We start from the raw sequence: 288,358 nt of genomic DNA on the forward strand, positions 1-288,358 counted from the left end.
CTCTCACTAGTGTTCTCTCTGTTTCTTTGTTTGTTTCTCTCTAGCTCTCTCTCTCTCTCTCTCTAGTGTTCTCTCTCTCTCTCTCTCTCTCTCTCCTCTCTCCTTTGCCCCCTGTCCATCAAATATCCCCCTGTGGTCTATCTGTCAACTCCATTCACACACCTCTCAGTCTTCTACCATTAACTGTGTCAGTGCTGAAAGTTGTTATTGTCTGACTGACTCAACATGGTGGACATTCCATCCCCCTAACAAAACACTCTTCCTCCAGCCTTATTCTCACTGAATGGACAGGACAGTTTAGCTACAGATGTTTCAGAAGAGATTTCCCCACTCCAGAGGGTTGAGTGTTGCCAGAAATGTGATGTCTGTTTAGTTTGTTAGATTGTTTGTTTCGATGTCGTTCCGTTCTCAGTAGTTCTTTTGTTACTTCACTAGGCCCCCTAATGCTTGAACAGAAGTCCATGAAATCCATACGGGAACCAACCAAGGCGTCAGATAACAGTAAATCCCCTGTTATGTGGAGCTGGGAACAGGAACGCTGGAATAGCTTTAGGCTTAATACTGCTGGACATTCATAGGGTGTCCCTGGATGTGTTGCTCATTACAGGTCACAGGGGTTCACATACCTGGGTTCAGTTGTGTTGCTCATTACAGGTCACAGGGGTTCACATACCTGGGTTCAGTTGTGTTGCTCATTACAGGTCACAGGGGTTCACATACCTGGGTTCAGTTGTGTTGCTCATTACAGGTCACAGGGGTTCACATACCTGGGTTCAGTTGTGGTGCTCATTACAGGTCACAGGGGTTCACATACCTGGGTTCAGTTGTGTTGCTCATTACAGGTCACAGGGGTTCACATACCTGGGTTCAGTTGGTGCCTCACAAAACTCCATTTAAACCATTTCTGTTTCAGTTGGTGCCTCACAAAACTCCATTTAAACCATTTCTGTTTCAGTTGGTGCCTCACAAAACTCCATTTAAACCATATCTGTTTCAGTTGGTGCCTCACAAAACTCCATTTAAACCATTTCTGTTTCAGTTGGTGCCTCACAAAACTCCATTTAAACCATATCTGTTTCAGTTGGTGCCTCACAAAACTCCATTTAAACCATATGTGTTTCAGTTGGTGCCTCACAAAACTCCATTTAAACCATATCTGTTTCAGTTGGTGCCTCACAAAACTCCATTTAAACCATTTCTGTTTCAGTTGGTGCCTCACAAAACTCCATTTAAACCATATCTGTTTCAGTTGGTGCCTCACAAAACTCCATTTAAACCATATCTGTTTCAGTTGGTGCCTCACAAAACTCCATTTAAACCATATCTGTTTCAGTTGGTGCCTCACAAAACTCCATTTAAACCATTTCTGTTTCAGTTGGTGCCTCACAAAACTCCATTTAAAAAAAAGAGCCATTGTAAAAAACTGCAGGCATGAACGCCTGTCATGGTCATGGTGCTTTTGATTACTGTTATAATAATAACAACACTGAAAGCAGTAGTAATGGTAGTAGTTGTAGTTAGTAGTACTTTATTCATCCCACCAAGGGACATTGCAGTATACATTGGTAAGGCTGAAAGCAGTTAGTACCAGTAGCTCTCTCCTGGTACTAACTGTCATACCTGCTGCAGAATCAAAGGCTCTCTCCTGGTACTAACTGTCATACCTGCTGCAGAATCAAAGGCTCTCTCCTGGTACTAACTGTCATACCTGCTGCAGAATCAAAGGCTCTCTCCTGGTACTAACTGTCATACCTGCTGCAGAATCAAAGGCTCTCTCCTGGTACTAACTGTCATACCTGCTGCAGAATCAAAGGCTCTCTCCTGGTACTAACTGTCATACCTGCTGCAGAATCAAAGGCTCTCTCCTGGTACTAACTGTCATACCTGCTGCAGAATCAAAGGCTCTCTCCTGGTACTAACTGTCATACCTGCTGCAGAATCAAAGGCTCTCTCCTGGTACTAACTGTCATACCTGCTGCAGAATCAAAGGCTCTCTCCTGGTACTAACTGTCATACCTGCTGCAGAATCAAAGGCTCTCTCCTGGTACTAACTGTCATACCTGCTGCAGAATCAAAGGCTCTCTCCTGGTACTAACTGTCATACCTGCTGCAGAATCAAAGGCTCTCTCCTGGTACTAACTGTCATACCTGCTGCAGAATCAAAGGCTCTCTCCTGGTACTAACTGTCATACCTGCTGCAGAATCAAAGGCTCTCTCCTGGTACTAACTGTCATACCTGCTGCAGAATCAAAGGCTCTCTCCTGGTACTAACTGTCATACCTGTTGCAGAATCAAAGGCTCTCTCCTGGTACTAACTGTCATACCTGTTGCAGAATCAAAGGCTCTCTCCTGGTACTAACTGTCATACCTGTTGCAGAATCAAAGGCTCTCTCCTGGTACTAACTGTCATACCTGCTGCAGAATCAAAGGCTCTCTCCTGGTACTAACTGTCATACCTGTTGCAGAATCAAAGGCTCTCTCCTGGTACTAACTGTCATACCTGCTGCAGAATCAAAGGCTCTCTCCTGGTACTAACTGTCATACCTGCTGCAGAATCAAAGGCTCTCTCCTGGTACTAACTGTCATACCTGCTGCAGAATCAAAGGCTCTCTCCTGGTACTAACTGTCATACCTGCTGCAGAATCAAAGGCTCTCTCCTGGTACTAACTGTCATACCTGCTGCAGAATCAAAGGCTCTCTCCTGGTACTAACTGTCATACCTGCTGCAGAATCAAAGGCTCTCTCCTGGTACTAACTGTCATACCTGTTGCAGAATCAAAGGCTCTCTCCTGGTACTGTCATACCTGCTGCAGAATCAAAGGCTCTCTCCTGGTACTAACTGTCATACCTGCTGCAGAATCAAAGGCTCTCTCCTGGTACTAACTGTCATACCTGCTGCAGAATCAAAGGCTCTCTCCTGGTACTAACTGTCATACCTGCTGCAGAATCAAAGGCTCTCTCCTGGTACTAACTGTCATACCTGTTGCAGAATCAAAGGCTCTCTCCTGGTACTAACTGTCATACCTGTTGCAGAATCAAAGGCTCTCTCCTGGTACTAACTGTCATACCTGTTGCAGAATCAAAGGCTCTCTCCTGGTACTAACTGTCATACCTGCTGCAGAATCAAAGGCTCTCTCCTGGTACTAACTGTCATACCTGTTGCAGAATCAAAGGCTCTCTCCTGGTACTAACTGTCATACCTGCTGCAGAATCAAAGGCTCTCTCCTGGTACTAACTGTCATACCTGCTGCAGAATCAAAGGCTCTCTCCTGGTACTAACTGTCATACCTGCTGCAGAATCAAAGGCTCTCTCCTGGTACTAACTGTCATACCTGCTGCAGAATCAAAGGCTCTCTCCTGGTACTAACTGTCATACCTGTTGCAGAATCAAAGGCTCTCTCCTGGTACTAACTGTCATACCTGCTGCAGAATCAAAGGCTCTCTCCTGGTACTAACTGTCATACCTGCTGCAGAATCAAAGGCTCTCTCCTGGTACTAACTGTCATACCTGCTGCAGAATCAAAGGCTCTCTCCTGGTACTAACTGTCATACCTGCTGCAGAATCAAAGGCTCTCTCCTGGTACTAACTGTCATACCTGTTGCAGAATCAAAGGATCTCTCCTGGTACTGTCATACCTGCTGCAGAATCAAAGGCTCTCTCCTGGTACTAACTGTCATACCTGCTGCAGAATCAAAGGCTCTCTCCTGGTACTAACTGCCAAGCTATGTGCATTCTCCAAACTCACATTTCGTCCAGATGCTGCCGAGTTCTTTGTCGAGAGTAGAAGTATTATGCCATAAAAGCTGGATAGTTTGGCCGGCCATACACATTTCAACACAATTTCCGTATTTGGATAAATGAGTCTATACTTTTTTAGCAACAAGAGGCCCTGTGATGTTAGGTCATAGCAAGTCTAGGAGTTACAGTATCCAGGCAGAAATACTGTGGCTGTTGTCAATGATGCTTCACTTGACTCATAATAATGGAGCTGCTTCGTTCTCTTCTTCTGATGCTCCGAAGTGGATAAGTGAATGTAGGTCTACTACCCCCTCTAGTGGTAGCCAGAGAGTTACAACGTTTTTCGGTGTCTTTTACCAAAGTGTACGCATGTCCGTATTCTCCTTACTGACACACAGGTATGGTACTTTTCCAAAGGCCCAACTTGAAGAGGCCGTAGTGCAACACTTAGTTCAAACTGAACCTCAACCCCTTTCCAAAGGCCCAACTTGAAGAGGCCGTAGTGCAACACTTAGTTCAAACTGAACCTCAACCCCTTTCCAAAGGCCCAACTTGAAGAGGCCGTAGTGCAACACTTAGTTCAAACTGAACCTCAACCCCTTTCCAAAGGCCCAACTTGAAGAGGCCGTAGTGCAACACTTAGTTCAAACTGAACCTCAACCCCTTTCCAAAGGCCCAACTTGAAGAGGCCGTAGTGCAACACTTAGTTCAAACTGAACCTCAACCCCTTTCCAAAGGCCCAACTTGAAGAGCCCGTAGTGCAACACTTAGTTCAAACTGAACCTCAACCCCTTTCCAAAGGCCCAACTTGAAGAGCCCGTAGTGCAACACTTAGTTCAAACTGAACCTCAACCCCTTTCCAAAGGCCCAACTTGAAGAGCCCGTAGTGCAACACTTAGTTCAAACTGAACCTCAACCCCTTTCCAAAGGCCCAACTTGAAGAGCCCGTAGTGCAACACTTAGTTCAAACTGAACCTCAACCCCTTTCCAAAGGCCCAACTTGAAGAGGCCGTAGTGCAACACTTAGTTCAAACTGAACCTCAACCCCTTTCCAAAGGCCCAACTTGAAGAGCCCGTAGTGCAACACTTATCATATTTTACAATCTATTTAATTTTTTGTTGTTGTTGATTTTATTTGATCTTTGAGAAACAATACAAAAGATACAAAATGCATCATACAAACATCAACGACATCACACCTTCCCAGACCCACTAGCTTCCCTTATCACTTTCTGCCACAGGGCCTCAAATTAAAATCTAATTGAATGTCTATAACAATAGTATAACGTTAGTGTGACCATTGACTGTCACATATTAGGCAACATTGTACATAAATCATCACAAATTAAAATGTCTCTCGAGACGTCAGTAGAACATCACTGATGAGCACATGTTTTCTAATACAACAACATAGCTTGCTCTGTGTGAGTAGGTTGGTGGGAGTCACACTACAGGCAATGTGCAGGCTCTGTTCAGGCTCTGTTCAGGCTCTGTTCAGGCTCTGTGCAGGCTCTGTGCAGGCTCTGTGCAGGCTCTGTTCAGGCTCTGTTCAGGCTCTGTTCAGGCTCTGTTCAGGCTCTGTTCAGGCACTGTTCAGGCTCTGTTCAGGCACTGTTCAGGCTCTGTTCAGGCTCTGTTCAGGCTCTGTGCAGGCTCTGTGCAGGCTCTGTGCAGGCTCTGTTCAGGCTCTGTTCAGGCACTGTTCAGGCTCTGTTCAGGCTCTGTTCAGGCTCTGTGCAGGCTCTGTGCAGGCTCTGTTCAGGCTCTGTTCAGGCTCTGTTCAGGCTCTGTTCAGGCTCTGTTCAGGCTCTGTCCAGGCTCTGTTCAGGCTCTGTTCAGGCTCTGTTCAGGCTGTGTGCAGGCTCTGTGCAGGCTCTGTGCAGGCTCTGTTCAGGCTCTGTTCAGGCTCTGTTCAGGCTCTGTTCAGGCTCTGTTCAGGCACTGTTCAGGCTCTGTTCAGGCACTGTTCAGGCTCTGTTCAGGCTCTGTGCAGGCTCTGTGCAGGCTCTGTGCAGGCTCTGTTCAGGCTCTGTTCAGGCACTGTTCAGGCTCTGTTCAGGCTCTGTTCAGGCTCTGTGCAGGCTCTGTGCAGGCTCTGTTCAGGCTCTGTTCAGGCTCTGTTCAGGCTCTGTTCAGGCTCTGTGCAGGCTCTGTTCAGGCTCTGTTCAGGCTCTGTTCAGGCTCTGTCCAGGCTCTGTTCAGGCTCTGTTCAGGCTCTGTTCAGGCACTGTTCAGGCTCTGTTCAGGCTCTGTTCAGGCTCTGTGCAGGCTCTGTTCAGGCTCTGTTCAGGCTCTGTGCAGGCTCTGTGCAGGCTCTGTTCAGGCTCTGTTCAGGCTCTGTTCAGGCTCTGTTCAGGCTCTGTTCAGGCTCTGTTCAGGCTCTGTTCAGGCTCTGTGCAGGCTCTGTTCAGGCTCTGTTCAGGCTCTGTTCAGGCTCTGTCCAGGCTCTGTTCAGGCTCTGTTCAGGCTCTGTGCAGGCTCTGTTCAGGCTCTGTTCAGGCTCTGTTCAGGCTCTGTCCAGGCTCTGTTCAGGCTCTGTTCAGGCTCTGTTCAGGCACTGTTCAGGCTCTGTTCAGGCTCTGTTCAGGCTCTGTGCAGGCTCTGTTCAGGCTCTGTTCAGGCTCTGTGCAGGCTCTGTGCAGGCTCTGTTCAGGCTCTGTTCAGGCTCTGTTCAGGCTCTGTTCAGGCTCTGTTCAGGCTCTGTGCAGGCTCTGTTCAGGCTCTGTTCAGGCTCTGTGCAGGCTCTGTGCAGGCTCTGTTCAGGCTCTGTCCAGGCTCTGTTCAGGCTCTGTTCAGGCTCTGTTCAGGCTCTGTTCAGGCTCTGTTCAGGCTCTGTAGGCTTTCAGCAACAACATGGATGGCAGCAGGTGGAACAGTACTGTAGTGTTTCATCCACCGCTCCAGTCCCCCCCCCCCCCCCCCCCCCCCCCCTGGGACACTCACAAGGTCACAGATCCACCGCTCCAGTCCACTCCCCCCTGGGACACTCACAAGGTCACAGTGTCATAGATCCACCGCTCCAGTCCACTCCCCCCCCGGGACACTCACAAGGTCACAGATCCACTGCTCCAGTCCACTCCCCCCTGGGACACTCACAAGGTCACAGTGTCATAGATCCACCGCTCCAGTCCACTCCCCCCTGGGACACTCACAAGGTCACAGTGTCATAGATCCACCGCTCCAGTCCACTCCCCCCTGGGACACTCACAGGGTCACAGTGTCATAGATCCACTGCTCCAGTCCACTCCCCCCTGGGACACTCACAGGGTCACAGTGTCATAGATCCACCGCTCCAGTCCACTCCCCCCCCGGGACACTCACAAGGTCACAGATCCACTGCTCCAGTCCACTCCCCCCTGGGACACTCACAAGGTCACAGTGTCATAGATCCACCGCTCCAGTCCACTCCCCCCTGGGACACTCACAGGGTCACAGTGTCATAGATCCACTGCTCCAGTCCACTCCCCCCTGGGACACTCACAGGGTCACAGTGTCATAGATCCACCGCTCCAGTCCACTCCCCCCCCGGGACACTCACAAGGTCACAGATCCACTGCTCCAGTCCACTCCCCCCTGGGACACTCACAAGGTCACAGTGTCATAGATCCACCGCTCCAGTCCACTCCCCCCTGGGACACTCACAGGGTCACAGTGTCATAGATCCACCGCTCCAGTCCACCCCCCCCCCCCCCCCCCCCCGGGACACTCACAAGGTCACAGATCCACCGCTCCAGTCCACTCCCCCCTGGGACACTCACAAGGTCACAGTGTCATAGATCCACCGCTCCAGTCCACTCCCCCCCCCCCCGGGACACTCCCAAGGTCACAGTGTCATAGATCCACCGCTCCAGTCCACTCCCCCCCCGGGACACTCACAAGGTCACAGATCCACCGCTCCAGTCCACTCCCCCCTGGGACACTCACAGGGTCACAGTGTCATAGATCCACCGCTACAGTCCACCCCCCCCCGGGACACTCACAAAGTCACAGTGTCATAGATCCACCGCTCCAGTCCACTCCCAAGGTCACAGTGTCACAGATCCACTGCCCCAGTCCACTCCTCCCCTGGGACACTCACAAGGTCACAGTGTCATAGAACCACTGGCATAGCACACACACAATATATATACATATATATTTTTCAAATCTTCTAAATACTTTGAATATGATTAATTTCCATGTCGGCTCTATGCCTGGAAATGCCCTGTCCTGAGCAAAGGATCCCAATTTCAAACTCCCCAAAATGATATAAAGAATGGTAATAATGGATATTAACTGAAACACGATCTTATGTAGTTTTATGCAAGAGCCCTCTGTGACTTAAATGGAACATATTTTAACAAAGATTCATATTCTATCGTAATCTAACGACAAGGGGTCCTTATGGCATAGCTGACCCTACTCAATCCTGATTCTTTTGAGATTTTAGACTAATCTGACGAGGTTCACCAAATCTCAGTTTTGAGTGAAATATTCTTTAAATTAGGTTTTAGAGTCATAAAGCAACGGAGTAAAACATCATTGCTACTGTGTATACCACTTGAATTAAGCATCCATTTTTGTCCACTGTTAGGCATCCATTTTTGTCCTCTCTGTTAGGCATCAACTCTGTCGGGTTTTCGTCTAACGTCAACTCCGTCAGAGTGCTGAAATTAATAATTTTCCATATTTTACAAACGTTTGTATTGAACTTGTATTTTTAGAGGCAGTATCAGTATGTGTTGCCAACTACATCAGTGGCTTGTCAACTCCGTCACTGACGACTGACCCCCTTAAGATTTTGTTGTTGTCGATATTCAGACAAAACATGTGCATTGTTCTGCAACAGATGGTTAAACAATTGTAATATTTGCTGAGTTAGACCTGGGGGTGATGTTAGTTTTATAAATGTTGTTTTATGTCTTAAATCCAGAAAACTAAACAAAAAGACGTTTGGAGATTTGTATTTGAATAATCTAATGTTAGAGAGAAACAATCCAAGGCCGTTTTAAACACGTAAGAATTGTAAATGAAAATGCCTTTTATGGTGTCTGACGGGAGTTGACAGAAATCCAGTTAGTTGCATTTGATGATTTATTAAAAATGTCATTAGGAAGTTATTCATTTACATGGTGTGATAGCTGATACTTTGGTCGATCAAAAACTATATTTCACATTTTGTTAATATTAAGACCAACATTCGTGGGAAAAAGTTGAGATTGTCCCGTCTTTCAAGAATCCCTGAGAACCAAAACAGCAACATGTTCTCTCAGCAGAATATGGAAAAGAGCATGAGATCAGCTATAAAAAAAGCTACTTAGCATTTTTTAAATTAAATTGCTCCTACCTTGTGGGGGGGGGGGGGGGGGGTCAGGGGGTTGAGAAACTGCGCTACACCACTACATAGGTCAATAGTACCTAAAGTCACACACACAAAAGGAGTGTGTGTTCTGCCTGTAACAGTCTCAGCTTCCCCTATTCCAGGGTTTCCCAGGTGGCGGCCCGCGGGTGGGTTTTATTTATTATATATATATATTTCTTTGTGGAATTGTTATTGTTGGACATTAAAGATTGTTGAAACACCAGGAAATCAGCTCCAAGTGATTTTAATTGAAGAAATCTGTTCCCAAGTATTCCCAGGCATAATGGAGAGAAGTGTGAACGTATACAAATGTGAACAAGGTTTGAAATGATTATGTTTCGTCAAACTATATCTGTTTGGGCATCTTGCGGTCAATTTGTGGTTTACAAATGAATTGTAATTGTGTTCCGGCCCCTCAACCATCCGTTCCAGAAAAGATCGTCCCGCGGCTGAATCTAGTTGATGATCCCTGCCTTATTCTGTCCTCTTCCAGGTAACACAGTGGCACACGCAGGTATCCATTCTTACACTCGCTCTGTTGTCCTTCCTCCTCTCTATGTCAGCAACACGTCTTCCTGTCTGTGATCACCGCTGGCCCGTTGATTGGTCGTGAGTTGGCTCGGAGCAGGACGCGGGGCGAGTCATTGTTGCTAGGGGCCTGTTGCCGGACGGCAGTGCCGTTGCGCGCCAGCAGCTCGCGGGCCATCATCATGAAGGCATCGTCCACATTCTGGGCCTCCTTAGCTGAGGTCTCTAACGCTGCCAGGATGCCTCTCTCCTCAGCCATACAGCATGCCTCCTGGAACAACACCTGACGCTCAGACTCCAGGTCAGACTTGTTACCTGGGAAGGAGAGAAATAGGTGTTTCAAGTTTTGTTTTTAGAACTGATTTGTCAAAAACACATTGATTTGACCTTTATTTGAATAGGAAGGGGTCAGGGGTTAAAGTATTTTAAAGGTTTGTACCTCTTTTCTGAGAGAGGCCCAGATTTTTTTTGTTTCAAATCTTTACATCTCAATTATAGAAATACAAAGGATAGAACAAACATTTCAATTCAAAACAATGGCCCATGCCACATAGCGTTAGCAAATGTTTTTGCTCCCACTCACCAATGAGACAGAGCACTACATTGGCCGCGCCGTACAGCTCCACCTCCCTGATCCAATTGGACACGGAGTCAAAGGTTCCGTGGCGTGTGATGTCATAGGCGATCATGGCGCCGTGGGCGCTGCGGTAGTAACTCTGGGTGATGGTCCGGAAACGCTCCTGTCCAGCCGTGTCCCATACCTGCATCTGTTTTACACAGACACACACGGAATTAGATAAATATCTCACACACAAACACAATGATCTCACAGTCTAATATACTCCTGGAGGGAACAACACAAACACAATGATCTCACAGTCTAATATTTTCCTGGAGGGAACGATACAAAACAATGATCTCACAGTCTAATATTCTCCTGGAGGGAACGATACAAAACAATGATCTCACAGTCTAATATACTCCTGGAGGGAACGATACAAAACAATGATCTCACAGTCTAATATACTCCTGGAGGGAACGATACAACACAATGATCTCACAGTCTAATATACTCCTGGAGGGAACAATACAACACAATGATCTCACAGTCTAATATACTCCTGGAGGGAACAATACAACACAATGATCTCACACTCCTGGAGGGAACGATACAAAACAATGATCTCACAGTCTAATATACTCCTGGAGGGTACAATACAACACAATGATCTCACAGTCTAATATACTCCTGGAGGGAACAATACAACACAATGATCTCACAGTCTAATATACTCCTGGAGGGAACAATACAACACAATGATCTCACACTCCTGGAGGGAACGATACAAAACAATGATCCCACAGTCTAATATACTCCTGGAGGGAACAATACAACACAATGATCTCACAGTCTAATATACTCCTGGAGGGAACAATACAACACAATGATCTCACAGTCTAATATACTCCTGGAGGGAACGATACAAAACAATGATCTCACAGTCTAATATACTCCTGGAGGGAACAATACAACACAATGATCTCACAGTCTAATATACTCCTGGAGGGAACAATACAACACAATGATCCCACAGTCTAATATTCTCCTGGAGGGAACGATACAAAACAATGATCTCACAGTCTAATATTCTCCTGGAGGGAACGAAACAAAACAATGATCTCACAGTCTAATATTCTCCTGGAGGGAACAACACAACACAATGATCCCACAGTCTAATATACTCCTGGAGGGAACAATACAACACAATGATCTCACAGTCTAATATACTCCTGGAGGGAACAATACAACACAATGATCTCACAGTCTAATATACTCCTGGAGGGAACAACACAAACACAATGATTTCACAGTCTAATATACTCCTGGAGGGAACAACACAAACACAATGATCTCACAGTCTAATATTCTCCTGGAGGGAACAATACAAACTCTGTGTGAAGGCAGCACTACTGAAATGACACCTTAACAAAATGATGATGTACTGTAAATGTTAAAAAAGGCTGCAATATGCCACTGTGTGTCTCAGGTATCTCCTTCAGCCTCCGCCTGATCTGCTCCTCTCTTCATGTTAGCATAGCAACAACTGCCATAGCAACCTGACACACCTGGCACCAGAGTTCCTAAACTCCCATGCTCACCTGGTCTTCCCTGCATTGGTTTCTTTATCACTGTCCTCACAGACTTTATCTTTGTCTTCCTCTAAAACCCCCAATTACATCCTTTCATCTCTCTTTCTCCTAATCATCCACACAACATGTACACAAGCACAGGAGAACATGTTGTTTATATGCTTCCAAAAGCTACTGTAGGGATGATCTGTTTTGATTCGTACGTGCTGTAGTTCTAATGCAGTAAACATGTCTCTGCCACTGGCTTTGGGAGGGATAGCTTATATACAGTATGTGTGCAGTGATGTACAGGGGATATCCACTGGCTTTGGGTGGGATAGCTTATATACAGTATGTGTGCAGTGATGTACAGGGGATATCCACTGGCTTTGGGTGGGATAGCTTATATACAGTATGTGTGCAGTGATGTACAGGGGATTTCCACGGGTTCCTGTGTTTAACAATGACACACCTCTATAGGGAGGGAAGCAAAAAACACCCTGCAACTCCATTTATGCCTGGAGCAAGAGCACTGCCTGGAGCAAGAGCACTGCCTGGAGCAAGAGCACTGGCGTAAGAGCACTGCCTGGAGCAAGAGCACTGCCTGGAGCAAGAGCACTGCCTGGAGCAAGAGCACTGGCATAAGAGCACTGCCTGGAGCAAGAGCACTGCCTGGAGCAAGAGCACTGCCTGGAGCAAGAGCACTGGCGTAAGAGCACTGCCTGGAGCAAGAGCACTGCCTGGAGCAAAAACACTGCCTGGAGCAAAAACACTGCCTGGAGCAAGGGCACTGCCTGGAGCAAGAGCACTGGCGTAAGAGCACTGCCTGGAGCAAGAGCACTGCCTGGAGCAAGGGCACTGCCTGGAGCAAGGGCACTGCCTGGAGCAAGAGCACTGGCGTAAGAGCACTGCCTGGAGCAAGGGCACTGCCTGGAGCAAGAGCACTGGCGTAAGAGCACTGCCTGGAGCAAAAACACTGCCTGGAGCAAGGGCACTGCCAGGAGCAAGAGCACTGGCGTAAGAGCACTGCCTGGAGCAAAAACACTGCCTGGAGCAAGGGCACTGCCTGGAGCAAGGGCACTGCCTGGAGCAAGGGCACTGCCTGGAGCAAGAGCACTGCCTGGAGCAAAATCACTGCCTGGAGAAAGGGCACTGCCTGGAGCAAGAGCACTGGCGTAAGAGCACTGCCTGGAGCAAGAGCACTGCCTGGAGCAAGGGCACTGCCTGGAGCAAGGGCACTGCCTAGAGCAAGAGCACTGGCGTAAGAGCACTGCCTGGAGCAAGGGCACTGCCTGGAGCAAGAGCACTGGCGTAAGAGCACTGCCTGGAGCAAAAACACTGCCTGGAGCAAGGGCACTGCCTGGAGCAAGGGCACTGCCAGGAGCAAGAGCACTGGCGTAAGAGCACTGCCTGGAGCAAGGGCACTGCCTGGAGCAAGGGCACTGCCTGGAGCAAGGGCACTGCCTGGAACAAGGGCACTGCCTGGAGCAAGGGCACTGCCTGGAGCAAGAGCACTGCCTGGAGCAAGGGCACTGCCTGGAGCAAGAGCACTGCCTGGAGCAAGGGCACTGCCTGGAGCAAGGGCACTGCCTGGAGCAAGAGCACTGCCTGGAGCAAGAGCACTGCCTGGAGCAAGAGCACTGCCTGGAGCAAGGGCACTGCCTGGAGCAAGGGCACTGCCTGGAGCAAGGGCACTGCCTGGAGCAAGGGCACTGCCTGGAGCAAGAGCACTGCCTGGAGCAAGAGCACTGCCTGGAGCAAGAGCACTGCCTGGAGCAAGGGCACTGCCTGGAGCAAGGGCACTGCCGTTGTCATGCAAAGTGATAAAGAAACTAAATATAACTCTTTACCGTTAAATAACATCCATGTTCCTGTCAGTAAATACAACTCTTTACAGTTAAATAATATCCATGTTCCTGTCAGTAAATACAACTCTTTACAGTTAAATAATATCCATGTTCCTGTCAGTAAATACAACTCTTTACAGTTAAATAACATCCATGTTCCTGTCAGTAAATACAACTCTTTACAGTTAAATAATATCCATGTTCCTGTCAGTAAATACAACTCTTTACAGTTAAATAATATCCATGTTCCTGTCAGTAAATACAACTCTTTACAGTTCAATAATATCCATGTTCCTGTCAGTAAATACAACTCTTTACAGTTAAATAATATCCATGTTCCTGTCAGTAAATACAACTCTTTACAGTTCAATAATATCCATGTTCCTGTCAGTAAATACAACTCTTTACAGTTAAATAATATCCATGTTCCTGTCAGTAAATACAACTCTTTACAGTTAAATAACATCCATGTTCCTGTCAGTAAATACAACTCTTTACAGTTAAATAATATCCATGTTCCTGTCAGTAAATACAACTCTTTACAGTTAAATAATATCCATGTTCCTGTCAGTAAATACAACTCTTTACAGTTAAATAACATCCATGTTCCTGTCAGTAAATACAACTCTTTACAGTTAAATAATATCCATGTTCCTGTCAGTAAATACAACTCTTTACAGTTAAATAACATCCATGTTCCTGTCAGTAAATACAACTCTTTACAGTTAAATAATATCCATGTTCCTGTCAGTAAATACAACTCTTTACAGTTAAATAATATCCATGTTCCTGTCAGTAAATACAACTCTTTACAGTTAAATAATATCCATGTTCCTGTCAGTAAATACAACTCTTTACAGTTAAATAATATCCATGTTCCTGTCAGTAAATACAACTCTTTACAGTTAAATAACATCCATGTTCCTGTCAGTAAATACAACTCTTTACAGTTAAATAATATCCATGTTCCTGTCAGTAAATACAACTCTTTACAGTTAAATAATATCCATGTTCCTGTCAGTAAATACAACTCTTTACAGTGGAATAATATCCATGTTCCTGTCAGTAAATACAACTCTTTACAGTTAAATAACATCCATGTTCCTGTCAGTAAATACAACTCTTTACAGTTAAATAATATCCATGTTCCTGTCAGTAAATACAACTCTTTACAGTTAAATAACATCCATGTTCCTGTCAGTAAATACAACTCTTTACAGTTAAATAATATCCATGTTCCTGTCAGTAAATACAACTCTTTACAGTTAAATAACATCCATGTTCCTGTCAGTAAATACAACTCTTTACAGTTAAATAACATCCATGTTCCTGTCAGTAAATACAACTCTTTACAGTTAAATAACATCCATGTTCCTGTCAGTAAATACAACTCTTTACAGTTAAATAATATCCATGTTCTTGTCAGTAAATACAACTCTTTACAGCAGAATAATATCCATGTTCCTGTCAGTAAATACAACTCTTTACAGTTAAATAACATCCATGTTCCTGTCAGTAAATACAACTCTTTACAGTTAAATAATATCCATGTTCCTGTCAGTAAATACAACTCTTTACAGTTAAATAATATCCATGTTCCTGTCAGTAAATACAACTCTTTACAGTTAAATAATATCCATGTTCCTGTCAGTAAATACAACTCTTTACAGTTAAATAACATCCATGTTCCTGTCAGTAAATACAACTCTTTACAGTTAAATAATATCCATGTTCCTGTCAGTAAATACAACTCTTTACAGCAGAATAATATCCATGTTCCTGTCAGTAAATACAACTCTTTACAGTTAAATAATATCCATGTTCCTGTCAGTAAATACAACTCTTTACAGTTAAATAACATCCATGTTCCTGTCAGTAAATACAACTCTTTACAGTTAAATAATATCCATGTTCCTGTCAGTAAATACAACTCTTTACAGCAGAATAATATCCATGTTCCTGTCAGTAAATACAACTCTTTACAGTTAAATAATATCCATGTTCCTGTCAGTAAATACAACTCTTTACAGTTCAATAATATCCATGTTCCTGTCAGTAAATACAACTCTTTACAGTTAAATAACATCCATGTTCCTGTCAGTAAATACAACTCTTTACAGTTAAATAACATCCATGTTCCTGTCAGTAAATACAACTCTTTACAGTTAAATAATATCCATGTTCCTGTCAGTAAATACAACTCTTTACAGTTAAATAATATCCATGTTCCTGTCAGTAAAAAGTACAAGCAGACTGAATAAATGCTGTTTGCATTGATCTCTGTCTCTTTGTGTGGTTACAGTTGTCACGTGGAGTTATGTGTGTGGTACAGGGATAGCAACAATGGTCTAGTGTTGTCATCATGCATGATTTGCATTCGTTCTGATGTGCGGTCAGTTGAGGCAACAAAGCCCTATTCACACAGAGTGGCCATAAACCAAATGACACCCTATTCCCTATATAGTGCACTACTTTCGACCAGAGACATGGGCCCTGGTCAAAAGTAGTGCACTAGATAAGGAATAGGGTGCGCTCTGGGACAGAGCCCCAGACTAAGATACATTCTGAAGCCATCCACTTGCCTGCTCTTCCTTCCTTCCTGTGTCAAAGGTCAGTTGGTTGAGGATACGGTCAGTAACACAGAATGAAATAGAACCCATTCTAGAATGAAGGAGGTATATGACACACAGTAGGCCCCTCTAGTAATAATGTTACTATACCTCTTAAACAAAATGGTGCTATCTACCACTGAAAATTGTTATTTGGCTGTCCCCATAGAACCCTATTTGGTTCTTTCCACAGAGGGTTCTACATGGAACCAAAAAGGGTTCTCCTACGGGGACAGTGGAAGAATACTTTTGTGACCCTTTTTTCTAAGAGTGGTTGGTAAGAGGAAGAGGCCGCACCATAAATACCTTCCTATCGCCTCTCTTGTCTGGCAGGTTTGGGGAACAATACAGTTAGCATGTGTTGGTAGAGTAGGGAGGGAGGGGCCCTCCAGCTACAAAATCATTTCAACTTAAAGTATCTTTAATGTATTTAAACCTACACTCTTAGAAAAAAGGGTTCCAAAAGAGTTCTTCGGCTGACCCATAGGAGAACCCTTTTTGATTCCAGTTAGAACCGTTTTTGGCTCCAGGTAGAACCATCTGTAGAGAGGGTTCTACATGGAACACAAAGCATTCTACCTGCAACCAAAAAGCCTTTAAGGTTCTAGAATCTAGATAGCAAACAAAATGATAAGAGTGTAGCCAGCCCCTCATAGAGGTTTCCTATTCAAGCATACAGTAGTTTGACCTCAATAGGTACTTAAGGCTTACTCTCACTTTTCTCATTGAAGTTTAAAAATAAATAGTGACGTTTTTGGTCAGGGAAGAGAAAGAGGAATGGCTGATGTGTTGTAGGAGAACCAGAAAGGCGAGTCCCTCATGAAATGCCGGTCCAACTTGTGTTAAGTGTCAACTTAATTAAGGCCTGCAAAGCCTTCTTGACAGTATCACAAGACAACAGCTGTGTTTTACACCAACCACCCCAATGGCCTCCAAACTGAAGTATTCAGACAGCAACACTTTGACATTTCAGTTATACGTTATGTGTATAGTCAACAACAGAAGATGTGTTGTAGATGTTCAAACTATCAACACACTACCAACTGCAGCTCTGTTGCTATGCAACAGCTTGCTGGAGTGACAGTGACTGTAGGGTTAGGGTTAGGTTTAGGCTGACTTTCACTGAACCCTTTAAGTTCTATAAAAGCACCATTTCTCCTAAAGGTTTGAGGCTGACTTCCTTACCTTAATTTTCTTGCCCTCGATGTCCACTGTCCGCACGGTGAAGTCCACTCCTATGGTGTTCTGTTGCCTCTCTGAGAACTGTCCTGACTTGAAGCTCTGGACCACGCAGGTCTTGCCCACGTTAGAATCTCCAATCAGGATGATCTTGAACAGGAAATCAAAGGATTCGTCCTGCTGCTCCACTCCTCCAGTTGGCTGTTGCATCGTGAAGAGGAGTGGGCTGTCTGGGCCTGGGAGCCACACCAAGACACTGACTTAGTGTCACGTCACAATGCTATGACTATGTTATAACTGTGTTATAAGCAAGTGAGTGATGTCTGCCTTACAATGCTATCCCGTGATGGTTGTTGCTAGGTTATAATCCCAGATGACCTAGGGTCTCTTGTTGACTTGTACCTGTCGCTTCGTGACTCCTAAATCCTCCCTGGCCAGAGAAGGCTCTTCCATATACAGTAGCTTCAGTACTGTAGTAGGTCACAGCACAAGTGTGGAAAATAGCATTCTTTAGTTGATCAGGTGTGATACAGGATTTCCTTCTGGCCATATAACCACCTCGGAGCTGAGAACGGAGCCCAGAATGTTCCCTCCAATCAGGCCTCTCTCCGCCCCGTACATCCACCAGGTGAGGATAACAGCGGCTCAATTCTCCAGAAAGAAAGCATTCCCTTTCTGCTCCCGACCAGCCTCCTCTCAGGTGTTGCCCCAGTTCATTTCCAATGGCAACAGAGTGCACTGAACAGCCAGTAGTAAGCACTACTCTTCCACACAGAATAAGAAACAGATTGAGTCTCCTTTACACTGTCAAAAGAGCTGCCTTTTTCTCCTCCAGATTGTCTTTGTTAGTGGATGTTACTTTCTCTTCCTCCATCCACCTGTTGCCTTCCCGCCCTCATTAGGTTTTTCCGTCTCTTTCTACCAATTTAATCCCGCCCTACCTGCTAATCGTCACGTGAGCTCCCACCTGTGGTATTGTGGGAAATGTAGTGTTTCAGTTCTCATTGACATTGCTCTCAAAACCTGGATACAATTTGTTAAAAATATTTTGTTTAAACACTTTCCAAATTAAATAGATACCAAAAATAGATACTAAAACAGAAAGACCGTTTTGATGTATTATAATTATATATCATGTTATCATTATTGTCTTTAACTGTGAGAAAAACAACTTTCAGTATTTATGGAAACTCTGCCTCACATTCTATTCAATGTTGGAACTCAGAACTGTAAAGCAGTTGTTTTGAATGAAACATTCTATTCAAATGACTAGCATCTTCCAGAACACTTCAATCAAAACATTCTCCACCACAACATAACTCCGGCTTGTGGATTGGTGGAGCAATGGCTTGGCTACCTTTGCAGAGTCTTGGGGACAGTGACAGAGAGTACGAGATGACGAGTGTTGATCTCCAGGGGGAGAAAAGGAAAGAGTTTCGGGGGGAAAGAAAACATCAAAATAAAATGAAAGAAAAGTTAAAAGTAGAAGAAAATGACTTTCAGAAGAAGAGGGAACAGATGGATGAAGAGGAGAATAAATAGAGGGGAACTGGATGAGAAAGAAAGGCTGGAGCTTGCAGTAGACCAGGCAAGACAAGCAGCGAGGGAGTGTGATCCAATAAGATCTGTGATACAGAAAGAGACAGAGAATCAGGAAGAAAAAAGGAAGAATGGAGTGCAGAGATAAGGCAGTCTGAGAGACGGAGAGACAGAGAGAAGAAGGTACATCTGAAGCAAGATGGGGAGTTGGAAGGGCATCTAATTAAGATGGAGAGAGAGAAGGTTGTTAGAGGCAGAGTTGAAGAGGACAAGAGAAGAGAAGGAGGAGGTAGAGCTGGAGAAGGATAGAGAGAAAAGGTGCATGTGGAGATGGTGAGAGCAGAAGGGAAGGAAGAGAGAGAGAAACAGTGCATGTGGAGATGGAGAGAGCTGAGAAGAAGGAGGAGGTAGAGCTGGAGAAGGATAGAGAGAAAAGGTGCATGTGGAGATGGAGAGAGCAGAAGGGAAGGAAGAGAGAGAGAAACAGTGCATGTGGAGATGGAGAGAGCAGAAGGGAAGGAAGAGAGAGAGAAACAGTGCATGTGGAGATGGAGAGAGCTGAGAAAAAGGAGGAGGTATAGCTGGAGAAGGATAGAGAGAAACAGTGCATGTGGAGATGGAGAGAGCAGAAGGGAAGGAAGAGAGAGAGAAACAGTGCACAGTGGCGATGGAGAGAGCTGAGAAGGAGGAGGATGTAGAGCTGGAGAAGGAGAGAGAAACAGTGCATGTGGAGATGGAGAGGGCAGAAGGGAAGGAAGAGAGAGAGAAACAGTGCATGTGGAGATGGAGAGAGCAGAAGGGAAGGAAGAGAGAGAGAAACAGTGCACAGTGGCGATGGAGAGAGCTGAGAAGGAGGAGGTAGAGCTGGAGAAGGATAGAGAGAAACAGTGCACAGTGGCGATGGAGAGAGCTGAGAAGGAGGAGGTAGAGCTGGAGCTGGAGAAGGAGAGAGAAAAAACATGCACAGAGAGATAACCAGGAGAAGGAAAATTAGGTGATAGATTTAGAGGATAACAGAGATAACCAGGAGAAGGAAAAGGAGGTGATAGATTTAGAGGATAACAGAGTTAACCAGAAGAAGCTTTGGTTAGAGTGGAACAGCTACAGAGATAGATACGCTGGAGGACCAGCTATAGCTGGAGGACCGTCAGGAAAGTATGTTGGGGGCAATGGTGAGGTTTAGGAGCGTGAGAAAGATGATAAATGAATTGTAAAAGAAAGAGATAGAGGACAGAGAGTGGATAAAAGAGGAGAGCAAGGCAGCGCAGGGGGAGATTGAGTCACTCAGCAAACTCCTGGATCTAGAGGGAGGGAGAGAACTGGAGAAGATGGAGGAGAAGAACAAGAAGAGAGAAGAGTGGGTAATGGACCTGGATGAGCAGAGAGTGGGACAGGAGGGAGAGGAGGAAAGAGGGGGTGGAGCACTGAGAGAAATGCAATTAAGGAAGAGAACATGCATCTGAGAGAGACTATTGACGTGCTTAATACCATCATTGACTTGCAGGACATGAAAAGCAATGGAAACACAACCATGCACCAGTAGTAAAGACTCTTCTTAATCTAGGTTATTGGATAGTCCATCTGTAGATGCTCTTCAGATCCTCAAACAGATGACGGATCTTAATTTGATCATCCTGTTGTTGATGAGAATTTTCCTGCACATCAGAAAATGCAGACTTGTAGTGTATTCAAGGTTTAAAAAAGTATTCTAAAGTTTGTAATTTCCACTTAAAAAATGTCAGACTTGATTTGCCCTGATGAAAAATGTACCAACCCCTACAAAAAATGTCCATTAATTATGATCCACATCATAATTTAAATGTTTTCCTGCTGTGAAAAACAGGGGATAACAAACAAACTATCTGTTCATAGCAACTGCTTGCTAAAGTTACGGTTAGGGAAAGGTTTAAAATAAGGATTAGGGTTAAGGTTAGAGTTAGGGTTTGTAGACAGATGAAATGCTACTGATAGAAGTATCTGTAGAAGTATCAGGGGCCCTTCTTAGCCTGGGAACCAGTCTGTTTGTGCCATCATGCCTCTGCTTGTCATGCCAAACACATGATAACACAAACAGATCTGGGAACAGGCTAGGCCCCTCTCTCTAGGATGTGTGCATCTAACTAACTTGATGAGTTAATATCTACTGCCCTCCTGTGATTTTACAGTAAAATGCAGGACATTTGGGGAGCCATGACAATGGAACCACAGCATCGCAGAACGTTGCCAAGGAAACTTCTGCCACACAGGCAAATAGAACAAAGTAGTTTATTGAATGAACGTAAAATGATATTATGAGTATGTACTACAGTAGCCTGGGTGCCAGTCTGTTGAGTGAACATTCCACCCCTTGTACTTCGTGTCACATGCCAAATGTTTAGCATGACAAGGAGTGGCAAGGAGTGGAATGATAGCTAAAGTGGTACAACCACTGGTCTAATCTCATACAGTTTAGAGTCCTTCATTACGTCTTCATTGTTTTAATCAACTTTTCCCCCTGTGTCAGACTGTATTCAGTGGGAAGAAAGAGAAAGACAAGTTGAAGAAACAAGAGAAGGGGGAGAGGAAGAGAAAGGAAGCAGAGACAAAGACAGAGAAGGCAGAACCAGAAGAGGAGAGAGAAAGAGCTGAGGGAGTGTGAAAGACAGGATGAGAGGAGAAAACAGGAGGAGAAGAGGGTGAAACAGGGAAAGAAGAGAGGAAGAGAGGAGGATGAGGAGAGAACAGGAGGAAAAGTGGAAGAGAGAGGAGGATGAGAGGAGAGAACAGGAGGAAAAGAGGAAGAGAGAGGAGGATGAGAGGAGAGAACAGGAGGAAAAGAGGAAGAGAGAGGAGGATGAGAGGAGAGAACAGGAGGAAAAGAGGAAGAGAGATGAGGATGAGAGGAGAGAACAGGAGGAAAAGAGGAAGAGAGAGGAGGATGAGAGGAGAGAACAGGAGGAAAAGACGAAGAGAGATGAGAACAGGAGGAAAAGAAGAAGAGAGATGAGGATGAGGAGAGCACAGGATGAAAAGAGGAAGAGAGAGGAGGATGAGAGGAGAGAACAGGATGAAAAGAGGAAGAGAGAGGAGGATGAGAGGAGAGAACAGGATGAAAAGAGGAAGAGAGAGGAGGATGAGAGGAGAGAACAGGAGGAAAAGAGGAAGAGAGAGGAGGATGAGAGGAGAGAACAGGAGGAAAAGAGGAAGAGAGAGAAGGATGAGAGGAGAGAACAGGATGAAAAGAGGAAGAGAGAGGAGGATGAGAGGAGAGAACAGGATGAAAAGAGGAAGAGAGAGGAGGATGAGAGGAGAGAACAGGATGAAAAGAGGAAGAGAGAGAAGGATGAGAGGAGAGCACAGGATGAAAAGAGGAAGAGAGGAGGATGAGAGGAGAGAACAGGAGGAAAAGAGGAAGAGCGGAGGATGAGAGGAGAGAACAGGAGGAAAAGAGGAATATTTTTAAGAGATGTTGGTTGTCGAATAAAAGGAACATAATGTTAAAAGATGCTTGTCCCTTTATTCAAGACACTGTAACCAACACTGAGGCACTACAATGGTTAAATGGTTAATCAGTTGAACAGTAATACTTTGGACAACACAGTAGAGATGTCTAATGTCTAATAATGTCCTGAGTTGTCCTTTCATGTGTGTTATGAGTATGTACATAATATGGATGCATTGCTAGCCTGATCCCAGATATGTTTGTGGTCTGGCCAATGACAACTCCATTGCTGTCATTGCCAAGCCAACTCTTTGTCACCCATTGTCATGTTTGGCTTGACACAAATGAGTGACCGGAGTTGTCATGATGGCACAAACAGACTGGCACTCAGGCTAGTGCATTGAGTATCCTTCATAAGAGGACCATTTCATGTCAGACACTCTCTGCTGTGTCACACAGCTCTCTGTATTGAGGTGGTTGAAAGGTGAAGATCACAGGTGGCACATCAACCTTTCTTCTCATCTGGCAGAGTATTGTGATGGCCAGGACAACTCCAACATCCTGAGGACCAGACACACAGTAATGGTTCAGTCAGGATTGACGGAGCAGGTGACCAGATGCTGAGTGTAAGAGATGATGGTTCAGTCTAATAGGCCTACACTCAAAACCTATGGTAAAAAAAAGAGTAGGGAACAGCGTTTGGTTCAATTAAGTTTTAAATTCAGGTAGAGTCAATTGAAATTCACTTCCTGAATTGAAAAATCCACATAAAAAACTATGGACAATTTTCAAATAGCCTAACCTAAACGGAGGTCAATCAAATAGCCTAACCTAAACGGAGGTCAATCAAATAGCCTGACCTAAACGGAGGTCAATCAAATAGCCTAACCTAAACGGAGGTCAATCAAATAGCCTGACCTAAACGGAGGTCAATCAAATAGCCTAACCTAAACGGAGGTCAATCAAATAGCCTAACCTAAACGGAGGTCAATCAAATAGCCTGACCTAAACGGAGGTCAATCAAATAGCCTAACCTAAACGGAGGTCAATCAAATAGCCTGACCTAAACGGAGGTCAATCAAATAGCCTGACCTAAACGGAGGTCAATCAAATAGCCTAACCTAAACGGAGGTCAATCAAATAGCCTAACCTAAACGGAGGTCAATCAAATAGCCTAACCTAAACGGAGGTCAATCAAATAGCCTGACCTAAACGGAGGTCAATCAAATAGCTTGACCTAAACGGAGGTCAATCAAATAGCCTAACCTAAACGGAGGTCAATCAAATAGAAAATTTGCTGTCATTATAACAAACAACATATTCTAAAACCAGGACAGGTCAAAGTGAAATGAATAATCACAGCTGTTGTCCAGGAGTTTCATCCCGTTGTCAAGATCAGTGGTTTCAGGTTTGTATCTGTCCATTTTTGACAAGCTGATCACAGTGAAAACTAAAATATTGACAATGGGCTCCTGAGAACTCCTGATAAAGTTGGGTAGCTGATATTCAGGGCTTAAATTGCCAAATTGGTTAGTCACAGGAATCAGGACTAATAAAGCCAATGTTTTCCAAAGGTGGGCCTACCACATGGATGGGCATTCATACAATTCCATTGCGGGCGACATGGTAAGCTACACCCCACACCCCAGTAAGCCCGAGACGACATATTTGTTTTGGTTTTGGTCTTTTTTTGGTCCTGTTCGGATGTCGTTTTTATGTGTTTTACAAAACGGTAGGCTTACCACATACGATGCATTCAGAGAGTATTCACACCCTTTGACTTTTTCAAAATGTTATGTTACAGCCTTATTCAAAAAAATTATTAAATTGTTTTTTTCCCTCATCAATCTACACACAATATCCCATAATGACAAAGCAACATTTTTGGGGGAAAATGTTCCTAATTTATTAAAAATAAAAAACTGAATGAACACATTTCCATAGGTATCCAGACCCTTTACTCAGTACTTTGTTGAAGCACCTTTGGCAGTAATTACAGTCTCAAGTCTTCTTGGATATAACACTACAATATTTGGGGAGTTTCTCCCATTCTTCTCTGCAGATCCTCTCAAGCTCTGTCAGGTTGGATAGCGCTGCACAGCTATTTTCAGGTCTCTCCAGAGATGTTAGATCGGGTTCAAGTCTGGGCTCTCACTGGGCCCCTCGAGGACATTCAGAGACTTGTCCCAAAGCCACTCCTACGTTGTCTTGGCTATGTGCTTAGGCTCGTTGTCCTGTTGGAAGCTGAACCTTCGCCCCAGTCTGAGATCCTGAGGGCTCTGGAGCAGATTTTCATCAAGGATCCCTGTGCACTTTGCTCCGTTCATCTTTCCCTCGATGCTGACTAGTCTCTCAGTCCCTGGACTGAAAAACATCCCCACAGCATGATGCTGCCACTGCCATGCTTCACAGTAGGGATGATGCCAGGTTTCCTCCAGACGTGATGCTTGGCATTCAGGCCATAGAGTTCAATCTTGATTTCATCAGACCAGATAATCTTGTTTCTCATGGTAAGAGTCCTTTAGATGCCTTTTGGCAAACTCCAAACGTAAGTCTGGCCACTCTATCATAAAGGCCTGATTGGTGAAGTGCTGCAGATGGTTATCCTTCTGGAAGGTTTTCCCATTTCCACAGAGGAACTTTAGAGGTCTGTCAGAGTGACCATTGTGTTCTTGGTCACTTCCCTGACCTAAGCCCTTCTCCCCCAATTACTCAGTTTGGCTGGGCGGTTCTAGGAAGAGTCTTGGTGGTTCCACACTTCTTCCATTTAAGAATGATGGATGCCATTGTGTCCTTGGGGACCTTGAATGGACCAGATCCATTTTAGAATAATGCTGTAACGTAATTTTGGGGGGAAAAAGATTAGGGGTCTGAATACTTTCCGAATGCACTGTAGATGGGCATTCATAAAATTCAATTTCAGGCCAAACTGTAGGCTTCAGGTGACACCTTTTATACAACTTTATTTGCAGCAGTTCAGGACCGGCCTTGATTTCCACATCCAACATTTGTTTTGGTCCAGACCAAATCTGAACCAATCATGTTTGGTTCAGATTCTGTCCGGTCTGGACCAGCCTTGATTTGGCCCAAACATAGATTTCTATAAATGACTTATTCTCAACTTTCATTCAGAACCAACAATGTGCATGATTTCAACATGTGTAAAATACACATCTTCAACATGTGTAAAATCTTCAACTTTCATTCATCTGTCTTTTAGACGGCATTTTGCTTACGGGACTATTCTAGTTTTGCGGGGTTGGTATTTTTTGGTCTTGCCTATGGAGGCAGAATGGCAAGGCTCGGCCCTAGTTAAATAGTACAGAAATATATTAGAAATGCATACCCATAATGCTGTCAGTGCTACTAATGTTCCTATTCCCAGGCTGATTGCATAGCTCTCGACAGAGATCAGGATGGGAAGACATGGCTGAAAATGAACAATTAAGAGTTTGTCATTTTGTGTGAAAAACAAGAGTATACAGCTCTGTATTATATCAGAACTTAAACAAACATCAGTTTATTGTATCAATGAGTACTGTACAAGTCATCTCTATAGAGCCAACTAGAATTATGATATTCTAGTGGATACACAGCTGCCAGCAAAACACTTTGAGCAAAATTACGAGCAAAACAGTTTAGTTGCACCCTCTTGACAGCAGATGCATTTTAAAAATGGTGTAATTCTGCGCATTTTAACTTGGGGTGTAGAGAAAATGTTGCCGTTTTAAAGCAAGTTTGCTGCAATTCTATACATTTTGCCATGGGGCAGAGGAAAATGAGCTGTTTTACAGATAATTTCCTGCAATTCTACACATTTTGCCATGGGGCAGAGGAAAATGAGCTGTTTCACAGATAATTTCCTGCAATTCTACACATTTTGCCATGGGGCAGAGGAAAATGAGCTGTTTCACAGATAATTTCCTGCAATTCTACACATTTTGCCATGGGGCAGAGGAAAATGAGCTCTTTTACAGATAATTTCCTGCAATTCTACACATTTTGCCATGGGGCAGAGGAAAATGAGCTCTTTTACAGATAATTTCCTGCAATTCTACAAATTTTTTCCATGGGGTGGTGAGAAATGTATGCCGTTTTTAATATGACATCATAGTGAGACTGACTAACCACATCAATGAGGGCCCCATGGGTAGTAATTTGACCACGATAACAGGTTTAGATAACTGTCTGCTAACCTAATTTAGCCATCTAAAAGATATTATCTGACATGGGCTAGTTGATCTGAGGGCTAGTTGATCTGAGGGCCTTCAAAATGGCCGCCAGTTGCCCATCCCTGGTGTAGTGGAATGGCATGTTTTTACCTTTTCATATACCAGCATGTGTTCATCCATTAATCCCTTGTGGTCATCATCCTCAGACATATCACTGTTGGGATAGTGAATAACAAATCTTGTATTGTTACCACGAGCAACCTGAAATAGAATGTGAGATGGTTTAAAACAGTGCTTTACTTTAGCTGCATGATTTCTTACTAGGCTACAGCATGGCAGCCATTATGTGTCTGGTTCAAATGTGTTCTATGGTATTTGTTGGTCTTTTAGAGTATTGTCATGTACATCTTCCTCAGTTTATTTATGGTTGTATTGTCACTGTCCTTTATCGTCTCTTTTTTTATTTTGGTTTTAAAAACACATTTTAAAGATAATAGAATAAAAAAAATGTATTGCTCTTACCAAAATACATATTTATTTAACACAGACTGACACACTGAATCAAATCCTCCTCAGCATACACACAACAACAACATCATCACCAACAACAACAACAACAAGTTAACTTGTTTAACACAGCAGACTCACACATTTAAAGTCTGTTGAGTCCTCATCAGAACAGAGACAGGAGAGGGGGATGTCTGTGCCCCAGTCTTGGTAGCCTTGTACGAGCCCACAGCATTTGAACTGAAAGTGAAGGAAACAGCACAACAGGCATTTTAAAAACAATTAGGCAAACAATTACCATATATAGTTAAGGCCTGGAGAAACCTCCATGGAGAAATCTCCAATGAAAGTGTTTTTAGTCCAGGCCTTGGTTTACATAATATGGAAAACTGTCCCTAAAGACACACATACATTGAATTGGCACTCTGGGACTTTGAATTGGCACAAGCAGAGACAATAAGAAGCATTAAATGAAGGTGACTTACGTTAGTCTGTATGTTGTATAACGTTTCTATATCAGTTTGTTTCGCTCCACTCAGAGGCATCATCGCTAGATGTTCCTCTCTGGTTAACTCCTCCATCTTGAAATGAATCAAGTTTACATTGAGTGTTATAGTCACAGCTGAAACCTATAATCAGCTCTGAATTTGAAATGGACAGATACAGTACATTGAATTATCAAGAATCAGATGCATTGCACCATCATACAATAACTTCTCAAATATCTTTTCACCAGAACAGCAAACAAACATTGTCTCAAGGTTGAATTAGAAAATGAAGATATAAACAGGTAACTGCCAAAACTAATGGAAACCCCTGAGTAAATGAGGGACACGGAGTATATTAAAAGCAGGTGCTTCCACACAGGTGTGGTTCCTGAGTTAATTAAGCAATTAATATCCCATCATGCTTTGGGTCATGTACAGTATGAAAATGATTTTGGCTACCATGGCTACTTCCCCATGGCTAGGGCTCCCGAGTGGTGCAGCGGTCTAAGGCACTGCATCGCAGTGCTAGCGGGATCACCACTGTATCATAACCGGCCGTGATCGGGAGTCCCATTGGCCCAGCGTTGTCTGGGTTAGGGGAGGGTTTGACCAAGGGGGCTTTACAAGTAGGCCGTCATTGTAAATAAGAATGTGTTCTTAACTGACTTGCCTAGTTAAATAAAGGTTAAAAAAGGTTAAATAAAAAAGGACGATATGCTGCCATCCAAAGGGTATGAGTGTTCACTGAATGGTTTGATGAGCATGAAAACGATCGATGTAAAACCATAGTTTACAATGGAGCCCCTAGTTCCACTCTTCATACCCCTGATACCTCCTTTGTCCCACCTCCCACACATACGGTGACCTCACCCATTACAACCAGCATGTCCAGAGATACAACCTCTCTTATCATCATTACTGTCTGGGCTTACCTCCGCTGTACCCCGCACCCCACCATACCCCTGTCTGCGCATTATGCCCTGAATATATTCTACCATGCCCAGAAGTCTGCTCCTTTTATTCTTTGTCCCCAACGCTCTAGGCGACTAGTTTTGATAGCTTTTAGCCGCACCCTCATACTACTCCTCTGTTCCGCGGGTGATGTGGAGGTAAACCCAGGCCCTGCATGTCCCTAGGCACCCTCATTTGTTGACTTCTGTGATCGAAAAAGCCTTGGTTTCATGCATGTCAACATCAGAAGCCTCCTCCCTAAGTTTGTTTTACTCACTGCTTTAGCACACTCTGCTAACCCTGATGTCCTTGCCGTGTCTGAATCCTGGCTCAGGAAGGCCACCAAAAATTCTGAGATTTCCATACCCAACGATAAAATGTTCTGTCAAGATAGAACTGCCAAAGGGGGAGGAGTTGCAGTCTACTGCAGAGATAGCCTGCAAAGTAATGTCATACTTTCCAGGTCCATACCCAAACAGTTCGAACTACTAATTTAAAAAAATACTCTCTCCAGAAATAAGTCTCTCACTGTTGCCGCCTGCTACTGACCCCCCTCAGCTCCCAGCTGTGCCCTGGACACCATTTGTGAATTGATCGCCCCCCATCTAGCTTCAGAGTTTGTTCTGTTAGGTGACCTAAACTGGGATATGCTTAACACCCCGGCAGTCCTACAATCTAAGCTAGATGCCCTCAATCTCACACAAATCATCAAGGAACCCACCAGGTACAACCCTAAATCTGTAAACAAGGGCACCCTCATAGACGTCATCCTGACCAACTGGCCCTCCAAATACACCTCCGCTGTCTTCAACCAGGATCTCAGCGATCACTGCCTCATTGCCTGTAACCGCTACGGAGCCACAGTCAAACGACCACCCCTCATCACTGTCAAACGCTCCCTAAAACACTTCTGTGAGCAGGCCTTTCTAATCGACCTGGCCCGGGTATCCTGGAAGGACATTGACCTCATCCCGTCAGTTGAGGATGCCTGGTCATTATTTAAAAGTAACTTCCTCACCATTTTAGATAAGCATGCTCCGTTCAAAAAATGCAGAACTAAGAACAGATATAGCCCTTGGTTCACTCCAGACCTGACTGCCCTCGACCAGCACAAAAACATCCTCTGGCGGACTGCAATAGCATCGAATAGTCCCCGCGATATGCAACTGTTCAGGGAAGTCAGGAACCAATACACGCAGTCAGTCAGGAAAGCTAAGGCCAGCTTCTTCAGGCAGAAATTTGCATCCTGTAGCTCCAACTCCAAAAAGTTCTGGGACACTGTGAAGTCCATGGAGAACAAGAGCACCTCCTCCCAGCTGCCCACTGCACTGAGGCTAGGTAACACGGTCACCACCGATAAATCCATGATTATCGAAAACTTCAACAAGCATTTCTCAACGGCTGGCCATGCCTTCCTCCTGGCTACTAAAACCTCGGCCAACAGCTCCGCCCCCCCCGCAGCTACTCGCCCAAGCCTCTCCAGGTTCTCCTTTACCCAAATCCAGATAGCAGATGTTCTGAAAGAGCTGCAAAACCTGGACCCGTAAAAATCAGCTGGGCTTGACAATCTGGACCCTCTATTTCTGAAACTATCCGCCGCCATTGTCGCAACCCCTATTACCAGCCTGTTCAACCTCTCTTTCATATCGTCTGAGATCCCCAAGGATTGGAAAGCTTCCGCAGTCATCCCCCTCTTCAAAGGGGGAGACACCCTGGACCCAAACTGTTACAGACCTATATCCATCCTGCCCTGCCTATCTAAGGTATTCGAAAGCCAAGTCAACAAACAGGTCACTGACCATCTCGAATCCCACCGTACCTTCTCCGCTGTGCAATCTGGTTTCCGAGCCGGTCACGGGTGCACCTCAGCCACGCTCAAGGTACTAAACAATATCATAACCGCCATCGATAAAAGACAGTACTGTGCAGCCGTCTTCATCGACCTTGCCAAGGCTTTCGACTCTGTCAATCACCATCTTCTTATCGGCAGACTCAGTAGCCTCGGTTTTTCTGATGACTGCCTTGCCTGGTTCACCAACTACTTTGCAGACAGAGTTCAGTGTGTCAAATCGGAGGGCATGCTGTCCGGTCCTCTGGCATTCTCTATGGGGGTGCCACAGGGTTCAATTCTCGGGCCAACTCTTTTCTCTGTATATATTAATGATGTTGCTCTTGCTGCGGGAGATTCCCTGATCCAACTCTACGCAGACGACACCATTCTGTATACTTCCGGCCAGTCCTTGGACACTGTGCTATCTAACCTCCAAACGAGCTTCAATGCCATACAACACTCCTTCCGTGGCCTCCAACTGCTCTTAAACGCTAGTAAAACCAAATGCATGCTTTTCAACCGTTCGCTGCCTGCACCCGCACGCCCGACTAGCATCACCACCCTGGATGGTTCCGACCTTGAATATGTGGACATCTATAAGTACCTAGGTGTCTGGCTAGACTGTAAACTCTCCTTCCAGACTCATATCAAACATCTCCAATCTAAAATCAAATCTAGAGTCGGCTTTCTATTCTGCAAGAAAGCCTCCTTCACTCACGCCGCCAAACTTACCCTAGTAAAACGGACTATCCTACCGATCCTCGACTTCGGCGATGTCATCTACAAAATAGCTTCCAACACTCTTCTCAGCAAACTGGATGCAGTTTATCACAATGCCATCCGTTTTGTTACTAAAGCACCTTATACCACCCACCACTGCGACCTGTATGCTCTAGTCGGCTGGCCCTCGCTACATATTTGTCGCCAGACCCACTGGCCCCAGGTCATCTACAAGTCCATGCTAGGTAAAGCTCCGCCTTATCTCAGCTCACTGGTCACGATGGCAACACCCACCCGTAGCACGGGCTCCAGCAAGTGTATCTCACTGATCATCCCTAAAGCCAACACCTCATTTGGCTGCCTTTCGTTCCAATTCTCTGCTGCCTGTGACTGGAACGAATTGCAAAAATCGCTGAAGTTGGAGACTTTTATCTCCCTCACCAACTTCAAACATCTGCTATCTGAGCAGCTAACCGATCACTGCAGCTGTACATAGTCTATCGGTAAATAGCCCACCCAATTTTACCTACCTCATCCCCATACTGTTTTTATTTATTTACTTTTCTGCTCTTTTGCACACCAATATCTCTACCTGTACATGACCATCTGATCATTTATCACTCCAGTGTTAATCTGCAAAATTGCAATTATTCGCCTACCTCCTCATGCCTTTTGCACACAATGTATATAGACTCTCTTTTTTTTCTACTGTGTTATTGACTTGTTAATTGTTTACTCCATGTGTAACTCTGTGTTGTCTGTTCACACTGCTATGCTTTATCTTGGTCAGGTCGCAGTTGCAAATGAGAACTTGTTCTCAACTAGCCTACCTGGTTAAATAAAGGTGTTCTCAACTGGCCGACCTGGTTAAATAAAGGTGTTCTCAACTAGCCTACCTGGTTGAATAAAGGTAAAATAAAATAAATAAATAAATAAATAGGCCATTGCTGTCTCAGTCACCAGATCTCAATCCCAATTGAACACTTATGTGATATTCTGAAGCAGCTCCTGAGACAGCGTTTTCCATCAACAAAACACCAAATTAGGGAATTTCTTGTGAAAGAATGGTCTCGCATCACTCCAATAGACTTCTAGACACTTGTAGAATCTATGACAAGGTGCAGTAAAGCTGTTCTGGCTCGTGGTGCCCCAACGCCCTATTAAACCACTTTATGTTGGTGTTTTCCATTATTTTGACAGTTACCTGTGTGTGTATATATATATATATAGACTACTGTACCTCGTGTTTGGAATGATATGCGTTCACACACTCCACAAACAGGTATAGGCTGGCCAGTGACATACCTACAGAAAACTACACACACATATTGGAGTTGTCAAGCAAAATCAATACTAAAGGTTCATTCAAACTTATCACGCTTTTTGGGAAACATGTCATGGGGAAAGTGTTGACTGGTTTCAGTTGAGTTGTATGGCATGCCATTACCTGTCAGAAAGGAACAGTTTGCAGCAGAGAAGTCAAGTCGGTAGCCAGATCCCAGATCTGTTTGTGCTGTCTAACGAACACTTATGATAATTATCCAAGACAAACCAACAGATCTGAGATCAGGCTAACACTTTGAGACAGGTCTCGGCAGGCTTACCAGAACCACAGCCCATTTCTTCTCCTTCCGAGCGCCATAGACACCAAAGATTGACAGGACCAGGGTTGCTGCTTCTAGGACATACAGAACTACTATCCCAGGCAGAATATCCTCTATCTGTGCATAGGAAGACAAGCCAAATTAATGAAATGGCAACTGTGGGTTTATAATCATAATATTACAATGATACTGCTGGATTCTAGCCTGGTCTCAGATCTGTTTATGCTCTATAGCCAACTCCTATGGTTGTTGTCATGCTAAACAGTTGGAAAGACAGCACAAACAGATCTGGGACCAAGCTAGATGGACACAGCATTATTATAATGAAATCAATATGATATAATTAGTAAATGTAATAAGAACTATAAAAAAAACAGAATTACTTCTTCTGATTGGTGGAAGTACCCATGTCCAAATAATGTGATGGCCAGCAAGAGGGTGCTGATGATCTGAAGAGAATACAACACATGATACAATCATTACAATGTACAGGGTATTATTCTGAGAATTCTACTGATAATGCACAGTAAAGGTTGATACAATCATTACAATGTACAGGGTATTATTCTGAGAATTCTACTGATAATGCACAGTAAAGGTTGATACAATCATTACAATGTACAGGGTATTATACTGGGAATTCTACTGATAATGCACAGTAAAGGTTGATACAATCATTACAATGTACAGGGTATTATACTGGGAATTCTACTGATAATGCACTGTAAAGGTTGATACAGTCATTACAATGTACAGGGTATTATACTGGGAATTCTACTGATAATGCACAGTAAAGGTTGATACAATCATTACAATGTACAGGGTATTATACTGGGAATTATACTGATAATGCACAGTAAAGGTTGATACCGTCATTACAATGTACAGGGTATTATACTGGAATTATACTGATAATGTACAGTAAAGGTTGATACAATCATTACAATGTACAGCGTATTATACTGGGAATTCTACTGATAATGCACAGTAAATGTTGATACAATCATTACAATGTACAGGGTATTATACTGAGAATTCTACTGATAATGCACAGTAAAGGTTGATACAATCATTACAATGTACAGGGTATTATACTGAGAATTCTACTGATAATGCACAGTAAAGGTTGATACAATCATTACAATGTACAGGGTATTATACTGGGAATTATACTGATAATGCACAGTAAAGGTTGATACAATCATTACAATGTACAGGGTATTATTCTGAGAATTCTACTGATAATGCACAGTAAAGGTTGATACAATCATTACAATGTACAGGGTATTATTCTGAGAATTCTACTGATAATGCACAGTAAAGGTTGATACAATCATTACAATGTACAGGGTATTATTCTGAGAATTCTACTGATAATGCACAGTAAAGGTTGATACAATCATTACAATGTACAGGGTATTATACTGAGAATTCTACTGATAATGCACAGTAAAGGTTGATACAATCATTACAATGTACAGGGTATTATACTGGGAATTCTACTGATAATGCACAGTAAAGGTTGATACAGTCATTACAATGTACAGGGTATTATACTGAGAATTCTACTGATAATGCACAGTAAAGGTTGATACAATCATTACAATGTACAGGATATTATTCTGAGAATTCTACTGATAATGCACAGTAAAGGTTGATACAATCATTACAATGTACAGGGTATTATTCTGAGAATTCTACTGATAATGCACAGTAAAGGTTGATACAATCATTACAATGTACAGGGTATTATACTGAGAATTCTACTGATAATGCACAGTAAAGGTTGATACAATCATTACAATGTACAGGGTATTATTCTGAGAATTCTACTGATAATGCACAGTAAAGGTTGATACAATCATTACAATGTACAGGGTATTATACTGAGAATTCTACTGATAATGCACAGTAAAGGTTGATACAATCATTACAATGTACAGGGTATTATTCTGAGAATTCTACTGATAATGCACAGTAAAGGTTGATACAATCATTACAATGTACAGGGTATTATACTGAGAATTCTACTGATAATGCACAGTAAAGGTTGATACAATCATTACAATGTACAGGGTATTATTCTGAGAATTCTACTGATAATACACAGTAAAGGTTGATACAATCATTACAATGTACAGGGTATTATACTGAGAATTCTACAGATAATGCACAGTAAAGGTTGATACAATCATTACAATGTACAGGGTATTATTCTGAGAATTCTACTGATAATGCACAGTAAAGGTTGATACAGTCATTACAATGTACAGGGTATTATACTGAGAATTCTACTGATAATGCACAGTAAAGGTTGATACAGTCATTACAATGTACAGGGTATTATACTGGGAATTCTACTGATAATGCACAGTAAAGGTTGATACAATCATTACAATGTACAGGGTATTATTCTGAGAATTCTACTGATAATACACAGTAAAGGTTGATACAGTCATTACAATGTACAGGGTATTATACTGAGAATTCTACTGATAATGCACGGTAAAGGTTGATACAATCATTACAATGTACAGGGTATTATTCTGAGAATTCTACTGATAATGCACAGTAAAGGTTGATACAATCATTACAATGTACAGGGTATTATACTGAGAATTCTACTGATAATGCACGGTAAAGGTTGATACAATCATTACAATGTACAGGGTATTATTCTGAGAATTCTACTGATAATACACAGTAAAGGTTGATACAATCATTACAATGTACAGGGTATTATACTGAGAATTCTACAGATAATGCACAGTAAAGGTTGATACAATCATTACAATGTACAGGGTATTATTCTGAGAATTCTACTGATAATGCACAGTAAAGGTTGATACAGTCATTACAATGTACAGGGTATTATACTGAGAATTCTACTGATAATGCACAGTAAAGGTTGATACAGTCATTACAATGTACAGGGTATTATACTGGGAATTCTACTGATAATGCACAGTAAAGGTTGATACAATCATTACAATGTACAGGGTATTATTCTGAGAATTCTACTGATAATACACAGTAAAGGTTGATACAGTCATTACAATGTACAGGGTATTATACTGAGAATTCTACTGATAATGCACAGTAAAGGTTGATACAATCATTACAATGTACAGGGTATTATTCTGAGAATTCTACTGATAATGCACAGTAAAGGTTGATACAATCATTACAATGTACAGGGTATTATACTGAGAATTCTACTGATAATGCACAGTAAAGGTTGATACAGTCATTACAATGTACAGGGTATTATACTGAGAATTCTACTGATAATGCACAGTAAAGGTTGATACAATCATTACAATGTACAGGGTATTATTCTGAGAATTCTACTGATAATGCACAGTAAAGGTTGATACAATCATTACAATGTACAAGGTATTATACTGGGAATTCTACTGATAATGCACAGTAAAGGTTGATACAATCATTACAATGTACAGGGTATTATACTGGGAATTCTACTGATAATGCACAGTAAAGGTTGATACAATCATTACAATGTACAGGGAATTATTCTGAGAATTCTACTGATAATACACAGTAAAGGTTGATACAATCATTACAATGTACAGGGTATTATTCTGAGAATTCTACTGATAATACACAGTAAAGGTTGATACAATCATTACAATGTACAGGGTATTATACTGGGAATTCTACTGATAATGCACAGTAAATGTTGATACAATCATTACAATGTACAGGGTATTATTCTGAGAATTCTACTGATAATGCACAGTAAAGGTAGATACAATCATTACAATGTACAGGGTATTATACTGGGAATTCTACTGATAATGCACAGTAAAGGTTGATACAATCATTACAATGTACAGGGTATTATACTGGGAATTCTACTGATAATGCACAGTAAAGGTTGATACAATCATTACAATGTACAGGGTATTATTCTGAGAATTCTACTGATAATGCACAGTAAAGGTTGATACAATCATTACAATGTACAGGATATTATTCTGAGAATTCTACTGATAATGCACAGTAAAGGTTGATACAGTCATTACAATGTACAGGGTATTATTCTGAGAATTCTACTGATAATGCACAGTAAAGGTTGATACAATCATTACAATGTACAGGGTATTATACTGAGAATTCTACTGATAATGCACAGTAAAGGTTGATACAGTCATTACAATGTACAGGGTATTATACTGGGAATTCTACTGATAATGCACAGTAAAGGTTGATACAATCATTACAATGTACAGGGTATTATACTGAGAATTCTACTGATAATGCACAGTAAAGGTTGATACAGTCATTACAATGTACAGGGTATTATTCTGAGAATTCTACTGATAATGCACAGTAAAGGTTGATACAATCATTACAATGTACAGGGTATTATTCTGAGAATTCTACTGATAATGCACAGTAAAGGTTGATACAATCATTACAATGTACAGGGTATTATACTGAGAATTCTACTGATAATGCACAGTAAAGGTTGATACAGTCATTACAATGTACAGGGTATTATTCTGAGAATTCTACTGATAATGCACAGTAAAGGTTGATACAGTCATTACAATGTACAGGGTATTATTCTGAGAATTCTACTGATAATGCACAGTAAAGGTTGATACAGTCATTTGTTTCAGAGGAGTTGAGGGATCCATTTCTTCATAACTTCAATAATGCATTTGACCAACGCCATCTACAAATGGTTTGTAAGCAGACAGTAAATTGTATTTACATATATTATATCTAGACTAAGAAATAGACTAAGAAATTATACATGATTAAGAAAGGAATAGCTGAAATATTTACTTAGTCGGCTGGTTATAAAAATCTAATATCAGTTATTGACTATCCTAATATTCTGACAAAAACGTGATAACTAAGGTCAGTAGGTTTATTTGAAGATGAGAATAAACATAACAAAAAAATGTAAGATATTTAGCAGTTAGTAAACAAATAGGGGCCAAATTAAAAGGCGAAAAATAAATAAGTAAGCTGAACACACTCACAAACCAAAGCTAAAAAACGTGTTCCAGTGAAAGATTAAAGCCCAGCAGCCCAATTGCAACATTAAATACAACATTTCAGTTTAATTTTAGTGCTTGTCTTGATACTGCACTATAAAACAATCGGCTCATTATTGTTGATGAAAGCGGCACCACTCTTTATTCCGTCCCGTGTAAACTGCAACTCTCACTGCTTGCGTTGAAGTTAAAAAAATAACCAGCAATAATGTAAACAAATAATGTCGTATTAAAAAACATATTATTTAAGACATTCATAATTGGCGACATGCTCCTATAAAAAAAACGGGTTTATCTACTCGAATACGATCACTTACACAGATCAAGACACAGACGAAAATGAACGTCCGTTTTACGCAGATATGTATTCTTCCCATTTCTATATTTGGTTATAATAAAAACAACAGTTTGGATAAGCAGTTCACTTCAGAGTTGGTCTTGCTGAAGCCCAAGATCTTTATGTCCAGAAAATAGATTGTCCGATTCCTTTAACTGTTTCTTCTTCTTCTCAACATGAGAGTGTGTTGACATGCTGCTCAATGGTGTTTTGTGTTATGGGAGGGACTAGCCCGCATGAACGCAACGCCCCATGAACTTGACTTGTATTTTCTTTAAATGGGCTCTCCCGGAAGTTAGAGAGAGATGTGGAACCAGGCAGTAAGATTTGTGCCCAGTGGAGCACAAACAACATTGTAAATATTGATCTGTTTATTGTCTGCCCTCCTATCGGTTGTCTTGGCAGAACAAAGCATCCACTGTGTGAATCCAGAGGTCCAGTCCAGAGCAAGGAGGCCTGAGTGAACATGAAATCACATAATCAGCCATTTCTGGACAACTATGACCTCACCACTTGCGACCAAAATGGCACCCTATTCCCTAGTGCTCTATAGGCCCTGGTCAAAAAGTAGTGCACTATATAGGGAATAGAGTGCTTTTTGAGAAGCAGCCCCATTGGGTCTCTAGGAATCCAGAGAAGGGCCAAGTGTTAAGCAATGTCAATGTCAATGCAACCCCGCAAAACATCTGGAGCACATTTTGTACAGAGGAAGATAGTAATGGAACAGACTCAAGCATATGATAGTAACGGAACAGACTCAAGCATATGATAGTAACGGAACAGACCCAAGCATATGATAGCAATGAAACAGATTCAAGCATATGATAGCAATGGAACAGACTCAAGCATATGATAGCAATGGAACAGACTCAAGCATATGATAGCAATGGAATAGACTCAAGCATATGATAGCAATGAAACAGATTCAAGCATATGATAGCAATGAAACAGACTCAAACATATGATAGCAATGGAACAGACTCAAGCATATGATAGCAATGGAACAGACTCAAGCATATGATAGCAATGGAACAGACTCAAGTATATGATAGTAATGGAACAGACTCAAGCATATGATAGCAATGGAACAGACTCAAGCATATGATAGCAATGGAACAGACTCAAGCATATGATAGCAATGGAATAGACTCAAGCATATGATAGCAATGAAACAGATTCAAGCATATGATAGCAATGAAACAGACTCAAGCATATGATAGTAATGGAACAGACTCAAGAATATTCCCCATTCACCGGAAAAGGATGTACAAATTAAGGATTAGATTTTTTATTTATTTCATTTCACCTTCATTTAACCAGGTAGGTTAGTTGAGAACAAGTTCTCATTTGCAACTGCGACCTGGCCAAGATAAAGCATAGAAATTCGACACATACAACAACACAGAGTTACACATGGAATAAACAAAACATAGTCAACAATACAGTAGAACAAAAGAAAACAAAAAGTATATATACAGTCAGTGCAAATGAGGTAAGATAAGGAAATGAATAGGCCATGGTGGTGAAGTAATTACAATATAGCAATTAAACACTGGAATGGTAGATGTGCAGAAGATGAATGTGCAAGTAGAGATACTGGGGTGCAAAGGAGCAAGATAAATACAGTATGGGGAGGAGGTCGTTGGATGGGCTGTTTACAGATGGGCTATGTACCGGTGCAGTGATCTGTGAGCTCCTCTGACAGCTGGTGATTAAAGCAGGTGAGGGAGATATGAGTCTCCAGCTTCAGAGATTTTTGCAGTTCGTTCCAGTCATTGGCAGCAGAGAACTGGAAGGAAAGACGACCAAAGGAGGAATTGGCTTTTGGGGGTGACCAGTGAGACATACTTGCTGGAGCGAGTGCTACGAGTGGGTGCTGCTATGGTGACCTGTGAGCTGAGATAAGGCGTGGCTTTACCTAGCAGAGACTAGTAGATAACCTGTAGCCAGTGGGTTTGGCGACGAGTATGAAGCGAGGGCCAACCAACGAGGATAGGTGGGTTTGAAATGCTGTAGAGTAACTGGAGAGTAACTGTTCCTTTCTGGGTTACAGATTAGTTCAACAACTACGTAACTGAGCACATACAGTATGTCCAGTTGTTTCCTGTGAGGTCTTGATTGTCAACATGACACTCAACACTGAAGAGGGTCTTGTTTTGAAAACATCCTTCCCAATTCCCTTTAGTAATCACTGAAATAACACATCAACGGTAAATTGTCTGAAGCTATCACCACTGCCTAAGGCGGCCCATGATATCACTGGTTACTCGAAGCCAATGAATGGAGGAGCGAAGGAAGCGTGGATTGTGTTATAGTTGGAAATGTCCCAAGTGTTTACCCGTGACAGGCCCCGTAATACTAACTGTCACCACTAGAGGGGGTGTATAGACGGTGACGGCTGTGTTCGGTGTTGTGTTTACATCTGCGTGCTGTTGACGTTGAAGAGACACAGCAGAAAGATGGCGGCGCCCTCTGCAGAGCAGCAAAACGGCCAAAGTGATGAATCTGATCTACAAAGCCCTATCTCGACAAATGATGAAGACTCCGAAACAGGATTGGGTGATGGAGCACTCCCCGACTGCGTTGTCGACTTGATAGAGAAAGAAATCGGAGTGGATCTGAAGTCGTTGAAGAAAGCGCTCCTGGATAAACTGACCGTGGGAAAAAATTGTTGCTGAAGGAGCAGGTAGTTAAGTACCAAGCTAGCTAGTTAACTTTGCACACTCAAATAAGCTTTAAGTGCTGTATCAGTTATTGAATTAAAATAATAGAATAGCTAATTATGAGAATATTATTCTGCCCTTGACAGGAGATAATTTAATGTAAGTAATAAAAAATGATCTATCCAGCTAGCTAACCTTTGCTAGTCGTCAGTCTCCTACAGGATGGAGAGTCTGAGAAAGGGCCTCTGGTAGATGACTCTGTCGTCGTCAGTCTCCTACAGGATGGAGAGTCTGAGAAAGGGCCTCTGGTAGATGACTCTGTCGTCGTCAGTCTCCTACAGGATGGAGAGTCTGAGAAAGGGCCTCTGGTAGATGACTCTGTCGTCGTCAGTCTCCTACAGGATGGAGAGTCTGAGAAAGGGCCTCTGGTAGATGACTCTGTCGTCGTCAGTCTCCTACAGGATGGAGAGTCTGAGAAAGGGCCTCTGGTAGATGACTCTGTCGTCGTCAGTCTCCTACAGGATGGAGAGTCTGAGAAAGGGCCTCTGGTAGATGACTCTGTCGTCGTCAGTCTCCTACAGGATGGAGAGTCTGAGAAAGGGCCTCTGGTAGATGACTCTGTCGTCGTCAGTCTCCTACAGGATGGAGAGTCTGAGAAAGGGCCTCTGGTAGATGACTCTGTCGTCGTCAGTCTCCTACAGGATGGAGAGTCTGAGAAAGGGCCTCTGGTAGATGACTCTGTCGTCGTCAGTCTCCTACAGGATGGAGAGTCTGAGAAAGGGCCTCTGGTAGATGACTCTGTCGTCGTCAGTCTCCTACAGGATGGAGAGTCTGAGAAAGGGCCTCTGGTAGATGACTCTGTCGTCGTCAGTCTCCTACAGGATGGAGAGTCTGAGAAAGGGCCTCTGGTAGATGACTCTGTCGTCGTCAGTCTCCTACAGGATGGAGAGTCTGAGAAAGGGCCTCTGGTAGATGACTCTGTCGTCGTCAGTCTCCTACAGGATGGAGAGTCTGAGAAAGGGCCTCTGGTAGATGACTCTGTCGTCGTCAGTCTCCTACAGGATGGAGAGTCTGAGAAAGGGCCTCTGGTAGATGACTCTGTCGTCGTCAGTCTCCTACAGGATGGAGAGTCTGAGAAAGGGCCTCTGGTAGATGACTTCCTGTCATGGTTTGAAAACTGCTTCCTCCAACAGAATGTCTCCCAAACTAAGGACATTGACTTTAGAAGGCAGCCACAGAACCCCACACCCACTGTGGTCATGGGAAAGTACATTGAGCTGGTCAGTACCTACAAGTACCTGGGAACACTGCTGGACAATAAGTTAACGTTTAAGGAGGACACAGATGCCATCTGTATAAAGGGACAGCAGCGGCTTTTATGTTGTTGAGAACGATGAACTCTTTTTAATGTCATCAAGACTGTGATGACACTGTTTAGGTTGGACAGTGTGGTTAAGGTGGCCAGCCAGGTCATCAGGGTGCAACAGGCACAGCTCTCGGTGACATTCAGAAAGCATGTGGTGAGGAGAGCTAACAGTATCCTAGACTGTCCTGATCACCCCCTCCTTGACCATTTTGCACTTCTCCCCTTAGGTCGTCGTATGCACTACGGTCAACGTGGCGGATGTGTTGTTGCCTACCCTCACCACCTGGGGACGTCCCGTTGGGAAGACCAAGATCCAGTTGCAGAGAGAGGTGTTCACCAGGATCCAGTTGCAGAGAGAGGTGTTCACCAAGATCCAGTTGCAGAGAGAGGTGTTCACCAAGATCCAGTTGCAGAGAGAGGTGTTCACCAGGATCCAGTTGCAGAGAGAGGTGTTCACCAGGATCCAGTTGCAGAGAGAGTGTTTTCAGTCCCTGGATCCTTAGCTTAGTGATGAGCTTGGAGGGCACTATGGTGTTGAATGCTGAACTGTAGTCAATGAACAGCATTCTCACGTAGGTGTTCCTTTTGTCCAAGTGGGAAAGGGCAGTATGGAGTGCAATAGAGATTACGTCATCTGTGGATCTATTGGGGCGGTAGGCAAATTGGAGTGGGTCCAGGGTTTCTGGGATGATGGTGTTGATGTGATTCATGACCAGCCTTTCAAAGCTTTTCATGGCTACAGATGTGACTGTTATGGGGCGATCGTAATTTAGGCAGGTTACCTTGGCGTCCTTGGGCACAGGGACTACGGTGGTCTGCTTGTAACATGTAGGTATTACAGACTGGGTAAGAGATAAAAAATGTCAATGAAGACACTTGCCAGCTGGTCAGTGCATGCTCCGAGTACGCATCCTGGTCCTGGGGCCTTGTTGATGTTAACCTGTTTAAAGGTCTTACTCACATTGGCTACGGAGAGCGTGATCACGCAGTCGTCCTGAACAGCTGGTGCTCTCACTTATGGTTCAGGGTTGCTTGCTCATTCCATTTTATTAATCACTGAAATAACACATCTGCTGTAAATCTTATGATATCAGTGGTTACTCCAAGCCAAGTTACGGACGAGGGAAGGAAGCATGGATTGTGTAATATTTGGAAATACCATATGGTACCATATTTCTTTATGATGCGTTATCATAGTAAAATGGCAGTATAATACATTAAATAAATAAACCCCCCAAGGTCAAAAGAGGTTGGTTGGTGTTATATTGATGAAGTTATATACCAGTATGGAAATGTTCTGATAAAGTCAGAGGCAGGCTACTTGTTGGTCTTAGTTTTCTGTCAAGAAAAAGGGAAAGAGTTGCTGTGAAAAATGGGTAATACTTTCTGTTTTAATAGTACCGTATTTTGCTCATGTTTGGGTTCCTTGTGTTGCCAACCTGAAATGTGGGAGATAGTGAGGTATATGGAAGCTCATGTTTGGGTTCCTTGTGTTGCCAACCTGAAATGTGGGAGATAGTTAGATATACAGTGCCTTGCGAAAGTATTCGGCCCCCTTGAACTTTGTGACCTTTTGCCACATTTCAGGCTTCAAACATAAATATATAAAACTGTATTTTTTTGTGAAGAATCAACAACAAGTGGGACACAATCAGGAAGTGGAACGACATTTATTGGATATTTCAAACTTTTTTAACAAATCAAAAACTGAAAAATTGGGCGTGCAAGAAACTCAGAAATACCTTGTGTTACTTTTGATGTTGAGTCGTTATACACAAATCTTCCACACGAGGGCGGTATTGAAGCTATGGAACATTTTCTTCTGCAACGTGACCCTAATGAACTGCCTTCCAGTGCATGCATTATAACATTGTCTGAAATAGTACTCACACATAACTATTTCATGTTTCTAAATGATTTCTTTATTCAGACGAAGGGTACTGCTATGTGATCCCCCATGGCTCCTAACTATGCTAATTTGTATGTGGGTTACATGGAGAAACAGTCTATTTTCAATCCTCTCAAAAATGTTTTCTTGCCTAACATCATTATTTGGAAACGGTATATTGATGATATTTTTGTTCTATGGAGGGGTGATGCAAAACAGCTCCAGGCGTTCCATGCTCTTCTTAACTCCTGTTCTGATCATTTGAGATTTACTATGCAATCTGATACACTTCAAATCAGTCTTCTTGATCTTGTGTGAAGATAATGTTCCACATCAACAACAAACTACAATGGTCCAAACACACCAAGACAGTCGTGAAGAGGACACGACAAAGCCTCTTCCCCCTCAGGAAACTAAAAAGATTTGGCAGGGGTCCTGAGATCCTCAAAAGGTTCTACAGCTGCAACATCGAGAGCATCACTGCCTGGTACGGCAATTGCTCGGCCTCTGACCGCAAGGCACTACAGAGGGTAGTGCGTACGGCCCAGTACATCACTGGGGCAAAGCTGCCTGCCATTCAGGACCTTTACACCAGGCGGTGTCAGAGGAAGGCCATTAAAACTGTCAAAGACCCCAGCCACCCCAGTCATATACTGTTCTCTCTACTACCGCATGGCAAGCGGTACCGGAGTGCCAAGTCTAGGACAAAAAAGGCTTCTCAACAGTTTTTACCCCCAAGCCATAAGACTCCTGAACAGGTAATCAAATGGCTACCCAGACTATTGTGTATAGCTTGTCTTTTTACTGTTGTTTTATTTCTTTACTTACCTATTACGTACCTTTTTTGCACTATTGGTTAGAGCCGGTAAGTAAGCATTTCACTGTAAGGCATTTCACCTGTTGTATTCGACGCACGTGACAAATAAACTTTGATTTGATTTGATCCTTGACAAGTCTCGGAGGGTTGATTCCTGCGCTAACGAAATTAAGCCTTGGCCTCGAACGCTTGCAGAAACTGAACGTTTCTTCATGGAAAATCACGATATAGTTTATAGCACTTGTAATTTGTATTTGCTAATATATATTTATTTTTTTATAATATTGACACCATATTCCATTGGTTAACTGACCACAATCCATTGAATCAATATGAAGAAGTGTTGATTATTTGACGTCAGGAGAGCACAGAACATGAAAGAAAGCGTTGAGAAATGCAGCACAGCGTTATGTTTTCCTGCAATGTTCACTGCTGGCGTGTGAGGCCAAGAGTGCGGGGCGCTTCATTTCTGTCGCGCAGGGATCAAAACGTTAACAGTTCTGCGCTGCTCCGCAAAGCGTAAGAAGTAGAGGCCCTATCACCATAAATGCTGCAAGGCCAACGCAGACAGCAGATTGATCATATAGTTCCTTTTAGCCTGCCTGATCTCTAGCCATCGTGCACTGGCCAACATAACATGGGAGGTTGCGTTCATGTGGGCTAGTCCCCCCCATGTAACCAAACACCATTCAGCAGTATGTCAACATCAAAGTCCTTGCTCCGTCAAAACGATACGCCACACCCATGGACCTTCGTTTATTCTCCGAAGTATGTAGCGAACATAGAGCAGCGGAATAATTCAGTTTGAGTCGTTAGGCAATGTCAACAAACTCACGCTGAGAAGAAAAACCGGTTAAAGAAATCGGACGATCCATTTTCTGGATTTAATTTAGCCCCTCTCTGAAGTGAACAATTTATCTAAGCTGTTGTTTGTATCATAACCAAATATTAAAATGGGAAGAATTAATATCTGGGTAAAACGGGCGTTCATTTGTGTGTGTGTCTTGATAGGGGTAAGTAATCTTCCAGTCTATTGGCCTTATATCATTGGAGTTGATTAGTTCGTTTTTTTTATCGGCCACTTTATGACGGTGTAGACAAGTTTAGTTATATGACTTCCATCCCTATTGCAGCGCTTGTTGTTGTTATGCGCGCGGTGGGGTGCCCAAGCAATGAGCGGTGCTGCTTACATTAAAATACATTGGCCGATTGTTCTCCTCTAGTGTAGTACTGAACAAAGAAGTAAAACACAATAGATGTTGTAGCCTACGTAGTTACCCTTTGATATCAGCTGTCATGTTTAAACTTTCACTGGAATCCGTTTTTTTAGGTGTGGCTTGTGGGGGATGTGTTCAACATATGTATTTATTGTCTCAGCATATTCTACTTAAGCTGCAGTATGTTATAAAGTTATGTCATGTTTATTAACTCAGACACACGGCATACCACAAAGGGTTTGTAAGTATATTTGATTAGTAAACAGCCAACTAAATTAACATTTCAGCTATTCATGTCATCATTTATAGGCTATTTATAAATGATACATATTAAATATATTGTAAACTCATTAACCCTCTGCTCACAAACCCTGTAAATAATTCCATCCCTCATGACTCATGATGAAGCATGAGTAGAATTCTCAGAATAATACCCTGTACATTGTAATGATTGTATCTACATTTACTGTGTATTATCAGTAGAATTCTCAGAATAATACCCTGTACATTGTAAAGATTGTATCTACATTTACTGTGTATTATCAGTAGAATTCCCAGTATAATACCCTGTACATTGTAAAGATTGTATCTACATTTACTGTGCATTATCAGTAGAATTCCCAGTATAATACCCTGTACATTGTAATGATTGTATCAACCTTTACTGTGTATTATCAGTAGAATTCCCAGTATAATACCCTGTACATTGTAATGACTGTATCAACCTTTACTGTGCATTATCAGTAGAATTCCCAGTATAATACCCTGTACATTGTAATGATTGTATCAACCTTTACTGTGCATTATCAGTAGAATTCCCAGTATAATACCCTGTACATTGTAATGATTGTATCAACCTTTACTGTGCATTATCAGTAGAATTCCCAGTATAATACGTTGTACATTGTAATGATTGTATCAACCTTTACTGTGCATTATCAGTAGAATTCCCAGTATAATACCCTGTACATTGTAATGATTGTATCATGTGTTGTATTCTCTTCAGATCATCAGCACCCTCTTGCTGGCCATCACATTATTTGGACATGGGCACTTCCACCAATCAGAAGAAGTAATTGTTATTTTTATAGCTCCTATTACATTTCCTTATTATGTCATACACCTTTAGTTATAATAATTCTGTGTCCATCTAGCCTGGTCCCAGATCTGTTTGTGCTGTCTTTCTAACTCCTACAGTGTTTAGCATAACAACAACCATAGGAGTTGGCTATAGAGCATAAACAGATCTGAGACCAGGCTAGAATCCATCAGCATCATTGTAATATTATGATTATAAACCCAGAATTGCCATTTCATGAATTTGACTTGTCTTCCTACTCACAGATAGACAAGATGCTGCCAGGGATAGCAGTTCTGTATGTCCTAGACGCAGCAACCCTGGCCCTTTCAATCTTTGGGGTCTATGGAGCTCGCAAGGAGAAGAAGTGGGCTGTGATTCTGGTAAGCTTGCCAAGACCTGTACCCTTAAGTGGTAGATGCCCTGGTCCCAGATCTGTGATCTGTGTGATCTTGGACAATGACCATAGGGGTTGGCTATACAACACAAACAGATCTGGGACCAGGTTAGTGTCTACCGACGTGCAAAACGGTTCCTTTCTGACAAGTCATGGCATGCCGTAGAACTCAACTGAAACCAATCAACCATTTTCCCCATGACCTGTTTCTAACATGTTTCCCAGAAAGTGTGATATGGTTTGAAGTGATTTTTGATTTGAATGAACCTTTAAGTATTGATTTTGCTTGACAAACCCCAATATGTGTGTGTAGTTTTCTGTAGGTATGTCACTGGCCAGCCTATACCTGTTTGTGAATTGTGTGAAAGGATATCAAGCCAAACACGAGGTACAGTCTACAGCTTATATGTATGTATCTTACCTTTTGAATTCAACCTTGAGCCAATGTTTGTTTGCTGTTCCGGTGAAAATATATTAGAGTTAAATGTAACATAAATGTTATAGTATAAAGCATGATGGTGGAATATATCTGACTCTTGATAATTCAGTCTGTTCCTATCAAAGTCGTAGATTATTACTGTATAGGTTTTAGCTGTGAATATAACAGTCAATGTAAACCTCATTCATTTCAAGATGGAGGAGTTAAGCAGAAAGGAAGACCTAGCCATGATGCCTCTCAGTGGAGCCAAACAAAACGATATAGAACAGATGTACTACTTTCAAGCTAACGTAAGTCACCTTCATTGAGTACTTCTTAGGGTCTCGGCCAATCCAGGACAGGGTGTGTGCTTCCACCTTTGTAATTAGGTGTGTTTTTCCATGGGTGAGTCCTTAGGGCTGTGGGGTTGGGGTTGTTTTGGATACAAAGTGTCTGCAATGTGATGTAAACCTAGTCCTGCACTTTCATTGGAGATGTCTCCATGGAGTTGGCTTCAAGGCCTTATAGTTCTGGAAATCAATTAAGTGTTTTTAAAGTGTCTGTTGTGCTGTTTCCTTCACTTTCAGTTCAAATGCTGTGGGCTCGTACAAGGCTACCAAGACTGGGGCACAGACATCCCACTCTCCTGTCTCTGTTCTGATGAGGACTCAACAGACTTTAAATGTGTGAGTCTGCTGTGTTAAATAAGTTAACTTGTTGTTGTTGATGATGATGTTGTTGTTGTGTGTATGCTGAGGAGGATTCAGTGTGTCAGTCTGTGTTAAATAAGTTAACTTGATGCTGTTGTTGATGTTGTTGTTGTTGATGTTGTTGTTATGTGTATGCTGAGGAGGATTCAGTGTGTCAGTCTGTGTTAAATAAATCTGTTATGTCTTTCGGTAAGATCAATTGATATATTTTTACGAGCCCATGTCACATTCTATTTCAGGTTGCTCGTGGTAACAATACAAGATTTGTTATTCACTATCCCAACAGTGATATGTCTGAGGATGATGACCACAAGGGATTAATGGATGAACACATGCTGGTATATAAAGAGGTAAAATCATGTCATTCCACTACACCATTACAATGCCATAATTCTAGTTTGATATACAAAGATGATTTACAGTACTCTTTGATACAATAAAGTGATATTTGTTCTGATTTAATACGAACACATGTACTCTTGTTTTTCTCACAAGATGATAAACTCTAAATTTGTAATTTTCAGCCATGTCTTCCCATCCTGATCCCTTTCATGGGCTATGCAATCAGCCTGATGATAGGAACATTAGTAGCACTTAACGCATTATGGGTATGTATTTCAGATCGATGTCTGTACTATTTAACCATTTCAGGGTTGGGGTCCATTCAGTTTTTTCAATCAAATCAATTGAAATTCAATTCCCCCAAAAATAGTCCTTAGTGGATTTTTCAATTCAGGAAATGAAATTCAATTGACTACCCGAATTGAAAACTTTAGTAGTATTTGTTCATTATAATTATTACCGATGTGGCAGCTTAAAGCTGAATTGCAGTACACAGTACATACAAGTAAACAAGAACAATTAAAACATCTGAAAGTCAGGATGCTAACTGAAGGATGGATGATTTGACCCCTGTCGTGGAAATTCAGTACTGAGACAGACTTGGTCATTTCTTCAAACAATCATCTTTATTTAATATTGATTAATTATTGCAACAATGAGGATGGTTGACCCCCCCCCCCCCCCCCCCTTGAGTGTTGGACCCAGTAACCTAACCTTTACACAAATGCAGAGTACTGTATATAGCTGACACTAACAATGCTCAGTCATGGTTGATTCAACCCCCCCTCATGCAGACCAAGGAGCATCATAAACCACTGGCTTCATTCATCCTGTCGTTATCTGCACTTGGGTTGTTGTCTTAACCCCACCCTGGCTTAGTTTCCAAGATGGAAGAATGATTTAGAGACAATGAGGAATTGTTCTAAACTCCTCTCTTGGTTACACCCATCACATTTTTACTATGTAATGCAGTCTTTAACTCATTTGTCAGCTCAAATCATCTCTGATGACCAGATTAGCTGCAGGGAATTAGAGTGGAGACCAAAAAAACATAGACACTAACAGGACAGAAATATCCTTCTATCTATTAAACATGAATTGCAAACTATTAATAATTAACAAATCAGGTAAATATGTCATTTTTCTATCACACCCCAACGCTGTACCATAGTGATTTTCACCGTACCTTTTGAGTGTAGGCCTATTAGATTGAACCATCATCTATCACACTCAGCGTCTGGTCACCTGCTCCGTCAATCCTGACTGAACCGTTACTGTGTGTCTGGTCCTCAGGATGTTGGAGTTGCCCTGGCCATCACAATACTCTGCCAGATGAGAAGAAAGGTTGATGTGCCACCTGTGATCTTCACCTCTCAACCACCTCGATACAGAGAGCTGTGTGACACAGCAGAGAGTGTCTGACATGAAATAGTCCTCTTATGAAGGAGACTCAATGCACTAGTCTGAGTGCCAGTCTGTTTGTGCCATCATGACAACTCCTGTCACTCATTTGTGTCAAGCCAAACATGACAATGGGTGACAAAGAGTTGACTTGGCAATGACAGACTGGCACGATGGCCTTTATTTAGCTTGGCAAGTCAGTTAGGAACAAATTCTTATTTACAATGACGGCCTACCGGGGAATAGTGGGTTAAACTGCCTTGTTCAGGGGCAGAACGACCGTTGGCATTGGCAAGACCACAAACAGATCTGGGATCAGGTTAGCAATGCACTCATATTATGTACATACTCATAACACACATGAAAGGACAACTCGGGACATTATTAGACATTAGACATCTCTACTGTGTTGTCCAAAGTATTACTGTTCAACTGATTATCCATCTGACTGCCAGCAAGAGTCTTCTTATTGGCTGTCAAAGGTTCTGTAAAACCTGTGGTTTGTTTTTCTGTTGTAAATAATTGGTAACCATTTAACCGTTGAAGTGCCTCAGTGTTGGTTACAGTGTCTTGAATAAAGGGACAAGCATCTTTTAACATTATGGTCCTTCTTTATTCGACAACCATTTCTTCCAATGACTTTTGTCCTCTCCCCATCCTTATTTTATTTTCTGCCTTCCTCTTTTCCTCCTGCTCTCTCCTCTCATCCTCCTCTCTCTTCCTCTCTGCTCTCCTCCTCTTTTCCACTTGCTCTCTACTCTCATTCTCCTCTCTCTTCCTCTTTTCACCCTACTTGGCCCTATCAGAGCCTACACCCATTAAAACCTCACCACTATTCCACTACTTGGCCCTATCAGATCCTATACCCATTAAAACCTCCCCACTATTCCACTACTTGGCCCTATCAGATGCAACACCCATTAAAACCTCCCCACTATTCCACTATTTGGCCCTATCAGATCTTACACCCATTAAAACCTCACCACTATTCCACTACTTGGCCCTATCAGATCTTACACCCATTAAAACCTCCCCACTATTCCACTACTTGGCCCTATCAGATCCTACACCCATTAAAACCTCCCCACTATTCCACTACTTGACTCTATCTGATCCTACACCCACTAAAACCTCCCCACTATTCCACTACTTGGCCCTATCAGATCCTACACCCATTAAAACCTCCCCACTATTCCACTACTTGGCACTATCAGATCCTATACCCATTAAAACCTCCCCACTATTCCACTACTTGGCCCTATCAGATCCTATACCCATTAAAACCTCCCCACTATTCCACTACTTGGCCCTATCAGATCCTACACCCATTAAAACCTCCCCACTATTCCACTACTTGGCCCTATCAGATCCTACACCCATTAAAACCTCCCCACTATTCCACTACTTGGCCCTATCAGATTCAACACAAATTAAAACCTCATCACTATTCCACTACTTGGCCCTATCAGATCCTGCACCCATTAAAACCTCCCCACTATTCCACTACTTGGCCCTATCAGATCCTACACCCACTAAAACCTCCCCACTATTCCACTACTTGGCCCTATCAGATCCTGCACCGGGCCTCTTTTCCACGTTAATAGCATGCATACGTAAACACAGCACCAGACCAATGTTTATCTATTATATTGACTAGATAGTGACCGCTCTAACAATGGAAATACATCTCCTTAATGATCGAAGGCAGGCGAGATCAGGTTGTAACATTCTAGCCAATGAGAGGGCAGATACACAACTATGTGATTTTTCTCAAAGTTGCCAGAATGTAACCTGCATCCACTTATATCAGTACATTTGTAACAGCCTAAACATTACGGAACTATTAGATCAAATAAGCCTCACATATTTGACCCTTCGCTAAGTTCCGCCTCACTTAGTTACTTTTGCAACATCGAACAACATTTTCCCTGGAAGCCCAAATCCCCATTCAGACACAGTGGAAATCCCCTCACAACGATCTCAAAGTGTGTTTCTAATACACAATGAAATGAAACACTGACTTCCCCTTGCTAACCAGGAAACTCTTGGGTATGTTGTTGTGGACTGTTATTATCATTGCTTCACTGGAACCTGGTAAAATGATGTTTGTAGTGTAGCTAGCCACCGAATAGCTCTGATTGGAGCTAATAGTGGTCTGAATTTGTATCCTGATGTCGACAGCAGATTAGAGTTGTATTCATCAGTGGAGGCTCCTCAGAGGAGGAAGGGGAGGACCATCCGCCTCAGTGCATTTCTGAAAAATACAAATAGGGAAACATTTAAAAAGTTATATTTTTTAATAAAACTATACGATATATATTCAGGTCAGCAAATAAATGATTAAAACACACTGTTTTGCACTAAAGGTCTACAGTAGCCTCAGCAGCAGTCTGTAGGGTAGCACCATGGTGAAGCTAGAGGACAGCTAGCTTCTATCCTCCTCTGGGTACATTGACTTTAATACAAAACCTAGAGAACTCATGGTTCTTAACCGCTTCCATAGACTTACACAGAAATTGTGACAACGTCAGAGCCCTTGCAAGATGAACTGACGTTGTCCACCCAATTAGAAGATCAGAGAATGAATATAGTACTGGAAGAATAAGCTACAGCTAGCTAGCACTGCAGTGCATAACATGTGGTGAGTAGATGACTCAATGAGAGAAAAATACAATAGTTGAACAAATTAATTTCTTCCAAAATTAAGGAGAAGCAAGACAGAGAGAGAAAGAGAGAGAGAGAGAGATAGCTATGTTTGGTTGTATTATTTTCTTCACTTTCACTTAGCTAGGGAATGCAGCTAGCTAGTTTAGCCCATTCAAATACCTGGCTCAAACAGAGAAGGATGCTATGTTACTTAGTTGGCTATGGCTATCCAACTCTGGAACTCATTCAAGTCAAGATAAGCTCTTGGTTTAATGAATGTTTGAAGGTTTGGCTTGTAAAGGTTTTTTCTCCTGGTTACAGACAGCTGATGTGTTGTGCACTAAAGTCCACAAGCGAATGGAAAAGGTGAGAGGATGAGAGCGAGTCGGTAATTGCAAGAAGGAATTCTATATACAACGAGCAAAGTGTTCATGCGGTTTTTATGTGTCTGCTATGAAAGTGAATTGTGTTTGCGTGTGATCAGGTGTGTGTTCATTCCTCCGATTCTGTTAAAAGAAAAACCTTAAACGGAAGCAAACGGAATGAAACAGAAATAAACATACCTGAATTTGTCCAATAGAAACTCACATTTGCAACTGTTGGACTAATGATTACATCTTAGATCAGCTAGATGCAGGCAAGAGTGTGCAAACGGCTCTGCATATCACCTATACAGTTCTTTCATATCCTCCTAGGGAGGAGGAGGTAGGGTTTCTATTGGACAGAGCCTAACTATACTGGCCCAATAAGCACATGCCCTAGTGATAGGGTTTCTATTGGACAGGGCCTAACTATACTGGCCCAATAAGCACATGCCCTAGTGATAGGGTTTCTATTGGACAGGGCCTAACTATACTGGCCCAATAAGCACATGCCCTAGTGATAGGGTTTCTATTGGACAGGGCCTAACTATACTGGCCCAATAAGCACATGCCCTAGTGATAGCTGTTATTGGACAGTGGTTAGGGTTTGGCATTGGTGCTGTTGTCCTGGGTTCAATACTCTCTAGGGGAGTCACCCTACTCTCACATCAGTACCAATATATGTTAATGTCATTATTTGGCAGCAGTTAAACACCTATCTGATCGGATTCAAAATAAGTTTGTCAATGACACGTTTGTTGTGCATTATATATGTGGTGTAGATTTCAAAATGACCATGGAGTTATTTTTGAGATGCTCAGCTATGTAGAATGAATAAATACTGACCATTTATGAGGTAGTAGAAATGTGGTCAATTATAATTCGTGCTCAAGAGGAAAACGTACATACTCCTATCGTTTGATGACAAACTCATTTTAAATTGGATCAGATAGGTCTGTTGTAACTGATGCCAAAATAATGACATTAACATATTTTTGTTAAGTGGGTCTTGACCAATGACAAACACCTTCACCACTGTCCCAGTAAGGGATATCGCTAGGACATGTGCTCATTGGGCCACTATAGTTAGGCCCTGTCCTGTCCAGAACAAACCCTACCCCCTACTCACCATGCACTTGTTGTAGATCTGAAACAACTTGATACCTCTGTTAAAAGTACACTCAAGAAAAAGGGATTCAAGATTATCAATTAAAACCGGTTTACATGCACCACCAACATCAGACAACTGTTCTGAAAGCCCTTAAATGGATGAAATAAGTCAATCAAATCAATGATGATAATGGTCAGATTAATCAGTACATGATATAGACATGGTAGTGTAGCAGGAAGCTAGACATACCGTGAAACAAGAGGTTTTGAGTTCAAATCACTGGTGAGAACTGTAGAATAATAATTATTGTATAAACTAACATGCACAATGTAGTCAAATATCTCATTTGATTATGTTATGTTAAAAGCATTCTGTGTGAGTATCCCTTGCCAACAAAAAAAAGAGCTATGAATGGATCAGTGGTTCACCAATCAGGACCTTGATTGGCATGACAACACAAGTCTTGACGTGTAATGAAACCATTTTGATCAGTGGTTCACCAATCAGGGCCTTGATTGGCATGACAACACAAGTCTTGACGTGTAATGAAACCATTTCTATTTGTTTTGTTCCATCAGGCGACGTCCTGACAACTGACACACAGAAATGTTCTTGAAACGTGTCTAGAACATGAATATCTTATGTTCTGAGAACACGAAGACAGCTTGTCTGTCAAAATGTTGGACATAAATATGTTTGCATCTGAGCTAATAGAGCGTACGGCTCTCCTTTACTTAATCTTGTTTTCTGAGAACATAGCAGCCATGTTCTGTGTATGTTTGTTGGGACGTTGATGGAATATTCTCCTAACCCTTACAACACTGGGCACATGGATGTTCTTGCCACGTCCATTAAACATAAATATTGTCCACTGAATTATTATTATTTTTAAAATATAAACGCAACATGTAAAGTGTTGATCACATGTTTCATGAGCTGAAATAAAAGATCCCAGAAATATTCAGTCTGCTCAAGTCATTATGCTTTATAGGTGGTGTGGAACGTTCCAGAAGGAGGATTATTGGAAACTATTTGACTTGAGCCAGTTTTAGATGCATAATGAGTCTGTTTATAATCACAAAAAGTGCTTATTAGTAGTAATAATTTGTTATTGGTTAGGATGTTGGAGCTGGAGAGACAAAGGGAAGTCCAGAATGTCTCTGTATGGCCAGATATGTTATTTCTGCATATTAATATTTCTAAGGAAGTAGGTAAAGAACCACAGGCGAGTCTCAGTTCCTGGTAAGATCATGCGAGTTTCGGTGGAACTAGGGCTGGGAGAGACTTCCACATCGAAGTGAGGACAAAGTTGAAGAGAAGAAACTTCTACGAGGGAGGCTAGAGTGGCACATCCCATCAACCCTTCAACTATAGCCTTTTCTCTCTCACACACACCTCCCTGCCCACAAAGGTCCCGCACTCAGGCTGGGCCACGATTACACCAATAGGGGGACCTGACTCAGTTCCTGCCCAACAACAGAGACTGATTGTATTCCAGACATACAAGGAGGTGACTCCTAATCGAAAGGTATATATATATATATGCTTGTGTGAATTCTATGTGTGCTTGCAGTAGCAGCATCCAGTTTTGGGTGGAATAAATCTAGTCTGAGCTTCCTTTGGTGTCTGACTGGATTTGCACCAGAACTTAGAACCTAACATACAGATAGAAGGTCCCCCTAACCAACGGAAAACTGGACACTCAAACATTAGGGTAACATTACGGGTAACTTTACAAAAACCTTCTCCCTAGCAGGGGCGTCATGCACCCAAAACTCTGAAGGGGCACAAAGTAATACACTGGACTTTGTGCAAACTGGAAACCGCATATCCGGAGGCTGCATTTATTGTAGCTGGGGACTTTAATAACATACATCTGAGGAGTGTGCTACCGATGTTCTATCAACACATCTCCTGTGCTACTTGGGCATCGAGAACTCTGGACCATTGTTTCTCCCCCTTCTGGGATGGCTACAAGGCCCTCCCCCACCCTCCTTTCAGAAAATCAGATCATGCCTCCATTTTGCTCCTCCCATCCTATAGGCAGAAATTTAAACAGGAAGTACCCGTGGTAAGGACTGTTCAATGTTGGTCTGACCAATCAGAATCTATGCTTCAAGATTGTTTCAATATTTGATGATCTGACTTGTTGGAAAGGTGGCATCCTATGATTGTACCACGTTGAAAGTCTCTAAACTCTTCAGTAAGGCCATTCTACTGTCAATGTTTGTCTATGGAGATTGCATAGCTGTGTGCCTAATTTTATACACCTGTCAGCAATGTGTGTGACTGAAATGGCCGAATACAAATACTTTTGTACATATAGTTCAGCTCTGAGAGCTGTCTGGTTTAAAGACTTGTTGGTTTTGGAGGGCTGACTGCCTTAGCAGGAACTAAGGGGGATCCATAATATACCCCAGGAAGGGTAGTTGCTGCCTTAGCAGGAACTAATAGGGATCCATAATAAACCCCAGGAAGAGAAGCTACTGCCTTGACAGGAACTAATGGGGATTGTTAATAAGTATAAATACAACTGAAAATACAGCACGTGGAATCATTCCCATTGTAGAGAAGCTACCCTCCAGTCTTCAAGAGAAATGGGTGTCACAGACTGAGTTGCAAACAGCGACACCGTGTGGCCTTTCTCCCCCTTTCACTTGTCCTTTTTCATCCTCAATGAGACAAACGTGAGGAACGACCCCAGCTTTACCCTTTCAACCTCAAGTACATCCATGACAAGACCAGAGGGACTCCAAGTAAGTAATCCCATCTCAGCACACTAAACAGAGGCTGGTAAACCTGCCTACCATCAACATCCAGTTGAGGACACAGACACAGGGTGCCCTATCCACAAGTACCACACCATCTCAAGAGCTGTAGAGGATTCAGACAAAAGCCTCTGGAAGAATGTAAACGTTGTCTAAAGGACAACTCAATTTGCTTTAGATGCTGCGCTTCAACAAGCCAGCATGCTGCACAGAGTGTAACAGTAACCAACATGTTGCAGCTCTTAATGCTGTCCCAGTGCCCTTGGCTATAACAGAGGTTTCCTCACCTGCCATAGAGCATGGCAGGAATGGCGACGCTCACTCTCCCATAGGTGTCGGTCATGGGCATGCCCAAGAGCCCATGTTTGTCAACGCATACAAAAGCAACCCTTGTTGAAAATTGACCGCAGAGCAATGGAGCCTCCAGTCCAACCAAGCTCCACAGCCAACCAGCTTCCAGAGCCAGTCAGCGTTTAGAGTCAGCCTTTCAAAACCAACATGTCTTCACAACTAGACAGCTCTCAGAGCTAACCTATAAATACAAAATGATGTGGACACCCCGTCAAATTAGTGGATTCAGCTATTTCAGCCACACCCTTTGCTGATAGGTGTATGAGCACACAGCCATGGAATCTCCATAGACAAACATTGGCAGTAGAATATTCTTACTGAAGAACTCAGTGACTTTCTACGTGGCACCGTTATGGGATGCCGACTTTCCAACAAGTCAGTTCGTCAAATGTATGCCCTGCTAGAGCGACTCCGGTCAACTGTTAGTGTTGTTATTGTGAAGTGGAAACGTATAGGAGCAACAACGGCTCAGCCGTAAAGTGGTGGGCCACACAAGCTCACAGATTGGAACCACCGAGTGCTGAAGCGGGTAACATGTACAAATCATCGGTCCTCGGTCGCAACACTCACTACCGAGTTCCAGACTTCCTCTGGAAGCAACGTCAGCACAAGAACTGGTCGTCGGAGCTTCATGAAATGGGTTTCCATGGCCGAGCAGCCACACCCAAGCCTAAGATCACCATGCGTCGGCTGGAGTGGAGTAAAGCTTGCCGCCATTTTTTTTATGTTGTAGATTTAAAATAAAACACATATTTTTTACCCCCTTTACTCCCCAATTTCGTGGTATCCAATTGTAGTTACTATCTTGTCTCATTGCTACAACTTCCCTACGGGCTCGGGAGAGACGAAGGTTGAAAGCCATGCGTCCACCATACACAACCCAACCAAGCCGCACTGCTTCTTAACACAGCGCGCATCCAACCCGGAAGCCAGCCGCACCAATGTGTCGGAGGAAACACCGTGCACCTGGCGACCTGGTTAGCACGCACTGCGCCCTGCCCGCCACAGGAGTCGCTACTGCGCGATGAGACAAGGATATCCATTGTCCTGGTGGAAGGTGAACCTTTGCCCCAGGCTGAGGTCCTGATTTTCATCAACAATCTCTCTGTACTTTGCTCCGTTCATCTTTCCCTCGCTCCTGACTAATCTCCAATTCCCTGCCGTTGAAAAACATCCCCACAGAATGATGCTGCCACCACCATGCTTCACCGTAGGGATGGTGCCAGGTTTCCTCCAAATGTGATCCTTGGTATTCAGGTCAAAGGGTTCAATCTTGGTTTTGTCAGACGAGAGAACTTGTTTCTTATGGTCAAAGAGTCCTTTAGGTGCCTTTTGGCAAACTCCAAGCGGGCTGTCATGTGCCTTTTACTGAGGAGTGGCTCCTGTCTGGCTACTCTACCATAAAGGCCTGATTGGTGGAGTGCTGCAGAGATGGTTTTCATTCTGGAAGGTATACAGAGGAACTCTGGAGCTCTGTCCTGAGTGACCAAGGCCCTTGTCCCCCGATTGCTCAGTGTGGCCAGGCGACCAGCTCTAGGAAGAGTCTTGGTGGTTCCAAACTTCTTCCACTTAAGAAAGATGGAGGCCACTGTGTTCTTAGGGACCTTCAATGCTGCAACCATTTTTTGGTACCCTTCCCCAGATCTGTGCCTCGACACAATCCTGTCTCGGAGCTCTAAGGACAATTCCTTAGACCTCACGGCTTGGTTTTTTGCTCTGATATGCACTGTCAACTGCAAAAATATCGAAAAACCTGTTTTCGCTTTGCCATTATGGGTTATTGCATGTAGATTGAATGGAAGAAAATTATATTTAGTCCACTTTAGAATAAGGCTGTAACAGAACAAAGTGTGTAAAAAGTCAAGGGGTCGTACTACTTTCTGAATGCATGTACAATTTGTTTTAATAATAATGTTCTCCGTTTTGCTCTATAACCCCCACAAGCGTCTTGAGACTCGTCTGCAGTTGGTAGAATCCGATCTGCCAACTTCGTTCTGTAGTGTCCGAACAGTTTGGGCTACACACTACACACTATTTGTTGAAAGGTGAGACTCTCATGAACACATACATGTTGGTTGTTTTGCTCTAGGATGCTCACAGGCCTCAAGAGACTTGTCTGAAGGTCCCCGGTAGAGTACTGTATATATGGAGACAGTTTAGTGCCAAAAATAGGGGATTAAATAATGCTGAAATAAGTATAGTAACATAACATACCCAAACATATTCCCCATTCTTAGGAAAAGGATGTAATGATGAAGTCTACGTGGTGTAGGTATTTTACAATCAGAGGAGGTTGGTGGCACCTTAATTGGGGAGGACGGGTTTGTGGTAATGGCTGGAGTGGAATAGGTGGAATGGAATCAAATACATGAAATACATGGTTTCCATGTGTTTGATGCCATTCCATTAGTTTTCATAATTACTGTGTAAGTCTACAGAGAGGAGTGAGAACCATGAGCCTCCTAGGTTTTGTGTTGAAGTCAATGTACCCAGAGGAGGACAGAAGCTTTGACCAGGTTCCAGTGAAGCAATGATAATAACAGTCCACAACAACATACCCAAGAGTTTCCTGGTTAGCAAGGGGAAGTCAGTGTTTCATTTCATTGTGTATTAGAAACACACTTTGAGATCGTTGTGAGGGGATTTCCACCGTGTCTGAATGGGGATTTGGGCTTCCAGGGAAAATGTTGTTCGATGTTGCAAAAGTAACTAAGTGAGGCGGAACTTAGCGAAGGGTCAAATATGTGAGGCTTATTTGATCTAATAGTTCCGTGATGTTTAGGCTGTTACAAATGTACTGATATAAGTGGATGCAGGTTACATTCTGGCAACTTTGAGAAAAATCACATAGTTGTGTATCTGCCCTCTCATTGGCTAGAATGTTACAACCTGATCTCGCCTGCCTTTGATCATTGAGGAGATGGATTTCCATTGTTAGAGCGGTCACTATCTAGTCAATATAATAGATAAACATTGGTCTGGTGCTGTGTTTACGTATGCATGCTATTAACGTGGAAAAGAGGCCCGGTGCAGGATCTGATAGGGCCAAGTAGTGGAATAGTGGGGAGGTTTTAATGGGTGTAGGATCTGATAGGGCCAAGTAGTGGAATAGTGGGGAGGTTTTAATGGGTGTAGGATCTGATAGGGCCAAGTAGTGGAATAGTGGTGAGGTTTTAATGGGTGCAGGATCTGATAGGGCCAAGTAGTGGAATAGTGGGGAGGTTTTAGTGGGTGTAAGATCTGATAGGGCCAAGTAGTGGAATAGTGGGGAGGTTTTAGTGGGTGTAGGATCTGATAGGGCCAAGTAGTGGAATAGTGATGAGGTTTTAATGGGTGTAGGATCTGATAGGGCCAAGTAGTGGAATAGTGGGGAGGTTTTAATGGGTGTAGGATCTGATAGGGCCAAGTAGTGGAATAGTGGGGAGGTTTTAATGGGTGTAGGGTCTGATAGGGCCAAGTAGTGGAATAGTGGGGAGGTTTTAATGGGTGTAGGATCTGATAGAGTCAAGTAGTGGAATAGTGATGAGGTTTTAATGGGTGTAGGGTCTGATAGGGCCAAGTAGTGGAATAGTGGTGAGGTTTTAATGGGTGTAGGATCTGATAGGGCCAAGTAGTGGAATAGTGGGGAGGTTTTAATGGGTGTAGGGTCTGATAGGGCCAAGTAGTGGAATAGTGGGGAGGTTTTAATGGGTGTAGGATCTGATAGGGCCAAGTAGACTGAAAAGAGGAAGAGAGAGGAGAATGAGAGGAGAGAGCAAGTGGAAAAGAGGAAGAAAGAGGAGGAGGAGAGGAGAGAGGAGGATGAGAGGAGAGAGCAGTAGGAAAGGACAAAGGCAGAAAGTGAAATAAGGATGGGGAGAGGACAAAAGTCATTGGAAGAAATGGTTGTCGAATAAAAGGACCATAATGTTAAAAGATGCTTGTCCCTTTATTCAAGACACTGTAACCAACACTGAGGCACTACAATGGTTAAATGGTTGAACAGTTGAACAGTAATACTTTGGACAACACAGTAGAGATGTCTAATGTCTAATAATGTCCCGAGTTGTCCTTTCATGTGTGTTAAGAGTATGTACATAATATGAGTGCATTGCTATCCTGATCCCAGACCTGTTTGTGGTCTTGCCAATGCCAACGGTCGTTCTGCCCCTGAACAAGGCAGTTTAACCCACTGTTCCCCGGTAGGCCGTCATTGTAAATAAGAGGTTGTTCGTAACTGACTTGCCTAGTTAAATAAAGACCATCATGGCAGTCTGTCATTGCCAAGTCAACACTGTCATGTTTGGCTTGACACAAATGAGTGACAGGAGTTGTCATGATGGCACAAACAGACTGGCACTCAGACTAGTGCATTGAGTCTCCTTCATAAGAGGACCATTTCATGTCAGACACTCTCTGCTGTGTCACACAGCTCCCTGTATTCAGGTGGTTGAGAGGTGAAGATCACAGGTGGCACATCAACCTTTCTTCTCATCTGGCAGAGTATTGTGATGGCCAGGGCAACTCCAACATCCTGAGGACCAGACACACAGTAACGGTTCAGTCAGGATTGACGGAGCAGGTGACCAGATGCTGAGTGTGATAGATGATGGTTCAATCTAATAGGCCTACACTCGAAAGGTACGGTAAAAATCACTATGGTACAGTGTTGGGGTCGATTCATCCATCCTTCAGTTAGCATCCTGACTTTCAGATGTTTTAATTGTTCTTGTTTACTTGTATGTACTGTGTACTGCAATTCAGCTTTTAGCTGCCACATCGGTAATAATTATAATGAACAAATACTACTAAAGTTTTCAATTCAGGTAATTGAAATTCACTTCCTGAATTGAAAAATACATATGAAAAACGACAGACAATTTTCAATTTGGGAATTGACTTTCTATTTATTGAATTTAAAAAACTGAATGGACCCCAACCCTGAAATGGTGAAATAGTACAGACATAGATATGAAATACATACCCATAATGCGTTAAGTGCTGCTAATGTTCCTATCATCAGGCTGATTGCATAGCCCATGAAAGAGATCAGGATGGGAAGACATGGCTGAAAATGAAAAATAAAGAGTTTGTAAAAAACAAGAGTATCCACTCTGTACTATATCAGAACTTGAACATATAGCTGTTTATTGTATCAATGAGCACTGCAAGACATTTTGAGCAAAATTAAAAACTTTTTAGTTGCACCTTCTTGACAGCAGAGAGAACATTTTTTTAATTTTAGAGTTCATTTCGTGCAATTCTACACATTTTGCCATGGGGTGGTGAGAAATGTATGCAGTTTTTAATATGACATGAGAGTGAGACTGACTAACAACATCATTGGGGACCTCATGGGCGGTAATTCGACCACGATAACAGGTTTAGATAGCTGACCGGTAAACAAATTTAGCCATCTAAAAGATATTATCTGACATGGCCTAGTTGATCTGACGGCCTTCACAATGGCCGCCAGTTGCCCATCCCTGGTGTAGTGGAATGACATGATTTTACCTCTTTATATACCAGCATGTGTTCATCCATTAATCCCTTGTGGTCATCATCCTCAGACATATCACTGTTGGGATAGTGAATAACAAATCTTGTATTGTTACCAGGAGCAACCTGAAATAGAATGTGAGATGGTTTAAAACAGTGCTTTACTTTAGCTGCATGATTTCTTACTAGGCTACAGCATGGCAGCCATTATGTGTCTGGTCCAAATGTGTTCTATGGTATTTGTTGGTCTTTTAGAGTATTGTCATGTACATCTTCCTCAGTTTATTTATGGTTGTATTGTCACTGTCCTCATCATCTGTTTTGTATTATTTTTTAAATAAAAAATGTATTGCTCTTACCGAAAGACAAGAGATTCCCACTTTCATATTTGAGTGATAATTTATTTAACAGACGGACACATTGAAACCCATCCTCCTCATCATACACATAACAACAGCAACAAGTTAACTTATTTAACACAGACTCACACATTTAAAGTCTGTTGAGTCCTCATCAGAACAGAGACAGGAGAGGGGGATGTCTGTGCCCCAGTCTTGGTAGCCTTGTACGAGCCCACAGCATTTTAACTGAAAGTGAAGGAAACAGAACAACAGACATTTTAAAAACATGATTTACCAGGTATAGTTAAGGCCTAGTCCTGAAAGAACCCTCCATGGAGAAATCTCCAATGAAAGTGTTTTTAGTCCAGGCCTTGATTTACATAATATGGAAAACTGGTCCTAAAGACACACACACATTGAAACAGCACTCTGGGACTTTGAATTGGCACCCTGGGACTTTGAATTGGCACCCTGGGACTGTGAATTGGCACTCTGGGACTGTGAATTGGCACTCTGGGACTTTAAATTGGCACTCTGGGACTGTGACTTGGCACCCTGGGACTTTGAATTGGCACTCTGGGACTGTGAATTGGCACCCTGGGACTTTGAATTGGCACTCTGGGACTGTGAATTGGCACTCTGGGACTGTGAATTGGCACCCTGGGACTGTGAATTGGCACCCTGGGACTGTGAATTGGCACTCTGGGACTGTGAATTGGCACTCTGGGGCATTGAATTGGCACTCTGGGACTGTGAATTGGCACTCTGGGACTGTGAATTGGCACTCTGGGACATTGAATTGGCACTCTGGGACTGTGAATTGGCACTCTGGGACATTGAATTGGCACCCTGGGACATTGAATCGGCACCCTGGGACATTGAATTGGCACCCTGGGACATTGAATTGGCACCCTGGGACTTTGAATCGGCACAAGCAGAGACCATAAGAAGCATTAAATGAAGGTGACTTACGTTAGTCTGCATGTTGTATAGCCCTTCTAAATCAGTTTGATTCGCTCCACTCAGAGGCATCATCGCTAGATGTTCCTCTCTGGTTAACTCCTCCATCTTGAAATGAATCAAGTTTACATTGAGTGTTATAGTCACAGCTGAAACCTATAATCAGCTCTGAATTTTGAAAAGGACAGATACAGTACATTGAATTATCAAGAATCAGATGCATTGCACCATCATACAATAACTTCTCAAATATATTTTTACCAGAACAGCAAATAAACATTGCCTCAAGGTTGAATGAAAGTCACAGCCATGTATATCCCCCCAAGCAGATATCTCGAAGGCCCTGAAAGAACTACAGGTTGACTGATTATGATTTTTCAACACCGATACCGATAATTGGAGGACCAAAAAAAGCCAATACCGATTAATCGGACGATTTTTATATATATATATTTGTAATAATGACAATTACAACAATACTGAATGAACACTTTTATTTTAACTTAACATAATACATAAGTAAAAGCAATTTAGTCTCGAATAGATAATGAAACATGTTCAATTTGGTTTAAATAATGCAAAAACTAAGTGTTGGAGAAGAAAGTAAAAGTGCAATATGTGCTATGTAAGAAAGCTAACATTTAAGTTCCTTGCTCAGAACATGAGAGCATATGAAAGCTGGTGGTTCCTTTTAACATGAGTCTTCAATATTCCCAGGTAAGAAGTTTTAGGTTGCAGTTATTATAGGAATTATAGGACTATTTCCCTCTATACCATTTGTATTTCATTAACCTTTGACTATTGGATGTTCTAATAGGCACTATAGTATTGCCAGCCTGATCTCGGGAGTTGATAGGCTTGAAGTCATAAACAGCTCAATGCTTGAAGCACAGCGAAGAGCTGCTGGCAAACGCAGGAAAGTGCTATTTGAATGAATGCTTAGGAGCCTGCTGCTGCCTACCACCGCTCAGTCAAACTGCTCTATCAAATATAAAACCATAGACTTAATTATAATATAAGAAACACACAGAAATACGAGCCTTAGGTAATTAATGGTAAAATCCGGAAATTATAATTTAGAAAACAAAACGTTTATTCTTTCAGTGAAATACGGAACCGTTCCATATTTCATCTAATGGGTGGCATCCATAAGTCTAAATATTGCTGTTACATTGCACAACCTTCAATGTTATGTCATAATTATGTAAAATTCTGGCAAATTAATTACGGTCTTTGTTAGTAAGAAATGGTCTTCACACAGTTCACAACGATCCAGGCGGCCCAAACTGCTGCATATACCCTGACTCTGCTTGCACAGAACGCAAGAGAAGTGACACAATTTCACACCCTATTAAGACAGTTTATGTAAGTGTTTCCTTTATTTTGACAGTTACCTGTGTATATATATATATATATATATATATAGACTACTGTACATCGTGTTTCCTTTATTTTGACAGTTACCTGTGTGTGTGTATATATGTATATATATATATAGACTACTGTAGCTCGTGTTTGCTTTATTTTGACAGTTACCTGTGTATATATATATATATATATATATACAGTGCCTTCCGAAAGTATTCGGCCCCCTTGAACTTTGCGACCTTTTGCCACATTTCAGGCTTCAAACATAAGATATAAAACTGTATTTTTTTGTGAAGAATCAACAAGTGGGACTCAATCATGAAGTGGAATGACATTTATTGGATATTTCGAACTTTTTTAACAAATCAAAAATGGAAAAATTGGGCGTGCAAAATTATTCAGCCCCCTTAAGTTAATACTTTGTAGCGCCACCTTTTGCTGCGATTACAGCTGTAAGTTGCTTGGGGTATGTCTCTATCAGTTTTGCACATCGAGAGACTGAAATTTTTTCCCATTCCTCCTTGCAAAACAGCTCGAGCTCAGTGAGGTTGGATGGAGAGCATTTGTGAACAGCAGTTTTCAGTTCTTTCCACAGATTCTCGATTGGATTCAGGTCTGGACTTTGACTTGGCCATTCTAACACCTGGATATGTTTATTTTTGAACCATTCCATTGTAGATTTTGCTTTATGTTTTGGATCATTGTCTTGTTGGCAGACAAATCTCCGTCCCAGTCTCAGGTCTTTTGCAGACTCCATCAGGTTTTCTTCCAGAATGGTCCTGTATTTGGCTCCATCCATCTTCCCATCAATTTTAACCATCTTCCCTGTCCCTGCTGAAGAAAAGCAGGCCCAAACCATGATGCTGCCACCACCATGTTTGACAGTGGGGATGGTGTGTTCAGCTGTGTTGCTTTTACGCCAAACATAACGTTTTGCATTGTTGCCAAAAAGTTCCATTTTGGTTTCATCTGACCAGAGCACCTTCTTCCACACGTTTGGTGTGTCTCCCAGGTGGCTTGTGGCAAACTTTAAACAACACTTTTTATGGATATCTTTAAGAAATGGCTTTCTTCTTGCCACTCTTCCATAAAGGCCAGATTTGTGCAATATACGACTGATTTTTGTCCTATGGACAGAGTCTCCCACCTCAGCTGTAGATCTCTGCAGTTCATCCAGAGTGATCATGGGCCTCTTGGCTGCATCTCTGATCAGTCTTCTCCTTGTATGAGCTGAAAGTTTAGAGGGACGGCCAGGTCTTGGTAGATTTGCAGTGGTCTGATACTCCTTCCATTTCAATATTATCGCTTGCACAGTGCTCCTTGGGATGTTTAAAGCTTGGGAAATCTTTTTGTATCCAAATCCGGCTTTAAACTTCTTCACAACAGTATCTCGGACCTGCCTGGTGTGTTCCTTGTTCTTCATGATGCTCTCTGCGCTTTTAACGGACCTCTGAGACTATCACAGTGCAGGTGCATTTATACGGAGACTTGATTACACACAGGTGGATTGTATTTATCATCATTAGTAATTTAGGTCAACATTGGATCATTCAGAGATCCTCACTGAACTTCTGGAGAGAGTTTGCTGCACTGAAAGTAAAGGGGCTGAATAATTTTGCACGCCCAATTTTTCAGTTTTTCATTTGTTAAAAAAAGTTTGAAATATCCAATAAATGTCGTTCCACTTCATGATTGTGTCCCACTTGTTGTTGATTCTTCACAAAAAAATACAGTTTTATATCTTTATGTTTGAAGCCTGAAATGTGGCAAAAGGTCGCAAAGGGGGCCGAATACTTTCGCAAGGCACTGTATATATATAAATATATATATATATATATATATATATATATATATATATATATATATATATATATATATATATAGACTACTGTACCTCGTGTTTGCTTTGATATCCATTCACGCACTCCACAAACAGGTATAGGCTGGCCAGTGACATACCTACAGAAAACTACACACACATACAGGGGTTGTCAAGCAAAATCAATACTTAAGGTTCATTCAAACTTATCACGCTTTTTGGGAAACATGTCATGGGGAAAGTGTTGACTGGTTTCAGTTGAGTTGTATGGCATGCCATTACCTATCAGAAAGGAACAGTTTGCAGCAGAGAAGTCAAGCCGGTAGCCAGATCCCAGATCTGTTTGTGCTATATAGCCAACACTTATGATAATTATCCAAGACAAACCAACAGATCTGGGATCAGGCTAACACTTTGGAACAGGTCTCGGCAGGCTTACCAGAACCACAGTCCATTTCTTCTCCTTGCGAGCGCCATAGACCCCAAAGATTGACAGGACCAGGGTTGCTGCTTCTAGGACATACAGAACTACTATACCTGGCAGAATCTCTATCTGTGAATAGGAAGACAAGCCAGACTAATGATATGGCAACTGTGGGTTTATAATCATAATATTACAATGATGCTGATGGATTCTAGCCTGGTCTCAGATCTGTATAGCCAACTCCAATGGTTGTTGTCATGCTAAACACTGTAGGAGTTGGAAAGACAGCACAAACAGATCTGGGACCAAGCTAGATGGACACAGCATTATTATAATGAAATCGATATGATATAATTAGTAAATGTAATAGGAGCTATAAAAATAACAATTACTTCTTCTGATTGGTGGAAGTGCCCATGTCCAAATAATGTGATGGCCAGCAAGAGGGTGCTGATGATCTGAAGAGAATACAACACATGATACAATCATTACAATGTACAGGGTATTATACTGGGAATTCTACTGATAATGCACAGTAAAGGTTGATACAGTCATTACAATGTACAGGGTATTATACTGGGAATTCTACTGATAATGCACAGTAAAGGTTGATACAGTCATTACAATGTACAGGGTATTATACTGGGAATTCTACTGATAATGCACAGTAAAGGTTGATACAATCATTACAATGTACAGGGTATTATACTGGGAATTCTACTGATAATGCACAGTAAAGGTTGATACAATCATTACAATGTACAGGGTATTATACTGGGAATTCTACTGATAATGCACAGTAAAGGTTGATACAGTCATTACAATGTACAGGCTATTATACTGGGAATTCTACTGATAATGCACAGTAAAGGTTGATACAATCATTACAATGTACAGGGTATTATTCTGAGAATTCTACTGATAATGCACAGTAAAGGTTGATACAGTCATTACAATGTACAGGGTATTATACTGGGAATTCTACTGATAATGCACAGTAAAGGTAGATACAATCATTACAATGTACAGGGTATTATACTGGGAATTCTACTGATAATGCACAGTAAAGGTTGATACAGCCATTACAATGTACAGGGTATTATTCTGAGAATTCTACTGATAATGCACAGTAAAGGTTGATACAGTCATTTGTTTCAGAGGAGTTGAGGGATCCATTTCTTCATAACTTCAATAATGTATTTGACCAACGCCATCTACAAATGGTTTGTAAGCAGACAGTAAATTGTATTTACATATATTATATCTAGACTAAGAAATAGACTAAGAAATTATACATTATTAAGAAAGGAATAGCTGAAATATTTACTTAGTCAGCTGTTTATAAAAATCTAATATCAGTTATTGACTATCCTAATATTCTGACAAAAACGTGATAACTAAGGTCAGTAGGCCTATTTGAAGATGAGAATAAACATAACTCATGACTTTAAAACATTTAGCAGCGCGAGGATTATACTGATCAAAACCCAGTAGCCTAATTGCAACATTAAATGCATTTCTATTTCATTTGAGTGCTTCTTTCAATACCGGTCCATAGAACAACTCGCTCATTAGTGATGATGAAAGTGGCACTGCTCTTTATTCCGTCGCGTGTAAACTGCAACTCTCACTACTTGCGTTGAAGTAAATATAAATAAATAACCGGCAATAATTACAAAACATTTGCCTGTATTAAAAAACGTTGCTCCTACAAAAAATTGATTTATCAACTCGAATATTAACAGGCCAAAATACTGGACGATAACTTACCCCGATCAAGACACAGATGAAAATGAACGTCCGTTTTACGCAGATATGTATTCTTCCCATTTCTATATTTGGTTATAATAAGCAGTTCACTTCAGAGTTGGTCTTGCTGAAGCCCAAGATCTTTATGTCCAGAAAATAGATTGTCCGATTCCTTTAACTGTTTCTTCTTCTTCTCAACATGTGTTGACATGCTGCTCAATGGTGTTTTGTGTTATGGGAGGGACTAGCATGAACATTATGTCACTGATGGTTAGAGCTTAGGCAGGCATAAAGGGAGGGACTTGACTTATATTTTCTTTAAATGGGCTCTCCCGGAAGTTAGAGATAGATGTGAACCAGGCAGTAAGATTTGTGGCCAGTTGCCCTGAGTAAACGGCAACCAGTGGAGCACAAACAACATTGTAAACGTTGATCTGTTTATTTATCTTCCCCCACTATTCGTACTACAACTACAGTGCCTTGCGAAAGTATTCGGCCCCCTTGAACTTTGCTACCCTTTGCCACATTTCAGGCTTCGAACATAAAGATATAAAACTGTATTTTTTTGTGAAGAATCAACAACAAGTGGGACACAATCATGAAGTGGAACGACATTTATTGGATATTTCAAACTTTTTTAACAAATCAAAAACTGAAAAATTGGGCGTGCAAAATTATTCAGCCCCTTTACTTTCAGTGCAGCAAACTCTCTCCAGAAGTTCAGTGAGGATCTCTGAATTATCCAATGTTGACCTAAATGACTAATGATGATAAATACAATCCACCTGTGTGTAATCAAGTCTCCGTATAAATGCACCTGCACTGTGATAGTCTCAGAGGTCCGTTAAAAGCGCAGAGAGCATCATGAAGAACAAGGAACACACCAGGCAGGTCCGAGATACTGTTGTGAAGAAGTTTAAAGCCGGATTTGGATACAAAAAGATTTCCCAAGCTTTAAACATCCCAAGGAGCACTGTGCAAGCGATAATATTGAAATGGAAGGAGTATCAGACCACTGCAAATCTACCAAGACCTGGCCGTCCCTATAAACTTTCAGCTCATACAAGGAGAAGACTGATCAGAGATGCAGCCAAAAGGCCCATGATCACTCTGGATGAACTGCAGAGATCTACAGCTGAGGTGGGAGACTCTGTCCATAGGACAACAATCAGTCGTATATTGCACAAATCTGGCCTTTATGGAAGAGTGGCAAGAAGAAAGCCATTTCTTAAAGATATCCATAAAAAGTGTTGTTTAAAGTTTGCCACAAGCCACCTGGGAGACACACCAAACATGTGGAAGAAGGTGCTCTGGTCAGATGAAACCAAAATTGAACTTTTTGGCAACAATGCAAAACGTTATGTTTGGCGTAAAAGCAACACAGCTCATCACCCTGAACACACCATCCCCACTGTCAAACATGGTGGTGGCAGCATCATGGTTTGGGCCTGCTTTTCTTCAGCAGGGACAGGGAAGATGGTTAAAATTGATGGGAAGATGGATGGAGCCAAATACAGGACCATTCTGGAAGAAAACCTGATGGAGTCTGCAAAAGACCTGAGACTGGGACGGAGATTTGTCTTCCAACAAGACAATGATCCAAAACATAAAGCAAAATCTACACTGGAATGGTTCAAAAATAGAACGGCCAAGTCAAAGTCCAGACCTGAATCCAATCAAGAATCTGTGGAAAGAACTGAAAACTGCTGTTCACAAATGCTCTCCATCCAACCTCACTGAGCTCGAGCTGTTTTGCAAGGAGGAATGGGAAAAAATTTCGGTCTCTCGATGTGCAAAACTGATAGAGACATACCCCAAGCGACTTACAGCTGTAATCGCAGCAAAAGGTGGCGCTACAAAGTATTAACTTAAGGGGGCTGAATAATTTTGCACGCCCAATTTTTCCATTTTTGATTTGTTAAAAAAGTTTGAAATATCCAATAAATGTCGTTCCACTTCATGATTGTGTCCCACTTGTTGTTGATTCTTCACAAAAAAATACAGTTTTATATCTTTATGTTTGAAGCCTGAAATGTGGCAAAAGGTCGCAAAGTTCAAGGGGGGCGAATACTTTCGCAAGGCACTGTATTTGCTCATTAAAACCCTGAACATATATGATAATATAACTCTGGAAATGTCTGTATCTTTATGAAACCTTTGTGTTGTTTACTGTTTATTTCTAATAGTTTGTTGTTGATGTTGTTTTTTGTTTCTTCTCACTTTCTTTATTGTTTATTTCACTTGCTTTGGCAATGTAAACATATGTTTCTCATGCCAACAACACCCCATTAAAGAGAGAGAGAGAATTAAGAACTCATACAGCACTTATTGTCTGCTCTTCTATCTGTTGTCTTGGCAGAACAAAGCATCTACCTCAGGAACCCAGACTCCAGAGGTCCAGTCCAGAGCAAGGAGGCCTGAGTGAACATGAAATCACATAATCAGCCATTTCTGGACAACTATGACCTCACCACTTGCGTCCAAAATGGCACCCTATTCCCTAGTGCTCTATAAGCCCTGGTCAAAAAGTAGTGCACTATATAGGGAATAGAGTGCTATTTGAGAAGCAACCACATTGGGTCTCTAGGAATCCAGAGAAGGGCCAAGTGTTAAGCAATGTCAATGTCAATGCAACCCCGCAAAACATCTGGAGCACATTTTGTACAGAGGAAGATAGTAATGGAACAGACTCAAGCACATGTTCGCAATGGAACAGACTCAAGCATATGTTCGCAATGGAACAGACTCAAGCATATGATAGTAATGGAACAGACTCAAGCATATGATAGTAATGGAACAGACTCAAGCATATGATAGTAATGGAACAGACTCAAGCATATGATAGTAACAGAACAGACTCAAGCATATGATAGTAATGGAACAGACTCAAGCATATGATAGTAACAGAACAGACTCAAGCATATGATAGTAACGGAACAGATTCAAGCATATGATAGTAACGGAACAGACTCAAGCATATGATAGTAACAGAACAGACTCAAGCATATGATAGTAATGGAACAGACTCAAGCATATGATAGTAACAGAACAGACTCAAGCATATGATAGTAACGGAACAGATTCAAGCATATGATAGTAACAGAACAGACTCAAGCATATGATAGTAATGGAACAGACTCAAGCATATGATAGTAACAGAACAGACTCAAGCATATGATAGTAATGGAACAGACTCAAGCATATGATAGTAACAGAACAGACTCAAGCATATGATAGTAATGGAACAGACTCAAGCATATGATAGTAACAGAACAGACTCAAGCATATGATAGTAACGGAACAGATTCAAGCATATGATAGTAACAGAACAGACTCAAGCATATGATAGTAATGGAACAGACTCAAGCATATGATAGTAATGGAACAGACTCAAGCATATGATAGTAACAAAACAGACTCAAGCATATGATAGTAACAGAACAGATTCAAGCATATAATAGTAACGGAACAGACTCAAGCATATGATAGTAACAGAACAGACTCAAGCATATGATAGTAATGGAACAGACTCAAGCATATGATAGTAACAGAACAGATTCAAGCATATGATAGTAACGGAACAGACTCAAGCATATGATAGTAACAGAACAGACTCAAGCATATGATAGTAATGGAACAGACTCAAGCATATGATAGTAACAGAACAGACTCAAGCATATGATAGTAACGCAACAGACTCAAGCATATGATAGTAACGGAACAGACTCAAGCATATGATAGTAATGGAACAGACTCAAGCATATGATAGTAACAGAACAGACTCAAGCATATGATAGTAACGGAACAGACTCAAGCATATGATAGTAATGGAACAGACTCAAGCATATGATAGTAACGGAACAGACTCAAGCATATGATAGTAACAGAACAGACTCAAGCATATGATAGTAATGGAACAGACTCAAGCATATGATAGTAATGGAACAGACTCAAGCATATGATAGTAACAGAACAGACTCAAGCATATGATAGTAATGGAACAGACTCAAGCATATGATAGTAACAGAACAGATTCAAGCATATGATAGTAACGGAACAGACTCAAGCATATGATAGTAACGGAACAGACTCAAGCATATGATAGTAACGGAACAGACTCAAGCATATGATAGTAACGGAACAGACTCAAGCATATGACAGTAACGGAACAGACTCAAGCATATGATAGTAACGGAACAGACTCAAGCATATGATAGTAATGGAACAGACTCAAGCATATGATAGTAACAGAACAGACTCAAGCATATGATAGTAATGGAACAGACTCAAGCATATGATAGTAATGGAACAGACTCAAGCATATGATAGTAACGGAACAGACTCAAGCATATGATAGTAACGGAACAGACTCAAGCATATGATAGTAATGGAACAGACTCAAGCATATGATAGTAACAGAACAGACTCAAGCATATGATAGTAACAGAACAGATTCAAGCATATGATAGTAACGGAACAGACTCAAGCATATGATAGTAACAGAACAGACTCAAGCATATGATAGTAATGGAACAGACTCAAACATATAATAGTAATGGAACAGACTCAAGCATATGATAGTAACAGAACAGACTCAAGCATATGATAGTAATGGAACAGACTCAAGCATATGATAGTAACAGAACAGATTCAAGCATATGATAGTAACGGAACAGACTCAAGCATATGATAGTAACAGAACAGACTCAAGCATATGATAGTAACGGAACAGACTCAAGCATATGATAGTAACAGAACAGATTCAAGCATATGATAGTAACGGAACAGACTCAAGCATATGATAGTAACAGAACAGACTCAAGCATATGATAGTAACGGAACAGACTCAAGCATATGATAGTAATGGAACAGACTCAAGCATATGATAGTAACAGAACAGACTCAAGCATATGATAGTAATGGAACAGACTCAAGCATATGATAGTAACAGAACAGATTCAAGCATATGATAGTAACGGAACAGACTCAAGCATATGATAGTAACAGAACAGACTCAAGCATATGATAGTAACGGAACAGACTCAAGCATTTGATAGTAACGGAACAGACTCAAACATATGATAGTAACAGAACAGACTCAAGCATATGATAGTAACGAAACAGACTCAAGCATTTGATAGTAACGGAACAGACTCAAGCATATGATAGCAATGGAACAGACTCAAGCATATGATAGTAACGGAACAGACTCAAGCATATGATAGCAATGGAACAGACTCAAGCATATGATAGTAACGGAACAGACTCAAGCATATGATAGTAACGGAACAGACTCAAGCATATGATAGCAATGGAACAGACTCAAGCATATGATAGTAACGGAACAGACTCAAGCATATGATAGCAATGGAACAGACTCAAGCATATGATAGTAACGGAACAGACTCAAGCATATGATAGTAACAGAACAGACTCAAGCATATTCCCCATTCACAGGAAAAGGGTGTACGAATGAAGGATAAGGGAGCATACGAATTTTATAACATGTTTGAGATATAATCAAATCACATTTCATTTGTCACATACACGTGTATAGTAGATGTTATTGCGGGTGTAGCGAAATGCTGTTGTTTCTAGCTCCAACAGTTCAGTAATATCTAACTAGTAATATCTAACAATATACACATTCTAAAGTAAAGGGATGGAATTAAGAATATATAAATATTTGGACGAGCAATGTCAGAGCTGCATAGACTAAGATACAGTAGAATAGGACAGAATAAGATGCTGGAGAGTAACTGTTCCGTTCTGGGTAACAGATTAGTTCAACAACTACATAACTGAGTAGATACAGTATGTCCAGTTGTTTCCTGTGAGGTCTTGATCACTCAAACACTGAAGAGGGTCTTGTTTTGGAAACATCCTTCCTAATTCCCTTTAGTAATCACTGAAATAACACATCAACTGTAAATTGTCTAAAGCTATCACCACTCCACTTATGATATCACTGGTTACATGAACCAATGAATGGAGGATGGAAGGAAGCGTGGATTGTGTAGTAGTTGGAAATGTCCCAAGTGTTTACCCGTGACAGGTCCCGTAGTACTAACTGCCACCACTAGAGGTGGTGTATAGACGGTGACGGCTGTGTTCGGTGCTGTGTTTACATCTGCGTGCTGTTGACGTGGAAGAGACACAGAAGAAAGATGGCGGCGCCCTCTGCAGAGCAGCAAAACGGCCAAAGTGATGAATCTGATCTACAAAGCCCTATATCGACAAATTATGAAGACTCCGAAACAGAATCGGGGGAGGGAGCACTCCCCGACTACGTTGTCGAATTGATAGAGAAAGAAATCGGAGTGGATCTGAAGTCGCTGAAGAAAGTTAGCGCGCTCCTGGAGAAACTGACAGCGGAAAACAAGTTGCTGGAGGAGCAGGTAGTTAGCAAGCGCGTTGTTAACTTCATGTTGCACACTCAAATCAGCTTTCAATGCTGTATCAATTATTGCATGAAAAATAATAGAATCGTTAATAATGCGAGTATTATTCTTTCCCTTGCTAGTTAATGTAAGTAATGATCTATAGCTAACCTTTGCTAGCTAGTTTAAGGGCGTGCATTTCCCTTGCTGACAGGTCTTCCTCCACCCACCTTCTCAGGTTCTGACGGTGTCCAGTTCGGTGCCGCTGCGGGTGTCAGCAGCGCTGTCTGCTGCCGAGGAGTCCCGTGTGTCTCTGGAAGGTTTGCTCCAGCGGGAGAGGGTCCTGTCCAACACCCTGATACAGCACCTGCAGGGCGCCCAGCCCTGGGCAGACAGCCTGGGACGGACCCTGGAACAGCTGGACAACACAGAGAAACACATGAAATACCTGCAGTGTCTGTCACGCATTGAAGAACTCAGGTGAGCAACAGTATTATTATTTTCTTCTTCTTGTAGTTGGACAATATATTTGACACTATTCAAAGATAGGATCCTGATTGGAATACACACACACAAAATGGTATCCTACTGTATGTTAAGTTGTTCCGCTAACTGTCGTTCTCTCCTCCCACAGTGACAGCATCCAGCAGTGTCTGATCACCAACAGTATATGGGAGGCAGTGGTGGCGGTGGGCAGCATGGCCAGTCTAGATGTGGGCCTAAAGCAGTCTGGCTGCTCTCATCTCCAGGCCTTCCTCAGAGAGACACTATGCTTCTGGCACAAGATCATTAAGGACAGACTGGCTGGGTATGTGTGGCTGAGTGGGTCAGACAGGGCAGGCAGTGTGTTGTGTTAGCGGGCCGGGCCGGAGCAGAAGGACTGGCGATGGAGAACTCTGTGATAGTTATTAGGATCTCTGTTTAGATCAGTGGTCAGAAACCCTGGTCCTGGAGAGCAACTGGCCATGCAGGCCTTTGTTCCAGCCTGGCACTAACCCATCTAATTCAGTCTAAATGACTAGTTGACCAGGTGTATTTGTGTTGGGCCAGAACAAGTAAGACACACACGGTAGCTCTCCAGGACCGGGCTTGGTGATTCACAGTTATTATGATGATCCAAAGTCAAGCTACCTCAGACCTGAATGTGATTTTTAACTCCTCCTCCTCCTCTGTCTGGCAGTGATTTTGAGGAGTTGCTGATCCAGCTCCACTGGCCGTTCATCTCGCCTCCCACCCAGTCTCTCTCCCCCCCTGCCAACGCTCAGGAGCTCCACAGCCAGCTGGAGCTTCTGGTGGCCCAGCTCCTGTCTCTACAGACCTCGTATCCTTCACCCTAATATAGTGTTATCAGAGTCGAAGACATACACACTAGCATTATCGTCTGTTATACATTCGCTGTTATAGACACTACTAGGTTATACACACGCTGTTCTAGACAGGACTAGGTTGTAGACAGGACTGGGTTATAGACAGGACTGGGTTGTAGACAGGACTGGGTTATAGACACTACTAGGTTATACACACTACTGGGTTATAGACAGGACTGGGTTATAGACACTACTAGGTTATAGACAGGACTGGGTTATAGACACTACTAGTTTATAGACAGGACTGGGTTATAGACACTACTAGGTTATAGACAGGACTGGGTTATACACACTACTGGGTTATAGACAGGACTGGGTTATAGACACTACTAGGTTATACATACTACTGGGTTATAGACAGGACTGGGTTATAGACAGGACTGGGTTGTAGACAGGACTGGGTTGTAGACAGGACTGGGTTATTGACAGGACTGGGTTGTAGACACTACTGGGTTATAGACAGGACTGGGTTATAGACAGGACTGGGTTATAGACACTACTAGGTTATACACACTACTAGGTTATAGACAGGACTGGGTTATAGACAGGACTGGGTTATAGACACTACTAGGTTATAGACACTACTAGGTTATAGACACTACTAGGTTATATACAGGACTGGGTTATTGACAGGACTGGGTTATAGACACTACTAGGTTATAGACACTACTAGGTTATAGAGAGGACTGGGTTATAGACAGGACTGGGTTATAATCAGGACTGGGTTATAGACAGGACTGGGTTGTAGACAGGACTGGGTTGTAGACAGGACTGGGTTACAGACAGGACTGAGTTGTAGACAGGACTGGGTTATAGACACTACTGGGTTATAGACACTACTAGGTTATAGACAGGACTGGGTTATAGACAGGACTGGGTTATAGACACTACTAGGTTATAGACAGGACTGGGTTATAGACACTACTAGGTTATAGACAGGACTGGGTTATATACAGGACTGGGTTATAGGCAGGACTGGGTTATAGACACTACTGGGTTATAGACACTACTGGGTTATAGACAGGACTGGGTTATAGACACTACTGGGTTATAGACAGGACTGGGTTATAGACACTACTAGGTTGTAGACACTACTGGGTTATAGACACTACTAGGTTATAGACACTACTAGGTTATAGACACTACTAGGTTATAGACACTACTGGGTTATAGACACTACTGGGTTATAGACACTACTGGGTTATAGACAGGACTGGGTTATAGACACTACTAGGTTATAGACAGGACTGGGTTATAGACAGGACTGGGTTATAGACACTACTGGGTTATAGACACTACTAGGTTATAGACACTACTGGGTTATAGACACTACTAGGATATAGACAGGACTGGGTTATAGACACTACTAGGTTATAGACACTACTAGGTTATAGACACTACTAGGTTATAGACACTACTAGGTTATAGACACTACTGGGTTATAGACACTACTAGGATATAGACAGGACTGGGTTATAGACACTACTGGGTTATAGACACTACTAGGTTATAGACACTACTGGGTTATAGACACTACTAGGATATAGACAGGACTGGGTTATAGACAGGACTGGGTTATAGACAGGACTGGGTTATAGACAGGACTGGGTTATAGACAGGACTGGGTTGTAGACAGGACTGGGTTGTAGACAGGACTGGGTTATAGACAGGACTGGGTTATAGACAGGACTGGGTTATAGACAGGACTGGGTTATAGACACTACTAGGTTATAGACACTACTAGGTTATAGACACTACTAGGTTATAGACACTACTAGATTGTAGACACTACTGGGTTATAGACACTACTGGGTTATAGACACTACTAGGTTATAGACACTACTAGATTGTAGACACTACTGGGTTATAGACACTACTAGGTTATAGACACTACTGGGTTATAGACACTACTAGGTTGTAGACACTACTAGGTTATAGACACTACTAGGTTGTAGACACTACTAGGTTATAGACACTACTGGGTTATAGACACTACTAGGTTATAGACACTACTAGGTTATAGACACTACTGGGTTATAGACACTACTAGGTTATAGACACTACTAGGTTATAGACAGGACTAGGTTATAGACACTACTAGGTTATAGACACTACTAGGTTATAGACACTACTAGATTATAGACACTACTGGGTTATAGACACTACTGGGTTATAGACACTACTAGGTTATAGACACTACTGGGTTATAGACACTACTAGGTTATAGACACTACTAGGTTATAGACACTACAAGGTTATAGACACTACTGGGTTATAGACACTACTAGGTTATAGACACTACTAGGTTATAGACAGGACTGGGTTGTAGACACTACTAGGTTATAGACACTACTAGGTTATAGACACTACTGGGTTATAGACACTCCTAGGTTATAGACACTACTAGGTTATAGACACTACTGGGTTATAGACACTCCTAGGTTATAGACACTACTGGGTTATAGACACTACTAGGTTATAGACACTACTGGGTTATAGACACTACTGGGTTATAGACACTACTAGGTTATAGACACTACTGGGTTATAGACACTACTGGGTTATAGACACTACTAGGTTATAGACACTACTAGGTTGTAGACACTACTAGGTTATAGACACTACTAGGTTGTAGACACTACTAGGTTATAGACACTACTAGGTTGTAGACACTACTAGGTTATAGACACTACTAGGTTATAGACACTACTGGGTTATAGACACTACTAGGTTATAGACACTACTAGGTTATAGACACTACTGGGTTATAGACACAGTGCATTATTTCCACTCTGCACACTTCTTCATACAGTAGCTCCATACATTCCCAGTCACAGACATCCTGTTCCCCACACACTTCCTACGATATTGACTGATGTTGATGTTGTACTGAGATGAATACCTGGCCAGTTTCTTTAACCTGTTTCTCAGTGATGATCTCATATCAGAGAAGCCAACCTCTGTGTCCCGTGTAGGGTTGCCCCCGACGACACCCCTGTCTCTTCCTGTCCAGATCATGTTGCTTCCTCTGAGCAAGAGGTTTCGATACCACTTCACTGGAAACCGTCAGACCAATTCACTCAACAAGGTTAGAGCAACACACACAGACACACACACACACACACACACACACACACAGAGCATGTCTCACACACACACACAAAGACACACACACACAGACACACACACAGACACACACACACACAGAGCACGTCTCAAACACACAGACAGACAGACTATGACAATAATAATAACCTCCATCTCTGTCTCCATGCAGCCTGAGTGGTTCCTGACCCAGGTCCTGATGTGGATGGGTAACAGCTCCAACTTCATGGAGGAGAAGATCCAGCCCATTCTGGACAGAAATGGAGCTAACGTCAACGCCAAGGTTAGAGGATCAGCCGCTACTTGATCATCTAGAATCCTGAGTTCATGTGCCATTGAAGTATTTGTTCACCCCCCAAGATTCAAAGCTGAAAGTCAAGTTGAGTTTCAATCGTAGCAGCTCTTGATGTTCCACAGTCATATGAGAGGATATAAGCATATATATATATATTAATATAATAAAATATAATGGGTATAGCTATTGAAGTATCTCGTGTCATCCCTCACGTCCCCACCAGGTGGAGCTGTGTCGCGGTCTACTCACCCTGGCCCAGGAGAAGCTAGCGTTGGATGCTCCACGGCTGCTCTACGACGACGCTCTCTTCTGCCACCTGGTGGACGAGATCCTGCAGTTTGAGAGGGAGCTGCGCACCACCCACTCCTACCCCAGCACCCTGCCCGGAGTGCTGCATGTACTGCTGGAGGAGGTCGTGCTGCAGAAGTGGCTCACTGTGGAGAGGAAGAGTGAGTGAGAGAGGCAGCAATGGAGCATCTCTCATCGTTCCCTACTCTTTCCCCTTGGCCCTAACCCTCCAATTTCCACAGATCTGAAGGGGCTGGATAGGTATAAGCAGTGTACTGGCAGAGCTTTCGCCATATCGCTTCTACCTTACAGATCTGCAAACATTGAAGGGTTTGGGTGAAGTGAAGGGGTAGGAAGCCATTTGGGACTGACTAAAGAGATTGATTTTATGTGGGATTTTACTTCTCTGTTAGACTCTGTTTATGTCAGTGTATGTGATTTAGTGAATGTGTGATGTGTGCTCATCCCAACTGTGTGTCTCTCTGTAGTGGCGATAGAGAAGGTGGATGCCATGCTGTCTGCTGAGGGGGCTTGGAGCTCCCAGTACAAAGACATCAGTGACATGGACGAACTCAAGGCTCCAGACTGCGCTGAGACCTTCATGACCTTACTGCTGGTCATCACTGGTAGGATTATTAACTACTTCATCACTCTCTCTCTCTACCTCTCTCTCTCTCTCTGCCTCTCTCTCTGTCTCTCTCTCTCTTCATCTCTCTCTGTCTCTCTCTGCCTCTCTCTCTCTCTGCCTCTCTCTCTCTCTGCCTCTCTCTGCCTCTCTCTCTCTCGCTCTCTCTGCCTCTCTCTCTCTCTCTCTCGTCTCACTCTGTCTGTCTTGTTGGTTGTCACCGTTCATCCCTCTGTTTGTCGTAGAGGGACAGCCTGCTGTTGGGGCAGCCTCTGACTTACTGCACTCTATCTCTCTCCCCTTCTCTCCCTCCCTCTCTCTGCTTTCCCTTTCTCTCCCCTCCACCTCCCTCTATCCTCTCTCTCCCCCTCAATCTCTAATACTCCCCCTACCAGACCGCTACCGTGCCCTCCCCTGCCCTCGTGCCCAGCTGCGTTTCCTGGCGCTACAGAGAGAGCTGGTGGACGACTTCCGTATCCGCCTCACCCAGGTGATGAAGGAAGAGTCCCGTAACCCGCTGGGCGCTAGATACTGTGCTATTCTCAACGCTGCCAACTACATCTCCACCGTGCTGGGGGACTGGGGAGACAACGTGGTACGTGGCCCCTCGGAGTCATCACGCTGTTGCTATACAAAACATATTGATGCAGTAGTAGCTAAGATGGGGAGAAGTCTGTCTATAATAAAGCCATACTCTGCCTTCTTAACAACATTATCAACAAGGCAGGTCCTACAGGCCCTAGTTTCTACCTTCTTAACAACACTACCAACAAGGCAGGTCCTACAGGCCCTAGTTTCTACCTTCTTAACAGCACTATCAACAAGGCAGGTCCTACAGGCCCTAGTTTCTACCTTCTTAACAACACTATCAACAAGGCAGGTCCTACAGGCCCTAGTTTTGTCGCACCTTGACTACTGTTCAGTCGTGTGGTCAGGTGCCACAAAAAAGGACTAAGGAAAATTGCAATTGGCTCAGAACAGGGCAGCACGGCTGGCCCTTGGATGTACACAGAGAGCTAATATTAATAATATGCATGTCAATCTCTCCTGGCTCAAAGTGGAGGAGGGATTGACTTCATCACTACTTTTATTTATGAGAGGTATATTTATGAGACATGTTGAATGCACCGAGCGGTCTGTCTAAACTACTGGCACACAGCTCGGACACCCATACATACCCCACAAGACATGCCACAAGAGGTCTCTTCACAGTCCCCAAGTCCAGAACAGACTATGGGAGGTACACAGTACTACATAGAGCCATGACTACATTGAACTCTATTCCACAGTACTACATAGAGCCATGACTACATGGAACTCTATTCCACAGTACCACATAGAGCCATGACCACATGGAACTCTATTCCACAGTACCACATAGAGCCATGACTACATTGAACTCTATTCCACAGTACTACATAGAGTCATGACTACATGGAACTCTATTCCACAGTACCACATAGAGCCATGACTACATGGAACTCTATTCCACAGTACTACATAGAGCCATGACTACATGGAACTCTATTCCACAGTACCACATAGAGCCATGACTACATGGAACTCTATTCCACAGTACTACATAGAGCCATGACTACATGGAACTCTATTCCACAGTACCACATAGAGCCATGACTACATGGAACTCTATTCCACAGTACTACATAGAGCCATGACTACATGGAACTCTATTCCACAGTACCACATAGAGCCATGACTACATGGAACTCTATTCCACAGTACCACATAGAGCCATGACTACATTGAACTCTATTCCACAGTACTACATAGAGCCATGACTACATGGAACTCTATTCCACAGTACTACATAGAGCCATGACTACATGGAACTCTATTACACAGTACCACATAGAGCCATGACTACATGGAACTCTATTCCACAGTACCACATAGAGCCATGACTACATGGAACTCTATTCCACAGTACCACATAGAGCCATGACTACATTGAACTCTATTCCACAGTACCACATAGAGCCATGACTACATGGAACTCTATTCCACAGTACCACATAGAGCCATGACTACATGGAACTCTTATTTCACAGTACTACATAGAGCCATGACTACATGGAACTCTATTCCACAGTACTACATAGAGCCATGACTACATGGAACTCTATTCCACAGTACCACATACAGCCATGACTACATGGAACTCTATTCCACAGTACTACATAGAGCCATGACTACATGGAACTCTATTCCACAGTACTACATAGAGCCATGACTACATGGAACTCTATTCCACAGTACTACATAGAGCCATGACTACATGGAACTCTATTCCACAGTACCACATACAGCCATGACTACATGGAACTCTATTCCACAGTACCACATAGAGCCATGACTACATGGAACTCTATTCCACAGTACCACATAGAGCCATGACTACATGGAACTCTTATTTCACAGTACTACATAGAGCCATGACTACATGGAACTCTATTCCACAGTACTACATAGAGCCATGACTACATGGAACTCTATTCCACAGTACCACATACAGCCATGACTACATGGAACTCTATTCCACAGTACTACATAGAGCCATGACTACATGGAACTCTATTCCACAGTACCACATAGAGCCATGACTACATTGAACTCTATTCCACAGTACCACATAGAGCCATGACTACATGGAACTCTATTCCACAGTACCACATAGAGCCATGACTACATGGAACTCTTATTTCACAGTACTACATAGAGCCATGACTACATGGAACTCTATTCCACAGTACTACATAGAGCCATGACTACATGGAACTCTATTCCACAGTACCACATACAGCCATGACTACATGGAACTCTATTCCACAGTACTACATAGAGCCATGACTACATGGAACTCTATTCCACAGTACTACATAGAGCCATGACTACATGGAACTCTATTCCACAGTACTACATAGAGCCATGACTACATGGAACTCTATTCCACAGTACCACATACAGCCATGACTACATGGAACTCTATTCCACAGTACCACATAGAGCCATGACTACATGGAACTGTATTCCACATCAGGTAACTGATGCAGCAGTAAAATTAGATTTAAAAAACAGATAAAAACACCTTATGGAACAGCGGGGACTGTGAAGCAACACAAACATTGGCACAGACATATACATATGATAAGATACGCACTATACACACACATGGTGGTGGTGGAGTAGGGGCCTGAGGGAACACAGTGTGTTGTGAAATCTGAATGTATTGTAATGTATTACAGTTGTATAAACTGCCTTCATTTTGCTGGACCCCAGGAAGAGTAGCTGCTGCCTTGGCAGGAACTAATGGGGATCCATAATAAACCCCAGGAAGAGTAGCTGCTGTATTGGCAGCATCTAATGGGGATCCATAATAAACCCCAGGAAGAGTAGCTGCTGCTCTGGCAGCATCTAATGGGGTTCCATAATAAACCCCAGGAAGAGTAGCTGCTGCCTTGGCAGCATCTAATGGGGTTCCATAATAAACCCCAGGAAGAGTAGCTGCTGCCTTGGCAGCATCTAATGGGGTTCCATAATAAACCCCAGGAAGAGTAGCTGCTGCCTTGGCAGGAACTAATAGGGATCCATAATAAACCCCAGGAAGAGTAGCTGCTGCCTTGGCAGGAACTAATGGGGTTCCATAATAAACCCCAGGAAGAGTAGCTGCTGCCTTGGCAGGAACTAATGGGGTTCCATAATAAACCCCAGGAAGAGTAGCTGCTGCCTTGGCAGGAACTAATGGGGTTCCATAATAAACCCCAGGAAGAGTAGCTGCTGTATTGGCAGGAACTAATGGGGTTCCATAATAAACCCCAGGAAGAGTAGCTGCTGTATTGGCAGGAACTAATGGGGTTCCATAATAAACCCCAGGAAGAGTAGCTGCTGTATTGGCAGGAACTAATGGGGATCCATAATAAACCCCAGGAAGAGTAGCTGCTGTATTGGCAGGAACTAATGGGGTTCCATAATAAACCCCAGGAAGAGTAGCTGCTGTATTGGCAGGAACTAATGGGGTTCCATAATAAATACAAAAATACTTCTCCACATGCTGCCTGTCTGTCAATCTGTCAGTCTGTCTGCCCACCTGTCTGTCAATCTGTCAGTCTGTCTGCCCACCTGTCTGTCAATCTGTCAGTCTGTCTGCCCACCTGTCTGTCAATCTGTCAGTCTGTCTGCCCACCTGTCTGTCAATCTGTCAGTCTGTCTGCCCACCTGTCTGTCAATCTGTCAGTCTGTCTGCCCACCTGTCTGTCAATCTGTCAGTCTGTCTGCCCACCTGTCTGTCAATCTGTCAGTCTGCCTGCCCACCTGTCTGTCAATCTGTCAGTCTGTCTGCCCACCTGTCTGTCAATCTGTCAGTCTGTCTGCCCACCTGTCTGTCAATCTGTCAGTCTGTCTGCCCACCTGTCTGTCAATCTGTCAGTCTGTCTGCCCACCTGTCTGTCAATCTGTCAGTCTGTCTGCCCACCTGTCTGTCAATCTGTCAGTCTGCCTGCCCACCTGTCTGTCAATCTGTCAGTCTGCCTGCCCACCTGTCTGTCAATCTGTCAGTCTGTCTGCCCACCTGTCTGTCAATCTGTCAGTCTGTCTGCCCACCTGTCTGTCAATCTGTCAGTCTGTCTGCCCACCTGTCTGTCAATCTGTCAGTCTGTCTGCCCACCTGTCTGTCAATCTGTCAGTCTGTCTGCCCACCTGTCTGTCAATCTGTCAGTCTGTCTGCCCGCCTGTCTGCCCACCTGTCTGTCAATCTGTCAGTCTGTCTGCCCGCCTGTCTGCCCGCCTGTCTGCCCACCTGTCTGTCAATCTGTCAGTCTGTCTGCCCACCTGTCTGTCAATCTGTCAGTCTGTCTGCCCGCCTGTCTGCCCACCTGTCTGTCAATCTGTCAGTCTGTCTGCCTACCTGTCTGTCAATCTGTCAGTCTGTCTGCCCGCCTGCCTGCCTGCCTGTCTGTCAATCTGTCAGTCTGTCTGCCCGCCTGTCTGCCCACCTGTCTGCATGCCTGTCTGTCAATCTGTCAGTCTGTCTGACTGTACATGTGTTGTCCGTTCAGAAGTAGTTAAGGGGACAGAAAAAGCCACATATTAACACCTTCACTCTGCTGTATGGGCCCTCCTTTTACTGCACTGCTCCAGAGGTCTTCTTCAAGGCTGTTCAATTTTCTCCTCTCTCTCCTCTGTTCTTCCTCAGTTCTTCCTACAGCTGCAGCAGTCAGCTGTGGCCCTGGGGGAGGAGGAGCTGTTGGGGCCGCTGGGGGTCACTGAGTCCGGCCGTCTGGCCTCTCTGGAGGGGTCTCTGTTTGAGGGGCTCCTGGGGCTGCTGGAGAGGCTGAGAGGAGACATGCTGGGCAGGTTACTGGAGGCTGTCATGAGGGACGTACAGAAGAAGGCTCAGCCCTACTGCAGGGACAGGTCAGTGGAGACACTCTTCTCTTAGAGGAAGGGTTCTTTCTGTTCAATCTCGTTCCTCTCAAGATGTAGTCCTATTTTTGGAGTTTTAAACACTAGGCACCCACTGTCACCTTGCTTTGCTTGGTGTTTAGGCCCCGGCTGATTGTAAGCACTTTGTGACAAATGTCTTTGTCCTGTAACACGCCTGGACAGTAGGAATGAAATGTGATTTCTTGAAAGAATCTGGTAGAGCTCAGATCATCACCTACAGCCACCATATAACCAATTGAACAACACAATGTCGGAGTGAACAAAATGTTAAAAATGAGAATGACACTAATGTGTTTCCTTCTCCCAGGTGGTTGTCTCTGCCGTCCCAGTGTGACCAGGCCACCATGTCCCTGTCCAGTTTAGCCTGTCCTCTGATGCTCTGTCTCAGGGACCACCTGCTCCAGCTGCAGCAGATGCTGTGTCTGCCTCTCTTCCAGACGGGCTGGCAGGACCTGGCTGAGAGGCTGGACCTCTTCCTCTACCAGAATGTGAGTCACACTGCTGGCCTGCTACAAAGGGAATTAATCAGATAGTTGACTTCATTAAATATTTTAACTTTTAGTGATTTCTCAGATACTACTGTCTGGAGTGACTTAAAAGAAGGTAATTAGATTGTCCCACATCATTAGACACATCTGTTCTCAAATACATTAAAACTACATTGGCTACAGACCAATTCTAATGATAAAATACAGACGGGAGAAAATAGGATGAAGCAATAGAGAATGTTTTTTTTGGGGGGGGTAATCACATCTCTATTAACGTATGGACCTGCTACCTGTCTCCCTCAGGTGATTCTGTATAACCACTTCAACGAGGGGGGTGCAGCCCAGCTCCAGTTCGACATGACAAGGAACCTCTTCCCTCTGTTTGGACACTACTGCAAGAGGCCTGAGAACTTCTTCAAACAGTGAGTGGGCCATTACATACAATGGCAATTCTGCTGACAATATCACCTGAAAACATTGTCCACTGTACCATCATCTGTAGAAGAGACCTACAGTTTGTTTGTAGTTCCTTGGGTTATTAAATGTCCTGCACAGGGGTTGAATTCCTTGTCAAATAATTTCTAGGTAAAAAATGATTGGTCATGTCTCCCTCTCTCAGTGTGAAGGAGGCCTGCGTCATCCTGTGTCTGAATGTGGGCTCAGCTCTTCTTCTACGAGACGTCCTAAGGCAGGCTGAGGAAGACGAGGAGCAACCAGGGACCCCGGACGGCAAGCAGCCCAGCCCTACGTCAGCCCTCAACGAGCTGGGGGTCTACCGCCTGGCCCCCTGCGACGTCCTCATCCTGCTCAACCTCAGGGCCTCCTGGCCGGGAAAGTGAGGGGAGATGGGAGGAAGAACAGTAGCCTGGTCCCAGATGTGTTTTTGACAACTCCTATGGTGATGCCGATTGGCCGTAGGAGTTGAGCAAGGCAGCACTAACAGATCTGTGACCAGGCTAGGACGGGCTTCAGCTGGCAAAGAACAACCACTACCAATGAACTACACCGTATCCCATAAACCTGGAATAGACCGCTGTCATTCCTGAATACTCCTGTCCTATCCCGTTTAATCCCAGTGTTGTTTACTTTGCGGATCCTCTGTCTAGAAGCTCAGTGTTCCATATCAACTCACCACTCCTGGTCTAAACGCAGGGGAGAGCCCTCGACTGGAGCCTGAAGGATGTGTTTATATGAACTGCTCATGTAGATGACATTATTTGTCTATTGACTGACAGCACAGACTTCTGTCTTCTTGTGGAGGAGATCTAGTAGTACCACATGGTGTGGATGGGTATATCAGGAGGTCCCCTCTCTCACTTCCTGACAGGGACTGTTGTCTTTAACCACACGAGATATAGGAGACCTTAACACTGCTGTTTTAAGCAGTCCAGTGCATTTGATAACAACAACAGCCCTGTCTGTCACATTACCTTATTTAATGTCATATACATTTGTAAAGAAGTGAGAAATAAAAACGTTTAAATCACGAAAATGTTATTTATGTCAGTAAACTGCCGTTTTGACAACCAATCATGTACGTTCATGCTAATGTATTTCAGAGTGAAAGATTCTCCAAGTCACTCCAGTGAGCCAAGTGGGTCTCAGCAGCCTGCCCAGGTTCAGTATGGGGTCTCAGCAGCCTGCCCAGGTTCAGTATGGGTCTCAGCAGCCTGCCCAGGTGCAGTATGGGTCTCAGCAGCCTGCCCAGGTGCAGTATGGGTCTCAGCAGCCTGCCCAGGTGCAGTATGGGTCTCAGCAGCCTGCCCAGGTGCAGTATGGGTCTCAGCAGCCTGCCCAGGTGCAGTATGGGTCTCAGCAGCCTGCCCAGGTGCAGTATGGGTCTCAGCAGCCTGCCCAGGTGCAGTATGGGTCTCAGCAGCCTGCCCAGGTGCAGTATGCCATAGAAACAGAAGCAGTGTTGGAGACACTGAGGTATAATGAGCGCTAGAGACTGCATCCATATGTCTGACTGTTTAAGGTAATCTACTGACATTCTTCATGACCAGGTTTTATCTGGTTTATACAGACCAACATCACATGTGCACTAGCACTCAATGTGCAAAGGGAGTAGTGATGACGTCATCCCAAAACAGCAGACATTGGATGAATATTAACATGTTAATGGACTTGTTTCATATTGCTGGTGACTGCTGACTAACTGATCTACAAATCACCTTGTATCATAAATAACGACTCATTATTTGTAGATCAGTCAGTCACAATTGACCAATGATACATCACGTTGATGCTCTCCAACAGGACAACTGTCTTCAACTGTGAGCACTGGGGGAAAATAATTCAAATAATGAAATGGCTGTTTTATGCACAAAGGTTATGACTAAAGTGTCTTATTATGAATTTTCTAATCTTACTTTTTTCTATGTGGGCGTCTATGGAAATTGGCTTTCTGGGCCGGGTGTCAGTTAAACTGCAGTACCGAAGCAAAACTGTCCCTTTGGCTGGAGAACATCAAATCCATGATGCATTGTGGGTAAATGGTGACTGACTGATCTTCAAATAATAATCAGTAATTAATTATGATCCAAGGTCGAACAAGCCTATTATCTCTAGAAAGGGCGGTCTGGTAAACTCATGGATCGGTAGGGCGACACCACTGAGGTATAAAGAACGGCGCGACACTCATTTTCTGTGGATTCGGCGCCATCTTCTGGACACCAAAATAATTAGTGGGTCTGCAATCATCTAGTCTGGTCTGATGCTGTTTCCGGTTTGTGCCTGCACGCCGATTTTGTGATCTACGGTGGAGCTACGTTTGTGTTTTCCAAAGAAACCCGGCGGATTTGAACGAGTCTTTTGTTGTCACCATGTCGACTGCCCTCGAGAGCTACATCAACCGTATCCTTTGAACTAAAGTCATCCTGGTACAGTCACTGAATGGGACTTTTGCTGATGAATCGTGTGATTATTGATGCGTGGGTGCTTTGGCCTGCTAGATTGAGCTTTGCTAGCAATAGCATCGCATATGACTTTTTAGTAGAATGACATGTAACTGTGCGCTAGTTAGATAAAATATAATACAAATGATTTTGGAAGCCAAACATGGGTACATGTTCATCCAAATGTGTTATTTAAGCAATAAGGCCCGAGGAGGTGTGGTATATGGCCAATATACCACGGCTATGGGCTGATCTTTAGGACGACTCAAAGCTGAGTGCCTGAATCCAGCCCTTAGCTGTGGTATATTGGCCATATACCACAAACCCCCGAGGTGCCTTATTGCTATTATAAACTGTTTACAAATGTATTTTTACTGTTCTAATTACATGTTTTGTCATACCTGTGGTATACTGTCTGATATACAACGGCTTTCTGCCAATCAGCATTCAGGGCTTGAACCACCAATTGTATAATAGCAAGCTAACTATGGATTTTGTCGTGCAAGCTCAACAGTGTTGCTGCATGTGCAGCTTCTCATGAAATAGCAGCCTGGTCTCATATGCCTCGATTGCGCTTAACTGACTTGCCTAGTTCAATAAAGATTCAATAAAAATGCTCAATGGGTGACATGTCTGAGAATGTAGGCCATTTTCAGCTTCCAGGAATTGTGTACAGGTCCTTGTGACTAAAACAAGATGAATGGCACGCCAATGGGCCTCAGGATTTTGTCACGGTATCTCTATGCATTCAAATTGCCATCGATAAAATGCAGTTGTGTTCGTTGGCCGTAGCTTATGCCTACCCATACCATAACCCCACCGCCACCATGGGGCCCTCTGTTCACAACGTTGACATCAGCAAACCACTCACCGACACAGCGCCATACACATGGTCTGTGATTAGAAGTACTGCCAAATTCTCTAAAATGACATTATGGTAGAGAAATGAACATTAAATTCTCTGGCAACAGCCCTGGTGGACATTCCTGCAGTCAGCATGCCAATTGCACACTCCCTCAAAACTTGAGAAATCTGTGGCATTGTTGTGACAAAATTGCACATTTTGGTGACCTTTTAGGGGCACCCGTGTAGTGATCGTGCAGTTTAATCAGCTTCTTGATATGCCTATCCTGTAAAGTGGATGGATTATCTTGACAAAAGAGAACTGCTCACTAACAGGGATGTAAACAAATTTGTGCACAACATTTGAAGGAAATAAGCTTTTTGTGTGTATGGAACATTTCTGGGATGAAGGACATCCACAAGTGAATACATACCATACAAAATGTAACTTATACAAATGATGAGTGTCACGGATTTACATTTACTATGTTACGTCTACCCCTGAGACCAGGTTGGAAATAGTGTCCCAAATGTTTTCCTTAGCTGCTGTGTTTCAGGTACAGTGGCCATCGTTACATCTGACGGACGGATGATAGTGGTATGTCTCTAGCTACTTCACTGCCGTACTTGGCTCCAGATCTGTGCGTCTGAATGGTTTTGACTGGACCATAAACTGGATTTTGTGCGTGTGCTGTTTTGATTGGACCGTTGATCTGACTGTGCGTGTACTGTTTTGATTGGACTGTTGATCTGTGTGTACTGTTTTGATTGGACCGTTGATCTGACTGTGCGTGTACTGTTTTGATTGGACCGTTGATCTGATTGTGCGTGTACTGTTTTGATTGGACCGTTGATTTCACTGTGCGTGTACTGTCTTGATTGGACCGTTGATCTGTGTGTACTGTTTTGATTGGACTGTTGATCGGATTGTGCGTGTACTGTTTTGATTGGACCGTTGATCTGTGTGTACTGTCTTGATTGGACCGTTGATCTGTGTGTACTGTTTTGATTGGTCCGTTGATCTGACTGTGTGTGTTCAGGGCACCCTGAAGGGCTTTGACCAGACCATCAACCTGATTCTGGATGAGAGTCATGAGCGTGTGTTCAGTTCCTCTCAGGGCGTGGAGCAGGTGGTCCTGGGACTATACATCGTCAGAGGAGACAACGTGTAAGTATCATGTCGACCTCTGGCGGAACTCTCCCCTTTCACCCAAACGACCCCTTATGACCTCTCCCTCTTACTGCGCCCGTTCACACCCCATCAAGGACTTGGATTGGTGAAGAGACTGAGTGTCGACAACATTTCTGAAACCGTGAGGGGAATGAACACTTTAACTGGCCACTTTGGGGGGGGTCAGACTTCAACACACAGTAGTACACCCAGGCCCAACAGTAGTACACCCAGGCCCAACTGCTCTCCTCTATTTTGCAGAGCTGTGATTGGGGAGATTGACGAGGACACAGATTCTTCGCTGGACCTGGGGAACATCCGCGCTGAACCCCTTAACTCTATAGTCCACTGACCTCTCACCCTGACCCCTCAACTTGGATGTGCTGACCCCTACACCTGAGTGATTGTGTGTGTGAGAGAGAGTGTGAAAGAGAAAGCTAGAAATAGAGTAGTGTTTCAATTTTCACCACCTACTCAGCAATAGCTGATGTCCCTGTCTGTAGAGCACAGTTTATCTCCCCCGTGAAGGACCCAGGGGACTAATAATAGGATGTTGATGAATGTGGTGATATTTTTTAATAAAGTGTTTCGTTTAACATGAAGTGTGTGTTGTTACTCCACAACAACAGTGTGAGTAAAGGGCTATAATAAACGGGGTGGATCGAGCCCTGAATGCTGATTGGCTGACAGCCGTGGTATATCAGACCATATACCATGGGTATGACAAAACAATTATTTTTACTACTACGTCCCCCTCGAGCACATATACCACACCCCCTCGAGCACATATACCACACCCCCCGTGCACATATACCACACCCCCTCGTGCACATATATCACACCCCCTCGAGCACATATACCACACCCCCCCGTGCACATATACCACACCCCCCTGTGCACATACCACACCCCCTCGAGCACATATACCACACCCCCCCGTGCACATATACCACACCCCCCCGTGCACATATACCACACCGCCCCCCCGTGCACATATACCACACCCCCTCGTGCCCATATACCACACCCCCTCGTGCCTTATTGCGTAAATATACAGTACCTTCAGAAAGTATTCATTCAGACCTCTTGACTTATTCTACATGCTGTTACAGCCTGAATTCAAAATGGATTCAATATTTTTTTTTTCTCAACCATCTACACACAATACCCTGTAATAACAAAGTGAAAACATGTTTTTTGGAAATGTTTGCAAATGTATTGAAAATTGAAATCTAGAAATATCTAATTTCCATAACTATTCACACTCCTTTGTTCTGATGCTCCACATTGATCTCAGGTACATCCAATTTCCTTCCATCATCCTAGATGGCACTACAACCTGATTGGAGTTGACCTGTGGCAAATTCAATTGTTCGGACATCATTTTGAAAGAAACAAATCAAATTTTATTGGTCACATACACATGGTTAGCAGATGTTAATAATGGTAAGTTGACATCACTTTTATATCCAATAGTTCTTCCCGGCTGTATGTAGTAACACTTGAGATGTTCTGGGCTAACAATGTAAGAAATAATACATAAAATAACTAAATACTGCAAAGTTTTCTAAGGACCTGAAGCGAGGCGACAGTGCATGTCAGAGCAGGAACTATACCATGAAGTCCAAGGAACTGTCTGTAGATCTCTGAGATGGAATTATGATGGACCATATATCAAGAATGTCGAAAGTTTCCTAGAGCACAGTGGTCTCCATCATTGGGAAATTGAAAAGATATGAAACTACCCAGACTGCCTCGAGCTGGCCGTCCGACCAAACCGGGCAAGATGGTCAGGAAACTGACCACTCTGGCAGAACTAAAGAGTTCCTTGGCTAAGATGGGAGAACCTGCCAGAAGGACAAGTCTCTACAGGACTTCACCCATCTGGGCTTTGTGGGAGTGGCCAGATGGAAACCACTCCAGAGAAAAGGCACACCTTAAGTTTGGAAAAAGGTCTGATGAGACAAAAATGTTGCTCTTTGACCTGAATGCAAATGAAAAGTAAATCTGGGACAACTCAAATTAGTATAATATGTTATGTTTGGTATGGTTACCAAAGACAAAAACAAAAGTGGGGTGGATGGGTGGGTGGCTGTATAACACGAATGTCTTGAATCCTATCACGGACAATTTTAGCTAATTAAGCAACTTTGTAACTACTTTTTAGCTACGTTGCAACTCGTTAGAAAGTTAGCTAACCCTTCCCCTAACCTTAACCCCTAGAGCTAGTTAGCGTTAGCCACCTAGCTGTTAGCAATAACAAATTGTAATTCGTGACATATCATATGTTTAACAAATGGTAGGGTCATAACTATAAAACTAGTCAGGAGTAGAACAAATCTATAGTCGTTTTATGCAATTGCTTTCAATTTGGGTCTGTTAAGGTTTTCAAAACTTCAGAGTTTCCAACCTGTACCGGAACGCTGCTCCTGAACACTGTCATGTCTTCCAACCTTGAGGATACACACTGGTCAAATACCCCTCTCTGTCTGTCTGTATGGAAGGACTAGTGACCAATGGGTGTGAGTGGTGGAGCGGGTCAGTTAGTCATTAACTACGACAGTAGTCACAACCCATCACGAATCAGAAAGGGAAACAGTCATTTTGACCTAAATAAATCTGACCCTACCACATCCCCTCATCCCAATACCCTCACCCTTCTTCTTACCCTCACCCCTCCCCTTACCCTCACCCCCCCCCCCCCCACATCAAACCTATAATCCAGTGTATTTACTCTATCCATTATCATCAATCTTTACCTGTCTTCCTCTACCTGAACCCTCCCTGACCCTGGTCTGTACCTGCCTTCCTCTACCTGAACCCTCCCTGACCCTGGTCTGTACCTGTCTTCCTCTACCTGAACCCTCCCTGAACCCTCCCTGACCCTGGTCTGTACCTGCCTTCCTCTACCTGAACCCTCCCTGACCCTGGTCTGTACCTGTCTTCCTCTACCTGAACCCTCCCCGACCCTGGTCTGTACCTGTCTTCCTCTACCTGAACCCTCCCTGACCCTGGTCTGTACCTGTCTTCCTCTACCTGAACCCTCCCTGATCCTTTCATCTGACCCTGGTCTGTACCTGCCTTCCTCTACCTGAACCATCCCTGACCCTGGTCTGTACCTGTCTTCCTCTACCTGAACCCTCCCTGATCCTTTCATCTGACCCTGGTCTGTACCTGTCTTCCTCTACCTTAACCCTCCCTGACCCTGGTCTGTACCTGTCTTCCTCTACCTGTACCCTCCCTAGTCCCAACCTAACATCTGACCTGTCTTCCTCTACTTGTACCCTCCCTAGTCCGTACCTAACATCTGACCTGTCTTCCTCTACCCATACCCTCCCTAGTCCGTACCTAACATCTGACCTGTCTTCCTCTACCCGTACCCTCCCTAGTCCGTACCTAACATCTGATCTGTCTTCCTCTACCCGTACCCTCCCTAGTCCGTACCTAACATCTGACCTGTCTTCCTCTACCCGTACCCTCCCTAGTCCGTACCTAACATCTGACCTGTCTTCCTCTACCCGTACCCTCCCTAGTCCGTACCTAACATCTGACCTGTCTTCCTCTACCCGTACCCTCCCTAGTCCCAACCTAACATCTGACCTGTCTTCCCTAATGCCTTAACAGATGTGGTTTTCTATCAAATATGAAAGACATAATGGAGCTTAATCAAAGCATTTCATAGGCCTATACCCATAACATCACTTACACCACATCTCACAAACAGAATGCTACTCTGTATGTATAAAACCCACCTGTGTCACTCAAGATAACCAGAAGAGGGTGCCATTGTGAAGAATCAAGAAATCTAATTCAGAATGCCTAATTTACAGACAATCAATCACTTATCACCAATGTCAGGCATCACACAATGATAGCACTATCAAACTCAATAAAATATTTAAAGGCAGCACTCTTAAGGATCATACCCTTTTTTTCAATTTTTTGCCTAAATTGACATACCCAAATCTAACTGCCTGTAGCTCAGGACCTGAAGCAAAGATATGCATATTCATGATACCATTTGAAAGGAAACACTGGGAAATTTGTGGAAATGTGAAATTAATGTAGGAGAATATAACACATTGGATATGGTAAAAAACAATACAACCCCCCCCCCTCCCCCCCAAAGTTGTTTTCCTTCATCATTTTCACAGTCTAGCTGTACTTTAGATTTTGGCCACCAGATGGCAGCAGTCTGTGTTCAAAGTTTCAGACTTATCCTGTGAAAAATGACATTACTGCACAATATTTTGTATCAATTCGGCAAGGTTTGTATGTGAGTAGGCCTGGTTTGGTTCAGGATAGCCATGGTTTTGCTCAGGGTAGTCAGGGTCATCAAGGTAGTCAGAGTTTGGTTCGCAATGGTCCTCAGAGAGAATCAGTTGACTAACGTATCTCAGCTTGACTTTCGAACCAACAGTCTGGTATAGATACACAGTCACTATAAACTGAAGGACCTGTTTAACATCAACAACAACAACAAACTAACTGAAAAACATGTCAATCAAGACAAATGTGAACAGCTGAGTAGTGTGTGTGTGTGTGTGTGTGTGTGTGTGTGTTTGTTTGTGTGTGTGCGCGTGCGCAAGTGTGTGTGCATGTGTCGGTGTGTTTGTGTGCGTGTCTGTGTGTGTGTCTGTGTGTTACCTGAATGTTTAGCAGGACATTCTAACCAAGTGAGACTTTGTCATTTCTTCAAACGATCATCTTTATTTAATAAGAATTGCAGCTGATGAAGCTGGTCGACCTCACACTCTTGAGTGTAAGGCAGAGAGCTCAACGGTACAGAAAAAACAGAGGTCCTATATAGCAGACCTAGAAATTCTTAGTCATGGCTGGTTCCACCCCTCCCATGCAGATTTGGGGCATCATAAGCTAACTTGGGTTCATCTTGTGGTTATGTTCACCGGGTGTTGTTACCCTGTACCCTGGCTTAGATTCTCAGAAACAAAAAGTATTAGAAACAATAGGGGTTTGTTTTGTTTCTCAGGCTCTCTCTATCTCGGTTTACACCATGTCCTTGACTATACCCACAGACCAGCTGCAGGGAGCTAGAGGGGAACCATCCCTTTACAGAAGCACAGCATTTGTAGTTATGAAAATCTCTTACTATTGTTAAGCATATAATTCAACAATCAATATTCAACAAAGCAGTAATATTTCCCTTACAGTTTTCACACATCAAAGTTCCTGTAGATTGTTAAAACAGGATCTCACATACTGCAGTTGCACCCAAACGGCTCTTATCTGTATGCCCAGACCCATGACTAAGTCACACAAGACAAGCCTATACTAAAATATAACCATGGATAATTTTCCAAGTAAAAACAGCATAGTATGTTCAATTAAACAACATGGTAGTTAATTCAATCATTTCCTCTATAATGGTTACATAAGACAGGTTTCTTAAGGCAAAATCTAAAGTAGGGTGGTTGGTCGGGGTGGATAAGTGGGCATATAACATGAACGTCTAGCAACCCCAAGGTTGCGTGTTTGAATCTCATCACAGAAAACTTTAGCAACTTTGCAATTACTTTTTAGCTACGTTGCAACTACTTATCAAGTTAGCTAACCCTTCCCCTAACCCGTTTAGCTAACCCTTCCCCTAACCCGTGTAGCTAACCCTTCCCCTAACCCGTGTAGCTAACCCTTTTAGCTAACCCTTCCCCTAACCCTTTTAGCTAACCCTTCCCCTAACCCTTTTAGCTAACCCTTCCCCAAACCCTTTTAGCTAACCCTTCCCCAAACCCTTTTAGCTAACCCTTCCCCTAACCATTTTAGCTAACCCTTCCCCTAACCCTTCCCCTAACCCTTTTAGCTAACCCTTTTAGCTAACCCTTCCCCTAACCCTTTTAGCTAACCCTTCCCCTAACCCTTCCCCTAACCCTTTTAGCTAACCCTTCCCCAAACCCTTTTAGCTAACCCTTCCCCAAACCCTTTTAGCTAACCCTTCCCCTAACCATTTTAGCTAACCCTTCCCCTAACCCTTCCCCTAACCCTTTTAGCTAACCCTTTTAGCTAACCCTTCCCCTAACCCTTTAAGCTAACCCTTCCCCTAACCCTTCCCCTAACCCTTTTAGCTAACCCTTTTAGCTAACCCTTCCCCTAACCCTTTTAGCTAACCCTTCCCCTAAAACTTCCCCTAACCCTTTTAGCTAACCCTTCCCCTAACCCTTTTAGCTAACCTTTCCCTTAACCTGTTTAGCTAATCCTTCCCCTAACCTGTTTAGCTAACCCTTCCCCTAACCCTTTTAGCTAACCTTTCCCCTAACCCGTTTAGCTAATCCTTCCCCTAATCCGTTTAGCTAACCCTTCCCCTAACCCTTTTAGCTAACCCTTCCCCTAACCCTTTTAGCTAACCTTTCCCCTAACCCGTTTAGCTAATCCTTCCCCAACCCGTTTAGCTAACCCTTCCCCTAACCCTTTTTGCTAACCTTTCCCCTAACCCGTTTAGCTAATCCTTCCCCTAATCCTTCCCCTAACCCGTTTAGCTAACCCTTCCCCTAACCCGTTTAGCTAACCCTTCCCCTAACCCGTTTAGCTAACCCTTCCCCTAACCCTTCCCCTAACCCTTTTAGCTAACCCTTCCCCTAACCCGTTTAGCCAACCCTTCCCCTAACCCGTTTAGCTAACCCTTCCCCTAACCCTTCCCCTAACCCTTTTAGCTAATCCTTCCCCTAACCCGTTTAGCTAACCCTTCCCCTAACCCTTCCCCTAACCCTTTTAGCTAACCCTTCCCCTAACCCTTTTAGCTAACCCTTCCCCTAACCCTTTTAGCTAATCCTTCCCCTAACCCGTTTAGCTAACCCTTTTAGCTAACCCTTCCCCTAACCTTAACCCCTAGAGCTAGTTAGCGTTATCCATTTAGCTGTTAGCAACAACAAATTGTAATTTGTGACATATGATACGTTTAACAAATTCGAAACATATCGTGTGAATTGTTATTCATAATATATCATACAAAATGGATAATGGACATCCCCAAATAAAGATACAATACATATCATAGTAAATGGAGTGTTTTGGATTATATACGCACAAAACAATACGAAATGCTCTGAGACCATGTTGAGAAAACCAGGCACAGAATCATGCAATGGGGATGTTTTTCAGCGGCATGGACTGGGAGACTGGCAAGGACAGAGGGAACAATGAATGACAATGAATGACCCCAAGCATACAGCTAAAGCAATACTGGAATGACTAAAGAACAAGTCCTTGAGTGGCCCAGCCAAAGCCCAGACTTGAACCCATTGAAAATCTGTGGATTGAAGGACTTGAAGATTGCTGTTTTTCACCTCTCCCCATCTTATTTAACAGAGCTTGAGAACAGAACAGAGCGTGACAAAAGGAAGAATGAGAGAAAAAAAAATCCAGATGTGTAAAGCTGATACAAACAAACCCAAGACAAAGCAAATCTGTAATCGCTGCCAAAGGTGCTTCTACAAGTATAGACTCAGGGGTTTAAATACTTATGCAAATTTGATTTCTGTATTTAATTTTCAATACATTTGCTAAACATTTTTCTATGGATTGAGATGTAGCCTACATTGGGCCTTTATGATATCCTTTACAAATCAAACTACATTTTATTGGTCACGTACACATATTTATCAGATGTATGTGAGTGAGTAGTGAAATGCTTGTGTTGCAGCTCCAACAGTGCAGTAATATCTCCTTTCTGTAATGTTTCCTTTCTTTCTGTCACCAAATGTTTTCATAATATTAAAGTTACCAGGTTGTTAGGGCCATACTGGCCAAACATTTTGTTCTTATATTTATATGATAATAGAGATGTGTGGACAGGTGTATTCATATTTAGAAGCAATGTGGAAAGCAGTATCGTTGTTGTTTTGGAAAAATCTGTTGAGTTCATGCTGAGACAAACCAAAAAAGGAAAATCCCTACACACACGAATGAAACTGTCAGTGAAACTGATATAATTAATAACACACACACACCACACAGACAGACAGACAGACAGACACACACACACCACACAGACAGACAGACACACACACACACCACACAGACAGACAGACAGACAGACAGACACACACACACACCACACAGACAGACAGACAGACACACGCACACACACTAATGAAACTCAGCTGTAAATCAACATCTGTCTTGACTTAATGTGTGTTTTCCTGGATAACAATACTCTGATTCATAGCAGTTCACTGGAAACGGTTAAAATCTATTTAGTCTCCACAGAACGTTGTGACTTTATATGAGTGAATCAGAGAGGAATTTGAGAGTGAAGAGCAGGAGACAGAGGCTTTAGTTCTGAACTATACATTCTTTAAAAATTAAACACTGAGATTCCCAAAGGCAGGTCATCTCCAAATCAAGCTTTAACATAGAGTAGATTTGTGTCACTATGGCAGTATGATTTCTGCCACTAGTGGCTGTGTGTGTAGCTGGTCGACGGGCCCCAGTGTCAGCGCCCCTTGTAGACCGAGTCTCTGCTCTGCACTCAGCGCCGGAGTCTCGTAGTGGACACGCAGCCATGGCTGCCCTGGGGTCAGAGGGCAAAGGTTGAGTCAGATCAGGGTGACACCGACCCTACACCCTTCACACCCTAACACACACACACACAGGGTCAGAGAGTTCTCACCTTTCTCCACCTTCTGTCCCAAAGACACCAGAAGCTCCGCCCCCACGCTGTGATTGACAGGGTCTCCGGCCTTCGAACGTCCCGCCCCCAACCTGTGCAGCACCTGAGCAATAACCATGCCGTCTATGTCCAGCACTGTCCCTGCAGACACCAAAAGACAAAGTCATGCAGTGTGTACGTGTGTGTGTGTGTGTGTGTGTGTGTGTGTGTGTGTGTGTGTGTGTGTGTGTGTGTGTGTGTGTGTGTGTGTGTGTGTGTGTGTGTGTGTGTGTGTGTGTGTGTATGTGTGTGTGTGTGTGTGCGTGCGTGCGCATTTGCATTTGTTAATCTGTGCCTGTGTGTGTTACCATGGCCCTGTGTTTCCAGTTCTGTTTGGTAGTGTGCCCGTCTCAGGATGCTGTAGTAGTCTGCGTTGGTTGAACAGAGTGATGCAGCGATCTGACTGGCCACTCCCTGACCAATCATCATGTTCTGGAACTTTTCCAGGGCTGCACCATTCTGCAGGGTTGTAGAGATCACCTTTTTACCCTCCTCCAGGCTCCCTGCACGGCCAATCATCCACAACAGCAGCCCACCTACACACACACATACACACACACACACACAGAATATTGACTTGAATTTGAAGGTAATGAACGTCCACAGCTTCTGTATCGAGACTGTAGCTAAGCCCGAGCAGAACTGACATTCTAACTAGGTCTTGGTCTGCTTGGTTTTGGTCCAAAGTAACCAATTCACTGAGTGTGTTTGTGTGTGTGTGTGTGTATTCCTCACCCAGACTTGTGACCAGCTCCAGTATGTCGTCTGGGCCCCTCCCCTTTAGACACTCCAGGGACTCCATCACTTCCAGAGTGTTCCCCACACAGCGACCAATAGGACAGTTCATACGACTAAGCACCGCCCCCGTACGGATCCCCAAACTGTTCCCAACTGTCACCTGCAGGAGAGAATGGGGTCAAGGTAAGGGTCAGGGGTCTGGTAAGGGTCAGGGGTCATGGTAAGGGTCAGGAGTCTGCTTTGTGTTATGTCCTTTCTATTCCAGACTTGACAACCAGTTGAGTTCCTAACTAAATCAACAACCTTATTTGATCAATCAAGTACAAGGCAGGAGAACATGGCCATGAAAACATGGCCCTCCAGACATTCAAACAAGAATGGGGTAAAGGTCAGGTGTCAGTGTTAGGGTTACCATGGACTGGGCCAGTGACTTGGCACTGCCCAGGTCTTTGTAGAGAGCTGCATTCCCAAACTTCACATCCAGAACCAAGGCACTCAGAGACTCAGCACCCTTCTTAGAGATGATAGAGCCTGGAGAGAACACACACACTATTCACATGTTCATTTCTCTACTTTGAAAGGTTGTCCAGTTTGCTGTTGTTGTTGTTGGCAGACCTGTGATGAGTGGGAGGCTGTCGACTGTAGACGTAACGTCTCTCAGAGCGTACATGACCTTGTCAGCAGGCACCAGGTTATCTGTCTGTCCTACAATGCAACAGCCAACCTCCTCCAGGATTCGATGCAGCTGAGGATGGTGCCACAATATCACATGTTAATAACTTGTAAATGAGAGAGAGAGAGAGAGAGAGAGAGAGAGAGAGAGAGAGAGAGAGAGAGAGAGGGAGAGAGAGTACCTGTTGTACTGACTGATAGACGTTAAAGCCAGGGATGGACTCCAGTTTGTCGAGCGTGCCGCCTGTGTGTGCCAGACCTCTGCCACTTATCATGGGTACCTATGGACACAGCTTCTGATAGTCAGACACACACACACACACACACACACACACACACACACACACACACACACACACACACACACACACACACACACACACACACACACACACACACACACACACAGGTGGATCCAGGCAGGTACCTTGCAGCCGCAGGCAGCCAGAGCAGGAGCCAGCACCAGGCTGATCTTGTCCCCCACTCCACCTGTCGAGTGTTTATCCACCATTAGCCCCTCCCACTCTGCCGGCCATGACATCACTTCCCCTGACATCATCATCTCCTTCGTCAGTGCGAGAGTCTCCTCTGCTACCATTCCCTTCAGCCAGATTGCCATCAGCATGGCTCCTATACACACACACACACACACACAAGCAAACACACACACACACACACACACACATGCAGACACACACACACACACACGCACGCACACACACGCGCACACACACATACACACATCAGATCAGAATTTCAACTGTAGAGTAGAGTGCAGGTTTTGGCCTGAGCTTGACTATTGATACTCAGTCTAAAGTGTGTGGGGGTCTTCTTCTCTGCAGACCTATAATAACTTGCCTTATCTGGCATCCCACCCACTGTGACTCTGTGACCTACCTGCACGTTGCTGGATTGTGTGTGTGTGTGTGTGTGTGTGTATGTACCAATCTGGCTCTCTTGGATGGTCTTGTCCTTGACACCCTGTACGAAGTCTCGGATCTCCCCAGCGCTCAGCTGTTCACCGTTCCGTTTCTTGCGAATGTGTTCGGGGAAAGTGGCTTTGCTCTGCTCGTGGTGCGCCATCCCTGCAGCTCACTGACACACAGCGGACTGACACACAGCTGACTGACACACAGCGGACTGACACACAGCGGACTGACACACAGCGGACTGACACACAGCGGACTGGCACACAGCGGACTGGCACACAGCGGACTGACACACAGCTGCATGTGACAAGTAGGAGAGGAAAATACACAAGGGATTGTTTTAAATCACTAAACTATTGTGTGTGTATGTTTCAACAGAATCGGCGGAATGAATACACCCCTGATCAGCGTAAATACAGTTCACTCTCATAACTGCCACGTTGCGTTCCTTCTCTCCCTTTGCTTGTGGACTTCAATGTACAACACATGTGACCAGGCAAAAAAACATTTCCAAGCCAAACCTCTACAAACAACCTACATCTTTGTTACCATATTATCTAAAATAACGGCATACATCGTCAGCATAGTTAATAGAACTAACTCGTTAGTAAACCTGCTACAATCAAGTAGTAACGTCAGTGTAACAGTCAGTTAATAGTTACACAAGTGGGCCCCAGTGGCAATAAATGAGTAATACCAAAATCTTACCTTGACTTAGAAGAGTTCTAGTGTTGTCTTGGAAAGTCTGTTTGACCAGGGCGTTTCTGTTGGCTGAACTAGTCAGCTGAACTTGCCAGAAAAATGAAACTGAAAAAATATATAATAATAATAACAATAATAATCTCTCTCTCTTGCTCTATTTCTCTCTTGCTTCTACTTCATTTTGGAAGGAATTCATTTGTTCAAAACTGTTCAACTATTGTCTTTCTCTCTCTGAGTCAACAACCCATGTCATGGGTTTCTCCCCTTTCCTGTCGGGTTGTGATTGGTCCATTTGCTGCCATCTAGTGGACATGTTGCACTATTGCCCTCATCTATGTCTGGACCGTTATTGTCCACGTTTGCACTGTTCTAATGTACTATGGAAAAAGATGGCTCTCCTATTCTTGGCACTTTGCCCAGTCATATTTAAGCTTAGAACTACCTTTCTAGGCATTCTGATGCTTCTAGCTTTGAGTTAAATTTGTTGGTAGCATATCTACAGTATTTCACTTTTTAATGTGTATTGTATTGCTTACTGGGTGTTGTCCAATGAATGCTGTAACCACTCCCTCTTCAAATCAGGGCTGATTGGAAAAATATGTTGAAAAGAGAACATTGTATTATCATTTCTTTGTACTCTCTGAGGAAGGCCATGCAGCCGAAATGCATCTGAGTTTTTAAACTTTGTTTCCATTGAACATGCCATACAAATAAAGACATTGTAATTAATTGTATGAAGAGTACCTTGGTCCTCCTTTCTTTTTGATGACCAATTTACCCCTTTTACCAAAGAGCATCTTCTGTCTACCAAGTCTACTATTGTGTACCTCAGCAGAGCTTCCCTTCCTCCTCTTCTTTTCTGTGTCTGTTAAGGTTTTTATTAAGAGTTTCCTACCTGTACCGGAACGCTGCTCCTGACCACTGTCATGTCTTCCAACCTTGAGAACACACACCGGTCAAATACCCCTCTCTGTCTGTCTGTATGGAAGGACTAGTGACCAATGGGTGTGAGTGGTGGAGCGGGTCAGTTAGTCATTAACTACGACAGTAGTCACAACCCATCACGAATCAGAAGGGGAAACAGTCATTTTGACGTAAAAACATCTGACCCTACCATTTCGCATCATCCCAATACCCTCACCCTCACCACATTCCTTTACCCTCACCCCTCCCCTTACCCTCACCCCATCCCCTGACCCTCACCCCCCTCCCTCCCTTTACCCTCACCCCATCCCCTTACCCTCAACCCCTCCTTATACCCTCACCCTCACCCCCTCCCCTTACCCTCACCCCCTCCCCTTACCCTCACTCCATCCCCTAACCCTCACCCCCTCCCCTTACCCTCACCCCATCCCCTTACCCTCAACCCCTCCCTTTACCCGAACCCCCTCCCTTTACCCTCACCCCCTCACATCAAACCTATAATCCAGTATATTAACTCTATCCATTATCATGAATCTTTACCTGTCTTCCTCTACCTGAACCCTCCCTGAACCCTCCCTGACCCTGGTCTGTACCTGTCTTCCTCTACCTGAACCCTCCCTGATCCTTACATCTGACCCTGGTCTGTACCTGTCTTCACCTACCTGAACACTCCCTGACCCTGGTCTGTACCTGTCTTCCTCTGAAAGCACTGAACTGAGCTTTTAGAATTTGAGCAATTCCAGTGGCGGCTGGTGGGAGGAGCTACAGGAGGACGGGCTCATTGTAATGGCTGGAATGGAATTGATGGAATGGTATCAAACATATGGAAACCACGTTTGACTCTGTTCCAATTATTCCATTCCAGTCATTACAATGAGCCTATCCTCCTATATCTCCTCCCACCAGCCTCCACTGAGCAATTCAATGTTAGCGCCCAAAGTGTCTTCAGTCATACAGAAACACTCTGGTCCTGGTTAGCGGTGGTAGTCGGCCTGGTGTTGGTCATCAGAGTAGGCTTGTCTTGGTTCAGGAAGGCAATGATTTGTACGGGGTAGGCGAGGTTTGTATGTGCATAGGCCTGGTTTGGTTCAGGGTAGTCAGGGTCAGGGTTTCACAATGGTACTCAGAGCAAAATCAGATGACTACCATTTCTCAGCTTGGCTTTCTGACCAACAGGCTGGTATACAGTGGGGCAAAAAAGTATTTAGTCAGCCACCAATTGTGCAAGTTCTCCCACTTAAAAAGATGAGAGAGGCCTGTAATTTTCATCATAGGTACACTTCAACTATGATAGACAAAATGAGAAAAAAAATCCAGAAAATCACATTGTAGGATTTTTAGTCAATAATTTTGATCAATAACAAAAGTTTATCTCAATACTTTGTTATATACCCTTTGTTGGCAATGACAGAGGTCAAACGTTTTCTGTAAGTCTTCACAAGGTTTTCACACACTGTTGCTGCTATTTTGGCCCATTCCTCCATGCAGATCTCCTCTAGAGCAGTGATGTTATGGGGCTGTTGCTGGGCAACACGGACTTTCAACTCCCTCCAAAGATTTTCTATGGGGTTGAGATCTGGAGACTGGCTAGGCCACTCCAGGACCTTGAAATGCTTCTTACGAAGCCACTCCTTCGTTGCCCGGGCGGTGTGTTTGGGATCATTGTCATGCTGAAAGACCCAGCCACGTTTCATCTTCAATGCCCTTGCTGATGGAAGTAGGTTTTCACTCAAAATCTCATGATACATGGCCCCATTCATTCTTTCCTTTACACGGATCAGTCGTCCTGGTCCCTTTGCAGAAAAACGGCCCCAAAGCATGATGTTTCCATCCCCATGCTTCACAGTAGGTAGGGTGTTCTTTGGATGCAACTCAGCATTCTTTGTCCTCCTAACACGACGAGTTGAGTTTTTACCAAAAAGTTATATTTTGGTTTAATCTGACCATATGACATTCTCCCTTCTGGATTCTCCCTTCTCTTCTTCTGGATAATCCAAATGCTCTCTAGCAAACTTCAGATGGACCTGGACATGTACTGGCTTAAGCAGGGGGACACGTCTGGCACTGCAGGATTTGAGTCCCTGGCGGCGTAGTGTGTTACTGATGGTAGGCTTTGTTACTTTGGTCCCAGCTCTCTGCAGGTCATTCACTAGGTCCCCCCGTGTGGTTCTGGGATTTTTTCTCACCGTTCTTGTGATCATTTTGACCCCACAGGGTGAGATCTTGCGTGGAGCCCCAGATCAAGGGAGATTATCAGTGGTCTTGTATGTCTTCCATTTCCTAATAATTGCTCCCACAGTTGATTTCTTCAAACCAAGCTGCTTACCTATTGCAGATTCAGTCTTCCCAGCCTGGTGCAGGTCTACAATTTTGTTTCTGGTGTCCTTTGCCAGCTCTTTGGTCTTGGCCATAGTGGAGTTTGGAGTGTGACTGTTTGAGGTTGTGGACAGGTGTATTTTATACTGATAACAAGTTCAAACAGGTGCCATTAATATAGGTAACGAGTGGAGGACAGAGGAGCCTCTTAAAGAAGAAGTTACAGGTCTGTGAGAGCCAGAAATCTTGCTTGTTTGTAGGTGGCCAAATACTTATTTTCCACCATAATTTGCAAATAAATTAATTAAAAATCCTACAATGTGATTTTCTGGATTTTTTTTCTCATTTTGTCTGTCATAGTTGAAGTGTACCTATGATGAAAATTACAGGCCTCTCTCATCTTTGTAAGTGGGAGAACTTGCACAATTGGTGGCTGACTAAATAATGTTTTGCCCCACTGTAGATACTCAGCCAATATAACTGGAGGACATGTTTAACATCAACAACAACAACAAACTTGAAAACCTGTCGATCAAGACAAATGTGAACAGCTGAATAATGTGTTTTTGTCTGTGTTCATGTGGCAGTGTGTGTGTCTGTGTGTTACCAGAATGTTTAGCAGGACATTCTAACCAAGTGAGAGAGACTTTGTAATTTCTTCAAACGATCATCTTTATTTAATAAGAATTGCAATAATGAAGCTGGTCGACCTCACACTCTTGAGTGTAAGGCAGAGAGCTCAACGGTACAGAAAAAACAGAGGTCCTATATAGCAGACCTAAAAATGCTTAGTCATGGCTGGTTCCACCCCTCCCATGCAGATTCGGGGCATCATAAGCTACCTTGGGTTCATGTTGTGGTTATGTTCACCGGGTGTTGTTTCCCTGTACCCTGGCTTAGTTTCTCAGAGGCGTAGATGATTAGAAACAAATAGGGGTTTGTTCTCTTTCTCAGGCTCTCTCGATCTCGGCTCACACCATGTCCTTGACTATACCCACAGACCAGCTGCAGGGAGCTAGAGGGGAACCATCCCTTTACAGAAGCACAGCATTTGTAGTTATGAAAATCTCTTACTATTGTTAAGCATATAATTCAACAATCAATATTCAACAAAGCAGGTAAATACGTAATATTTACCTTACAGTTTTCACACATCAAAGTTCCTGTAGATTGTTAAACAGGATCTCACATACTGCAGTTGCACCCAAACGGCTCTTATCTGTACGCCCAGACCCATGACTAAGTCACACAAGACAAGCCTATACTAAAATATAACACTGGATAAATATCCAAGTAAAAACAGCATAGTATGTTCAATTAAAACACATGGTAGTTAATTCAATAATTTCCTCTATAATGGTTAAGTTTCTTAAGGCAAAAACAATAGTAGGGTGATTAGTCGGGGTGGATGTGGGTGTATAACACAAACTTCTAGCAACCCCAAGGTTGAGTGTTTGAATCTCATCACGGAAAACGTTAGCATTTTAGCTAATTAGCAACATTGAAACAAATGTTTAGCTACGTTGGAACTACTTATCAAGTTCGCTAACCCTTCCCCTAACCTTAACCCCTAGAGCTAGTTAGCGTTAGACACCTAGCTGTTAGCAACAACAAATTGTAATTCGTGACATGTCATACATTTAACAAATTCGAAACATATTGTATTATGAATTGTAATTCATAACATATCAAACAAAATGGATAATGGACATCCACAAAAGAAGATACCATACCACAGTAAATGGAGTGTTTTGGTTTATATACGCACAAAATAATACGATATGCTCTGAGACCATGTTGAGAAAACCAGGCACAGCTCATCACCCGTCTAACACCATCCCTACAGTGAAGCATGTTGGCAGCATCATGCTTTGGGGATACTTTTCAGCGGCATGGACTGGGAGACTGGCAAGGACAGAGAAACAATGAATGGATCCAAATACAGGCAAATCCTTGATGATGACCTGCATCAGAGTGCAAACAACTTTAGACTGAGGCAAAGACTCACGTTCCAACAGAACAATGACCCCAAACATACAGCCAAAGCAATACTGGAATGACTAAAGAACAAGAATGTGAAAGTCCTTGAGTGGCCCAGCCAAAGCCCAGACTTGAACCCATTGAAAATCTGTGGATTGAAGGACTTGAAGATTGCTGTTTTTCGCTGCTCCCCATCTAATTTAACAGAGCTTGAGAACAGAACAGAGCGTGAGAAAAGGAAGAATGAGAGAAAAAAAAATCCAGTGTGTAAAGCTGATACAAACAAACCCAAGAGAAAGCAAATCTGTAATCGCTGCCAAAGGTGCTTCTACAAGTATAGACTCAGGGGTGTAAATACTTATGCAAATTTGATTTCTGTATTTAATTTTCAATACATTTGCTAAACATTTTTCTATGGATTGAGATGTAGCCTACATTGAGCCTTTATGATATCCTTTACAAATCAAACTACATTTTATTGGTCACGTACACATATTTATCAGATGTATGTGAGTGAGTAGTGAAATGCTTGTGTTGCAGCTCCAACAGTGCAGTAATATCTCCTTTCTGTAATGTTTCCTTTCTTTCTGTCACCAAATGTTTTCATAATATTAAAGTTACCAGGTTGTTAGGGCCATACTGGCCAAACATTTTGTTCTTATATTTATATGATAATAGAGATGTGTGGACATGTGTATTCATATTTAGAAGCAATGTGGAAAGCAGTATCGTTGTTGTTTTGGAAAAATCTGTTGAGTTCATGATGAGACAAACCAAAAAAGGAAAATCCCTACACACACGAATGAAACTGTCAGTGAAACTGATATAACACAGTCAGCTGTCGATCAGCATTTGTCTTGGCTTACTGTGTGTGTTTCTGGATAACAGTCAGGAAGTCACGCCTGACATACTTCCGACCACAACTCTATCTTCCTGATTCCTGCTTACAAGCAAAAATTAAAGCAGGAAGCACCAGTGACTCGGTCTATAAAAAAGTGGTCAGATGAATCAGATGCTAAACTACAAGACTCTTTTGCTATCACAGACTGTAATATGTTCTGGGATTCTTCCGATGGCATTGAGGAGTACACCACATCAGTCACTGGCTTTATCAATAAGTGAATCGTGGACGTCGTCCCCACAGTGACTGTACGTACATACCCCAACCAGAAGCCTAGGATCATAGGCAACATTCGCACTAAGCTAAAGGGTAGAGCTGCCGCTTTCAAGGTGCGGGACTCTAACCCGGAAGCTTATAAGAAATCCTGCTATGCCCTGCGACGAACCATCAAACAGGCAAAGCGTCAATACAGAGCTAAGATTGAATCATACAACACCGGCTCCGACGCTCGTCTTATGTGGCAGGGCTTGCAAACTATTACAGACTACAAAGGGAAGCACGGCCGCGAGCTGCCCTGTGACACGAGCCTACCAGACGAGCTAAATCACTTCTATGCTCGCTTCGAGGCAAGCAACACTGAGGCATGCATGAGAGCATCAGCTGTTCCCGACGACTGTGTGATCACGCTCTCCGTAGCCAACGTTTTATTTTATTTCACCTTTATTTAACCAGGTAGGCTAGTTGAGAACAAGTTCTCATTTGCAACTGCGACCTGGCCAAGATAAAGCGTAGCAGTATGAGCAGACAACACAGAGTTACACATGGAGTAAACAATTAACAAGTCAATAACACAGTAGAAAACAAAGGGGGAGTCTATATACAATGTGTGCAAAAGGCATGAGGTAGGCGAATAATTACAATTTTGCAGATTAACACTGGAGTGATAAATGATCAGATGGTCATGTACAGGTAGAGATATTGGTGTGCAAAAGAGCAGAAAAGTAAATAAATAAATAAAAACAGTATGGGGATGAGGTAGGTGAAAATGGGTGGGCTATTTACCAATAGACTATGTACAGCTGCAGCGATCGGTTAGCTGCTCAGATAGCTGATGTTTGAAGTTGGTGAGGGAGATAAAAGTCTCCAACTTCAGCGATTTTTGCAATTCGTTCCAGTCACAGGCAGCAGAGTACTGGAACGAAAGGCGGCCAAATGAGGTGTTGGCTTTAGGGATGATCAGTGAGATACACCTGCTGGAGCGCGTGCTACGGATGGGTGTTGCCATCGTGACCAGTGAGCTGAGATAAGGCGGAGCTTTACCTAGCATGGACTTGTAGATGACCTGGAGCCAGTGGGTCTGGCGACGAATATGTAGCGAGGGCCAGCCGACTAGAGCATACAAGTCGCAGTGGTGGGTGGTATAAGGTGCTTTAGTGACAAAACGGATGGCACTGTGATAGACTGCATCCAGTTTGCTGAGTAGAGTGTTGGAGGCCATTTTGTAGATGACATCGCCGAAGTCGAGGATCGGTAGGATAGTCAGTTTTACTAGGGTAAGCTTGGCGGCGTGAGTGAAGGAGGCTTTGTTGCGGAATAGAAAGCCGACTCTTGATTTGATTTTCGATTGGAGATGTTTGATATGAGTCTGGAAGGAAAGTTTGCAGTCTAGCCAGACACCTAGGTACTTATAGATGTCCACATATTGTAGGTCGGAACCATCCAGGGTGGTGATGCTAGGCGGGCATGCGGGTGCAGGCAGCGATCGGTTGAAAAGCATGCATTTGGTTTTACTAGCGTTTAAGAGCAGTCGGAGGCCACGGAAGGAGTGTGAGTAAGTCCTTTAAACACGTTAGCATTCACAAGGCTGCGGGGCCATACGGATTACCAGGACGTGTGCTCCTGGCATGTGCTGACCAACTGGCAGGGGTCTTCACTGACATTTTCAAAAAGTCCCTGATTGAGACTGTAATACAAACATGTTTCAAGCAGACCACCATGTTTCCTGTGCCCAAGAACACAAAGGCAACCTGTCTAAATGAACACAGACCCGTAGCACTCACGTCCGTAGCCATGAAGTGCTTTGAAAGGCTGGTAATGGCTCACATCAACACTATTATCCCAGAAACCCTAGACGCACTCCAATTTGCATACCGCCCAAACAGATCCACAGATGATACAATCTCTATTGCACTCCATACAGCCCTTTCCCACCTGAACAAAAGGAACACCTATGTGAGAATGCTATTCATTGACTGCAGTTCAGCGTTCAACACCATAGTACCCTCAAAGCTCATCACTAAGTTAAGGATCCAGGTACTAAACACCTCTCTCTGCAAGTGGATCCTGGACTTCCTGACAAGCCACCCCCAGGTGATGAGGGTAGATAGCAACACATCTGCCACGCTGATCCTCAGCCCTGGAGCCCCCCAGGGGTGCGTGCTCAGTCCCCTCCTGTACTCCCTGTTCACCCACGACTGCATGCCCAGGCACAACTCCAACACCGTCATCTGGCCGGGTGGTGCCAGAATAACAACCTATACCTCAAAGTAACCAAGACTAAGGAGATGATTGTGGACTACAGGAAAAAGAGGACCGAGCATGCCCCCATTTTCATCGACGGGGCTGTAGTGGAGCAGGTTGAGAGCTTCAATTTCCTTGGTGTCCACATCAACAACAAACTAGAACGGTCCAAACACACCAAGACAATCGTGAAGAGGGCACGACAAAGCCTATTCCCCCTCAGGAAACTAAAAACATTTGGCATGGGTCCTGAGATCCTCAAAAGGTTCTACAGCTGCAACATCGAGAGCATCCTGACCAGGCGGTGTCAGAGGATGGCCCTAAAAATTGTCAAAGACCCAGCCACACCAGTCATACGCTACTGCTACTCTCTGTTCATCATATATGCAGCGTCACTTTAACCATATCTAAATGTACAAACAACCTCCATCAGCCCGATTAACCGGTGTCTGTATGTAGCCTCGCTACTGTATATAGCCTCGCTACTGTATATAGCCTCTCTATTGTATATAGCCTCGCTACTGTATATAGCCTCGCTACTGTATAGAGCCTCTCTACTGTATAGAGCCTCTCTACTGTATAAAGCCTCGCTACTGTATATAGCCTCACTACTGTATAGAGCCTCTCTACTGTATAGAGCCTCTCTACTGTATAGAGCCTCTCTACTGTATAAAGCCTCGCTACTGTATAGAGCCCCTCTACTGTATAGAGCCCCTCTACTGTATAGAGCCCCTCTACTGTATATAGCCTCACTACTGTTATTTTTCAGTGTCTTTTTACTGTTGTTTTTAATTCTTTACTTACCTATTGTTCACCTAATACCTTTTTTGCACTATTGGTTAGAGCCTGTATGTAAGCATTTCACTGTATTCAACTGTTGTATTCCACGCACGTGACAAATAAACTTTTATTTGATTTGAGTAGCTTAACGGTTCCCCCAAGTTGGGCAAGCTAGCGCCTTTGACTGTCTGCCCAGATGATGTATGGTCGTACTGGTCACACACACACACACACACACAAAATATGAATATTTTGCCCCGAAACAGGCTCCAGACAGAACAATAGTTCAATCATTGGTGTGCAGGATAAAACCTTTACTCTGTCTCCAGTTAACTTAAGAGGAACCAGTCAGTTCCTGTCAAGTATTGGCTGAGCTCCCAGACATCCTGGGGTCATTCTACACACCCAGAACAGTTACAACATGTCTCTATTAATGTGCACACACTTTTATATCTTATATTGATTTCTTTAACCATCTCAAGCCCAATGCCGAGGCTTAAAGTACACAAACATTAGTAAGGTTTAACAGAAATTGCCTTCACACAGTTCCTGGAAACGGTAAACATCTATTCAGTCTCCACAGAATCTGATGACTTTATATGGGTGAATCAGAGAGGACTTTGAGAGTGAAGAGCAGGAGACAGAGGCTTTAGTTCTGAACTATACATTCTTTAAAAATAAAACACTGAGATTCCCAAAGGCAGGTCATCTCCAAATCAAGCTTTAACATAGAGTAGATTTGTGTCACTATGGCAGTATGATTTCTGCCACTAGTGGCTGTGTGTGTAGCTGGTCGACGGGCCCCAGTGTCAGCGCCCCTTGTAGACTGAGTCTCTGCTCTGCACTCAGCGCCGGAGTCTCGTAGTGGACACGCAGCCATGGCTGCCCTGGGGTCAGAGGGCAAAGGTTGAGTCAGATCAGGGTGACACCGACCCTACACCCTTTACACGCTAACACACACACACACACAGGGTTAGAGAGTTCTCACCTTTCTCCATCTTCTGTCCCAAAGACACCAGAAGCTCCGCCCCCACGCTGTGATTGACAGGGTCTCCGGCCTTCGAACGTCCCCAACCTGTGCAGCACCTGAGCAATGACCATGCCGTCTATGTCCAGCACTGTCCCTGCAGACACCAAAAGACAGTCATGCAGTGTATGCGTGTGTGTGTGTGTGTGTGTGTGTGTGTGTGTGTGTGTGTGTGTGTGTGTGTGTGTGTGTGTGTGTGTGTGTGTGTGTGTGTGTGTGTGTGTGTGTGTGTGTGTGTGTGTGTGTGTGTGTGTGTGTGTATGTGTGTGTGTGTGTGTGTGTGTGTGTGTATGTGTGTGTGTATGTGTGTGCGTGTGTGCGCGCATTTGCTTTTGTTAATCTGTGCCTGTGTGTGTTACCGTGGCCCTGTGTCTCCAGTTCTGTCTGGTAGTGTGCCCGTCTCAGGATGCTGTAGTAGTCTGCATTGGTTGAACAGAGTGATGCAGCGATCTGACTGGCTACTCCCTGACCAATCATCATGTTCTGGAACTTTTCCAGGGCTGCACCATTCTGCAGGGTTGTAGAGATCACCTTTTTACCCTCATCCAGGCTCCCTGCACGACCAATCATCCACAACAGCAGCCCACCTACACACACACACACACACACACACACAGAATATTGACTTGAATTTGAAGGTAATGAACGTCCACAGCTTCTGTGTCTAGACTGTAGCTAAGCCCGAGCAGAACTGACATTCTAACTAGGTCTTGGTCTGCTTGGTTTTGGTCCAAAGGAACCAATTCATTGAGTGTGTGTGTTTGTGTGTGTGTGTGTGTGTATTCCTCACCCAGACTTGTGACCAGCTCCAGTATGTCGTCTGGGCCCCTCCCCTTTAGACACTCCAGGGACTCCATCACTTCCAGAGTGTTCCCCACACAGCGACCAATAGGACAGTTCATACGACTAAGCACCGCCCCCGTACGGATCCCCAAACTGTTCCCTACTGTCACCTGTAGGAGAGAATGGGGTCAAGGTAAGGGTCAGGGGTCTGCTTTGTGTTATGTCCTTTCTATTCCAGACTTGACAACCAGTTGAGTTCCTAACTAAATCAACAACCTTATTTGATCAATCAAGTACAAGGCAGGAGTGAAAACATGGCCCTCCAGACATTCAAACAAGAATGGGGTAAAGGTCAGGTGTCAGTGTTAGGGTTACCATGGACTGGGCCAGTGACTTGGCACTGCCCAGGTCTTTGTAGAGAGCTGCATTCCCAAACTTCACATCCAGAACCAAGGCACTCAGAGACTCAGCACCCTTCTTAGAGATGATAGAGCCTGGAGAGAACACACACACTATTCACATGTTCATTTCTCTACTTTGAAAGGTTGTCCAGTTTGCTGTTGTTGTTGTTGGCAGACCTGTGATGAGTGGGAGGCTGTCGACTGTAGACGTAACGTCTCTCAGAGCGTACATGACCTTGTCAGCAGGCACCAGGTTATCTGTCTGTCCTACAATGCAACAGCCAACCTCCTCCAGGATTCGATGCAGCTGAGGATGGTGCCACAATATCACATGTTAATAACTTGTAAATGAGAGAGAGAGAGAGAGAGAGAGAGAGAGAGAGAGAGAGAGAGAGAGAGAGGGAGAGAGAGTACCTGTTGTACTGACTGATAGACGTTAAAGCCAGGGATGGACTCCAGTTTGTCGAGCGTGCCGCCTGTGTGTGCCAGACCTCTGCCACTTATCATGGGTACCTATGGACACAGCTTCTGATAGTCAGACACACACACACACACACACACACACACACACACACACACACACACACACACACACACACACACACACACACACACACACACACACACACACACACACAGGTGGATCCAGGCAGGTACCTTGCAGCCGCAGGCAGCCAGAGCAGGAGCCAGCACCAGGCTGATCTTGTCCCCCACTCCACCTGTCGAGTGTTTATCCACCATTAGCCCCTCCCACTCTGCCGGCCATGACATCACTTCCCCTGACATCATCATCTCCTTCGTCAGTGCGAGAGTCTCCTCTGCTACCATTCCCTTCAGCCAGATTGCCATCAGCATGGCTCCTATACACACACACACACACACACAAGCAAACACACACACACACACACACACACATGCAGACACACACACACACACACGCACGCACACACACGCGCACACACACATACACACATCAGATCAGAATTTCAACTGTAGAGTAGAGTGCAGGTTTTGGCCTGAGCTTGACTATTGATACTCAGTCTAAAGTGTGTGGGGGTCTTCTTCTCTGCAGACCTATAATAACTTGCCTTATCTGGCATCCCACCCACTGTGACTCTGTGACCTACCTGCACGTTGCTGGATTGTGTGTGTGTGTGTGTGTGTGTGTATGTACCAATCTGGCTCTCTTGGATGGTCTTGTCCTTGACACCCTGTACGAAGTCTCGGATCTCCCCAGCGCTCAGCTGTTCACCGTTCCGTTTCTTGCGAATGTGTTCGGGGAAAGTGGCTTTGCTCTGCTCGTGGTGCGCCATCCCTGCAGCTCACTGACACACAGCGGACTGACACACAGCTGACTGACACACAGCGGACTGACACACAGCGGACTGACACACAGCGGACTGACACACAGCGGACTGGCACACAGCGGACTGGCACACAGCGGACTGACACACAGCTGCATGTGACAAGTAGGAGAGGAAAATACACAAGGGATTGTTTTAAATCACTAAACTATTGTGTGTGTATGTTTCAACAGAATCGGCGGAATGAATACACCCCTGATCAGCGTAAATACAGTTCACTCTCATAACTGCCACGTTGCGTTCCTTCTCTCCCTTTGCTTGTGGACTTCAATGTACAACACATGTGACCAGGCAAAAAAACATTTCCAAGCCAAACCTCTACAAACAACCTACATCTTTGTTACCATATTATCTAAAATAACGGCATACATCGTCAGCATAGTTAATAGAACTAACTCGTTAGTAAACCTGCTACAATCAAGTAGTAACGTCAGTGTAACAGTCAGTTAATAGTTACACAAGTGGGCCCCAGTGGCAATAAATGAGTAATACCAAAATCTTACCTTGACTTAGAAGAGTTCTAGTGTTGTCTTGGAAAGTCTGTTTGACCAGGGCGTTTCTGTTGGCTGAACTAGTCAGCTGAACTTGCCAGAAAAATGAAACTGAAAAAATATATAATAATAATAACAATAATAATCTCTCTCTCTTGCTCTATTTCTCTCTTGCTTCTACTTCATTTTGGAAGGAATTCATTTGTTCAAAACTGTTCAACTATTGTCTTTCTCTCTCTGAGTCAACAACCCATGTCATGGGTTTCTCCCCTTTCCTGTCGGGTTGTGATTGGTCCATTTGCTGCCATCTAGTGGACATGTTGCACTATTGCCCTCATCTATGTCTGGACCGTTATTGTCCACGTTTGCACTGTTCTAATGTACTATGGAAAAAGATGGCTCTCCTATTCTTGGCACTTTGCCCAGTCATATTTAAGCTTAGAACTACCTTTCTAGGCATTCTGATGCTTCTAGCTTTGAGTTAAATTTGTTGGTAGCATATCTACAGTATTTCACTTTTTAATGTGTATTGTATTGCTTACTGGGTGTTGTCCAATGAATGCTGTAACCACTCCCTCTTCAAATCAGGGCTGATTGGAAAAATATGTTGAAAAGAGAACATTGTATTATCATTTCTTTGTACTCTCTGAGGAAGGCCATGCAGCCGAAATGCATCTGAGTTTTTAAACTTTGTTTCCATTGAACATGCCATACAAATAAAGACATTGTAATTAATTGTATGAAGAGTACCTTGGTCCTCCTTTCTTTTTGATGACCAATTTACCCCTTTTACCAAAGAGCATCTTCTGTCTACCAAGTCTACTATTGTGTACCTCAGCAGAGCTTCCCTTCCTCCTCTTCTTTTCTGTGTCTGTTAAGGTTTTTATTAAGAGTTTCCTACCTGTACCGGAACGCTGCTCCTGACCACTGTCATGTCTTCCAACCTTGAGAACACACACCGGTCAAATACCCCTCTCTGTCTGTCTGTATGGAAGGACTAGTGACCAATGGGTGTGAGTGGTGGAGCGGGTCAGTTAGTCATTAACTACGACAGTAGTCACAACCCATCACGAATCAGAAGGGGAAACAGTCATTTTGACGTAAAAACATCTGACCCTACCATTTCGCATCATCCCAATACCCTCACCCTCACCACATTCCTTTACCCTCACCCCTCCCCTTACCCTCACCCCATCCCCTGACCCTCACCCCCCTCCCTCCCTTTACCCTCACCCCATCCCCTTACCCTCAACCCCTCCTTATACCCTCACCCTCACCCCCTCCCCTTACCCTCACCCCCTCCCCTTACCCTCACTCCATCCCCTAACCCTCACCCCCTCCCCTTACCCTCACCCCATCCCCTTACCCTCAACCCCTCCCTTTACCCGAACCCCCTCCCTTTACCCTCACCCCCTCACATCAAACCTATAATCCAGTATATTAACTCTATCCATTATCATGAATCTTTACCTGTCTTCCTCTACCTGAACCCTCCCTGAACCCTCCCTGACCCTGGTCTGTACCTGTCTTCCTCTACCTGAACCCTCCCTGATCCTTACATCTGACCCTGGTCTGTACCTGTCTTCACCTACCTGAACACTCCCTGACCCTGGTCTGTACCTGTCTTCCTCTGAAAGCACTGAACTGAGCTTTTAGAATTTGAGCAATTCCAGTGGCGGCTGGTGGGAGGAGCTACAGGAGGACGGGCTCATTGTAATGGCTGGAATGGAATTGATGGAATGGTATCAAACATATGGAAACCACGTTTGACTCTGTTCCAATTATTCCATTCCAGTCATTACAATGAGCCTATCCTCCTATATCTCCTCCCACCAGCCTCCACTGAGCAATTCAATGTTAGCGCCCAAAGTGTCTTCAGTCATACAGAAACACTCTGGTCCTGGTTAGCGGTGGTAGTCGGCCTGGTGTTGGTCATCAGAGTAGGCTTGTCTTGGTTCAGGAAGGCAATGATTTGTACGGGGTAGGCGAGGTTTGTATGTGCATAGGCCTGGTTTGGTTCAGGGTAGTCAGGGTCAGGGTTTCACAATGGTACTCAGAGCAAAATCAGATGACTACCATTTCTCAGCTTGGCTTTCTGACCAACAGGCTGGTATACAGTGGGGCAAAAAAGTATTTAGTCAGCCACCAATTGTGCAAGTTCTCCCACTTAAAAAGATGAGAGAGGCCTGTAATTTTCATCATAGGTACACTTCAACTATGATAGACAAAATGAGAAAAAAAATCCAGAAAATCACATTGTAGGATTTTTAGTCAATAATTTTGATCAATAACAAAAGTTTATCTCAATACTTTGTTATATACCCTTTGTTGGCAATGACAGAGGTCAAACGTTTTCTGTAAGTCTTCACAAGGTTTTCACACACTGTTGCTGCTATTTTGGCCCATTCCTCCATGCAGATCTCCTCTAGAGCAGTGATGTTATGGGGCTGTTGCTGGGCAACACGGACTTTCAACTCCCTCCAAAGATTTTCTATGGGGTTGAGATCTGGAGACTGGCTAGGCCACTCCAGGACCTTGAAATGCTTCTTACGAAGCCACTCCTTCGTTGCCCGGGCGGTGTGTTTGGGATCATTGTCATGCTGAAAGACCCAGCCACGTTTAATCTTCAATGCCCTTGCTGATGGAAGTAGGTTTTCACTCAAAATCTCATGATACATGGCCCCATTCATTCTTTCCTTTACACGGATCAGTCGTCCTGGTCCCTTTGCAGAAAAACGGCCCCAAAGCATGATGTTTCCATCCCCATGCTTCACAGTAGGTAGGGTGTTCTTTGGATGCAACTCAGCATTCTTTGTCCTCCTAACACGACGAGTTGAGTTTTTACCAAAAAGTTATATTTTGGTTTAATCTGACCATATGACATTCTCCCTTCTGGATTCTCCCTTCTCTTCTTCTGGATAATCCAAATGCTCTCTAGCAAACTTCAGATGGACCTGGACATGTACTGGCTTAAGCAGGGGGACACGTCTGGCACTGCAGGATTTGAGTCCCTGGCGGCGTAGTGTGTTACTGATGGTAGGCTTTGTTACTTTGGTCCCAGCTCTCTGCAGGTCATTCACTAGGTCCCCCCGTGTGGTTCTGGGATTTTTTCTCACCGTTCTTGTGATCATTTTGACCCCACAGGGTGAGATCTTGCGTGGAGCCCCAGATCAAGGGAGATTATCAGTGGTCTTGTATGTCTTCCATTTCCTAATAATTGCTCCCACAGTTGATTTCTTCAAACCAAGCTGCTTACCTATTGCAGATTCAGTCTTCCCAGCCTGGTGCAGGTCTACAATTTTGTTTCTGGTGTCCTTTGCCAGCTCTTTGGTCTTGGCCATAGTGGAGTTTGGAGTGTGACTGTTTGAGGTTGTGGACAGGTGTATTTTATACTGATAACAAGTTCAAACAGGTGCCATTAATATAGGTAACGAGTGGAGGACAGAGGAGCCTCTTAAAGAAGAAGTTACAGGTCTGTGAGAGCCAGAAATCTTGCTTGTTTGTAGGTGGCCAAATACTTATTTTCCACCATAATTTGCAAATAAATTAATTAAAAATCCTACAATGTGATTTTCTGGATTTTTTTTCTCATTTTGTCTGTCATAGTTGAAGTGTACCTATGATGAAAATTACAGGCCTCTCTCATCTTTGTAAGTGGGAGAACTTGCACAATTGGTGGCTGACTAAATAATGTTTTGCCCCACTGTAGATACTCAGCCAATATAACTGGAGGACATGTTTAACATCAACAACAACAACAAACTTGAAAACCTGTCGATCAAGACAAATGTGAACAGCTGAATAATGTGTTTTTGTCTGTGTTCATGTGGCAGTGTGTGTGTCTGTGTGTTACCAGAATGTTTAGCAGGACATTCTAACCAAGTGAGAGAGACTTTGTAATTTCTTCAAACGATCATCTTTATTTAATAAGAATTGCAATAATGAAGCTGGTCGACCTCACACTCTTGAGTGTAAGGCAGAGAGCTCAACGGTACAGAAAAAACAGAGGTCCTATATAGCAGACCTAAAAATGCTTAGTCATGGCTGGTTCCACCCCTCCCATGCAGATTCGGGGCATCATAAGCTACCTTGGGTTCATGTTGTGGTTATGTTCACCGGGTGTTGTTTCCCTGTACCCTGGCTTAGTTTCTCAGAGGCGTAGATGATTAGAAACAAATAGGGGTTTGTTCTCTTTCTCAGGCTCTCTCGATCTCGGCTCACACCATGTCCTTGACTATACCCACAGACCAGCTGCAGGGAGCTAGAGGGGAACCATCCCTTTACAGAAGCACAGCATTTGTAGTTATGAAAATCTCTTACTATTGTTAAGCATATAATTCAACAATCAATATTCAACAAAGCAGGTAAATACGTAATATTTACCTTACAGTTTTCACACATCAAAGTTCCTGTAGATTGTTAAACAGGATCTCACATACTGCAGTTGCACCCAAACGGCTCTTATCTGTACGCCCAGACCCATGACTAAGTCACACAAGACAAGCCTATACTAAAATATAACACTGGATAAATATCCAAGTAAAAACAGCATAGTATGTTCAATTAAAACACATGGTAGTTAATTCAATAATTTCCTCTATAATGGTTAAGTTTCTTAAGGCAAAAACAATAGTAGGGTGATTAGTCGGGGTGGATGTGGGTGTATAACACAAACTTCTAGCAACCCCAAGGTTGAGTGTTTGAATCTCATCACGGAAAACGTTAGCATTTTAGCTAATTAGCAACATTGAAACAAATGTTTAGCTACGTTGGAACTACTTATCAAGTTCGCTAACCCTTCCCCTAACCTTAACCCCTAGAGCTAGTTAGCGTTAGACACCTAGCTGTTAGCAACAACAAATTGTAATTCGTGACATGTCATACATTTAACAAATTCGAAACATATTGTATTATGAATTGTAATTCATAACATATCAAACAAAATGGATAATGGACATCCACAAAAGAAGATACCATACCACAGTAAATGGAGTGTTTTGGTTTATATACGCACAAAATAATACGATATGCTCTGAGACCATGTTGAGAAAACCAGGCACAGCTCATCACCCGTCTAACACCATCCCTACAGTGAAGCATGTTGGCAGCATCATGCTTTGGGGATACTTTTCAGCGGCATGGACTGGGAGACTGGCAAGGACAGAGAAACAATGAATGGATCCAAATACAGGCAAATCCTTGATGATGACCTGCATCAGAGTGCAAACAACTTTAGACTGAGGCAAAGACTCACGTTCCAACAGAACAATGACCCCAAACATACAGCCAAAGCAATACTGGAATGACTAAAGAACAAGAATGTGAAAGTCCTTGAGTGGCCCAGCCAAAGCCCAGACTTGAACCCATTGAAAATCTGTGGATTGAAGGACTTGAAGATTGCTGTTTTTCGCTGCTCCCCATCTAATTTAACAGAGCTTGAGAACAGAACAGAGCGTGAGAAAAGGAAGAATGAGAGAAAAAAAAATCCAGTGTGTAAAGCTGATACAAACAAACCCAAGAGAAAGCAAATCTGTAATCGCTGCCAAAGGTGCTTCTACAAGTATAGACTCAGGGGTGTAAATACTTATGCAAATTTGATTTCTGTATTTAATTTTCAATACATTTGCTAAACATTTTTCTATGGATTGAGATGTAGCCTACATTGAGCCTTTATGATATCCTTTACAAATCAAACTACATTTTATTGGTCACGTACACATATTTATCAGATGTATGTGAGTGAGTAGTGAAATGCTTGTGTTGCAGCTCCAACAGTGCAGTAATATCTCCTTTCTGTAATGTTTCCTTTCTTTCTGTCACCAAATGTTTTCATAATATTAAAGTTACCAGGTTGTTAGGGCCATACTGGCCAAACATTTTGTTCTTATATTTATATGATAATAGAGATGTGTGGACATGTGTATTCATATTTAGAAGCAATGTGGAAAGCAGTATCGTTGTTGTTTTGGAAAAATCTGTTGAGTTCATGATGAGACAAACCAAAAAAGGAAAATCCCTACACACACGAATGAAACTGTCAGTGAAACTGATATAACACAGTCAGCTGTCGATCAGCATTTGTCTTGGCTTACTGTGTGTGTTTCTGGATAACAGTCAGGAAGTCACGCCTGACATACTTCCGACCACAACTCTATCTTCCTGATTCCTGCTTACAAGCAAAAATTAAAGCAGGAAGCACCAGTGACTCGGTCTATAAAAAAGTGGTCAGATGAATCAGATGCTAAACTACAAGACTCTTTTGCTATCACAGACTGTAATATGTTCTGGGATTCTTCCGATGGCATTGAGGAGTACACCACATCAGTCACTGGCTTTATCAATAAGTGAATCGTGGACGTCGTCCCCACAGTGACTGTACGTACATACCCCAACCAGAAGCCTAGGATCATAGGCAACATTCGCACTAAGCTAAAGGGTAGAGCTGCCGCTTTCAAGGTGCGGGACTCTAACCCGGAAGCTTATAAGAAATCCTGCTATGCCCTGCGACGAACCATCAAACAGGCAAAGCGTCAATACAGAGCTAAGATTGAATCATACAACACCGGCTCCGACGCTCGTCTTATGTGGCAGGGCTTGCAAACTATTACAGACTACAAAGGGAAGCACGGCCGCGAGCTGCCCTGTGACACGAGCCTACCAGACGAGCTAAATCACTTCTATGCTCGCTTCGAGGCAAGCAACACTGAGGCATGCATGAGAGCATCAGCTGTTCCCGACGACTGTGTGATCACGCTCTCCGTAGCCAACGTTTTATTTTATTTCACCTTTATTTAACCAGGTAGGCTAGTTGAGAACAAGTTCTCATTTGCAACTGCGACCTGGCCAAGATAAAGCGTAGCAGTATGAGCAGACAACACAGAGTTACACATGGAGTAAACAATTAACAAGTCAATAACACAGTAGAAAACAAAGGGGGAGTCTATATACAATGTGTGCAAAAGGCATGAGGTAGGCGAATAATTACAATTTTGCAGATTAACACTGGAGTGATAAATGATCAGATGGTCATGTACAGGTAGAGATATTGGTGTGCAAAAGAGCAGAAAAGTAAATAAATAAATAAAAACAGTATGGGGATGAGGTAGGTGAAAATGGGTGGGCTATTTACCAATAGACTATGTACAGCTGCAGCGATCGGTTAGCTGCTCAGATAGCTGATGTTTGAAGTTGGTGAGGGAGATAAAAGTCTCCAACTTCAGCGATTTTTGCAATTCGTTCCAGTCACAGGCAGCAGAGTACTGGAACGAAAGGCGGCCAAATGAGGTGTTGGCTTTAGGGATGATCAGTGAGATACACCTGCTGGAGCGCGTGCTACGGATGGGTGTTGCCATCGTGACCAGTGAGCTGAGATAAGGCGGAGCTTTACCTAGCATGGACTTGTAGATGACCTGGAGCCAGTGGGTCTGGCGACGAATATGTAGCGAGGGCCAGCCGACTAGAGCATACAAGTCGCAGTGGTGGGTGGTATAAGGTGCTTTAGTGACAAAACGGATGGCACTGTGATAGACTGCATCCAGTTTGCTGAGTAGAGTGTTGGAGGCCATTTTGTAGATGACATCGCCGAAGTCGAGGATCGGTAGGATAGTCAGTTTTACTAGGGTAAGCTTGGCGGCGTGAGTGAAGGAGGCTTTGTTGCGGAATAGAAAGCCGACTCTTGATTTGATTTTCGATTGGAGATGTTTGATATGAGTCTGGAAGGAAAGTTTGCAGTCTAGCCAGACACCTAGGTACTTATAGATGTCCACATATTGTAGGTCGGAACCATCCAGGGTGGTGATGCTAGGCGGGCATGCGGGTGCAGGCAGCGATCGGTTGAAAAGCATGCATTTGGTTTTACTAGCGTTTAAGAGCAGTCGGAGGCCACGGAAGGAGTGTGAGTAAGTCCTTTAAACACGTTAGCATTCACAAGGCTGCGGGGCCATACGGATTACCAGGACGTGTGCTCCTGGCATGTGCTGACCAACTGGCAGGGGTCTTCACTGACATTTTCAAAAAGTCCCTGATTGAGACTGTAATACAAACATGTTTCAAGCAGACCACCATGTTTCCTGTGCCCAAGAACACAAAGGCAACCTGTCTAAATGAACACAGACCCGTAGCACTCACGTCCGTAGCCATGAAGTGCTTTGAAAGGCTGGTAATGGCTCACATCAACACTATTATCCCAGAAACCCTAGACGCACTCCAATTTGCATACCGCCCAAACAGATCCACAGATGATACAATCTCTATTGCACTCCATACAGCCCTTTCCCACCTGAACAAAAGGAACACCTATGTGAGAATGCTATTCATTGACTGCAGTTCAGCGTTCAACACCATAGTACCCTCAAAGCTCATCACTAAGTTAAGGATCCAGGTACTAAACACCTCTCTCTGCAAGTGGATCCTGGACTTCCTGACAAGCCACCCCCAGGTGATGAGGGTAGATAGCAACACATCTGCCACGCTGATCCTCAGCCCTGGAGCCCCCCAGGGGTGCGTGCTCAGTCCCCTCCTGTACTCCCTGTTCACCCACGACTGCATGCCCAGGCACAACTCCAACACCGTCATCTGGCCGGGTGGTGCCAGAATAACAACCTATACCTCAAAGTAACCAAGACTAAGGAGATGATTGTGGACTACAGGAAAAAGAGGACCGAGCATGCCCCCATTTTCATCGACGGGGCTGTAGTGGAGCAGGTTGAGAGCTTCAATTTCCTTGGTGTCCACATCAACAACAAACTAGAACGGTCCAAACACACCAAGACAATCGTGAAGAGGGCACGACAAAGCCTATTCCCCCTCAGGAAACTAAAAACATTTGGCATGGGTCCTGAGATCCTCAAAAGGTTCTACAGCTGCAACATCGAGAGCATCCTGACCAGGCGGTGTCAGAGGATGGCCCTAAAAATTGTCAAAGACCCAGCCACACCAGTCATACGCTACTGCTACTCTCTGTTCATCATATATGCAGCGTCACTTTAACCATATCTAAATGTACAAACAACCTCCATCAGCCCGATTAACCGGTGTCTGTATGTAGCCTCGCTACTGTATATAGCCTCGCTACTGTATATAGCCTCTCTATTGTATATAGCCTCGCTACTGTATATAGCCTCGCTACTGTATAGAGCCTCTCTACTGTATAGAGCCTCTCTACTGTATAAAGCCTCGCTACTGTATATAGCCTCACTACTGTATAGAGCCTCTCTACTGTATAGAGCCTCTCTACTGTATAGAGCCTCTCTACTGTATAAAGCCTCGCTACTGTATAGAGCCCCTCTACTGTATAGAGCCCCTCTACTGTATAGAGCCCCTCTACTGTATATAGCCTCACTACTGTTATTTTTCAGTGTCTTTTTACTGTTGTTTTTAATTCTTTACTTACCTATTGTTCACCTAATACCTTTTTTGCACTATTGGTTAGAGCCTGTATGTAAGCATTTCACTGTATTCAACTGTTGTATTCCACGCACGTGACAAATAAACTTTTATTTGATTTGAGTAGCTTAACGGTTCCCCCAAGTTGGGCAAGCTAGCGCCTTTGACTGTCTGCCCAGATGATGTATGGTCGTACTGGTCACACACACACACACACACACAAAATATGAATATTTTGCCCCGAAACAGGCTCCAGACAGAACAATAGTTCAATCATTGGTGTGCAGGATAAAACCTTTACTCTGTCTCCAGTTAACTTAAGAGGAACCAGTCAGTTCCTGTCAAGTATTGGCTGAGCTCCCAGACATCCTGGGGTCATTCTACACACCCAGAACAGTTACAACATGTCTCTATTAATGTGCACACACTTTTATATCTTATATTGATTTCTTTAACCATCTCAAGCCCAATGCCGAGGCTTAAAGAAGGATATTTTAGTACACAAACATTAGTAAGGTTTAACAGAAATTGCCTTCACACAGTTCCTGGAAACGGTAAACATCTATTCAGTCTCCACAGAATCTTATGACTTTATGTGGGTGAATCAGAGAGGACTTTGAGAGTGAAGAGCAGGACACAGAGGCTTTAGTTCTGAACTATACATTCTTTAAAAATAAAACACTGAGATTCCCAAAGGCAGGTCATCTCCAAATCAAGCTTTAACATAGAGTAGATTTGTGTCACTATGGCAGTATGATTTCTGCCACTAGTGGCTGTGTGTGTAGCTGGTCGACGGGCCCCAGTGTCAGCGCCCCTTGTAGACTGAGTCTCTGCTCTGCACTCAGCGCCGGAGTCTCGTAGTGGACACGCAGCCATGGCTGCCCTGGGGTCAGAGGGCAAAGGTTGAGTCAGATCAGGGTGACACCGACCCTACACCCTTCACACGCTAACACACACACACACACAGGGTTAGAGAGTTCTCACCTTTCTCCACCTTCTGTCCCAAAGACACCAGAAGCTCCGCCCCCACGCTGTGATTGACAGGGTCTCCGGCCTTCGAACGTCCCGCCCCCAACCTGTGCAGCACCTGAGCAATGACCATGCCGTCTATGTCCAGCACTGTCCCTGCAGACACCAAAAGACAAAGTCATGCAGTGTATGCGTGTGTGTGTGTGTGTGTGTGTGTGTGTGTGTGTGTGTGTGTGTGTGTGTGTGTGTGTGTGTGTGTGTGTGTGTGTGTGTGTGTGTGTGTGTGTGTGTGTGTGTGTGTGTGTGTGTGTGTGTGTGTGTGTTTGTATGTGTGTGTGTGTGTGTGTGTGTGTGTGTGTGTGTGTGTGTGTGTGTGTGTGTGTGTGTGTGTGTGTGTGTGTGTGTGTGTGTGTGTGTGCGTGCGCGCATTTGCATTTGTTAATCTGTGCCTGTGTGTGTTACCGTGGCCCTGTGTCTCCAGTTCTGTTTGGTAGTGTGCCCGTCTCAGGATGCTGTAGTAGTCTGCGTTGGTTGAACAGAGTGATGCAGCGATCTGACTGGCTACTCCCTGACCAATCATCATGTTCTGGAACTTTTCCAGGGCTGCACCATTCTGCAGGGTTGTAGAGATCACCTTTTTACCCTCATCCAGGCTCCCTGCACGGCCAATCATCCACAACAGCAGCCCACCTACACACACACACACACACACACACACACAGAATATTGACTTGAATTTGAAGGTAGTGAACGTCCACAGCTTCTGTGTCGAGACTGTAGCTAAGCCCGAGCAGAACTGACATTCTAACTAGGTCTTGGTCTGCTTGGTTTTGGTCCAAAGGAACCAATTCACTGAGTGTGTGTGTTTGTGTGTGTGTGTGTGTATTCCTCACCCAGACTTGTGACCAGCTCCAGTATGTCGTCTGGGCCCCTCCCCTTTAGACACTCCAGGGACTCCATCACTTCCAGAGTGTTCCCCACACAGCGACCAATTGGACAGTTCATACGACTAAGCACCGCCCCCGTACGGATCCCCAAACTGTTCCCAACTGTCACCTGCAGGAGAGAATGGGGTCAAGGTAAGGGTCAGGGGTCATGGTAAGGGTCAGGTGTCGGCTTTGTGTTATGTCCTTTCTATTCCAGACTTGACAACCAGTTGAGTTCCTAACTAAATCAACAACCTTATTTGATCAATCAAGTACAATGCAGGAGTGAAAACATGGCCCTCCAGACATTAAAACAAGAATGGGGTAAAGGTCAGGTGTCAGTGTTAGGGTTACCATGGACTGGGCCAGTGACTTGGCACTGCCCAGGTCTTTGTAGAGAGCTGCATTCCCAAACTTCACATCCAGAACCAAGGCACTCAGAGACTCAGCACCCTTCTTAGAGATGATAGAGCCTGGAGAGAACACACACACTATTCACATGTTCATTTCTCTACTTTGAAAGGTTGTCCAGTTTGCTGTTGTTGTTGTTGGCAGACCTGTGATGAGTGGGAGGCTGTCGACTGTAGACGTAACGTCTCTCAGAGCGTACATGACCTTGTCAGCAGGCACCAGGTTATCTGTCTGTCCTACAATGCAACAGCCAACCTCCTCCAGGATTCGATGCAGCTGAGGATGGTGCCACAATAACACATGTTAATAACTTGTAAATGAGAGAGAGAGAGAGAGAGAGGGAGAGGGAGAGGGAGAGGGAGAGGGAGAGGGAGAGGGAGAGAGAGAGAGAGAGAGAGAGAGCGAGAGCGAGAGCGAGAGAGAGAGAGAGAGAGAGGGAGAGGGAGAGGGAGAGAGAGAGAGGGAGAGGGAGAGAGGGAGAGAGAGAGAGATAGAGGGAGAGAGAGTACCTGTTGTACTGACTGATAGACATTAAAGCCAGGGATGGACTCCAGTTTGTCGAGCGTGCCGCCTGTGTGTGCCAGACCTCTGCCACTTATCATGGGTACCTATGGACACAGCTTCTGATAGTCAGACACACACACACACACACACACACACACACACACACACACACACACACACACACACACACACACACACACACACACACACACAGGTGGATCCAGGCAGGTACCTTGCAGCCGCAGGCAGCCAGAGCAGGAGCCAGCACCAGGCTGATCTTGTCCCCCACTCCACCTGTCGAGTGTTTATCCACCATTAGCCCCTCCCACTCTGCCGGCCATGACATCACTTCCCCTGACATCATCATCTCCTTCGTCAGTGCGAGTGTCTCCTCTGCTACCATTCCCTTCAGCCAGATTGCCATCAGCATGGCTCCTATACACACACACACACACACACACACACACACACGCACAGACGCAGACACGCACACACACACACACACACACACACACATCAGATCAGAATTTCAACTGTAGAGTAGAGTGCAGGTTTTGGCCTGAGCTCGACTATTGATACTCAGTCTAAAGTGTGTGGGGGTCTTCTTCTCTGCAGACCTATAATAACTTGCCTTATCTGGCATCCCACCCACTGTGACTCTGTGACCTACCTGCACGTCGCTGGATGGTGTGTGTGTGTGTGTGTGTGTGTGTGTGTGTGTGTGTGTGTGTGTGTGTGTGTGTGTGTGTGTACCAATCTGGCTCTCTTGGATGGTCTTGTCCTTGACACCCTGTACGAAGTCTCGGATCTCCCCAGCGCTCAGCTGTTCACCGTTCCGTTTCTTACGGATGTGTTCTGGGAAAGTGGCTGTGCTCTGCTCATGGTGCGCCATCCCTGCAGCTCACTGACACACAATGGACTGAAACACAGCTGACTGACACACAATGGACTGACACACAGCGGACTGACACACAGCGGACTGAAACACAGCTGACTGACACACAGCGGACTGACACACAGCTGCATGTGACAAGTAGGAAAGGAAAATACACAAGGGATTGTTTTAAATCACTAAACTATTGTGTGTGTGTGTATGTTTCAACAGAATCGGCGGAATGAATACACCCCTGATCAGCGTAAATACAGTTCACTCTCATAACTGCCACGTTGCGTTCCTTCTCTCCCTTTGCTTGTGGACTTCAATGTACAACACATGTGACCAGGCAAAAACACATTTCCAAGCCAAACCTCTACAAACAACCTACATCTTTGTTACCATATTATCTAAAATAATCTTACCTTGACTTAGAAGAGTTCTAGTGTTGTCTTGGAAAGTCTGTTTGAGCAGGGCGTTTCTGTTGGCTGAACTAGTCAGCTGAATTTACTAGATAAACGATAATGAAAGTGAAAAAAATGCTTAATCATCTCTCTCTCTTTCTCTGTCTCTCTTGCTTCTACTTCATTTTGGAAGAAATTAATTTGTTCAAAACTGTTCAACTACTGTCTTTCTCTCTCTTTGAGTCAACTACCCATATCATGGATTTCTCAATGGAAACAAAGCCATACAAATAAAGACATTGCAATTAATTGTATGAAGAGTACCTTGGTTCTCCTTTCTTTTTGATGACCAATTTATCCCTTTTACCAAAGAGCATCTTCTGTCTACCAAGTCTACTATTGTGTACCTCAGCAGAGCTTCCCTTCCTCCTCTTCTTTTCTGTGTCTATTAAGGTTTTTATTAAGAGTTTCCTACCTGTACCGGAACGCTGCTCCTGAACACTGTCATGTCTTCCAACCTTGAGAACACACACCGGTCAAATACCCCTCTCTGTCTGTCTGTATGGAAGGACTAGTGACCAATGGGTGTGAGTGGTGGAGCGGGTCAGTTAGTCATTAACTACGACAGTAGTCACAACCCATCACGAATCAGAAGGGGAAACAGTCATTTTGACCTAAATAAATCTGACCCTACCACATCCCCTCATCCTAATACCCTCACCCTTCTTCTTACCCTCACCCCTCCCCTTACCCTTACCCTCACCTGTCTTCCTCTACCTGTACCCTCACTAGTCCCAACCTAACATCTGACCTGTCTTCCCTAATGCCTTAATAGATATGGTTTCACTCAAATATGAAAGACACATAATGGAGCTTAATCAAAGCATTTCATAGGCCTATACCCATAACATCACTTACGCCACATCTCACAAACAGAATGCTACTCTGTATGTATAAAACCCACCTGTGTCACTCAAGATAACCAGAAGAGGGTGCCATTTTGAAGAATCAAGAAATCCCATTTTGAAGATTTGAATGTGTAATTTACAGACAGTCAATCACTTATCACCAATGTCAGGCATCAGTCAATGATGGCACTGTGAAACTCACTGAAACACCTCGAGGCGGCGCTCTTAGCGCTGTTCGTCTGCAGACATAACAACTGTCTTGTGAAATAAAAAGGGGTTCAAAAGTTGTTTGTATTAGTCAACGGTGGAGTCGGCTTGCAGTTTCAAAATGGTGGTTCCTTTCTTTATGTCTACATTTCCAAGTAACTGTTCAGGCTGACCAGTACAGTACACAACTATTCACACAAGGTGAGGTTGACCAGTACTGTACACAACTATTCACACAAGGTGAGGTTGACCAGTACTGTACACAACTATTCACACAAGGTGAGGTTGACCAGTACTGTACACAACTATTCATACAAGGTGAGGCTGACCAGTACTGTACACAACTATTCACACAAGGTGAGGCTGACCAGTACTGTACACAACTATTCACACAAGGTGAGGTTGACCAGTACAGTACACAACTATTCACACAAGGTGAGGTTGACCAGTACTGTACACAACTATTCACACAAGGTGAGGCTGACCAGTTAGGGCTGATCGGATCATTAAGCCATAAACAGTAAAAAACTATGGAAAACAATGGAAAAAGATTGTTCTCATTGTCAGCAGAAAACCATCTTTAATAGAAGGCCTGTGTGGCTGAAAGCGCTGAACTGAGCTTTTAGAATTTGAGCAATTCCAGTGGCGGCTGGTGGGAGGAGCTACAGGAGGACGGGCTCATTGTTATGGCTGGAATGGAATTGATGGAATGGTATCAAACACATGGAAAACACGTTTGACTCCGTTCCAATCATTCCTTTCCAGCCATTACAATGAGCCTATCCTCCTATATCTCCTCTCACCAGCCTCCACTGAGCAATTCAATGTTAGCGCCCAAAGTGTCTTCAGTCATACAGAAACACTCTGGTCCTGGTTAGCGGTGGTAGGAATGGTTTGGTCCGGAGTAGGCCGGGTGTTGGTCATCAGGGTAGGCAAGGATTTCTTCAGGGTAGGCAAGGTTTGTATGTGCGTAGGCCTGGTTTGGTTCAGGATAGGTACGGTTTTGGTCAGGGTAGTCAGGGTCATCAAGGTAGTCAGGGTTTGGTTCACAATGTTCCTCAGAGAGAATCAGTTGACTAACATTTCTCAGCTTGACTTTCTGACCAACAGTCTGGTACAGATACACAGCCACAATAAACTGGAGGACCTGTCACAAGAAAACAACCTGTTTAACATCAACAACAACAACAACAACAAACTACAAAACCTGTCGATTCAGACAAATGTGAACAGCTGAGTAGTGTGTGTGTGTGTGTGTGTCTTTGTGCATGTGGCTGTGTCTGTGTGTCTGTGTGTGTACGTGTGTACGAGTGTGTGCATGCGTCTGTGTGTTACCTGACTGATTAGCAGGCCCACTTCCATTCCCACTATTGTCAAAGTGTTCTCCTTCAACCAGTTGGTGATTATGTCTACACATCTCTGTAAACAAAACACACACACTTGAACATGTCAATACAGATGGGAGGAGTGAGAGTGCATGTGAGAGAGAGAGTGAGAGAGAGAGAGAGAGAGTGCGAGAGAGAGAGTGCGAGAGAGAGAGAGAGAGTGCGAGAGAGAGAGAGAGAGAGTGCGAGAGAGAGAGAGAGAGAGAGAGAGAGAGATAGATAGATAGATAGAGAGAGAGAGAGAGAGAGATAGATAGAGAGAGTGCGAGAGATAGAGAGAGAGAGTGAGCGAGAGAGTGCGAGAGAGTAAGAGATATATATATATATATATAGAGAGAGAGAGAGAGAGTGAGAGAGGGAGAGAGAGAGTGAGAGACAGACAGACATACAGACAGAGAGAGAGAGAGAGAGAGAGAGAGAGAGAGAGAGAGGGAGAGAGATAGAGAGAGGGGGGGAGAAGAGAGAGAGAGAGAGAGGGAGAGAGAGAGAGAGAGAGAGAGGGAGAGAGAGAGTGAGAGACAGACAGACATACAGACAGAGAGAGAGAGAGAGAGAGAGAGAGAGAGAGAGAGAGGGAGAGAGATAGAGAGAGAGAGAGAGAGAGAGAGAGATAGAGAGAGGGGGGGAGAAGAGAGTACTGAGAGAGAGAGAGAGAGAGGGCGAGAGAGGGCAAGAGAGTAAGAGATATATATATATATAGAGAGAGAGAGAGAGAGAGAGAGGGCGAGACTGTACCTGTGGATGGATCTGTGTTTCACTTCCATTTCCAAACAGCAGTGTGCTGAATCCTGAGATGGCAGGACAGTCCGTGGTGTTGAAACAGGAACAGGGATACACCTCTATCAGACTGTTGTTCTTAATGAACATGTTGCTCTGCCAGTCATTAGGACTCTGCATACCACAGCAGTGCCCCTACACACACACACACACACACACAACTGGTCAGTTCGGTCTCGCCTCATCTTCGCTTTTGATGTGGACCATGTTTCACAACTGCTGTCATACATACATAGCGCTGTACATTATCCAGAAGCTTCCAATGTCGTTGATTGTCAGGGTTTGTTCCATATTCAGTGATGATCTTATCCACTTCTATGTTCATCTTAGATGTGATCTGTCAGCGCAAAACACATGTCTGTCTGTCTGTCTGTCTGTCTGTCTCTGTGTAGAAACACAGCAGTTATCATAGTACTGTCTGTCTGTCTCTGTGTAGAAACAAAGCAGTTATCATAGTACTGTCTGTCTGTCTCTGTGTAGAAACACAGCATTTATCATAGTACTGTCTGTCTGTCTGTCTGTCTCTGTGTAGAAACACAGCATTTATCATAGTACTGTCTGTCTGTCTGTCTGTCTCTGTGTAGAAACAAAGCATTTATCATAGTACTGTCTGTCTGTCTGTCTGTCTCTGTGTAGAAACAAAGCAGTTATCATAGTACTGTCTGTCTGTCTGTATGTCTGTCTGTCTGTCTCTGTGTAGAAACAAAGCATTTATCATAGTACTGTCTGTCTGTCTCTGTGTAGAAACACAGCAGTTATCATAGTACTGTCTGTCTGTCTGTCTGTCTCTGTGTAGAAACAAAGCAGTTATCATAGTACTGTCTGTCTGTCTGTCTGTCTGTCTCTGTGTAGAAACACAGCAGTTATCATAGTACTGTCTGTCTGTCTCTGTGTAGAAACAAAGCAGTTATCATAGTACTGTCTGTCTGTCTCTGTGGAGAAACAAAGCAGTTATCATAGTACTGTCTGTCTGTCTCTGTGTAGAAACAAAGCAGTTATCATAGTACTGTCTGTCTGTCTGTCTGTCTCTGTGTAGAAACACAGCAGTTATCATAGTACTGTCTGTCTGTCTCTGTGTAGAAACAAAGCAGTTATCATAGTACTGTCTGTCTGTCTCTGTGGAGAAACAAAGCAGTTATCATAGTACTGTCTGTCTGTCTCTGTGTAGAAACAAAGCAGTTATCATAGTACTGTCTGTCTGTCTCTGTGGAGAAACAAAGCAGTTATCATAGTACTGTCTGTCTGTCTCTGTGTAGAAACAAAGCAGTTATCATAGTACTGTCTGTCTGTCTGTCTGTCTGTCTGTCTGTCTCTGTGTAGAAACACAGCAGTTATCATAGTACTGTCTGTCTGTCTCTGTGTAGAAACAAAGCAGTTATCATAGTACTGTCTGTCTGTCTCTGTGTAGAAACAAAGCAGTTATCATAGTACTGTCTGTCTGTCTGTCTGTCTCTGTGTAGAAACAAAGCAGTTATCATAGTACTGTCTGTCTGTCTGTCTGTCTGTCTGTCTCTGTGTAGAAACACAGCAGTTATCATAGTACTATGCAACAACATGTTAATACAGCCCATTTTCTCTGAGATGCTTAATGCTTGGTCCTGGACATACCTTTCCATGATTTAACAAAATGATGAAGATGACAAACAGCTGACCAAGGACGATGCAGATCAGGAAGCCCATGTACTGAGAGGAAAGACAGAGAGTTGACTAAAACCAGTTAGGTCACCACAAACACTACACTAGGAGCTTAAAGATGACGTGTGTGTGTGTGTGTGTGTGTGTGATGCGCGGGTCAGCTGTTTGTTCCAACAAGCTCTCACACCAGAATCATACGTTTGTCCAAAAACATCACATTTCAAAGGTTATACTATACAGTGGGGCAAAACAGTATTTAGTCAGCCACCAATTGTGCAAGTTCTGCCACTTAAAAAGATGAGAGAGGCCTGTAATTTTCATCATAGGTACACTTCAACTATGACAGACGAAATGAGAAGAAAAAAAATCCAGAAAATCACATTGTAGGATTTTTAATGAATTTATTTGCAAATTATGGTGGAAAATAAGTATTTGGTCAATAACAAAAGTTTATCTCAATACTTTGTTATATACCCTTTGTTGGCAATGACAGAGGTCAAACGTTTTCTGTAAGTCTTCACAAGGTTTTCACACACGGTTGGTGGTATTTTGGCCCATTCCTCCATGCAGATCTCCTCTAGAGCAGGGATGTTTTGGGGCTGTTGCTGGGCAACACGGACTTTCAACTCCCTCCAAAGATTTTCTATGGGGTTGAGATCTGGAGACTGGCTTGGTCACTCCAGGACCTTGAAATGCTTCTTACGAAGCCACTCCTTCGTTGCCCGGGCGGTGTGTTTGGGATCATTGTCATGCTGAAAGACCCAGCCACGTTTCATCTTCAATGCCCTTGCTGATGGAAGGATGCTTTCACTCAAAATCTCATGATACATGGCCCCATTCCTTCTTTTCCTTTACACGGATCAGTCGTCCTGGTCCCTTTGCAGAAAAACAGACCCAAAGCATGATGTTTCCACCCCCATGCTTCACAGTAGGTATGGTATGGTGTTCTTTGGATGCAACTCAGCATTCTTTGTCCTCCAAACACGACGAGTTGAGTTTTTACCAAAAAGTTATATTTTGGTTTCATCTGACCATATGACATTCTCCCAATCTTCTGGCTTAAGCAGGGGGACATGTCTGTCACTGCAGGATTTGAGTCCCTGGCGGCGTAGTGTTTTACTGATGGTAGGCTTTGTTACTTTGGTCCCAGCTCTCTGCAGGTCATTCACTAGGTCCCCCCGTGTGGTTCTGGGATTTTTGCTCACCGTTCTTGTGATCATTTTGACCCCACGGGGTGAGATCTTGCGTGGAGCCCCAGATCAAGGGAGATTATCAGTGGTCTTGTATGTCTTCCATGTCCTAATAATTGCTCCCACAGTTGATTTCTTCAAACCAAGCTGCTTACCTATTGCAGATTCAGTCTTCCCAGCCTGGTGCAGGTCTACAATTTTGTTTCTGGTGTCCTTTGACAGCTCTTTGGTCTTGGCCATAGTGGAGTTTGGAGTGTGACTGTTTGAGGTTGTGGACAGGTGTCTTTTATACTGATAACAAGTTCAAACAGGTGCCATTAATACAGGTAACGAGTGGAGGACAGAGGAGCCTCTTAAAGAAGAAGTTCCAGGTCTGTGAGAGCCTGTCACGGCTGATTTCCTCCTCTTCGTCTGAAGGTGTAGCAGGGATTGGACCACTACGCAGCGTAGTTCGTGCTCAACATGTTTTAATAAAAGAAGAATAAAGGTGGACACTATACAAATACAAAACAACAAACGTGGCAAAACCGAAACAGTCCTATCTGGTGCAGAGAACACAAAGACAGGAAACAACCACCCACAAAGTACCCACAGAATATGGCTGCCTAAATTTGATTCCCAATCAGAGACAACAATAGACAGCTGCCTCTAATTGAGAACTAATCTAGGCAACTATAGACATACAAATTACCTAGAAGGGAAACAGCCCCATAAACATACAAAAACCCCTAGACAAGACAAAAACACACACATACATCACCCATGTCACACCCTGACCTAACCAAAATAACAAGGAAAAACAAAGAATATTAAGGTCATGGTGTGACAAAGCCAGAAATTTTGCTTGTTTGTAGGTGACCAAATACTTATTTTCCACCATAATTTGCAAATAAATTCATTAAAAATCCTACAATGTGATTTTCTGGATTTCTTTTCTCATTTTGTTTGTCATAGTTGAAGTGTACCTATGATGAAAATTACAGGCCTCTCATCCTTTAAAGTGGGAGAACTTGCACAATTGGTGGCTGACTAAATACTTTTTTGCCCCACTGTATGGGATAAAGTGAAAATCTGAGGCCTACACCCGACCTTAATAACCTGCAAATATAGAAAATACCTTGTACAGTTCCCTTTCTTCTCTTGTACATTTATTTACTGATAGACATGAACTGCACAATAATGATACATTTATGGATTTTTTTTATGCATAGTTTTCTCTATATTCAACCCCGCCACCAACCCGCCCTTCATCCACACAATATTTAATGACCCTAAACCCACCCACCCTGGATATAACTGTGCGGACTACATGTTATGAGTCAACCCACGCATCACTAGTGTGTGTGTGTGTGTGTGTGTGTGTGTGTGTGTGTGTGTGTGTTTGTGTGTGTTTGCGTGTGTGTGTGTTTGTGTTTGTTTGTGTGTGAGATGACCGTAACATGACCACTCACCAGTAGTAGGAAGCACCTGTTCTCCAGTTGGGCTCCCATACACCCCAGGATAGTGACACCAACCACCACTAGACCAATTATGAACAGTCCCCCAGCTACAGTCTTCACCTCAACTACACACGCACGCACGCACACACACAACAAAAATGCAGGTGCGTTTTCGGAGGAACAATCACACCCTTGTCTCTCTCATAACATTTGAGTTAATATAGAAACTCTGAAATGTGACAAAAGGCAATTCTCTGTCCAGTATAACTTACCAGAGCTGAGAACAGCAATGAAATTGTCTTTGTCAAACAAGATCCACACCGCACATCCAAAGATACAGAGCCCCAGAATCTGTGTAGAGGATTCAGAATGCTGCATGTCACTTCATATGTAGTACATGAAACCCCCATGTCGAGAGGCGACATCTCTGGGTCGTTTTTAGAAGATTCAGATGAGGAATGCTAGCTGGTTAAGATTAGGGTTAGGTTGAATTCTAGATTCTTTTTTTGTTCTTACCAAGAAAACAGAGTTGAAAACTGCTGCGAAGAATTTGAGAATTTGAAACTTGTCGTCCACCTTCATGATGTCTTCCTGATATTTTATCTGTGGTTACTTCTCACTGACACGGCGACAGGCAACAGCAATGGCAGACAAACTATTTTTCTCTCACCTCCCTGTCTGCCTGACTACTGTTAAGGTAATGCTTTATTTGGTAGGTGCCATTTCCTGGTTCCATCACCTTGGGAACAGAGTCCAGCTCCTCGTTGTTCTTAATAATTAACTACTCCCACGCATGAAGGTATCACACACACACGCACGCACACACACACACACACACACACACACACACACACACACACACACACACACACACACACACACACACACACACACACACACACACACACACACACACACACACACACACACACCTATCTACCTACTTACCTTCCTGATACTTGAAGTGCTGTGGTCCTGGATCCTATGTCCTAGTAGCCTATGAGACAACATTATTGTTATGGCATGGGTTTGAATCCTGGGTCTACCATGGTAGGGATAACCTACATTTCTTGACACACAAAGTCAGCATGCTGTTTGGGCGTTTGTTACAGAACAATAAACTGATGTTTGAGAGCAGTGGAGGCTGCTGAGGGGAGGACGGCTCACACTAATGGAATGGTATCAAACACATGTAATCCTCTTCTGTTCACTGCATTATTATATTATTATTATGAGCCGTCCTCCCCTCAGCAGCCTCCACTGTTTGAGAGACACAATTACAGTTTTTTACAATCCCTTTGGCACTAATTTCGGAACCTTGTGGTCATTTTTCAAAACTCTAGACACAAAACTCAAAACGGTCATCACTTGTAACACAGGCTGTCCAATGTTCAAAACATTGCATTGTGCATTCATATCTTTAAAGAAACCTTGCACTTGCAGAATCATTGGTTCAAATAACTCATTTATCATGAAATACCATAGGAACATTCATTTAGATCGCCCACACACAAGATACGGATAGTTTCAATGTGTAGTTGTTCGTACAATCATTAAATATTGTAGTACAAAATATGTGATACATGTTTCATTATGGTCCTACACGTAAATACATCACTGTAAAAGGACTAGTAGAGAGAATACTACAGACACAGTGGAATCATTGGACACAATATGACATGTATTGATGAAATACAATAAAATCAGTCAGGTTTCTTTGAATCAAAGCAAAAATAATTAGCTACAAAAAAAAGAAAAAAACTACAGTAAAACATCACTGCAGTGTTCCTCACCTGGCTTACTGTAAAACATCACTGCAGTGTTCCTCACCGGGCTTACTGTAAAACATCACTGCAGTGTTCCTCACCGGGCTTACTGTAAAACATCACTGCAGTGTTCCTCACCTGGCTTACTGTAAAACATCGCTGCAGTGTTCCTCACCGGGCTTACTGTAAAACATCACTGCAGTGTTCCTCACCTGGCTTACTGTAAAACATCACTGCAGTGTTCCTCACCTGGCTTACTGTAAAACATCACTGCAGTGTTCCTCACCTGGCTTACTGTAAAACAACAACTGCAGTGTTCCTCACCTGGCTTACTGTAAAACATCACTGCAGTGTTCCTCACCTGGCTTACTGTAAAACATCACTGCAGTGTTCCTCACCTGGCTTACTGTAAAACATCACTGCAGTGTTCCTCACCTGGCTTACTGTAAAACATCACTGCAGTGTTCCTCACCTGGCTTACTGTAAAACATCACTGCAGTGTTCCTCACCTGGCTTACTGTAAAACATCACTGCAGTGTTCCTCACCGGGCTTACTGTAAAACATCACTGCAGTGTTCCTCACCTGGCTTACTGTAAAACATCACTGCAGTGTTCCTCACCTGGCTTACTGTAAAACATCACTGCAGTGTTCCTCACCTGGCTTACTGTAAAACATCACTGCAGTGTTCCTCACCTGGCTTACTGTAAAACATCACTGCAGTGTTCCTCACCTGGCTTACTGTAAAACATCACTGCAGTGTTCCTCACCGGGCTTACTGTAAAACATCACTGCAGTGTTCCTCACCTGGCTTACTGTAAAACATCACTGCAGTGTTCCTCACCGGGCTTACTGTAAAACATCACTGCAGTGTTCCTCACCGGGCTTACTGTAAAACATCACTGCAGTGTTCCTCACCAGGCTTACTGTAAAACATCACTGCAGTGTTCCTCACCGGGCTTACTGTAAAACATCACTGCAGTGTTCCTCACCGGGCTTACTGTAAAACATCACTGCAGTGTTCCTCACCTGGCTTACTGTAAAACATCACTGCAGTGTTCCTCACCTGGCTTACTGTAAAACATCACTACAGTGTTCCTCACCTGGCTTACTGTAAAACATCACTGCAGTGTTCCTCACCTGGCTTACTGTAAAACATCACTGCAGTGTTCCTCACCTGGCTTACTGTAAAACATCACTGCAGTGTTCCTCACCTGGCTTACTGTAAAACAACAACTGCAGTGTTCCTCACCTGGCTTACTGTAAAACAACACTGCAGTGTTCCTCACCTGGCTTACTGTAAAACATCACTGCAGTGTTCCTCACCGGGCTTACTGTAAAACATCACTGCAGTGTTCCTCACCGGGCTTACTGTAAAACATCACTGCAGTGTTCCTCACCGGGCTTACTGTAAAACATCACTGCAGTGTTCCTCACCGGGCTTACTGTAAAACATCACTGCAGTGTTCCTCACCGGGCTTACTGTAAAACATCACTGCAGTGTTCCTCACCTGGCTTACTGTAAAACATCAACTGCAGTGTTCCTCACCTGGCTTACTGTAAAAAGCTAAACAAAGGATTGACTACTGTACTTCTAAATTTCCCTCAACCTTGTCTTGTGGATTTGGCCATAGGTTCTCATGCACATCACAATGGATGTTTTCATTAGCCAAACCTCTTGGGAAGAATCTTCGGGCAGGGCAAATCCAGGCCTGACACTGGTCTGCAGTGATGTCATTGCATGGTGAATCCAGGCCTGACACTGGTCTGCAGTGATGTCATTGCATGGTGAATCCAGGCCTGACACTGGTCTGCTGTGATGTCATTGCATGGTGAATCCAGGCCTGACACTGGTCTGCCGTGATGTCATTGCATGCGTCATCCATGGCCTGGAGAAGGGTGGCCTGTTCGTGAGGGCGCCTTTCATATACCTCCATGTGGAGAAAAATTCCTCAATCGGGTTTTTAGGAAAGGAGAGTATGGGGGTAAGTACAGGGTGGTAAATTGTGGATGGGCCTGAAACCATGCTTGCACCATTTGAGCATGGTGGAACCTGACATTATCCCACACAATGACATAGGTCTACAGCTCTACAGACCTGATTTAGCCCATCAAGGAAGGTTACATTCGAACAGCGAATCATGTGGCTGCCTGCAACTCAATATATAGAGTATATAGAGTAGAGAGCTTTAGTTGTTGTTCGACCAAACATTAGAATGGGAAACATGCGTAATCTAAGCAACTTTGACCGTGGTATGATTGTTGATGCCACACATGGTGATTCCAGCATCTCAGAAACAGCTGCCTTCCTGGGATTTTTACACACTACAGTCTCTAGAGTTTACAGAGAATGGTGTGATAAACAAAACACATTCAGTGAGCGGCAGTTCTGTGGTCAAAAACACCTTGTTAATGAGAGAGGTCAGAGGAGAATGTCCAGACTCATTCCAGCTAACAGAAAGGCCACAAATGCTCAAATAACAGCTGTTTAAAACAGTGGTGTGCAGAAGGGCATCTCTTAACATACAACACCGTGAATAATTCAGGCTGTTGTGGAGGCAAAAGGGGGTCCTACCCAGTACTAGATAGGTGTACCTAATAAAGTGGCTGGTGAGTGTACAGTAATGTTAAATCTGAAAACATGGTCTGGAAAAGTGGTACATGGGACCATAGAGACAGTGTCTGATAAAGAATGATGATGAAATATTACATCCATAGATAATGTAGTCCAATTAGTTCATGTTCCACGGTAATTGGTGTCAATGGATCTCATTATCCCGAAACTTTCATGATCTAAACATGGAATATTGTTTGTCAGTTTCCATAAAACTATGCATTAAGAGTAACGCAACAGTTACTCATCATTTTGAGCAGTTGTATCAATCTGATAGTTAGATCATTGTAATGAAATGAATAGACAGTCATCTCAGATGTAATGTGTGAATAGACAGTCATCTCAGATGTAATGTGTGAATAGACAGTCATCTCAGATGTAATGTGTGAATAGACAGTCATCTCAGATGTAATGTGTGAATAGACAGTCATCTCAGATGTAATGTGTGAATAGACAGTCATCTCAGATGTAATGTGTGAATAGACAGTCATCTCAGATGTAATGTGTGAATAGACAGTCATCTCAGATGTAATGTGTGAATAGACAGTCATCTCAGATGTAATGTGTGAATAGACAGTCATCTCAGATGTAATGTGTGAATAGACAGTCATCTCAGATGTAATGTGTGAATAGACAGTCATCTCAGATGTAATGTGTGAATAGACAGTCATCTCAGATGTAATGTGTGAATAGACAGTCATCTCAGATGTAATGTGTGAATAGACAGTCATCTCAGATGTAATGTGTGAATAGACAGTCATCTCAGATGTAATGTGTGAATAGACAGTCATCTCAGATGTAATGTGTGAATAGACAGTCATCTCAGATGTAATGTGTGAATAGACAGTCATTTCAGATGTAATGTGTGAATAGACAGTCATCTCAGATGTAATGTGTGAATAGACAGTCATCTCAGATGTAATGTGTGAATAGACAGTCATCTCAGATGTAATGTGTGAATAGACAGTCATCTCAGATGTAATGTGTGAATAGACAGTCATCTCAGATGTAATGTGTGAATAGACAGTCATCTCAGATGTAATGTGTGAATAGACAGTCATCTCAGATGTAATGTGTGAATAGACAGTCATCTCAGATGTAATGTGTGAATAGACAGTCATCTCAGATGTAATGTGTGAATAGACAGTCATCTCAGATGTAATGTGTGAATAGACAGTCATCTCAGATGTAATGTGTGAATAGACAGTCATCTCAGATGTAATGTGTGAATAGACAGTCATCTCAGATGTAATGTGTGAATAGACAGTCATCTCAGATGTAATGTGTGAATAGACAGTCATCTCAGATGTAATGTGTGAATAGACAGTCATCTCAGATGTAATGTGTGAATAGACAGTCATCTCAGATGTAATGTGTGAATAGACAGTCATTTCAGATGTAATGTGTGAATTGCATTTTGAAATGGTAATACTTTGATGTTAAGTTGTGTCATTTTGAACAGGTCATTTTAGTTCAATGAACAAATGATCTTAGCTTTATGTGTATTGTATCCAAGCAATTGGAAAAAAGTGTTAGAGTTTTGAAAAGTTTGCATTTTGACATTGGTTGTGTTTTGTGTATAGAGTTTTGGAAAATGACATCAAGGTTCCGAAATTAGTGCTAAAGTGATTGTAAATAACTGTAACATCTAAATGCAGAATGGCAGTTCCACCGCCAAGCGCAAGAGGGCAGTGTCATTTGGACACTGAGCCACAACTTACGTGCCGCAGCCATAGAGTAGAGGAAGACCGAAAGACTTCCGCGTACAGACGTTTAATGTATTTTCAGGTGAAATATGCCCCGTTACTGTGCTGTAAAACTTTGCAAAAATCGTGGAGGAACACCCTCTAAAGAAAACAAGAGAATAAGCTTTTACCCGTACGGTATCTATTATTTTCCCATCACGTTTCTATGTGCAGATACAGTCCTACTCCTAGCTAGCTTAACGAGCATGCTCATATTGGTTGCTGGCTAGCGTTGTGTATCCAGCAGTGCCCTCAGAACAAATAGTTAGCTGTCATAGAAAAACACAAAGCCTCCTTTGTTTACGTTTGTGTTTAACAATTGACGAATGACTGGTGCTGCATTTGTTGTTATTGTGTTTCTTGGTCTTCAGCCTAGGCTGAAACACTAGTAACGTTACAGAAGCAATGCTTTGTATGTAATCTTGATCATTTGGATGGGGCTGACAAATTGAATTAGGGCATGTCAACAAATGTAGCTGTCTTAACAACATGTTTGTATTGTCTCCTCACACAGGTTCCCTTTGCAAGATGAGGTCAGGCTGCAGATATGGGTAGACAACATGAAGCGAGAGGAGTGGACCCCCAGCAGACACCAGTACCTGTGTAGTGAACATTTCACTGAGGACTGCTTTGACCTGCGATGGGGGATCCGGTACCTGAAACACACGGCCTTCCCTACCATCTTCCCTCACACACACGATGTAAGTAGACAGACACCCCTTCTGTGACACCCAACACAATTAGCAGAAGTCTTAATGCACATTTCCAGAATAGTGACAGCTATTAGAGTTTCACATTAGTTTGATCATGCATTTTACGCTGATCGTCATTGCAGTGTACAAAGCATTGTGTGGGGATATTTTCTTTGGGATTCATCGGGGCTGGGGTCAATTCAATGTGAAGCCAGTCGATTCAGGAATTTATTTTAATTTAAAATTCAACAATGGAAAAAAAAGTTTTGAAATTAATAGCTTCTACTCCTCAGTTTACTGAGAAGTCGTTGAAAATAGATGCTGTTTTTTCACATTTGGAATTGTTTTTTAAGTTGACTGCCTTGATTTTGAATAGTTTTTTAAGTTGACTGCCTTTATTTTGAATAGTTTTTTAAGTTGACTGCCTTGATTTTGAATAGTTTTTTAAGTTGACTGCCTTGATTTTGAATAGTTTTTTAAGTTGACTGCCTTGATTTTGAATAGTTTTTTAAGTTGACTGCCTTGATTTTGAATAGTTTTTTAAGTTGACTGCCTTGATTTTGAATAGTTTTTTAAGTTGACTGCCTTGATTTTGAATAGTTTTTTAAGTTGACTGCCTTGATTTTGAATAGTTTTTTAAGTTGACTGCCTTGATTTTAAATAGTTTTTTAAGTTGACTGCCTTGATTTTGAATAGTTTTTTAAGTTGACTGCCTTGATTTTGAATAGTTTTTTAAGTTGACTGCCTTGATTTTGAATAGTTTTTTAAGTTGACTGCCTTGATTTTGAATTGTTTTTTAAGTTGACTGCCTTGATTTTGAATAGTTTTTTAAGTTGACTGCCTTGATTTTGAATTGTTTTTTAAGTTGACTGCCTTGATTTTGAATTGAACCATCCCTGGAATTGATTAAAGTGCAACATCACATTGTATCGGTCGTACAACATATTTTACAGTGAAACGCTTTCATTTCTAGATCCAACAATGCAGTTCACCTAATAATACAAAATAACACACAAATCCCCCCAAATAAAAATACATCAATTACAGCACTATACACGGCTATATTATGACAGCATGATTTCTGTTTGTGTTTAATCATCAGTCTTTCCCCCCAGGACGAAGATAAAACCGTTTCCACCAGTAAGAACACCACCAAGCCCAAAACCAGGATATGCAACGCCAACATTGAACTCATCCGCTCCCCCTCCCCTCCTGGCAAGAATACACCTCTGATTCTGAAAAGGACAGTCAGAGTGGAACCAGTCATGGTGAGTGTCACTCCTGTCCCTAACCCTGAGGATGCCAGTGAATCTACGGTCACTACACTGTTATATGAAAGACCACTTGTTTCAGACACAGAGGCCTCTACTCCTAGTGAAATGGTCCTGGGGGAGGTGATGCTCTCAGAGACCCAGGCTGCAGTGTGTGAGGTGAACAGAGAACTATCTGGAGACAGTGGTGGGATACTGACAGCCTCATGCTTGAACCTGTCTGGTGAGACACAGACACTGCAGCAGCTGGATACACTGGACTCCACTGTGACTGTGCTCTGCTGTGAATCCGTCGTCCCTGTCGGTCGTTTCTCTGAATGTGAAGCCACGGTGGACGCCCTCCACGTGGCCCTCGGTCAGACGTTTAGGATCTTCCCTCTGGAGCTGCGGAGGGAGGAGTGGGTGGGAGACCGGGAGGAGGGCCCCGAGGAGGGGGGACACATCTCTGTGTACGAGCACTCCTACTCCAAACAGGACACGGACCAGGAACAGCTGTGGAGGAAGACAGCCAGCCTCCACACCAAGATCATGGAGCTGGATAGGAGAGAGGAAAGTACCATGGCTAAAATACGATCGCTTGAGAGCGAGATGGCACATCTGAAGAAGAGCAACGTTGTTTTAAAAGAAAAGCAGAAATTACTAGAGGACTATATTACTTCTGCGTTGCTCTGATGTCTTAACCTTAGTGCTCTGTTTCCATTAACAACGGTCTTTCTAATGAGATGTATTTTGTCTAGTTATTACAGGGTTATTACAGGGTTATTACAGGGTTATTACAGTCTCAATCACTTGTACTTATTTATTATCTGTTTACATGTTTCACCAGAGTTATATTACTTACTAGTAGTGAAGCCCTTCTCAAAGAGCGTTGGCCAAGGCTACAATCTGTTCTACAGCACGTTCTAGCTCTTCCGTTTGTCTCCGCTAGGTGGCACTGTGTCTTTAGGACAGGCCCTGGCACGATGCACTACTGTTTCATGTTTCGACATCACTGACTGACATATTGTCAATATTAGTGGTGTAATTTGGAGCGTTTTAAGGGACGTGATATTCCCTATTCTTGTGCTACAGATGGCTGCTTGTTTTATTCAATGGTATAGTATTCGTATATCATATCAAATCTACTGTGCGGTCATACGGATCCTTACTGGTTATTAATGTATAAAAAGGTGTTTTTCACTAATGTTTTATGTTTATTTGGATAATAACAAGCAGCCTGCGGTACGTAAGTATCCGAGTGACTGAGACGACTACACCGTTTTAGGTGCATCTTCTTGGTTCTAATTAAATGGTTGAATAGGAAAATGTGCAATGCTTGCTCACTATTCAAAATATATTTTTTATCCAAGCAACTATTAAAAGCTTGACGTTTCGGGTCTTCGGCAATTTCCTTAAATAGACAGGTTCTGATAAATGAACCGGTTCTGGTGAAGACCATTGAAGGCCGAAACGTCAAGCTTTTAATACTTTCTCAAATAAAATCATATATTTGAATGTTAAACAAGCTTTGCACCTTTTTGATGATGTAACTGGTTGCTCCTTGACTCCCATTGGTTGGGCGTCCTCTACTTCTTTCCATAAAGAAATTAAATGGTCAACTGATTTCTCATCACTGAAAATGCAACACTGCGGTCCTCTTTCTTGATGGAAATGGCTTACATTACCTGCAACCCTTTTATCAATGCAATGACATCACACGTGTCATGATGAAGCTGATGGTGCTTTCAAGACAACTGGGGGGGGTCAAATCATGACGTCAGTGAGCTTCATGTTGGAGCTTTATGCAGCTGGGGGGGGTCTAGCTCCGACTCTTTCTGGAGCTCCGACCTTCCTACCTGTGGATCGCTGACATTATGATTTGACCTTATATTTTATGGAGTTCCCGGGCTTCAGAGGCCTGAGTTCCCGAGCTTCAGAGGTCTGAGTTCCCGGGCTTCAGAGGCCTGAGTTCCCGGGCTTAAGAGGCCTGAGTTCCCGGGCTTCAGAGGCCTGAGTTCCCGGGCTTCAGAGGTCTGAGTTCCCGAGCTTCAGAGGCCTGAGTTCCCGGGCTTCAGAGGCCTGAGTTCCCGTGCTTCAGAGGCCTGAGTTCCCGGTGCTTCAGAGGCCTGAGTTCCCGGGCTTCAGAGGCCTGAGTTCCCGGGCTTCAGAGGTCTGAGTTCCCGGGCTTCAGAGGCCTGAGTTCCCGAGCTTCAGAGGCCTGAGTTCCCGGGCTTCAGAGGCCTGAGTTCCCGGGCTTCAGAGGCCTGAGTTCCCGGGCTTCAGAGGCCTGAGTTCCCGACTTGGAATTCCGAGTTGAACGACCGTTCAAAACTATTTTTCCCAGAGCTCGGAGCTCGTTTTAATCCAAATTCACAGATGTTTTGAACGCACTGAAGTCTGAGATTTCCGAGTTCACAGTTGTTATGAACGTGGCGTAACCTCAAACCAGAACTGACCGTTTCATTTCACTTGTAGTGAAACATAATGTGAGCAACCACTAGCATTCCAAAAGGAGCAACAGTAGAGAGATATAGCAGATACATAAAGCAGAATAGAATAGAAGGGCTGCTTGTAGGAAGGGCTGCTTGTAGGAAGGGCTGCTTGTTGGAAGGGCTGCTTGTAGGAAGGGCTGCTTGTAGCAAGGGCTGCTTGTAGGAAGGGCTGCTTGTAGCAAGGGCTGCTTGTAGGAAGGGCTGCTTGTAGGAAGGGCTGCTTGTAGCAAGGGCTGCCTGTAGGAAGGACTGCTTGTAGCAAGGGCTGCCTGTAGGAAGGGCTGCCTGTAGGAAGGGCTGCTTGTAGGAAGGGCTGCTTGTAGACTATTGTGAGATGAAGGGAGCTCTAATCACAGTGGAGACGACACGCTGTAATTTGGACCTGAGATCTATAAGAGAAACGTCACACGCCTCACAGAGCCACTCTGAAGACACACGACATTGTCACTTTCCCAGTTTATTGATCTCGGGTAAAAAGAACAGCATGTACACTGAGATGACTGATTGATTACTAGTCTGCAATGCTACAAAGTCAACTTCACAGCAATGTTATTGATATCCGAGAAGAACTTTTGAGCAGTAATGAAGAAGCTTGGGACTTCACTGACGATTTAAAATCATATAGGTTGACTTCGATAATGTAAAGATTGGCCTATAGGTCCTGTCTTTGGCTCTAGATGATTGGCCCACGCCCTTGTTCTGTCTCTGTCCAATAGAATGTAGCAGCAGCACAAATACAAGGACACAACAACCAATCATGTCGGTGATAGGAAAACAACATTTATTCAATTCCAGATGTTAATTGCTGTGCTTGTGTGTTTCAATGCAGTACCTTTGTGTTCGCAACACATCTAATGAACTTTATATTACATTAGAACATGGCCCTCAAAATGCTCTCAGCTCTGTCTGTTGCCAAGTGATAGTCTCATCCTGTTTGTATCCTAGATCCTATGCAGAATGCAACCTGCCATCGGGCAGGCGTAATGTCTGCACTGCACCAACCCAGCGGGGTATTTCAGACAGCAGGATTGTTAACTTAGCCAGCTAACTTTGATTAGCAGCCACATGTAACTGTTGATGTTCTGGTTGATTAAGAAAGCTATTTTTTTTATTGGTTGTTTTTATTGGAAATATTGTTTTTATTGGAAACTTCAGAACTGTGAAGTTATTTCAGGCCGTTTTGGACAGTTAGCTGCTAACTCATTGATCCATGTTTTTGGAGCAGCAGCCGATTCACAGGGTTTGTGTGGATACAGGGAGAACTCCAGGTATGGTTGAACTGAACATCTAAGCACTGACTTTTTGCCCTAGAAAAGCACTTACTTTAATTGTAGCCGTAGTCATAACAAAAGACAAGTGGTTGTTAGGTTTTATCAATGATAATTATATGCTGATGCATTCGTCATAACTGACCTTTCTAAAGGCTATCATTAGATGCCAAATGTTCACTTAGTCTCCCGGTGACATCGCTGCACGACTACGTCAACATTCGTTAGGATTCACCCCTGCATCTTTCTGCCTCCATCCCCTGAGAGAAACGCCTTCCATCCCTGGGACCCGAGGCCTGGTCTGCTTCCCAAAGGGGCTGTGTAACACACTACTCTGGCCCATTTGGAACACGCTCTCTGACTGCACTTGCCTGAACGACTCGTGTGAATAAATGAGGTGTTTAGCATTATTCCAACGCATCAGTCAAGACTCTAAACAAACAGACTTAATGGGGGCCATTGTTTGTTCTGCACTTAGAGTCTAATTTCATTTCAGAGTGAGAAGTCTTTTGATGGTGTTGTTGTTTGTGAAAGGCTAATGCTAAATGAAGCATCCATCCACTGTGTTACGTCCATTCAAACATAGAGCATACTTCTAGTAGTTGAAGGCAAGCTACTAATCACCTCGAGTCTAAAGTATAAACATGTATTATGCCTGGTGTTGTCAGAACAGGTCAGTCGTTTTTTGATTTTCATTTGAGAAAAATGACTCCAGAAAGAGAAAAAAAAGTGTTTTCTGGACGTATTTACACGATCATTATTGGTTCAATTGAGTCATGGCGCTGTTCCACGTGTTTCATGCACATCAGTAACCTGCCGCAGCGGGCGTTTCTCTCTGGTCCTGATGAGAAGAATGTACTGTCGGGGGAGGTTCTCTTCTGCACTGTTGAACCAATCCAATAAATGTGGATTAGGTGTTAAAATGGAGTGTCGCCTTGTTGACGTCCTAAAGCGGAAGTCGGTTCACAGACTCTTCCTATTTCCCCTGAAAACCAGATGCATCCGGTTGTTACCGACCCGCCGAGGGTGGAGGAGATGAGACACGAAGACATCCAATTCATTCACCATGGGTATGTCCCAAATGGCACCCTATTCCCTTTATAGTGCACTACTTATGACCATAACCCTATGTGGGGAATAGGGAGCCATTTGGGATGCCCACATGAAGACATCCAATCTATCTCTGAGACTGTGCTTTTAATGTATGTGAAGGGATTAGATGGACATACCAGGGCATTCTTTAACGATCACTCAAGCTTCATGTTAAGCCTGACTGTTGGTCTCTCCTGGAGATGGAGGATGACATGTCTGATCACAGCTGTTGATCTCTCCTGGAGATGGAAGATGACATGTCTGATCACAGAGCTGTTGGTCTCTCCTGGAGATAGAGGATGACATGTCTGATCACAGAGCTGTTGATCTCTCTTGGAGATGGAGGAGGACATGTCTGATCACAGCTGTTGGTCTCTCCTGGAGATGGAGGATGACATGTCTGATCACAGCTGTTGATCTCTCCTGGAGATGGAGGATGACATGTCTGATCACAGCTGTTGGTCTCTCCTGGAGATGGAAGATGACATGTCTGATCACAGAGCTGTTGGTCTCTCCTGGAGATGAAGGATGACATGTCTGATCAAAGAGCTGTTGATCTCTCTTGGAGATGGAGGAGGACATGTCTGATCACAGCTGTTGGTCTCTCCTGGAGATGGAGGATGACATGTCTGATCACAGCTGTTGATCTCTCCTGGAGATAGAGGATGACATGTCTGATCACAGAGGGACTAAAGAAGGGTCTGAGGACCACTACAGTCTCTCTCTCTCTTTCTGTCTCTCTCTCTCTGTCTCTCTCTCTCTCTGTCTCTCTCTGTCTCTCTCGCTCGCTCACAAGCACACTTAGAACCACTACAGTGTCAATGGGGAGGAGTGGCCATCACCACTCCCAAGACATACTAATATAGCTTAGCCTACAATTGCCATGGAGACACAAAAGCCCCACAGTAACCACTCTGAACCATAGAAGCCAATGAAGAGTCCAAATTGAGTGTTTGTTTGCAGTACAAGACGAGCCAAGTAAACAAACCTGTGGTTGCTGACAGGTGTTCCCGTCATTGTTCATTAGAAATCATCTGTAATTGGGACTGATTGGCTGGGAGAGAAGTCTCTTAATTGATTTTGTATTGAATGCTCAGTCGGTGTCCATCAAGGCTAATTGAGGCTTGTTCATCAAGTAAATGAACAACATGTTCTTCAGTTAATTCTATAAAGGCAGGTGAGTGACAGGCGAGGTAATCTAACTTCAGTTAATTCTATAAAGGCAGGTGAGTGACAGGTGAGGTAATCTAACTTAAGTTAATTCTATAAAGGCAGGTGAGGTAATATAACTTCAGTTAATTCTATAAAGGCAGGTGAGTGACAGGCGCGGTAATCTAACTTCAGTTAATTCTATAAAGGCAGGTGAGATAATCTAACTTCAGTTAATTCTATAAAGGCAGGTGAGTGACAGGTGTGGTAATCTAACTTCAGTTAATTCTATAAAGGCAGGTGAGTGACAGGTGTGGTAATCTAACTTCAGTTAATTCTATAAAGGCAGGTGAGTGACAGGTGTGGTAATCTAACTTCAGTTAATTCTATAAAGGCAGGTGAGTGACAGGTGTGGTAATCTAACTTCAGTTAATTCTATAAAGGCAGGTGAGTGACAGGTGAGGTAATCTAACTTCAGTTAATTCTATAAAGGCAGGTGAGGTAATCTAACTTCAGTTAATTCTATAAAGGCAGGTGAGGTAATCTAACTTCAGTTAATTCTATAAAGGCAGGTGAGGTAATATAACTTCAGTTAATTCTATAAAGGCAGGTGAGTGACAGGCGCGGTAATATACCTTCAGTTAATTCTATAAAGGCAGGTGAGTGACAGGCGCGGTAATCTAACTGTAACCTGTAGAAGAAACCCTACAGTACAGCACATACAGTAACATGTAGGAGCCATGTCTTAGGAACAGTGGGTCTTTATAAACTATATTAAAGCAGCACCCCACCACTGTTTTGGTAAAAAGCTGAGGGAGAACTATATGTTTAACCATGTTTTGAGGCTATACACTGTTTACAATTGCATTGTTTACAAATATTGGAGTAAAACAAGTTTTTCGATTGGGTTCTGATAGAGTACGACAGTTAAACTAAACTCATAGGTCATTCCTAAGTAATATTCTTTAAGAATCGATGGGTAGATAGAATTCATTTCAAAGCCCAAAGATGGATGTAGGAAACGCAGCCTGCCCCCTTAAAGACAAAGTACAGTCATTATGTGAATGCAGGTAGTGGTTATGAAACCCGTTGGACAAGCCATACTACATATCCTATATTGGCATGAGGGGGTGTGGTATATGACCAATACACCACGGCTAAGGGCTGTTCTGAAGCGCAACGCAACACAGAGTGCCTGGACACAGCCCTTAGCCGTGGTATATTGGCCATATACCACACCCCCTCATGCCAATATACCACAGCTAAGGGCTGTTCTGAAGCGCAACGCAACACAGAGTGTCTGGACACAGCCCTTAGCCGTGGTATATTGGCCATGTACCACACCCCCTCATGCCAATATACCACAGCTAAGGGCTGTTCTGAAGCGCAACGCAACACAGAGTGCCTGAACACAGCCCTTAGCCGTGGTATATTGGCCATGTACCACACCCCCTCATGCCAATATACCACGGCTAAGGGCTGTTCTGAAGCGCAACGCAACACAGAGTGCCTGAACACAGCCCTTAGCCGTGGTATATTGGCCATGTACCACACCCCCTCATGCCAATATACCACAGCTAAGGGCTGTTCTGAAGCTCAACGCAACACAGAGTGCCTGGACACAGCCCTTAGCCGTGGTATATTGGCCATATACCACACCCTTGCTGAAGTATGATGATAGCTTTCAAAGTGAACATGAAAGGCATTTCTCTTCCTCACAGGCAATTTGTAATCAAGTCCTTTGTTCTATTGTCTGCATGTTTACAAGATGGATAAACGTTTGGGAAGAGAATAGATCGTCTTGTGTTTGTCATTTCATGGTCTGTTATTCAGGCAGTCTGAAATTCACAGTAAGTGACCATGAAAAAAACCACATCCAGGAGCAATCATAACAACATTGTTATAAAGGAGTTATTGTCAACTCATAAGATTAGTTATAAGGCATTTGTTAATGGTTGATTAATGGTTTGACTCACCATTTATATACATTTTTATCTATGTATTTATATACAGTAGTAGTTTATATACAGTAGCAATCAAAAGACTACCTCATGAAGCTGGTTGAGAGAATGCCAAGAGTGTGCAGAGCTGTCATCAAGGCAAAGGGTGGCTACTTTGAAGAATCTCAAATATAAAATATATTTTGATTTGTTTAACACTATTCTGGTTACTACATATGTGTTATTTTATAGTTCTGATGTCTTCACTATTATTCTCCAATGTAGAAAATAGTAAAAATAAAGAAAAACCCTTGAATGAGTAGGTGTGTCCAGACTTTAGACTGGTCCTCTATGTTACTGTGTTTAGTTAGCCAAGACTCAACTTGAAGTTCAGTCTGCCTTCAAATCATAACTGTCCAATATGTTTTCACCTCAGGGACGGATGAGGGTTTTGACTTGAAAAACGTATGTCAATCCGTGAATAGAAGGTGTTGCTTGTACTCCTAATTATCCCATTATCCAAGCCACAAAACTGAGAAGATTTAAATAATGCTCGTTTTTCATTAAACTGCATTTTTCGTCAGCATGCTAGGCTAGGTAATGCTAAAGCAACTCATTGGATTCACAACATTAGATTAGGGGCTGCAAAATAGCTTATTAATAATTAGTAAATAGTTTATAAGGATTTAAATTAATCATCAACTGAGGTATTAGTAAGTAAATGTTCTCACATTTATAAATGTACTCATTAACAATGAATAAATATACCATTCATGACATACTGTATATAAATACATTTATAAATATGTAAATATATGCTGAGTCAAACCATTAATCAACCATTAACAAATACATGATCAATAATCTTATGTTGACAATAACTTAGGTTGACAAATAAGTACATTAGTTGTAGATGATTCATAATTGACTAGTTATTAACATACTATGATGAAACAATTTATGAATGATCTCATAAATCGTTAATAAATGATTTAAAATAACGTTTATAAATGCGTAAATGACTATTTAGAGATTTCTTAATGACATTTACAAATGTAGGAATAATGATGAATAAGTGCTAAGTCATCTCTTTACAAACTGTTTCTATATTGTTTATTAAGGGACCTTAACATAAAGTGTTACCAAACTGTCAATAGCATGCATGCAGGGTTGGGTGGGTTACATTCTAAATGTAATCCGTTACAGTTATTAGTTGTCTGTCCAACATTGTAATCAGTAATGTAACTTTGGATTGCCCAAACTCAGTAATGTCATCTGATTATTTTCCCTTTAAGAGGCATTAGAAGAAGACAAAATGGATCCATCAAATGTGTGTCATCATAGTAGTCTCTGATTGGTGGTCATCATTTGGTGTGTCATCATAGTGCTCTCTGATTGGTGGTCATCATTTGGTGTGTCATCATAGTGCTCTCTGATTGGTGGTCATCATTTGGTGTGTCATCATAGTGCTCTCTGATTGGTGGTCATCATTTGGTGTGTCATCATAGTGCTCTCTGATTGGTGGTCATCATTTGGTGTGTCATCATAGTGCTCTCTGATTGGTAGTCAGACTTGCACAGGTGAAACAAACTTTAACTTGCGTATTTTTACAATTGAATGTCATTGAGGAAACATAAAGGTGTCATAATGTATTTTTTCCTGCAAACATCCTTTTTGAATTTAAAAGTAATGGAAGACGTAACCATCTAGTATTTCAACAGCATCTGTAATCTGATTACAATATTATTGCCGGTAAGGTAACTGATGGTTATCAGATTACATGTAATCAGATACTCCCCAACCCTGCCTGCATGTGTCATACCATTTTGTTTGAAGCTAGAAGGGAGAGAGCACAAGCATATGTCAGTCATTGGAGTTATTCCTTTGACAGTGTGCTTTCCCAGAAACCCCTGAATTATTTAACTTCCCTGTGGAACTTTTTATTTCACCTTTATTTAACCAGGAAAAGCCATTTGAGACACAGAGTCTCACGGGAGGCCTGGTCGAGAAGGCAGAGGCAATCAACACAACAGTAGAGTAGTGTTCAACAGGAAACATTTACACTCCTCCTGAGCAGAGTAATGTTCAACATGAAACACAGTCAGCACAACCACATGACCCCACCTACAGGAAACACAGTCAGCACAACCACATGACCCCACCTACAGGAAACATTTACACTCCTCCTGAGCAGAGTAATGTTCAACATGAAACACAGTCAGCACAACCACATGACCCCACCTACAGGAAACATTTACACTCCTCCTGAGCAGAGTAATGTTCAACATGAAACACAGTCAGCACAACCACATGACCCCACCTACAGGAAACACAGTCAGCACAACCACATGACCCCACCTACAGGAAACACAGTCAGCACAAACACATGACCCCACCTACAGGAAACACAGTCAGCACAACCACATGACCCCACCTACAGGAAACACAGTCAGCACAACCACATGGCCCCACCTACAGGAAACACAGTCAGCACAACCACATGACCCCACCTACAGGAAACACAGTCAGCACAACCACATGACCACACCTACAGGAAACACAGTCAGCACAACCACATGACCCCACCTACAGGAAACACAGTCAGCACAACCACATGGCCCCACCTACAGGAAACACAGTCAGCACAACCACATGACCCCACCTACAGGAAACACAGTCAGCACAACCACATGACCCCACCTACAGGAAACATTTACACTCCTCCTGAGCAGAGTGTTGCACCAGGGTTTTAAAATAATGTTTGTATTAGTAGATAGATACATTCAGACGTGTTCAGTGAATTATTCAAATCGTGTACAGACGTGTTTTATTGTTGCATTACACAAAACAGAGAACATACAGATATCTATGTAAAGACACCTCAAATGTTCTACTGCTCCAGTTCCTGCACCTCTTATAGAATATTATCTTGACAGAACATACATTACATTTGCTTACTGCTGAGAGCTAAAATGGTCGTCTTGCTGATGCTGAGCCTTCTGTGAAGCTGAAAGCAGCGCCCTGGGCCAGAGCTAGTCCAACATAGTGTCTCCTAGCTGTAGTAAAGATAGATCCAGGGGTTGGTACAGCTGTTTAGACTGGCAAGCAGCATGATGATGACAAACAGTGGACCTGAGAGAGAGAGAGAGAGAGAGAGAGAGAGGGGGGGGGGGGGGGAGATATGGCATGATAAAAATAGCACTACAGGAATCCACAGAAGGAATGGGAAAGGTCATGCAAATCAATGGAACTGGAGGCCAATCAGTGTGATTAAACTAGATACCTGTGGCTTCTAGATACCTGTGGCTTCTGGATACCTGTGGCTTCTAGATACCTGTGGCTTCTAGATACCTGTGGCTTCTAGATACCTGTGGCTTCTAGATACCTGTGGCTTCTAGATAGCTGTGGCTTCTAGATACCTGTGGCTTCTAGATACCCGTGGCTTCTAGATAACCAAATGCATGCTTTTCAACCGTTCGCTGCCTGCACCCGCACGCCTGACCAGCATCACCACCCTGGATGGTTCCGACCTTGAATATGTGGACATCTATAAGTACCTAGGTGTCTGGCTAGACTCTAAACTCTCCTTCCAGACCCATATCAAACATCTCCAATCGAAAATCAAATCAAGAGTCGGCTTTCTATTCCGCAACAAAGCCTCCTTCACTCACGCCGCCAAACTTACCCTAGTAAAACTGACTATCCTACCGATCCTCGACTTCGGCGACGTCATCTACAAAATTGCTTCCAACACTCTACTCAGCAAACTGGATGCAGTTTATCACAGTGCCATCCGTTTTGTCACTAAAGCACCTTATACCACCCACCACTGCGACTTGTATGCTCTAGTCGGCTGGCCCTCGCTACATATTCGTCGCCAGACCCACTGGCTCCAGGTCATCTACAAGTCCATGCTAGGTAAAGCTCCGCCTTATCTCAGTTCACTGGTTACGATGGCAACACCCATCCGTAGCACGCGCTCCAGCAGGTGTATCTCACTGATCATCCCTAAAGCCAACACCTCATTTGGCCGCCTTTCGTTCCAGTTCTCTGCTGCCTGTGACTGGAACGAATTGCAAAAATCGCTGAAGTTGGAGACTTTTATCTCCCTCACCAACTTCAAACATCTGCTATCTGAGCAGCTAACCGATCGCTGCAGCTGTACATAGTCTATTGGTAAATAGCCCACCCATTTTCACCTACCTCATCCCCATACTGTTTTTATTTATTTATTTTTATTTTTCTGCTCTTTTGCACACCAATATCTCTACCTGTACATAACCATCTGATCATTTATCACTCCAGTGTTAATCTGCATAATTGTAATTATTTGCCTACATCATGCCTTTTGCACACAATGTATATTCCCCTTTTTTTCTACTGTGTTATTGACTTGTTAATTGTTTACTCCATGTGTAACTCTGTGTTGTCTGTTCACACTGCTATGCCTTATCTTGGCCAGGTCGCAGTTGCAAATGAGAACTTGTTCTCAACTAGCCTACCTGGTTAAATAAAGGTGAAATAAAAAAAAAAAAAAAAAAAAAAATAAAATACCTGTGGCTTCTAGATACCTGTGGTTTCTAGATACCTGTGCTCCTAACAATGTAGTAAAATGACAAGCAGGTACACAAATAAAATCGAATTTACCATTTGTGGGCGCTGTACTGGGACTCCATGCAGACCACAACTGGACCACAAAGAAGGGGCTCCAGCATATCGAGTAGACCATAATGATGACGAATGTCATTTTGACCGTCTTCAACATCGCGCTCGAGACCCCTTTGGTGCCCGTGCGCCTGTCGCTCGTGGAAGCCTGGAGCGCCTTTCTCTTCATGTTAAAGTATATCCCCGTGCATATTTTAATCTGGCAGTACAGCAAGATGATAACCGGGAGAACAAACACTGATAAAGTAATCCAGCTGATGTATATTTTAGAACCCCAAGGTTCGATAAATGTCGCCCAACAATCATACAGGTTGTCCTCTAGTTCTTGGAGAGAGAAGATGAAGAGTTGCGGAGTGCTGAAAGCCAGAGAGACCAGCCACGCTGCGCCTATGGCGACGTACCTCTTAAAAGAACCCTTCAAGAACGACACCATGGGTTTGCAGACCGCATGGTACCGATCTATGGTCATGGCCACTATCATGTATGTGGAGGCGAACATCCCAACCACCTGAAGATATTTCACCGACCTACAGACGAAATCTGAGCCCCGGAACCGGTGCGTAATCTCCATGCAGAACTGCGGTAGGACTTGGAAGAAAGCGACCACTAGGTCCGCAAAACACAGGTGCAGAAGGAACAGTTGGGTCCTTGTATTCATCTTGCGCTTCCTCCAAAGTGCATGCAGAAGGCACAAATTCCCACATGTGGCTAAGACAAAAATCAATCCCAAAACCCCAGCTTTTATAAGCGCAAAGTCGTGTTCACCTGTCTCATCAGTTCCTCCCGCGTCCTCCCGCTCCGAACTGCCATTGCCACTATAATTGAGTTGTAAACTCATTGTCCCTTACAAGATTTTTTGGTTACCATTTTTTTCCCATTGTTAATTATGTTCAGAAAATTAGGTCCAATACTTTCCTATTGGCAATTCGGCCACTATCTCTCGCCCGATGATGCGCAGTAGTTCTGCGCAGCAGCAACAAGTGCTGGTAGCTGGTAGTAGCGTCGTATTTGCCTGACGACTCACCCTGAATTTGCTGCTCCATTGATAGTTACATACCTTCAAGAAACGTCAGTTTGGCCGCCCGGCGCTATGTGGTTGGGTAACCCTGCAAGCATCGTCTGTCTATGACATGTTGTACGGGCCATCACCGTCCCAGAAAAGATGGGCAGCAACGACAGGTGCACCAGAGCTGGAGGCCTGTTTAAATATGGCTCTGGATGCACGGATGAAATCAGAATGTGCTGTATAGGTAGGTGCGCAGTGCGCATTCCCAGAGTGTAATGAACATCTAGGCTTCAATATGAACACCTCCCCTGGCTTCACACGTGAGTGCACATTCATTTCCTTCAATGTCCCTCATTTCCATTTTCTGTCAATATTAATTGTAGACATAGACCAGTACTTTGTGACCATCAGCCACATGGGCCTAATGAAAAGCCTTTCTTCCACAGAATACAAAAGGAATAGACGACATCCACCCCTAAACTAGACTCTTTCCAATTGAATCCATGTTGAATATGATTGATAAAAGTCAGGTATAAGGACTTGTATCCTTTACAATGTAATGTAAAAGAACATTGGTGTTTCCCCCTCAGCATCCATGTATCAACATGACCCATGTGGATTTAGAAGCATCAAGTCAACATCTGTATTGACTGGTCACTTCATATTCCTGGAGGAAATGAATTCCTAGAGATGCAGACGGTGGTAAATGTCATATTGTGACATGATGTGTTTCTACCGTTACTCTGGGCTCTGTGAGAGCACTTCTCTCTGTCCTGTTTCACCCAGGTCCTTTGTGACAGTTGTGAAGAAAAGGTGATTTGTACAGTACTTATCAGCAGGAAGGCACATATCTGACAGGATGTATTGAAGCTGAGATTTGTGTCTAGCAGCTTGCAGATCCTTCGCTTCTGAGTGTTACAGTGTGCTGAGTGCTGTTATTCATTATCCACAACCTCTCCACACCATGACTGTGTCCCAAATGGCACCCCATTCCCTACATAGTGCACTACTTTAGACCCTATGGGCCCTGGTCAAACGTAGTGCACTATATAGGGAATAGGGTGCCATTTGGGCCGCACAACACATCATGCTAGAATAAAAGGCTGTTCTCCATCAGTGTGAGGACACACCGACACTGTTTATGGTGCTGTTAAGTACCACATAATAGTATTTTCCTACTATACATCTATTATGCATTTCATGCCACCCATCCATGCCACCCATCCATGCCACTCGTCCATGCCACCCATCCATGCCACCCGTCCATGCCACCCATCCATGCCACCCATCTATGCCACCCGTCATGCCACCCGTCCATGCCACCTGTCTATGCCACCCGCCCATGCCACCCATCCATGCCACCCATCCATGCCACCCATCTATGCCACCCGCCATGCCACCCGCCCATGCCACCTGTCTATGCCACCCGTCCATGCCACCCATCTATGCCACCCGTCATGCCACCCGTCCATGCCACCTGCCTATGCCAGCCGTCCATGCCACCTGTCTATGCCACCCGTCCATGCCACCCGTCCATGCCACCTGTCTATGCCACCCGTCATGCCACCCATCTATGCCACCCGTCATGCCACCCATCCATGCCATCCGTCCATCAATCAATCAAATGTATTTATTTATAAAGCCATTTTTACATCAGCAGATGTCACAAAGTGCTGTACAGAAACCCAGCCTGAAACCCCAAACAGCAAACAATGCAGATGTAGAAGCACGGTGGCTGGGGAAAACTCCCTAGAGAGGCAGGAACAGGAAGAAACCTAGAGAGGAACCAGGCTCTGAGGGGAGGCCAGTCCTCTTCTGGCTGTGCCAGGTAGAGATTATAACAGTACATGGCCAAGATGTTCAAAGGTTCATAGATGACCAGCAGAGTCAAATAATAATAGTCACAATGCTACTTAATACAATGTTTACATACCCTACATTACTCATCTCATATGTATATGTATATACTGTACTCTATATCATCTACTGCATCTTTATGTAATACATGTATCACTAGCCACTTTAAACTATGGCACTTTGTTTACATACCCTACATTACTCATCTCATATGTATATACTGTACTCGATACCATCTACTGCATCTTGTCTATGCCGTTCTGTACCATCACTCATTCATATATCTTTATGTACATATTCTTTATCCCTTTACACTTGTGTGTATAAGGTAGTAGTTTTGGAATTGTTAGGTTAGATTACTCGTTGGTTATTACTGCATTGTCGGAACTAGAAGCACAAGCATTTCTCTACACTCGCATTAACATCTGCTAACCATGTGTATGTGACCATTAACATCTGCTAACCATGTGTATGTGACCATTAACATCTGCTAACCATGTGTATGTGACAAATACATGTTATTTTATTTTATTTGACAATGGTTGTGAGAGGGTGCAACAGGTCAGCACCTCAGGAGTAAATGTCAGTTGGCTTTCCATAGCCGATCATTTATGCCACCAGTAATGCCACCCACCATGCCACCCGTCATGCCACCCACCATGCCACACGCCATGCCACCCATCATGCCACCCACCATACCACCCATCATGCCACCCACCATGCCACCCGTCATGCCACCCACCATGCCACACGCCATGCCACCCATCATGCCACCCACCATGCCACCCACCATGCCACCCACCATGCCACCCGGCATGCCACCCACCATGCCACCCATCATGCCACCCACCATGCCACCCATCATGCCACCCATCATGCCACCTGTCATGCCACCCACCATGCCACCCACCATGCCACCCATCATGCCACCCATCATGTCACCCACCATGCCACCCACCATGCCACCCATCATTTCACCCGTCATGCCACCCACCATGCCGCCCACCATGGCCACCCACCATGCCACCAATCATGCCACCCACCATGCCACCCACCATGCCACCCATCATGCCACCCACCATGCCACCCACCATGCCACCCACCATGCCACCCATCATGCCACCCATCATGCCACCCGTCATGCTCAGTGACAGGGAGCAGTATGATCAGGGCAACATACACACAGACGTAATGTGCATATATTAGTGATGCTCTAAAGCTCGCTGTCGTAAAGCAGGTCAGAAATAGACCCTTTTAGATGATTCATCCAGTGTTTATCACGTTTCCACTGCTGCGTCTTCTGTCTTCACACATCAACTTTTACACAGCATGTCCTCTATGCCTAAAATATATATATATATATATATATATATATATATATATATATATATATATATCGTTGTTGTTCCCCAATGGCTCTGAGCTACACTGAAATACACTCTGAAATGAATCTGGAGTGGTACAGTAAAGCTGTATCTAGCTACAGTATACAGTAGATCTGAGCTACACTGAAATACACTCTGAAATGAATCTGTAGTGGTGCTGCAAAGCTGTATCTAGCTACAGTATACAGTAGATCTGAGCTACACTGAAATACACTCTGAAATGAATCTGTAGTGGTGCTGCAAAGCTGTATCTAGCTACAGTATACAGTAGATCTGAGATACACTGAAATACACTCTGAAATGAATCTGTAGTGGTGCTGCAAAGCTGCATCTAGCTACAGTATACAGTAGATCTGAGCTACACTGAAATACACTCTGAAATGAATCTGGAGTGGTACAGTAAAGCTGTATTTAGCTACAGTATACAGTAGATCTGAGCTACACTGAAATACACTCTGAAATGAATCTGTAGTGGTGCTGTAAAGCTGTATCTAACTACAGTATACAGTAGATCTGAGATACACTGAAATGATTCTGGAGGGGTGCTGTAAAGCTGTATCTAACTACAGTATACAGTAGATCTGAGATACACTGAAATGATTCTGGAGGGGTGCTGTAAAGCTGTATCTAGCTACAGTATACAATAGATCTGAGATACACTGAAATTATTCTGGAGTGGTGCTGTAAAGCTGTATCTAGCTACAGTATACAGTAGATCTGAGCTACACTGGCCACTTTGAAATGATTCTGAAGTGGCGCTGTAACACCACATAGCAATAACTGCAATTCTGTCTTCTATGATCCCCTGGGATTCCCAATATCCCCACTCAGTGTGATTCATCTTTAGGTTGCGGAGCATCGCTCACTGTGTACAATAGACTTTAGAATGAATCTGCAGTCATTCTGTGCTCCTCCAGCAGCACTGTTCCTCTGTGGGCTGTTTCTGTGTTCCTCCAGCAGCACTGTGCCTCTGTGGGTTGTTTTTGTGTTCCTCCAGCAGCACTGTGCCTCTGTGGGTTGTTTCTGTGCTCCTCCAACAGCACTGTGCCTCTGTGGGCTGTTTCTGTGTTCCTCCATGTTATTACACTCTGTACCAGAGAGTCATTTATTCAACTGGTCTATACCCACTACTGGTGATGTAGCTACTGTTTGTGTCATGTAATAAGGGTGGAAATCCAATAAACACATTGAGAACTCTATGGACCTTTAGAGCAGGCACAGGAACAGGAACAGGCACAGAAACAGGAACAGGCACAGGAACAGGCACAGACACAGGAACAGGCACAGGAACAGATACAGGAACAGGAATAGATACAGGAACAGACACAGGAACAGGAACAGGCACAGGAACAGGCACAGGAACAGGCACAGGAACAGATACAGGAACAGGCACAGGAACAGGAACAGGCACAGGAACAGGCACAGGCACAGGAACAGGCACAGGAACATACAGGAACAGGCACAGGAACAGATACAGGCACAGTAACAGGCACATGAACAGGAACAGGCAAAGGAACAGGAACAGACACAGGAACAGACACAGGAACAGGCACAGACACAGGAACAGGCATAGACACAGGAACAGGGACAGACACAGGAACTGGCACAGACACAGACACAGGAACTGGCACAGACACAGACACAGGAACAGACACAGGAACAGGCACAGGAACATGCACAGGAACAGACACATGAACAGGCACAGTAACAGGCACCGTAACAGACACAGGAACAGGCATCGTAACAGACACAGGAACAGACACAGGAACAGGCACAGGAACAGGCACAGACACAGGAACAGGCACAGGAACAGGAACAGGCACAGGAACAGGCACAGGAACATGCACAGGCACAGGAACAGGAACAGGCAAAGCAACAGACACAGGCACAGACACAGGAACAAACACAGACACGGGAACAGACACAGGAACAGGCACAGACACAGGAACAGGCACAGGAACAGGAACAGGCACAGGAACAGGCACAGTAACAGGCACCGTAACAGACACAGGAACAGGCATCGTAACAGACACAGGAACAGACACAGGCACAGACACAGGAACAGGCACAGACACAGGAACAGACACAGGAACAGGCATAGTAACAGGAACAGGCACAGGAACAGGAACAGGCAAAGCAACAGACACAGGCACGGGAACAGACACAGACACGGGAACAGACACAGGAACAGGCACAGACACAGGCACAGGCACAGGAACAGGCACAGGCACAGGAACAGGTTCCATTTGGGACCCATCCAGACAGTGGTTTTACATTGAAGTTTGTGAGAATTCGTGGGCACCCCATTATGAGACCTGAATGGACCTTGTCCAATTACCTTTGTTGAAGTCAATGTTCCTCCCAACCATGTTGTATCAAGATAAGAGACAGGCAAAAACCACTGAGCTCATTTGACATTTGCACACTGCATGTTGTTGAACGAGACTCTGCATGGAACAATCCATAGTAGAGATAGATACATCCTCAATGGGAAGATCAGTGAATAATCTCTAAATCACCCATATTTAATTTGCATCACATGTTGATATTTATTTATATTTTTACCTTTATTTAACCAGGCAAGTCAGTTAAGAACAAATTCTTATTTTCAATGACGGTCCGGGAACAGTGGGTTAACTGCCTGTTCAGGGGCAGAACTTGTACCTTGCCAGCTCGGGGGTTTGAACTCGCAACCTTCCGGTTACTAGTCCAACGCTCTAACCACTAGGCTACCCTGCCGCCCCATATTGTATTTTATCAATTGAACAATCCTCCTCTTGTGATTGGGTTAACAACAGAAATAATAATGTTATAGATAAACCATTAGCTACTTTCGGTAGTGGGCTGTATGTGGCTATGTCGCTCTCCATGATGCTGGACTGTTGTAGATTACGATCGGATGCACACTCCATCTAGATTTGATCAAATCATTAGTTCATACTCTAATTGGTGAAATAAACATTTGTGCCAAACATAAGTAATACAAATGAGTCATGCGGAATGATTTTTCTCCTATTTAAATTCAATTAAATACTGTAGCTGTTCCACAATGAAACTTATGACTCACACAGGGAGGATTATCTCATATAAAATGCTGCCCTCTAGTGTTACAGAGCAGTCAAAGCATGCCCTCTCGTGGTTGGTGGTTATCGGTTGACGTGCCTATGAAACAGCCAATCGAGAAGCAGAGCACCGTAACGTGATCTATTGTATAGTTACACATTTCCTGTTTTCCTTAGCGAGCAGATCTGTCAATAAAACGCTGACTATTCAGGTAATTTCCTTGGATGAAATGTTACATTTGTCTAGGTTTTTATCATAATCTACAAAACACCTTTTGAAATGGGCTGTCGTAAACTCAATGATGATTAGCGAGCTGATGCTGCTTTGCCAGTTAGCTAACCCAGCGTAAAATAAATTAACGTTAGGTACTAGCTGCTGTGTTGTATCGCTAGTTAGCAAAAAAACGACCGAGTTGTTGTAAAACACATAGCTTCGCTGATATGCAGCTATGTTTTTTTCCAACTCTTCACAGTGAAGGCAGTGGTCCCTTTATTGATACAAGCCCATGTAATGACTCGTGTGTTCCCCTTTGGCCTGGAAATGTACTCGCTAGGTAACGTTAGGTGTCTCATAAGAGATGAATATTCGCCACAGAAACGTTAGCTGTCCATTCCAATGTTTACATTGCTAAAAGTCGACAGTATTCTGGAGCAACGTTTTGCTCTCGATGACGTCTTTCAACCACTTCTCCCTGAACCTCGTTTTCCCTGGCCTGTGTGTCAGCCTGTTCGACTCCACTAGAAAGTACACCTCCACGGGCAAAGTCTGAGGTTTGATCTTGGAAATCACAATGACAAAGTAGACACTGGCAGTCGCCTTGGGGATTGGTGTGCGTCGGGTGGGGATGCTCCATTGTGCCCGGTAGTGGTACTGTTTGTGAAACTCATGATCCGTCTCCTCGAGGAATACTAGGCTAAAAAGCCAGCTGGTGTGCACCTCCCATGTGTGGATGTACTCCTCGATTCGCACTTTCCCCAGTTCAATTGTAAAGTCCTTGCAAGTGATCCATTCGATGTTTCTAAACTCGTATTCGGTGGAGTCTTCCACCTCTTGCTGGTGGCCGAGGGCACCGCGTGCGTTCTCCAGTACATTTTTCACGATTTCAGATGCTCTCAAGCTTAGGTTTGATGAAGGCCTCTCGTCCATCGTGTTTCTCTTCGTATATCAAAACTTACTTTAATAAAGTATTTGGAAACCCGTAGATATCAGTCGTTTTCTACACTGGAAAACGAATGTTGTTGTTTTGAAGGGTTTCCATGGCTACCATGGAACAGAAGGAACATCCGGGGATTTGATAGCACTGGTTGGCCATTCAAACCCTATCTATTTTTTTTGTGTGGGACAAATACCTTTGTTCATTCTAATGAGGGGCTCCATTGTGGTTTTACTTTAGGCTAAATGGTATGTTTATTTAGCTAGACTTTGCACAAAGTCCTCTGACATCCATTGGCTTTCTTTCTCTTATATTCTAGGAGGCAGCTTCATTCCTAGATGACCTATGCTGGACCAGAGCCAAGAGGACTGACCCAGTCTCCAGAGGTTGTCCTGACTGACCCAGTCTCCAGAGGTTGTCCTGACTGACCCAGTCTCCAGAGGTTGTCCTGACTGACCCAGTCTCCAGAGGTTGTCCTGACTGACCCAGTCTCCAGAGGTTGTCCTGACTGACCCAGTCTCCAGAGGTTGTCCTAACTGAACACAGACCACACAAGCGAAGGAGATGACCCATCAAGGCCTATTCCCATATCAGCACTGGCACAAGCAAGGCTGTAGTCCAGTCATACCATTTTAACTCTCTCCTGTCTCTGGTGTGAGCTGACGCATGTCGCGGATCAGGAGCACGCTCAACACTGTTACTAAAGCAGTAAGTGGCAGCGACCTCCTCTCCAAGATCTCCCGCCTTAAGCCCAGTGCCACAGCCGCCCATGCAGAGAAGGTACTGGCCGAAGCGAAGCCTCTGACTCCATCTCCAACCCCGGCAGCTAGTGACCCTTCAGCTGCTGCAATAGACATGAAGCCACCAGAGCAGGATCAGACAGTAGGACAGGACCAGAACAATGGAGAGGAGGGGAAGGAGAATCAGCCACTTCAGCCTTTAGAGAAACCCTTCATGGCCAACGTCAAGCCCAAACAGAGCCTCGCTGCGTCAGTGGCTAACTCCGCCGCATCAGTGGCTATATCCACCGCTAGCTCCTCCTCAAGTTTAGAGAAACACTTCATGGCCAACGTCAAGCCCAAACAGAGCCTCGCTGCGTCAGTGGCTAACTCCGCCGCATCAGTGGCTATATCCACCGCTAGCTCCTCGTCAGCCATTGCCAAGCAGACGTTACAGCTGTTCCAACCAGAGGCCCTGTCCACCAATATGGACGAGACATACAGCACCCTGTCTCAACACGTCAACGACTACTTTGGGAGTTGTAGTAGTCTATCAACAGGAGATGACAAGAAGCCTCACCATCTAAATGACAATGCTCAAGCATCCACGTCCTCCAAGCCTGCTCTCAGTCTACGCTATCAGAGTACTAAGAGCGGGGACCACATCCCCGTTTCAGTACCTGTGGCAGCTGAGACCAAGGCTATCCAGGGCAAGGCAGCTACCCCACAACCGACTCCTCCCCTGGAGGAGGTTAGCCCAACCTCGGGTGTTCCCACCCGAGAGAGCCCTGCCACAGAGAGTACTTCCTCTGACCCAGTCACCTATACCTCCACCCCTACCCCCACCCTAACACCCTCTAAAAAAGGTGGGTTTGGGCAGTATCTGTCTGACCCTCGTCCCAATGTTCAGGCATTCTTTGGCAGCTATATAGCACCCTTGGTACCTAGTAAGTTCAGAGCTGACCTTAAGAGTGTCACAGCAGCAGTTGAAGAGAAGACCACGGAGGAGGCTGTGAGGAAGCCTGGAGAGAAGATGGAGACTGAGGAGCAGAAGAAGAATGCTAAAGAGGGGGCCAAGAAACTACTGCTGAGCCAGAGAGAGAAGGTACTGAAACTGATTCATATAAATTAATGATTCTCTGCCATGTGAATTAATTAAAATGAACTTTTAATACCCTGTCGGTTTGAAGTGTCTTACCCCCTGTCGGTTTGAAGTGTCTTACCCCCTGTCGGTTTGAAGTGTCTTACCCCCTGTCGGTTTGAAGTGTCTTACCCCCTGTCGGTTTGAAGTGTCTTACCCCCTGTCGGTTTGAAGTGTCTTACCCCCTGTCGGTTTGAAGTGTCTTACCCCCTGTCGGTTTGAAGTGTCTTACCCCCTGTCGGTTTGAAGTGTCTTACCCCCTGTCGGTTTGAAGTGTCTTACCCCCTGTCGGTTTGAAGCGTCTTACCCCCTGTCGGTTTGAAGTGTCTTACCCTGTCAGTTTGAAGTTCATGTTCAATGATCTAGGACAGAGGGAAAACATTACACACAATGATTACCTTATATCTCATTTTGATCTACATTTTTAAAAAAGGATCCTGGGTATGTTCTGTGCCCTCCCATCCCAGATCATAGCCCGGGTGAGTATGGACAACAGGACCAGAGCCTTGGTGCAGGGCATCCAGAAAGCCACAGACATGAATATCCACACCAGCCGTGTGGAGGAGCTTAGCCTGCATCTTCTGGAGTACCCTGAGACACGCGGTGTGGCCGTCAAGGTGTGGGGCTGTTTTTGTAGACAATGGAAACTTCAGTCCTTGTAGATATACTGTGGGTATATTTACATTCATATTTTAGTCATGTAGCAGAAGCTCTGATAGACCAACTTCTAATCAGTGCATTCAACTAAGATGGGTACATGTAGAAGTGTGTGAATTTGCTGAAGTGAACCCCCCCCCCCCCCCCCCCAGGAGAGGGTGATCCCGTGCCTGTTGCGTCTGAGGCAGACCAGAGACCCCCGGCTCCAGGCTGCAGTGAGAGAGGCCCTGGCCCTGGTGGGATACACAGACCCTGTGAAGGGCCAGGGTATACGGATCCTGGCCATCGATGGAGGGGGGACCAGGGGACTGGTAGCCCTGCAGACCCTACACAAACTGCAGACACTGACGGGCAAACCCATCTACCAGCTGTTTGACTACATCTGTGGGGTCAGCACAGGTAGGCTGTTTCACCAAGCTCCCTGTATTTTCTACAACATGATATCGGTCCACACTACTAGGGCTGGTTTCCCAGACACAGATCAGGCCTAGTCCTGAGAACATAACCCATTGAGCATTCTTTTTAGGCCAAGACTAGGTTTAATTTATGTCTGAGAACCCAGTCACTTGTGTTTAATGAAAGGCACTTTTCAGTCCAGTCTTAAAATCAAAAAGTCAGGGCCTCCCGAGTGGCGCAGCGCTTGAGGCGTCATCACAGACCGGTTGCGACCGGGAGACCCATGAGGCGACGCACAATTGTCCCAGCATCGTCCGGGTTAGGGGAGGGTTTGGGCCTGGCGCAAACCCTAGCGACTCCTGTGGTGGGCCTGGCGCGTGTACTCTGACACGGTCGCCAGCTGTATGGTGTTTCCTCTGACACGTTGGTTCGGCTGGCTTCCGGGTTAAGCGAGCTGTGTGTCAAGAGGCAGTATGGCTTGGCGGGGTCGTGTTTCGGAGGATGCATGGCTCTCAACCTAAGCCTCTCCCTCTGTACGGGAGTTGCAGCGATGGGACAAGACTGTAACTACCAATTGGATATCACGACTTTGGGGAGGATAATACTTTTTTATAAATCTGAAAGTCCTGTTTGGCACGTGGCATCTTAACACGATGAACCCCTATCCCGCAGGTGCCATCCTGGCCTTCATGTTGGGGGTGTTCCAGATTCCTCTGGATGATTGTGAGGAACTCTACAGGAAGCTGGGTTCTGATGTGTTCAAACAGAACGTCATCGTGGGAACCGTCAAGATGGGCTGGAGCCACGCCTTTTACGACAGCCAGATCTGGGAGAACATCCTCAAGTGAGTACAGTACCCTGCTGCTCCGTCTAGTATACTGTCATGTCAGTACCCTGTTATGTCAGTTCCCTGCTGCTCCGTCTAGGATACTGTCATGTCAGTACCCTGCTGCTCCGTCTAGTATACTGTCATGTCAGTACCCTGCTGCTCCGTCTAGGATACTGTCATGTCAGTACCCTGCTGCTCCGTCTAGTATACTGTCATGTCAGTACCCTGCTGCTCCATCTAGTATACTGTCATGTCAGTACCCTGCTGCTCCGTCTAGGATACTGTCATGTCAGTACCCTGCTGCTCCATCTAGTATACTGTCATGTCAGTACCCTGCTGCTCCGTCTAGGATACTGTCATGTCAATACCCTGCTGCTCCGTCTAGTATACTGTCATGTCAGTACCCTGCAGCTCCATCTAGTATACTGTCATGTCAGTACCCTGCTGCTCCATCTAGTATACTGTCATGTCAGTACCCTGCTGCTCCATCTAGTATACTGTCATGTCAGTACCCTGCTGCTCCATCTAGTATACTGTCATGTCAGTACCCTGCAGCTCCGTCTAGTATACTGTCATGTCAGTACCCTGCTGCTCCATCTAGTATACTGTCATGTCAGTACCCTGCTGCTCCATCTAGTATACTGTCATGTCAGTACCCTGCAGCTCCGTCTAGTATACTGTCATGTCAGTTCCCTGCTGCTCCGTCTAGGATACTGTCATGTCAGTTCCCTGCTGCTCCGTCTAGGATACTGTCATGTCAGTACCCTGCAGCTCCGTCTAGTATACTGTCATGTCAGTACCCTGCTGCTCCATCTAGTATACTGTCATGTCAGTACCCTGCTGCTCCATCTAGTATACTGTCATGTCAGTACCCTGCAGCTCCGTCTAGTATACTGTCATGTCAGTTCCCTGCTGCTCCGTCTAGGATACTGTCATGTCAGTACCCTGCTGCCCCGTCTAGTATACTGTCATGTCAGTTCCCTGCTGCTCCGTCTAGGATACTGTCATGTCAGTACCCTGCTGCCCCGTCTAGTATACTGTCATGTCAGTTCCCTGCTGCTCCGTCTAGTATACTGTCATGTCAGTTCCCTGCTGCTCCGTCTAGGATACTGTCATGTCAGTACCCTGCTGCTCCATCTAGTATACTGTCATGTCAGTTCCCTGCTGCTCCGTCTAGGATACTGTCATGTCAGTACCCTGCTGCCCCGTCTAGTATACTGTCATGTCAGTTCCCTGCTGCTCCGTCTAGTATACTGTCATGTCAGTTCCCTGCTGCTCCGTCTAGGATACTGTCATGTCAATACCCTGCTGCTCCGTCTAGTATACTGTCATGTCAATACCCTGCTGCTCCGTCTAGTATACTGTCATGTCAGTACCCTGCAGCTCCGTCTAGTATACTGTCATGTCAGTACCCTGCAGCGCCGTCTAGTATACTGTCATGTCAGTACCCTGCTGCTCCGTCTAGTATACTGTCATGTCAGTACCCTGCTGCTCCATCTAGTATACTGTCATGTCAGTACCCTGCAGCTCCGTCTAGTATACTGTCATGTCAGTACCCTGCTGCTCCGTCTAGTATACTGTCATGTCAGTACCCTGCTGCTCCATCTAGTATACTGTCATGTCAGTACCCTGCAGCTCCGTCTAGTATACTGTCATGTCAGTACCCTGCAGCTCCGTCTAGTATACTGTCATGTCAGTACCCTGCTGCTCCGTCTAGTATACTGTCATGTCAGTTCCCTGCTGCTCCGTCTAGTATACTGTCATGTCAGTTCCCTGCTGCTCCGTCTAGTATACTGTCATGTCAGTTCCCTGCTGCTCCGTCTAGTATACTGTCATGTCAGTACCCTGCTGCTCCGTCTAGTATACTGTCATGTCAGTTCCCTGCTGCTCCGTCTAGTATACTGTCATGTCAGTTCCCTGCTGCTCCGTCTAGTATACTGTCATGTCAATACCCTGCTGTTCCGTCTAGTATACTGTCATGTCAGTACCCTGCTGTTCCGTCTAGTATACTGTCATGTCAATACCCTGCTGCTCCATCTAGGATACTGTCATGTCAGTACCCTGCTGCTCCGTCTAGTTTACTGTCATGTCAGTACCCTGCTGCTCCGTCTAGTATACTGTCATGTCAGTACCCTGCTGCTCCATCTAGGATACTGTCATGTCAGTACCCTGCTGCTCCGTCTAGTATACTGTCATGTCAGTACCCTGCTGCTCCGTCTAGTATACTGTCATGTCAATACCCTGCTGCTCCATCTAGGATACTGTCATGTCAGTACCCTGCTGCTCCGTCTAGGATACTGTCATGTCAATACCCTGTTATGTCAGTTCCCTGCTGCTCCGTCTAGTATACTGTCATGTCAGTACCCTGCTGCTCCGTCTAGTATACTGTCATGTCAATACCCTGCTGCTCCATCTAGGATACTGTCATGTCAGTACCCTGCTGCTCCGTCTAGTATACTGTCATGTCAGTACCCTGCTGCTCCGTCTAGTATACTGTCATGTCAGTACCCTGCTGCTCCATCTAGGATACTGTCATGTCAGTACCCTGCTGCTCCGTCTAGTATACTGTCATGTCAGTACCCTGCTGCTCCGTCTAGTATACTGTCATGTCAGTACCCTGCTGCTCCGTCTAGTATACTGTCATGTCAGTACCCTGCTGCTCCGTCTAGTATACTGTCATGTCAGTTCCCTGCTGCTCCGTCTAGGATACTGTCATGTCAGTACCCTGCTGCTCCGTCTAGTATACTGTCATGTCAGTACCCTGCTGCTCCGTCTAGTATACTGTCATGTCAGTACCCTGCTGCTCCGTCTAGTATACTGTCATGTCAGTACCCTGCTGCTCCGTCTAGTATACTGTCATGTCAGTACCCTGCTGCTCCGTCTAGGATACTGTCATGTCAGTACCCTGCTGCTCCGTCTAGGATACTGTAATGTCAGTTCCCTGCTGCTCCGTCTAGTATACTGTCATGTCAGTACCCTGCTGCTCCATCTAGGATACTGTCATGTCAGTACCCTGCTGCTCCGTCTAGTATACTGTCATGTCAGTTCCCTGCTGCTCCGTCTAGTATACTGTCATGTCAGTACCCTGCTGCTCCATCTAGTATACTGTCATGTCAGTACCCTGCTGCTCCATCTAGTATACGGTCATGTCAGTACCCTGCTGCTCCATCTAGTATACTGTCATGTCAGTACCCTGCTGCTCCATCTAGTATACTGTCATGTCAGTACCCTGCTGCTCCATCTAGTATACTGTCATGTCAGTACCCTGCTGCTCCATCTAGTATACTGTCATGTCAGTACCCTGCTGCTCCATCTAGTATACTGTCATGTCAGTACCCTGCTGCTCCATCTAGGATACTGTCATGTCAGTACCCTGCTGCTCCGTCTAGTATACTGTCATGTCAGTACCCTGCTGCTCCGTCTAGTATACTGTCATGTCAATACCCTGCTGCTCCATCTAGAATACTGTCATGTCAGTACCCTGCTGCTCCGTCTAGGATACTGTCATGTCAGTACCCTGTTATGTCAGTTCCCTGCTGCTCCGTCTAGTATACTGTCATGTCAGTACCCTGCGGCTCCGTCTAGTATACTGTCATGTCAATACCCTGCTGCTCCATCTAGGATACTGTCATGTCAGTACCCTGCTGCTCCGTCTAGTATACTGTCATGTCAGTACCCTGCTGCTCCGTCTAGTATACTGTCATGTCAGTACCCTGCTGCTCCATCTAGGATACTGTCATGTCAGTACCCTGCTGCTCCGTCTAGTATACTGTCATGTCAGTACCCTGCTGCTCCGTCTAGGATACTGTCATGTCAGTACCCTGCTGCTCCGTCTAGGATACTGTAATGTCAGTTCCCTGCTGCTCCGTCTAGTATACTGTCATGTCAGTACCCTGCTGCTCCATCTAGGATACTGTCATGTCAGTACCCTGCTGCTCCGTCTAGTATACTGTCATGTCAGTACCCTGCTGCTCCGTCTAGTATACTGTCATGTCAGTACCCTGCTGCTCCATCTAGTATACTGTCATGTCAGTACCCTGCTGCTCCATCTAGTATACGGTCATGTCAGTACCCTGCTGCTCCATCTAGTATACTGTCATGTCAGTACCCTGCTGCTCCATCTAGTATACTGTCATGTCAGTACCCTGCTGCTCCATCTAGTATACTGTCATGTCAGTACCCTGCTGCTCCATCTAGTATACTGTCATGTCAGTACCCTGCTGCTCCATCTAGTATACTGTCATGTCAGTACCCTGCTGCTCCATCTAGGATACTGTCATGTCAGTACCCTGCTGCTCCGTCTAGTATACTGTCATGTCAGTACCCTGCTGCTCCGTCTAGTATACTGTCATGTCAATACCCTGCTGCTCCATCTAGGATACTGTCATGTCAGTACCCTGCTGCTCCGTCTAGGATACTGTCATGTCAGTACCCTGTTATGTCAGTTCCCTGCTGCTCCGTCTAGTATACTGTCATGTCAGTACCCTGCTGCTCCGTCTAGTATACTGTCATGTCAATACCCTGCTGCTCCATCTAGGATACTGTCATGTCAGTACCCTGCTGCTCCGTCTAGTATACTGTCATGTCAGTACCCTGCTGCTCCGTCTAGTATACTGTCATGTCAGTACCCTGCTGCTCCATCTAGGATACTGTCATGTCAGTACCCTGCTGCTCCGTCTAGTATACTGTCATGTCAGTACCCTGCTGCTCCGTCTAGTATACTGTCATGTCAGTACCCTGCTGCTCCGTCTAGTATACTGTCATGTCAGTACCCTGCTGCCCCGTCTAGTATACTGTCATGTCAGTTCCCTGCTGCTCCGTCTAGGATACTGTCATGTCAGTACCCTGCTGCTCCGTCTAGTATACTGTCATGTCAGTACCCTGCTGCTCCGTCTAGTATACTGTCATGTCAGTACCCTGCTGCTCCGTCTAGTATACTGTCATGTCAGTACCCTGCTGCTCCGTCTAGTATACTGTCATGTCAGTACCCTGCTGCTCCGTCTAGTATACTGTCATGTCAGTACCCTGCTGCTCCGTCTAGGATACTGTCATGTCAGTACCCTGCTGCTCCGTCTAGGATACTGTAATGTCAGTTCCCTGCTGCTCCGTCTAGTATACTGTCATGTCAGTACCCTGCTGCTCCATCTAGGATACTGTCATGTCAGTACCCTGCTGCTCCGTCTAGTATACTGTCATGTCAGTACCCTGCTGCTCCGTCTAGTATACTGTCATGTCAGTACCCTGCTGCTCCATCTAGTATACTGTCATGTCAGTACCCTGCTGCTCCATCTAGTATACTGTCATGTCAGTACCCTTCTGCTTCATCTAGTATACTGTCATGTCAGTACCCTGCTGCTCCATCTAGTATACTGTCATGTCAATACCCTGCTGCTCCATCTAGTATACTGTCATGTCAATACCCTGCTGCTCCATCTAGTATACTGTCATGTCAATACCCTGCTGCTCCGTCTAGTATACTGTCATGTCAGTACCCTGCTGCTCCGTCTAGTATACTGTCATGTCAGTACCCTGCTGCTCCATCTAGTATACTGTCATGTCAGTACCCTGCTGCTCCATCTAGTATACTGTCATGTCAGTACCCTGCTGCTCCATCTAGTATACTGTCATGTCAGTACCCTGCTGCTCCATCTAGGATACTGTCATGTCAGTACCCTGCTGCTCCGTCTAGTATACTGTCATGTCAGTACCCTGCTGCTCCGTCTAGTATACTGTCATGTCAATACCCTGCTGCTCCATCTAGGATACTGTCATGTCAGTACCCTGCTGCTCCGTCTAGGATACTGTCATGTCAGTACCCTGTTATGTCAGTTCCCTGCTGCTCCGTCTAGTATACTGTCATGTCAGTACCCTGCTGCTCCGTCTAGTATACTGTCATGTCAATACCCTGCTGCTCCATCTAGGATACTGTCATGTCAGTACCCTGCTGCTCCGTCTAGTATACTGTCATGTCAGTACCCTGCTGCTCCGTCTAGTATACTGTCATGTCAGTACCCTGCTGCTCCATCTAGGATACTGTCATGTCAGTACCCTGCTGCTCCGTCTAGTATACTGTCATGTCAGTACCCTGCTGCTCCGTCTAGTATACTGTCATGTCAGTACCCTGCTGCTCCGTCTAGTATACTGTCATGTCAGTACCCTGCTGCCCCGTCTAGTATACTGTCATGTCAGTTCCCTGCTGCTCCGTCTAGGATACTGTCATGTCAGTACCCTGCTGCTCCGTCTAGTATACTGTCATGTCAGTACCCTGCTGCTCCGTCTAGTATACTGTCATGTCAGTACCCTGCTGCTCCGTCTAGTATACTGTCATGTCAGTACCCTGCTGCTCCGTCTAGTATACTGTCATGTCAGTACCCTGCTGCTCCGTCTAGTATACTGTCATGTCAGTACCCTGCTGCTCCGTCTAGGATACTGTCATGTCAGTACCCTGCTGCTCCGTCTAGGATACTGTAATGTCAGTTCCCTGCTGCTCCGTCTAGTATACTGTCATGTCAGTACCCTGCTGCTCCATCTAGGATACTGTCATGTCAGTACCCTGCTGCTCCGTCTAGTATACTGTCATGTCAGTACCCTGCTGCTCCGTCTAGTATACTGTCATGTCAGTACCCTGCTGCTCCATCTAGTATACTGTCATGTCAGTACCCTGCTGCTCCATCTAGTATACTGTCATGTCAGTACCCTTCTGCTTCATCTAGTATACTGTCATGTCAGTACCCTGCTGCTCCATCTAGTATACTGTCATGTCAATACCCTGCTGCTCCATCTAGTATACTGTCATGTCAATACCCTGCTGCTCCATCTAGTATACTGTCATGTCAATACCCTGCTGCTCCGTCTAGTATACTGTCATGTCAGTACCCTGCTGCTCCGTCTAGTATACTGTCATGTCAGTACCCTGCTGCTCCGTCTAGTATACTGTCATGTCAGTACCCTGCTGCTCCGTCTAGTATACTGTCATGTCAGTACCCTGCTGCTCCATCTAGTATACTGTCATGTCAGTACCCTGCTGCTCCATCTAGTATACTGTCATGTCAGTGGTAAAATATCTTGTCAGTGTAGTCTGACCTATGAAAATCATGTTCTTATTTTGGAGCATGCAAATTTACAGTAGAATTTTGTCTGATTTGATAATGAAGTGGTGAATGTTTTGTGTGTAACAGGGAGAGAATGGGAGAAGGCCTCATGGTGGAGACAGCCCGGGATCCAAAATGCCCAAAGGTTAGGTTTGATCTATACATCACTTTAACAACCATACACTTACACAGGGAACAAAGACTTAATCAAGTCCATATCGACGGGTAGGCGGACGAGTCACCAAAATGATACGCACGCATCGATACGGCTGGATGGCCTGCGTTGTTGCTATGTGACCGTCCAGGATCATAACAATGACAAGAAGCTGCCATGTAGGGAGTCCTAGGCTGCTCGTTTAGTCTCATTGTGTCTTGTTCGTGACACCATGTCTTGTTTTGAGGGGTTTTGACTCATGTCATGTCAATGCTAATGGGGCTAAAATCCGCTAGCTAGCTAATCAACAACTGTAACGGTGCATTTAAGAGACAACAAGTGCTCATTGAAAACATAAATACATTTGCACAATAAACATTGGAGACTAAATATACTTTACATGTTGTTAACAATCTAAGCCAACCCGTCTGTTGTGCACGTTGGTTTTGTTGCTAAACAACCAACCCATCTCTTCTCTCATGAACACGTCTTCATTTAGTTCATGCCTCTGTTCCTCCTCTAGGTGTCAGCAGTGAGCACCATAGTGAACAGGGGTCTGCCTCTGAAGGCCTATGTGTTCAGGAACTACAGCATGCTACCAGGGGTCAGGTCCCACTACATAGGAGACTGTAAACACAAGATGTGGCAGGCCATCAGAGCCTCCTCCGCCGCCCCAGGGTACTTCCAGGAGTATACACTGGGAAAAGACCTGCACCAGGTAACCAATTCATCTATCTCTGTATGTGTAGCTTTAGTACTCTGTCTCTGTTTATCTACCTCAGCCTCTCTCTTTCTCTCTGTTTATCTACCTCAACCTATCTCTGTTTATCTACCTCAGCCTCTCTCTGTTTATCTACCTCAACCTATCTCTGTTTATCTACCTCAGCCTCTCTCTGTTTATCTACCTCAACCTCTCCTTCTCTCTGTTTATCTACCTCAGCCTCTCTCTCTTTCTCTGTTTATCTACCTCAGCCTATCTCTGTTTATCTACCTCAGCCTCTCTCTGTTTATCTACCTCAACCTCTCTCTCTCTCTGTTTATCTACCTCAACCTCTCTTTCTCTCTGTTTATCTACCTCAACCTCTCTCTCTCTCTCTGTTTATCTACCTCAGCCTCTCTCTCTTTCTCTGTTTATCTACCTCAACCTCTCTCTGTTTATCTACCTCAACCTCTCTCTCTCTCTGTTTATCTACCTCAACCTCTCTTTCTCTCTGTTTATCTACCTCAACCTCTCTCTCTCTCTCTGTTTATCTACCTCAGCCTCTCTCTCTTTCTCTGTTTATCTACCTCAACCTCTCTCTGTTTATCTACCTCAACCTCTCTCTCTTTCTCTGTTTATCTACCTCAACCTCTCTCTCTGTTTCTACCTCAGCCTCTCTCTGTTTCTACCTCAGCCTCTCTCTGTTTATCTACCTCAACCTCTTTCTCTCTCTGTTTATCTACCTCAGCCTCTCTCTTTCTCTCTGTTTATCTACCTCAACCTCTCTCTGTTTATCTACCTCAGCCTCTCTCTGTTTATCTACCTCAGCCTCTCTCTCTCTCTCTGTTTATCTACCTCAACCTCTCTCTCTGTTTCTACCTCAGCCTCTCTCTGTTTCTACCTCAGCCTCTCTCTGTTTATCTACCTCAACCTCTTTCTCTCTCTGTTTATCTACCTCAACCTCTCTCTGTTTATCTACCTCAACCTCTCTCTCTTTCTCTGTTTATCTACCTCTCTCTCTCTGTATCTACCCCTCTCTCTGTTTATCTACCTCAACCTCTCTCTCTCTCTATCTACCTCACCCTGTCTCTCTCTCTCTGTTCATCTACCTCACCCTGTCTCTCTCTCTCTTTATCTACCTCAACCTCTCTTTCTCTCTGTTTATCTACCTCACCCTGTCTCTCTCTCTCTGTTTATCTACCTCAACCTGTCTCTCTCTCTCTCTGTTTATCTACCTCACCCTGTCTCTCTCTCTCTGTTTATCTACCTCACCCTGTCTCTCTCTCTGTTTATCTACCTCAACCTCTCTCTTTCTCTCTGTTTATCTACCTCAATCTCTCTTTCTCTCTGTTTATCTACCTCACCCTGTCTCTCTCTCTGTTTATCTACCTCACCCTGTCTCTCTCTCTCTGTTTATCTACCTCACCCTGTCTCTCTCTCTGTTTATCTACCTCAACCTCTCTCTCTCTCTCTGTTTATCTACCTCAGCCTCTCTCTCTCTGTTTATCTACCTCAGCCTCTCTCTTTCTCTCTGTTTATCTACCTCAACCTCTCTTTCTCTCTGTTTATCTACCTCAACCTCTCTCTCTCTCTGTTTATCTACCTCACCCTGTCTCTCTCTCTCTGTTTATCTACCTCACCCTGTCTCTCTCTCTCTGTTTATCTACCTCAACCTCTCTTTCTCTCTGTTTATCTACCTCAACCTCTCTCTCTCTCTCTGTTTATCTACCTCAACCTCTCTCTCTCTCTCTGTTTATCTACCTCAACCTCTCTCTCTCTCTGTTTATCTACCTCAGCCTCTCTCTTTCTCTATTACCCCTCTTTCTTTGTCTCTCTGTCTCTATGATCTCTCTCTGACTGTCACTCATTTACCCAACACTTCTCGCAAATCAATACACTTTCAGTACACTTCCTGATAGTCCTCTCCGAGGCCTGAGGCCATTAACTGTAGGGCCGTAGTGTGTGTTTCTGTGTGTTTAATTAGCCCGTTCTCTCAGCTGGAGATCCAGAGAGTAAATGTAGAGCCTCTCTCTCTCTGTTCCATTTCAATTCAATTCAAATTTGAGGGGCCTCATTGTCATGGGAAACATATGTTAACATTGCCAAAGCAAGTGAAGTAGATAATAAACCAAAGTGAAATAAACAATAAAAAATGAACAGTTAAAATTACACTCAAGTTCCAAATAATAAAGACATTTGTCTATATACAGTGTTGTAACGATGTGAAAATATGTGAAAGTACAAAATGGAAAATAAATAAATATGGGTTATATTTACAATGGTACCACCTCATTTTGTGGGCAGTGGGCACATAGCCTGTCTTCTATTGAGAGCCATGTCTGCCTACGGCGGCCTTTCTCAATAGCAAGGCTATGCTCACTGTTTTTTTTGTAACTATTTTTGTTTTCTCATGATGTGGTTGGGTCTAATTGTGTTGCTGTCCTGGGGCTCTGTGGGGTCTAATTGTGTTGCTATCCTGGGGCTCTGTGGGGTCTAATTGTGTTGCTGTCCTGGGGCTCTGTGGGGTCTAATTGTGTTGCTGTCCTGGGGCTCTGTGGGGTCTAATTGTGTTGCTGTCCTGGGGCTCTGTGGGGTCTAATTGTGTTGCTGTCCTGGGGCTCTGTGGGGTCTAATTGTGTTGCTGTCCTGGGGCTCTGTGGGGTCTAATTGTGTTGCTGTCCTGGGGCTCTGTGGGGTCTAATTGTGTTGCTGTCCTGGGGCTCTGTGGGGTCTAATTGTGTTGCTGTCCTGGGGCTCTGTGGGGTCTAATTGTGTTGCTGTCCTGGGGCTCTGTGGGGTCTAATTGTGTTGCTGTCCTGGGGCTCTGTGGGGTCTAATTGTGTTGCTGTCCTGGGGCTCTGTGGGGTCTAATTGTGTTGCTGTCCTGGGGCTCTGTGGGGTCTAATTGTGTTGCTGTCCTGGGGCTCTGTGGGGTCTAATTGTGTTGCTGTCCTGGGGCTCTGTGGGGTCTAATTGTGTTGCTGTCCTGGGGCTCTGTGGGGTCTAATTGTGTTGCTGTCCTGGGGCTCTGTGGGGTCTAATTGTGTTGCTGTCCTGGGGCTCTGTGGGGTCTAATTGTGTTGCTGTCCTGGGGCTCTGTGGGGTCTAATTGTGTTGCTGTCCTGGGGCTCTGTGGGGTCTGTTTGTGTTGCTGTCCTGGGGCTCTGTGGGGTCTAATTGTGTTGCTGTCCTGGGGCTCTGTGGGGTCTAATTGTGTTGCTGTCCTGGGGCTCTGTGGGGTCTAATTGTGTTGCTGTCCTGGGGCTCTGTGGGGTCTGTTTGTGTTGCTGTCCTGGGGCTCTGTGGGGTCTAATTGTGTTGCTGTCCTGGGGCTCTGTGGGGTCTAATTGTGTTGCTGTCCTGGGGCTCTGTGGGGTCTGTTTGTGTTGCTGTCCTGGGGCTCTGTGGGGTCTAATTGTGTTGCTGTCCTGGGGCTCTGTGGGGTCTGTTTGTGTTGCTGTCCTGGGGCTCTGTGGGGTCTAATTGTGTTGCTGTCCTGGGGCTCTGTGGGGTCTAATTGTGTTGCTGTCCTGGGGCTCTGTGGGGTCTGTTTGTGTTGCTGTCCTGGGGCTCTGTGGGGTCTAATTGTGTTGCTGTCCTGGGGCTCTGTGGGGTCTAATTGTGTTGCTGTCCTGGGGCTCTGTGGGGTCTGTTTGTGTTGCTGTCCTGGGGCTCTGTGGGGTCTAATTGTGTTGCTGTCCTGGGGCTCTGTGGGGTCTAATTGTGTTGCTGTCCTGGGGCTCTGTGGGGTCTAATTGTGTTGCTGTCCTGGGGCTCTGTGGGGTCTAATTGTGTTGCTGTCCTGGGGCTCTGTGGGGTCTAATTGTGTTGCTGTCCTGGGGCTCTGTGGGGTCTGTTTGTGTTGCTGTCCTGGGGCTCTGTGGGGTCTAATTGTGTTGCTGTCCTGGGGCTCTGTGGGGTCTAATTGTGTTGCTGTCCTGGGGCTCTGTGGGGTCTGTTTGTGTTGCTGTCCTGGGGCTCTGTGGGGTCTAATTGTGTTGCTGTCCTGGGGCTCTGTGGGGTCTAATTGTGTTGCTGTCCTGGGGCTCTGTGGGGTCTAATTGTGTTGCTGTCCTGGGGCTCTGTGGGGTCTGTCTGTGTTGCTGTCCTGGGGCTCTGTGGGGTCTAATTGTGTTGCTGTCCTGGGGCTCTGTGGGGTCTAATTGTGTTGCTGTCCTGGGGCTCTGTGGGGTCTAATTGTGTTGCTGTCCTGGGGCTCTGTGGGGTCTGTTTGTGTTGCTGTCCTGGGGCTCTGTGGGGTCTAATTGTGTTGCTGTCCTGGGGCTCTGTGGGGTCTGTTTGTGTTGCTGTCCTGGGGCTCTGTGGGGTCTAATTGTGTTGCTGTCCTGGGGCTCTGTGGGGTCTAATTGTGTTGCTGTCCTGGGGCTCTGTGGGGTCTGTTTGTGTTGCTGTCCTGGGGCTCTGTGGGGTCTAATTGTGTTGCTGTCCTGGGGCTCTGTGGGGTCTAATTGTGTTGCTGTCCTGGGGCTCTGTGGGGTCTGTTTGTGTTGCTGTCCTGGGGCTCTGTGGGGTCTAATTGTGTTGCTGTCCTGGGGCTCTGTGGGGTCTAATTGTGTTGCTGTCCTGGGGCTCTGTGGGGTCTAATTGTGTTGCTGTCCTGGGGCTCTGTGGGGTCTAATTGTGTTGCTGTCCTGGGGCTCTGTGGGGTCTAATTGTGTTGCTGTCCTGGGGCTCTGTGGGGTCTGTTTGTGTTGCTGTCCTGGGGCTCTGTGGGGTCTAATTGTGTTGCTGTCCTGGGGCTCTGTGGGGTCTAATTGTGTTGCTGTCCTGGGGCTCTGTGGGGTCTAATTGTGTTGCTGTCCTGGGGCTCTGTGGGGTCTGTTTGTGTTGCTGTCCTGGGGCTCTGTGGGGTCTAATTGTGTTGCTGTCCTGGGGCTCTGTGGGGTCTGTTTGTGTTGCTGTCCTGGGGCTCTGTGGGGTCTAATTGTGTTGCTGTCCTGGGGCTCTGTGGGGTCTGTTTGTGTTGCTGTCCTGGGGCTATGTGGGGTCTAATTGTGTTGCTGTCCTGGGGCTCTGTGGGGTCTAATTGTGTTGCTGTCCTGGGGCTCTGTGGGGTCTAATTGTGTTGCTGTCCTGGGGCTCTGTGGGGTCTGTTTGTGTTGCTGTCCTGGGGCTCTGTGGGGTCTAATTGTGTTGCTGTCCTGGGGCTCTGTGGGGTCTGTTTGTGTTGCTGTCCTGGGGCTCTGTGGGGTCTAATTGTGTTGCTGTCCTGGGGCTCTGTGGGGTCTGTTTGTGTTGCTGTCCTGGGGCTCTGTGGGGTCTAATTGTGTTGCTGTCCTGGGGCTCTGTGGGGTCTGTTTGTGTTTGTGAACAGAACTCTCACTCACTCTCACTTCAAACACGCATATCAAAGACTGAGCCCCCTGTGATGAAGAAGGGTTCCTGTAGGTGCTGCTGTCTGTAGGGGAATGGCAGGACAGTGACTCTTGATGAAAGAGAATATCTGATGTCTAGCCAACCCTCTGTCAGGTTGTACCTCAACAGCCTGTTTGTTTGTCTATTTTCTAGCTAAACAAAATGGTATTTGACCTGGGTAATTTGGACGCCACTCCGTTGACCTGCTTTAGTTTTGTTTGGTTGTAGACTGTACACCTGCGTCAGAGATCAAAAGCTATTTCCTGGATGTTAGTTTGTTTCAGGAAGTAGGAAGTCAGAGCTAAGTGCAAAGCAAGCTCTCTTCTCAGAGCCTTAGAAATCTCCATGGCAACCAGTGAATATTCTATCTACTCGACCAAGTGGGTTTGGGCCTCCCTCCATCTGGGCAGAGCCCTTAGACAGCCGCTCTTTAACCTTTACCCAGAGTCTGAAAGGAGAGGTCGCTGCCTGCCTGCCACACAGCCCCTTTGATCAGGCATTCACAAAGGAGCACAGTGCCCTGCCACACACACTCCAATCATTTATTGATATTTAAACACGCACCGCACGCACACGCCACAGGGTTAGTCGGTGTGAGATCTGTGTGTGTGTGGAGAGAGATGGATGATTTGGTGACGTGCTTTATTTACTGTGTGCCACTGTGTTTTTGGCCCTGTTTCCCTTGTCTCAAAAGCTTCACAACAGACCAAAGAGGAGAGTGTAGACTAGAGATGTATTCAAAGTCCACAGTTCTTGACTCGCCTCTTCAGAGAGCTGGGTTGTTTTTGGAGTTTTCTCTACTGATCAATGGACATATTTGGTCGTTTTAATGTGCCAGTAATCATTTGAATCCGTAGCTTGTCACGAGACTTGGCTGTTATCTTGGATGAACCTCCTTTTAATCATTGAACTTCCTGCTTCAACATTTTGATAAGGCGAAGTCCATTTCATGACACAGTGCTTTCATTATCCATAATGTCCCTTTAGCTCCCTGTCCCTTCTCTGACAATGCTACATACCCAGTGGACTGGCCTAACTAATATGCTATTACATAGTCAATAGACTCTTATCACTAATCCCTTTATGTTCTGTTTCATGTATTGTGTGTGTGTGTGTGTGTGTGTGTGTGTGTGTGTGTGTGTGTATTAACATGCAAGTAGCAGCTTTAGCTCTTGGCTGAGAAACCAGTTGACAGCTGAACTCCCTCTGCTCTCAGTCAGTCCGGATGGAGACGCCCACCAGCCCACCAGCCCGTCCATAAAAAATCTGTGTTTTAAAGGGGAATGGAAACACTAGGCTTTAGAACACCAGCTAACTGCTCTGAGATGTACTCAGACCAGGACCTCTGCATGCATTAACCAGCTAACTGCTCTGAGATGTACTCAGACCAGGACCTCTGCATGCATTAACCAGCTACATTTGCTGGTGTCAAACCGTATATGAAAACATGGTACATATTTTGAAAGCTGAGAAACAGCCCTTTCAAATGACATGACAAATTGGCACCACAGCCATCAAATGGTAAAGAAAACAACTTCCTAATGAAGATGGAGAAAAAGTTAGAGCATGTTGAGTGTTCCGTGTTCTGTAAGGGTTGATCATCTGGAATCAGAATAGTGTTCCGTGTTCTGTAAGGGTTGATCATCTGGAATCAGAATAGTGCTCCGTGTTCTGTAAGGATGGATCATCTGGAATCAGAATAGTGTTCCGTGTTCTGTAAGGATGGATCATCTGGAATCAGAATAGTGTTCCGTGTTCTGTAAGGATGGATCATCTGGAATCAGAATAGTGTTCTGTAAGGATGGATCATCTGGAATCAGAATAGTGTTCCGTGTTCTGTAAGGATGGATCATCTGGAATCAAAATAGTGTTCCGTGTTCTGTAAGGATGGATCATCTGGAATCAGAATAGTGTTCCGTGTTCTGTAAGGATGGATCATCTTCTAGGTGTTAGCGGGGTGAACAGGCCGTGGCTCGGGTGGCTGAGGTTCTTGATGATCTTCTAGGTGTTAGCGGGGTGAACAGGCCGTGGCTCGGGTGGCTGAGGTCCTTGATGATCTTCTAGATGTTAGCGGGGTGAACAGGCCGTGGCTCGGGTGGCTGAGGTCCTTGATGATCTTCTAGATGTTAGCGGGGTGAACAGGCCGTGGCTCGGGTGGCTGAGGTCCTTGATGATCTTCTAGGTGTTAGCGGGGTGAACATGCCGTGGCTCGGGAGGCTGAGGTCCTTGATGATCTTCTAGATGTTAGCGGGGTGAACAGGCCGTGGCTCGGGTGGCTGAGGTCCTTGATGATCTTCTAGATGTTAGCGGGGTGAACAGGTTGTCGCTCGGGTGGCTGAGGTCCTTGATGATCTTCTAGATGTTAGCGGGGTGAACAGGTTGTGGCTCGGGAGGCTGAGGTCCTTGATGATCTTCTAGGTGTTAGTGGGGTGAACAGGCCGTGGCTCGGGTGGCTGAGGTCCTTGATGATCTTCTAGGTGTTAGCGGGGTGAACATGCCGTGGCTCGGGTGGCTGAGGTCCTTGATGATCTTCTAGGTGTTAGCGGGGTGAACAGGCCGTGGCTCGGGTGGCTGAGGTCCTTGAGGATCTTCTAGATGTTAGTGGGGTGAACAGGCCGTGGCTCGGGAGGCTGAGGTCCTTGATGATCTTCTAGATGTTAGCGGGGTGAACAGGCCGTGGCTCGGGAGGCTGAGGTCCTTGAGGATCTTCTTGTCCTTCATGTGACACCGGGTGCTGTAGATGTCCTGGAGGGCAGGCAGTGAGCCCCCGGTTAATGCGTTGGGCTTACCACACCACCTGCTACGGTTGTATAGTACTGGTTCTATAGTAGAGTCATGGTGAACTAATACACAGTGATCTGGTATATTTAAACATGTAGCTAGTCTGGCTCGGCCATGTGCTGCAGTTTAGTTCACTGGTGTTTGTTTTACTGGCATGAATGTTGTTCCATCATAAATACACTGACAGAGAGGATACGTCCCAAATGCCACCCTATTCTCTATATAGTGCAGTACTTTTGACCATAACCCTATAGTAGTGCACTACATAGGGAATAGGGTGCTATTTGTGGGACACCCAGAGTCTAGAGGGGAGATGAGCAGAGCGTGGCTCCCAGTTCGACCTCCCCAGTGTTCAAGAGGAAATGGGACAGAAAATGTGATCTCTTCTGCCTCAGCTGAATGCAACATGTCCTCCCTCCCAGTCCCGGTCATCTGCCCATCTGGACACAGCTAAACAATGAGACTAGAGCCAGTACATCCATTTTGTGCTAGTGTTGTGTTAGGATATCGTGCATGAAGAGAAGCTGAGAAGCCTCAGTCAGGGACTCTCAGGCTGGATTTAAATGAGCAGGTTTGTTTGTTATAGCTAAATGACCTGCTGTTATGGGGATTTAAATGAGCAGGTTTGTTTGTTATAGCTAGATAAATTACCTGCTGTTATGGGGATTTAAATGAGCAGGTTTGTTTGTTATAGCTAAATGAGCAGGTTTGTTTGTTATAGCTAGCTAAATTACCTGCTGTTATGGGGATTTAAATGAGCAGGTTTGTTTGTTATAGCTAGCTAAATGACCTGCTGTTATGGGGATTTAAATGAGCAGGTTTGTTTGTTATAGCTAGCTAAATGACCTGCTGTTATGGGGATTTAAATGAGCAGGTTTGTTTGTTATAGCTAGCTAAATGACCTGCTGTTATGGGGATTTAAATGAGCAGGTTTGTTTGTTATAGCTAGCTAAATGACCTGCTGTTATGGGGATTTAAATGAGCAGGTTTGTTTGTTATAGCTAAATGACCTGCTGTTATGGGGATTTAAATGAGCAGGTTTGTTTGTTATAGCTAAATGACCTGCTGTTATGGGGATTTAAATGAGCAGGTTTGTTTGTTATAGCTAGCTAAATGACCTGCTGTTATGGGGATTTAAATGAGCATGTTTGTTTGTTATAGCTAAATGACCTGCTGTTATGGGGATTTAAATGAGCAGGTTTGTTTGTTATAGCTAAATGACCTGCTGTTATGGGGATTTAAATGAGCAGGTTTGTTTGTTATAGCTAGCTAAATGACCTGCTGTTATGGGGATTTAAATGAGCAGGTTTGTTTGTTATAGCTAGCTAAATGACCTGCTGTTATGGGGATTTAAATGAGCAGGTTTGTTTGTTATAGCTAGCTAAATGACCTGCTGTTATGAGGATTTAAATGAGCAGGTTTGTTTGTTATAGCTAAATGACCTGCTGTTATGGGGATTTAAATGAGCAGGTTTGTTTGTTATAGCTAAATGACCTGCTGTTATGGGGATTTAAATGAGCAGGTTTGTTTGTTATAGCTAGATAAATGATCTGCTGTTATGGGGATTTAAATGAGCAGGTTTGTTTGTTATAGCTAAATGACCTGCTGTTATGGGGATTTAAATGAGCAGGTTTGTTTGTTATAGCTAAATGACCTGCTGTTATGGGGATTTAAATGAGCAGGTTTGTTTGTTATAGCTAGATAAATTACCTGCTGTTATGGGGATTTAAATGAGCAGGTTTGTTTGTTATAGCTAGATAAATGACCTGCTGTTGTAATGGGGATTTCATTCCAAGCTCATGGCCAAATTATCTTACTTGTGAAATTATGACATTGCTTTTTTCTTTGTATAAGTAAACTGAAATTCCAATTCCAATTTCCTTGTTGAAAACATGAGAATTTAATCGTTTTTTTTTAGTTTAGTTTAGTTGATATGCTTGAAGTCATAAAGAGCGCAATGCTTGACGCACAACGAAGAGCTGCTGGCAAAATGCACGAAAGTGCTGTTTGAATGAATGTTTACCCGCCTGCTTCTGCCTACCACCGCTCAGTCAGATACTTGTATGCTTGTATGCTCAGTCAGATTATATGCAACACAGGACAAGCTAAATAATATCTAGTAATATCATCAACCATGTGTAGTTAACTAGTGATTATGATTGATTGTTTTTTATAAGATAAGTTTAATGCTAGCTAGCAACTTACCTTGGCTTACTGCATTTGCGTAACAGTCTCCTTGTGGAGTGCAACGAGAGAGAGGCAGGTCGTTATTGCGTTGGACTAGTTAACTGTAAGGTTGCAAGATTGGATTCCCCGAGCTGACAAGGTGAAAATCTGTCTTTCTGCCCCTGAACGAGGCAGTTAACCCACCATTCCTAGGCCGTCATTGAAAATAAGAATGTGTTCTTAACTGACTTGTCTAGTTAAATAAAGGTGTAAAAAAATATATTTTAAAAATTCGGCAAATCGGCGCCCAAAAATACCGATTTCCGATTGTTATGAAAACTTGAAATCGGCCATTCCGATTAATCGGTCGACCTCTACTAACAGGTATAACTAACAAAGAAATAAATAAACAGGGAGGGCCAATAGTGTTCTCTCTCTGTAAGTGTGTGGCTGGAACTATAGTCAGTCAATATCAACATTCTCTCAAACTTCCTAGACATTCAGACATCCTGTGTTTGCTCTCCCTTGTCAACATATTTTCTCTCTCTGTCTCTCTCTCTGTCTGTCTCTCTCTCTGTCTGTCTCTCTCTCTCTCTCTCTCTCTGTCTCCCACATGGATAGATAGAGATCTTTATATATGTTTTATTGTGGTGTCAGTGAGTGCACAGGCAGCACCATCGAGGCCATCTCCATTTTGAAGCAGTCCATTTTCTTCTTCTACTACATCTATGATTTAGCAAACAAACTGAAAGTATGCCCACCTAGTGTTTGCTCATCGGTATAATTCATTCGCTGGTCCCTCCTGATGACCCGGATGGAATAATGTGATCCTTCCTTAACCCATAGGAAGTCCCACCCAGACTTCTTTAAAATTGTGGAAGCCCGCAATGGCCATGCCAACACAGGTTTTTATCCATCTAGAGTCCTCTAACTCTAAGAAGGTACCAGAACAAAGCTTGGTTGTTATTTTGACAGAGGCACTGAACTGTGGTTCCACAGAACTTCCTTCACAGCTTGTTACCTTCAGCATGTTAGTTTGCCAGGGACATACTGCATCATGATAACATAAAGACCAGTGATCTGGTCACACTGTACCAGGGACATACTGCATCATGATAACATAAAGACCAGTGATCTGGTCACACTGTACCAGGGACATACTGCATCATAACATAAAGACCAGTGATCTGGTCACACTGTACCAGGGACATACTGCATCATGATAACATAAAGACCAGTGATCTGGTCACACTGTACCAGGGACATACTGCATCATGATAACATAAAGACCAGTGATCTGGTCACACTGTACCAGGGACATACTGCATCATGATAACATAAAGACCAGGGATCTGGTCACACTGTACCAGGGACATACTGCATCATGATAACATAAAGACCAGTGATCTGGTCACACTGTACCAGGGACATACTGCATCATAACATAAAGACCAGTGATCTGGTCACACTGTACCAGGGACATACTGCATCATGATAACATAAAGACCAGTGATCTGGTCACACTGTACCAGGGACATACTGCATCATGATAACATAAAGACCAGTGATCTGGTCACACTGTACCAGGGACATACTGCATCATAACATAAAGACCAGTGATCTGGTCACACTGTACCAGGGACATACTGCATCATGATAACATAAAGACCAGTGATCTGGTCACACTGTACCAGGGACATACTGCATCATAACATAAAGACCAGTGATCTGGTCACAGTTTAATTGCAGCCAGGCAAGGTTTTATTTGGCTAGTTCAGTGTTTAATCATGAGGCCTGCAGCGAAGTGTCCAGATGCATTAAGGTGCCATGAAATCTCTGCTTAGTCACGATGATGCACAACAGGAGAATCACGTTGGCTTGTTGGTTAACAGGTCTCAAGAGCCTGAGGAACAAAAAAATAATCACCTGATTAAAAACAAGTTAGCACTGAGAATTGTCTTGTAATATGTTCACTATCACTGTTGACTGACATTTCCTCTAGTTTGAAAGCCCAAATAGTGAGACTTTCATGTAAGTCAGGGCCCACTTCCTTATTCTAATTCCTTCAGTGTTTTTAGAAGAGGCAGTGCTGAACATAACGCCATGGCAACACTGGAGACTCATTGTCTTGTTTCTCTTCAGTGTCTCTGTAGTGAGAAGCCAGTGAGGTTGTTGAGAGAGAGGCTTAGCCCAGAGAGCTGTTGTAGCTCTGACCCCCACAGAGTGGAAACGACCTTTGACCTGCAGTCAGCAGGGGTCAAGGCCTTATTGTGAGCCACACTCTCTCCCACAGTTCACCATGAGTAGATCATTGTTTTAGCAGTTTAATCCTATCCAAACAGCCCAGTTAGAAAACCCTTCACCCAGTGTGCGTTCCAAACTACACCCTATTCCCTACGTAGTGCATTACTTATTACCAGGGCCCATAGGGCTCTCAGAAGTAGTGCACTATATAGGAAATAGGGTGCCATTTTGGACGCAGGCTTAGTGGATGAAGTCCAAGAGTAAGTGGACTTGGAGAGGGTAGCTAAGAGGGAGAGAGGGAAGACATAACTTAAAAAGACTAAACCTGGCTTTGCCAAGACGAGGTCACTGCTCAGCTAGTGTCTGGAGCACATAGAGTAGCCTGACACACACACTCTCAAGTAAGTGTGTGTGTGTGTGTGAGAGAGAGAGAGCCCTTACTTACCCTCTGTGTCTGGCTAATCTTGTCTGTCTGCAGCCGCTGACATTCACAACTGCTTCTGGAAATGAGACTTGAATAATTAATTGCACCGTATCAAAGCCTCTTTCTACTGTGGAGCACCGACTCTGTTGAGGTGATTGTACAACATTGAGGTAATTGAGCTATCCTACCCTGTATGGGTAATACACTGTTTCCCTTTTGTTGGGCTGGTCAGAAAGACATTTCTACCATACGTTTAACTCCTTGTTATTCAGACCACTATCACAGGCAAGCAGACTCTGGTCTGGTCTATTCATCTCTGGGATGTATTAGACTGTGGACCACTCCTCACCAGCCCTGGAGGGGTTGATAGGGACGTGTTTCCACAAGCTTGGTGGGCCAGTAGAACAGCCTCGTAGTCCCAGGTCAGGAAGCTTAAACAGGCCTGGTGTTTAGATACAGAGCAGCATTGATCAGGGCCTGGTGTTTAGATACAGAGCAGCATTGATCAGGGCCTGGTGTTTAGATACAGAGCAGCATTGATCAGGGCCTGGTGTTTACATACAGAGCAGTATTGATCAGGGCCTGGTGTTTAGATACAGAGCAGCATTGATCAGGGCCTGGTGTTTAGATACAGAGCAGCATTGATCAGGGCCTGGTGTTTAGATACAGAGCAGCATTGATCAGGGCCTGGTGTTTAGATACAGAGCAGTATTGATCAGGGCCTGGTGTTTAGATACAGAGCAGCATTGATCAGGGCCTGGTGTTTAGATACAGAGCAGCATTGATCAGGGCCTGGTGTTTAGATGCAGAGCAGTATTGATCAGGGCCTGGTGTTTAGATACAGAGCAGTATTGATCAGGGCCTGGTGTTTAGATACAGAGCAGTATTGATCAGGGCCTGGTGTTTAGATGCAGAGCAGTATTGATCAGGGCCTGGTGTTTAGATACAGAGCAGCATTGATCAGGGCCTGGTGTTTAGATACAGAGCAGCATTGATCAGGGCCTGGTGTTTAGATACAGAGCAGCATTGATCAGGGCCTGGTGTTTAGATGCAGAGCAGTATTGATCAGGGCCTGGTGTTTAGATACAGAGCAGCATTGATCCGGGCCTGGTGTTTAGATGCAGAGCAGCATTGATCAGGGCCTGGTGTTTAGATACAGAGCAGCATTGATCAGGGCCTGGTGTTTAGATACAGAGCAGTATTGATCAGGGTCTGGTGTTTAGATACAGAGCAGTATTGATCAGGGCCTGGTGTTTAGATACAGAGCAGCATTGATCAGGGCCTGGTGTTTAGATACAGAGCAGCATTGATCAGGGCCTGGTGTTTAGATACAGAGCAGCATTGATCAGGGCCTGGTGTTTAGATACAGAGCAGTATTGATCAGGGCCTGGTGTTTAGATACAGAGCAGCATTGATCAGGGCCTGGTGTTTAGATGCAGAGCAGCATTGATCAGGGCCTGGTGTTTAGATACAGAGCAGCATTGATCAGGGCCTGGTGTTTAGATACAGAGCAGTATTGATCAGGGCCTGGTGTTTAGATACAGAGCAGTATTGATCAGGGCCTGGTGTTTAGATACAGAGCAGCATTGATCAGGGCCTGGTGTTTAGATACAGAGCAGAATTGATCAGGGCCTGGTGTTTAGATACAGAGCAGCATTGATCAGGGCCTGGTGTTTAGATACAGAGCAGCATTGATCAGGGCCTGGTGTTTAGATACAGAGCAGTATTGATCAGGGCCTGGTGTTTAGATACAGAGCAGTATTGATCAGGGCCTGGTGTTTAGATGCAGAGCAGCATTGATCAGGGCCTGGTGTTTATATGCAGAGCAGCATTGATCAGGGCCTGGTGTTTAGATACAGAGCAGTATTGATCAGGGCCTGGTGTTTAGATACAGAGCAGCACTGACATGGTGATTTACTGTGTTCTACCTCAGACATTATGTACTAGGACATGGTGATTTACTGTGTTCTACCTCAGACATAATGTACTAGGACATGGTTATTTACTGTGTTCTACCTCAGACATTATGTACTAGGACATGGTGATTTACTGTGTTCTACCTCAGACATTATGTACTAGGACATGGTGATTTACTGTGTTCTACCTCAGACATTATGTACTAGGACATGGTGGTGATTTACTGTGTTCTACCTCAGGCATTATGTACTAGGACATGGTGATTTACTGTGTTCTACCTCAGACATTATGTACTAGGACATGGTGATTTACTGTGTTCTACCTCAGACATTATGTACTAGGACATGGTGATTTACTGTGTTCTACCTCAGACATTATGTACTAGGACATGGTTATTTACTGTGTTCTACCTCAAGCATAATGTACTAGGACATGGTGGTGATTTACTGTGTTCTACCTCAGGCATTATGTACTAGGACATGGTTATTTACTGTGTTCTACCTCAGACATAATGTACTAGGACATGGTGATTTACTGTGTTCTACCTCAGGCATTATGTACTAGGACATGGTGATTTACTGTGTTCTACCTCAGACATTATGTACTAGGACATGGTTATTTACTGTGTTCTACCTCAGACATTATGTACTAGGACATGGTGGTGATTTACTGTGTTCTACCTCAGGCATTATGTACTAGGACATGGTTATTTACTGTGTTCTACCTCAGGCATTATGTACTAGGACATGGTGGTGATTTACTGTGTTCTACCTCAGACATTATGTACTAGGACATGGTGGTGATTTACTGTGTTCTACCTCAGACATTATGTACTAGGACATGGTGATTTACTGTGTTCTACCTCAGACATTATGTACTAGGACATGGTGATGATTTACTGTGTTCTACCTCAGACATTATGTACTAGGACATGGTGATTTACTGTGTTCTACCTCAGACATTATGTACTAGGACATGGTGATTTACTGTGTTCTACCTCAGGCATTATGTACTAGGACATGGTGATGATTTACTGTGTTCTACCTCAGACCCCTTGGTGCCACCCCCTTGGGGCGGCAGCGTAGCCTAGTGGTTAGAGTGTTGGACTAGTAACCGAAAGGTTGCAAGTTCAAATCCCCGAGCTGACAAGGTACAAATCTGTCGTTCTGCCCCTGAACAGGCAGTTAACCCACTGTTCCTAGGCCGTCATTGAAAATAAGAATTTGTTCTTAACTGACTTGCCTAGTAAAATAAAGGTAAAAAAAAAAAAAAAAAAAAAAAAAAAACAATTATGTACTAGGACATGGTGATTTACTCTGTTCTACCTCAGACATTATGTACTAGGACATGGTGATTTACTGTGTTCTACCTCAGACATTATGTACTAGGACATGGTGATTTACTGTGTTCTACCTCAGACATTATGTACTAGGACATGGTGATTTACTCTGTTCTACCTCAGACATTATGTACTAGGACATGGTGATTTACTGTGTTCTACCTCAGACATTATGTACTAGGACATGGTGATTTACTGTGTTCTACCTCAGACATTATGTACTAGGACATGGTGATTTACTGTGTTCTACCTCAGACATTATGTACTAGGACATGGTGATTTACTGTGTTCTACCTCAGACATTATGTACTAGGACATGGTGATTTACTCTGTTCTACCTCAGACATTATGTACTAGGACATGGTGATTTACTGTGTTCTACCTCAGACATTATGTACTAGGACATGGTGATTTACTGTGTTCTACCTCAGGCATTATGTACTAGGACATGGTGATTTACTGTGTTCTACCTCAGACATTATGTACTAGGACATGGTGATTTACTGTGTTCTACCTCAGACATTATGTACTAGGACATGGTGGTGATTTACTGTGTTCTACCTCAGGCATTATGTACTAGGACATGGTGATTTACTGTGTTCTACCTCAGACATTATGTACTAGGACATGGTTATTTACTGTGTTCTACCTCAGACATTATGTACTAGGACATGGTGGTGATTTACTGTGTTCTACCTCAGGCATTATGTACTAGGACATGGTGATTTACTGTGTTCTACCTCAGACATTATGTACTAGGACATGGTGATGTACTGTGTTCTAACTCAGACATTATGTACTAGGACATGGTGATGATTTACTGTGTTCTACCTCAGACATTATGTACTAGGACATGGTGATTTACTCTGTTCTACCTCAGACATTATGTACTAGGACATGGTGATTTACTCTGTTCTACCTCAGACATTATGTACTAGGACATGGTGATTTACTGTGTTCTACCTCAGACATTATGTACTAGGACATGGTGATTTACTGTGTTCTACCTCAGACATTATGTACTAGGACATGGTGGTGATTTACTGTGTTCTACCTCAGGCATTATGTACTAGGACATGGTTATTTACTCTGTTCTACCTCAGACATTATGTACTAGGACATGGTGATTTACTCTGTTCTACCTCAGACATTATGTACTAGGACATGGTGATTTACTGTGTTCTACCTCAGACATTATGTACTAGGACATGGTGATTTACTGTGTTCTACCTCAGACATTATGTACTAGGACATGGTGGTGATTTACTGTGTTCTACCTCAGGCATTATGTACTAGGACATGGTTATTTACTCTGTTCTACCTCAGACATTATGTACTAGGACATGGTGATTTACTCTGTTCTACCTCAGACATTATGTACTAGGACATGGTGATTTACTGTGTTCTACCTCAGACATTATGTACTAGGACATGGTGGTGATTTACTCTGTTCTACCTCAGACATTATGTACTAGGACATGGTGATTTACTGTGTTCTACCTCAGACATTATGTACTAGGACATGGTGGTGATTTACTGTGTTCTACCTCAGACATTATGTACTAGGACATGGTGATTTACTCTGTTCTACCTCAGACATTATGTACTAGGACATGGTGATTTACTGTGTTCTACCTCAGACATTATGTACTAGGACATGGTGGTGATTTACTGTGTTCTACCTCAGGCATTATGTACTAGGACATGGTTATTTACTCTGTTCTACCTCAGACATTATGTACTAGGACATGGTGATTTACTCTGTTCTACCTCAGACATTATGTACTAGGACATGGTGATTTACTGTGTTCTACCTCAGACATTATGTACTAGGACATGGTGATTTACTGTGTTCTACCTCAGACATTATGTACTAGGACATGGTGGTGATTTACTGTGTTCTACCTCAGGCATTATGTACTAGGACATGGTTATTTACTCTGTTCTACCTCAGACATTATGTACTAGGACATGGTGATTTACTCTGTTCTACCTCAGACATTATGTACTAGGACATGGTGATTTACTGTGTTCTACCTCAGACATTATGTACTAGGACATGGTGGTGATTTACTCTGTTCTACCTCAGACATTATGTACTAGGACATGGTGATTTACTGTGTTCTACCTCAGACATTATGTACTAGGACATGGTGGTGATTTACTGTGTTCTACCTCAGACATTATGTACTAGGACATGGTGATTTACTGTGTTCTACCTCAGACATTATGTACTAGGACATGGTGATTTACTGTGTTCTACCTCAGACATTATGTACTAGGACATGGTTATTTACTGTGTTCTACCTCAATATTATTAGACATTTACCAAGCTTAATGTCATGTACCTTATACATACAAGATAAGAAAGCAGACATTAAATCAAATGTTGGTCACATTAGCAATGTTATTGCAGGTGTAGCAAAATGCTTGTGTTTCTAGCACCAATAGTGCAGTAATATCTAACAATAAACACAAACCTAAAAGTAAAATAATGGAATTAAGGAATATATAAATATTAGGACGAGCCATGTCGGAGTGGCGTTGAGTAAAGTACAGTATATACATATGAGATGAGTAAAGCACAGATATGTAAACATTTTAACAACATACCGGTCCGTCTAAAATCCTTGTGGTATTTTTCTAAAGTCAGATTGTCTCTGTGTGTTTCCAGGATGGTGGTCTCCTCATCAACAACCCCACGGCGTTGGCCATCCATGAGTGTAAGCTGCTGTGGCCCAACACCCCAGTGCAGTGTGTTGTCTCCCTGGGTACGGGTCGCTATGAGACCGTCAACAAGAACAACACCACCTCCACCAGTCTCAAAGCCAAGATCACCAACGTCATCAGCAGTGCCACCGACACAGAGGGTGGGTCACCAAGGGACCATGGAGTGTGTGTGGTGTACTGTGTGTAGTTGGTGTGTGTAGTTTGTGTGCCACATCTGTCCTTTGACAGGGTTGAAACCATATTAGGTTATTTCTAACATCAGATTAAAGGCTGTCAGCCAGCCAGCCAGCCAGTCAGCCAGTCAGCCAGTCAGTCAGTCAGCCAGCCAGTCGGTCAGAGACATGTGCTTCACTAAAACAGACGCTGCATGTAGTCCCTGTAGGTAGTTGGAAGACCATTGTTTTGTCTCATGCTGTATTTCAGTCACTCCTTCAATGATTTCCTTTTGACCAACACAGCTCAGAACATCAAGTTCATCAGCTCCCCAGTACTTGACCTCTCTCTGATTCCTCTCATTCATCAGCTCCCCAGTGCTTGACCTCTCTCTGATTCCTCTCATTCATCAGCTCCCCAGTACTTGATCTCTCTCTGATTCCTCTCATTCATCAGCTCCCCAGTGCTTGACCTCTCTCTGATTCCTCTCATTCATCAGCTCCCCAGTACTTGACCTCTCTCTGATTCCTCTCATTCATCAGCTCCCCAGTACTTGACCTCTCTCTGATTCCTCTCATTCATCAGCTCCCCAGTGCTTGACCTCTCTCTGATTCCTCTCATTCATCAGCTCCCCAGTACTTGACCTCTCTCTGATTCCTCTCATTCATCAGCTCCCCAGTGCTTGATCTCTCTCTGATTCCTCTCATTCATCAGCTCCCCAGTACTTGATCTCTCTCTGATTCCTCTCATTCATCAGTTCCCCAGTACTTGACCTCTCTCTGATTCCTCTCATTCATCAGCTCCCCAGTACTTGACCTCTCTCTGATTCCTCTCATTCATCAGTTCCCCAGTACTTGACCTCTCTCTGATTCCTCTCATTCATCAGCTCCCCAGTACTTGACCTCTCTCTGATTCCTCTCATTCATCAGTTCCCCAGTACTTGACCTCTCTCTGATTCCTCTCATTCATCAGTTCCCCAGTACTTGACCTCTCTCTGATTCCTCTCATTCATCAGCTCCCCAGTACTTGACCTCTCTCTGATTCCTCTCATTCATCAGTTCCCCAGTACTTGACCTCTCTCTGATTCCTCTCATTCATCAGCTCCCCAGTACTTGACCTCTCTCTGATTCCTCTCATTCATCAGTTCCCCAGTACTTGACCTCTCTCTGATTCCTCTCATTCATCAGCTCCCCAGTACTTGACCTCTCTCTGATTCCTCTCATTCATCAGCTCCCCAGTGCTTGACCTCTCTCTGATTCCTCTCATTCATCAGCTCCCCAGTACTTGACCTCTCTCTGATTCCTCTCATTCATCAGTTCCCCAGTACTTGACCTCTCTCTGATTCCTCTCATTCATCAGTTCCCCAGTACTTGACCTCTCTCTGATTCCTCTCATTCATCAGCTCCCCAGTACTTGACCTCTCTCTGATTCCTCTCATTCATCAGCTCCCCAGTACTCCACCTCTCTCTGATTCCTCTCATTCATCAGCTCCCCAGTACTTGACCTCTCTCTGATTCCTACCTGTGTAGATGGTCTGAGTGATGTTTAGTCAGTGTGTGTGGGTGATGGCACTATGAACAACTTGATGGATCTCTATAAAGTAGGAAGTCATAATAAACCAGTCACATATGGACTAACTTTGTGTCCCTCATCAGAAGTCCACTTCATGTTCTCTCCTTCTCCCAGACAGCTGCTTCCTCTCAACTAGCTACACTAACAACATGATAGCTATCAAGATATACAATGATTTAACTGTACTCCAGCAACATGACCTAACCTCTCTCACCTCTTCTCTCTCCGTCAGAGGTCCACATCATGCTGGACGCCCTCCTTCCACCCAACACCTACTTCCGTTTCAACCCCTACATGAGCGAGGACATCCCATTGGACGAGAGCCGCCCGGAGAGGCTGACCTTCCTGCAGGAGGAAGGAACTCGCTACCTGGAGAGGAACGAAGCCAAACTGAACAAGGCAGCGTCGGTGCTGGCTCTGGAGAAGAGCGCCATCCAGAGGCTGGCTGAATGGTGCAAACTGAAGGCCGACATGTACGAGGGCTTACCCTTCATCTCCAAACTGTAGGGGACGTCTAGGGGTGAAAGGTCAGACAGGCTGAGAGACACTCATTTAGACTGATTATGAAGATAATATAGGAGCCGTAAAGGTCTGACATGTACGAGGGCCCTTCATCTCCAAACTGTAGGGGACGTCTAGAGGTGAAAGGTCAGACAGGCTGAGAGACACTCATTTAGACTGATTATGAAGATAATATAGGAGCCGTAAAGGTCTGACATGTACGAGGGCCCTTCATCTCCAAACTGTAGGAAGAGACCTGCAGAGGTTAAAGTTCAAAAGACACGGCAGGCGGTAGCTGCTGAGAAACTAATTTAGACTTGAAAATAAACATCATGTGCTTTGATATGACTCCATCAGTGGAGGCTGGTGGAAGAATCTATAGGAGGAAAGGTTCATTGTAATGGTCGGAATGGAATAAATGGAACTGAGTCAAACGTGGTTTCCATGTGTTTGATGTGTTTGATACCGTTCCATTGATTCCATTCCAGCCATTACAATGAGCCCATCCTCCTACAGCTCCTCCAACCAGCCTCCTCTGGACTCCATATCTTTCTTGATGCAGATCATGTGATATGACTGCAGATCATGTGATATGACTGCAGATCATGTGATATGACTGCAGATCATGTGATATGACTGCGGTCCATTTGAATTTCTGCTGCTCAGGCAGGATGTTGTTGCCTTTGACCTGTGAGAGGTGGTACAGAAGGATGTGTTGTAGTGTTTCTGAAAGGGGTTTGGCTGGTTGGGCTGAAGGAATCAACCTTTTGACTAGTCCTAAATAAAGTGCCACTGTGATGAGAGCACATAGGCCGTGTTCACACAGGCAGGCCGTGTTCACGCAGGCAGGCCGTGTTCACGCAGGCAGGCCGTGTTCACGCAGGCAGGCCGTGTTCACGCAGGCAGGCCGTGTTTACGCAGGCAGGCCGTGTTTACGCAGGCAGGCCGTGTTTACGCAGGCAGGCAGGCCGTGTTTACACAGGCAGGCCAATTCTAATATTTTGCCCCCCTAAAAATCTGATATTTTGCCAATAATTGGGCTAAATACCTGAATTGGGCTGCCTGTGTAAACAGCCATAATGGTGTGAATGGTAGACAGGTGTAGCCATAATGGTGTGAATGGTAGACAGGCGTAGCCATAATGGTGTGAATGGTAGACAGGCGCAGCCATAATGGTGTGAATGGTAGACAGGCGTAGCCATAATGGTGTGAATGGTAGACAGGCGTAGCCATAATGGTGTGAATGGTAGACAGGCGTAGCCATAATGGTGTGAATGGTAGACAGGCGTAGCCATAATGGTGTGAATGGTAGACAGGCGTAGCCATAATGGTGTGAATGGTAGACAGGCGTAGCCATAATGGTGTGAATGGTAGACAGGCGTAGCCATAATGGTGTGAATGGTAGACAGGCGTAGCCATAATGGTGTGAATGGTAGACAGGCGTAGCCATAATGGTGTGAATGGTAGACAGGCGTAGCCATAATGGTGTGAATGGTAGACAGGCGTAGCCATAATGGTGTGAATGGTAGACAGGCGTAGCCATAATGGTGTGAATGGTAAACAGGCGTAGCCATAATGGTGTGAATGGTAAACAGGCATAGCCATTTACTGTTTTGATTTAAGAGTGCAGGTTTTGCAGGGAAGCTGTTTTTGACAACGACCTACTTAACATGTACTGGTATGTCAGAGATTCAGGGTCTGTTATTAGCAACTCATTCTAATGTAATTACTGTAAATATGAATGTTGTAACTGACATTGGTGTCATCTCATTTAAATGCTTCAAACTTGAACTAGGCAAGTAAAGTAGAATGGTATCAAACATGTCATTATGCCTTTTTTCACAGACTAATGAAATCATGCACTTTGTAAATGGTCACATTGTTCTGATCTTAAGAGCTCTGTAAGGGATCAAATGTAAATGGTTGGATGGGTGGTTTTGAATAATATTGAGAGTTCATGGTATTAGCTTTATAATGAAGTTGAACCACCTAATTCCTTTCTCCTGCAGCGGCCCTGTAGGTGGAGGGTGTAGAATGAAAATGTGTTGTTGAAACCGCTTTCTGTTGTTGTGTTGTCTGTTGAAGCTGTGTCTCATAACTACACTATTATACATGATCATCTGATATGTACTGATGTCTATTAAAGCTGAAGTGATAGTCTACGACCTTAAACCACACACACACACACACACACACACACACGCGCACACACAGGTCTATAATAGAGGTGTCATAGAAGAATGTGGAGTGTCCTCTGTGAGGACAGGTCTATAATAGTCCTCTGTGATTCATTGTTTTTTTCCAATTGCAGAATTGATTTGTTACGTTGTTTCGTTCAGAGAACTGACCTTCCATGACGACACTCACTCCTCCCAGTCAAATGAGAATCACCCCAATCAACCCTACCCACGTAACACAGCGCTATATGGTTGTCTCTCAAATGGCACCCTATACCCTATTTAGTGCACTACTTTTGACCTGGTTCCATAAGGCTCTGGTCAAAAGTAGTGCACTATATAGGGAATAGGGTTCCATTTGCATAGCAGTATGTCAGAGGACACATTATAGCCTCATAGAGGAACCATTGAAATGGTCACCAGAACCAAACACATGAGGAATCAGGCATCATTGATGGAATAAGATTCTTTTAGATTGTTGTGATCCCAGCTTGGTGTGACGTTTGAACCCAAACATGACACTGTGGTTGGAGGTCCTAATTGAACGCACGGATTTCAACCCTCAATTCTTGGATTGTGGTCTGATTTGCATGTGCAGTGACTCATTCATCCTCTATCATATGATAGATTTAGACTTTCTATAAAACCCTTGTTGGGTTGAGGGGAAGTGACTGAGTGCATGTGTTCCCTATTTAGATCATTACCCTGTGTGAGTGGATTGTGTGGTATCACACTAACTGTGGACCGTAACCATATCACTGTTGTTAGGTGTGTGATTGTGTGGTATCACCCTAACCATACCACTGTTGTTAGGTGTGTGATTGTGTGGTATCACCCTAGCCATACCACTGTTAGGTGTGTGATTGTGTGGTATCACCCTAACTATACCACTGTTAGGTGTGTGATTGTGTGGTATCACCCTAGCCATACCACTGTTAGGTGTGTGATTGTGTGGTATCACACTAACTGTGGACCCTAACCATATCACTGTTGTTAGGTGTGTGATTGTGTGGTATCACACTAACTGTGGACCCTAACCATACCACTGTTGTTAGGTGTGTGATTGTGTGGTATCACACTAACTGTGGACCCTAACCATACCACTGTTGTTAGGTGTGTGATTGTGTGGTATCACACTAACTGTGGACCCTAACCATACCACTGTTGTTAGGTGTGTGATATCACACTAACTGTGGACCCTAACCAAACCACTGTTGTTAGGTGTGTGATTGCGTGAGCAGTGATCATTCATCCTGTCGGGCTGAGTTTTAACCTGGCCTGGTCTCACTCTGGAATGTTCCCTATTTCTCTCTCTGGAGAACTGCGATTGGATGGCATTACACATCCTACAGGAGCGCGTGAAGCAGTGGAGGCTGCTGAGGGGAGGACGGCTCATAATGGAGTGAACTGAATGGTATCAACTCCCTTCACACCATTCTGGCCATTATTATGAGCCGTCCTCCCCTCAGCAGCCTCCCCTGGTGTGAAGTGATATGTGTCTGTCTGTGTGATGGCATGACAAATCCTACAGGAGCGTGTGAAGGGAACCTGAAAGCAGCGGTGTTGGGGTGTGGATAGAGGTTTGGTGGGGGTGTTAGGGTGTGGATAGAGGTTTGGTGGGGGTGTTAGGGTGTGGATAGAGGTTTGGTGGGGGTGTTAGGGTGTGGATAGAGGTTTGGTGGGGGGTGTTAGGGTGTGGATAGAGGTTTGGTGGGGGTGTTAGGGTGTGGATAGAGGTTTGGTGGGGGTGTTAGGGTGTGGATAGAGGTTTGGTGGGGGTGTTAGGGTGTGGATAGAGGTTTGGTGGGGGTGTTAGGGTGTGGATAGAGGTTTGGTGGGGGTGTTGGGGTGTGGATAGAGGTTTGGTGGGGGTGTTAGGGTGTGGATAGAGGTTTGGTGGGGGTGTTAGGGTGTGGATAGAGGTTTGGTGGGGGTGTTAGGGTGTGGATAGAGGTTTGGTGGGGGTGTTAGGGTGTGGATAGAGGTTTGGTGGGGGTGTTAGGGTGTGGATAGAGGTTTGGTGGGGGTGTTAGGGTGTGGATAGAGGTTTGGTTGGGGTGTTAGGGTGTGGATAGAGGTTTGGTGGGGGTGTTAGGGTGTGGATAGAGGTTTGGTGGGGGTGTTAGGGTGTGGATAGAGGTTTGGTGGGGGTGTTAGGGTGTGGATAGAGGTTTGGTGGGGGTGTTAGGGTGTGGATAGAGGTTTGGTGGGGGTGTTGGGGTGTGGATAGAGGTTTGGTGGGGGTGTTAGGGTGTGGATAGAGGTTTGGTGGGGGTGTTGGGGTGTGGATAGAGGTTTGGTAGGGGTGTTGGGGTGTGGATAGAGGTTTGGTAGGAGTGTTAGGGTGTGGATAGAGGTTTGGTGGGGGTGTTGGGGTGTGGATAGAGGTTTGGTGGGGGTGTTAGGGTGTGGATAGAGGTTTGGTGGGGGTGTTGGGGTGTGGATAGAGGTTTGGTAGGAGTGTTAGGGTGTGGATAGAGGTTTGGTGGGGGTGTTAGGGTGTGGATAGAGGTTTGGTAGGGGTGTTAGGGTGTGGATAGAGGTTTGGTGGGGGTGTTGGGGTGTGGATAGAGGTTTGGTAGGGGTGTTGGGGTGTGGATAGAGGTTTGGTAGGTGTGTTAGGGTGTGGATAGAGGTTTGGTGGGGGTGTTGGGGTGTGGATAGAGGTTTGGTGGGGGTGTTGGGGTGTGGATAGAGGTTTGGTGGGGGTGTTAAGGTGGATAGAGGTTTGGTGGGGGTGTTAGGGTGTGGATAGAGGTTTGGTTGGGGTGTTAGGTTGTGGATAGAGGTTTGGTAGGAGTGTTAGGGTGTGGATAGAGGTTTGGTAGGGGTGTTAGGGTGTGGATAGAGGTTTGGTGGGGGTGTTAGGGTGTGGATAGAGGTTTGGTTGGGGTATGGATAGAGGTTTGGTGGGGGTGTTGGGGTGTGGATAGAGGTTTGGTGGGGGTGTTAGGGTGTGGATAGAGGTTTGGTTGGGGTGTGGATAGAGGTTTGGTGGGGGTGTTAGGGTGTGGATAGAGGTTTGGTGGGGGTGTTAGGGTGTGGATAGAGGTTTGGTAGGAGTGTTAGGGTGTGGATAGAGGTTTGGTGGGGGTGTTAGGGTGTGGATAGAGGTTTGGTGGGGGTGTTAGGGTGTGGATAGAGGTTTGGTGGGGGTGTTGGGGTGTGGATAGAGGTTTGGTGGGGGTGTTAGGGTGTGGATAGAGGTTTGGTGGGGGTGTTGGGGTGTGGATAGAGGTTTGGTGGGGGTGTTGGGGTGTGGATAGAGGTTTGGTGGGGGTGTTGGGGTGTGGATAGAGGTTTGGTGGGGGTGTTAGGGTGTGGATAGAGGTTTGGTAGGGGTGTTAGGGTGTGGATAGAGGTTTGGTGGGGGTGTTAGGGTGTGGATAGAGGTTTGGTGGGGGTGTGGATAGAGGTTTGGTGGGGGTGTTAGGGTGTGGATAGAGGTTTGGTGGGGGTGTTAGGGTGTGGATAGAGGTTTGGTGGGGGTGTTAGGGTGTGGATAGAGGTTTGGTTGGGGTGTGGATAGAGGTTTGGTGGGGGTGTTAGGGTGTGGATAGAGGTTTGGTGGGGGTGTTAGGGTGTGGATAGAGGTTTGGTGGGGGTGTTAGGGTGTGGATAGAGGTTTGGTGGGGGTGTTAGGGTGTGGATAGAGGTTTGGTGGGGGTGTTAGGGTGTGGATAGAGGTTTGGTAGGAGTGTTAGGGTGTGGATAGAGGTTTGGTAGGGGTGTTAGGGTGTGGATAGAGGTTTGGTGGGGGTGTTAGGGTGTGGATAGAGGTTTGGTAGGAGTGTTAGGGTGTGGATAGAGGTTTGGTGGGGGTGTTAGGTTGTGGATAGAGGTTTGGTAGGAGTGTTAGGGTGTGGATAGAGGTTTGGTAGGGGTGTTAGGGTGTGGATAGAGGTTTGGTGGGGGTGTTAAGGTGGATAGAGGTTTGGTGGGGGTGTTAGGGTGTGGATAGAGGTTTGGTTGGGGTGTTAGGTTGTGGATAGAGGTTTGGTAGGGGTGTTAGGGTGTGGATAGAGGTTTGGTAGGGGTGTTAGGGTGTGGATAGAGGTTTGGTAGGGGTGTTAGGTTGTGGATAGAGGTTTGGTAGGAGTGTTAGGGTGTGGATAGAGGTTTGGTGGGGGTGTTAGGGTGTGGATAGAGGTTTGGTGGGGGTGTGGATAGAGGTTTGGTGGGGGTGTTGGGGTGTGGATAGAGGTTTGGTGGGGGTGTGGATAGAGGTTTGGTGGGGGTGTTGGGGTGTGGATAGAGGTTTGGTGGGGGTGTTAGGGTGTGGATAGAGGTTTGGTAGGGGTGTTAGGGTGTGGATAGAGGTTTGGTGGGGGTGTTAGGGTGTGGATAGAGGTTTGGTGGGGGTGTTAGGGTGTGGATAGAGGTTTGGTGGGGGTGTTAGGGTGTGGATAGAGGTTTGGTGGGGGTGTGGATAGAGGTTTGGTGGGGGTGTGGATAGAGGTTTGGTGGGGTGTGGATAGAGGTTTGGTGGGGGTGTTGGGGTGAGGATAGAGGTTTGGTAGGGGTGTGGATAGAGGTTTGGTGGGGGTGTTAGGGTGTGGATAGAGGTTTGGCGGGGGGGTCAGGGTGTGGATCAAGCAATGAGGGGGAGTTAGGGTGAGGATAGAGGTTTGAGGGGGAGGATTAGGGTGTGGATAGAGGTTTGAGGGGGGAGGGTTAGGATGTGGGTAGAGGCTTAGTAGGGGTTGCACAAATGTCGATTCTGTAATTGCACTGGGTGATCCCAGTAGAAATTTATTTTTGAAGGGAGATCTGTCTGTCTAATTCTGGAAGAGAGCAAACTACTACAACACACCAGACAGATACCGTCAGTACACACACCAACACAGATGTCAACAACAGCTCTGAGTCTGATAAAGGGCCCAGCAGCAATATTCTCAAGTTCATGATGTACATATCTAATGTTCTTCCCTGAGTCTGAGTCTGTCTTGTCTGAGTCTAATGTTCTTCTCTGAGTCTGACCGACACCTCACTTAGTGACAGGACTATGCCCTACGTCTTATGAATGAACTGTGTTGTCAAGGGTTACACATAAGAACTAGACCTAATGAGGTAATACAGATGAATGTTTCTGCCTTAGCCACATTCTGACAGTTGTTTCCTGTAATTGGGGGCCAGTGCAAAGGTCAAAGTGTGAACGTTAACTGATGTCTCTCTCACGTTGTTTTCAAGTCGGAGATGTAACTAATGATTCTGGTCCAGACGGTGCCGCTACACCGCCAGGATCCTAATTAATGGACTCATCAACTGTGAGGGATACTGTGTGTGTTGTCTCCTAATGGTGTTCCCTAGCAACCATCTCTCCTCCACAATGTACTGCTGGTGTGCATCCTCATGTTCTCCACATTCTCCTGATCAGAACTAAATGTGTTATGCAATCTGCTCAGTGTTGTGCAGTTTATCGTGTGCCTTTTGTTCTACATGGACGTTGTAGTCATTTAGCCGACGCTCCAGGTCACTTACAGTTAGTGAAGTTAATGCATTCATCTTAAGATGGTCGGTGGGTGAGACACCACATAGGCATAGCCTTCTATTCTTACCAATGCATCTGAATTGGGCAAATTATACATGTTTGCAGCTTAAATTGAATGGAGGGAGGCTAAAATTGGATTCCAACTGGTATTCATGACCTTTTTGGTTTAGTCATCAATATCAGTCTAATTGGTTCTCTCGTTGAAATCAATGATATTCCTCTGTAGAGAGCAGGACAGAGAGAATGCCACACTTCCTTCCAGTCTTTTAAGACTGGGGCTATTAGGCCACAGGATACCCTCAGCTCACTGAAACATTTCTGGGATTTCACTCTCGTGGTCTCTCCTTGTTTTGGGTTTTCTTTATCTTTTGGGTTGTGAGATAAGACCGGAGCAGAGCAGTATCAATATCAGTATCAGATCAGTAGCAGAGCAGTATCAATATCAGAGCAGTATCAGTATTAGAGCAGTATCAGTATCAGATAAATATCAGAGCAGTATCAGTATTAGAGCAGTATCAATATCAGAGCAGTATCAATAGCAGAGCAGTATCAGTATTAGAGCAGTATCAGTATTAGAGCAGTATCAATATCAGAGCAGTATCAATATCAGAGCAGTATCAATATCAGAGTAGTATCAGTATCAGAGCAGTATCAATCTCAGAGCAGTTTCAGTATCAGAGCAGTACCAGTGTCAAAGCTGTATCAGTCGTCCACCAGTGTCATATTGTCCATGCTGTGACCGTGCCCAACCAATGTTACTGCTGCCAATGTAAACAACGTTGCATAACAGAAACAACCACTTACTAACGTTACAAGAAACATCAGGCAAAGTAAATGATCCAGGAACAGAACGCAGTGCATCACGTCTGTGGTGACTAACCATCTGATTATCAAATGCTTCATTAGATGTTGCTTCAATGGATGCAATTCAATCAGCAAATATGTCCCATAAGGGATGAGCAAGGAAACCATTTAGAAACTCGCCTCACTGGATGAGGAATCGATATGTTCCCACAGATTCTCACAGTTTCCTGCATCAGGAGATAATATTTGCCGGAGGGCTCCAGAAGAGGCAAGAAGAGGAGCCCATGTGATAGATAATAATGAAATGAAGCAGAATGAAGATTTACTTCATGTTCTCTCTGTCTCACACACACACACACACACACACACACACACACACACACACACACACACACACACACACACACACACACACACACACACACACACACACACACACACACACAAACATAGAGAGTATGTATGAAAATAGACAAGTCAAAAATACACCGCGCTGTGTCTCTGGCTGCAATGCCACACTGTAAAACAACATCTGTCAGGGTTGTCATGCCACCACATTGTGAAGGAGTGACTGAAGTTCTCTCACATGGCCGTTGCCCTCGGCGACAGAGCAGTGCCTGGCCATAACACACGCTCTCTGAGTGACACACACACGTTCACCATTTACAGTTCACTTCCTGGAATATACTAAAGCACCAGGTCAAGGCCTTCGACTTCCAGCTGACCCCCCATCCCCCATCCCTGGACCACTATATCACTAAGGTTCGACTCCCGGCTGACCCCCCCCCATCCCTGGACCACTATATCACTAAGCTTCGACTCCCAGCTGACCCCCCCCCCCCCATCCCTGGACCACTATATCACTAAGCTTCGACTCCCAGCTGACTCACCCCCCCTCCCCCCATCCCTGGACCACTATATCACTAAGTTAAGGACCCTGGGACTAAACACCTCCCTCTGCAACTGGATCCTGGACTTCCTGACGGGGCGCCCCCAGGTGGTAAGGGTAAGTAACAACAAATCCGCCACGCTGATCCTACAGGGAAAGGAGGACCGGGCACGCCCCCGTTCTCATCGACGGGGCTGTAGTGGAGCAGGTTGAGAGCTTCAACTTCCTTGGTGTCCACATCACCAAAAAACTAGAATGGTCCAAACACACCAAGACAGTCGTGAAGAGGGCACAACAAAATCTATTCCCCCTCAGGGAAACAAAAAACAAAAAAAAGGACAGGTGTCTTTTATATTGATAACAAGTTCAAATAGGTGCCATTAATACAGGTAACGAGTGGAGGACAGAGGAGCCTCTTAAAGAAGAAGTTACAGGTCTGTGACAGCCAGAAATCTTGCTTGTTTGTAGGTGACCAAATACTTATTTTCCACCATAATTTGCAAATAAATTCATAACAAATCCTACAATGTGATTTTCTGGATTTTTTTTTCTCATTTTGTCTGTCATAGTTGAAGTGTACCTATGATGAAAATTACAGGCCTCTCTCATCTTTTTAAGTGGGAGAACTTGTACAATTGGTGGCTGACTAAATACTTTTTTGCCCCACTGTATGGAAGAGACACTATACACCTACTAGTACAGGAAATACCCCCTGGATATCTCAGCTTCAATGGTACAGATGTAACGGACAGCCAGTAGCATATTCACTACCTCCATTCATTTACCATTATGGTCACCTACAGGGGAGGAACTGGAAAATAAACACACTTAGGGAATTGACCGACACAAAAATATTTGAATTCACCTGAAGAACACTTTTATACATATCATTATGATTTTACTTTGTGTGTGTGTGTGTCTGTGTGTGTGTGTGTGTGTATGTGTGTGTGTGTGTGTGTGTGTGTATCTACATGTGTGTGTGTATATGTGTGTGTATGTGTGTGTGTATGTAAACTCAGCAAAAAAAGAAACGTCCTCTCACTGTCAACTGTGCTTATTTTCAGCAAACTTAACATGTGTACATTTTTGTATGAACATAACAAGATTCAACAACTGAGACATAAACTGAACAAGTTCCACAGACTTGTGACTAACAGAAATAGAATAATGTGTCCCTGTACAAAGGGGGAGGTCAAAATGAAAAGTAACAGTCAGTATCTGGTGTGGCCACCAGCTGCATTAAGTACTGCAGTGCATCTCCTCCTCATGGACTGCACCAGATTTGCCAGGTCTTGCTGTGAGATGTTACCCCACTCTTCCACCAAGGCACCTGCAAGTTCCTGGACATTTCTGGGGGGAATGGCCCTAGCCCTCACCCTCTGATCCAACAGGTCCCAGACGTGCTCAATGGGATTGAGATCCGGGCTCTTCGCTGGCCATGGCAGAACACTGACATTCCTGTCTTGCAGGAAATCACGCACAGAACGAGCAGTATGGCTGGTGGCATTGTCATGCTGGAGGGTCATGTCAGGATAAGCCTGCAGGAAGGGTACCACATGAGGGAGGAGGATGTCTCCCCTGTAATGCACAGCGTTGAGATTGCCTACATTGACAACAAGCTCAGTCCGATGATGCTGTGACACACCACCCCAGACCATGACGGACCCTCCACCTCCAAATCGATCCCGCTCCAGAGTACAGGCCTCGGTGTAACTCTCATTCCTTCGACGATAAACGCGAATCCGACCATCACCCCTGGTGAGACAAAACCGAGACTTGTCAGTGAAGAGCACTTTTTGCCAGTCCTGTCTGGTCCAGCGAGGGTGAGTTTGTGCCCATAGGTGACGTTGTTGCCGGTGATGTCTGGTGAGGACCTACCTTACAACGTTCCTGGTGTAACTCGGGCAGTTGTTGTTGCCATCCTGTACCTGTCCCACAGGTGTGATGTTCGGATGTACCGATCCTGTGCAGGTGTTGTTACACGTGGTCTGCTACTGCGAGGACGATCAGCTGTCCATCCTGTCTCCCTGTAGCACTGTCTTAGGCGTCTCACAGTACAGACATTGCAATTTATTGCCCTGGCCACATCTGCAGCCTTCATGCCTCCTTGCAGCATGCCTAAGGTACATTCACGCAGATGAGTAGGGACTCTGGGCATCTTTCTTTAGGTGTTTTTCAGAGTCTGTAGAAAGGCCTCTTTAGTGTCCTAAGTTTTCATAACTGTGACCTTAATTGCCTACCGTCTGTAAGCTGTTTGTGTCTTAACGACCGTTCCACAGGTGCATGTTCATTAACTGTTTATGGTTCATTGAACAAGCATGGGAGACAGTGTTTCAACCCTTTACAATGAAGATCTGTGAAGTTATTCAGATTTTTATGAATTATTTTTGAAAGGGTCCTGAAAAAGGGACGTTTCTTTTTTTGCTGAGTTTACGTGTGTGTGTGTGTGTCACCATAATGATCTGTATAAGGCAGAACAAACATTATGGGTCATGTTGGGACATGGTCAGACAGTTATGAATGAGACTGTAGACTAATGTTGGGACATGGTCAGACAGTTATGAACGAGACTGTAGACTAATGTTGGGACATGGTCAGACAGTTATGAACGAGACTGTAGACTAATGTTGGGACATGGTCACAGTTATGAACGAGACTGTAGACTAATGTTGGGACATGGTCAGACAGTTATGAACGAGACTGTAGACTAATGTTGGGACATGGTTGGACAGCTCCAGACTAAGATGAGGGAACCATTTACATAATGATAAAGATGTCTGTTTAGGCTACTGTGTGTGCCTGAGTGTAAGGGAGCGTGTGAGTTCATCCTTGTCCTCACTCAACCCAGTCTAATCTAATACAAGGTAATGTGATTGGGAGATGCACTAAAGCGTTTGACACTCACTACTATTTACATGAAGATGTGTTTAGACCAGCGATGTTCACCTTGTGGGTCACGGGAGTCTTCCTTGTCTGAGTAAAAAAAAAAAAAAAAAAAGAGTCTGAACTTTAACACTTAAACCAGGTAAAACAATTCAAATGAATTCCTACTTTTAAATAATTTAATCTCAGAAATGTTTTTCTGCAATCACAATACTTTTAATATAGAACTATTAACAGCGCCATTTTGGTTGATTTTGTGGTCTCAAACTAGTGAGTCTATTAACGTTCTTCATCAAGAATATGGGCAAAATTATATTATTGACAGTGAATGAGATAGGAATGTTGTTACCTTGTTTTCCAGATTGTATTTTGGCGATTATTTTTCCCTGATGCGAATATTGGGTCGCAAATTGAGAACCACTGGTTTAAACGACTCCCATTAGCCACCTGTCCTATGGCTGGTGACGATGGCACGTGTGTCCTACTGTCGGCCTACCTTTTTTTTATTCCAGAATTCGATCTCTGGAACAGATAAGTCCAAAATCACCAGTGATTCTCTCACAATATGTTCATCATATCCCCCAAACCCCTCCCCAAATTAAATATGGTACTGTACAAAACGTTCTTATTTTGGGGTCTGGATTCCCAGCCTATAGCAGTATCCTAACAGTCCGTGAAAACACCAAGCCTAGCCGACAGAGTGCTAATCTTTATCACCAAACATGACTAATTCATAGGGCAGATATAAAAGATCTACTGCTGCACAATTATTGTTTTATCCACAGCACACCATCATCCATCTATTATTTGTCATCTATTTTTTTTAATCATCATCCATCTTTTTTCAATATTTTTTTCTTTCTTACAATCATCCATCCATCTGTCTGCAGGTCCGGTCGCAGCCGCTCATTAGCCGGGGTCGCTGCAGCAGCGCGCTCCGTTCGTTCCTGAGCTCCTGCATTCTTCCTGCACCGGAGCGGTGGGTTGCGCGTGCGCGAGACGGCGGCAGCAAGAGCGCTGCTCGTTTGACAGCGGCTCGGGAAAAGGGAGCTGGTGCTAGAACCGGAGAACGGAGCAGAGGACCACAGGCTGTGAGGCTGCAGCAGGGAACGAGTCAGAGCACTGCCCGGAGACAGGAGACAAAAACCAACTCATCCTCTTCTATTCCTACAGCTGCGAGAAGAGAGAAAACCCTGTCCACGTTTGCTTTAACAGGTGAGATTTGTGGGCTCTTTTAATTACATTTTTCTGCTGGTGGTTATGATTTTTTAATGCTGTTGTCTTGTGTAGGCTGTGCTGTGTATGTATGATGAAATCCTCGCTGCTTTGCTATGTGAATAATGCGCATTTGGTGCAGTGGATGGATGTGTCAAGTCCAAGAGAGGATGGGGTGGCGGTCCAGTTGTGGATTTCCCATAGACACCGATGATGTTGCTGATATTTATGTTGTTGGCGTCAGGTGTGAATATGGAGGCTCGACATTATGTCGGTGTTTTTAGAGACGAAAGGAACATCATTTGATCAAAGGACAACACAGGCAGCAATAAGCGACAATGTGATTCAGAGCGTCTCTAGGCTATGATAACATACATTATTGTCGTTGTCTAGTTTGTGGTGGCTGCTTATCGTGTGATGATAATTATTATTTAATTTACCATATTAATTCATGTATTATGTTATATTCCATCCTTTGTGTGGAGAAAATATGTTTTGCCGGCCGGCATTATAGTTCAAGGGATTAGGCTATTGATGTCAACAGTCTATCAATGGCGTGGCCAGCTGTAAATTATATAATCGTGAATGAATTCCCTATTGGAAGCCTATCAATTAGGTAACAGTTTAGTGATGAGGCCTATATAGGCCTATGTGTCGTAAAGATGTGAGACATTTGAGAGGAGAAAGCGGGTGTAGCAACCACGTAGACCGACACAGACATTTCACGCTGCAGCAATTATTCTAGGCTAACTCCCTCTTTTATGCATGCGACCTATGAATGTGCTCTCTGCCCTTTGCATCGTGACACGCGGTAACGACCAATAACGATTAACGAGACGTTTATTCCCAGTAGTATAATAATACCGTTGTAGGCCTAGTCTGTGGTTGGTGTCATTTTATATAGGTCAAGGCCTGCTATACCGAGTAAAGCTGACGTGGGCTATAGATTCCCCCCAACTCCACATCATCACCATCTGTGAGGTTCAGAACGTCAGGGGGATCTCACAGGTAGAATCCCCTGAGCTCGATTGACTCCAAACAGCAATGCAAATGCTTCACACACAGTATATGGGTGCGTCCCAAATGACACTGGCCAAAAGTAGTGCACTATGTAGGGAATAGTGTCCCATTTTGGAGGCCACCATTATGTTTCTACTGACTACAGTAGGCCACCGTTATGTTTCTACTGAATACAGTAGGCCACTGTTATGTTTCTACTGAATACAGTAGGCCACTGTTATGTTTCTACTGAATACAGTAGGCCACCGTTATGTTTCTACTGACTACAGTAGGCCACTGTTATGTTTCTACTGACTACAGTAGGCCACCGTTATGTTTCTACTGACTACAGTAGGCCACCGTTATGTTTCTACTGAATACAGTAGGCCACTGTTATGTTTCTACTGAATACAGTAGGCCACCGTTATGTTTCTACTGACTACAGTAGGCCACTGTTATGTTTCTACTGACTACAGTAGGCCACCGTTATGTTTCTACTGAATACAGTAAGCCACCGTTATGTTTCTACTGACTACAGTAGGCCACCGTTATGTTTCTACTGAATACAGTAGGCCACTGTTATGTTTCTACTGAATACAGTAGGCCACCGTTATGTTTCTACTGACTACAGTAGGCCACTGTTATGTTTCTACTGAATACAGTAGGCCACCGTTATGTTTCTACTGACTACAGTAGGCCACTGTTATGTTTCTACTGACTACAGTAGGCCACTGTTATGTTTCTACTGACTACAGTAGGCCACTGTTATGTTTCTACTGAATACAGTAGGCCACTGTTATGTTTCTACTGACTACAGTAGGCCACCGTTATGTTTCTACTGACTACAGTAAGCCACTGTTATGTTTCTACTGACTACAGTAGGCCACCGTTATGTTTCTACTGACTACAGTAGGCCACCGTTATGTTTCTACTGACTACAGTAGGCCACTGTTATGTTTCTACTGACTACAGTAGGCCACTGTTATGTTTCTACTGACTACAGTAGGCCACTGTTATGTTTCTACTGACTACAGTAGGCCACTGTTATGTTTCTACTGACTACAGTAGGCCACTGTTATGTTTCTACTGACTACAGTAGGCCACTGTTATGTTTCTACTGACTACAGTAGGCCACCGTTATGTTTCTACTGAATACAGTAGGCCACTGTTATGTTTCTACTGAATACAGTAGGCCTTAACAGATGGTCCCATGTAGAGCCATATTATGGTCCCATGTAGAGCCATATTATGGTCCCATGTAGAGCCATATTATGGTCCCATGTAGAGCCATATTATGGTCCTATGTAGAGCCATATTATGGTCCCATGTAGAGCCATATTATGGTCCCATGTAGAGCCATATTATGGTCCCATGTAGAGCCATATTATGGTCCCATGTAGAGCCATATTATGGTCCCATTGTGAGGCTGATATTATTTCATGCTGATACTGTATATATATATTGTTTGACATGTTGACAACAAGTCCTACTTCCCAAATTATAATCTGGTAAAAAATGAAAGGTTAAACACGAGTCAATAATCCGTTGGTAAGGGGGATTGAACAGATGTTTTGAGATATTTCTGTAGTGACCAGGACAAGGATGAATTCTGTATATACCAGGGTGTGTTTGATTGGTGACATGTTGACAGATGTCCGGTGGCATTATTCTCTGGTGTGTGTGTGTGTGTGTGTGTGTGTGTGTGTGTGTGTGTGTGTGTGTGTGTGTGTGTGTGTGTGTGTGTGTGTGTGTGTGTGTGTGTGTGTGTGTGTGTGTGAGATCCTCTGATTCATAGACCCCACATGGTGCTGATGATGATTCCATGGTTGTTGTGATATGCTACTTTGGGAAAAGCCTGAGAACTGGAGTAGTGGGAGGAAATAAATAGCTATTATGAATGTCACTGTGTTTGTCTGTGTGGGGTTTGAAGGGGTTTTATGAATGTCACTGTGTTTGTCTGTGTGGGGTTTTATGAATGTCACTGTGTTTGTCTGTGTGGGGTTTGAAGGGGTTTTATGAATGTCACTGTGTTTGTCTGTGTGGGGTTTGAAGGGGTTTTTGAATGTCACTGTGTTTGTCTGTGTGAGGTTTGAAGGGGTTTTATGAATGTCACTGTGTTTGTCTGTGTGGGGTTTGAAGGGATTTTATGAATGTCACTGTGTTTGTCTGTGTGGGGTTTTATGAATGTCACTGTGTTTGTCTGTGTGGGGTTTGAAGGGGTATTATGAATGTCACTGTGTTTGTCTGTGTGGGGTTTTATGAATGTCACTGTGTTTGTCTGTGTGGGGTTTGAAGGGGTTTTATGAATGTCACTGTGTTTGTCTGTGTGGGGTTTGAAGGGGTTTTTGAATGTCACTGTGTTTGTCTGTGTGAGGTTTGAAGGGGTTTTATGAATGTCACTGTGTCTGTGTGGGGTTTGAAGGGGTTTTATGAATGTCACTGTGTTTGTCTGTGTGGGGTTTTATGAATGTCACTGTGTTTGTCTGTGTGGGGTTTGAAGGGGTTTTATGAATGTCACTGTGTTTGTCTGTGTGGGGTTTGAAGGGGTTTTTGAATGTCACTGTGTTTGTCTGTGTGAGGTTTGAAGGGGTTTTATGAATGTCACTGTGTTTGTCTGTGTGGGGTTTGAAGGGGTTTTATGAATGTCACTGTGTTTGTCTGTGTGGGGTTTGAAGGGGTATTATGAATGTCACTGTGTTTGTCTGTGTGGGGTCTGAAGGGGTTTTATGAATGTCACTGTGTTTGTCTGTGTGGGGTTTGAAGGGGTTTTAATGAATGTCACTGTGTTTGTCTGTGTAGGGTTTGAAGGGGTTTTATGAATGTCACTGTGTTTGTCTGTGTGGGGTTTGAAGGGGTTTTATGAATGTCACTGTGTTTGTCTGTGTGGGTTTTTATGAATGTCACTGTGTTTGTCTGTGTGGGGTTTGAAGGGGTTTTATGAATGAATGTCACTGTGTTTGTCTGTGTGGGGTTTTATGAATGTCACTGTGTTTGTCTGTGTGGGGTTTGAAGGGATTTTATGAATGTCACTGTGTTTGTCTGTGTGGGGTTTGAAGGGATTTTATGAATGTCACTGTGTTTGTCTGTGTGGGGTTTGAAGGGATTTTATGAATGTCACTGTGTTTGTCTGTGTGGGGTTTGAAGGGATTTTATGAATGTCACTGTGTTTGTCTGTGTGGGGTTTGAAGGGGTTTTATGAATGTCACTGTGTTTGTCTGTGTGGGGTTTGAAGGGGTTTTATGAATGTCACTGTGTTTGTCTGTGTGGGGTTTGAAGGAGTTTTATGAATGTCACTGTGTTTGTCTGTGTGAGGTTTGAAGGGATTTTATGAATGTCACTGTGTTTGTCTGTGTGAGGTTTGAAGGGGTATTATGAATGTCACTGTGTTTGTCTGTGTGGGGTTTGAAGGGGTTTTATGAATGTCACTGTGTTTGTCTGTGTGGGGTTTGAAGGGGTTTTATGAATGTCACTGTGTTTGTCTGTGTGGGGTTTTATGAATGTCACTGTGTTTGTCTGTGTGGGGTTTTATGAATGTCACTGTGTTTGTCTGTGTGGGGTTTGAAGGGGTTTTGTGAATGTCACTGTGTTTGTCTGTGTGGGTTTTTATGAATGTCACTGTGTTTGTCTGTGTGGGGTTTGAAGGGGTTTTATGAATGAATGTCACTGTGTTTGTCTGTGTGGGGTTTTATGAATGTCACTGTGTTTGTCTGTGTGGGGTTTGAAGGGATTTTATGAATGTCACTGTGTTTGTCTGTGTGGGGTTTGAAGGGATTTTATGAATGTCACTGTGTTTGTCTGTGTGGGGTTTGAAGGGATTTTATGAATGTCACTGTGTTTGTCTGTGTGGGGTTTGAAGGGATTTTATGAATGTCACTGTGTTTGTCTGTGTGGGGTTTGAAGGGGTTTTATGAATGTCACTGTGTTTGTCTGTGTGGGGTTTGAAGGGATTTTATGAATGTCACTGTGTTTGTCTGTGTGGGGTTTGAAGGGATTTTATGAATGTCACTGTGTTTGTCTGTGTGGGGTTTGAAGGGATTTTATGAATGTCACTGTGTTTGTCTGTGTGGGGTTTGAAGGGGTTTTATGAATGTCACTGTGTTTGTCTGTGTGGGGTTTGAAGGGGTATTATGAATGTCACTGTGTTTGTCTGTGTGGGGTTTGAAGGGGTATTATGAATGTCACTGTGTTTGTCTGTGTGGGGTTTGAAGGGGTTTTATGAATGTCACTGTGTTTGTCTGTGTGGGGTTTGAAGGGGTTTTATGAATGTCACTGTGTTTGTCTGTGTGGGGTCTGAAGGGGTTTTATGAATGTCACTGTGTTTGTCTGTGTGGGGTTTGAAGGGGTTTTATGAATGTCACTGTGTTTGTCTGTGTGGGGTTTGAAGGGGTTTTATGAATGTCACTGTGTTTGTCTGTGTGAGGTTTGAAGGGCTTTGCAGCATGTGACCTGTTTCATGATGCTGTTTCCAAATGTTGTCCTTTGTGGTGTGGGTTACGACATCGGTCATACTTAGGGAGATGTGACCCTGAGACATGACCAGGGAAAACTCTGAGCCTGGGCTGTAGGATATAACCAGAGGTCAGAGTTGATCCTGGTTATCCATAACTCTACTTCCCAGCTTTGAACCCCAACCAGGATTAACGGTCAGCTCAATTAACTGTTATTGTGTAAGACATTAACATAAGACAGAGTCTTCATATGGGATCTTGTTCCTATCGTCCCCCTCAGTCAAGATTCAACATGTTCCCATCTTCCCCCTCAGTCAAGATTCAACATGTTCCCATCTTCCCCCTCAGTCAAGATTCAACATGTTCCCATCTTCCCCCTCAGTCAAGATTCAACATGTTCCCATCTTCCCCCTCAGTCAAGATTCAACATGTTCCCATCTTCCCCCTCAGTCAAGATTCAACAACATGTTCCCATCGTCCCCCTCAGTCAAGATTCAACATGTTCCTATCGTCCCCCTCAGTCAAGATTCAACAACATGTTCCCATCGTCCCCCTCAGTCAAGATTCAACATGTTCCCATCTTCCCCCTCAGTCAAGATTCAACAACATGTTCCCATCGTCCCCCTCAGTCAAGATTCAACATGTTCCCATCTTCCCCCTCAGTCAAGATTCAACATGTTCCCATCTTCCCCCTCAGTCAAGATTCAACAACATGTTCCCATCGTCCCCCTCAGTCAAGATTCAACATGTTCCCATCGTCCCCCTCAGTCAAGATTCAACATGTTCCTATCGTCCCCCTCAGTCAAGATTCAACAACATGTTCCCATCGTCCCCCTCAGTCAAGATTCAACATGTTCCCATCTTCCCCCTCAGTCAAGATTCAACAACATGTTCCCATCTTCCCCCTCAGTCAAGATTCAACAACATGTTCCCATCTTCCCCCTCAGTCAAGATTCAACATGTTCCCATCTTCCCCCTCAGTCAAGATTCAACAACATGTTCCCATCTTCCCCCTCAGTCAAGATTCAACATGTTCCCATCTTCCCCCTCAGTCAAGATTCAACATGTTCCCATCTTCCCCCTCAGTCAAGATTCAACATGTTCCCATCGTCCCCCTCAGTCAAGATTCAACAACATGTTCCCATCTTCCCCCTCAGTCAAGATTCAACATGTTCCCATCTTCCCCCTCAGTCAAGATTCAACATGTTCCCATCTTCCCCCTCAGTCAAGATTCAACATGTTCCCATCTTCCCCCTCAGTCAAGATTCAACATGTTCCCATCTTCCCCCTCAGTCAAGATTCAACATGTTCCCATCTTCCCCCTCAGTCAAGATTCAACAACATGTTCCCATCGTCCCCCTCAGTCAAGATTCAACATGTTCCCATCATCCCCCTCAGTCAAGATTCAACATGTTCCTATCGTCCCCCTCAGTCAAGATTCAACAACATGTTCCCATCGTCCCCCTCAGTCAAGATTCAACATGTTCCCATCTTCCCCCTCAGTCAAGATTCAACAACATGTTCCCATCTTCCCCCTCAGTCAAGATTCAACATGTTCCCATTGTCTCCCTCAGTCAGCCCTCAGCTCTCAGAATACAGCCACTGTCTAGGGGGCACCCAGCCCTCAGCTCTCAGAATACAGCCACTGTCTAGGGGGCACCCAGCCCTCAGCTCTCAGTATACAGCCACTGTCTAGGGGGCACCCAGCCCTCAGCTCTCAGTATACAGCCACTGTCTAGGGGGCACCCAGCCCTCAGCTCTCAGTATACAGCCACTGTCTAGGGGCACCCAGCCCTCAGCTCTCAGTATACAGCCACTGTCTAGGGGCACCCAGCCCTCAGCTCTCAGTATACAGCCACTGTCTAGGGGGCACCCAGCTCTCAGCTCTCAGTATACAGCCACTGTCTGGGGGGCACCGAGCCCTCAGCTCTCAGTATCCAGCCACTGTCTGGGGGGCACCCAGCCCTCAGCTCTCAGCATAGAGCTGCAATGGTTGTGCTTGTTGTTTTATCAGATCAGGAACCACATTAAATTAACATGACTGGTTAGAGATTGATGGATTGGAAAATGGGGGAAATTTCATACAGGAGATATCTAATGGTTCTGGTAAGTACGTGAGGTTGCCATAGTGACTACCTCGAACAGCTGTTGTTGTTTTCCTGCTGGTGAAATCCAGCTTGCTGTGTTTTTGGCTTTTTCATCAATGCATTAATAAGTCAGTCAGTCATTCAGTCAGTTATTAATGGTTAAAACCATGTAGAGCCCAATGACACTGCCAGGCCAGATGGACTAACAGCAGTGGTCATCTCTAGTCACCCACGCACTGCCCAGGTCCCATGGTCTTGTGGAGAAAGTTATGGTTTTGATGACCCAGTGAGGGTTAGTCTAACTACCACACACTCCATATACAGAACAAAGAGAGTTGGCCTGGTACACCTCTGGCAGGAGGAGAGGAGAAGAGAAGAGAGGAGAGGAGAGACATGTTGACAGCACCAGCTGTGCCAGAGCTCTTCTGAAGCGTAACGCCGTGAACCATGAGGATAATGAAAGACGACATGGCATGTTCCACCTCTCCCTTCTCCCCCTTCTCCCCACCTCTCCCTTCTCCCTACCTCTCCCCCTCTCCCCACCTCTCCCCTCTCCCCCCTCTCCCCACCTCTCCCCTTTCCCCCCTCTCCCCACCTCTCCCTCCCCCCTCCTCTCCCTCCCCTCTCTCCACCTCTCCCCTCCCCCCCTATCCCCACCTCGCCCTTCTCCTCACCTCTCCCCACCTCTCCCCTCTCCCTCCCCTCTTTCCACCTCTCCCCTCTCCCTCCCCTCTCTCCACCTCTCCCCTCTCCCTCCCTTCTCCCCACCTCTCCCCTCTCCCTCCCCTCTCTCCACCTCTCCCCTCTCTCCCTCCCCTCTCTCCACCTCTCCCCTCTCCCTGCCATCTCCACTTCCCCCGTCTCTCCTTCCTCTAACTCCACCTCTCTCCCCTCTCCATCTCTCTCCTACTCTCTCCTCTCTCCCCACCTCACCCTTCTCCCCACTGGTAGGTAGTACAGTAGTTTTCAGTAGCTGTATTTCAGCAGAAATACACACACACACACACACACACACACACACACACACACACACACACACACACACACACACACACACACACACACACACACACACACACACACACACACACACACACACACACACACACACACCCTTTGTTGTCTTGGCAGTTCAGACGTTTGTGACATTTTTAATTGCTCAGTAAATGCCACTGGTGGCCTGTTTCCTGATTTGAGATGTAAGACCTGCTTATGTCCAGAGAGAGCGAATTAAAGCCAAAGCTCTTGTTGGGAAATCACCACATTCAATGGGGTCTGTGATTGGAGAGTTCAAAGGTCGCTGTTTAATAAAGATTTGGGGAGATCTACATTGACATTGAGTGAAATGTGGCAGTTTTTTTAGGAGGAAAATCGTTCCAAACTCTCTCTCCAACTGCCACGAGCCCCGGGCACCTAAAACGTGGATGTGGATTAAGGCAGCCCCCCGCACCTCTCTGATTCAGAGGGGTTGGGTTAAATGCAGAAGACACATTTCAGTTGAAGGCAGTCAGTTGTACCCTTTATAGTACAATGAAGGTTTATGGAAGATAAGAATTGATCATCAGGACTTCACACAGTAAGAGTTGCAACTTGAGTTTGTAAGGGAGAGGTTTACAGGTTACTGTTTAAAAAATATTTGGTAGGATTTAAATTGACATTGACTGACAAAGTTGGTTTTTGGAGGCAAATCTGCAATCTCTTTCCATCTGTCATGAGCTAAGTGCAGACATGGTTTATAGATGGTTTATGAAAGATAATAATTAATAATCAGGGGTTTTGATTAATTTACAGTTGATCTTTGGCTTTAATTAGGTGGGGACATTTTTTTTTTTTTTGACTTTGTGGCAGACGTTCTTTTCACTATGAACAAATAATATGCTAATGCCTTGTACATAGTATGGTGAGATTAATGCCTTGTACATAGTATAGTGAGATTAATGCCTTGTACATAGTATAGTGAGATTAATGCCTTGTACATAGTATAGTGAGATTAATGCCTTGTACATAGTATAGTGAGTTTAATGCCTTGTACATAGTATGGTGAGTTTAATGCCTTGTACATAGTATAGTGAGTTTAATGCCTTGTACATAGTATGGTGAGATTAATGCCTTGTACATAGTATGGTGAGTTTAATGCCTTGTACATAGTATGGTGAGTTTAATGCCTTGTACATTGTTTGGTGATCTTAATGCCTTGTACATAGTATGGTGAGTTTAATGCCTTGTACATAGTATGGTGAGTTTAATGCCTTGTACAGTACATAGTATAGTGAGATGAATGCCTTGTACATAGTATGGTGAGTTTAATGCCTTGCACAGTAGTATAGTGAGATTAATGCCTTGTACATACTATGGTGAGTTTAATGCCTTGTACATAGTATGGTGAGTTTAATGCCTTGTACAGTAGTATAGTGAGATTAATGCCTTGTACATAGTATGGTGAGTTTAATGCCTTGTACAGTAGTATAGTGAGATTAATGCCTTGTACATAGTATGGTGAGTTTAATGCCTTGTACAGTAGTATAGTGAGATTAATGCCTTGTACAGTAGTATAGTGAGATGAATGCCTTGTACATAGTATGGTGAGTTTAATGCCTTGCACAGTAGTATAGTGAGATTAATGCCTTGTACAGTAGTATAGTGAGTTTAATGCCTTGTACAGTAGTATAGTGAGATTAATGCATTGTACATAGTATGGTGAGTTTAATGCCTTGTACAGTAGTATAGTGAGATTAATGCCTTGCACATAGTATGGTGAGTTTAATGCCTTGTACAGTAGTATAGTGAGTTTAATGCCTTGTACAGTAGTATAGTGAGATTAATGCATTGTACATAGTTTGGTGAGTTTAATGCCTTGTACATAGTATGGTGATCTTAATGCCTTGTACAGGAGGCCTACAGAAGGTTCAAAATATTATCCCAAACAGTGAAATCTTTATCTCAGCTCTGAGATTTAGGTCAAAGTAACCATTCAACTAGGCCACATTCTCTCCTCACCCAAACAACCAATGGCTTTAAGACTTCTATGGTCACATGTTGAGAGTCGTTTAAATAAACCAACCAGACGTAAGCTCATAACAATGATTACTAAACACGTTTTCTGAGAGCATAATAGATTCTGTCAGTCTGTGACGGATTCTTCCCTCTGCCGCGTGTGTGTGTGTGTGTGTGTGTGTGTGTGTGTGTGTGTGTGTGTGTGTGTGTGTGTGTGTGTGTGTGTGTGTGTGTGTGTGTGTGTGTGTGTGTGTGTGTGTGTGTGTGTGTGTGTGTGTGTGTGTGTGTGTGTGTGTGTGTGCATCAAAGATCTATACTCAGCATTATGTGGGAGGGAAACTGAGATATTCCTTCCATGCCTGGCAGCTTTGTTTGTTTTCAATCACATTCACAACCCATATTTAATTTCATGAAGTGATTCATTTGACAGGGAAATGTAATTTAGGGCCCTTCGTCAGCGTGTACTGTATATGTATATGGCTGATAGAATAATCTATAGAACACTACATCATAAGCCTTTCTGTCAGCGTGTATTCTCTCAGGCGTGTGTATATATACAGTATACGGTTTCTAGAACAATCTATAGAACATTACATCATAAGCCTTTTATATCAGCGTATACATTCCCTCGATTTTCACAAAGTTCTCCCATACTATCTATCTATAGACAAATACAACTTTTACGTTTGTTTTTTTAATCAGCATCCTCCTCAAGGGTTCTCCCATAGATCTGTCCTATCGCCAAGCTGTCAGAAGGGTGGTCAGTGCTTTGTACTGAATGGAGAAGTAGCATCACTATCTGAGTGGTGTGGGAAAATGAAGTCCAGTTCAATGGAGTCTGTATCCTATCACTAACCTCTCCTACCCGTCTGGGCCGACAGAGAGGCCCATTCTGTGGCTTCAGTGGAGGTTTTCGGGGGCTGAAACTAATACAGAATGTCTTTGTGGTGAAGATAAACGGTTCAGCAGCTGGCCTGTTCACAAATGAAGAGGCTGAACACTGAACAAGCGTACAGGCTCAATTTGGGGATGTAATTTATGAGCGCACGGGGTTTGTGGTTGTGGATGGAGGATGTGGCGGCCCACTGATAAACCAATTAGAGGAGACGGGTCTTTATGTCTATGGTCTGTCTGCCTTCCTCCTCAGAGAGGAAGAGGAAGTGGTGGTGGGAGGAAGCTGGTCCTGTGATGCTGGCTGTAATCTCTGCTAGTGGCACACACTCCCCATCTTTCACATTCCCCTCCCATCTCTGTTCACAAGGAACCATTTGGTCCTGGGGTGATTATATTTAACTTCTGCTTTTATTATGGATGTTACTGCATCATAAAGTATGGAAGACTAACCGTCCCCAATAGAGCATTAACCTCCCTCCCTCCCTCCCTCCCTCCCTCCCTCCCTCCCTCCCTCCCTCCCTCCCTCCCTCCCTCCCTCCCTCCCTCCCTCCCTCCCTCCCTCCCTCCCTCTCTCTCTCGCTCTCTCTCGCTCTCTCTCTATCTCTCTCCCCCTCCCTCCCTCCCTCCCTCCCATGACTCTGGTCCTAAGGGTAGCAGTATGTTTTATGTCCTTCAATTACTAGATCGGCCAGTGTGCCACAGATAAACACAAGATCCTAAATCCTTTGTATTGCAATATTTGTATCCTTTATATAATGAGGTTATGTCACCTGACCTGTAGTAGATGTGTCCTATAGATAATGAGGTTATGTCACCTGACCTGTAGTAGATGTGTCCTATAGATAATGAGGTTATGTCACCTGACCTGTAGTAGATGTGTCCTATAGATAATGAGGTTATGTCACCTGAACTGTAGTAATGTGTCCTATAGATAATGAGGTTATGTCACCTGAACTGTAGTAATGTGTCCTATAGATAATGAGGTTATGTCACCTGAACTGTAGTAGATGTGTCCTATAGATAATGAGGTTATGTCACCTGAACTGTAGTAATGTGTCCTATAGATAATGAGGTTATGCCACCTGAACTGTAGTAGATGTGTCCTATAGATAATGAGGTTATGTCACCTGAACTGTAGTAGATGTGTCCTATAGATAATGAGGTTATGTCACCTGAACTGTAGTAATGTGTCCTATAGATAATGAGGTTATGTCACCTGAACTGTAGTAATGTGTCCTATAGATAATGAGGTTATGTCACCTGAACTGTAGTAATGTGTCCTATAGATAATGAGGTAATGTCACCTGAACTGTAGTAGATGTGTCCTATAGATAATGAGGTTATGTCACCTGAACTGTAGTAGATGTGTCCTATAGATAATGAGGTTATGTCACCTGAACTGTAGTAATGTGTCCTATAGATAATGAGGTTATGTCACCTGAACTGTAGTAGATGTGTCCTATAGATAATGAGGTTATGTCACCTGAACTGTAGTAATGTGTCCTATAGATAATGAGGTTATGTCACCTGAACTGTAGTAGATGTGTCCTATAGATAATGAGGTTATGTCACCTGAACTGTAGTAATGTGTCCTATAGATAATGAGGTTATGTCACCTGAACTGTAGTAATGTGTCCTATAGATAATGAGGTTATGTCACCTGAACTGTAGTAGATGTGTCCTATAGATAATGAGGTTATGTCGCCTGAACTGTAGTAATGTGTCCTATAGATAATGAGGTTATGTCACCTGAACTGTAGTAGATGTGTCCTATAGATAATGAGGTTATGTCACCTGAACTGTGGTAGATGTGTCCTATAGATAATGAGGTTATGTCACCTGAACTGTAGTAGATGTGTCCTATAGATAATGAGGTTATGTCACCTGAACTGTAGTAATGTGTTCTATAGATAATGAGGTTATGTCACCTGAACTGTAGTAGATGTGTCCTATAGATAATGAGGTTATGTCACCTGAACTGTAGTAGATGTGTCCTATAGATAATGAGGTTATGTCACCTGAACTGTAGTAGATGTGTCCTATAGATAATGAGGTTATGCCACCTGAACTGTAGTAATGTGTCCTATAGATAATGAGGTTATGTCACCTGAACTGTAGTAGATGTGTCCTATAGATAATGAGGTTATGTCACCTGAACTGTAGTAATGTGTTCTATAGATAATGAGGTTATGTCACCTGAACTGTAGTAGATGTGTCCTATAGATAATGAGGTTATGTCACCTGAACTGTAGTAATGTGTCCTATAGATAATGAGGTTCTGTCACCTGAACTGTAGTAGATGTGTCCTATAGATAATGAGGTTCTGTCACCTGAACTGTAGTAGATGTGTCCTATAGATAATGAGGTTATGTCACCTGAACTGTAGTAATGTGTCCTATAGATAATGAGGTTATGTCACCTGAACTGTAGTAGATGTGTCCTATAGATAATGAGGTTATGTCACCTGAACTGTAGTAGATGTGTCCTATAGATAATGAGGTTATGTCACCTGAACTGTAGTAATGTGTCCTATAGATAATGAGGTTATGTCACCTGAACTGTAGTAATGTGTCCTATAGATAATGAGGTTATGTCACCTGAACTGTAGTAATGTGTCCTATAGATAATGAGGTTATGTCACCTGAACTGTAGTAATGTGTTCTATAGATAATGAGGTTATGTCACCTGAACTGTAGTAGATGTGTCCTATAGATAATGAGGTTATGTCACCTGAACTGTAGTAATGTGTCCTATAGATAATGAGGTTCTGTCACCTGAACTGTAGTAGATGTGTCCTATAGATAATGAGGTTCTGTCACCTGAACTGTAGTAGATGTGTCCTATAGATAATGAGGTTATGTCACCTGAACTGTAGTAATGTGTCCTATAGATAATGAGGTTATGTCACCTGAACTGTAGTAGATGTGTCCTATAGATAATGAGGTTATGTCACCTGAACTGTAGTAGATGTGTCCTATAGATAATGAGGTTATGTCACCTGAACTGTAGTAATGTGTCCTATAGATAATGAGGTTATGTCACCTGAACTGTAGTAATGTGTCCTATAGATAATGAGGTTATGTCACCTGAACTGTAGTAATGTGTCCTATAGATAATGAGGTTATGTCACCTGAACTGTAGTAATGTGTCCTATAGATAATGAGGTTATGTCACCTGAACTGTAGTAATGTGTCCTATAGATAATGAGGTTATGTCACCTGAACTGTAGTAGATGTGTCCTATAGATAATGAGGTTATGTCACCTGACCTGTAGTAATGTGTCCTATAGATAATGAGGTTATGCCATCTGAACTGTAGTAATGTGTCCTATAGATAATGAGGTTATGTCACCTGAACTGTAGTAGATGTGTCCTATAGATAATGAGGTTATGTCACCTGAACTGTGGTAGATGTGTCCTATAGATAATGAGGTTATGTCACCTGAACTGTAGTAGATGTGTCCTATAGATAATGAGGTTATGTCACCTGAACTGTAGTAATGTGTTCTATAGATAATGAGGTTATGTCACCTGAACTGTAGTAGATGTGTCCTATAGATAATGAGGTTATGTCACCTGAACTGTAGTAGATGTGTCCTATAGATAATGAGGTTATGTCACCTGAACTGTAGTAGATGTGTCCTATAGATAATGAGGTTATGCCACCTGAACTGTAGTAATGTGTCCTATAGATAATGAGGTTATGTCACCTGAACTGTAGTAGATGTGTCCTATAGATAATGAGGTTATGTCACCTGAACTGTAGTAATGTGTTCTATAGATAATGAGGTTATGTCACCTGAACTGTAGTAGATGTGTCCTATAGATAATGAGGTTATGTCACCTGAACTGTAGTAATGTGTCCTATAGATAATGAGGTTCTGTCACCTGAACTGTAGTAGATGTGTCCTATAGATAATGAGGTTCTGTCACCTGAACTGTAGTAGATGTGTCCTATAGATAATGAGGTTATGTCACCTGAACTGTAGTAATGTGTCCTATAGATAATGAGGTTATGTCACCTGAACTGTAGTAGATGTGTCCTATAGATAATGAGGTTATGTCACCTGAACTGTAGTAGATGTGTCCTATAGATAATGAGGTTATGTCACCTGAACTGTAGTAATGTGTCCTATAGATAATGAGGTTATGTCACCTGAACTGTAGTAATGTGTCCTATAGATAATGAGGTTATGTCACCTGAACTGTAGTAATGTGTCCTATAGATAATGAGGTTATGTCACCTGAACTGTAGTAATGTGTCCTATAGATAATGAGGTTATGTCACCTGAACTGTAGTAATGTGTCCTATAGATAATGAGGTTATGTCACCTGAACTGTAGTAGATGTGTCCTATAGATAATGAGGTTATGTCACCTGACCTGTAGTAATGTGTCCTATAGATAATGAGGTTATGCCATCTGAACTGTAGTAATGTGTCCTATAGATAATGAGGTTATGTCACCTGAACTGTAGTAGATGTGTCCTATAGATAATGAGGTTATGTCACCTGAACTGTAGTAGATGTGTCCTATAGATAATGAGGTTATGTCACCTGAACTGTAGTAATGTGTCCTATAGATAATGAGGTTATGTCACCTGAACTGTAGTAGATGTGTCCTATAGATAATGAGGTTATGTCACCTGAACTGTAGTAGATGTGTCCTCTACATAATGAGGTTATGTCACCTGAACTGTAGTAGATGTGTCCTATAGATAATGAGGTTATGTCACCTGAACTGTAGTAGATGTGTCCTATAGATAATGAGGTTATGTCACCTGAACTGTAGTAGATGTGTCCTATAGATAATGAGGTTATGTCACCTGAACTGTAGTAGATGTGTCCTATAGATAATGAGGTTATGTCACCTGAACTGTAGTAATGTGTCCTATAGATAATGAGGTTATGTCACCTGAACTGTAGTAGATGTGTCCTATAGATAATGAGGTTATGTCACCTGAACTGTAGTAATGTGTCCTATAGATAATGAGGTTATGTCACCTGAACTGTAGTAGATGTGTCCTATAGATAATGAGGTTATGTCACCTGAACTGTAGTAATGTGTCCTATAGATAATGAGGTTATGTCACCTGAACTGTAGTAGATGTGTCCTATAGATAATGAGGTTATGCCACCTGAACTGTAGTAGATGTGTCCTATAGATAATGAGGTTATGTCACCTGAACTGTAGTAGATGTGTCCTATAGATAATGAGGTTATGTCACCTGAACTGTAGTAGATGTGTCCTATAGATAATGAGGTTATGTCACCTGAACTGTAGTAGATGTGTCCTATAGATAATGAGGTTATGTCACCTGAACTGTAGTAATGTGTCCTATAGATAATGAGGTTATGTCACCTGAACTGTAGTAGATGTGTCCTATGGATAATGAGGTTATGTCACCTGAACTGTAGTAGATGTGTCCTATAGATAATGAGGTTATGTCACCTGAACTGTAGTAGATGTGTCCTATAGATAATGAGGTTATGTCACCTGAACTGTAGTAGATGTGTCCTATAGATAATGAGGTTATGTCACCTGAACTGTAGTAGATGTGTCCTATAGATAATGAGGTTATGTCACCTGATGTCACGCCCTGACCATAGTTTACTTTGTATTTTCTATGTTTTGATTGGTCAGGGTGTGATCTGGGTGGGCATTCTATGTTGGATGTCTTGTTTGTCTATTTCTATGTCTGGCCTGATATGGTTCTCAATCAGAGGCAGGTGTTAGTCATTGTCTCTGATTGGGAACCATATTTAGGTAGCCTGGGTTTCACTGTGTGTTTGTGGGTGATTGTTCCTGTCTATGTGTTTTCACCAGATAGGCTGTTTAGGTTTTCGTTACGTTTATTGTTTTTGTAGTGTTTGTGTTTAGTGTGGTTTTTCATTAAACATGAATCGCAATCTACACGCTGCATTTTGGTCCGATCCTTGTTCTACCTCTTCATCAGAGGAGGAGATAGAAGAAAACCGTTACAGAATCACCCACCACCAACGGACCAAGCAGCGTGTCAACAGGCAGCAGCAGCAGCGTAAAGAGGAATGGACATGGGAGGACGTTTTGGATGGCAAGGGCTGTTACACTTGGGAGGAGATACTGGCTGGAAGAGATCGCCTCCCATGGGAACAGGTGGAGGCACTTAGGAGAGCAGAGGCAGCCGGAGAGAGGAGCCGGCGATATGAGGGAACACGGCTGGCAAGGAAGCCCGAGAGGCAGCCCCAAAAATTTATTGGGGGGGGGCTAACAGGGAGTATGGCTACGCCAGGTAGGAGACCTGGGCAGACTCCCTGTGCTTACCGGGGGGCTAGAGAGACCGGACAGGCACCGTGTTATGCAGTGGTGCGCACGGTGTCTCCAGTGCGGGTGCATAGCCCGGTGCGGTATATTCCAGCTCCACGTGTCGGCCGGGCTAGATTGAGCGTCGAGCCTAATGCCATGAAGCCGGCTCTACGCAGCTGGTCCCCAGTGCGTCTCCTTGGGCCGGTTTACATGGCACCAGCCTTGCGCTCGGTTTCTCCGGTTCGCCTGCATAGTCCAGTGCGGGCTATTCCACCTCGCCGCACTGGCAGGGCGACCGTGAGCATTCAACCAGGTAAGGTTGGGCAGGCTCGGTGCTCAAGAGCTCCAGTGCGCCTGCACGGTCCGGTTTTTCCAGTACCACCTCCACACCCCAGCCCTCCGGTAGCAGCTCCCCGCACCAGGCTTCCTGTGCGTGTCCTCGGCCCAGTACCACCAGTGCCAGCACCACGCATCAGGCCTACAGTGCGCCTCGCCTGTCCATCGCTGCCAGAGCCTCCCTTCTCTTCAGCGCTGTCGGAGTCTCCCGCCTGTTTAGCGCTGTTAGAGCCTGCCTTCTCTACAGCGCTGCCGGAGTCTCCCGCCTGTTCAGAACTGCCAGTTAGCATAGAGCTTCCAGTTAGCATAGAGCTGCCAGTTAGCATAGAGCTGCCAGTTAGCATAGAGCTGCCAGTTAGCATAGAGCTGCCAGTTAGCATAGAGCTGCCAGTTAGCAAGGAGCTGCCAGTCTGCAAGGAGCTGCCAGTCTGCAAGGAGCTGCCAGTCTGCATAGAGCTGCCAGTCTGCATGGAGCTGCCAGTCTGCAAGGAGCCGCCAGAGCTGCCAGTCTGCAGGATGCCGCCAAAGCTGCCAGTCTGCAAGGAGCCGCCAGAGCTGCCAGTCTGCAAGGAGCCGCCAGAGCTGCCAGTTAGCATGGAGCAGCCAGGGCCGCCAGTCAGTATGGAGCAGCCAGGGCCGCCAGTCAGCATGGAGCAGCCAGGGCCGCCAGTCAGCATGGAGCAGCCAGGGCCGCCAGTCAGCATGGAGCAGCCAGTCAGCATGGAGCAGCCAGTCAGCATGGAGCAGCCAGAGCAGCCAGTCAGCATGGAGCAGCCAGAGCTGCCAGTCAGCATGGAGCAGCCAGTCAGCATGGAGCAGCCAGAGCTGCCAGTCAGCATGGAGCAGCCAGTCAGCATGGAGCAGCCAGAGCTGTCAGTCATCATGGAGCAGCCAGAGCAGTCTGCCAGCATGGAGCAGCCAGAGCTGTCAGTCAGCATGGAGCAGCCAGAGCAGCCAGTCTGTGTCGACCAGTCTCTTCCAGATCTGCCAGTCGTCCAGACTCTTCCAGATCTGCCAGTCGTCCAGACTCTTCCAGATCTGCCAGTCGTCCAGACTCTTCCAGATCTGCCAGTCGACCAGACTCTTCCAGATCTGCCAGTCGACCAGACTCTTCCAGATCTGCCCGTCGTCCAGACTCTTCCAGATCTGCCAGTCGTCCAGACTCTTCCAGATCTGCCAGTCGTCCAGACTCTTCCAGATCTGCCAGTCGTCCAGACTCTTCCAGATCTGCCAGTCGTCCAGACTCTTCCAGATCTGCCAGTCGTCCAGACTCTTCCAGATCTGCCAGTCGACCAGACTCTTCCAGATCTGCCAGTCGACCAGACTCTTCCAGATCTGCCAGTCGACCAGACTCTTCCAGATCTGCCAGTCGACCAGACTCTTCCAGATCTGCCAGTCGACCAGACTCTTCCGGATCTGCCAGTCGACCAGATTCTCCTGGATCCGCCAGTCAGCCAGGATCTTCCAGAACCGCCAGCCAGCCAGGATCTGCCGGATCCAACCACCTGCCTGAGCTTCCTCTCAGTGCTGAGCTTCTTCTCAGTGCTGAGCTTCCTCTCAGGGCTGAGCTACCCATCTGTCCCGAGTTACCTCTGTCCCGAGCTGTCCCTCTGTCCCATGTTATCATTGTGGTGGGTAACCTATTTAGGGACGTTTAGGAGGGGGATTAAAACTGTCATGGAGTGGGGTCCACGTCCAGCGCCAGAGCCGCCACCGCGGACAGATGCCCACCCAGACCCTCCCCTATAGGTTCAGGTTTTGCGGCCGGAGTCCGCACCTTGGGGGGGGGGTACTGTCACGCCCTGACCATAGTTTACTTTGTATTTTCTATGTTTTGATTGGTCAGGGTGTGATCTGGGTGGGCATTCTATGTTGGATGTCTTGTTTGTCTATTTCTATGTCTGGCCTGATATGGTTCTCAATCAGAGGCAGGTGTTAGTCATTGTCTCTGATTGGGAACCATATTTAGGTAGCCTGGGTTTCACTGTGTGTTTGTGGGTGATTGTTCCTGTCTATGTGTTTTCACCAGATAGGCTGTTTAGGTTTTCGTTACGTTTATTGTTTTTGTAGTGTTTGTGTTTAGTGTGGTTTTTCATTAAACATGAATCGCAATCTACACGCTGCATTTTGGTCCGATCCTTGTTCTACCTCTTCATCAGAGGAGGAGATAGAAGAAAACCGTTACACCTGAACTGTAGTAATGTGTCCTATAGATAATGAGGTTCTGTCACCTGAACTGTAGTAGATGTGTCCTATAGATAATGAGGTTCTGTCACCTGAACTGTAGTAGATGTGTCCTATAGATAATGAGGTTATGTCACCTGAACTGTAGTAATGTGTCCTATAGATAATGAGGTTATGTCACCTGAACTGTAGTAGATGTGTCCTATAGATAATGAGGTTATGTCACCTGAACTGTAGTAGATGTGTCCTATAGATAATGAGGTTATGTCACCTGAACTGTAGTAGATGTGTCCTATAGATAATGAGGTTATGTCACCTGAACTGTAGTAGATGTGTCCTATAGATAATGAGGTTATGTCATCTGAACTGTAGTAGATGTGTCCTATAGATAATGAGGTTATGTCACCTGAACTGTAGTAGATGTGTCCTATAGATAATGAGGTTATGTCACCTGACCTGTAGTAATGTGTCCTATAGATAATGAGGTTATGTCACCTGAACTGTAGTAGATGTGTCCTATAGATAATGAGGTTATGTCACCTGACCTGTAGTAATGTGTCCTATAGATAATGAGGTTATGTCACCTGAACTGTAGTAGATGTGTCCTATAGATAATGAGGTTATGTCACCTGAACTGTAGTAGATGTGTCCTATGGATAATGAGGTTATGTCATCTGAACTGTAGTGGATGAGACATGAGACCAGTTACTCTACAGCACTGATGGTCTCTTACGATACATATAGGATCTTTAGGTCTATTTATTACAGTAGAGACAATGTTTGTGTTACTGTAGAGGTCAGTTACTTGTCACTGCAGTGGTTATGCCACACCCCTCTGTGAGGTTGGTGGGTGTTGTTACTGTCAGGCTGGCCTGTTGTCGTCTCCACTGTGACTTGTGTTTAGCTGTGTACAGTATGTACTGTGTTTGCTGTGTGTGTGCGTGCTATGTTGGCTATATGCTGCCTGCTAGCTGTGTGTTTTAGTGGGCTGGACCTGGAAGGCCCGGCCTGATTAGATTAGATTTACAGCTCTCTCTGTCACTCAGAATCACTGCAGCCTGTGGTCAATCGATGATTCAATTTGAGCGAATGCCAATTTAATCCTCCTCTCAAACCACTAATAAAATCAGAAAAGATTTGATAACTTAATGGTTTAAACTTTGCGGATTATCTGTTTAGCCTCAAAACAAGAGTTTTGTCTAAAGTGGAATAAAGTCATGGGATCTTTTTGTTCTTATTTCTACTGAGATTCTCCTGTTAGACGACTTAGTCTCTGAGACATGGGCTGGAAAGACTGAGGTCTGACTGGTATTAAAATATACATTCTTCTCTCTCTCTCAGGTGACAAAATGAATATTTTATACTATCACACGTTATCTTTTAAATGGACAATTCAATGTGATTAAAGCTTAATTACCCCTAGCATGCTGTCTGTCTGTCTGTCTGTCTCTCACACCCCTGGGAGGAGAATAATACCCCTAGCATGCTGTCTGTCTGTCTGTCTGTCTCTCACACCCCTGGGAGGAGAATAATACCCCTAGCATGCTGTCTGTCTGTCTGTCTGTCTCTCACACCCCTGGGAGGAGAATAATACCCCTAGCATGCTGTCTGTCTGTCTGTCTGTCTCTCACACCCCTGGGAGGAGAATAATACCCCTAGCATGCTGTCTGTCTGTCTGTCTGTCTCTCACACCCCTGGGAGGAGAATAATACCCCTAGCATGCTGTCTGTCTGTCTGTCTGTCTGTCTGTCTGTCTGTCTGTCTGTCTGTCTGTCTGTCTGTCTGTCTCTCACACCCCTGGGAGGAGAATAATACCCCTAGCATGCTGTCTGTCTGTCACACCCTGGGAGGAGAATAATACCCCTAGCATGCTGTCTGTCTCTCACACCCTGGGAGGAGAATAATACCCCTAGCATGCTGTCTGTCTCTCACACCCTGGGAGGAGAATAATACCCCTAGCATGCTGTCTGTCTGTCTGTCTGTCTCTCACACCCCTGGGAGGAGAATAATACCCCTAGCATGCTGTCTGTCTGTCACACCCTGGGAGGAGAATAATACCCCTAGCATGCTGTCTGTCTCTCACACCCTGGGAGGAGAATAATACCCCTAGCATGCTGTCTGTCTGCCTTGTCTGTCTGTCTCTCACACCCCTGGGAGGAGAATAATACCCCTAGCATGCTGTCTGTCTGTCTTGTCTGTCTGTCTCTCACACCCTGGGAGGAGAATAATACCCCTAGCATGCTGTCTGTCTGTCTGTCTGTCTCTCACACCCCTGGGAGGAGAATAATACCCCTAGCATGCTGTCTGTCTGTCTGTCTGTCTCTCACACCCCTGGGAGGAGAATAATACCCCTAGCATGCTGTCTGTCTGTCTGTCTGTCTCTCACACCCTGGGAGGAGAATAATACCCCTAGCATGCTGTCTGTCTGTCTGTCTGTCTCTCACACCCCTGGGAGGAGAATAATACCCCTAGCATGCTGTCTGTCTGTCTGTCTGTCTCTCACACCCCTGGGAGGAGAATAATACCCCTAGCATGCTGTCTGTCTGTCTGTCTGTCTCTCACACCCCTGGGAGGAGAATAATACCCCTAGCATGCTGTCTGTCTGTCTGTCTGTCTGTCTCTTTCTCTCTCTCTCGCTCTCTCTCGCTCTCTCTCGCTCTCTCTCTCACACTCTCCCCCCCCCCGTCTCTCTCTCTCTCTCACACTCTCTCTCTCCCCCCCCCCCCCTCTCTCTCTCTGGAGAAAACTGATGACCTGTCTCTTTTTTAGGAGGCACAGCATTTTCCTGTCAGAGAGCCCTGCATTAGGGCCTAACAGGCTTTTTGCCTCTGGTCATAATGTCTGTCTCCATCCAGCTCTGTGCTGATAGCACTCTGTTTTATCACTGCATCAGATTGAAAGGGCAGGTCTGTCGTTAGATATGATGGCTCCTCTTCTCCACCATCTTCAACTACGCCTCAGTAATGGCATAGATTATTTAGAATTTCATGGAGCTGTTTCTCCAAGACACTCTCCACTAAATCTACCATCTGTTTACTGTGGTTATGAGAGATATCCCTCTTAGAGATAATATACAAATGAGCTTGACTTTCATCAAACAACCTGCAGACACAGCCCTCTGTACCAGACACAGCCCTCTGAACCAGACACAGCCCTCTGAACCAGACACAGCCCTCTGAACCAGACACAGCCCTCTGAACCAGACACAGCCCTCTGAACCAGACACAGCCCTCTGTACCAGACACAGCCCTCTGTACCAGACACAGCCCTCTGTACCAGACACAGCCCTCTGTACCAGACACAGCCCTCTGTACCAGACACAGCCCTCTGAACCAGACACAGCCCTCTGTACCAGACACAGCCCTCTGTACCAGACACAGCCCTCTGTACCAGACACAGCCCTCTGTACCAGACACAGCCCTCTGTACCAGACACAGCCCTCTGTACCAGACACAGCCCTCTGTACCAGACACAGCCCTCTGAACCAGACACAGCCCTCTGAACCAGACACAGCCCTCTGTACCAGACACAGCCCTCTGTACCAGACACAGCCCTCTGAACCACACACAGCCCTCTGAACCAGACACAGCCCTCTGTACCAGCCACAGCCCTCTGAACCAGACACAGCCCTCTGTACCAGACACAGCCCTCTGTACCAGACACAGCCCTCTGTACCAGACACAGCCCTCTGAACCAGACACAGCCCTCTGTACCAGACACAGCCCTCTGTACCAGACACAGCCCTCTGTACCAGACACAGCCCTCTGTACCAGACACAGCCCTCTGAACCAGACACAGCCCTCTGAACCAGACACAGCCCTCTGTACCAGACACAGCCCTCTGTACCAGACACAGCCCTCTGTACCAGACACAGCCCTCTGAACCAGACACAGCCCTCTGAACAGACACAGCCCTCTGTACCAGTCACAGCCCTCTAGACCGGACACAGCCCTCTGTACCGGACACAGCCCTCTGAACCAGACACAGCCCTCTGTACCAGACACAGCCCTCTGAACCAGACACAGTCCTCTGTACCAGACACAGCCCTCTGTACCAGACACAGCCCTCTGTACCAGACACAGCCCTCTGTACCAGACACAGCCCTCTGAACCAGACACAGCCCTCTGTACCAGACACAGCCCTCTGTACCAGACACAGCCCTCTGTACCAGACACAGCCCTCTGAACCAGACACAGCCCTCTGAACAGACACAGCCCTCTGTACCAGTCACAGCCCTCTGTACCAGTCACAGCCCTCTAGACCGGACACAGCCCTCTGTACCGGACACAGCCCTCTGAACCAGACACAGCCCTCTGTACCAGACACAGCCCTCTGTACCAGACACAGCCCTCTGTACCAGACACAGCCCTCTGAACCAGACACAGTCCTCTGTACCAGACACAGCCCTCTGAACCAGACACAGCCCTCTGTACCAGACACAGCCCTCTGTACCAGACACAGCCCTCTGTACCAGACACAGCCCTCTGAACCAGACACAGCCCTCTGTACCAGACACAGCCCTCTGTACCAGACACAGCCCTCTGTACCAGACACATCCCTCTGTACCAGACACAGCCCTCTGTACCAGACACAGCCCTCTGTACCAGACACAGCCCTCTGTACCAGACACAGCCCTCTGAACCAGACACAGCCCTCTGAACCAGACAAGGCCCTCTGAACCAGACACAGCCCTCTGAACCAGACACAGCCCTCTGTACCAGACACAGCCCTCTGAACCAGACAAGGCCCTCTGAACCAGACACAGCCCTCTGTACCAGACACAGCCCTCTGTACCAGCCCTCTGAACCAGACACAGCCCTCTGAACCAGACACAGCCCTCTGAACCAGACACAGCCCTCTGAACCAGACACAGCCCTCTGTACCAGACACAGCCCTCTGTACCAGACACAGCCCTCTGAACCAGACACAGCCCTCTGTACCAGACACAGCCCTCTGTACCAGCCCTCTGAACCAGACACAGCCCTCTGAACCAGACACAGCCCTCTGAACCAGACACAGCCCTCTGAACCAGACACAGCCCTCTGTACCAGACACAGCCCTCTGTACCAGACACAGCCCTCTGAACCAGACACAGCCCTCTGTACCAGACACAGCCCTCTGTACCAGACACAGCCCTCTGTACCAGACACAGCCCTCTGTACCAGACACAGCCCTCTGTACCAGACACAGCCCTCTGTACCAGACACAGCCCTCTGTACCAGACACAGCCCTCTGTACCAGACACAGCCCTCTGTACCAGACACATCCCTCTGTACCAGACACAGCCCTCTGTACCAGCCCTCTGTACCAGACACAGCCCTCTGTACCAGACACAGCCCTCTGTACCAGACACAGCCCTCTGTACCAGACACAGCCCTCTGTACCAGACACATCCCTCTGAACCAGACACAGCCCTCTGTACCAGACACAGCCCTCTGTACCAGACACAACCCTCTGTACCAGACACAGCCCTCTGTACCAGCCCTCTGTACCAGACACAGCCCTCTGTACCTGCCCTCTGAACCAGACACAGCCCTCTGAACCAGACACAGCCCTCTGAACCAGACACAGCCCTCTGTACCAGACACAGCCCTCTGTACCAGACACAGCCCCCTGAACCAGACACAGCCCCCTGAACCAGACACAGCCCCCTGAACCAGACACAGCCCCCTGTACCAGACACAGCCCTCTGTACCAGACACAGCCCTCTGTACCAGACACAGCCCTCTGTACCAGACACAGCCCTCTGTACCAGACACAGCCCTCTGTACCAGACACAGCCCTCTGAACCAGACACAGCCCTCTGAACCAGACACAGCCCTCTGAACCAGACACAGCCCTCTGTACCAGACACAGCCCTCTGTACCAGACACAGCCCTCTGTACCAGACACAGCCCTCTGTACCAGACACAGCCCTCTGAACCAGACACAGCCCTCTGTACCAGACACAGCCCTCTGTACCAGACACAGCCCTCTGTACCAGACACAGCCCTCTGTACCAGACACAGCCCTCTGTACCAGCCCTCTGTACCAGACACAGCCCTCTGAACCAGCCACAGATAAACCTCATAAGATGTTATCATCAAACTGATAATAACTAATAATAACTGTGATGTATTATACTGTATGTATCAACCTGATAAGAAGTAATAATAACTGTGGTGTATAATACTGTATGTATCAACCTGATAAGAACTAATAATAACTGTGGTGTATTATACTGTATGTATCAACCTGATAAGAACTAATAATAACTGTGATGTATTATACTGTATGTATCAACCTGATAAGAACTAATAATAACTGTGGTGTATAATACTGTATGTATCAACCTGATAAGAACTAATAATAACTGTGATGTATTATACTGTATGTATCAACCTGATAAGAACTAATAATAACTGTGGTGTATTATACTGTATGTATCAACCTGATAAGAACTAATAATAACTGTGATGTATTATACTGTATGTATCAACCTGATAAGAACTAATAATAACGGTGGTGTATTATACTGTATGTATCAACCTGCTAAGAACTAATAATAACTGTGGTGTTAGTATTATACTGTATGTATCAACCTGATAAGAACTAATAATAACTGTGGTGTATTATACTGTATGTATCAACCTGATAAGAACTAATAATAACTGTGGTGTTATTATTATACTGTATGTATCAACCTGATAAGAACTAATAATAACTGTGGTGTATTATACTGTATGTATCAACCTGATAAGAACTAATAATAACTGTGGTGTTAGTATTATACTGTATGTATCAACCTGATAAGAACTAATAATAACTGTGGTGTATAATACTGTATGTATCAACCTGATAAGAACTAATAATAACAGTGATGTATTATACTGTATGTATCAACCTGATAAGAACTAATAATAACTGTGGTGTTATTATTATACTGTATGTATCAACCTGATAAGAACTAATAATAACTGTGATGTTATTATTATACTGTATGTATCAACCTGATAAGAACTAATAATAACTGTGATGTATTATACTGTATGTATCAACCTGATAAGAACTAATAATAACTGTGATGTATTATACTGTATGTATCAACTTGATAAGAACTAATAATAACTGTGGTGTTATTATTATACTGTATGTATCAACCTGATAAGAACTAATAATAACTGTGGTGTATAATACTGTATGTATCAACCTGATAAGAACTAATAATAACTGTGGTGTATTATACTGTATGTATCAACCTGATAAGAACTAATAATAACTGTGATGTATTATACTGTATGTATCAACCTGATAAGAACTAATAATAACTGTGATGTATTATACTGTATGTATCAACCTGATAAGAACTAAAAATAACTGTGATGTATTATACTGTATGTATCAACCTGATAAGAACTAATAATAACTGTGATGTATTATACTGTATGTATCAACCTGATAAGAACTAATAATAACTGTGATGTATTATACTGTATGTATCAACCTGATAAGAACTAATAATAACTGTGATGTATTATACTGTATGTATCAACCTGATAAGAACTAATAATAACTGTGGTGTTATTATTATACTGTATGTATCAACCTGATAAGAACTAATAATAACTGTGATGTTATTATTATACTGTATGTATCAACCTGATAAGAACTAATAATAACTGTGGTGTATTATACTGTATGTATCAACCTGATAAGAACTAATAATAACTGTGATGTATTATACTGTATGTATCAACCTGATAAGAACTAATAATAACTGTGGTGTTATTATTATACTGTATGTATCAACCTGATAAGAACTAATAATAACTGTGATGTATTATACTGTATGTATCAACCTGATAAGAACTAATAATAACTGTGATGTATTATACTGTATGTATCAACCTGATAAGAACTAATAATAACTGTGATGTATTATACTGTATGTATCAACCTGATAAGAACTAATAATAACTGTGGTGTTATTATTATACTGTATGTATCAACCTGATAAGAACTAATAATAACTGTGATGTTATTATTATACTGTATGTATCAACCTGATAAGAACTAATAATAACTGTGGTGTATTATACTGTATGTATCAACCTGATAAGAACTAATAATAACTGTGATGTATTATACTGTATGTATCAACCTGATAAGAACTAATAATAACTGTGGTGTTATTATTATACTGTATGTATCAACCTGATAAGAACTAATAATAACTGTGATGTATTATACTGTATGTATCAACCTGATAAGAACTAATAATAACTGTGATGTATTATACTGTATGTATCAACCTGATAAGAACTAATAATAACTGTGATGTATTATACTGTATGTATCAACCTGATAAGAACTAATAATAACTGTGGTGTATAATACTGTATGTATCAACCTGATAAGAATGTTGACAAACAGGTCACATCTTTCAGTAGCCAATGAGCTGCATTGTGACGATGTGATGCGTTCAACCATTTAGAATGTCATTTATAAGTGAAGGCGACTCTTTCATTATGGATGTTTTTGACATGTTTTGTTACCATTATACTCTCTGTAGTTGATAATGTGTCATGGTTGCAGAATTTCCTTCCTCATACCGCTGTGTGAGATGGAGAATCAGATTATAAAAGCTAATTGCTTATCTGAATTTATTTGGCATAATTATTCCCCTTAACTTAGAACTATTTGTCTCATCCCATTGTCTTCCAATATCCCAATTAAATTGTGAATTTTAACACTTTGCAGCTCTTCCCAGATAATTACCTTTTTTAATGACTTGGACCGCGACCAACAGAAAGCTTTATTTTGGGAGAGATGCACTCCGTTCCAAATGGTACCCTATTATCTACACTATGGAGTGCATTACTCTTGAACAGGGTCCCTAGGGATCTGGTCTAAAGTAGTGCACTATATAGGGAATAGGGCTCTGGTCTAAAGTAGTGCACTATATAGGGAATAGGGCTCAGACACAGCCCTCTGTACCAGACACAGCCCTCTGTACCAGACACAGCCCTCTGTACCAGACACAGCCCTCTGAACCAGACACAGCCCTCTGTACCAGACACAGCCCTCTGTACCAGACACAGCCCTCTGTACCAGACACAGCCCTCTGTACCAGACACAGCCCTCTGTACCAGACACAGCCCTCTGTACCAGACACAGCCCTCTGTACCAGACACAGCCCTCTGTACCAGACACAGCCCTCTGAACCAGACACAGCCCTCTGAACCAGACACAGCCCTCTGTACCAGACACAGCCCTCTGTACCAGACACAGCCCTCTGAACCACACACAGCCCTCTGAACCAGACACAGCCCTCTGTACCAGCCACAGCCCTCTGAACCAGACACAGCCCTCTGTACCAGACACAGCCCTCTGTACCAGACACAGCCCTCTGTACCAGACACAGCCCTCTGAACCAGACACAGCCCTCTGTACCAGACACAGCCCTCTGTACCAGACACAGCCCTCTGTACCAGACACAGCCCTCTGTACCAGACACAGCCCTCTGAACCAGACACAGCCCTCTGTACCAGACACAGCCCTCTGTACCAGACACAGCCCTCTGTACCAGACACAGCCCTCTGAACCAGACACAGCCCTCTGAACAGACACAGCCCTCTGTACCAGTCACAGCCCTCTAGACCGGACACAGCCCTCTGTACCGGACACAGCCCTCTGAACCAGACACAGCCCTCTGTACCAGACACAGCCCTCTGAACCAGACACAGTCCTCTGTACCAGACACAGCCCTCTGTACCAGACACAGCCCTCTGTACCAGACACAGCCCTCTGTACCAGACACAGCCCTCTGAACCAGACACAGCCCTCTGTACCAGACACAGCCCTCTGTACCAGACACAGCCCTCTGTACCAGACACAGCCCTCTGAACCAGACACAGCCCTCTGAACAGACACAGCCCTCTGTACCAGTCACAGCCCTCTGTACCAGTCACAGCCCTCTAGACCGGACACAGCCCTCTGTACCGGACACAGCCCTCTGAACCAGACACAGCCCTCTGTACCAGACACAGCCCTCTGTACCAGACACAGCCCTCTGTACCAGACACAGCCCTCTGAACCAGACACAGTCCTCTGTACCAGACACAGCCCTCTGAACCAGACACAGCCCTCTGTACCAGACACAGCCCTCTGTACCAGACACAGCCCTCTGTACCAGACACAGCCCTCTGAACCAGACACAGCCCTCTGTACCAGACACAGCCCTCTGTACCAGACACAGCCCTCTGTACCAGACACATCCCTCTGTACCAGACACAGCCCTCTGTACCAGACACAGCCCTCTGTACCAGACACAGCCCTCTGTACCAGACACAGCCCTCTGAACCAGACACAGCCCTCTGAACCAGACAAGGCCCTCTGAACCAGACACAGCCCTCTGAACCAGACACAGCCCTCTGTACCAGACACAGCCCTCTGAACCAGACAAGGCCCTCTGAACCAGACACAGCCCTCTGTACCAGACACAGCCCTCTGTACCAGCCCTCTGAACCAGACACAGCCCTCTGAACCAGACACAGCCCTCTGAACCAGACACAGCCCTCTGAACCAGACACAGCCCTCTGTACCAGACACAGCCCTCTGTACCAGACACAGCCCTCTGAACCAGACACAGCCCTCTGTACCAGACACAGCCCTCTGTACCAGCCCTCTGAACCAGACACAGCCCTCTGAACCAGACACAGCCCTCTGAACCAGACACAGCCCTCTGAACCAGACACAGCCCTCTGTACCAGACACAGCCCTCTGTACCAGACACAGCCCTCTGAACCAGACACAGCCCTCTGTACCAGACACAGCCCTCTGTACCAGACACAGCCCTCTGTACCAGACACAGCCCTCTGTACCAGACACAGCCCTCTGTACCAGACACAGCCCTCTGTACCAGACACAGCCCTCTGTACCAGACACAGCCCTCTGTACCAGACACAGCCCTCTGTACCAGACACATCCCTCTGTACCAGACACAGCCCTCTGTACCAGCCCTCTGTACCAGACACAGCCCTCTGTACCAGACACAGCCCTCTGTACCAGACACAGCCCTCTGTACCAGACACAGCCCTCTGTACCAGACACATCCCTCTGAACCAGACACAGCCCTCTGTACCAGACACAGCCCTCTGTACCAGACACAACCCTCTGTACCAGACACAGCCCTCTGTACCAGCCCTCTGTACCAGACACAGCCCTCTGTACCTGCCCTCTGAACCAGACACAGCCCTCTGAACCAGACACAGCCCTCTGAACCAGACACAGCCCTCTGTACCAGACACAGCCCTCTGTACCAGACACAGCCCCCTGAACCAGACACAGCCCCCTGAACCAGACACAGCCCCCTGAACCAGACACAGCCCCCTGTACCAGACACAGCCCTCTGTACCAGACACAGCCCTCTGTACCAGACACAGCCCTCTGTACCAGACACAGCCCTCTGTACCAGACACAGCCCTCTGTACCAGACACAGCCCTCTGAACCAGACACAGCCCTCTGAACCAGACACAGCCCTCTGAACCAGACACAGCCCTCTGTACCAGACACAGCCCTCTGTACCAGACACAGCCCTCTGTACCAGACACAGCCCTCTGTACCAGACACAGCCCTCTGAACCAGACACAGCCCTCTGTACCAGACACAGCCCTCTGTACCAGACACAGCCCTCTGTACCAGACACAGCCCTCTGTACCAGACACAGCCCTCTGTACCAGCCCTCTGTACCAGACACAGCCCTCTGAACCAGCCACAGATAAACCTCATAAGATGTTATCATCAAACTGATAATAACTAATAATAACTGTGATGTATTATACTGTATGTATCAACCTGATAAGAAGTAATAATAACTGTGGTGTATAATACTGTATGTATCAACCTGATAAGAACTAATAATAACTGTGGTGTATTATACTGTATGTATCAACCTGATAAGAACTAATAATAACTGTGATGTATTATACTGTATGTATCAACCTGATAAGAACTAATAATAACTGTGGTGTATAATACTGTATGTATCAACCTGATAAGAACTAATAATAACTGTGATGTATTATACTGTATGTATCAACCTGATAAGAACTAATAATAACTGTGGTGTATTATACTGTATGTATCAACCTGATAAGAACTAATAATAACTGTGATGTATTATACTGTATGTATCAACCTGATAAGAACTAATAATAACGGTGGTGTATTATACTGTATGTATCAACCTGCTAAGAACTAATAATAACTGTGGTGTTAGTATTATACTGTATGTATCAACCTGATAAGAACTAATAATAACTGTGGTGTATTATACTGTATGTATCAACCTGATAAGAACTAATAATAACTGTGGTGTTATTATTATACTGTATGTATCAACCTGATAAGAACTAATAATAACTGTGGTGTATTATACTGTATGTATCAACCTGATAAGAACTAATAATAACTGTGGTGTTAGTATTATACTGTATGTATCAACCTGATAAGAACTAATAATAACTGTGGTGTATAATACTGTATGTATCAACCTGATAAGAACTAATAATAACAGTGATGTATTATACTGTATGTATCAACCTGATAAGAACTAATAATAACTGTGGTGTTATTATTATACTGTATGTATCAACCTGATAAGAACTAATAATAACTGTGATGTTATTATTATACTGTATGTATCAACCTGATAAGAACTAATAATAACTGTGATGTATTATACTGTATGTATCAACCTGATAAGAACTAATAATAACTGTGATGTATTATACTGTATGTATCAACTTGATAAGAACTAATAATAACTGTGGTGTTATTATTATACTGTATGTATCAACCTGATAAGAACTAATAATAACTGTGGTGTATAATACTGTATGTATCAACCTGATAAGAACTAATAATAACTGTGGTGTATTATACTGTATGTATCAACCTGATAAGAACTAATAATAACTGTGATGTATTATACTGTATGTATCAACCTGATAAGAACTAAAAATAACTGTGATGTATTATACTGTATGTATCAACCTGATAAGAACTAATAATAACTGTGATGTATTATACTGTATGTATCAACCTGATAAGAACTAATAATAACTGTGATGTATTATACTGTATGTATCAACCTGATAAGAACTAATAATAACTGTGATGTATTATACTGTATGTATCAACCTGATAAGAACTAATAATAACTGTGGTGTTATTATTATACTGTATGTATCAACCTGATAAGAACTAATAATAACTGTGATGTTATTATTATACTGTATGTATCAACCTGATAAGAACTAATAATAACTGTGGTGTATTATACTGTATGTATCAACCTGATAAGAACTAATAATAACTGTGATGTATTATACTGTATGTATCAACCTGATAAGAACTAATAATAACTGTGGTGTTATTATTATACTGTATGTATCAACCTGATAAGAACTAATAATAACTGTGATGTATTATACTGTATGTATCAACCTGATAAGAACTAATAATAACTGTGATGTATTATACTGTATGTATCAACCTGATAAGAACTAATAATAACTGTGATGTATTATACTGTATGTATCAACCTGATAAGAACTAATAATAACTGTGGTGTATAATACTGTATGTATCAACCTGATAAGAATGTTGACAAACAGGTCACATCTTTCAGTAGCCAATGAGCTGCATTGTGACGATGTGATGCGTTCAACCATTTAGAATGTCATTTATAAGTGAAGGCGACTCTTTCATTATGGATGTTTTTGACATGTTTTGTTACCATTATACTCTCTGTAGTTGATAATGTGTCATGGTTGCAGAATTTCCTTCCTCATACCGCTGTGTGAGATGGAGAATCAGATTATAAAAGCTAATTGCTTATCTGAATTTATTTGGCATAATTATTCCCCTTAACTTAGAACTATTTGTCTCATCCCATTGTCTTCCAATATCCCAATTAAATTGTGAATTTTAACACTTTGCAGCTCTTCCCAGATAATTACCTTTTTTAATGACTTGGACCGCGACCAACAGAAAGCTTTATTTTGGGAGAGATGCACTCCGTTCCAAATGGTACCCTATTATCTACACTATGGAGTGCATTACTCTTGAACAGGGTCCCTAGGGATCTGGTCTAAAGTAGTGCACTATATAGGGAATAGGGCTCTGGTCTAAAGTAGTGCACTATATAGGGAATAGGGCTCTGGTCTAAAGTAGTGCACTATATAGGGAATAGGGGTCTGGTCTAAAGTAGTGCACTATATAGGGAATAGGGCTCTGGTCTAAAGTAGTGCACTATATAGGGAATAGGGTTCCATTTGGAACACCCAGCCAGACAGACAAATGTATTATGGATGAATGTCTGACATGCTTTTCTATCTGAATGAAAGAGATGCCAGAGGAGGAATAACACACTCAGGATTCAGTCTGCTAGTCTGATGCTCAGCTGGGCTGGTTGAACGGAACATTCATCATGTTTATTGCAGATGTCTGTTAGCTTTGATAGGCCTTCTAAATAAGACAGAGAATCTTTACAAAACTGTGTCAGTTCTAACTCAATCACGCTCTATTCTTCACAGTTCTGTTTCCTGTTTCCTCATTCAGAATGTTGTTTGGTCCAGGTCTAGTACTGTTGGGGGTACTGGAGGACTGGAGCTGGGAAACACTGCTGTAGAGTACTGTTGGTGGTACTGGAGCTGGGAAACACTGCTGTAGAGTACTGTTGGTGGTACTGGAGGAGGGAAACACTGCTGTAGAGAACTGTTGGTGGTACTGGAGGAGGGAAACACTGCAGTAGAGTACTGTTGGGGGTACTGGAGGAGGGAAACACTGCTGTAAAGTACTGTTGGTGGTACTGGAGGAGGGAAACACTGCAGTAGAGTACTGTTGGTGGTACTGGAGGAGGGAAACACTGCTGTAGAGTACTGTTGGTGGTACTGGAGGAGGGAAACACTGCTGTAGAGTACTGTTGGTGTACTGGAGGAGGGAAACACTGCAGTAGAGTACTGTTGGTGTACTGGAGGAGGGAAACACTGCTGTAGAGTACTGTTGTGGGTACTGGAGGAGGGATACACTGCTGTAGAGTACTGTTGGGGTACTGGAGGACTGGAGCTGAGAAACTCTGCTGTAGAGTACTGTTGGTGGTACTGGAAGAGGGATACACTGCTGTAGAGTACTATTGGGGTACTGGAGGACTGGAGCTGGGAAACACTGCTGTAGAGTACTGTTGGTGGTACTGGAGGACTGGAGGAGGGAAACACTGCTGTAGAGTACTGTTGGTGGTACTGGAGGACTGGAGCTGGGAAACACTGCTGTAGAGTACTGTTGGTGGTACTGGAGGACTGGAGGAGGGAAACACTGCTGTAGAGTACTGTTGGTGGTACTGGAGGACTGGAGCTGGGAAACACTGCTGTAGAGTACTGTTGGTGGTACTGGAGGACTGGAGGAGGGAAACACTGCTGTAGAGTACTGTTGGTGGTACTGGAGGAGGGAAACACTGCAGTAGAGTACTGTTGGTGGTACTGGAGGAGGGAAACACTGCTGTAGAGTACTGTTGGGGTACTGGAGGACTGGAGCTGGGAAACACTGCTGTAGAGTACTGTTGGTGGTACTGGAGGAGGGATACACTGCTGTAGAGTACTGTTGGTGGTACTGGAGGAGGGAAACACTGCTGTAGAGTACTGTTGGTGGTACTGAAGGACTGGAGGAGGGAAACACTGCTGTAGAGTACTGTTGGGGGTACTGGAGGACTGGAGCTGGGAAACACTGCTGTAGAGTACTGTTGGTGGTACTGGAGGACTGGAGGAGGGAAACACTGCTGTAGAGTACTGTTGGTGGTACTGGAGGAGGGAAACACTGCAGTAGAGTACTGTTGGTGGTACTGGAGGAGGGAAACACTGCTGTAGAGTACTGTTGGGGTACTGGAGGACTGGAGCTGGGAAACACTGCTGTAGAGTACTGTTGGTGGTACTGGAGGAGGGATACACTGCTGTAGAGTACTGTTGGTGGTACTGGAGGAGGGAAACACTGCTGTAGAGTACTGTTGGTGGTACTGAAGGACTGGAGGAGGGAAACACTGCTGTAGAGTACTGTTGGGGGTACTGGAAGAGGGATACACTGCTGTAGAGTACTGTTGGGGGTACTGGAAGAGGGATACACTGCTGTAGAGTACTGTTGGTGGTACTGAAGGACTGGAGGAGGGAAACACTGCTGTAGAGTACTGTTGTGGGTACTGGAGGAGGGATACACTGCTGTAGAGTACTGTTGGGGTACTGGAGGACTGGAGCTGAGAAACTCTGCTGTAGAGTACTGTTGGTGGTACTGGAAGAGGGATACACTGCTGTAGATTACTATTGGGGTACTGGAGGACTGGAGCTGGGAAACACTGCTGTAGAGTACTGTTGGTGGTACTGGAGGACTGGAGGAGGGAAACACTGCTGTAGAGTACTGTTGGTGGTACTGGAGGACTGGAGCTGGGAAACACTGCTGTAGAGTACTGTTGGTGGTACTGGAGGACTGGAGGAGGGAAACACTGCTGTAGAGTACTGTTGGTGGTACTGGAGGAGGGAAACACTGCAGTAGAGTACTGTTGGTGGTACTGGAGGAGGGAAACACTGCTGTAGAGTACTGTTGGGGTACTGGAGGACTGGAGCTGGGAAACACTGCTGTAGAGTACTGTTGGTGGTACTGGAGGAGGGATACACTGCTGTAGAGTACTGTTGGTGGTACTGGAGGAGGGAAACACTGCTGTAGAGTACTGTTGGTGGTACTGAAGGACTGGAGGAGGGAAACACTGCTGTAGAGTACTGTTGGGGGTACTGGAGGACTGGAGCTGGGAAACACTGCTGTAGAGTACTGTTGGTGGTACTGGAGGACTGGAGGAGGGAAACACTGCTGTAGAGTACTGTTGGTGGTACTGGAGGAGGGAAACACTGCAGTAGAGTACTGTTGGTGGTACTGGAGGAGGGAAACACTGCTGTAGAGTACTGTTGGGGTACTGGAGGACTGGAGCTGGGAAACACTGCTGTAGAGTACTGTTGGTGGTACTGGAGGAGGGATACACTGCTGTAGAGTACTGTTGGTGGTACTGGAGGAGGGAAACACTGCTGTAGAGGACTGTTGGTGGTACTGGAGGAGGGATACACTGCTGTAGAGGACTGTTGGGGTACTGGAGGACTGGAGGAGGGAAACACTGGGCTATGCTATGTTCGTATGGTTGTGTGCTGGATGTATTCTTTGCTGTGCACCGTGTCGTGGTGCTGGTGCCCAGTATTTTCCCAGGCTTGCAGAGACAGATCTGGTATTTACCCTCAGCCCACTCTCTCTCCTCCTCTCTCTCCTCCTCTCCCTCCACTCTGATCTCTTAGTCACAAAGCCTACTTAACCCTTACCCAGCTCTCTGTAAACACTTTGCAACACACTGCCTGCCTGTCTACCCACTCTCAGTTAGGACTGCGTCTCACAGTTGTTGTTTTCACTCCTACAGTTTGATCCACCTGTTAGAAGAGAATAACCCCTTCCTCGTTGTTACCTCGTGTTCAGCTTCAGTCTCATCTCTTTTATTTAATGAAATATGCAAAACTCTAACAAAGTCAAAGCTGCTACAGTCTGTACAGCCTGTTGTATGCAGGAGCTAGTATGATGTGAGCGTATTGGCTGAAAGATATAGCTCTATTAAGTAGTGGGAAACAGGTCAGCCATTGCTACTGCACCATAGAATGTTTTACTTTACAATAGGACCAGTAGTGAGGGTAATGTCACTGAATGATGTGGAATGGATATCACATCGTTTTCCCACGGTAGTATCTTGTCTTTCCCTTATTATGTGAGGTCACTCCTGTCCTGGGATCAGATATCTTGGGAGTGTGGTGTAAGTGTTGGATCACACACACACACATTAAATAATTTCCCTAGCTACAGTAGCAGAGTAGACAGGATACAGACAGGAAACAGCAGTGGTGGAAAAAGTACCCAATTGTCATACTTGAGTAAAAGTAAAGATACCTTAATAGAAAATGACTTATGTAAAAGTGAAAGTCACCCAGTAAAATCCTACTTGAGAAAAAGTCAAAGTATTTGGTTTTAAATATACTTAAATATCAAAAGTAAAAGTATAAATAATTTCAAATTCTTTATATTAAGCAAACCAGACGTTGTCAAAAATAGTAAACTGTAGAGTCATTTATCACAGTTGTCCTACTGCAGTGTAGAGTCCTATATGACGGGGGTTGTGCTACTGCACTGTAGGGTGCTTTATGACAGGGGTTGTCCTACTGCACTGTAGAGTCCTATATGACAGGGGTTGTCCTACTGCACTGTAGAGTCCTATATGACAGGGGTTGTCCTACTGCACTGTAGAGTCCGATATGACAGGGGTTGTGCTACTGCACTGTAGAGTCCTATATGACAGGGGTTGTCCTACTGCACTGTAGAGTCCTATATGACAGGGGTTGTGCGACTGCACTGTAGGGTGCTTTATGACAGGGGTTGTGCTACTGCACTCTAGGGTCCTTTATGACAGGGGTTGTGCTACTGCACTGTAGGGTCCTTTATGACAGGGGTTGTGCTACTGCACTGTAGGGTCCTTTATGACAGGGGTTGTGCTACTGCACTGTAGGGTCCTTTATGACAGGGGTTGTGCTACTGCACTGTAGGGTCCTTTATGACAGGGGTTGTCCTACTGCACTGTAGAGTCCTTTATGACAGGGGTTGTAATACTACACTGTAGGGTCCTTTATGACAGGGGTGGTGCTACTGCACTGTAGGGTCCTTTATGATAGGAGTGGTGCTACTGCACTGTAGGGTCCTATATGACATGGGTTGTGCTACTGCACTGTAGAGTCCTTTACGACCGGGGTTGTGCTACTGCACTGTAGGATCCTTTATGACAGGGGTTGTGCTACTGCACTGTAGGGTCCTTTATGACAGGGGTTGTGCTACTGCACTGTAGAGTCCTCTATGACAGGGGTTGTGCTACTGCACTGTATTGTCCTTTATGACAGGGTGTGTGCTACTGCACTGTAGTATCCTTTATGACATGGGTTGTGCTACTGCACTGTATTGTCCTTTATGACAGGGTGTGTGCTACTGCACTGTAGTATCCTTTATGACATGGGTTGTGCTACTGCACTGTAGGATCCTTTATGACAGGGGTTGTCCTACTGCACTGTAGGGTCCTTTATGACATGGGTTGTGCTACTGCACTGTAGGATCCTTTATGACAGGGGTTGTGCTACTGCACTGTAGGATCCTTTATGACAGGGGTTGTGCTACTGCACTGTAGGGTCCTTTATGACAGGGGTTGTGCTACTGCACTGTAGAGTCCTCTATGACAGGGGTTGTGCTACTGCACTGTATTGTCCTTTATGACAGGGTGTGTGCTACTGCACTGTAGTATCCTTTATGACATGGGTTGTGCTACTGCACTGTATTGTCCTTTATGACAGGGTGTGTGCTACTGCACTGTAGTATCCTTTATGACATGGGTTGTGCTACTGCACTGTAGGATCCTTTATGACAGGGGTTGTCCTACTGCACTGTAGGGTCCTTTATGACATGGGTTGTGCTACTGCACTGTAGGATCCTTTATGACAGGGGTTGTGCTACTGCACTGTAGGGTCCTTTATGACAGGGGTTGTCCTACTGCACTGTAGGGTCCTTTATGACAGGGGTTGTCCTACTGCACATGGGAATGTTGTTTCTTTCTCTCCAAAGCTCTAGGTGTTTGGTAACTGCTCTGGGAGATGTATCTGGAACGTGAGTCTGGCCTATATTACCTTAGACATCCTATTCAATTAGAGTTTGAAATGATGATATAGGGCTCTGTCATTGTCTAGTGTATACTGTGTCCAACCTCTACATGTGCCTGGTTGGTGTGTCAAGGTCCTCTCTAGCATGTACGATAATCCCTCAAGGATTGTGGCAGTAAGATAACTTTTTTAAATAATTGATTATCTCTTGCACAGATATGCAAAAATGTCTACTTTCCTCATTGCCTATTCACACTGTTACCGCCTCGGGATGCCAAAGTCAGTCCACAGATGAGGTTTTAAAAAACGACTACTGTACAATGAATTATAGATGAATTGACTAGAATTTGTCTGACTATCAAAATCCTTTTCATTTTGCTCATCTGAGTGCTGTTTGCATCAAGCTTCCTTGTACCGTCGTTGTAATCCATTGTTTTGGAACCTGGTTTTCCCTCATCAAAATCCTCTCCTGATGCCGACTTCGATTCCAATATGACCTAGCAGAGAACTGGAATTGCCTGCTGGTACAGGAAGCAGCATTCCACTGCCACCTTAATGGATATTTGGTAGTGTTGCATTTTATGCGACACTCGTTTTTGAGTACTGTTTTAGTTTTGAGTACTGTTTTAGTTTTGAGTACTGTTTTAGTTTTGAGTACTGCTTTAGTTTTGAGTACTGTTTTAGTTTTGAGTACTGTTTTAGTTTTGAGTACTGTTTTAGTTTTGAGTACTGTTTTAGTTTTGAGTACTGTTTTAGTTTTGAGTACTGTTTTAGTTTTGAGTACTGTTTTAGTTTTGAGTACTGTTTTAGTTTTGAGTACTGTTTTAGTTTTGAGTACTGTTTTAGTTTTGAGTACTGTTTTAGTTTTGAGTACTGTTTTAGTTTTGAGTACTGCTTTAGTTTTGAGTACTGTTTTAGTTTTGAGTACTGTTTTAGTTTTGAGTACTGTTTTAGTTTTGAGTACTGTTTTAGTTTTGAGTACTGTTTTAGTTTTGAGTACTGTTTTAGTTTTGAGTACTGTTTTAGTTTTGAGTACTGTTTTAGTTTTGAGTACTGTTTTAGTTTTGAGTACTGTTTTAGTTTTGAGTACTGCTTTAGTTTTGAGTACTGTTTTAGTTTTGAGTACTGTTTTAGTTTTGAGTACTGTTTTAGTTTTGAGTACTGTTTTAGTTTTGAGTACTGTGTACTTTCTCTGTTGCATGGAAAACCAGCAGGCACTAACACAGTCCCCCTACGACAGCTCTGACATGTGTCACTCCTGCATTGGCACTTTAAGGCATTGACTGATAGCCTGTATCAGATATAGTGGATATGTAAGGCATTGACTGATAGCCTGTATCAGATATAGTGGATATGTAAGGCATTGACTGATAGCCTGTATCAGATACAGTGGATATGTAAGGCATTGACTGATAGCCTGTATCAGATACAGTGGATATGTAAGGCATTGACTGATAGCCTGTATCAGATATAGTGGATATGTAAGGCATTGACTGATAGCCTGTATCAGATACAGTGGATATGTAAGGCATTGACTGATAGCCTGTATCAGATACAGTGGATATGTAAGGCATTGACTGATAGCCTGTATCAGATATAGTGGATATGTAAGGCATTGACTGATAGCCTGTATCAGATATAGTGGATATGTAAGGCATTGACTGATAGCCTGTATCAGATATAGTGGATATGTAAGGCATTGACTGATAGCCTGTATCAGATATAGTGGATATGTAAGGCATTGACTGATAGCCTGTATCAGATATAGTGGATATGTAAGGCATTGACTGATAGCCTGTATCAGATATAGTGGATATGTAAGGCATTGACTGATAGCCTGTATCAGATATAGTGGATATGTAAGGCATTGACTGATAGCCTGTATCAGATACAGTGGATATGTAAGGCATTGACTGATAGCCTGTATCAGATACAGTGGATATGTAAGGCATTGACTGATAGCCTGTATCAGATATAGTGGATATGTAAGGCATTGACTGATAGCCTGTATCAGATACAGTGGATATGTAAGGCATTGACTGATAGCCTGTATCAGATATAGTGGATATGTAAGGCATTGACTGATAGCCTGTATCAGATATAGTGGATATGTAAGGCATTGACTGATAGCCTGTATCAGATACAGTGGATATGTAAGGCATTGACTGATAGCCTGTATCAGATACAGTGGATATGTAAGGCATTGACTGATAGCCTGTATCAGATATAGTGGATATGTAAGGCATTGACTGATAGCCTGTATCAGATACAGTGGATATGTAAGGCATTGACTGATAGCCTGTATCAGATATAGTGGATATGTAAGGGATTGACTGATAGCCTGTATCAGATACAGTGGATATGTAAGGCATTGACTGATAGCCTGTATCAGATACAGTGGATATGTAAGGCATTGACTGATAGAACACATTGGTTCCTCTAACCCTCTGCTATATCAGGTTGAACACATGGCTTCCTCTAACCCTCTGCTAGATCAGGTTGAACACATTGGTTCCTCTAACCCTCTGCTAGATCAGGTTGAACACATTGGTTCCTCTAACCCTCTGCTAGATCAGGTTGAACACATGGCTTCCTCTAACCCTCTGCTAGATCAGGTTGAACACATGGCTTCCTCTAACCCTCTGCTAGATCAGGTTGAACACATGGCTTCCTCTAACCCTCTGCTAGATCAGGTTGAGCACATGGCTTCCTCTAACCCTCTGCTAGATCAGGTTGAGCACATGGCTTCCTCTAACCCTCTGCTAGATCAGGTTGAACACATGGCTTCCTCTAACCCTCTGCTAGATCAGGTTGAACACATGGCTTCCTCTAACCCTCTGCTAGATCAGGTTGAGCACATGGCTTCCTCTAACATCAATTGGAAACAGACATTTCTCCTCAGAATAAGTGAAGACTGGTGTTGCCATAGAGATTGCTATAGCACGGTGTTTCTCTGGGAACTGGAAAAACATGCATTTACTTACATGGCTTTAGGTGAACGGCTTAATGAGACAATTTAAAATAACTGTTGGAATCGATCTAAAAGATAAGATCACTTAGTGCAGCAGGACACTTTAACATTTATAATCATACAGTTTGTAGTGGAACTGAACTAGCAATAATAAACACTGTGTCTGGCTGCAGTACAGTGTGTCTGGCTGCAGTATGTCTGGCTGCAGTACAGTGTGTCTGGCTGCAGTATGTCTGGCTGCAGTATGTCTGGCTGCTGTACAGTATGTCTGGCTGCAGTACAGTGTGTCTGGCTGCAGTATGTCTGGCTGCAGTACAGTATGTCTGGCTGCTGTACAGTATGTCTGGCTGCAGTACAGTGTGTCTGGCTGCAGTATGTCTGGCTGCAGTGCAGTATGTCTGGCTGCAGTACAGTATGTCTGGCTGCAGTATGTCTGGCTGCAGTACAGTAAGTCTGGCTGAAGTATGTCTGGCTGCAGTACAGCATGTCTGGCTGCAGTGCAGTATGTCTGACTGCAGTGCAGTATGCCTGGCTGCAGTACAGTATGTCTGGCTGCAGTGCAGTATGTCTGGCTGCTGTACAGTATGTCTGGCTGCTGTACAGTATGTCTGGCTGCAGTACAGTGTGTTTGGCTGCTGTACAGTGTGTCTGGCTGCAGTACAGTGTGTCTGGTTGCAGTGCAGTATGTCTGGCTGCAGTGCAGTATGTCTGGCTGCAGTACAGTATGTCTGGCTGCAGTACAGTATGTCTGGCTGCAGTGCAGTATGTCTGGCTGCTGTACAGTATGTCTGGCTGCAGTACAGTATGTCTGGCTGCTGTACAGTATGTCTGGCTGCAGTACAGTATGTCTGGCTGCAGTGCAGTATGTCTGGTTGCAGTACAGTATGTCTGGCTGCAGTATGTCTGGCTGCAGTGCAGTATGTCTGGCTGCAGTACAGTATGTCTGGCTGCAGTATGTCTGGCTGCAGTATGCCTGGCTGCAGTACGTCTGGCTGCTGTATGTCTTGCTGCTGTATGTATTGCTGCAATACAGTATGCCTGGCTGCAGTATGTCTGGCTGCAGTACAGGACGTCTGGCTGCTGTATGTCTGGCTGCAGTATGTCTGGCTGCTGTATGTCTGGCTGCAGTACAGTATGCCTGGCTGCAGTATGCCTGGCTACAGTATGCCTGGCTGCAGTACGTCTGGCTGCTGTATGTCTGGCTGCTGTATGTTTGGCTGCAGTATGCCTGGCTGCAGTATGTCTGGCTGCAGTATGTCTGGCTGCAATACAGTATGCCTGGCTGCGGTATGCCTGGCTGCAGTATGTCTGGCTGCAAAACAGTATGCCTGGCAGCAGTATGCCTGGCTGCTGTATGTTTGGCTGCAGTATGTCTGGCTGCTGTATGTTTGGCTGCAGTATGTCTGGCTGCTCTCTGTCCTTTCATTAGCACTGATAGTATCTCTTCTAAAGCAGTGGGACTGTCAAGAGCTGCCACAGCGTTTGTGATTGAAGTGTCTTTTTCAGAGAGATGGGCTCATGGAGACGACAGGTCTGCACACAGAGTGAGTGTGTGTGTGTGTGTGTGTGTGTGTGTGTGTGTGTGTGTGTGTGTAGCCACTGTCTCGTGGGTTGTGAATAGTGTGTGTGTGTTCTGCGCAGACAGATGTGCACTGAGACAGAAAGACAGAGAGAGATGGAGATAGAGAGCACCACTGTAGTCACGTTCCATGTGCTGTGTGTTGTCCCTTCACATGCTAAGACTCCACTCACAGCACATGCCTGTAGGGTTAAAAACACTGCATAATTTATTTCCTCACAGATTGAAAAAATATACAGAATTCATTTTTATCTGGTGGCGGTAACAGATGTACGACTTCCTGTGTCTCCAGAAAACTCAGACACTGTCATGTACTGTCTGGGAGAGCCCATCCCAACTCAAAGCCAACAGATGTACCACTTCCTGTGTCTCCAGGAAACCCAGACACTGTCATGTACTGTCTGGGAGAGCCCATCCCAACTCAAAGCCAACAGATGTACCACTTCCTGTGTCTCCAGGAAACCCAGACACTGTCATGTACTGTCTGGGAGAGCCCATCCCAACTCAAAGCCAACAGATGTACCACTTCCTGTGTCTCCAGGAAACCCAGACACTGTCATGTACTGTCTGGGAGAGCCCATCCCAACTCAAAGCCAACAGATGTACCACTTCCTGTGTCTCCAGGAAACCCAGACACTGTCATGTACTATCTGGGAGAGCCCATCCCAACTCAAAGCCAACAGATGTACCACTTCCTGTGTCTCCAGGAAACCCAGACACTGTCATGTACTGTCTGGGAGACTGTTTCATAAATCTATCTGGTACTGGAGACGCACAGTACATCTGGTACTGGAATCTGTTTAATACATCTAGCTGGTACCGGAAACTGTGTAGGCTCTATTCAGTTCACAGAAATCAAGGTTTGCATGCCAAATGACACCCAATTCCCCACAGAGTGCACTGCTTTTGACCAACAGCTGTGCCTCCTGTACTAATCCCTGTGTGTCTAATGTCTTATATAAATGCTAGAAGCCTTGTCAGAATAGTCAGAGGCCAGGGCAGCTTAGCTTGCTCAAGGCCAGGCCTCCAGTCAGCCCTAAGGCTAAGGGGTCCAAAGATCGATCATCCAAAGTGGGCAGGAGTGTCTACCCGCTCCCCAGGCCCTGAAGGCATTGAAGGCCATAGTCTGGCTTCGACCACCATCTCTCATTAAGACCAGAGGTTAAAGTGGTCTGTCTGGCCATTTCTCTGCTGAAGGCAATGGACCTTCAGTTGATCCATGTGGGTTGTTAGGACTGGGATATCACATTATTGGCCAAGAGTAAGAGGAGGTGGTTATAACGGTTAGATCAGGCCTAACAATTTGCACACTGCGTGTCCCCGTGTCCTCTGACCTGCATGTGAGGACAGTCCTTTGTAAAAAAGGTGTGTTTTTGTTGACTGATCTCAGGTCAGTACACACAGTGAATAACCCCTTGTGACATGTCCCTCTGAAGTGCTCTGACGTTGTTAATTCAGGTACATGTATATACCCTGATGAAGACAGCTTGTCTGTTGAAACGTTGGACATAAATGTTTTTGAGCTTGGTAGAGTGTGCGCCTCTCCTTTCTGTTTTTAAGTGCTCCCCTCCGCTAGCCAGCACCTCGCCTAAATACATGTGCCTTTCTTTCGCCTCTACATGACTAACAATAGACACTTAATGGATGACCAGAGGACAGTACATAATGTTTCTGCTGCTCCCTGTTCTGGTGACTATAATGACTACAAGCACCTGGACTGGTTACTAAAACAATCATGGATCAGGACAATAGGATTTGTCATTAGCAGTATTTGTGTGCTGTCAGGCTTGAGGGGTCAGTCATGTCATTTGCCCGCTGTTTGTGGCCCTGGGCTCACTGTAGCATGACATGATGCCCCTGGCTAGGAGAAATCACAGAGAACACACACACTCCCACACACGCACACACACACACCACCACATGCAAACTGCGTCTGGGTCTCTCTGTCCCTCCACATCCTCATTTCCATGAACCAAACTGACATTACCACAGGCATCACTGACCTGCATTCAAATACACCTTGTGTCACGTGACACAGGATGAAACAACACGATTACTCAGCACACTGACTGGAGAGAGAAGAGAGAGAAGCGAGGTGGGGGGAATAGTTAAAGACTGATCTCAGCACAGTGACTGGAGAGAGAAGAGAGAGAAGAGAGGTAGTGGGGAATAGTTAAAGACTGATCTCAGCACAGTCTGGAGAGAGAAGAGAGGTAGGGGGGAATAGTTAAAGACTGATCTCAGCACAGTCTGGAGAGAGAAGAGAGGTAGTGGGGAATAGTTAAAGACTGATCTCAGCACAGTGACTGGAGAGAGAAGAAAGAGAAGAGAGGTAGTGGGGAATAGTTAAAGACTGATCTCAGCACAGTCTGGAGAGAGAAGAGAGGTAGGGGGGAATAGTTAAAGACTGATCTCAGCACACTGACTGGGGAGAGAAGAGAGAGAAGAAAGAGAAGAGAGGTAGTGGGGAATAGTTAAAGACTGATCTCAGCACAGTCTGGAGAGAGAAGAGAGGTAGTGGGGAATAGTTAAAGACTGATCTCAGCACTCTGCAGCTAGCTTCCCCCTGATTCACCTTACTGCCATGCTGTGTGAAGGAGAGGGATATTGGAGAGGACTTCACACCTGAACATCAACACGTTGACCCCTGCTGTATTTGTTATAACCCTTTAAACAGGAAGCTATGCTGTTGGCCTTTCCTCTGTGTTGGTTGTTGCAGTCTGTCAGACACACAATAACACATTTGGAAGAGTCTGCTGTAGGTGAAGCAGTCACTGTGCTTTCCTCCAGACGTGCACACACACACATTCAATCCCCTTTCACCCCAGTACACCTCACCTATGTCTCAGTTCATACTGCTGTGTCAAATAGCTAGTGGCCGTTGAGTCAATACCATTTCCTTCCACTCACTAACCCCTAATGCACGTTGAAGTGCTTGGCTTAGGGAGTGGAGGTAGGAGAAGAGTCTGCCTGGTTCCTTCCTGCTGGTGTTGTTGTAGTCTGTCTGGCTGACGTTGAATAGAGACCAGATAATATCAGAGTGGATATCAGGTAGTGGAGACACCATGTCAGACGCCTCTGTTGTTAGATACAGTGTCTGACATGGTGTCTGTTAGATACAGTGTCTGACAGGGTGTCTCTGTTGTTAGATACAGTGTCTGACAGGGTGTCTCTGTTGTTAGATACAGTGTCTGACATGGTGTCTCTGTTGTTAGATACAGTGTCTGACATGGTGTCTCTGTTGTTAGATACAGTGTCTGACATGGTGTCTCTGTTGTTAGATACAGTGTCTGACATGGTGTCTCTGTTGTTAGATACAGTGTCTGACATGGTGTCTCTGTTGTTAGATATAGTGTCTGACATGGTGTCTGTTAGATACAGTGTCTGACATGGTGTCTCTGTTGTTAGATACAGTGTCTGACATGGTGTCTCTGTTGTTAGATACAGTGTCTGACATGATGTCTCTGTTGTTAGATACAGTGTCTGACATGGTGTCTCTGTTGTTAGATACAGTGTCTGACATGGTGTCTCTGTGGTTAGATACAGTGTCTGACAGGGTGTCTGTTAGATACAGTGTCTGACATGGTGTCTCTGTTGTTAGATACAGTGTCTGACAGGGTGTCTCTGTTGTTAGATACAGTGTCTGACAGGGTGTCTCTGTTGTTAGATACAGTGTCTGACATGGTGTCTCTGTTGTTAGATACAGTGTCTGACATGGTGTCTCTGTTGTTAGATACAGTGTCTGACATGGTGTCTCTGTTGTTAGATACAGTGTCTGACATGGTGTCTCTGTTCTTAGATATAGTGTCTGACATGGTGTCTGTTAGATACAGTGCCTGACATGGTGTCTCTGTTGTTAGATACAGTGTCTGACATGGTGTCTCTGTTGTTAGATACAGTGTCTGACAGGGTGTCTCTGTTGTTAGATACAGTGTCTGACATGGTGTCTCTGTTGTTAGATACAGTGTCTGACATGGTGTCTCTGTTGTTAGATACAGTGTCTGACATGATGTCTATGTTGTTAGATACAGTGTCTGACATGGTGTCTCTGTTGTTAGATACAGTGTCTGACATGGTGTCTCTGTGGTTAGATACAGTGTCTGACAGGGTGTCTGTTAGATACAGTGTCTGACATGGTGTCTCTGTTGTTAGATACAGTGTCTGACAGGGTGTCTCTGTTGTTAGATACAGTGTCTGACAGGGTGTCTCTGTTGTTAGATACAGTGTCTGACATGGTGTCTCTGTTGTTAGATACAGTGTCTGACATGGTGTCTCTGTTGTTAGATACAGTGTCTGACATGGTGTCTCTGTTGTTAGATTCAGTGTCTGACATGGTGTCTCTCCCCAGAGTTCCAAATTAGATGTATCACTAGGCGAAGGAGAAAATCATTTTCCTTTTGGTGATACTAATAACAGGAAGGGCCCAATGCTGTGTTTTCTCTCTGTAACTGTGTGTGAATGGAACTATACTCAGTCAATATTAGCCTTCTCTCAGACCTCCTAGACATTCAGACCTCTTCTGTTTGCTCTACCATGCCAACTCTCTCTTGCCTTTTCTCATTACCCTCTTTCTCATTTCTCCCTCCATCTGTCTCCCTGTTTCTTTGTCTTTTCCTCTCTCTCTCTCTCTCTCTCTCTCTCTCTCTCTCTCTCTCTCTCTCTCTCTCTCTCTCTCTCTCTCTCTCTCTCTCCCCTGTGTGTGTGTGTATGTGTGTAACAGAGAAAGGTATCTTTCTGGCTGCCCAGCCTGCAGTAAGAAGCTCACATTTCTTTTCTCTAGTCATTATTTGCGGCCTGCTGTTTAATAACTCCAGGGCATCCTGATTATAGTGTCTCGTTAAATCCAGCTGACAATAATTGTAAACTCAACTGACACTGAACAGGAAATAGGCTACAGTCACATTTTACTTGATCTTTGTGTGTGTGTGTGTGTGTGTGTGTGTGTGTGTGTGTGTGTGTGTGTGTGTGTGTGTGTGTGTGTTCATGCCATTTTACCTCTGTACCAACCTTGACTCTTGTATTTTTAGACCTAGGAGCATATTGCCTCAAAGCTGTTACACAACCTGGTCGCTATTGGTTTTACAACCATCCAAATGACTGTAAAAAGACTGTCTCTAGAATACTGGATACTGGTGTAGAGATGAGATTGGGTAAGGCTGTGTTCATCTCCATAGTAATTCATCTGTGGGACTACTTCCTGATGCAAGGATCCTGTTGTGTTCATCTCCATAGTAATGGAGTAAAGGATCCTGTTGTGTTCATCTCCATAGTAATGGAGTAAAGGATCCTGTTGTGTTCATCTCCATAGTAATTCATCTGTGGGACTACTTCCTGATGGAAGGATCCTGTTGTGTTCATCTCCACAGTAATGGAGTAAAGGATCCTGTTGTGTTCTTCTCCATAGTAATGGAGTAAAGGATCCTGTTGTGTTCATCTCCATAGTAATTCATCTGTGGGACTACATCCTGATGGAAGGATCCTGTTGTGTTCATCTCCATAGTAATGGAGTAAAGGATCCTGTTGTGTTCATCTCCACAGTAATGGAGTAAAGGATCCTGTTGTGTTCATCTCCATAGTAATGGAGTAAAGGATCCTGTTGTGTTCATCTCCATAGTAATGGAGTAAAGGATCCTGTTGTGTTCATCTCCACAGTAATGGAGTAAAGGATCCTGTTGTGTTCATCTCCATAGTAATGGAGTAAAGGATCCTGTTGTGTTCATCTCCATAGTAATGGAGTAAAGGATCCTGTTGTGTTCATCTCCATAGTAATGGAGTAAAGGATCCTGTTGTGTTCATCTCCATAGTAATGGAGTAAAGGATCCTGTTGTGTTCATCTCCACAGTAATGGAGTAAAGGATCCTGTTGTGTTCATCTCCATAGTAATGGAGTAAAGGATCCTGTTGTGTTCATCTCCATAGTAATTCATCTGTGGGACTACTTCCTGATGGAAGGATCCTGTTGTGTTCATCTCCATAGTAATGGAGTAAAGGATCCTGTTGTGTTCATCTCCATAGTAATTCATCTGTGGGACTACTTCCTGATGGAAGGATCCTGTTGTGTTCATCTCCATAGTAATTCATCTGTGGGTCTACTTCCTGATGGAAGGATCATGTTGTGTTCATCTCCATAGTAATTCATCTGTGGGACTACTTCCTGATGGAAGGATCCTGTTGCGTTCATCTCCACAGTAATGGAGTAAAGGATCCTGTTGTGTTCATCTCCCTAGTAATGGAGTAAGGATCCTGTTGTGTTCATCTCCATAGTAATTCATCTGTGATACTATTGCCTTTATTTCCTGGTGTGTGAATCATTCCACCTCAGCCTGGGGAGGCAGATAGCCTTAAGATGCTTTGCTTTAACACAGAAATCAAATCCTGTAGCACTGTGTGACTGGTGTAATGACATCACTACTCTGACTTAGGTTCTGAATTTGCATTAAAGGTGAGTATCACTCTCTTCTTTAATGTCTCTCTCTCTTGCTCTCTGAAGTTGCTTCTCCTCACATAGAATATGAAGACAGCAGAAACACAGAGAAGACAAGCTCTCCATCCCGTTGTCTCTATTAGTACAGTACCATGGATCAGTGTAAAGACATTCCTAGTCCTGTTGTCTCTATTAGTACAGTACCATGGATCAGTGTAAAGACATTCCTAGTCCTGTTGTCTCTATTAGTACAGTACCATGGATCAGTGTAAAGACATTCCTAGTCCTGTTGTCTCTATTAGTACAGTATCATGGATCAGTGTAAAGACATTCCTAGTCCTGTTGTCTCTATTAGTACAGTACCATGGATCAGTGTAAAGACATTCCTAGTCCTGTTGTCTCTATTAGTACAGCACCATGGATCAGTGTAAAGACATCCCCAGTCCTGTTGTCTCTATTAGTACAGTACCATGGATCAGTGTAAAGACATCCCCAGTCCTGTTGTCTCTATTAGTACAGTACCATGGATCAGTGTAAAGACATTCCTAGTCCTGTTGTCTCTATTAGTACAGTACCATGGATCAGTGTAAAGACATTCCTAGTCCTGTTGTCTCTATTAGTACAGTACCATGGATCAGTGTAAAGACATTCCTAGTCCTGTTGTCTCTATTAGTACAGCACCATGGATCAGTGTAAAGACATTCCTAGTCCTGTTGTCTCTATTAGTACAGTACCATGGATCAGTGTAAAGACATTCCTAGTCCTGTTGTCTCTATTAGTACAGTACCATGGATCAGTGTAAAGACATTCCTAGTCCTGTTGTCTCTATTAGTACAGTATCATGGATCAGTGTAAAGACATTCCTAGTCCCGTCGTCTCTATTAGTACAGTACCATGGATCAGTGTAAAGACATTCCTAGTCCTGTTGTCTCTATTAGTACAGTACCATGGATCAGTGTAAAGACATTCCTAGTCCTGTTGTCTCTATTAGTACAGTACCATGGATCAGTGTAAAGACATCCCCAGTCCTGTTGTCTCTATTAGTACAGTACCATGGATCAGTGTAAAGACATTCCTAGTCCTGTTGTCTCTATTAGTACAGTACCATGGATCAGTGTAAAGACATTCCTAGTGTAAAGACATCAGTGTAAAGACATTCCTAGTCCTGTTGTCTCTATTAGTACAGTACCATGGATCAGTGTAAAGACATTCCTAGTCCTGTTGTCTCTATTAGTACAGTACCATGGATCAGTGTAAAGACATTCCTAGTCCTGTTGTCTCTATTAGTACAGTACCATGGATCAGTGTAAAGACATTCCTAGTCCTGTTGTCTCTATTAGTACAGTACCATGGATCAGTGTAAAGACATTCCTAGTCCTGTTGTCTCTATTAGTACAGTACCATGGATCAGTGTAAAGACATCCCCAGTCCTGTTGTCTCTATTAGTACAGTATCATGGATCAGTGTAAAGACATCCCCAGTCCTGTTGTCTCTATTAGTACAGTACCATGGATCAGTGTAAAGACATTCCTAGTCCTGTTGTCTCTATTAGTACAGTACCATGGATCAGTGTAAAGACATTCCTAGTCCTGTTGTCTCTATTAGTACAGCACCATGGATCAGTGTAAAGACATTCCTAGTCCTGTTGTCTCTATTAGTACAGTACCATGGATCAGTGTAAAGACATTCCTAGTCCTGTTGTCTCTATTTGTATCTATTGTCCCACTGTTCCATTCCAAGCACACTGTCCCACTGTGTCCTTCTCTGCCCTTTCAGACAGACTGGCTCGGTTGGAGTGTAACTCTGTTGTTTGGGTTAGAGTGTAACTCTGTTGTTTAGGTTAGAGTGTAACTGTTGTTTGGGTTAGAGTGTAACTCTGTTGTTTAGGTTGGAGTGTAACTGTTGTTTAGGTTGGAGTGTAACTCTGTTGTTTAGGTTGGAGTGTAACTCTGTTGTTTAGGTTGGAGTGTAACTGTTGTTTGGGTTAGAGTGTAACTCTGTTGTTTGGGTTAGAGTGTAACTCTGTTGTTTAGGTTGGAGTGTAACTGTTGTTTGGGTTAGAGTGTAACTCTGTTGTTTAGGTTGGAGTGTAACTGTTGTTTAGGTTGGAGTGTAACTCTGTTGTTTAGGTTGGAGTGTAACTCTGTTGTTTGGGTTAGAGTGTAACTCTGTTGTTTGGGTTAGAGTGTAACTCTGTTGTTTAGGTTGGAGTGTAACTGTTTTTGGGTTAGAGTGTAACTCTGTTGTTTGGGTTAGAGTGTAACTCTGTTGTTTAGGTTGGAGTGTAACTGTTGTTTGGGTTAGAGTGTAACTCTGTTGTTTAGGTTGGAGTGTAACTGTTGTTTATGTTGGAGTGTAACTCTGTTGTTTAGGTTGGAGTGTAACTCTGTTGTTTGGGTTGGAGCGTAACTCTGTTGTTTGGGTTAGAGTGTAACATTGTAACTCTGTTGTTTAGGTTGGAGTGTAACTCTGTTGTTTGGGTTAGAGTGTAACTCTGTTGTTTAGGTTGGAGTGTAACTCTGTTGTTTAGGTTGGAGTGTAACTCTGTTGTTTAGGTTGGAGTGTAACTCTGTTGTTTAGGTTGGAGTGTAACTCTGTTGTTTAGGTTGGAGTGTAACTCTGTTGTTTGGGTTAGAGTGTAACTCTGTTGTTTGGGTTAGAGTGTAACTCTGTTGTTTAGGTTGGAGTGTAACATTGTAACTCTGTTGTTTAGGTTGGAGTGTAACTCTGTTGTTTGGGTTAGAGTGTAACTCTGTTGTTTGGGTTGGAGTGTAACATTGTAACTCTGTTGTTTAGGTTGGAGTGTAACTCTGTTGTTTAGGTTGGAGTGTAACTCTGTTGTTTGGGTTAGAGTGTAACTCTGTTGTTTAGGTTGGAGCGTAACTCTGTTGTTTGGGTTAGAGTGTAACATTGTAACTCTGTTGTTTAGGTTGGAGTGTAACTCTGTTGTTTAGGTTGGAGTGTAACTCTGTTGTTTAGGTTGGAGTGTAACTATGTTGTTTAGGTTAGAGTGTAACTCTGTTGTTTAGGTTAGAGTGTAACTCTGTTGTTTAGGTTGGAGTGTAACTCTGTTGTTTAGGTTGGAGTGTAACTCTGTTGTTTAGGTTAGAGTGTAACATTGTAACTCTGTTGTTTAGGTTGGAGTGTAACATTGTAACTCTGTTGTTTAGGTTGGAGTGTAACATTGTAACTCTGTTGTTTAGGTTGGAGTGTAACATTGTAACTCTGTTGTTTGGGTTGGAGTGTAACTCTGTTGTTTAGGTTGGAGTGTAACTCTGTTGTTTAGGTTGGAGTGTAACTCTGTTGTTTAGGTTGGAGTGTAACTCTGTTGTTTGGGTTGTAGTGTAACTCTGTTGTTTAGGTTGGAGTGTAACTCTGTTGTTTAGGTTGGAGTGTAACTCTGTTGTTTAGGTTGGAGTGTAACTCTGTTGTTTAGGTTGGAGTGTAACATTGTAACTCTGTTGTTTGGGTTAGAGTGTAACTCTGTTGTTTAGGTTGGAGTGTAACATTGTAACTCTGTTGTTTGGGTTAGAGTGTAACTCTGTTGTTTAGGTTGGAGTGTAACTCTGTTGTTTAGGTTGGAGTGTAACTCTGTTGTTTGGGTTGGAGTTTAACTCTGTTGTTTAGGTTGGAGTTTAACTCTGTTGTTTAGGTTGGAGTGTAACTCTGTTGTTTAGGTTAGAGTGTAACATTGTAACTCTGTTGTTTGGGTTAGAGTGTAACTCTGTTGTTTAGGTTGGAGTGTAACTCTGTTGTTTAGGTTGGAGTGTAACTGTTGTTTAGGTTGGAGTGTAACTCTGTTGTTTAGGTTGGAGTGTAACTGTTGTTTAGGTTGGAGTGTAACTGTTGTTTAGGTTGGAGTGTAACTCTGTTGTTTAGGTTGGAGTGTAACTCTGTTGTTTAGGTTGGAGTGTAACTCTGTTGTTTAGGTTGGAGTGTAACTCTGTTGTTTAGGTTAGAGTGTAACTCTGTTGTTTGGGTTAGAGTGTAACTCTGTTGTTTAGGTTAGAGTGTAACTCTGTTGTTTAGGTTGGAGTGTAGCTCTGTTGTTTAGGTTGGAGCGTAACTCTGTTGTTTAGGTTGGAGTGTAACTGTTGTTTAGGTTGGAGTGTAACTGTTGTTTAGGTTGGAGTGTAACATTGTAACTCTGTTGTTTAGGTTGGAGTGTAACTCTGTTGTTTAGGTTGGAGTGTAACTCTGTTGTTTAGGTTGGAGTGTAACTCTGTTGTTTAGGTTGGAGTCTAACATTGTAACTCTGTTGTTTAGGTTGGAGCGTAACTCTGTTGTTTAGGTTGGAGTGTAACTCTGTTGTTTAGGTTGGAGTGTAACTCTGTTGTTTAGGTTAGAGTGTAACTCTGTTGTTTAGGTTGGAGTGTAACTCTGTTGTTTAGGTTAGAGTGTAACTCTGTTGTTTAGGTTGGAGTGTAACATTGTAACTCTGTTGTTTAGGTTGGAGTGTAACTCTGTTGTTTAGGTTGGAGTGTAACTCTGTTGTTTAGGTTGGAGTGTAACTCTGTTGTTTAGGTTGGAGCGTAACTCTGTTGTTTAGGTTGGAGTGTAACTCTGTTGTTTAGGTTGGAGTGTAACTCTGTTGTTTAGGTTAGAGTGTAACTCTGTTGTTTAGGTTGGAGTGTAACTCTGTTGTTTAGGTTAGAGTGTAACTCTGTTGTTTAGGTTGGAGTGTAACATTGTAACTCTGTTGTTTAGGTTGGAGTGTAACTCTGTTGTTTAGGTTGGAGTGTAACTCTGTTGTTTAGGTTGGAGTGTAACTCTGTTGTTTAGGTTGGAGTGTAACTCTGTTGTTTGGGTTAGAGTGTAACTCTGTTGTTTAGGTTGGAGTGTAACTCTGTTGTTTAGGTTGGAGTGTAACTCTGTTGTTTGGGTTAGAGTGTAACTCTGTTGTTTAGGTTGGAGCGTAACTCTGTTGTTTGGGTTAGAGTGTAACATTGTAACTCTGTTGTTTAGGTTGGAGTGTAACTCTGTTGTTTAGTTTAGAGTGTAACTCTGTTGTTTAGGTTGGAGTGTAACATTGTAACTCTGTTGTTTAGGTTGGAGTGTAACTCTGTTGTTTAGGTTGGAGTGTAACTCTGTTGTTTAGGTTGGAGTGTAACTCTGTTGTTTAGGTTGGAGTGTTAACTCTGTTGTTTGGGTTAGAGTGTAACTCTGTTGTTTAGGTTGGAGTGTAACTCTGTTGTTTGGGTTAGAGTGTAACTCTGTTGTTTAGGTTAGAGTGTAACTGTTGTTTGGGTTAGAGTGTAACTCTGTTGTTTAGGTTGGAGTGTAACTGTTGTTTAGGTTGGAGTGTAACTCTGTTGTTTAGGTTGGAGTGTAACTCTGTTGTTTAGGTTGGAGTGTAACTGTTGTTTGGGTTAGAGTGTAACTCTGTTGTTTGGGTTAGAGTGTAACTCTGTTGTTTAGGTTGGAGTGTAACTCTGTTGTTTGGGTTAGAGTGTAACTCTGTTGTTTAGGTTAGAGTGTAACTGTTGTTTGGGTTAGAGTGTAACTCTGTTGTTTAGGTTGGAGTGTAACTGTTGTTTAGGTTGGAGTGTAACTCTGTTGTTTAGGTTGGAGTGTAACTCTGTTGTTTAGGTTGGAGTGTAACTGTTGTTTGGGTTAGAGTGTAACTCTGTTGTTTGGGTTAGAGTGTAACTCTGTTGTTTAGGTTGGAGTGTAACTGTTGTTTGGGTTAGAGTGTAACTCTGTTGTTTAGGTTGGAGTGTAACTGTTGTTTAGGTTGGAGTGTAACTCTGTTGTTTAGGTTGGAGTGTAACTCTGTTGTTTGGGTTAGAGTGTAACTCTGTTGTTTGGGTTAGAGTGTAACTCTGTTGTTTAGGTTGGAGTGTAACTGTTGTTTGGGTTAGAGTGTAACTCTGTTGTTTGGGTTAGAGTGTAACTCTGTTGTTTAGGTTGGAGTGTAACTGTTGTTTGGGTTAGAGTGTAACTCTGTTGTTTAGGTTGGAGTGTAACTGTTGTTTAGGTTGGAGTGTAACTCTGTTGTTTAGGTTGGAGTGTAACTCTGTTGTTTGGGTTGGAGCGTAACTCTGTTGTTTGGGTTAGAGTGTAACATTGTAACTCTGTTGTTTAGGTTGGAGTGTAACTCTGTTGTTTGGGTTAGAGTGTAACTCTGTTGTTTAGGTTGGAGTGTAACTCTGTTGTTTAGGTTGGAGTGTAACTCTGTTGTTTAGGTTGGAGTGTAACTCTGTTGTTTAGGTTGGAGTGTAACTCTGTTGTTTAGGTTGGAGTGTAACTCTGTTGTTTGGGTTAGAGTGTAACTCTGTTGTTTAGGTTGGAGTGTAACTCTGTTGTTTGGGTTAGAGTGTAACTCTGTTGTTTAGGTTGGAGTGTAACTCTGTTGTTTAGGTTGGAGTGTAACTCTGTTGTTTAGGTTGGAGTGTAACTCTGTTGTTTAGGTTGGAGTGTAACTCTGTTGTTTAGGTTGGAGTGTAACTCTGTTGTTTGGGTTAGAGTGTAACTCTGTTGTTTAGGTTGGAGTGTAACATTGTAACTCTGTTGTTTAGGTTGGAGTGTAACTCTGTTGTTTAGGTTGGAGTGTAACTCTGTTGTTTAGGTTGGAGTGTAACTCTGTTGTTTAGGTTGGAGCGTAACTCTGTTGTTTAGGTTGGAGTGTAACTCTGTTGTTTAGGTTGGAGTGTAACTCTGTTGTTTAGGTTGGAGTGTAACTCTGTTGTTTAGGTTGGAGTGTAACTCTGTTGTTTAGGTTGGAGTGTAACTCTGTTGTTTGGGTTAGAGTGTAACTCTGTTGTTTAGGTTGGAGTGTAACTCTGTTGTTTAGGTTGGAGTGTAACTCTGTTGTTTGGGTTAGAGTGTAACATTGTAACTCTGTTGTTTAGGTTGGAGTGTAACTCTGTTGTTTAGTTTAGAGTGTAACTCTGTTGTTTAGGTTGGAGTGTAACATTGTAACTCTGTTGTTTAGGTTGGAGTGTAACTCTGTTGTTTAGGTTGGAGTGTAACTCTGTTGTTTAGGTTGGAGTGTAACTCTGTTGTTTAGGTTGGAGTGTTAACTCTGTTGTTTGGGTTAGAGTGTAACTCTGTTGTTTAGGTTGGAGTGTAACTCTGTTGTTTGGGTTGGAGTGTAACTCTGTTGTTTAGGTTGGAGTGTAACTCTGTTGTTTAGGTTAGAGTGTAACTCTGTTGTTTAGGTTGGAGTGTAACTCTGTTGTTTAGTTTAGAGTGTAACTCTGTTGTTTAGGTTGGAGTGTAACATTGTAACTCTGTTGTTTAGGTTGGAGTGTAACTCTGTTGTTTAGGTTGGAGTGTAACTCTGTTGTTTAGGTTGGAGTGTAACTCTGTTGTTTAGGTTGGAGTGTTAACTCTGTTGTTTGGGTTAGAGTGTAACTCTGTTGTTTAGGTTGGAGTGTAACTCTGTTGTTTAGGTTGGAGTGTAACTCTGTTGTTTAGGTTGGAGTGTAACTCTGTTGTTTAGGTTGGAGTGTAACTCTGTTGTTTGGGTTAGAGTGTAACTCTGTTGTTTAGGTTGGAGTGTAACTCTGTTGTTTAGGTTGGAGTGTAACTCTGTTGTTTGGGTTAGAGTGTAACATTGTAACTCTGTTGTTTAGGTTGGAGTGTAACTCTGTTGTTTAGTTTAGAGTGTAACTCTGTTGTTTAGGTTGGAGTCTAACATTGTAACTCTGTTGTTTAGGTTGGAGTGTAACTCTGTTGTTTAGGTTGGAGTGTAACTCTGTTGTTTAGGTTGGAGTGTAACTCTGTTGTTTAGGTTGGAGTGTTAACTCTGTTGTTTGGGTTAGAGTGTAACTCTGTTGTTTAGGTTGGAGTGTAACTCTGTTGTTTGGGTTGGAGTGTAACTCTGTTGTTTAGGTTGGAGTGTAACTCTGTTGTTTAGGTTAGAGTGTAACTCTGTTGTTTAGGTTGGAGTGTAACTCTGTTGTTTAGTTTAGAGTGTAACTCTGTTGTTTAGGTTGGAGTGTAACTTTGTAACTCTGTTGTTTAGGTTGGAGTGTAACTCTGTTGTTTAGGTTGGAGTGTAACTCTGTTGTTTAGGTTGGAGTGTAACTCTGTTGTTTAGGTTGGAGTGTTAACTCTGTTGTTTGGGTTAGAGTGTAACTCTGTTGTTTAGGTTGGAGTGTAACTCTGTTGTTTAGGTTGGAGTGTAACTCTGTTGTTTAGGTTGGAGTGTAACATTGTAACTCTGTTGTTTAGGTTGGAGTGTAACTCTGTTGTTTAGGTTGGAGTGTAACTCTGTTGTTTAGGTTGGAGCGTAACTCTGTTGTTTAGGTTAGAGTGTAACTCTGTTGTTTAGGTTGGAGTGTAACTCTGTTGTTTAGGTTGGAGTGTAACTCTGTTGTTTAGGTTGGAGTGTAACTCTGTTGTTTAGGTTGGAGTGTAACTGTTGTTTAGGTTGGAGTGTAACATTGTAACTCTGTTGTTTAGGTTGGAGTGTAACATTGTAACTCTGTTGTTTAGGTTGGAGCGTAACTCTGTTGTTTAGGTTGGAGTGTAACTCTGTTGTTTAGGTTGGAGTGTAACTCTGTTGTTTAGGTTGGAGCGTAACTCTGTTGTTTAGGTTGGAGTGTAACTCTGTTGTTTAGGTTGGAGTGTAACTCTGTTGTTTAGGTTGGAGTGTAACATTGTAACTCTGTTGTTTAGGTTGGAGTGTAACTCTGTTGTTTGGGTTGGAGTGTAACTCTGTTAGGTGAAAAGGGGAGATGAGATGGGAAGAGAGGGCTAGACAGGGTTAAATGGGGTTAAATGGGGGAGACAGAGCTAAGAGGGGCCAAATGGGGGAGATGGTTAGATGGGGATAGATGGGGAGACAGAGCTAGATGGAGCTAGATGGGGGAGACAGAGCTAGATGGAGCTAAATGGGTGAGACAGGGCTATATGGGGAGACAGGGCTAGATGGAGCTAAATGGGTGAGACAGAGCTAGATGGAGCTAGATGGGTGAGACAGAGCTAGATGGAGCTAAATGGGTGAGACAGGGCTATATGGGGAGACAGGGCTAGATGGAGCTAAATGGGTGAGACAGAGCTAGATGGGTGAGACAGAGCTAGATGGAGCTAAATGGGTGAGACAGGGCTATATGGGGAGACAGGGCTAGATGGAGCTAGATGGGGGAGACAGAGCTAGATGGAGCTAAATGGGTGAGACAGGGCTATATGGGGAGACAGGGCTAGATGGAGCTAGATGGAGCTAAATGGGTGAGACAGGGCTATATGGGGAGACAAGGCTAGATGGAGCTAGATGGGGGAGACAGAGCTAGACGAAACTAGATGGAGCTAGATGGGGGAGACAGAGCTAGACGAAACTAGATGGAGCTAGATGGGGGAGACAGAGCTAGACAAAACTAGATGGAGCTAGATGGGGGAGACAGAGCTAGACGAAACTAGATGGAGCTAGATGGGGGAGACAGGGCTAGATGGGGGAGACAAGTCTAGATGGAGCTAGATTGGGGAGACAGAACTAGATGGAGCTAGATGAAGCTAGATGGGGGAGACCGGGCTTGATGGAGCTAGATGGGGAGACAGGGATAGATGGAGCTAGATGGAGCTAGATGGGGAGACAAGGCTAGATGGAGCTAGATGGTGTGGCAGGGTAGCCTAGGGGTTAGAGCGTTGGACTAGTAACCGGAAGGTTGCAAGTTCAAACCCCTGAGCTGACAGGGTACAAATCTGTCGTTCTGCCCCTGAACAGGCAGTTAACCCACTGTTCCTAGGCCGTCATTGAAAATAACAATTTGTTCTGCCTAGTTAAATAAAGGTAAAATGATTTTTTTTTTTTTTAAAAGATGGAGCTAGATGGGGAGACAAGGCTAGATGGAGCTAGATGGAGCTAGATGGGGGAGACAAGGCTAGATGGAGCTAGATGGAGCTAGATGGGGAGACAAGGCTAGATGGGGCTAGATGGAGCTAGATGGGGAGACAAGGCTAGATGGGGCTAGATGGGGAGACAAGGCTAGATGGAGCTAGATGGAGCTAGATGGGGAGACAAGGCTAGATGGAGCTCGATGGGGAAGACAGGGTTAGATGGAGCTAGATAGGGAGACAAGGCTAGATGGGGCTAGATGGAGCTAGATGGGGAGACAAGGCTAGATGGGGCTAGATGGGGAGACAAGGCTAGATGGAGCTAGATGGAGCTAGATGGGGAGACAAGGCTAGATGGAGCTCGATGGGGAAGACAGGGTTAGATGGGGCTAGATAGGGAGACAGGGTTAGATGGGGCTAGATAGGGAGACAGGACTAGATGGGGCTAGCTAGGGAGACAGGGCTAGATGAGACAGTGTTAACTGGAGTAGAAGGCCATGGGGTAAAGGGTACCTTTCATGGTATGTTACTATAACCCTCTTCCTTCCTGGTGGGCATGGAAAAAAGAGGCTTCTGGGATTCATATGTATCTCAGTGGTGATGTTTTTCCACTGTGTTCTCTGTAGAGTACATGGTGCCTGCCAACTGGTACATCATGTAGAGAGTAGAGACATATGCAATGACTTTGTGTTGGGATTTCATCTTGTAAACTAGCCTGAAATGTACTGTTAAATGGATCAAGGGAGGTTTGATTGTTGGCTATAAAGACACTAGAGTCCTCCCCCTATAAAGACACTAGAATCCTCCCACTATAAAGACACTAGAGTCCTCCCCCTATAAAGTCACTAGAATCCTCCCCCTATAAAGACACTAGAGTCCTCCCCCTATAAAGACACTAGAGTCCTCCCCCTATAAAGACACTAGAATCCTCCCCCTATAAAGACACTAGAGTCCTCCCCCTATAAAGACACTAGAGTCCTCCCCCTATAAAGACACTATAGTCCTCCCCCTATAAAGACACTATAGTCCTCCCCCTATAAAGACACTAGAGTCCTCCCCCTATAAAGGCACTAGAGTCCTCCCCCTATAAAGACACTAGAGTCCTCCCCCTATAGAGACACTAGAGTCCTCCCCCTATAAAGTCACTAGAATCCTCCCCCTATAAAGACACTAGAGTCCTCCCCCTATAAAGACACTAGAGTCCTCCCCCTATAAAGTCACTAGAATCCTCCCCCTATAAAGACACTAGAGTCCTCCCCCTATAAAGACACTAGAGTCCTCCCCCTATAAAGACACTAGAGTCCTCCCCCTATAAAGACACTAGAATCCTCCCCCTATAAAGACACTAGAGTCCTCCCCCTATAAAGTCACTAGAGTCCTCCCCCTATAAAGACACTAGAGTCCTCCCCCTATAAAGACACTAGAGTCCTCCCCCTATAAAGACACTAGAGTCCTCCCCCTATAAAGACACTAGAGTCCTCCCCCTATAAAGACACTAGAGTCCTCCCCCTATAAAGACACTAGAGTCCTCCCCCTATAAAGTCACTAGAATCCTCCCCCTATAAAGACACTAGAGTCCTCCCCCTATAAAGACACTAGAGTCCTCCCCCTATAAAGACACTAGAGTCCTCCCCCTATAAAGACACTAGAGTCCTCCCCCTATAAAGACACTAGAGTCCTCCCCCTATAAAGACACTAGAGTCCTCCCCCTATAAAGTCACTAGAATCCTCCCCCTATAAAGACACTAGAGTCCTCCCCCTATAAAGACACTAGAGTCCTCCCCCTATAAAGACACTAGAGTCCTCCCCCTATAAAGACACTAGAGTCCTCCCCTATAATGACTATTGGAACACCTCACCCTAGAATTCAGAACAGATCAATTGTGTGGTTCATCTGAGTTAATTACATTTATACATTACAGTGGAGGAGGGGAACATGTTCAACATATGGGATATGGGAAGTCTGGTCGCAATTAATCAGGTGTCAAGTCATGACAAAGGAAATGTGTGTTTGCAATCACACGCTACATGGTTCCCTAAACAGCCTGACCACTTAATGAAGATGTTTGTCATTTTCTGTGAGTACTACAGCTCCAGACACTGCAACACACACACACACACACACACACACACACACACACACACACACACACACACACACACACACACACACACACACACACACACACACACACACACACACCATAACCATATGGCTAATACAGCACTGTGGTTTCACACACACACACACACACACACACACACACACACACACACACACACACACACACACACACACACACACACACACACACACACACACACACACACACACACACACACACACACACACACACACACACCATAACCATATGACTAATACAGCACTATGGTTTCACACACACACACACACACACACACACACACACACACACACACACACACACACACACACACACACACACACACACACACACACACACACACACACACACACACACACACACACACACACACACATACACACACACACACACACACCATAACCATATGGCTGATACAGCACTGTGGTTTCACACACACCATGGAATGTGTGATAAAGAATAGGCCTCACAATAAAATGAGAATGGTCATATGCTGAAAATAGACTTTGAGGCAGATTAGTTGACATACTCTGTTCTGTGGTGAATGGGAATGAATGGAGGATAATTCTGTGGTGAATGGGAATGAATGGAAGATGATTCTGTGGTGAATGGGAATGAATGGAGGATAATTCTGTGGTGAATGGGAATGAATGGAGGATAATTCTGTGGTGAATGGGAATGAATGGAGGATAATTCTGTGGTGAATGGGAATGAATGGAAGATGATTCTGTGGTGAATGGGAATGAATGGAGGATAATTCTGTGGTGAATGGGAATGAATGGAGGATGATTCTGTGGTGAATGGGAATGAATGGAGGACGGCTCTGTGGTGAATGGGAATGAATGGAGGATGATTCTGTGGTGAATGGCAATGAATGGAGGATGATTCTGTGGTGAATGGGAATGAATGGATGATGATTCTGTGGTGAATGGGAATGAATGGAGGATGATTCTGTGGTGAATGGGAATGAATGGAGGATGATTCTGTGGTGAATGGGAATGAATGGAGGATAATTCTGTGGTGAATGGGAATGAATGGAGGATGATTCTGTGGTGAATGGGAATGAATGGAGGATGATTCTGTGGTGAATGGGAATGAATGGAGGATGATTCTGTGGTGAATGGGAATGAATGGAGGATGATTCTGTGGTGAATGGGAATGAATGGAGGACGGCTCTGTGGTGAATGGGAATGAATGGAGGATGATTCTGTGGTGAATGGGAATGAATGGAGGACGGCTCTGTGGTGAATGGGAATGAATGGAGGACGGCTCTGTGGTGAATGGGAATGAATGGAGGACGGCTCTGTGGTGAATGGGAATGAATGGAGGACGGCTCTGTGGTGAATGGGAATGAATGGAGGATGATTCTGTGGTGAATGGGAATGAATGGAGGACGGCTTTGTGGTGAATGGGAATGAATGGAGGATGATTCTGTGGTGAATGGGAATGAATGGAGGACGGCTCTGTGGTGAATGGGAATGAATGGAGGACGGCTCTGTGGTGAATGGGAATGAATGGAGGATGGCTCTGTGCATGAAAAGATAGATTAGTGCCAGTTGACCAGAAGCTTCAACCTGCTGTTGTTGTAGAGCTGCTACTGGACATACTCCTGTAGTAACAGATGATTGGTCTATAGCTATTGTAGTAACAGATGATTGGTCTATAGCTCCTGTACTAACAGATGATTGTTCTATAGCTCCTGTACTAACATATGATTGGTCTACAGCTCCTGTACTAACAGATGATTGTTCTATAGCTCCTGTACTAACATATGATTGGTCTACAGCTCCTGTACTAACAGATGATTGGTCTATAACTCCTGTACTAACAGATGATTGGTCTATATATCCTGTACTAACAGATGATTGGTCTATAGCTCCTGTACTAACAGATGATTGGTCTATAGCTCCTGTACTAACAGATGATTGGTCTATAGCTCCTGTACTAACAGATGATTGGTCTATAGCTCCTGTACTAACAGATGATTGGTCTATAGCTCCTGTACTAACAGATGATTGGTCTATAGCTCCTGTACTAACAGATGATTGGTCTATAGCTCCTGTACTAACAGATGATTGGTCTATAGCTCCTGTACTGAAGACGGCTCTTTACATCACTTTGGCAACAATGTGAGACGTGTGTGTGTGTGTGTGTGTGTGTGTGTGTGTGTGTGTGTGTGTGTGTGTGTGTGTGAGGGAGACTGGATGCAGGGAGAGGGGAAATGACCTCTAGTTTATAGAGTCTCTGTATAATGACAGATAACGTGTCCCATGTACATGACCTCTAGTCTATAGAGTCTCTGTATAATGACAGATAACGTGTCCCATGTACATGACCTCTAGTCTATAGAGTCTCTGTATAATGACAGATAACGTGTCCCATGTACATGACCTCTAGTCTATAGAGTCTCTGTATAATGACAGATAACGTGTCCCATGTACATGACCTCTAGTCTATAGAGTCTCTGTATAATGACAGATAACGTGTCCCATGTACATGACCTCTAGTCTATAGAGTCTCTGTAAAATGACAGATAACGTGTCCCATGTACATGACCTCTAGTCTATAGAGCCTCTGTATAATGACAGATAACGTTTCCCATGTACATGGCCTCTAGTCTATAGAGTCTCTATATAATAACAGATAACGTGTCCCATGTACATGACCTTTAGTCTATAGAGTCTCTATATAATAACAGATAACGTGTCCCATGTACATGACCTTTAGTCTATAGAGTCTCTATATAATAACAGATAACGTGTCCCATGTACATGACCTTTAGTCTATAGAGTCTCTATATAATAACAGATAACGTGTCCCATGTACATGACCTCTAGTCTATAGAGTCTCTGTATAATGACAGATAACGTGTCCCATGTACATGACCTTTAGTCTATAGAGTCTCTGTATAATGACAGATAGCGTGTCCCATGTACATGACCTCTAGTCTATAGAGCCTCTGTATAATGACAGATAACGTGTCCCATGTACATGACCTCTAGTCTATAGAGTCTCTGTATAATGACAGATAACGTGTCCCATGTACATGACCTCTAGTCTATAGAGTCGCTGTATAATGACAGATAACGTGTCCCATGTACATGACCTCTAGTCTATAGAGTCTCTGTATAATGACAGATAACGTGTCCCATGTACATGACCTCTAGTCTATAGAGTCTCTGTATAATGACAGATAACGTGTCCCATGTACATGACCTCTAGTCTATAGAGTCTCTGTATAATGACAGATAACGTGTCCCATGTACATGACCTCTAGTCTATAGAGTCTCTGTATAATGACAGATAACGTGTCCCATGTACATGACCTCTAGTCTATAGAGTCTCTGTATAATGACAGATAACGTGTCCCATGTACATGACCTCTAGTCTATAGAGTCTCTATATAATGACAGATAACGTGTCCCATGTACATGACCTCTAGTCTATAGAGTCTCTGTATAATGACAGATAACGTGTCCCATGTACATGACCTCTAGTCTATAGAGTCTCTGTATAATGACAGATAACGTGTCCCATGTACATGACCTCTAGTCTATAGAGTCTCTATATAATAACAGATAACGTGTCCCATGTACATGACCTCTAGTCTATAGAGTCTCTGTATAATGACAGATAACGTGTCCCATGTACATGACCTTTAGTCTATAGAGTCTCTATATAATAACAGATAACGTGTCCCATGTACATGACCTCTAGTCTATAGAGTCTCTATATAATAACAGATAACGTGTCCCATGTACATGACCTCTAGTCTATAGAGTCTCTGTATAATGACAGATAACGTGTCCCATGTACATGACCTCTAGTCTATAGAGTCTCTGTATAATGACAGATAACGTGTCCCATGTACATGACCTCTAGTCTATAGAGTCTCTATATAATAACAGATAACGTGTCCCATGTACATGACCTCTAGTCTATAGAGTCTCTGTATAATGACAGATAACGTGTCCCATGTACATGACCTCTAGTCTATAGAGTCTCTGTATAATGACAGATAACGTGTCCCATGTACATGACCTCTAGTCTATAGAGTCTCTGTATAATGTCAGATAACGTTTCCCATGTACATGGCCTCTAGTCTATAGAGTCTCTATATAATAACAGATAACGTGTCCCATGTACATGACCTCTAGTCTATAGAGTATAATGACAGATAACGTGTCCCATGTACATGACCTCTAGTCTATAGAGTCTCTATATAATGACAGATAACGTGTCCCATGTACATGACCTCTAGTCTATAGAGTCTCTGTATAATGACAGATAACGTGTCCCATGTACATGACCTCTAGTCTATAGAGTATAATGACAGCTGTTTTTGATTCCCCAGTGAAAGGACCATTATATAAATGTTCAATTTAAATAATCCCCTATAGCTCTTACAATGATTTTTAATTGAATGCCAAATGAAATCGCTATCAATCACCTGGCTATAAGACTATAATATACTCAGACAGTGTAATAAGCCTTTATGGACTAACACAACGACTGAATAGTAGCCTCTGTGTCATAGTGCTGTCTGTCTGACAGTCTGTCTGTCTGACAGTCTGTGGAGCACCAGGAAGTGTGTTAACCCACATTGTGGGGGGGACAAAGGGGTGGTTTTTAATCTGCCAGCGTGTGTGATGCGGTCATATTGAAGGGCGGGGGGGTGTGTGCAGTGCAGGAACAGGGAGGGGTGGGGGAGAGAGAGAGAGAGGGAGGGAGGGAGGGAGGGGGGAGGAGGTGGTAGACAGACTGGGTGTGAGGAAACACTGTTTTCACCGACACCTCCAGAGATTTTCCTGATAGGATTAGGCTACGCACGCACGCACGCACACACACACACACACACACACACACACACACACACACACACACACACACACACACACACACACACACACACACACACACACACACACACGGCAGGGTGTACTTTATTTAACTAGGCAAGTCAGTTAAGAACAAATTCTTAATTTCAATGATGTAGTACAGCTGATCTACTGACTGGTAGGTATAGTGTCTCCTATATTACCACAGCTTTATTGTAGTACAGCTGATCTACTGACTGGTAGGTATAGTGTCTCCTATATTACCACAGCTTTATTGTAGTACAGCTGATTTACAGACTGGTAGGTATAGTGTCTCCTATATTACCACAGCTTTAATGTAGTACAGCTGATCTACAGACTGGTAGGTATGGTATCTCCTATATTACCACAGCTTTATTGTAGTACAGCTGATTTACAGACTGGTAGGTATAGTGTCTCCTATATTACCACAGCTTTAATGTAGTACAGCTGATTTACAGACTGGTAGGTATAGTGTCTCCTATATTACCACAGCTTTAATGTAGTACAGCTGATTTACAGACTGGTAGGTATAGTGTCTCCTATATTACCACAACTTTAATGTAGTACAGCTGATCTACTGACTGGTAGGTATAGTGTCTCCTATATTACCACAGCTTTATTGTAGTACAGCTGATCTACTGACTGGTAGGTATAGTGTCTCCTATATTACCACAGCTTTAATGTAGTACAGCTGATCTACAGACTGGTAGGTATAGTATCTCCTATATTACCACAGCTTTAATGTAGTACAGCTGATCTACAGACTGGTAGGTTTAGTGTCTCCTATATTACCACAGCTTTAATGTAGTACAGCTGATCTACAGACTGGTAGGTATAGTGTCTCCTATATTACCACAGCTTTATTGTAGTACAGCTGATTTACAGACTGGTAGGTATAGTGTCTCCTATATTACCACAGCTTTATTGTAGTACAGCTGATTTACAGACTGGTAGGTATAGTGTCTCCTATATTACCACAGCTTTAATGTAGTACAGCTGATTTACAGACTGGTAGGTATAGTGTCTCCTATATTACCACAACTTTAATGTAGTACAGCTGATCTACTGACTGGTAGGTATAGTGTCTCCTATATTACCACAGCTTTATTGTAGTACAGCTGATCTACAGACTGGTAGGTATAGTGTCTCCTATATTACCACAGCTTTATTGTAGTACAGCTGATCTACTGACTGGTAGGTATAGTGTCTCCTATATTACCACAGCTTTAATGTAGTACAGCTGATCTACAGACTGGTAGGTATAGTGTCTCCTATGATATAAACCAATCACCTCTAGACATGATTCTTTCTTTTCTCTGTTCTTCCTTCCCTCCATCTCTCCCTCAAACAGCCTTGAGAAAAAAACATATTGCTTTCTAAGGCACTGCATCTCAGTGCTTGAGGCGTCACTACAGACACCCTGGTTCGAATCCAGGCTGTGTCACAATCGGACATGATTGTGAGTCACATAGGGCGGCGCACAATTGGCCGTCATTGTAAATAAGAATTTGTTCTTACTTTCCTTGTTAAATATAAATACAGTTGAAGTCGGAAGTTTACATACACCTTAGCAAATACATTTAAACTCAGTTTTTCACAATTCCGAATTTAATCAGAGTAAAAATTCCCTGTCTTAGGTCAGTAAGGATCACCACTTTATTTTAAGAATGTGAAATGTCAGAATAATATTAGAGAGAATTATTTATTTCAGCTTTTATTTATTTCATCACAAGCTTCCCACAATAAGTTGGGTGAATTTTGTCCCATTCCTCCTGACAGAGCTGGTGTAACTGAGTCAGGTTTGTAGGCCTCCTTGCTCGCACACGCTTTTTCAGTTCTGCCCACAAATTTTCTATAGTTTTGAGGTCATGGCTTTGTGATGGCCACTTCAATACCTTGAATTTGTTGTCCTTAAACTATTTTGCCACAACTTTGGAAGTATGCTTGGGGTCATTGTCCATTTGGAAGACCCATTTGCGACCAAGATTTAACTTGGAAAACCTGAAAGGCCGCTCAGTAAGGAAGAAGCCACTGCTCCAAAACCACCATAAAAAAGCCAGACTACGGTTTGCAACTGCACATTGTTGTTGGGGTGCTTTGCTGCAGGAGGGACTGCTGCACTTCACAAAAGTCAAGACTGATGTCTTGAGATGTTGCTTCAATATATCCACATTGTTTTCCTCCCTCATGATGCCATTTATTTTGTGAAGTGCACCAGTCCCTCCTGCAGCAAAGCACCCCCACAACATGATGCTGCCTCCCCTGTGCTTCACGGTTGGGATGGTGTTCTTCGGCTTGCAAGCTTCCCCCTTTTTCCTCCAAACATAACAATGGTCGTTATGACCAAACAGTTCTGTTTTCGTTTCATCAGACCAGAGGACATTTCTCCAAAAAGTATGATCTTTGTCCCCATGTGCAGTTGCAAACCGTAGTCTGGCTTTTTTATGGTGGTTTTGGAGCAGTGGCTTCTTCCTTACTGAGCGGCCTTTCAAGTTTTCAGGAAATAAATAAAAGCTGAAATAAATCATTCTCTCTACTATTATTCTGACATTTCACATTCTTAAAATAAAGTGGTGATCCTAACTGACCTAAGACAGGGAATTTTTACTCTGATTAAATGTCAGAAATTGTGAAAAACTGAGTTTAAATATATTTGCTAAGGTGTATGTAAGCTTCTGTCTTCAACTGGATATGTTTAAATGCAATTGCTCCACGCACGTAGGAACACACACACCTCACCTCTAACCAGAGAGGGATGACCAGTTTTGTGTTAATGGCCCTATGCGACATTATGCTGATATATAATTATATATTGTGTGTGTGTGTTTGCATGCGTACGTGTCCTCAGCCCTCAGTACAGTCCTAGAGCAGAGGAGATGTGGAAGCTGTGTGGAGGCTCTCTGTGTGTGTGTGGATTTCCCATAAAGCATTCATATGTACAGTACCTTTCTCCTCTCCTCTCTTCCCGCTCTGCAATGATGAAGAGGTTTTAGATTTAACACTAAATAATACATGCTCTTTCACTGATTCCCACTCACAACGCTTTTATGTTTTATGTGCCGGCTTCTCTCTCTCTCTCCTGCTCTCGCTTCCTCATCTCTCCTCCTCCACCCCCTCTCTCTGCCTCTCTCTTTCTCTCTCTCTCTCTCTCTCTCTCTCTCTCTCTCTCTCTCTCTCTCTCTCTCTCTCTCTCTCTCTCTCCTGCTCTCGCTTCCTCATCTCTCCTCCTCCACCCCCTCTCTCTGCCTCTCTCTTTCTCTCTCTCTCTCTCTCTCTCTCTCTCTCTCTCTCTCTCTCCTGCTCTCGCTTCCTCATCTCTCCTCCTCCACCCCCTCTCTCTGCCTCTCTCTTTCTCTCTCTCTCTCTCTTTCTCTCTCTCTCTCTCTCTCTCTCTCTCTCTCTCTCTCTCTCTCTCTCTCTCTCTCTCTCTCCTGCTCTCGCTTCCTCATCTCTCCTCCTCCACCCCCTCTCTCTGCCTCTCTCTTTCTCTCTCTCTCTCTCTCTCTCTCTCTCTCTCTCTCTCTCTCTGCCTCTCTCTCTATCTCTCTCTCTCTCTCTCTCTCCTGCTCTCGCTTCCTCATCTCTCCATCCCCCTCCCTCTCTGCCTCTCTCTCTCTCTCTCTCTCTCTCTCTCTCTCTCCTGCTCTCGCTTCCTCATCTCTCCTCCTCCACCCCCTCTCTCTTTCTTTCTTTCTTTCTTTCTTTCTTTCTTTCTTTCTTTCTTTCTTTCTTTCTTTCTTTCTTTCTTTCTTTCTTTCTCTCTCTCTCTCTCTGTCTCTCTCTCCCTGTCTCTCTCTAGCTCCACCCCTCCCACCTCTCTTTGTCTATCTCTCTCGCTCACTCTCGCTCTCTCTCTCTCTGTCTCGCTCTCTCGCTCCACCCCCCCTCTCTCTGTCTCTCTGTCTGTCTCTCTCTCTCTCTCTCTCGCTCTCTCTCTGTCTCGCTCACTCTGTCTCCATAGTAACTGTGTAGGGCTTGGGGTCAGGCCTGTGTAGCTGGAGTGTGTTAGCTTTTCTCTGCTTCTGCCTGCCTGAGAGCAGCTGCTGCTGATTGCTTCATGGGGATGTATGCGTCCCAAATGGCACCCTATTCCCTATGCAGCGCACTACTTTTGACCAGGGCCCATAGAGCTATTCAGGACGCATCTCAGGAGAAGGGTAGATGGCTTGCCTGATGTGATTTAGTCAAACAGAGAGTTAAAAAGGGCCAGATTTATAGGTTCCTCAGAATAGTTACTGAATGAGCTAACTACAGTTATAATGTCCTTGTTTTATGTTTAGAAAAATATCTGGTTATAAACGCTTGTTATCTGTCATGTTCTTTCTCACAAATGGGAAAAGCTGCACAAGAACTCACTACTGTAGTGGTCCAGGTTACAAAGTGGCTCAGTGACTCGTGTTTGCATCTCAATGTGAAAAAAACTGTCTGCATGTTCTTCAGAAAGAGGGCAACAGATGCTACTGAGCCAGGTGTCTATGTGTCAGGGGAGAAGCTCCAGGTGGTATCTGATTTTAAGTACCTTGGCATCATACTTGATTCCAACCTTTCTTTTAAAAAGCATGTGAAAAAGGTCATTCAAATAACCAAATTCAACCTAGCTAATTTCCAATTTATACGAAATTGTTTGACTACAGAGGTAGCAAAACTGTACTTCAAATCTATGATACTCCCCCACTTAACATACTGCTTGACTAGTTGGGCCCAAGCTTGCTGTACAACATTAAAACCTATTCAGTCTGTCTACAAACAGGCCCTCAAAGTGCTTGATAGGAAGCCCAATAGCCATCATCACTGTTACATCCTCAGAAAGCATGAGCTCCTGAGTTGGGAAACTCTTGTGCAATACACCGACGCATGTCTTGTATTCAAGATCCTTAATGGCCTGGCTCCCCCTCCACTCAATATTTTTGTTAAACAGAAAACCCAGACATATGGCAGCAGATCCACAAGGTCTGCCATGAGAGGTGACTGTATAGTTCCCTTAAGGAAAAGCACCTTTAGTAAATCCGTTTTCTCTGTGAGAGCTTCCCATGTCTGGAATACACTGCCATCAGACACACATAACTGCACCACCTATCACACTTTCACAAAATGCTTGAAGACATGGCTAAAGGTCAATCAGATTTGTGATCATAATCCCTAGCTGTGTGTTGCCGACTTTCCATGTTGTCTGTTGTCTGTAGCTTGTGAGGTGTGGAAACACTTTGTTGCTTTTATGAATTTTGTCTTGCTGCTTTTTGTCCTATGTTGCTCTGTCTGTATGCTACGTCTTGCTTGTCCTATGTTGCTCTGTCTGTATGATATGTCTTGCTTGTCCTATGTTACTCTGTCTGTATGCTACGTCTTGCTTGTCCTATGTTGCTCTGTCTGTATGATATGTCTTGCTTGTCCTATGTTGCTCTGTCTGTATGATATGTCTTGCTTGTCCTATGTTGCTCTGTCTGTATGCTACGTCTTTCTTGTCCTATGTTGCTCTGTCTGTATGCTACATCTTGCTTGTCCTATGTTGCTCTGTCTGTATGCTACGTCTTGCTTGTCCTATGTTGCTCTGTCTGTATGCTATGTCTTACTTGTCCTATGTTGCTATGTCTTTCTTGTCCTATGTTGCTATGTCTTTCTTGTCCTATGTTGCTATGTCTTTCTTGTCCTATGTTGCTATGTCTTTCTTGTCCTATGTTGCTATGTCTTGCTTGTCCTATGTTACTCTGTCTGTATGCTATGTCTTACTTGTCCTATGTTGCTATGTCTTTCTTGTCCTATGTTGCTATGTCTTTCTTGTCCTATGTTGCTATGTCTTTCTTGTCCTATGTTGCTATGTCTTTCTTGTCCTATGTTGCTATGTATTTCTTGTCCTATGTTGCTATGTCTTTCTTGTCCTATGTTGCTATGTCTTTCTTGTCCTATGTTGCTCTGTCTGTATGCTATGTCTTACTTGTCCTATGTTACTCTGTCTGTATGCTATGTCTTTCTTGTCCTATGTTGCTATGTCTTGCTTGTCCTATGTTACTCTGTCTGTATGCTATGTCTTTCTTGTCCTATGTTGCTATGTCTTTCTTGTCCTATGTTGCTCTGTCTGTATGCTATCTCTTACTTGTCCTATGTTACTCTGTCTGTATGCTATGTCTTTCTTGTCCTATGTTGCTATGTCTTGCTTGTCCTATGTTACTCTGTCTGTATGCTATGTCTTTCTTGTCCTATGTTGCTATGTCTTTCTTGTCCTATGTTGCTCTGTCTGTATGCTATGTCTTACTTGTCCTATGTTACTCTGTCTGTATGCTATGTCTTTCTTGTCCTATGTTGCTATGTCTTGCTTGTCCTATGTTACTCTGTCTGTATGCTATGTCTTTCTTGTCCTATGTTGCTATGTCTTTCTTGTCCTATGTTGCTCTGTCTGTATGCTATGTCTTACTTGTCCTATGTTACTCTGTCTGTATG

At 44.2% G+C, this 288,358-nt stretch overlaps 14 protein-coding genes, 1 long non-coding RNA gene and 1 pseudogene across 38 annotated transcripts in view; 6 read left to right on the plus strand and 10 right to left on the minus strand.

Annotated features, from left to right (window-relative positions):
- Window positions 1-1,527: 1,527 nt before the first annotated feature.
- LOC118942877 lies at window positions 1,528-3,712 on the minus strand. The gene is made up of 3 exons (XR_005038529.1): window positions 3,637-3,712; window positions 2,805-3,596; window positions 1,528-2,764 (listed from the first exon to the last, which is right to left on the minus strand). It is a non-coding gene; the product is annotated as an uncharacterized LOC118942877 (long non-coding RNA).
- Window positions 3,713-7,561: 3,849 nt separating this feature from the next.
- LOC110515612 (ras-related protein Rab-19-like) lies at window positions 7,562-18,297 on the minus strand. The gene is made up of 3 exons (XM_036956865.1): window positions 17,380-18,297; window positions 10,192-10,375; window positions 7,562-9,923 (listed from the first exon to the last, which is right to left on the minus strand). Exons 1-3 carry the CDS (start codon window positions 17,581-17,583, stop codon window positions 9,640-9,642), a joined length of 672 nt encoding a protein of 223 aa, XP_036812760.1. The 5' UTR covers window positions 17,584-18,297; the 3' UTR covers window positions 7,562-9,639.
- Window positions 18,298-22,388: 4,091 nt separating this feature from the next.
- Window positions 22,389-38,211, minus strand: LOC110515610 (tetraspanin-8). Its single transcript, XM_036956868.1, has 9 exons — window positions 37,954-38,211; window positions 32,990-33,055; window positions 32,607-32,723; window positions 32,243-32,317; window positions 27,498-27,593; window positions 27,154-27,252; window positions 26,656-26,766; window positions 25,680-25,763; window positions 22,389-22,894 (listed from the first exon to the last, which is right to left on the minus strand). The coding sequence occupies exons 1-9, from the start codon at window positions 38,011-38,013 to the stop codon at window positions 22,766-22,768; spliced, it is 837 nt and encodes a 278-aa protein (XP_036812763.1). The 5' UTR covers window positions 38,014-38,211; the 3' UTR covers window positions 22,389-22,765.
- Window positions 38,212-45,334: 7,123 nt separating this feature from the next.
- LOC110499797 (tetraspanin-8) lies at window positions 45,335-50,867 on the plus strand. The gene is made up of 9 exons (XM_036956867.1): window positions 45,335-45,720; window positions 46,931-46,996; window positions 47,269-47,385; window positions 47,713-47,787; window positions 48,033-48,128; window positions 48,405-48,503; window positions 48,767-48,877; window positions 49,052-49,135; window positions 50,163-50,867. Exons 1-9 carry the CDS (start codon window positions 45,661-45,663, stop codon window positions 50,289-50,291), a joined length of 837 nt encoding a protein of 278 aa, XP_036812762.1. The 5' UTR covers window positions 45,335-45,660; the 3' UTR covers window positions 50,292-50,867.
- Window positions 50,868-61,417: 10,550 nt separating this feature from the next.
- Window positions 61,418-69,928, minus strand: LOC110499803 (tetraspanin-8). Of its 2 annotated transcripts, XM_036956869.1 has the most exons (9): window positions 69,669-69,922; window positions 68,291-68,356; window positions 67,914-68,027; window positions 67,550-67,624; window positions 64,300-64,395; window positions 63,475-63,573; window positions 63,002-63,112; window positions 62,472-62,555; window positions 61,418-62,021 (listed from the first exon to the last, which is right to left on the minus strand). In XM_036956869.1, exons 1-9 carry the CDS (start codon window positions 69,726-69,728, stop codon window positions 61,893-61,895), a joined length of 834 nt encoding a protein of 277 aa, XP_036812764.1. In that variant the 5' UTR covers window positions 69,729-69,922; the 3' UTR covers window positions 61,418-61,892. The 2 variants fall into 2 exon arrangements, with proteins under 2 accessions (XP_036812764.1, XP_036812765.1); XM_036956870.1 differs by lacking the exon at window positions 67,550-67,624 and having other exon boundaries at window positions 69,669-69,928.
- Window positions 69,929-75,780: 5,852 nt separating this feature from the next.
- LOC110499792 (RAD50-interacting protein 1) lies at window positions 75,781-89,140 on the plus strand. The gene is made up of 13 exons (XM_036956866.1): window positions 75,781-76,045; window positions 76,266-76,507; window positions 76,662-76,835; window positions 77,208-77,348; window positions 80,326-80,482; window positions 80,672-80,782; window positions 81,018-81,243; window positions 81,571-81,708; window positions 82,103-82,302; window positions 86,917-87,137; window positions 87,475-87,655; window positions 87,959-88,077; window positions 88,275-89,140. Exons 1-13 carry the CDS (start codon window positions 75,815-75,817, stop codon window positions 88,492-88,494), a joined length of 2,361 nt encoding a protein of 786 aa, XP_036812761.1. The 5' UTR covers window positions 75,781-75,814; the 3' UTR covers window positions 88,495-89,140.
- A 1,002-nt stretch (window positions 89,141-90,142) lies between these two features.
- LOC110518478 (U6 snRNA-associated Sm-like protein LSm8) lies at window positions 90,143-93,168 on the plus strand. The gene is made up of 4 exons (XM_036956871.1): window positions 90,143-90,511; window positions 91,953-91,993; window positions 92,436-92,563; window positions 92,828-93,168. The coding sequence occupies exons 1-4, from the start codon at window positions 90,481-90,483 to the stop codon at window positions 92,916-92,918; spliced, it is 291 nt and encodes a 96-aa protein (XP_036812766.1). The 5' UTR covers window positions 90,143-90,480; the 3' UTR covers window positions 92,919-93,168.
- A 7,691-nt stretch (window positions 93,169-100,859) lies between these two features.
- On the minus strand, window positions 100,860-104,502 carry tymp (thymidine phosphorylase). The gene is made up of 10 exons (XM_036956876.1): window positions 104,276-104,502; window positions 103,583-103,864; window positions 103,066-103,268; window positions 102,821-102,919; window positions 102,582-102,711; window positions 102,379-102,497; window positions 101,964-102,126; window positions 101,537-101,764; window positions 101,190-101,330; window positions 100,860-101,090 (listed from the first exon to the last, which is right to left on the minus strand). Exons 2-10 carry the CDS (start codon window positions 103,719-103,721, stop codon window positions 100,951-100,953), a joined length of 1,362 nt encoding a protein of 453 aa, XP_036812771.1. The 5' UTR covers window positions 103,722-103,864; window positions 104,276-104,502; the 3' UTR covers window positions 100,860-100,950.
- A 9,241-nt stretch (window positions 104,503-113,743) lies between these two features.
- On the minus strand, window positions 113,744-117,514 carry LOC118942879 (annotated as a pseudogene).
- A 1,670-nt stretch (window positions 117,515-119,184) lies between these two features.
- LOC110490863 (CD82 antigen-like) lies at window positions 119,185-139,474 on the minus strand. 2 transcript variants are annotated; one of them, XM_036956878.1, is made up of 9 exons: window positions 139,226-139,474; window positions 138,982-139,060; window positions 138,722-138,834; window positions 136,054-136,128; window positions 134,678-134,782; window positions 134,404-134,580; window positions 133,619-133,702; window positions 133,154-133,430; window positions 119,185-119,596 (listed from the first exon to the last, which is right to left on the minus strand). In XM_036956878.1, the coding sequence occupies exons 1-8, from the start codon at window positions 139,289-139,291 to the stop codon at window positions 133,158-133,160; spliced, it is 972 nt and encodes a 323-aa protein (XP_036812773.1). In that variant the 5' UTR covers window positions 139,292-139,474; the 3' UTR covers window positions 119,185-119,596; window positions 133,154-133,157. The 2 variants fall into 2 exon arrangements, with proteins under 2 accessions (XP_036812773.1, XP_036812772.1); XM_036956877.1 differs by lacking the exon at window positions 119,185-119,596 and having other exon boundaries at window positions 131,931-133,430; window positions 139,226-139,471.
- On the minus strand, window positions 127,177-131,835 carry LOC118942878 (thymidine phosphorylase-like). 3 transcript variants are annotated; one of them, XM_036956873.1, is made up of 11 exons: window positions 131,644-131,835; window positions 131,190-131,274; window positions 130,644-130,910; window positions 130,123-130,325; window positions 129,896-129,994; window positions 129,533-129,662; window positions 129,330-129,448; window positions 128,943-129,105; window positions 128,512-128,739; window positions 128,065-128,205; window positions 127,177-127,963 (listed from the first exon to the last, which is right to left on the minus strand). In XM_036956873.1, exons 3-11 carry the CDS (start codon window positions 130,780-130,782, stop codon window positions 127,824-127,826), a joined length of 1,362 nt encoding a protein of 453 aa, XP_036812768.1. In that variant the 5' UTR covers window positions 130,783-130,910; window positions 131,190-131,274; window positions 131,644-131,835; the 3' UTR covers window positions 127,177-127,823. The 3 variants fall into 3 exon arrangements, with proteins under 3 accessions (XP_036812768.1, XP_036812770.1, XP_036812769.1); XM_036956875.1 differs by having other exon boundaries at window positions 127,357-127,963; window positions 130,644-130,880; XM_036956874.1 differs by having other exon boundaries at window positions 127,357-127,963; window positions 130,644-130,899.
- A 5,121-nt stretch (window positions 139,475-144,595) lies between the features above and the next one.
- Window positions 144,596-148,785, plus strand: LOC110490628 (THAP domain-containing protein 5). 2 transcript variants are annotated; one of them, XM_021564085.2, is made up of 3 exons: window positions 144,596-144,970; window positions 145,347-145,533; window positions 146,640-148,785. In XM_021564085.2, the coding sequence occupies exons 2-3, from the start codon at window positions 145,393-145,395 to the stop codon at window positions 147,465-147,467; spliced, it is 969 nt and encodes a 322-aa protein (XP_021419760.2). In that variant the 5' UTR covers window positions 144,596-144,970; window positions 145,347-145,392; the 3' UTR covers window positions 147,468-148,785. The 2 variants fall into 2 exon arrangements, with proteins under 2 accessions (XP_021419760.2, XP_021419759.2); XM_021564084.2 differs by having other exon boundaries at window positions 144,596-144,965; window positions 146,640-148,781.
- Window positions 148,786-156,768: 7,983 nt separating this feature from the next.
- On the minus strand, window positions 156,769-160,218 carry LOC110500987 (arg8-vasotocin receptor-like). The gene is made up of 2 exons (XM_036958462.1): window positions 159,363-160,218; window positions 156,769-157,847 (listed from the first exon to the last, which is right to left on the minus strand). The coding sequence occupies exons 1-2, from the start codon at window positions 160,216-160,218 to the stop codon at window positions 157,768-157,770; spliced, it is 936 nt and encodes a 311-aa protein (XP_036814357.1). The 3' UTR covers window positions 156,769-157,767.
- Window positions 160,219-166,170: 5,952 nt separating this feature from the next.
- Window positions 166,171-167,924, minus strand: akap14 (A-kinase anchoring protein 14). The gene has a single exon (XM_021576869.2). It carries the CDS (start codon window positions 167,835-167,837, stop codon window positions 167,319-167,321), a length of 519 nt encoding a protein of 172 aa, XP_021432544.2. The 5' UTR covers window positions 167,838-167,924; the 3' UTR covers window positions 166,171-167,318.
- LOC110503752 (calcium-independent phospholipase A2-gamma-like) lies at window positions 166,429-202,791 on the plus strand. 2 transcript variants are annotated; one of them, XM_036956880.1, is made up of 10 exons: window positions 166,429-166,902; window positions 168,164-168,314; window positions 168,371-169,668; window positions 170,172-170,321; window positions 170,514-170,760; window positions 171,430-171,601; window positions 178,765-178,822; window positions 179,355-179,549; window positions 198,453-198,648; window positions 200,466-202,791. In XM_036956880.1, the coding sequence occupies exons 3-10, from the start codon at window positions 168,511-168,513 to the stop codon at window positions 200,738-200,740; spliced, it is 2,451 nt and encodes an 816-aa protein (XP_036812775.1). In that variant the 5' UTR covers window positions 166,429-166,902; window positions 168,164-168,314; window positions 168,371-168,510; the 3' UTR covers window positions 200,741-202,791. The 2 variants fall into 2 exon arrangements, with proteins under 2 accessions (XP_036812775.1, XP_036812774.1); XM_036956879.1 differs by having other exon boundaries at window positions 168,164-169,668.
- Window positions 202,792-213,924: 11,133 nt separating this feature from the next.
- Window positions 213,925-288,358, plus strand: part of nrcama (neuronal cell adhesion molecule a) — a 144,432-nt gene continuing 69,998 nt past the window's right edge. For 6 of the 18 annotated variants that reach the window (XM_036956886.1, XM_036956893.1, XM_036956894.1 and 3 more), the window contains exon 1: window positions 213,927-214,193. The gene's annotated coding sequence lies outside the window, so the exon portion shown is untranslated. Of the gene's footprint in view, window positions 214,194-288,358 lie in introns of all 18 variants that reach the window. The other 12 variants (XM_036956888.1, XM_036956892.1, XM_036956891.1 and 9 more) reach the window with 5 other exon arrangements.

Source organism: Oncorhynchus mykiss, chromosome 21 (assembly GCF_013265735.2).
Source record: "Oncorhynchus mykiss isolate Arlee chromosome 21, USDA_OmykA_1.1, whole genome shotgun sequence".
NCBI classification, from domain to species: Eukaryota; Metazoa; Chordata; class Actinopteri; order Salmoniformes; family Salmonidae; genus Oncorhynchus; species Oncorhynchus mykiss.

Coding starts and splice junctions, on each gene's coding strand:
- LOC110515612 (XM_036956865.1), bottom strand. CDS start 17,583: ATGCAACAGCCAACTGGAGGAGTGGAGCAGCAGGACGAATCCTTTGAT. Junction 10,376..17,379: donor TCGAGGGCAAGAAAATTAAG/GTAAGGAAGTCA, acceptor TGTGTAAAACAG/ATGCAGGTATGGGACACGGC. Junction 9,924..10,191: donor TGTAGTGCTCTGTCTCATTG/GTGAGTGGGAGC, acceptor TCTCCTTCCCAG/GTAACAAGTCTGACCTGGAG.
- LOC110515610 (XM_036956868.1), bottom strand. CDS start 38,013: ATGGGAAGAATACATATCTGCGTAAAACGGACGTTCATTTTCGTCTGT. Junction 32,318..32,606: donor AGAAATGGGCTGTGGTTCTG/GTAAGCCTGCCG, acceptor ATGTGTGTGTAG/TTTTCTGTAGGTATGTCACT. Junction 27,594..32,242: donor CATATCATTCCAAACACGAG/GTACAGTAGTCT, acceptor ATTCATTTCAAG/ATGGAGGAGTTAACCAGAGA.
- LOC110499797 (XM_036956867.1), top strand. CDS start 45,661: ATGGGAAGAATTAATATCTGGGTAAAACGGGCGTTCATTTGTGTGTGT. Junction 45,721..46,930: donor GTGTGTGTGTCTTGATAGGG/GTAAGTAATCTT, acceptor TATTCTCTTCAG/ATCATCAGCACCCTCTTGCT. Junction 47,788..48,032: donor GATATCAAGCCAAACACGAG/GTACAGTCTACA, acceptor ATTCATTTCAAG/ATGGAGGAGTTAAGCAGAAA.
- LOC110499803 (XM_036956869.1), bottom strand. CDS start 69,728: ATGGGAAGAATACATATCTGCGTAAAACGGACGTTCATTTTCATCTGT. Junction 64,396..67,549: donor GATATCAAAGCAAACACGAG/GTACAGTAGTCT, acceptor ATTCATTTCAAG/ATGGAGGAGTTAACCAGAGA. Junction 63,574..64,299: donor TATACAACATGCAGACTAAC/GTAAGTCACCTT, acceptor CTTCACTTTCAG/TTAAAATGCTGTGGGCTCGT.
- LOC110499792 (XM_036956866.1), top strand. CDS start 75,815: ATGGCGGCGCCCTCTGCAGAGCAGCAAAACGGCCAAAGTGATGAATCT. Junction 81,244..81,570: donor GCTCACTGTGGAGAGGAAGA/GTGAGTGAGAGA, acceptor GTCTCTCTGTAG/TGGCGATAGAGAAGGTGGAT. Junction 87,656..87,958: donor ACCTCTTCCTCTACCAGAAT/GTGAGTCACACT, acceptor TGTCTCCCTCAG/GTGATTCTGTATAACCACTT.
- LOC110518478 (XM_036956871.1), top strand. CDS start 90,481: ATGTCGACTGCCCTCGAGAGCTACATCAACC. Junction 90,512..91,952: donor CCTCGAGAGCTACATCAACC/GTATCCTTTGAA, acceptor GCTGTGTTTCAG/GTACAGTGGCCATCGTTACA. Junction 92,564..92,827: donor ATCGTCAGAGGAGACAACGT/GTAAGTATCATG, acceptor TCTATTTTGCAG/AGCTGTGATTGGGGAGATTG.
- tymp (XM_036956876.1), bottom strand. CDS start 103,721: ATGGCGCACCACGAGCAGAGCAAAGCCACTTTCCCCGAACACATTCGC. Junction 102,498..102,581: donor CAGCCTCCCACTCATCACAG/GTCTGCCAACAA, acceptor TGTTCTCTCCAG/GCTCTATCATCTCTAAGAAG. Junction 102,127..102,378: donor AGTCACTGGCCCAGTCCATG/GTAACCCTAACA, acceptor TCTCTCCTGCAG/GTGACAGTTGGGAACAGTTT.
- LOC118942878 (XM_036956873.1), bottom strand. CDS start 130,782: ATGGCGCACCATGAGCAGAGCACAGCCACTTTCCCAGAACACATCCGT. Junction 130,326..130,643: donor CATCCAAGAGAGCCAGATTG/GTACACACACAC, acceptor GTGTGTGTATAG/GAGCCATGCTGATGGCAATC. Junction 128,206..128,511: donor ACTGGAGACACAGGGCCACG/GTAACACACACA, acceptor TGGTGTCTGCAG/GGACAGTGCTGGACATAGAC.
- LOC110490863 (XM_036956878.1), bottom strand. CDS start 139,291: ATGAAGGTGGACGACAAGTTTCAAATTCTCAAATTCTTCGCAGCAGTT. Junction 138,835..138,981: donor CATTGCTGTTCTCAGCTCTG/GTAAGTTATACT, acceptor GTGCGTGTGTAG/TTGAGGTGAAGACTGTAGCT. Junction 134,581..134,677: donor TGGATAATGTACAGCGCTAT/GTATGTATGACA, acceptor GTGTGTGTGTAG/GGGCACTGCTGTGGTATGCA.
- LOC110490628 (XM_021564084.2), top strand. CDS start 144,883: ATGCCCCGTTACTGTGCTGTAAAACTTTGCAAAAATCGTGGAGGAACA. Junction 144,966..145,346: donor AAGAGAATAAGCTTTTACCC/GTACGGTATCTA, acceptor CTCCTCACACAG/GTTCCCTTTGCAAGATGAGG. Junction 145,534..146,639: donor TCTTCCCTCACACACACGAT/GTAAGTAGACAG, acceptor CTTTCCCCCCAG/GACGAAGATAAAACCGTTTC.
- LOC110500987 (XM_036958462.1), bottom strand. CDS start 160,218: ATGAGTTTACAACTCAATTATAGTGGCAATGGCAGTTCGGAGCGGGAG. Junction 157,848..159,362: donor CAGTACAGCGCCCACAAATG/GTAAATTCGATT, acceptor TCTCTCTCTCAG/GTCCACTGTTTGTCATCATC.
- akap14 (XM_021576869.2), bottom strand. CDS start 167,837: ATGGACGAGAGGCCTTCATCAAACCTAAGCTTGAGAGCATCTGAAATC.
- LOC110503752 (XM_036956879.1), top strand. CDS start 168,511: ATGTCGCGGATCAGGAGCACGCTCAACACTGTTACTAAAGCAGTAAGT. Junction 178,823..179,354: donor GGGATCCAAAATGCCCAAAG/GTTAGGTTTGAT, acceptor TTCCTCCTCTAG/GTGTCAGCAGTGAGCACCAT. Junction 179,550..198,452: donor TGGGAAAAGACCTGCACCAG/GTAACCAATTCA, acceptor GTGTGTTTCCAG/GATGGTGGTCTCCTCATCAA.